Source organism: Camelus ferus, chromosome 7 (assembly GCF_009834535.1).
Source record: "Camelus ferus isolate YT-003-E chromosome 7, BCGSAC_Cfer_1.0, whole genome shotgun sequence".
NCBI lineage: Eukaryota > Metazoa > Chordata > Mammalia > Artiodactyla > Camelidae > Camelus > Camelus ferus.
In genome coordinates this window covers 20,418,190-20,706,547 of record NC_045702.1, presented here as the reverse complement: position 1 = coordinate 20,706,547, position 288,358 = coordinate 20,418,190, and the positions used below count along the sequence as shown (strand labels likewise).

Below are 288,358 nucleotides of genomic sequence, written 5' to 3'. Positions count from 1 at the left end.
TCTAAGTGTCTTATGTGTTGAGTTGACTGGGCTACAGTACCCAGCTGATTTATAAAACACTCATGTAGGAGTCGCTGTGAAGGCATTTTGTACTTGTGATTAATATCTATCATTAACTGACTTTAAATATAATAGATTGTCCTCAGTCGTGTAGGTGTGCCTCATACAGTTCCTTGAAGGCCCGAATAGCTGAAACTGAGGTTTTCCCAGAGAAGAAGAAATTCTGCCCCAACATGGCGTCATCAACTCAACACAAATTTCCAGTTGGCCAGCCTGCCTTCCATATTTCAAACTTGTCAGCCCTCGTAATTTCTTGAGCCAATTCCTCAAAGTAAAATAAAATGATATATATATAAAATAAAATATATATATATAAATGTGATTTAGATGTTTGTTCCCCTGAGAAGCCTGAGGCCCTGCCCTGTCTTAGCGCTGATGAAATTGCCCTCCTACCCCCGTTCTTTCTGAGTCTGACTCTCTTCTTGGTGTAAGTTTCTCTTTCTTTCTACCTAACACCCTAATTCTGTTTCATAAAACTGACATCCCTTCAACGGCATCTCAGGAAACGTTAAAGGGCTTTGCTTTCCCTGATTCAGCTCTTCTCTTTCTAAGAAGTATTTCTGTTTAACCTTAGTCTTGCTTTTCATGTTTCAGGCCTTTCTCACATGCTCGGTGACCCTCGTGCGGCTGACGGAACATTCTGGGTGTGGGGAGTCCTGTGACCTGAGAAGATTTAGCTTAGATGCATGTCTGGGAATTGAGGGGGACCCTCAAAACTTGAGTAAACAGGACATTACCCTTGGGTTCTACTATTCTTCTTCTCTGTATCTCATTATTTATGAACTTTTTCTTGAAGGAAAACTACTGATTCCTTCCCTGATGGGGCCATTCCCCACTGTACTCTGAATCCTGTCTTTCTTTCACCTTCTGTCTTTGTCTTCAGAGCCTCTCCGGGTTTATGCAAAATAGGTTGGATCCATCTTCTACTTTCCTTTTAAGCAGCAACTTCTGCTTTTTTTGACTTACTTTGTAGCCCATAAATTCGTTGAAGTTTATTTTTTATTCCCTTTCTGATACTATATATACCTCAATTTTTTTTTCTTACATTGAAATGAGGTCTCAAGAGAGGGGAGAGTTATATGTTTTTGCACAATCCAATATCTTAATCTGAAAACTAATTTTATGTATTTAAAATGGTGGTAAACAAAAGCAGTTGGTTATATTTTTAAATTCTCCTATATTAATGAATACTTCTTTGGAAAATTGCCTTTTGCCCATGCTTCCAGTTTCTCTGTATTTCCCATTGCTCACCCATTGTTAAAAGTCACGAGCTGCTAAAACAGACTGCATAAATTGCTATTTTCCTGTCTGTCTAGCTTCTGCCTCTTCAGCTGCATGATGAAACTTAATTATCTCTGATGAAGCTAATGTAGGCAGAGAAGAGGAAGAGACTTGGTAAAGTTCCTACTATACACTTGATTAAACATAAACCCAAAGCTGATTATTAATAATAATTAGATGGCTGAAATAAGATATGTCGGAAAGCACAGATTCAGTTGCAATGTGTATTCATAAGGGAAAGACAAGCCGAAACTATTCTGCAAGGAATAACAGCTTCCATAAATGCAGTAAGTGGTTTTATAAACAATTTTAAGTCACATATAGACTTCCGAGCTGATTTATAAAATCAGAATCTTTTAATTCAGCACTCCATAATTTCAGAGTCTGTGCCATTAAATTCCAAGTTATGTAAACATCCAGACTCAATCATCCATCTCTTAAATTATTCCTTATGTTACTATGTGTTGCTCAGAAGACATAGAAAAATTCTTTTTAAAAGTAAGTGATCAATGAATGTAGAATGGCTCTCATTTTATCTCTAGCAACATTAATATCAAGTAATTAAAAACCAATAGGTGGAAAATTCTGGAAAGATGGCAGCAATGGTATTGTTTTGAATCTCCCAGAGTCCTCTTACTAAAGCAGACATAGAAACCAATTGGCAAACGCAGTAACTCAAAGACATGACAGACATTTACAACAAAACTAATCGACACGGTATCCCTACGAGCCCTGAAATACAGACACGTAGTGAAGAGCCTTCAACAGTTGCAAGACCTGCATGGAATCAATTTTGTGCAGAAGAGAGCAGGGGAAAGAAACAAGGAGTATGAAAGAGCCAGAAACAGGAAACATTCAAAACATTCAATAGTTATTTATTGAAAAGCAGTCACAACTGGAAGGGGTCTTGTGTGGCCCGAAAGTTGGTGAGTGTGCAGGATTTGAGGTCGTGTCTGAGTAGCCTGGGGCAGGGTAGCCCCTGTGATCTGGAAAGCTAATCAGCCGCAGCTAACTTCTAGGACAAAACTGCGTATTGGGCATGGCCAACAATTAAAAAGCAAAAGGATACTAGAGACAAAGGAAGGGAATAGTGTGATAACAGCAAGGGAGTGAAACAGACTCTATAAACCTCAGAAAACAAGCCGTGTGAAGGCAGAGGGTAGAGCTCAAGAGGTAAAGTGCATGCTTAGCACTTAGCATGCGTGAAGTCCTGGGTTCAATCCCCAGTACCTCCCCTAGAAGTAAATACACAAATAAACCTAATTACTGCCCCCCCCAAAAGAAAATAAGCTGTGATATATATAATATATATATATCCTCCTGTTAAAGTGATTTTGAGCTAAGTGAGAATAAACAACAGTGTAGTATCTTTAGAACAGATACTGAAAGCAGAAGACATCCGTACAAAACAGAACCAAACCAAATAATAACCTCTTATTTCAGAATGACTTACACGACTCAAAGATTCTCTAAGGGCTTTTACAGACTTAGGCTAACTTACGTTATCCTCAAGTTACAGGTTCCTCTGCTTTTGTTCCTAGCAGAGGTGAGGACTGGTGGCATCAATTAGCCTGAGCTCCATACAAGAAAGCATCGTTTCCTCCTCATTCTTCAACAGCCTCATGTTTCTAGTCAGAAAGTTCTGGAAATGCTCCCCCCCAAAGATCTATTCAGTGTGTCTCTTCCTCTCGCCCACCCTGCCACTGACATAGTTGGAGAATTTATGTTCTCTCGTGTGTTATTGAGTTACTCTCCTCATTTGTGTTCTTATTTCATGTCCTAGTCCATGTTGCACATTGATTCCACGGAGAAATGATGTAAAATACAACATAAGAGCTAATATTTAACAAATCATGGCATCAGTGCCTTTCGTTTTCTTACTGAGTCTGCCTCCCCATCTCACCTTCTACTGTCCCTCTGTGTATTTTGTAGAATACTTATATTTATTTGCATAAGTCATTATCTTCAATATTGCCATGTCCTTTGTTCTCACTTTGGTAGAATTCTTTTTTCCCTGGTTTCATTGAGCTATAATTAACATACAGCACTTTTTAAGGTGTACAGCATAATGATTTGACTTACACAGATTTTGATATGATTACCACAGGTAAGTTTAGTTAACATCTATCATCTCATGCTGATTAAAAAAAAAAAAAGGAAACTTTTTTTTTCCGTGTGATGAGGACTCTTAGCATCTACTCTCGACTACTTTCAGACATCCCACGTAGCAGTGTTGACTGCAGTCATCATGTTAGTACGCGACATCCTCAGTACTTACTTGCCTTATAACTGGAAACTTGTAACTTTTGACCACTTTCATCCACATGTAAGTGAAATCATACAGCGCTTGTCTTCCTCCATTTGATTTATTTCACTCAGCACAATGTCCTCAAGATCCATCCATGTTGTTGCAAATGGAAGGCTCTCTAACATTTTTTAAGGCCGAATAATACCCGTCTTTTCACGTGTGGCGCCCTCCGCCTGGACTGCTGTCTCCCCCCTTGTCCGGCTGCTAGACTTCAGTTCATACTTCAACACTCAGCTGAAGTATTATCTTCCCCAGGAAGACTCCCCGGCCTCAAGGGTGAAGCTTGACGCCTCTTTTCTATGGTATTTAATATGATAGAAATATGATTGTATGATATTAAACCTTTACTGATATTATTTGTTGACGTGCAAAAGGTATATTCAGTTAGATCAGTGGTCAGCAAATCAGCAAATTTTTTTTTTCTGTAAAGGGCCAAATAGTAAATAGTTTAGATTTTGCAGGCCAGTCTCTGTTACAACTACTCAACTCCGTCACCGTGGTGTGAAACAATACGCCAGAAGCAATAAATCAGTCATAAACAATATGTAAATGAACTCGCATGACTATTTATAAACCCTTATTTATAAAAGAGGCAGCCAGTTGGATTTGGCCTCTGGTCCCATAGTTTGCCAGCTTTTCAGTTAGCTGAGTAGGATTTACCTTTGATGCTAGCTGTAAAATGTATATGATGACATATTAGTATTTATTGTATCTTGATAAATGTAGAAGCCCTGGACTGTTAAATAGACCTTGAATTCTCAGTGGAAACAGCTTATTTTAATTGGCTTTCTCATCACCAATAACAGGTTCTTGTACATAATAACACTAAAGCATAATGAATGCTATGAATCATTATGTAGACTGTCACAAAAATTAGACACAGCACATTTTGCTATAGCGTTGTTCAGAAAATGGCCATGAGAGGAACCCAGGAGTCGGTCGAGAAACGTACATCTCCGTCACGTATGGGCCTTCTGGTGTGAACATCGTAAGGTACCAGGCTGGCGCTACACGGCGCTCTCCTCAGGCTGTGCCTTTATCTAATCTACCTCCTAGTCCCTTTCCGATGTTCTTCACTCCTAAGAGTGTTGTATAATTTGTTAAAGACCAGTATGTGGACCAAAATTCACACCCAAATAATGTGATCATTTTATTTTATAAGATCATCCTTCTACCATAGACATAGTTTCTTTTTGCCTAATGATAGCTGAAGGGTAATTTTATGATCATGCTGAAGTTACTCTTGGGTCTTGTGTCAACAATCATCTTTCTAGCCCTCAGGTAGTTGTAATTCTCTGCTTTTGTTCTGAAAACTAGGACAGGAAAGATACCGAAAACGTTAAGCATGCCACATAAAACCTACCGTCACAGATTGCTTTATTTTAAATGTTAAAAACTTTACTATCTAATGTTGGTTTTATTTAGGTACGATAGAGCAGCAGATACCTAGAGTTTGAATTCCATGTCCACGTACATTTCCCAAGCTCTTTGAAAAGGACCTAATAAAGGTTAAACTCATAAAGCATACACTTGAAAATTGCTGTTAAACTGAAATGAGGGAATAGTAGTGGCTTTCTATATTTCAGTAAATACAAAGCCCCAGTGGTATTTTCTATTCTAAATTTAAATTACTTCTACTCCCAAGGTTTTCAGAGGGACATTAAAACTAAGATGCAGTGGACCTAGTTATCATGAGTATTTCAAGTGTGCTTGTGTGTGAGCACATGTGTGTTTTTAGCACATTTGTAACAACTTACTTGAAATAGGTATGTTTTACCCTTTCCTGAGACGAGGTCCGTAAGTTTTGGTGTGGGTTCTCAATGCTAGGCTAACAAATTAAAACAGATTGAGCAGTTTAAACAACACAAAGTTTCTGTCTTCACTTCTGCTGGTCAGAAAGTTGGTGTGGGACCCACAGGGCCAAAATGAAGTGTCAGCAGGATTCCTTTCTGGAGGCTCTAAGGATGAGTTAGTTTCTTGGCTCATTGGCGTTGTTAAAATTTAGATCCTTGTGGCTATAGGACAGAGCTCCCCGTTCTCTTGCTGGCTGTCAGCTGAGGACAGTTCTCAGCTTCTAGGAGCTACCACGTTGCTTCGCTCAAGACCCGCTTGCTCCATCTTCCAAGCCAGAGAAGGTGGTAGGAGTCTACTCAAGGTGCATCTCTGTGCCCTCCTCGGCCACCCTAATCTTAAAAGCTCATGCGATTACATCGGGTCACCTGGATAATTCAGGACACTCCCCCTATTTAAGGTCAGTGGATTACAAAATATGTTCCACCTGGAGCCTTAATTCCCTTTCGCTGTATAACATAGTATATTCACAGTTCCCAGGATTAGGATGGGGGCATCTTTGGAGCATTATTATTCAACACAGCAAATTTCATAATTCCCAATATCAGTAGGAGTCATAGTCAATCCAATTAAAGACCACAAAACTTTGAGAAAAGAATTAATAATGGTCACATTTTTTTATCATTGGTCTGTAATTCTCATAATAAACTGATAAGGAAGCCAAAATGTAACAGACGCCTCAAGACGCCATTTGATGTGGATACTGGCTATCTGAGCTGTAGTCAAACATGTTTTATTGTAATTTTATCAATTGAGTGAAATTCAGTTCTTTTAATTTTTACACTTTAAAAGAAATAATACTTAGAGTTGCAATTTCTGGAACTGTGCCAGTTGCTGTAGGTCAAAAAGGCTAATGTGTTTTATGAGCTTTAGAGTAAAAGTTCTAATTATGGTTACACGTGGATCTTGGAAATCATTTCTTAGTTAAAAATGAAAAGCTCTGGTGTACCTACCCAGGAGCGTCCGCCTGAAAACCTGTGATCCTGTGAGATAGATTCCCAAGGAGGCTTGTCTGCTGTACTTCTTACTGAACGTTCGAAGATACAGATTTGGTTTCAATTTTACCTTTGGACAGCTTAGTTTTTCATCCCTATAAATTTAATTAATAAACTATTTATTGGTCATTTCCCACTACCGTCAGTCTTTGGGATAGTTAATTATTCAGGGTTTTGTTCACTTTGTTTCATCTTCTCAGAAAAAAAAAATTCTGCTACCTCTGTGATTCAAGTTTTCTACAGCGACATGGATCAAAAATGCAGTGAATAAATGAGCCAATGGGACTTTTTTCCTTCATTAAATCTAAACAATGATCAGATCATTTTTTTGTATAAAATTTATTTTAGAGTATTATATTTAAGACTGACACACTTGAGTATATCCAAAGGGGAATGAAAAATGTAATTAGCATGTCTGATAACTGTATTTTTAAAAATGTGTGATGAAATTAGAGTTGTTTTGTCTAAAAAAGTAAGTGACATGACATTTTCCTATCTTCCACTTACTTTGTTAGAGAATGTTGATGCTTCTCGTATTAAGGTATTTTATTATTTCTTAATGATATTTTGATATTGTAACATTGTTACAATTATGGAAGTTCATTCTCCAAAAAACAGAAGAGGCTTGGTTTGGGCATTTTGTAACATGCTTGGAAAGTCCTCTGTACAACACAAATATTTATTATCTACTGTGTACAAGGATATTCTGGGAACATAGGATGCAATGTTGTACCAAAACCACAACACAAATGAAAACAAAATAAATAAAAGAAAAAACACTTTCTCCCAAAGATTACATTCTAACAGGGGAAAGAAAAGGAAGGAAATGAATAAGAAAATGATACAATATGTGTATCAGAGGCTACTAATTGTCCCTCAATAGTTACTCAATCCTCCTTTCACATTATAATAGACTCCTCCCTTCAGGTTTTGGCTGGGAGCATATGCCTGTTGATTATAGTCTTTATTTGTCAGCATTAATGGCAGCAATATGGGGCCATGTGCCTCAGTTCTTGTCCATGAGTTATAGGTAAAATGTTTGTATAAAACTCCTGCGTCCAGCGCCTAAAGGAAATCTCTAGAAGGGTTTTCCTTGTAGCAATGTTAGACTATCCAGTTTAGGATAAATCTGCTCATGGTGAGTAATTAGAATAGTTGGATAAAATATGAAATAAGAGTATCTATTTGGAGGCATTGGAGGAGTATAAAGCACAAGAATACAAAGGAGAATTCCAGATAAGTGGAACTTACATCTGATGCCAATTTCCACCTTTAGGTATTTTGCCATTTTAAAATAGCAGCTAAATGGCTGGATGGCTAGCTGAGAGCAGTGGGGAGGGTATGAGGTGTCATGCAGAGCTCTTGGCAGTTTTACCAGGAAAGGGTCACCACAACAGGAGTTTGTGGCCTGATAAGAAATATGATAAGAAAAAACTTACAGTCTGATAAGAAGGAAAATCCACACTTCCAGCTGGGAGCCCAAATAGCTCCCTCATAGGGAGTACTTGAAACAAACCCATACCCTAAAAATTCAAGCCCTGTTTCTTGTCAGCTTTTTTTTCTTTTTACTTTTTTTTTAATTGAGTTATAGTCATTTTACAATGTTGTGCCAAATTCCAGTGTAGAACACAGTTTTTCAGTTATACATGAACATATATATATATTCATTGTCGCATACTTTTTCACCGTGAGCTACCACGAGATCTTGTATATGTTTCCCTGTGCTGTATAGTATAATCTTGTTTATCTATTCTGTATATGCCTATCAGTATCTACAAATTTTGAACTCCCAGTCTGTCCTTTCCCACCTCCCACCCCCTTGGCAACCACAAGTTTGTATTCTATGTCTATGAGTCTGTTTCTGTTTTGTATTTATTTTCATTTTTTTTTTATATTCCACATATGCAATCTCATTGGTATTTTTCTTTCTCTTTCTGGCTTATTTCACTTGGAATGACCTTCTCCAGGGACATCCATGTTGCTGCAAATGGTGTTATGTTGTCATTTTTATGGCTGAATAGTATTCCATTGTATATATATATACCACCAAGGAAGAAATACAAATGATCAATAGGCACATGAAATATTGTTCAATATCACTAATTATCAGAGAAATGCAAATCAAAACTACAATGAGGTATCACCTCGCACCAGTCAGAATAGCCATCATTCAAAAGTCCACAAATGACAAATGCTGGAGAGGCTGTGGAGAAAAGGGAACACTCCTACACTGCTGGTGGGAATGCAGTTTGGTGCAGCCACTGTGGAAAACAGTATGGAGATTCCTCAAAAGACTAGGAATAGACTTACCGTATGACCCAGGAATCCCACTTCTGGGCATGTATCCAGAAGGAACCCTACTTCAAAAAGACACCTGCAACTCAGTGTTCATAGCAGCACTATTTACAATAGTCAAGACATGGAGACAGCCTAAATGTCCATCGACAGATGACTGGATAAAGAAGATGTCAGCTTATTTTCTGAATTAAGTTTATCTGTTCCTAGCAAGGTCCTCTGCAAGAACTAAATTACATCCCCTCTGGAAAACAATGACATCATCTGTAGCCTCAAAAGAGCTCTTTTTTTTTTTCTACACACAAGAAAGATATTCCCTCAATTAAACATAATCAGGCATTAAAATGTGTTGGAAATCCAGAAGAAAAAATAGGTAGTGAAAAATAGAAATTCAGGGGACCCATATATTCGAGTTATCTGTAATAGTTTAAAGTCACTGTATTGAACAGATCCAAGGACTAAATAACATAATGGAGTCATTCACCAAAGAAATGAAAAATTCAAAATATCAAATATTATGTCTACAAAGAAAATAAAAGTAATAGGTCAGTGATGGTTTTAATAGTACATTAGGCATAGCTGAAGAAAGAATGAGTTAACTAGAAAAATGATTAGAAGGAAATACCCAGATGAAAGCATAGAAAGACAAATAGAAAGCTTTACAAGTACAAGATGTATGCAGGACATGGTCTAAAGTCTAAACTGCGTGGTGCTAAAATCCTGAAAGGAGCAGAAAGAGACTGAAAGGTACAATATTTAAAGACATAAACACCAGCAATTTTGAAAATTGATGAAAAGCAGTTTGCTGGTTCAGGGAACTTTAAAAATCTTGGGTCAGAATGACTACAAGGGAATCTATCCCTAACAGACATATCATAGTAAAACTACTAAAGCCTTTTTAAAAGAGGAAAAAGTGTATTTCAAATGTGGAGAATGACTTCCTAGGCATTCTATTTGTTGCTTTTTTTTCAACCCTTCAGCCACTTTTTCCACTTCTTTGTTCCCTGAAGACATTTTCAAACTTGACTTTGATTTTTTTTTTAATAGTAAGCGTTGTTGATGTACAGTCTTGACCCGAAGTCTTGGTGGACTCTTTCTGTGGTGTGTTGTTTCAGCTGTTCCCTATCCAGTGCCTTCTGTGCTTGTGACCAGGTTGCTTTGGGCTGCCTGTTGTCTGGTTCTTATCCAGTAGGCCTCTTTGAGACATAGATGGAGAGGCCGGCCTCCTGAGAAGGAATTTAATTAATTAAGATGGTTTTCCAAACCATCTACATCTCTTTTCTAACTTTCATCTGTTTTTTCTAATTTGTGTCTGTTTATCTCAGAGAGATATATTAACCTATCTACCCATGATTGTGGCTGTTTCAGCATTTTGGTATATTTGGTGAGGTTGTTTAGAATATCCATGTGTTGGAGATTTAGATTTCAAATCAAGAAGCCAATTTGCAAAAGCTGACAGAATTACAAGTCTCGGGGAAACTGGTTTTCTGGCTCAGCTTTCTTTGTAATTGCCTGAGGAATGGTTACTTCTGATGCAGCCAAACAAGGAACGACTCCTCTTAGAAACCTCCATCTTTAAGAAAAATTCCTTTGTTTTTATTTTCATCCTGCTTGCCTCACAAATCCATTAAAACTAAAGTTCCCCTGTGCCTGGTTCAAGGTCAAGGTGACTTCAGTGTGCCCCTTACTTCTCCGGGTTTTGGCTTTCTCATCGATTTGACCAGGTAATTCCTTTTTATCCTTTTAGAATTTTGATGCATTAACATTAATTTTAAATATTTTATCCAGGTTTAAAATTTTGGGTTTTTCTCCTAATAAAATGTCAAATTTACCTCCCAAAACGTGAACTTTGTCCACAGCTTTATTACTTTTTTCTTTTAAGTGTTCTTAGTTTCATGCTTAAATTTTTTTTTTTAAGAAGACTTTTTAAAGCAGTTTTGGTTTATAACAAAATTAAAAGGAAGGTACAGAGACTTCCTACGTGCTTTGTCACTGCACACTCTTCCCCCACTAGCAACCAGAATGATACCTGTTTTTTTTTTAATCAAGATTGAACCTACATTGACGCATCATAATCACCCCGAGCCCAGAGTTTACCTTACAGTTCACCCTTGGTGGTGTACGTTCTGTGGGTTCGGACGAATGTCTAATGACATGTATCACTCCTAATGGTACACAGGATATTTTCACTGCCCTAGAAATCCTCTGCACTCTGCCTGTTAATCCCTCCCCTGATCGAACCTTGGCAACTACTGATCCTTTTCCTGTTTCCATAGTTTTGCCTTTTCCAGAATGTCTTGTATTTGGAATCATACACTATGTAGGCTTCTCAGACTGGTTTCTTTCATGTAGTAATGTGCATTTACTCTGTACCTTCTGATGGCTTGCTATCTCTTTTCAGTGCTGAATAATATTTCATTGCCTGGATGTATGGTAGTTTATCTGTTCATATACCAGAGGGCATCTTGGTCACTTCCAAGGTTTGGAAATTATGAGTAAAGTGGCCATAATCTTCTGTGTGCACATATGTGTAGACGTAAGTTTTTCAACCTGGGTAAATACCAAAAAGCTGGATTGGATGGTAAGGGTGTGTTTAGTTTGCTAACAAATCCCCACGCTGTCCTCCAAAATGGCTGTACTGTTTGACGTTCCAAACAGCAAAGTATGAGACCTCCTGTTGGTCCACGTGTTCACCAGCATTTGGTGGTGTCAGTGTCCTGGATTTTGACCTTTCAAATAGGTGTGAGGTGGTATCTCATTTTAATTTGCTACTTCCCTCATGATATGATTTGGAGCGTATTTTCATGTGCTTATTTGTCATGTGTATGTAAGGTGTCTGTTAACTGTTTTGGCCCATTTTTAAATTGGGTTGTTAATTTTCATATTGTTGAATTTTAAGAGCTTTTGGATAACAATCCTTTGTCATATGTGTCTTTTGCAAATATTTTATCCCAGCCTGTGTCCTGTCTTCTAATTCTGTTGATACTGCATTTCACAGAGTAGCACTTTTCCATTTTGATGAAGCCCCACTTAGCAATTATTTATTTCATGTACTGTACCTTTGCTGTTGTGTCTAAATAGGTATTGCTATATCCAGTGCCTGTGTTATCTTCTAAGAATTTTGTAGTTTTGCATTTTCCATTTAGGTCTGTGACCTGTTTTGAATTAGTTTTTGTGTAAAAATCTGTGTCCAGATTTCTCTTTTTTCACGTGCATGTCCAGTTGTTCCAGTCATTTTGTTGAAAAGATGATCTCTGCCCTGTTTTATTGCCTTTGCTTCTTTGTCGAAGATCAGTTGACAATATTCATGTGGGTCCACTGTGATTCTTGAGTGCGTTTTTCCTCCTGTTATGTCAATTTTTCCTTTAATGTTAGGAGACTGTATTGTGGGGCACGTGTGCATTCACGACTGTGGTATCTTCTAGTGGATTATTTCTTTTATCCTCATGTATGTACTGACACTCTTAATACTTATTTATGCTTTACAGCTGTTAATGTGTTTGTTCCTTATTCATATTGCTACATCAGCTTTCAGCCTCTGAGATGCCTATCATTTCTTAATCTCTCCAGAGATACATTTTTTTGTCATTTTGTTTTAAATAGCTGTATTACTATTAAATAGCATGTAGCTAAATTTTGAAAGAAAATTAAACCTTAGTGTTATAAATGTATTATTAGCAAGTATTACTGTTGTTTTATTTTACGTTTTAATTAGCTGTTTTTCTTTCTTGGCTTTTTTCCTCTTTCCATCCCTTTTATTTAATGGCTTTTTTTTTTTTTTCTGTGTGTGTGTATTGTTGTTTCTCAACCCTTTTTTCTGACCTTGGATGTATAATTTGAATTTTCAGTTCCTATCAAATTAATCTATGAATATATATATTTTTAAATTCTAACAAAATTTTAATTTTAATTTTTTTTTTACTCTTGAAACAATAAGAACTTGCCATTAAGGTGTTTATTATTCCCTAAGCTCCCTCACATTACCTGGATTATTCATGTTGAAGTTTAGTTCCTCATTTTCATCATGAAAATATAATTATTTTTAACCATCTGTAGTTGATTGGATCCAATAATATATTTTGCCAATTCCTCTGGGTTTAATTTTCTTCTTGCTCAGATATATCCATTACTAATTATTCTTTCACAGAAGGTCTTTGAGTGGTAAACATTTTGAGCAATTTATTATAAAGGTGTTATTTCATTCTCACAGTTGAAAAATACTATATTTGACTCTATTCAGTTTGACAGCTGTTTCCTTGTAACACTTTAAAGCTAGCAGTTGGTCAGTTCTATTATTGCTGCTGAGAAGCGGGCTTTCAGCCCCATTATTCCTTTGTAAGATATCTGTCCTTTCCTTGCATCTGTGAAGATTTTGACTTCATCCTTGCTGTTTCAACATTTCATTAAGGTCTGTCTTGTGTGGCACTGTCATGTTTCACTTATCTTTTCCAGCAGTTTTTGTGCAGATATTCTGAGACCTTATCGCTTTCCTCAATTAGGGAAATTTTAGTGTTTTAAAAAAAATTATTAAGCTATTTTCTATTGCCTTTCTGCAGAATACTCTATTATCTACACTGAGAACTCATGTGTTGCAACTTTTCAATCTTCTTCCATGTCTCTTCAATTGTTATGTAAATTTCTGAGTGGCTCCTTTCTAGGTTCTGAGTTTGCTTCCCTGATTTCTCCATTAGTCCTTTCTACTGTCCCATTTTTGTCACTGGATACTTTGTTAAGCAAACTTTTAATTGTAGGACAGTTTTAAATGTATGGAAAAATGATGAAGATAGTACTGAGAATTTCCCCTATTAACATCTTACATTAGTGTTGTACCTTTGTTACAATTAACAATAATAATATTGAAACATTAGTCACTGACATCCACACTTGACTCAGATTGTTTTGGTTTTTACCTAATGTCCTTTTTCTTCTCAGGATCCCATCCAATACTGCATTACATTTAGTTTTGTCACATCACCTTATGCTCCTCTTGGCTGTGGTCGTTTCTCAGACTTCCCTTGTTTTTGATAATCTTGACAGGTTTAAGGAGTATTCGTCAGGCATTTTGTAGAAGGTCCCTCAGCTGGGATGTCTGGTGTTTTTCCCATGATTATAGTGGGGTTACTGAGAGAGGGAGATGACGAAGCTAAAGTGTCATTTTCATCACACTGTATTAAAGGTACAAACCATCAACATGATTTGTGACTGTGGGCGTTGACTTTGATCACCTGGCTCAGGAAGTAACTGTCAGGTTGCTCCACTGTACAGTTGTTCTTTCTACCCCTTTGCACACTATATCCTTGAGAAGGATATCATTGAACAAGCCCGCATTTTAGAAGTGGGCGGTTGCGCTCGCTGATAGTCTCCTTGGCCATGTCCAGTCTACTGTGGAGCCCGTCGAGCCATTCTTTGCTTCTCTCACACTGGTTTTTGCTTTCTAACATTTCCCTTTGATTCTGTATTAGTTTCCACATCTGTCCTTGATTACCCCTGTATTCTTGCATCATGTCTGTTTTTGAGCCCATAACATATTGATCAGAGTCATTTTACATGCTGTCTGATAATTGCAACACCTGCGTCGTGTCTGAGTCTGGTTCTGATGTCTTGGTCTCTTCACAGTGTGTTTTCTCTTGCCTTTTAGCCTGGCTGGCAGTTAGTGTCAAAAGCTGGGCATGATGTATCAGGTAGTGGAAACCGAGGTAAACTGGCCTCTGGGGTGAAATTGTATGTTAATCCACTAGGAGCTGGGTTGTGTTTAAAGTCTGCTGCAGCTATAGGTGTCTCGAGAGCCTTTGAATTCTGGCGTCCTTTCTTCTCTGTCATTGCCTTTGGGCCTTCCTAAGTAGGCCTCAGAGAGTCTTCGACTAGCACCTCTCAGCTGTAATCCATCATTGCTGTGTTGGTGTGGTAGGGAAGTTCTGGGAGAGCAGGTGCGTTGTTGTATAATTTGATTTTCCGGTGACGTCTTAGTCTCTTATTGGGCCTGTATTTCTGGCATGTACTCTTCAGTCAATATTTTATTTCCTTTTTGTCCTTCCATCCCCTGGGGTGAGACAAGGAGGCTAGAGAAGGATGGAGTGGGGGGAAATGTTCTTCCTTCAGGTGGGACAGGGTTCTGGTAAATTATTTTCTCCTGAATGTAAACTTTTGTCATAGAGAATTTTCTGAGGATATTTCAAAATGATGACTTTTTTTCTGCCTCTTCCCAAGCCACAAGGAGACTTTCTTGGTTTTTCACCATGAGAATCTGCAGGGGGTTCTGTAGGTAAAACCCAGGAAGGTGTGGGGGCTGAGAAGACTGCAGTCAGCTAGGAGTTTCTCACCTGCATGGTTCACACTCAGACTCCAGCAATTCCTCACGATTACCGTGTAAGTCTCCCCACCCCTGTGTGGCTCCAGCAGCTTCTGCTTCAGGAGGTCAGATTTCGGTTGTCTGTGTAAATTTCAGTGCCAGCTTGCCTGTGCCCTCAGTTCTCTGATGTGTCCGAGGAGAGTCATTGGTTGTCCACAGGTTCATCTCTTTCTCGTTGTAAGAATAGGAGTGATGGTTTCTAGCCGTTTTGCACATTAGAGTTGTTTTGATGAAATGATGCATTTACTTGGCTCAAACATTAAACCAAGTATAAAGAGATCCAATGTAAGAGAGCCTTCATTTCTTTATTGCTCATCTCTTAAGTTTGTGTGATTCCTAGTAGGTAACTATTGTTTATCCTTCCATATATTTTATGCCAGTACTGATTCATATTACTTTCCATTTCTTAGGACAGAAATACTTGTAAACTATAGATACTTTCTCTTTGTTGTGATACTTAACCTGTTACTAATTTTGAACCACTTCACTGAGAGTTGTCTTCATTTTTATCAAAGCTACATTCTATTCTATGGATATGCCTTACTTTTATAAGCAATTCTTGATTGGTATACATTTAAGTTGCTTTTAGACTTTTGCTGTTACAAAAGTTCTTACTTAATTGTGTAAGTAGATCATTTTTCATATGTATAGTGATATCTGTGAGATAAGTTCCTAGAAGTAAAATACCTGGAACAAAATGTACATTCATTTGCAATTTGAGGAGTATTGAACATTTAACACCATCTCTAACAATGGATGCGTTCCTTTTTGAACTATCTCATTAATGGAATGTGTGATAAAATTGCACATATTTGCTACTGTGGTAGGTGAAAATTATGTGTCAGTGCAGCTTGAATTTGTATTTATCTTATTTTAAAATAATTTAATATAGTTAAGCGTTATTTTTATACCACTTGTACAGTTTTTAATTAGGCTGTTTCTCTTTCTCACTAATATTCATGAAAATTGGCCTTCTCACTATGCGATATGAATTGCAAATAGTATTACCCACTTTACCATCTCTCTTCCGTCCTTTGAGTCTGTATGTGTGTTGTATGCAGAAATATTTTAAGATATATTTAATTTTTTAAAAAAGTTCAGAACGTCTGGACTTTTTGGCATGGCGAGATACTTCTTGATAACTGTGGAGTAATATCTCATCTTTCATTATTTACACTAAAATCACTGATCTATGTGGAATTTATCCTCGTGTTAAGTGTGTGGATACTGTGATGAAGATTAATTTTTTCTAGTTTTGCTTTTCTCTTCCAAATTTTTAGAACTTTATTTTTATTAATATCATTGTATTTTTCCTTATTAATAATGCTGCCTTGTACTTATGCTAAAATTCTAATTAGGTGGTGGGAGTATACTTTTTGTTTTTATGTTTTTGTCTTTTCAGTAAAAATTACTATTTCTCTATTAAGTATAATGATGGCTTTTGGAACTTACCATGTCAAGAAACTTTTTATTCATTCTGAGTTTCAGTAGTACTGGTTTATCATGAGCTGTTGAATTTTGCTAACTGCCTTTTCAGCACACATGTATATAGTAATATGAATTTTCCTTTAATTTCAATAATTTCCTCAACAGTTCCCCAAAATTAAACTATCTTCTCATTACTGGAATAAGCTCTGTTTGGTAATGAACTTAAAATGAATTTTAAAAATTTCCTGGATTGTAATTGCTAATCATTTATTTAGTTATGTTACTTTCATGTTCATATGAGAGACTTGTTTGATTTTATTTGTGAGCAGTATTTTCATATTTTGGTATCATTGTTATGCTCACTGAAGAGTTTCAGAAAATAACTTTTCCTTTTATGTTAATGGTTATGGTAAGTGGTTAAATATTTCTCAACATATTATGAAAAATGTTAAATTTGTGGAAAATTTTAAAAATGCTAAGTGATTCAAGTAAATATCCATAGTGCTACCACCTAAATTCTGTAATTAATATTGTGCTGTATTTTCTTTAACACACACACATATAGACACACACATCTGTTCCTATATCTCATATTCCTTGAATGCCTTTCAGAGTCTCAGATTTTATTCAATTAAGCGTTGCTATTCATCATTGTTAACAGTATCATCCATGTATAACTGACATGTAATACATGGCAGGTATTTAAAATGTGGGCTTTAATAAGTTTTGGATAAAGTCAGCACCATAGTCAAGATAATGAACATAACCATCAAAAAAAGGAATCCTCCCTCTCTCTGCCCCCCTACCCCTGACCTCCTTAACCCAGGCAACTCACCGATCTCTTTTTTTCTCACTGTACAATAATTTAATTTCCTAATATTTTATATTCTGATTCTGTCTTGCTGTTTTCCTTCAGCATGATTTTTGAGATTAATTTATTGTAGCGCATATCAATAGTCCATTTCTTTTTTATTGCTGGGTGTTATTCCATTATGTGGATATGTTACAGTTTATTTATCCATTCATGATGGATGAATGGAGATTTGGCTTGTTTCCAGTTGTTGGCTACTGCAAGTAAAGATGCTGTGAGTGATTTTGTAGAGATCTTTGTACGGCATGTGCTTTCTTTCTCTCAGGTAATTACTGAGCAATTCAGTGAGTGGATCCTATGGTGGTGTAGATTTAAATTTTCAAGAAACTGTCCAACTGTTTCCAAAGTATCTGTACTATTACAATATGAGAGTTTCCACTGATACACATTTATACACATTCTTTTACTTTAGTCATTCTGATTAGGTTTCTAGTGGCATTTTCCTTGATTTTAATTTGTGTTACACTGATGATTAATGATGTTGAGCATCTTCTTTATATACTTTTTTTCCATTTTGCATCTTATGTGGTGAAATATCTGTTAAAATTTTTGCCCACTTTTAAATTAAATTGTTTTCTTTTGTGCTTTGAGAGTTTTAAAAATACCTATCATAGGTTCAAATTCTTTATCAGATAATATGATTTGCAAATGTTTTATCCCAGTCTGTGACTAAGAGGCATAGTCTGTCTGTACTTAACACCCTAGCGAGGTGTTGAAATGATGTTTTTTCCACTGCTAAGAGCAGAGCAGCGACCTAAGATTGTTGAGTTTTTCTCTGGGGAGCCAGAGAACTGGGTGAACAAATAATTTATTAATCATCAATTTTAAAATTTTATAATTCTATGGAATTCAATATTAATAACGTAAGAATCAGTATGTCATATTTTTAAAAAGGTGGTGTTCTTTTTACAAGTGAAATAAGAAGTGTAAAACAGGTTCTGATCTTTCCAGTGTCATACAAAGATAAGGCAGAAAATTCTTCCAGTATCTGCAGTTAACCAAAGCAATATATGTGATAGGATCTAGCAGAGGCCCTCTTTTAAATACTTAACATTTGATGGAGACCATTTAGATAGTTATTAAAATCAGTTTCACTTATTCATAATAGTATAAAAGGACATTATGGCTATATTAATGTTGCAGTAGTAGGCACATAAGTATAAAGGAATTGAAAATTCATGATTTCTCCAGCAATGTTATCTTGGCCATCTACATTTATTATGTTTAAATAATTTATATTTTACATCAAAGGATCAATCTCATTGAAAGTAAATTAGTCATTAATTAAAATAAGGAACATGGTTCCCATACAGAACTTGATCAGGTTGTTTTAGGAACTCCCTCTGCTTAATTGAAATACTCTATCCTAATATTTAATTGAGGGAAAAAAAACCCTTTATTATTTTTGCTTCTGCATCATATAAAGTATGCAAAAGGATTAAAGAGAAGTTGCATTAATGGCTAGAAACATTGTCTCTGACCTTGGGTTATTACTCAATTCTAAATGATGGGCTTCATTTTATTTTTTAGCTGTGGCTCATCATAGACTCTCTGTCTTACTCTTTCTTTACACTCTGTCAATTTTAGCTTTTGAGTCAGCAACACTTTTAAGTCCTTCACTTATGCACTGACTTTCCAAATTCTCTACTCTATCTAGCAATAAAGAAACTCTCTATTCTCCTGTCTTGACTAATGTCTTTTCATTCAACTGGCTTGAATTTTTTATTACGAGTAAATTCATTTTCTGCATAAAAATATTTTTTAATGATGGGTTAATATGAGTAATTTCAATTTATGTTCTTGGATAGGAAGCATGCTATTAAGAAAATCAAAGATTTTTCACTTCTCATACAATAATATTTTAGTCTAAAGGAAGAAAGCATTTCATTCCTATAAGGTCTCATGTTAATTCTCAAGCTGCATTTCCAACTATTATTTTCATAATGATATTCATACTGATTTTTTCAATATTCCTTAAAATATTGTGCTTTCATATTTTTCTACATCATCCCTTTTACCTAGCATTATTCACTAGTTAAATCCAGTCCCACTAATCTTTCATCTCCATTCTCCCTCCTCTTAAATTTGATGTTTACGCTTATCTATACATTTAAAGTATGGACTTAAAACTTTCAATAATAAAATAAAACTTATTTCTTATTCTCTTCTCAATATGTTGAGTTCCTATTATCTAAGTAAATAAAAACCCATACCCTCCTCTTGACTCATCCTTTTTGACTTTCCATATTTTAACATCTGCTAATTGTATTTAAAATAATATTTCAAAATTAAATACACTTACTTTAATTTGTATCTTAACCACAGTCTGTTGTCTTTGTCTACAGTTTGAGCCCACTGTTTGCATTATTATAATCATGTAGCTATTCTTCACTGAAAAACCACACATACACGTACACACACACATACACCTGTATATAGTGTGTGTGTGTGCGTATGTGTATAGATGTGTGTCTACACACACACACACACACACTCCGTGTGTGTATAGGATGAACTTAAAAGGCTTTACCTTGTGCTTCACCACTTTTTTCAGTCTTGCTATTAGACCTGCTAAGTCCAAGCAGAAAGACCTGTGTTTCATCTGTGTAATTCAGACTCTTATTTTTGCATTTCTCATCTACCATGATCTAGAATTTGGGAGTTATATGCTCCTTCAAATTGACCAGTTTGATTCCATCTGCTTTTACTTTAATAAAAAATAGAGAACTCCCCCAGTATGATAACCCTCCACCGTCTTGTTCTTTTTACATTTATGGGTTTACCTTCAACTGAATCATCTGCAGATCCTGTAGTGTCTTTGGAGGATGCAGGATAGATTAGTACTTTTGCTTCGTCTGCCATGTTTATCTGAAACTATAAGGTATAGGTTATTCCCAGTCATAAACTGGTACAAAAGGGGAGCTTGAAAGTTAGTTATCAAGATAATTAAAACTTTAGATGTCTCTCGAATTTGCCATTTTATTTTAGCAATTTATACTAGAGATTAACTTTTTGTTCGATATATAGTTACGAAGATGATCAATGGAGGATTATTATAAAAGTTGAAAGAAAAAAACTAAATGTTTAACGAAGGGAGATTATCAAAATATGGCACATATAATTTTACGCTGACTTTTATAGGCATACTCAATGAACTCAATGTTCATTTTCAGTTGTTTTTACTTCATCACAAATTTTTTTACAACTTTATTTGATTACATTTACACTTATTCATTTAGTTTAGATTTCAATTTTATTTACTAACATGCAAATTTGAGGGATTATAATGGAAGAACTAAAGTGAAAATATGGCTGGCTATAATAGATTGAAAAACACAAAACTCATCTTACAGAAGAGAGGATACATATTAACGATAATGTGAAATGCACTGATTCATAAAATTTATGGTCAGAGTTTGGCTCAAAAATAAATAGATATAAGAGAAAACAAAAATGGATAACCTTTGCTTGGAACTAAACTCAAGCAAGAGTTTATCGTATGATTGGTATTAAAAAATGTATTATTGTATATATGACCTAACCTGACATGATGGTAGCAGTCTTAGAACAATGATCTTGAAAGAAGTACACTTAAAAAACTGCTATTTCCTAAACACCGTGTGTACTGACCCTGTTTAAGGACAAAGATAATTCCAAGAGGTGGTAGCTTTGAAGGAATGTCTTCAACACTCCAACAGTGCCCTCTACAGACTTTGTTCTTTTGAGAATATTAGTCCCACATGTTCTGCTGTTTTTAAAGTAGAACACGTTAGGTTTGCCATTTCTGGAAGGGCTTTCAAAGTGGGAACAATGCTCTCTCAGATCCTTTTCTTTCCCATGGATTTGTAAACCCAATTGCCGGTCTCAAGCCCAGATTTCTCCATTCTCTGTCAACTGAATTTCTATTATGTTCACTTATATGTTTCTTTTTAATTTGCCTTATGAGGCTTAACTAAAAGCACCCTGGTCTTCCCTAACAGATTTCTTTAATTTACTATCTAAGGGGAAATAAGTTGAAGTCCAAGTCCCTTGAATTCCTTAAGGGCCCAGGTTTCTTGTAAAAGTTGATTCATTACTGATCTAGATTTCTTTTATAAAAGTTTCTTTTTTTATTGAATTATTTTTTATTGAAAAACACCTTCAATAAGTTGTAATTTTAGAGTTTTGAGAATCCTATATATACTTACATTCAGCCAAAATATGGAAAAGATAATAGAAGAAAAATTATGTTTTCAGGTATTTAATAATTGTGGAATGTTAATTATTGTATGATATGTGATTTATTATATGACACATATCTTATATAATGTGATATATTATTTTCCATGTGCTTTTTCTTTATTGTAATGATTATATCTACAAGCAAAATGGAAATGTTAAGAAAGAGGTGTAATTCAGGTAAAGTAAATGCAACATGAATCCATTTATAAAGCAAGTTATATGGCTATATTTGAAAAAAATCTAAAAGGATGTCTAATTAAATATAGTTATTAATGATTTTTTCATAAAGTTGCTGAGTAAAAGAACAATTTAAAAACAATCAGCTGAATTTCTATATGATACCTTCAAGTTAAGAAATTAAAGTTGTGAAAGTTTATAACTACAGATTTGTTGAAAATATTGACATAGTATTTGCAGGAACCATAGTATATACTGAATATGTAGAAATGATCCTAAAATTATTCAATATCTTTTCACAGAAAATTATAAAAAGGATTTAAAGAAGAATTAAATAAATGGAAATATTATGTTTCAATTAGAGATTAGAAGACAATATTTTAAAGACGGCAATTTTCTCTAAATATGATTGGTAAACTCAATTCAAAGCCAAAAACTCCCCCAACAATGTAAGCCTATGTATTAAGCATTTGTGCAACTTGTTAAGCCTACTCTAAATTTTAGTGGAAATGTAAATGGCCAACAACAGCCAAGCATCTTTAAGGTGCTAAGCCTTGCTCTAATTATAATGAAGTTACAGTAATCGAGACAATGTGACAATAAACAAGAAAAACCAAAAAGAGCGTAGAGGGTCTACAAACAGAACCTAATATATAAGGATACTTGACTTACAATAAACGTAGCACTGTATAGCCATGGGCAAAGTTTTGGGGAAAAAAATGGAACTTGAATGATACATCAAACTACATAATTTCAGGTCGATTGCACATTTAAACATGAGAGGCAAAAAAAATAAATGATCTAGAATATATCGTGGGAGCTTCTTTTCATTATCTTGGAGTAGGCCAACTATCTTGAACTTCTTTTACCCTAATGTTTTCCAAACTGATTTAACCACAAACTCTGTGTGTGTGTGTGTGTGTGTGTGTTTGACACATTGGGGAAATAATTCTTCCTGAAACCCTCTGGGAAAGGCTACTTTGGGTTCTTCCCTTTCTCATCAAATTAGCCAAGTTCGGTCACCATAAAGGACAATAATCATGAACTGAAATAAACTTATGGAACAATTCAAGAGAGAGAGCTGGACCCTGGTGAAAATCAAGGCAGGTATCTGCCACTTTTTTCACAAGTTCATGTTGTAGAATTTATTTTTGACTGTATGTCTAGACCCATTTCTAGTGTAACAGTAAGAGGACAAGTAGTGCCAAGTGTCTGTGCAGCAATTTGTCACTAAGAAGTATTAAGCAGAGAAGTAAATAAACTTTTGTTAAACTTGTCTTTAAATTTGTATTTAAAAAGTGATTAAAATATATTTGCATCATTTATTCATAAATTACTAAATGTTTTCTACAATTATAGTACCCAAATGTCACCCTCCTTAAAGCAGATCACGTGACAGGCATTTTTGTGCCAGCCTCTGTTTAAATCCATTACGTGCATTTTCTAAAAGGGACTCAATGGTTCTCAGACTCATGTACCTACTCTCTAAACTGCGGATCATGTTACTTGTCCTTAGTTAAAGGATAGAGACATGTATTTCCTTATAGAAGCTGTATCTTTTAAATAAACATAGTGTAGTAACAAGTGTCCACAGCAGGAGGAATAATTTCCCAAATCTGCATGCACATTGGGACTTTCCTTTAAAGAGAGGTTTGCAGCAGGAAACCGTGTATCATGGATTCCAATCAAGGGGAAGTAACCACCCTTGCACGGCACAAGTTGGGTATTTAGTGCAGGTTCTGAATCTTTCAGCTGACTGGAGAATTCTGAGAGTCTGACCATTGGTCTGTAATACAGAGACTTCTTGTGGGGAGGGAGGGGTGCACCTGTCTCGGTGCTAATAAAAGGACTGATGTGTGTGCCTCTCAGTCATCACCAAGCCATGGGTTTGAGAGGATACCAGTTTCCCTTCCATTAATACTCAGTTCCCTGCAATGGGCTACTCTCTCCTCTAGATGAAATTTAACTCATTTGTTTTTCTCTTCCACTTCTCCTGACGTTCATTTGACCCCATTCAGTGTAATATGCATGGAAGATGGACGATGTGGTGTCACACATTTTTATTTCTCATCTTGATACTAATAATTGTGAGAGGTTTTGTTAAGTGTGTGAATGTGCCTGAAATAGTGCCTAGTAAAGAATATAATAAAAGCTAAATGTATTTAGCATTTATCACATGCCAAATATTGCGCTAAGTGTTTTACATCTGTATCTCCGCTTGATCTAGTTTTGGCCAGCATGAGATTTATCTTCATTTTAACAATTAAATTATGAGGGCCATAGAAACTGAATATGCTGCCCAGAATCAGAAAGCTTTTAAATAAAGCCAGACTTTATACCCAGATTTGTCTTAACCTGAATTCCACGCTTATTGTTCTCAGTCATTAGATCCTGCAGTAACCTTTAGCCCATGCAGTGAATACAGGCCTTACAAGACTGTATGCAAGAAAATTACAAAACCAATTGGGATAATTCCACTGTTATTCATATGATGCTAACATTTCACTATGTTTTTGGGAAGCACATTTTTAAATTTCAAATCTGAATTCAACTTTGACTTCAAAATAATTCTAGATTCCATCAATAAAACAACACAGCTGATAAATAAGGAGTGAAAAGATTTAGGTCACCATCTCAGACCACATAATCTGTTTGAACATGGACAGCTTGATAAATTAGTGTATTATTTAAAAAATGATACAGATTTTTAAAATGCTGTATATAGAATTTGAAGTGTGTATATTCGACTATTATTGGCTGTAATATCAAAGATACATTTATTAATAATGACAGAGTCCAATATTACAAATGTTGCTTTAGATGCAATGGTATGAAAGTTGTTAAAATACTTAATGAATGATTAAATGTGAGCACTATACTCTAAAAAGCTGTCATCCTAGCACTTGGGAGGGAAAAATCTGCCTTGGCTCACTGAGAAATGCCTACTACTGTTTTCACTTTAACAAAACCTCACCTATTATGCTTCCAAAAAGGCTGTCTTTTGTGTAGTAATTAAAAGATGACAGGTAGATAAATAGATATAGGTAGAATCTATTTTAAAACATGGTATAATAATATATTTTAGAACCTGATGTATTATATATAATTAAAATAAATTAATACAAACATACATTTATGTCAATATTCTTACTATGTTTCCATCTTCTTGCTGTTAAAAATAGATTTTATATTAATGTTTGTGAGTTAGATTTCTATGAATCATGGCTATATCCATCATTTTGTAAGTAAGAATTTTTTAGGAGAATAAGCATAATCACTATCATATGTACGTGTGTGTGTGTGTGTGTGTGTGTGTGTGTGTACACGTCATAAAAACTATGGGTATTTTTGTTGACTACCATAGTTTGACTATTTTGAGATACAGTTCCTTTTCCTATGCTGATATTTTAAGGACTTATATACATGGTTGAAGTCATAAAAATCAGTGGGCCTGAAGCTACGAATTCAAAAATACTACCTAGATATAATTTAGGTGTTTTGAAAAGGGCGTTACTACCTGCATATATCTAAAATAGAATTAAAATTACAGGAACAGTAACGCATCCCTTGACGCTCAGATGCTTAGGGGTTTCTAAAGGCTTCTAAACATTCTTTCCTCAGTTTTCAAACTTGTTAAAAATGCATTATGGTAGTTCATGCAATCTGTCAAATAGAACTGTGTCTTAACATATCATGACTTACTATGTTTGACCAATTATTTGGAAAAACCAAAAGCAAGCATAATTCAGACAGCATTTTGTTTCAGTCTTATATATACACATACTAAAAGCATAGACTTTTTAAAGGTCTTAATATATTTTAAAATTCTGACATATTTTGGAGATATTTTATAAAACATTTTATTTACTTAAATATTGTATATAAAAAATCTTTCCTCTATTGCTTTTTACTTTTGCATTGAGGTATAGTTGATTTGTAAAATTATATTAGTTACAGGTGTACAACATAGTGATTTAAAATTTTTAGAGATTATACTTCATTTATAGCTATTGTATAAAATATTGGCTATATTTCCTGAGAAATTTTAAAACATTTCCACTAGTAAAACACCTTTGACCAAATTTTGGTCAAATTAGTGATTTTACCATTGATTTTAAGTGCTTACTCTGTTTCGGGAACATGGAGAATACAGGTGAGGCGTATTCTTCTGTCAGGGAGTTCATAGTCTGGGGAGATAAAGTATAAAATAATTACATGACATGAAATCAAAGCATGATGATATCACAGATTGAAGGTAGCAACTAATGAGGTATCTAGAATGTGTTTTGAAATAGTAGTGTGTTACCATAGACTCACCCAGCTGAAGACTTGAATCAGCTGCTGCCTTGGATATGGTGACTTTTCTAGGGGTACAAAGACAGCCCCTGGTACCCGGCAGTCAGCTAATAATCTAGTGAATGCTTTTAACTCCTTATCTGTAAATATACGCACGCAGACCCATTTGACTTCACTTAGAAAGGGAAAATAAAAGTTGTATTCACTTGCCTTAGGGATATATCAACTCTCCAACTCTCTCTCTCAAAATGTAGTAAGTAGACATCTGTCTAATTTATCATTTCACAAGGCCTCCTACTGGTCCACTCTATTAATGATACCATTCTGATGTACTTATTGCCACAGAAGTCTCAGTGAGATACATACTTACTTAAGGATGGAAACTGAAGCCCCATGAAAATGCAGGCTGTGACCTTTTAAGTTTTAAGGTCCTCTTTGGTCCAGGCCATGAAAGGATAACGACAACAAGGCCAGTGGCAAAGGGCTGTATTTGGAATCTTGTACCACCAAGAAAATAGCACGATGCTTTTTGGATTTTAGCACTAACACGTAACAAATATACAACAGCATGTTGCTGCCAATACTCACTAAGGAACCCAAAGCTTATTTTTTTGACTGGGATCAGAGCAATGGAAGGCTCTAGAATTCTGAAGCAAGTTGTTCCACCCATGAGCCTTATGAGCCATGAAATTTATTGGCACTTGAAGTGTTGGTGGAAGTCAGTTTCAGTAGCATTCCGTCATAAGTGGAGGAAGTATATATGACATTGAGCTTGGACAGATTCTGAAGGCACAATTATTTACATGAACAAGAGGCTTAGACTCATAAGCATCTGCCCTGAAAGCACTGCCTCCTCTCTGTGAATGTGCACTTGTGTATTTATAAAGAGTTTTCCAATGGCAAGTTGTCTGAAAAAGAAGAAACCTACATTTGGTTTGTGGACGGTTCCACACGGTTTACTAGAAACACCTAAAATGCGTAGCTATAGCATTATCCCCACTCAGACATGGTACAGAAGGACACAGGTGAAGGGAAATCTTCCAGGGGGTAGAAGATTGGAGAAAATGCACTGGCTTATTTACTTTTCCTGCTGAAGTTGCAGGCTCACTCTGAGTTTTGAGCAGTGGCTAATGATTTGGCTGGGTGGCCATAGATTCAGGAAGAAAAATATTGGAAAATTGGTGACAAAGAGGCTTGGGGCAGACCTCCTGGAATGGGCACAAAGTGTGCGGATATTTTTGTCTTGGATAAATGTTCGCCGGACAGCAACAACAGTAGACAAGGCTCTCAATAATCATGTGGACAAGATGGCGCATTATGCTGATATCAGTGAGTCTCTTTGCCCAGCCATTGCAGTTGTTGCTAAAGATGGTGGGTGGACCAGGTAGCCGTGCAAGCAGGCATGGTGGTGATGTGTGGACTCACCAACACGGACTTCTACAGACTATGGGTGATGTGGCTATAATTATTGGTGAGTACCCAATATGTCAACAACAGAAAATGGCATTGTGCCACCGATATGGGAATGCTTCCCAAATGAACAAACCAGCCACCTGGTGACAATTTGATTGCATTCAGTCACTTCCATCATCAAAGGGAAAGCAATTTGTTCTTTTTGGACTGGACACTTCATCTGAAGATAAATTTGCCTTCACTGCCAAGTGATGATCCTGCCAAAACCACCCTTCGTGATTTTGGGGATTGCTTTATTTAGTGTCAAGAAATTCTACGCAGTATTTTTTTTTTTTTTCTGAACAAGGAAATAACTGTAGAACAAATGAAGGATAACAATTGGCCCATGCCCATGGAATTGATGGTTCCCACCATATACCCACCCCGTCCCCTGCCTGATGGAATGAATGGTGGAATGGGCTTCTGACGCCTCAGTCCTTGCAAGTATATCTCAGGTTATATCCTCTAGGCAGAAGTTTATTTCTGAATCTCATATACCAATATGTGCTTCTGTTTCTCCCATAACTAGAATTTATGAGTCCAGGACCTAAGGACTGGAAATGAGTCATTCCTCTTCGTGTTTGGAGAATGTTCTCTTGTAACAAATGATAGAAGTGATTCCTGACACTAAAGGCTTCAAGAGTTATTCCTCTTATTTTTAAACCTAATGAAATACAACTTTGGTCTCTGATGGTTTAGACGTCTTAGTTTCGTAAGAAACATTCTCACTAAGGACACAGGGAGAATGCTGAGGGGAAGTTGAGAACTGTTTTTTTTCTCAGAATCCCATTTCTTTAATGTTAAGTTTGCCCATGAGAGGAAATTGCATGAGATTCTGAAGGCAGGAAAGGAACAGAATCTATAATTCTGCAGAGCTGTTTTTACCCAGATAAGAGTATTTATTTATCATGAGTTCTTAAATTCCTCAGTTTACTATTTTTCTGTTTAAATCCAGTATCCAGTATACTGTGACATTTTATTTGACCTCATTCAGATATTTCACCTTTTTATGGTGTGTTGATTTGTTTCACTGATTATAATTCAAAATTGTGAGATCAATGTCTGAGCATTCTAGTTCCTTATTTCCAATTACTTTACTGGCTAGTTTCTACAAAGAGAAGTATTACCTATACCTAAAATAATATGTCAAAATCTAAAATTATCGTCTGTCATTGAAAACCACCCATTTTCTCTGTCTTCGGCAGCACCTATAATCTATTGAAATTTAAAATAGAAGATGCTGTGTTCAAATCCCACCTCCTTTGTGAAAACTTTGCCTACCGTGAATTTTCTCAGCACACATCCTATACTATACAATATACAGTGGCTACATTTTTCCTGAAACACCTGGAGCATAGACAGCACTTTTGGAAGGCAAGCTACATCAAACACTGTGAGACAGAGACACTGGGAAGAAAGTTTGAGAACATCTTAAAATCCATTGTATTTTCCATATTGATAAATGTGTGGGGAAAAAAGCAACAAAGATTGACTCGCAGAAAACCATTTCTAGCTGGACCCTCTGTTTGTTTCTCTTCTTTGGAGAGATTGAGCAAGAACTGAGTGACTCAGTATCAGGAAGGTCCAGGGAGAGCACACAAAGCGAGCTCACTAAACTTGGGATGCTGAGAGATGTGGAGTCGCGGCATGACTCTGTCCATTTTCCACCCTACTCGACTCTGAGGCATCCGAGTGAATCAAGGAGAGTCAGTCTCTAAATCAGAAGGCGTACGCAGCGTCTTCACCGGAGTCCAGAGGGCTCTTCCCCTGTGGTGGGGCTGGACCCCCCACCTCGGAGACAGGCAGCACCCACAGAGACGGGGCATCAGCCTGCTAGAGTGAAGTGCAAACTCTCTGACGTCACCTGTTTCTTGAGTTTTGCCTCAGGCTGATCATCAACATGTATCATCAACAGTTGAGCTTGAACAACACGGGGGTTAAGGGCACCGACCCTCCTTGGAGTCTAAAATCCGAGTAGAACTTAAGAACCACCCTTTGTGTGGCGCCTCTGCATCCGTGGATTCAACCATCAGTGGGTTCTGTAGTGTGTATTTAGTGAGAAAACGTGGGTACCAGTGGACCAGTGCAGTTCGAATCTGTGTTGCTCAGGGATCAACTGTATTTTGTAAGTAGTAACGAGGGAAAGGTTTATCTTAAGAATTTCAACATTGCTTCATGGTTCTTCGTGGAGGTATGAACATCAGAGGAGAATTTTAGGTAACCCAGTTCATGCTTGAGGAGAGAGAGTTCATCTCTGTGAATTCCTAATATATAGTTTCAAAATGAAATGGAGTTCAGCCCAGAAGCAACCAGAGAGCAGTGAAAGGCAGCAGCAGGCCCTGGTTAGAAAAGAACAGTGGGATAGAGTTCAGCCAATTGTTTATTTTTTTCCCTGGTTTTAGCAATACCTCTTTGCTCATTTCTTCAGACACCTTTCAGGCTTTGCAGTATTGATCTATAGATAGGACATCAACAAAAATTACTGTCAGGATTACCAAATAGCACTGAAAATAAGGTTTGTTTTGATTGTTAATAGAACACAAAGTAGCCCGAAAGACAGGTTTGTGAGGAGGGTTGATCAGAAAGGAAGGGGGTGTCCAGCCCCCATCCCAGTTTGTCTCTTCCACACGTTTTCCATTTCCTGGGGAAATAACCTTCTTTCTTTGTGAAATGACAAATGAATGGAATCCTGTGACAAAAGGCCAAGAACAAAGAGAATCCCTCTGGAAACAAGCTTTGGGGCAAGAAATTGAAAAGGAAAAATAAATGACATCGACCAACAGCTGGTTGTAAAATGTAAACTGGATTTTCTTGCAAGTTTCAGCCCCTCTACCATGGAGAAGACTACACTGAGAGTCAGTTTCAAAAACATTCACTTCTTAAAATGTGCCCAACTCAGACGTAAATGGAAACCAGCATCACTGGACTGGTGCCACCATTAATTCCAAGCAGGATGTGTGTAATTCATCAGCCAACAAACATTTACATTTTAGTGGTTGCAAACACCATAAAGGTGAAAAGATAAAAACCTTGAGTTGTAGAGTATGATTAGGGCCTACAACTTTGAGTTTTAAACTAAAGTCTTACAAATGGCTATAATAAAATTTGACTTTTTTTAAAAAACTACATGTTACTTTTTACTTGCTCTTGGTTTTCTCCCTGGGTTTCCTCCTTTCTTCCTTCTCTCCTTCCTCCTCTGTGTCTCTCATTCCTTGTTTCCTCCCTTTTCCCTCTCTTATCACCTCTTATAGCAAATACGGTGCCTCCCTCTCCCTCTTCTTGGCATTGTATTGGTGTAAACGTGCACGAATCAATTAACTTTCCAGGCTCAAAATAATTCATTGAATTGAAACAAGACCACGCGATAGATACAGAGATCGTTAGATTGATAAAAAAAAACAGAGAAGTGAAAAATCACAGATGTGAGAGGCTGGGAGGCACTTTAAAATGTACCCATATGGTTCCTTTACACAGGTGTGCAGTGACCCTCTGGTGTCCCTCATGTTTAAATCAAGTACATTGAAAATAGCTGCCTTAATGTCAGCTCCTGTGTGATTAACGGGGCCAACAGCAAAAGTGACTTTAAAGATCGCTCAAGTCAAAGATTACAAAATTAGAAGCCAGGTTAGATGGCTCACAGGGTTTCTTCCTCATATCTAGCATCCCTCTGTCACTTCTTACCTGAAATTACAGGCATTCATTAAGTCCTTAAATCCATTCAGTTGTCCTCTTGCTTTAAATTTGCTCTTACTAGTTTTCTGCAGATTTTCACATTCTATTGTTAATTTATCTTAGATACATTTTTAGGTAGCTCCTTACTGTCCCTTCTCTTGCCTGTCATCCTCTCTGTAAATTAGTAAATGCATTTACTGTCCAAGGTGGAAATTCATCTTTAACCCTTGGGAGGCATTTCTTAACCATGGCTGTGTTTAAAACCACAGTTTTATAGGCCTCTAACAATGTTGCAACATCAAGTTAATAATCATATGTAACAAATGAACCTCTTGGGGTTGGAGGAAGATAGAGGACTCATTTAATACAATGGATCTAGAATCCAAGGCAGGAAGGAAGATCAAGGTATATTAAATGAAAGCATTGCCACTTCACTTTTAAGGAGAAATAATTTCCTATGTAAGCATGTATTTATTGTGTTGCTTGGAATTTATAAAATGAGAAAAAACATTGAGGTTCTTCTCTTCCTAATACCCCATCCTGAGACATTTCCTGCTTATCTACTGAAAGGATCTTAGAACATTGCTTCATCTACCGTTGCATAATAATAGTCAACTTACCAGATATTGGGCAATCAGTGTGATGTTGTGTGTATGTGTGTTTATAATTGCATTATCTTGCTGGTGAATTGATCCTTTTATAATCTACAATAGCACTAAAAATAATAGCATACTTAGGAATAAACTTTACTAAGCAGGAAAAGACTTCTACACTCAAAAGTACAAAACATTGATGGAAGAAAGAAGATACATACAAATGGAAAGACATCCTGTGTTCGTTGATTGGAAGACTTAATGTTAAAATGTCCATATTACCAAAATTAATCTGCAAATTCAGTGTTATTCTCTCAAAATTCTAGTGGTATTTTTATAGAAATACAAAAAATAATTATCAACTTTATATGAGACCACAAAACACCACAAATAGCCAAATCAGTCTTGAGAAAGAACAAAGCTAGAGGCATCACACATTCTGATTTAAAAATCTATCTAAAAACTACAGTAATTAAAAAGAGTATGATACTGGCATAATGCCAGACATTTAGACTAATGGAACAGAATGGAGACCCTAGAAATAAATCCCCACATACATGGCCAGCAATGCTCTGACAAGGATTCCAAGGATCCACAATACAAAAAGGAAAGCCTCTTAAAGAAATGGTGTTGGGAAAACTGGAAGATGAATTAGTTCTAGAGATCAGTTGTGCAACATTGTGTCTCTGGTTAGTGCTGGATTGTACACTTAAGAAATTAAGAGGCTAGATCACACATTAAGTGTTCTTACTACATTAAAATAAAGTTAAAAAACAACCCCCACAAATAGAAAATGTCCCGCTAAGAAGTATATTCCCAAGTCCTGGGCTCACCCGACTGAGTCATTTTCCTTTCCTAACGGGAAGCTGTTAAGCCCTCACCATCGGTTTACCTCTTTAAGGATCTTAAAATGAACCCATTTCACATTTTGTTCAGCCCTCAAAGGAGGGAGGGCTGGTTGGTCGGCCTTATGGGTAATCTTCCACCATCAAAATGGTTCATTTACTTTTAGTTTTTGCAAATTCTGGGGTGTTGTGGTTGTCAGTATAACACTGTTCTCTATCAGTTTGCTTTTAGAATCACCCTTTCTCCTTAATGCCATGTTAATTCCACCATAAAAATGAAATAAGATCTACAGTAAACTCACAGTATAAACACCCCTTTTTGTATAAGATTTTTTTCCAAGTGGAAATAGTGACTTACTGTCACAGGAGACAGCCACCAGCTTTTTCATTGTGATCAATTATTTCCCACCTTCCCCTCTCTGTGAGCTAGCCTTTCAAGAACTTTCTATTCAGAGAAATATGGAGTCAAGTATGAAAGGTCCGTAAGTTAACTGATATATTTCTTCATGCATAATGACTGACGTTTTAAAGTTCTATTTACCAATCACGGCACACTTCATAATTAAATTCCAAGGGCAGCTCCAGCCTCTGAAATCACCAGGCTTCAAAAGAAGGTCAGACTACGATGACAACTAAGCAGTCTCAGATGTGAGGCGTTTCTTCTGTTCCACCTGAACAGTCCTCCGTTCTTCATTCTCCTGAGAGAACATAGCCATGAAAGTTGGAAAAATAAAGTTCAATTTCTTTTAAAAACCCTTACCATTTTCTCTGATTATTTAGCAATTTTGTGATGCCTCTGGAAAATAGGCCAAAGTGAACGAACCAATCAGCTAAGCCAAGATTTTAATTTCCTTTAATTTTCAGCCTCCATCAGAAGTTTAATTGCCACCTTCCTAGAAGCTGATTCCTTGGACCCAAAGCCAATGCCACGTTTTTGGTTTTTCTTTGTCACTCTACTTTTGGGGATACTTAACCAAAATTTAGTGCCTTATTATGAAACGATTTTACTTTTTGTTTGTGATGGTCTGTCCTTCTGCTGGTCTTACCTTGTTTCACTCATGGCATTGCAGGCATCATGCTTATCCACCAGGGCTGGGTAGTCTGTGATGGCCCCATCACACGTGTATAGCTTCTGGGTGGTGGCTGTTGGCTGAGCTACATTGTGGCAATATTCAGCCGTGGTAATGGTCCAAGTCACAGACCTCTTAAGGCCCAGACTTGGAAGTTGCACAATTTTATCACATTCAGTTAGTCAAAACTACTCACGAAGCCAGCTGAGATTCAAGTTATGGGGACCAACCAGCTGTAAATAATTTGTGGTCATTTTTAATCTGCCTCTGTTCAGTGTACATTAGGTGATTTTATTCTCAGACCTCAGTTTCTCAGTATTCACAGGAATATGAGTTCATAAGGAATTTCCAGATTCTGGATGTAGTTGATATTAATTTCTCTCAGGTGCTCTCAAACTTTTATAACAATTTTTTTCCCCTTTTCTTTCTCACTGCTTTTCTCTGCAAAATTTCCTTTCATTTTAATGATTCCTAAAATTAAAAATTTTAGTTTGTTTCTCAGAGTAAATGTTCTTGAAATTGTATTTAACTTATTTTGTATTTTCTTTATTCTTCATTTTCTTATCTAATGTGGCAAATCCTATTTGAAATAACTCTTGATTCCCTCTGCTATTCTAATCCTGTTGCCTGACCACCAGTTACGACCATAGGTACATAACACCAGACCCTTTTACTAGTTTCTCTCCATTTTACTGTTTTATTGGGTTATACATTCTAATCCACTTTTACTTTAATTATCCCCCTCTCTTGATCAGAATCCTTGAGCAGTTCTCGTCCATACAGCTAGACAGTCTAAGAATTTCCAAACTTTTGAGGGTTTTAAAAAAATTATATGGCTCTACTTTATTCAATTTTATAATTAATCACTATACATTCCTTATTTCCAGGTTTTATTTCCCCATATGTTTTATATGCATCATATTCATTTCTGAACCTTTATATTTGCTACTCTGTTCTAACAAACATGAAATGATTTTTCTTTCATTTTTTGCATATGTAAATATAGTATCAATGCCCAGTTTAATTAGGGTTTGTTCCTTGAAGCTTTCCCTGGATATTTACAAGACAGAAACAGACTCAAAGACATAGAAGACAAACTCATGTTTACCAAAGCGGAAAAGGCAGAGGAGGGATAAATTGGAAGTTCGGGATTAGCAGATACTAACTACTATATATAAAATAGATAAACAACAAGGTCCTACTGTATAGCACAGGGAGCTACTGTATTCAGTAGCTTATAATAACCAATAATGAAAAAGAACATGAAAAAGATATATATATGTATATATATATACACACATAAAAAAAACTGAATTACTATACTGTGCACCAGAAACTAACACAACATTGTAAATCAACTATACTTCAATTAAAAAAGAAAAATATCTCTGTGTGACAGTGACATCTAACCTTAAATTGATAGCATTTCTAGATGACTTCAAATATCCAGAAGAAAATTAAGTTCAATTTTCTTTGGCTTTAAAAAATAATTTCACATCAGTGGTCAGCACAATTGAGTGGCATGCAATAGGCAATCATTCAATATTTGTTGTTAATGAAAGAAAAAGAAAGAAATGGCAAGATTTTTTCCCTGAAATACACGTTTGTATTTTCTCCTCAGTTAGGTTGTCTCCCTAAAGATAGACTTGTACTTGATAGTTCTGGCGTTTTCCTATAGCATGTTGCTGAGTACATGACAGATACTAATAGATACTTGATGATTTTCTAACAAAGCTGATTCATTAGGAATTGCTGCTTTTTGGTTTTGCCAGTAAAATTACATATATATGTTTATATTAAAATATATAATTTTTATATATAATATATATATAATTTTATATAAATATATATATTTATATTGTCTCTTGCTAAACAACATTCACATGTTACCTGGAATTCTTCCATTTCTCTATTGAAAGTACATCTTCTGTGACCCCAAATTCCATCATCTTAGGTTGCCATGGTGTTCGGAACAGATACAGCCAAGACTTTGAGACAAGATCCTGAGATAGAACCAAAGGGGAAAAATGTTCTGTTGCCATTTATTACCTCCTCCAGTCAAATATCAATTGCCAATCATTATTTTCTTAACATTATTTGAGGCTGACTCATTGATGACAACTGATTATAAATGTCTTATTTCAGTTAAAGAAATAAGAATGAGATTCTTCCGTTTTCGCTAATAGAAAACTATTTTTTGATAAAGAGAATTCTCAAAAGAAATTTCGTACACCTCATCTTTTCTCTTCCCTCCATGCCATGTGTACGTTTTATGTTCTGCTCGTTATATGTGGTTCAGTAGCCCTGATGTGTTATTGTATCGAAAATCCAAGAGAAACAAAAGAACAAAAATTGCATAGTAATGTCACAGTATGGAAGATTATGACTCTCTTAAAGCCTGTGCATGGATAGAGTTCACTGAATCAAGGTCAGAATTCTTGCTCTAAATTTTTCAGTTTAGGTTTTCCGAAGTATATATTTTTTGAACATTAGTCCCTTAAAAATATATGTGTGTGTGGATGTGTGTGTGTGTGTGTGTGTGTGTATCTATGTATCCATATATATATATATATATATATATATATGTAAATATAAATAGCAACAGAGGAAGCTCTGTGTTTGAAAAATGTCATCATAGCTCCATACTGGAGATTCATAACATATACACTAAAGGCTCTTGAATTGTTTGTTTATTAATGCTGAATACTCAATTCAGTATTTAAGACACACAATCCCTTTATTCCAAAAGGGATTTTTATTTTTTACTGGTTCCTTTTCCCATACCAGATACTAACAATCAGATTTTGGGAAGAACTGTTCAGAAGTTTGTTTTTTTTCCAATGCTATCTATTAATAGTGAATTACAATGTAATGGAGACACTTTGAGAACAATCTCAGGTGAGCACTATTTAATAATAAGGACTTTGTCCTACGTTTCAATTAAGCATGATTAATTTTTTTTGGTGGGGGTGGGGGTACAGCACATAGGAGTCAGAGAATAACAATCCCTCTCTGATTTTTAAAAAAATTCTTAGATGCCAGTATGCATGAAGATACGACTTTTCTGTTTTATGGAACTAGCCCGAGCCTAATGGTTGAGAAGAAATTGAAACTGGATATTGTTGATCATGCCGTGTTAAAACATTTAAAAAACATACGATGGTTGGGGGTAGAGCTCAGTGGGAGAGTTCGTGTTCAGCATGCATGAGGTCCTGGGTTCAGTCCCCAGTACCGCCTTCAAAAATGAATGAGTGAACAAATAAGCCTAATTACCTTTCTCCCTCGCCAAAAAATAAAAGAAAAAGAACACCTAAAAATATATGATACTGGCTAGAGAAGGAAAGTAAAGAAAAGATAATGGCTCTGATAATGTTTCCAAATCATAACATTACATAGTTTCATTAAATGACAAAGTGAACTATTACTGGTGTATAGTTTTTTTGAAATAATAAATATGAAATATGGATAGAATAGTTTAAATGCTGCAAAGAGCTAATAGAGTAACAGTCGTACCCTAAACGATCGGGGTTGACTCTAGCAGTATAGTCTTTATTTTGTTCAGTGACGTTTTGTGCTGATCAAAGTACTAAAATGAAGTAGCAGTGAAAGTAAAAACTTTGTTGTATACTTTAAAAAGGTACATTGAATTTGATTACATTATTATTTCATTGTGTATTTTAGATAAAAAAATAAATATGATACATAAAGATACTCATAGTTGCAGTTGTAAGCTTAAGGAAGTTGCTTAAAAATAAAATGAAAATCAAATTAGCTACAAATTAGAAGTCTTGGTTTGGATTACTCTATCACCAAGATAAAAAGCCCACTGAAATGTCTGACGGGGAAGAATCAGTTCACTTTCAATGAAGTATTTTGCAATATTCAGTCTTTTTCATGATAGTTAATTTCTTTCCAGTGCTGTTTTTTATTTTGCCTTTGTAATCTAGAGCTAAGAAAATAAGGATCTTCCGTTTTTATTTAAAAAAAAAAAGAGATTAAAATGCTTTGAGAAATTTCTGGGCTATTTTCAGGATTCTCATGAAACTAGGAAGCATCCACTAAACCAGAGAAACGATATTCTTATTTCCCCTTGTCCTCAGTATATTTTCCACTACTCTGATTTATACTTTTTAGACTCCTCAGTGTCTCTTGTTATGTTTTCTGCCTATTGAATATCTCTAATGTTGGCTTTATTTCTTTATTGATAATTACTTACTCATATTAAAACTGACAGTGTCCAGTTAGGGAATTGTAGAAATACGGTATTTAATCAACAGAGTAGAAACAGAATTCTAGCCGTAGGACTGTTACTGTCTTCCCCTGTGATTTATGGGAGACTCCCTATATCTCAAATTGACTATAAAATAGTGGAAATGGAATTCATACTTGTTGAAATATTGATGCCTATATTGAAGGGTATGTAATGAGAAAAGAGTTTTATTTCTTTCATTTTTAGTGAAACACCATATGAGTACTCTTGTACTCCCATATTATTATCAAAATGCTTTTCGTAAGTTTCAAATTGTGTCAATTGCATGCCCCAGTGGATTTTATTCACTAGATTTGGGGTATAAATTCACCATACAGGGATATAAATATGTTAAAGTAATTTACTTTAAAATTCTATCAGTTCAATTTGAGAGGATTCAGTATTTGAAATTTAGAAAGAAATATCGTTTTTTGATAGTTTGCAGTTAAACTTCTTTCAACTGTAATATCTTTAATAGTGGTGTAAGAATGCCGCATGAGAAATTATGTACTGAATATATTTCTTATTAAATTATATACAAAGTTCTTAGAAATGACATCCTATACTTCAAATATTTAAACAGTTAAAGAACATTCAATAGGATATGTATTTACTTACTTGTTATTTATAAAACTATTATCAATATAAAATCCTAGTTACATCTCATCTATGAGATATTGCCTCATAGATTGATATGTAAACCTTCTTAAAACCTTAAAAAAAATGATGTACTGTGTACCACAAAATATCAGGTGTTTGAATAGAACATACTTTTTTATTGTTTATAATTTGGATAAATACAAATATTGGCATATTATCTACCTCCTAGAGATAAGACAATAATTCTACCTTTTAATAGAGACAAATTTGATAATGACATCGTCCTTTAAAGAAGTTACACTTTAATAATTTACTTGTCCTATAAATTGTAATTTCAAGGAAAATTTCAAGTTCAATGCAGGAAAATTTATTTGGCTTTCTTTAAATATTTTGCAACTGTCAAGGGAAAACAAACAAACAAACAAAAATAGAATGGTAAATTGAGTGATTTTAATGTCACTGAATTTAAAAGGATGACAGAGAATATTTTAACAACTGATGCTCAGATTAGAGATTTTTTATACTAACCAGTGTATAACTCGGTGAACATTAGCCAGTCATAAGTTACCATGTGATTCGGCTTTAATGATTTTATCTTTCTGATCTTTGAGTGAATTTCTTCAACCCATTCCTCCAGACTGTTAAATTCTTTCTTGGGATCTACCCTGTGGTTTTTGAGATGGATCTCTTCCAAGTAGGGAGTATTTTCATGCTCAAAGTATTCTTTTTTTACCTAACACCTGCTTCTCTGCCATCAAATTTCTGATATTTCCTGAATTTCCTTTCTGTCTACATCTCCTATAGTGAGTCCCTGGATTAGAAAAGATCAAACAATAAATGAAAATGAACTCAGACTTAAAAACTTAAAACAAGTATTAGAATATAAGGAATAAAGACATGCCTATTAAAATTTTGCAGAAAAGTAAAGCAAGTTGCAAATTAATAAATAGTCATCAAAATATTTTGAATTGCTGGAGAGTGATGAAAAAAAGTCTTTGATATATTTACTGAAAATAATTTAAACTTAGATTTCTAGATAGTCAAATTCTAATAAGATGTGATAACCAAATAAAAAGATATTTTTGACATACAAAAACTCAGAAAATTTATCTCCTATGTATCTTGGTTTGGGATATGAATGGAGGTTATCCAACACCAAAATAAGGTAGAAAAAGAGGAAAAGGAAGGTACAGGCTCTGAGAAAACGAAATTGGACTCAGCATTATCAAGTCAGCCCTATCATAGTAAGACAAAACACTCTGCTAGAAAGGGCTCTGAGAAGTAAAGCAATTAATAATATCAAGCCTTTGAACATATTGAAAAAAATTAAAGAATACTAAAAACACTGGTGATTGGTGTAGGCTAGTTTGAACAAATTTGTATGTGGAAATACGATTAAATTATCGACTTCTGGGGGAAATTATAAAAGAATATAATTATAAACAATATACTACTTGGTATCACAAGAAATCTTATTTAGACGGTCAAAATTATGTAAATATTGATCAGTGATTTATCTATAAATTAGAATATACCTATATTAGGAGGATGTGGGGAAGGGATTTTGGCTTTAAACTATTTGGCAATATTTAATTTTTTAAACAGATACACATTTAAAAACAAAAGAGCCAAAAAGACCTTATTCTTCAATAACTCACAAAATTATATTACCCAAACCCTTCTATCATTGTCGCAGTGGAGTTTTCTGACATTTTTAAAGTTATCAGCTCTCTTCCCAGAAAAATCCACTTTACTTTCTGATCTTATTTTAATCTCAGCAAAAATTCAACATAAGCCTTAAAATATTTGAAACCCATTTCCCATTAATCTTTCATCAAGTGGAAGACTATACACCATTCACTTAGAATTTTTTCTTAGAAGGTGTTTTACTCTACAGTTCATGCTGTGACAAACTATTTGAAAGACTGCATTGACATATAAAAAGCATTTTAGATATTTTACACTTTTAAGTTTTTTCCAAGTAGAATTTCTTTTCTGAAATTAATTTAAACTGAAAGTATTTTTATATCTGTAAAAGCAAACCAATAATGAATTAACAAATTAAAAGTAATTTTTATATATTTACCAAAGAATAACAGAAGCTCAAGTTATTTTCTGTGCTTTATGATATTTATTGCATAAACATATGAGTTTTGGTAGAATTTTATTAAAACAATAAACATTTATGCAATGTGTTTCAAAAATCATATAGAAAATTGAAATGATCCACTATTTATCAGAAAATCTCTGTTAAAATGTTGTATTTAAGTTTACAATTATCAGTGGTGTTTCTAGAAAAGACAATGAGGCTTTACCTATTTAGCAGTAATAGGTACCAGAAGGGTTACAAAGTGAATTTTGCAGAACATTTGAGACTTTTTTGAAAAGATGTGAAAATTTAACCATGTTGGGTTTTTTTCCTCATGCAAGCTGCATATTCTCTTTTCTCAGTAAAGATGCTAAACATAATATATACATTTTGATGATTAAAACTATTTTATTATGTCATACAATCTTCCATCTAGAATATTGAGACATATAGAACACCACAATTAAATAAGTTCAGGCTATGTTCTTAATTATTTGATCAGACTGAATGGTTTTTCTGTCTTTTCTTCTCTTCATCACTATGTCAGCCATAACTTCTGAGTGTTGTCAGTGTGCCTGATTCTACTAGAATCCTTGTCTGTCTTCTAAATCATTGGTTCATTTCTGACGTGGTTAAAAAACAAACAAACACAAAGCAAGTGAGCTGACCAAATTTCCCTTTTAAAAATTAAATGCAAAGTAAGTATAAAAAGTCTCTTACTGATGGATGGCTTAAACCTTCCCTGTATAATTGGCATGAGCTGTAATTAATACCCAGAGCCTGAAAATAAGGGCAATGATATATGTATTTTATTTTAATATTTAGGGAAAGCTCTATTATGAACAAAGGACTGTCCCCTTACTGATTTCCCAGGCAGGGTGTAATTGCGTTTTTTTGTAGACTGCCTACTTGGCACTCATCCTGCTTTCTTTTTTTGACAACAGAACTCTGAGGTTCGTTATGCATATGGCTGGAACAGTCTTTCCCAGCTCTGAGTATATCTTGGATTTACCTGGGAAGCTTTCACACCATAGGAACAGAAATTGTGATTTCATTAATGCTGAGAAATCCCAGGCACTGATATTTGTAAAAAGCACCTATACTCCCCCAAATGCTGATACTCCAGGTGGTACCATATGGAGCCATGGCTGAGACACAATACTAGAATTCGTTATGAGTTGAGATTTGAATAGGAACCCGTTCTACCTGATTTAAGCAGGTAAAGAGACCGCTAAATGGTATTCGCTCATAGAGCATCCAGAAGAGGCAAAGAATCAGGTTTGGGAGCAGAATAGGCAACAGCATTGACCATGTGTCACCACCTGAGCACTCCAGGGCTGAGGCACTCTGGTTATAACCAGAGATTCCTGCATTTCTGCCCCTAGTGTTATATTTTGTGTTTCCACCTTCTTAAGAATTCATTTCACAAATGTCCACCGTTTTGAATAGCTACATTTAAGCAATTCTCATTCTGTGTTTTGTTGGCAGATCTAGATTGCATGCTTGTGGCCTAGGTGCATAGGATTCGGGGAGAATTTAGTCTCAGGTAGTGTTAAGGGAACACTAAGGACATTTAGAAAGGTCACAGTGGTCTACTTGTATTAAGAGAGAGAGGAATAAAAGTAATAAGAGAAAAATTGGGTCCCCCCTAAACTTACTTGATTCAAGTTTTGAAGTTTTGTGAGAGTTACAGGAAATTGGAGGTGGGGGGAAATGGGTGAACATTCTTAGAAGGCTTGCTGTGTTATGCACTGGATTTATTTTATTATTTTTAGCAAGCAAAAGGTGGAAAATGATACATGTATATCATTTGAGGCAAATATATTAATAATCTGAAAATTATTCTGTGACACTCAACAATCCTCATTCTATTACAACTAAGTCTGTAAAAAGGTAGATGAAATTATACTTTCAGAAAGAAAACTGGGTAGAACAGTTCTCATAAAATCAACTAAAATTTTGAACTAATTTTTTTTCCCTTGAAAACAATGGTGAGCAGGTATAAGTGGAAGGAAACAACATTGAAAATGGAATTAAATCAGGAACTTGAAATTAAGAGCATGCAGAGACCTTCTCTCAATGGGCAGTTCTGTCAAAACTTGAAGCAATTCAGTGACTACTTTGAAGACTTCATGGAATAAAAGGGCACAAAAAGTAAACCCCAGAATTCACAGAAAATAGGGAATCTGACAGAAGTTCCCTGTACAAAGCTGCTACCCCAAGGGCTACACCTGCAGTATTAACAGTGAAAAAGAACTAATACTTTCACACAAAAAGTTAAAAGCAAGAAAACTTGTTTTCTCAATGCTTGAACCAGATGGAGAGAAGAAAACCTTTCCATTTGAGAATTTATAAACACCAGTGATCCCTTGCATGGTTTTGTAGTGCATATTCGTGCGACCTCTGTGGCCCAAGAAGACCTCAAAGAGAAAAATTAATACAAAGAGCTCCTGAATTGCAAGCACTCACAGAGATGGGCAAACAGAAAAATCTTTCGATAGGAGCTCAAAGTCGATCAGAGCCTTGGGAAAGCTCCCACTGAAAGAAGGCATAAAATTCAGAAAGTAATAGAAAAGATACTGGTAAACGTCTAGACCAATGTAAGCAAGGCTTGGCTGTACATTTTATCCTACAAAGAGCCTTTTAGAGGGTACAATAAAAGAAAGCTAAAATAGGGGCAAATATGATGTACAATAGAAGGGAATTAGTGGAGCTAAGCCTTATACTCTGTGGAGTGTGTATGGGAGGGGCGTTACTGAAGCTGATTAACTTCAGATATGTTTAAGCCTAGTAACCATGATTTTAGGCGTTGTTAAATATGATTACCAATAACCATCTGCAAGAATAGATTGAGGATAGCATTTACGATAGTAAAAAAGAAAGATAGATTAAAGAAAACCTTGTCAATCAAATGAAGGCACTAAAGGAGAAAAATGTTTTAAAAGTATAAGTAGGCAAAGCCAACCCTGACTGTGATAATAGCCCCCAAATCTCTTGGCACCATTAAGTTTTGTTTTTCTCTCTCAAGTCAGTCTACTTTGTTGGCAGGATGGAGCTGGGAGGAGTGGGTGGGGTGATCTTCCGCAGACTCTTCCCCCAGCAGATGGTTCTGCCACTTTTAGGACCTCAGCATCCTCCCCCTGATCCTTTCCGGAACCACTTTCCAAGGAATTGTTCACAGGAAAATGTCTAAAGAGCAGAGTTCAGATATCACTTCTCCTCTGAAATCACTAACAACATCCCTAGATCCTGATGGTGCCCTCATTTGAGACCCATTTCACATTGTGCACATGTCTTTAAGGGCTCTGCAGCCCACAGTTTTACCAAAACATAACCACTTTTTCTAGCAAGTATTTATATTAGGGTATTCCTGGAGCTGAAGGATTTTGTAAAAGGCTTCTGGGGAGCAAATGTTTAGTAAGACAAGTGATGTAAACTTGGGATCAGGGTACCACAAATCATTGTTACCTGTTCACATCAGACGAGACAGGTGCACGCATCACAGTCTTGTTCTTCTGTTAGTGGTGAATGGAGGGTGGACTGATGTTCATGGCATAAGGCCGATGGTAGAACCAGAGGAGTTCTTCCATTTTCTTGATCTACCCTGGGCATTGGGCAGTCCAGGAGTCTGGGCCTTGGAGGTGGATATTCCTCAGCAGTCAAAGAACTCTACCCCTGTCATAGCCAAATTGCTGTCTTCTGTTTCTTCAAAAATTAACTGATTTCTTTATGACTTTTAATTTTTTATGTTGGTTCTCAAAATGACTCATTTTGCTTAGGTCTGGTAATCTCTTATTGTAAAGTCATATGTATTGAATTTTTCTAAGTTTTTTTTCCTTTATAAAGTTTTAACATGTTTATGTTTTGACTTTTGCAGTGTTTTGTCTGTTTTTTTTGTGTATTTCCATGTCTCATGCATTTCCATCCAAAGACTGTGGTCTGAATAATTTAAACATTTTCCAGTGAAATTTTTTTCCTGGGCTAGTATCTGATTAAATTTTACAAGTTCTCCATGAATAATTAAAAGTAATATTAGCCTATAGCTCTTAAAGCGTCCTGGAGAGTATGAACTGGCTAGGAAATATTGCAAATTAGTCTCTGGTTCTTGGCTAAATCTATCAATCAATCAGTGTCAGTGAGGTGTTGATTGCCCAAGCTGAAGTTGTTCATTTGAGCTCAACTCCTGAACAGGACCATTGGCAAGTTTCCAAATTCTGTAATGCTGAATGTTTAACCACACCTAGTAAGTGAATGTATCAGAGTTCCACCACGTGCAAGGGCACTGCTGGAACAAGGCTTCCATGACTCCTGAGGGAGAGCAGCTGCATTTGGTTCAATACAGTAATGAGACAGGAAGAGGGCAGCGCACAGCCATTCAAGGAATGCTACAGCGTTAACGTCAAAATGGTGAAAGATTCAACCCCCAATCGGCCTTGAGGCTCAAGATGGTGGGAGATTTAACTTCTAGTAGACCTTGAGCTTCATTATATGCCCATTGTAACAGTGTGATGAATGACATGCCTGCAGGTGCCATGACAGTCCCAAGGCTAACCGCAAAAGGCCAAAGAATGGGCAGTGGCCCAATTCCTGGTAATCTCAGCCCCTTCCCCAGGGTAGTTGGAATGGTCCCACCTGTAGGCATATGAAGCTACTGAGCCCATAAAAACTGACACCACCACGCCTAGCAGCCTTTTCACTCCCTCCTCTTTGGAGACAGCCTGCACTCTCTATGGAGTGTGTACCTACTTTTACTTCAACCTGAGCACCCAATTCCCACACCTCTTTCCTTGCCTTACATTCTATGTGGTATGTATCTCTCTATCTACCTTTACTCAACTGTGGCTCGCACTTGAATTCTTTCCTGCGCAAAGCCAAGGGCCTACACTTGGCGGGGCACGTCCCAGGGGCTCAACTGAGACCTGGGACATGGCCCTCCTCACGCCCCACATCCGTTTTCCTGCATCGGTAACACGTGGATTCCATTCTGACGGTGTGAGCTGATTGTCAGTCCATAATCATCACCCTTTCCTAATTTTCGAGGCTCTGCAATTTGGGTCAGAGATGTCCCTGCTCATCTCTGTTGGTTTCCTCTTGTAAGACGGGGTCAGATGGAATCTGCTCAGCAGCCAGGTGGCACAGCTGGGTGCCATGAGGATGGGCAGCCTCTGCTTTTCCAGTTGCTCGTTATTGGGTCATCTTCCTGACTTCATTCTCTTAAGCCTCCAAGCTCCAGTTCAGTGTATCCCCAAAAACGGTTTTCAAGTTCCTCCAACACTTCGTTTCTTATGGAAACAGGGTAGCCTCCATCCCTTTCTATTTTATCGAGGGCCTCCAATACAGCCCTTCCTTTTTCCTGACTCGTAGTGGGTTCTCTTTGCGGGTCTTGCCATAAAATATATGCCTTTCTCAGAAGAAAAGAGGAAACAGAAGAGAGGTTACTCCCTCAACTGAGTGAGATTATTTCTGAAATGTTTACACTCAGTAATTTGATAAGGGTATTCCAAATGTTGGTACAGATTCATGTCAGTTTCTCCGCTTGTGCCCGAGGCCATCACATCATCAGCAGATTTGGAAGCTTGCCCGTGTGGCCCACGTTTGAACCTGCTTCGTAGGGTTGTGGCATGGATTAAATGAGGTGACTTACGTAAAAGTGACAGTTTAAGCTCCATATAGGCATTATTGGTATTAAGAGAATCCACTCACCACATGCCCTGAGGGCGGATGCCTATGCTAATCCTTTTGAAACCCGACAAAATTGAAATCAGAGTCTGGTCTACTGGATGAAGTCCCAGTTTGTTTCAGCTCCTGGGCTGGGCCCATTCTTGCTGTGGCTCCTTTGACTCATGGACTCCTTGTCATGTGTTCTTCCTCCTTTGCCTTCACCATCTTCAGCAGCTGGAAAAAGTAGAAACAAAGTCAAGTGTGGTTAGAAGGAGCTTGAAATGGGGTATCATTCAGTGTTTATTCTCTACATACTTGCCGTGCTTGTTCAAATCTTGGATTCAGAGATCCCCTGTTTTCCAGAATGGGTATAAATTCAACCACGTGGAAGAAATTCACAAGGCTGATCTATAAACCTTTCTTTTAGATTTTCTTTTTTATTCTTCCCAAAGTCATTTCTTTGAGACATAATTCAGGGGGATGAATGCAAGAACTCAAGGAGGACAATCAGCTGTTTCTTCAAGTTTTCATCTTCTCAACATGTAAGCAATACTATTACTCAGACATCTTGGTATTGTGTCTTAGCTGGCACTCAAATGCCTACAACTTGGGTGTCTAATTTCTTGAAAGCGTCTTCTGAATCTGACAGTGAACTGTTTCACTTTCTGGAAGGCAAACAACCTTCCCCACAGCCTGACTCAACATTATAGGTCATGTCTTACAACACGTAATCAGACTGAGTCAAATTGGATTATAGTAGCCTCACTGTGCTCTTTTCTCTACAAGGAGACATTTAGTTTATTTTAGAAAATCAGAGACTGAGGTAAGGATTTTACTGTTGATTCCCATTGTTTCTTGGAGTTCTATGAGTCCCCGAGAGGTTAATTTTGTAAATCTCACTATGACTGCATTGGCCCTGGCATATTTTCGTAATTTTCTACCTATTATCCTGAATTTTCTCAAAATTTTTGAAGCATCCTTTAGTTTACTTTCAAACCCAGTTTCATTTGGATCCAGCATTTCTCCAAATCATCAGATTTGAAGAATATTTATATTATTCTTACAATCCAATTTTCCATGCATCTTAAATCTACTATCTCAAAAAGTCATTTGGATTAAGCCCTGGGAGTTAGCCAGTGCCTGTTATTTCTTCTTCAAGGAATGTCTCCTGTAGGGCAAGAACTCCCTCCCTTCCCTGAAGGTAAACAGTACAGATCTCCTGTTCAACACTTACGTATAAGAAATATCTCCTTATCTATTTCCTAAAACATACAATTTGACTCAGTACCCATCTCCCACCCTGGGAAGTTCTCCCTCAGCAGGAGGGAGTTTAAGCTCAGTCACGGAAGTAGGGGCCTCTACTTTCCTACTGTTCCTACAAAATTAAACAATCCCCCAATTTTGAGAGTGGCCCTTTGGTTTTCGGCCAACTCTGATTGCCATTGAACTATTTAGGATCTCAATCCTCACAGTCCATTTAAAGCTGAACCATGCTGGTCAGAGGACACATGACATCTTTACTCAACTCAACCACTGGATATTTGCTGCTTTCTCAAGACCAGCAACGCTATCAGAAACACTGCCACTTCAAATGTGCAAATATCCACCCCTCTTAAAATTCAATAATTTCTAGATGTGAGAGATCCTTAGCTCAGTGGGTATTAGCTGTAGGGCTGCCATAATAAACTTCCATGAAATATATGTGGCTTAAAACAACAGAAATTTGTCCTCTCATAGTTCTGGAGGCCAGAAACATGAAATCAAGATGTTGGCAGGGCCATGCTCCCTCTGGGGAAGAACCGCTCCCTGTATCTTCTAGCTTTGGGTGGTTCTGTCTCCACGTGGCCATCTTCCCTCTGTGTGTCTGTACCTCTGTGCCTGATGTTCCCTCTTCTTAGAAAGAAAACAGTCGAATCAGATTTAGAGCCTACCCTAATGCAGTATATAACCTCATCTTAACTTGATATCATCTGGAAAGACCCTATTTCCAAATCAGGTTATGGCCACAGGTTCTGGGTGGACATGAATTTTGGAAGGACATTATTCAAACCAGGACACAGGGGATCCAAATACTTTACAGGTCTAGGCCGTCCAGCCTCTATCTGCTCAAGACAGGACATTTCTGCCTTCTGAGGTAATCTGGTTTGTCGGAAAAGGTTATATTTTTTTAAAAGTTCTGTTAAGTTTCCCTTAGGAAAAGGAAATACTGCCTTTTGAGGTAATAGACTTGCAACTGTGCAGGCAATATTTTTGCAGTATACAAAACCATTCCAAGGGCGCACACTTGACCCTTGAACAGCCTGGGGGTTAGAGCCACTGACCCTCCACATAGTCGAAAATCTGTCTATAGTTTTACAGTTGGCCCTCGTAGCCCTGGTTTCTCCACATTCAGGGTTCCACATTTGAGGGTTCAACAGCCATGGATCACATAGCAAGCACTGTGGCACATATTTAGTGAAACAAGTCCACGTGTAAGTGGACCCGGGCAGTTCAAAACCATATGGTTCAAAGGTCAGTTGTATAGACGAGACTATTTTAAGTAAATCATATTCCAGAAATTCAAATTCCATACCTGCTCTTTCCAAAAATATATCAGCCTCAGTTTGTGCCACCCACAGGGGGTTTGCTAGGGTGTAAAACAAAGTGACAGTTTGAAATAAGAATTATTTTCCAGAAAGACTCCTTTAATTAAGGCAGCTTACTCGTCCCTGTCTTACACACATTTCTGTTTCTAGAGTGGCCTTAGAAACAGTGTATTTCGTTGGGATTTATATATATTTCAGAGCAGGGGACAGCAGAGAAACAATGACAATTTTCATCTGGAGACCTTGCCTCTTTCCTTCATCAAGTATTGCAAAAAAATTAATTACTCCTGAGAGAATCCTGTGAAAGGAAAACAAGGGAGCTTCCATAAGAAATATTGAAGATGGCAGCACACTATTTCTTCTATCCAAGATATTCACGGGAAGACTCTGTCTTATCTGTCTTAGAACTAGAATTCAGAAATGAGCTGGTTGTCACAGGAATGCATATTAATATGTTTATTTGAATTGAAAAATGAAGTCAGACTTTCTCTGACAGCAAGAATTCTGATCCGGCTGATTAATTTGAAAATATTGACTGGGTTTTGCCAATTGGGTTATAAGGCTGACATTTTCCAAATTGAATAAGGTAAATCTGTACGTCCAGGTTTTGACAAGCATATATAATAAAGAGTGTGATGAGATGAAAACATTTTATCCAAAACATTCATTGACAAAGACATACTGAAATGAACAATATTTCAATCTCCCCAGACCTTCCTGAATATATTGAGTTAACCGAAGTGTGTCAAAGTTAAAGATTAACAGTATAATTAGGAGGCATTTGATAAGTCTCAGCAAAATTTTTTGTTTGTGGTTTTATTTTCCTGCTTATTTTTTGCGTATTCTCAAGCAATTGAGAACTGAATGACTCTGTAGAGTAATAAATTCATTTGCAGGTAAGGTCCACAAATGATCATCAGCGTAATTTAAACTTGTCCATCCAAGTGTCCATAAAAGGTTATTTAAATGATTTATTTTTTATTAAAAGCTAAAAGTATATCGCCACTGTTTAAAGTGATGGTGAATAATTTCAGATTCCAACCTAAAAATGTGTGAGAGGGCACACAGGGCAGTTTTTTAAAGTGCAAACTACCGAAGTATTTGGGAAAAAAATCACTCTTTTAGAAAATAGAGATTGGGTTATTGTCTATGGGTGTGAGTGTAGAACAGGAAAGAGATACAGAGAAATTGTCGAATGCATTTCTCATTCTTTTTTGATGAACCTTTAGCAAAAAAGTAAGGTACACATACTTTATTAATCGGTTATTCTGCTACACTGTGTTACTTGGAGCATTTTTTGTGATTTTTAACTATTTTTATTCTTATTCATCCATGTAAAATGACTCCTATTCCATTTAATTCTTTTTAGAATTGGCGGGACCATGTTTTCTTAGCAATTCAATTCACCAAAAAAATGTGTATGTTTAACCTAGCTTTGGCTTTCCTAAGATAAAGAATGTTGATTGTGGCAGTAAAGTAGGACTTATCAAACCCACATTGTGAAATATATATGTAACTCTTATATTAAAGGGCTGAACTTTGTAGAATACACTCAGCAAACAGCCCTGTCAAAGATAGTCTACCACAGTTGCTGCTTCTACCACTTGGTGACATTTTGGAGAGATCCTACCGATTTCTGCTCCATTTGCACCATAAGAAGGTAAGACAGATTTAGGTATTTAAATTAATACAGAAATACTTGAATTTAATGTAAAAATCTATAAGCTAAGTCAAATGACAAGGGACAAATACAGAACATATTTGCCAATCATAACGCAAAGGACTAACCTACTGCACATACAGCATCGAGAAATTGAGAAGAGGAGGGAGGGTATAGCTGAAGTGGTTGAGCACTTAACATATGCAAGATCCTGGGTTCAATCCCCAGTACCTCCTCTAAAAATAACGTAAATAAGTAAACCTAATTACCTACCCCCCCAAAAATTTTTTTAAAAAAGTGAAAAGAAAAAAAAATAATAAAGAAATTCAGAAGAAACTACTACCAAACCGACATAAAAAATGGGCAAAGAGAGAGGTCTCTGAAATACAGGGACCTTAAACTATGAAGAGGAATAATCTGAGTCTTAACTGGAGAAATGCAAATACAAAGGACCCTAAGATATAATTACTTACTTATCAGATTGGGAAAAATCCAAAATTTTAACATGATCAGTTGCACAGGCTGTTGAGAAACAGACACACTGATAAGTTGTTGGAGTGCAAAATGGTACTATTGCTATGGAGTAAAATTTGGCCATATCTATCTAAATAAAGATTACATTTACCGTTTAACCCAGAAATCGGGGAATTTTGCCTCACTTTGCTGGTCAGTTTTTGTGGCAGCAATAAGCAACTCTGAAATCTCAGTGGCTTGCCACAAAAGCATTTAATTATTGCCTGGATCACATGAGGGCAGCAGGTCGGCTTCCGGTCTGTCTGGGACCTTCTCATTCCTGGACCAGGGCTGAAGTAGCTCCTGCTGTCTGGGACATGTTGTTCTTAATGCCGGAGCAAAAGCTAAAGGGGCTTAGTGAAAACAGAGGACTTCTCAAGTCTCTGCTTGAAATCAGCGCACTCTCACTTCTGCCCACATTCTATTGGACAAAGAAGTCACGTGGCTAAGACCAAAGTCATCAGGGCTGTGAAGTGCCTTCCCCCTATGGGGAAATATTGCGGAGTTTCACGGGGCTGAGTCTGAGTGCCTAACCCCATCCCAGAGAGCGAGCAAGGATTGGTAACTATGCCTGACTGTCCGTGGATGATAAGAAATATATACAGGGTTATTCATTGCACATTGTTAGTAATAATAAGAGCACTGATTTGTAAACATTTATGGAGAGGTATCAGACAGTCTGCCTCTCTCTCTCTCTCTGTTCTTTCTCCCAGAAGAATGTATGGTTGACAGTAATGCTCTCTGTGCTAAAAATTCCTATTGCCAGAGGCCATTGTGCTTGAGTTATTCCAAGGTGCAAAGTGATCTTTCCCAGACTACGGACCTTACATCATTTAAAACGTGAAATTGTGCTTCCAGTTCAATCAGTCAATAAATATTTATGGAGGGCCTGGTATGGCTCAGGCTGATTTATGTTGAGGAAGTCTGACGGATTAGGTATGTATGATAGACCTAATTAACCTGCAGAGAACAAAAATTCAATGTCTCTCAGTCCCCGTTTTCCTACTTGTCTGCCTCTGCCAGTCTGTCCTGGCCCAGGTTATAGGTTCTGGGGTTTGAGACGGATGAAGGAAGTTTAGACTTTTGACACTAGGAGCTAGGAGTCTGTGATAAGAAATTCTTTAGAAGAAAATTAAGTCAACTTTAAAAATGTTCTTGAGGGTGTTTGGGCTTAATATTACTGCCAAAGGACCTGTGGAAATTCCTGTCACCAGGGCATAATCAGCATAAGCTTTTTAAAGTTTCTTTTTTTTTATTTTTGAGGATTCCAGGCATGAGGAATCTCTGAAAGAGTATTCTAACTGGAGAAGGCAGACAAAGTATTTTCTAGGGCTTTAAAAATAGGAGAGCAGGCAATATTTAGCTTGTTTTGGATACAGTTGGGTAAGGATGTTTCTCAAAAAAGAGAAAAATTGTACTTACGGATTCAAAGTTCCCTTGGTAGTTTTAAGAATTGGGGATTTCAGGTGCCTGCCAGAAGCAAATTCTTGGGATTTTTTGATTCACGGAGTTGTTACCAAGGGAAGCTTTCTGAGCAGGAGGTGGCAAACTACAGCTTCCGCCTACTGCTTGTTTTTTTCTAAATAAAATTTTATTGAAACACAGCAGTACCTGTTTGTTTACATGTGACCCGTGGCTGCCTTCACAATGTAACAGCAGAGCTGAACAGTTGACACATTTTCTTGTGACCCACAAAGCTGAGAATGTGTAGTATTTATCTCTTAGTAGAAAAAAAAATGGCAGATCTCCTTTGTAGTGGTAGGCTGGTGGTTATATTTGTTGACTAGGGCTGCCACAGGCTGGGTAGCTTAAACGAGAGAGTTATTCTCAGTTTTGGAGGTTGGAAATCTAAGATCTAAATGCCATCAGGATGGGTTCATTCAAATTTTGAGGGAACAAAATTCAGTCCATGCAGTACCTCTAAGCTTGATTCAGGGAGTAAATGGGAGGGTGATCTCTATGAGTCTGTAGCAAACTGGGACTGGGCTAAATGTTTCCCAACTATGCAAAGAACTAAAACTAGTAATTATTATAGACTTAAGCAGAACCAAAAAAGGCAGGTCAACAGCATCTGTCAAACTTTCTTTTCAGGCTAAAATTGTGTTATGTTATGTTTATCCGGCATGTCCCTTTTCTGAGGGATCCGGGTTTTAAGGGATTATATAATTCCTGCTTTTCCTAATTTCCTTCTTCCTCAGTAAATATAGTATTTGGTCTTCTAGGGCCTCATAAGAGCAAGTGTTGAAATGTCTTATGGAATTGGGTATATACTGAGCAGCTAAATATTAGCTTTTGTAACATTTAGAACATTTTTTTCTTTTCTTTTCTTTTTAAAACTTTTTAAAAATCGAAGTATAGTTGATTTACACTGTTGTGTTAGTTTCGGCCGTACAGCAAAGTGATTCCGTTATATATATATACATACATACGTTCTCTTTCAGACTCTTTTCCATTGTAGGTTATTGCAAGATACTGAATATAGTTCCCTGTGCTGTACAGTAGGTCCTTATTGTTTATCTATTTTATATATAGTAGTGTGTTTATATGTTAATCTCAAACTTGTAATTTATACCTTCCCCCACTGCTTTCCCCTTTGATAACCGTAGTTTGTTTTCTATGTGTCTGAGTCTATTTCTGGTGTGTAAATAAGTTCATTTGTATCATTTTTAAAAGATTCCACATATAGGTGATATCATATAATATTTGTTTCTCCACCTAACGTACTTCACTTAATATTGATAATCCCTAGATCCACTCATGTTGCTGCAAATGGCATCATTTCATTCATTTTTATGACTGAGTAGTATTTTATTATTACATATACACCACATCTTCTTTATCTAGTCCTCTGTTGATGGACATTTAGGTTTCTTTCATGTCTTGGCTATTGTATGAAAATTATTTTACTTATGGCATTTATAGTATTCTCTTACGCAAAACAAAAACACAACAAAAATGATAATCATATTTCACAGATTTGTGTGGTATTGAAAAAATAGAAAATACTTGAAAATTGTGTTGTTCATAGAACACTTTTCTTTTTTTTCCCAGAAAAGTCACCATCATATTTCTGTTTTTTAAAAAAATCAATCAATATACTTTAAAAGTCCTCCTTGAAGCTGCATTACACTTTTTTGATGTTTGAAGTGATTAGAAATATTGTTTCAATAAAAATGGTTGTGGTCCCCAACTTACTGTAACCACCAAATTCTTTCCACTCTCTGCCAACCACTTGAGAACTTAGAAATGCTTTTTATCTCTTCAGATGCTTGTTTCCAACTCCTGGGATTTGATGAGATTATTTAATTATTTTTCAAAATAGGTTATCATTATGTTTTCCCTTAACTTCACTTAAATTAATACATCTTCCTGATTATATTTATCCCTCACGCTTTTCACTTTCAATCTGCCTTTCTTTGTCTTCAGGTGTCTTTTTGCCGTTTATTGTTCTGCTCAGTTCTCTTTAAATATCTTTCCGAGATAGAACATGGGTACACACATTTTCTAAATCCTTGTATAGACAAAAGAGTCTTACTGATCACCAGGGAGATGAATTAGTTCTTGGAATTCTTGAGTTTTGAACTGTTCTCTCATGAGCCTTCTATGAACTGTGCTGTCTCAAACTTCCCCATTGCTTCCTAGTACCCTAGGTTGCACGTAAAGAATCTCAAGTTTGAGTCTGTTTCCACTCTGTAAGTAGAAAGGTATTTCCACATTGCGTCTGGAAACCCTTAAGAATTTTTTCTGTATCCTTCCATGTCTGGAATTTAACTGGAGTATGTTGATGTGTGTAAGTTTTTTCATTAATTATCTTTATTACTCAGGGATCTTTTTCAATCTGATAATGCAAACCATTCCACAGTTTGGGGAAGTGTTCAGCTATTATGTTAATCATTCTCTCTCTCTCTCTCTTTGTTCCCTTTTGCAGAACTCTTTAAGAAAGCCCCACTGGAAAATTTTTTATATCCATCTTGGTCTGTTTTATATTTTTATCAGGTTTTGTAATTTTTTCCTTTTTATGCTTGTCTGTGCCTGTCTGTCTGTCTGTCTGTCTTCCCAATACACCACTAATTATATTTTCAGTGATGACAACTCTCCTTATAGTTCATCAATGGCAACTTTATTTTAAACATTAAAAAATTTATATCAAATCTTTCTTTTAAGCTCTAATCACAGAACCTGGAGAGTTATTATATTTTAAGTTTTATTCTGACTCTTCCTTTGGTTCTAATGAAAAGGCAACCCCTTCTTTCAGATGTCCAGCTTGATTTTTATCCTTCAGGCCTTTGATTCCCTTAGATGTGAGGCTTAGTTTCCTTTAGTTTGGTTTGGTGTGTTTGTTTCTTTTGCCGTCCTGTGTCATTTTGCTAGAGCCTCTTGAACTGACTCTGACCAGTGGGAAACGAAGGCACAATACTTTCTCCTCTTGAGGGTTATCAGTAAGAGACAGGCTTGGCTGGGCTGAGTTTTCCTGCCATGGTCAGAAACTGAAAGAAACCTGGTCTTCCAGGGTAGTTCCCCATCCCGTGTTTGGTAGAACTGGCAGTTGATTCAGAAGCACCAGCACCGAAGGGACCTTGGGCTCTTCCCCAAGAGCATTTACAAGATTCCGACACCAGGAAACCATAAACGCTGCTGGAAGCAGTGGTCCTCTAACTTGGATGCAAATTAAAACAACCCAAGGAGTCTTCAAAATCCTCAGTGCTCAGGCCGCACTCAACACCCATTCAGTTAGATTTTCCAGGATGGAAACCTCATCATCAGGACTTTTTGTAGCTTCCCACTTGATTCAGATGTGCAGCCACGAAATTAAAAAGCATTGACCTAAGGGCTCTGGGAGAAGCAGACCGTTTTTTAAAAATAACTTGTTTGGGGAGAAGTAATTCAGTTTAAAAATAAAAAACTGCCATTGTTATTCTTCTCAGTGGAGGTACTGGGGGTTGAACCCTGGACCTTGTGCATGCTAAGCGTGCACTCTACCGCTGAGCTATGCCCACCCCCGAAGTAGACTGTCTTTTGTACCACTGATGACCTTGGTTCCACCTGCACTGACACTCCTTCCACTAGTCAACTTCACCTGCTTTGGTTCTTGTGCTATTCCAGATAGACCGGAAAAAGGGACGGAAACTGTGCTTGAATTCCCAGAATACAACGTGTGGCAGATGTTCTCTTTTTTAATTTTATAAAATTTATTACCTGTAAATGGTCACACACACAATCACTGTACTAAAACTTTTTTCAGTATACATCATCTTCTCTCTTAAGAAAAGAATTCACCTTTTCTCTTTAACAATACACGTGCCTTCACTCCCAATGGTCAGATTCTTTGATTCAGTGTTTTCATGCCCTCAGTCAGGACCTGTACAGTTCTTTGCTCCTGTGAGAAGATTTTTCAACCTCCACAAAAGTTGAGAAGAGAGCCTTATAATTTATATTCTCCATGCCTAGCATTAGAATTATTTTTCAAGTTCTGGTTTAGTAGTCTCTTTAACTTAGTATGTTTGATTTGTCTAAGCAAATAAAAGGAAATAACTTCTCAAAATGACAATGTGATGTATTCCCACCAATTTTTAATTCTCAAGATATATTTATATCACTCAGCTTGTCATGGAATCACATCGAATGGTTTTTCTCCATCCTCACAGTTTCTAACACTGTTCCTTTCTGAATATTATCTAATGTTGAAGAACCATATGCTATATATATAATTTAAGAATCTGAGAATCTCATTGCTTGTTTTTTAATTAAATTTACTGCTAGATATTTGCAGCCTTCATACCATTAATTGACCTAAAATATTTCATCTTAAAGGCTAGATCAAATGAGGTTTAATGAGCTTCATGAGAAGTCATTCTCCTTTTGAAATAATTGTATTGCTTTAAAACTAAGGAAAAAATCATCAGGACATATTTTCCATTGAATATATGAAAAAAAAGTCACAACAGACATTTTCTTGTTTTATTTGCAACCTCCTGCAGCAAAGAAATAGACAAGTCTTAATTTGGAGGGAATTTACAAGGTAAAACCTTAGAAAATATAACAAGGTGAATTCATCAGTTTCTCAAGAATTGTCCCTTTTATGAACACGTATAGCATTTTAGAAGCCCAGCAGGGCATATTCAACCCGAATTCTTGAAATTCATATTGAAGAAGACAATTATCCGTAGGCAGCATAAGGGCTAACAGCAGGGGCCCAGCAAACTTAATGCTCCTATACATACGTATTATTACCCAAACCACTTTCTCTGACACTTGTATTGCTGGTTTGTCAGTTGATTTGTTAAGCCAGCGAATAATTCAATACACAAATAGCTAAATAATAGTAACTATATTTCTCCACTTATTTTCCCTTGATTTTAAGTTGCCTTATTTTCAACATTTCTTGAAAGATTAAAATTCTAGTTCCATGACTTCATATAAGAAGCTGGAATTTGTAATACAGACATAATACAATCATTTCTCGTGGGATTTTTGAAGTGCCTAGAAGCATGAAGTTTTTATTTTGAGAACTCCTTAGTCAATGAGAAATTATCCTGAAAACGAAAATGCACATTTTTATTATCAGATTTGTGAAATGCAAAGTTTGTGTTAATTTGAAAAGAAGTTCTCTATCATTGATAAATACAGATTTTTTTCTCCTATGTAATTGTGAAATAAAATTCATATTTTATGGCAAGACAGGAAAAAATTTAAACATAAAAAATTCTCCTCTGCCCTTTGACCTCCTCTCCCCAGACTGTGCACTGTGTATCTGTATTATGCATTGACCAAACCTCTCCCATCGGCAGGAACACCTGCTCAGCCATAAAGAGCAACATTCTCCAAGCATCAACAAGACAGCTCCTTAAAAGAGAGCATTCCTTCTTGACCTTGTAAAGGGTCACATGATCCACCAGGATGACGCTTAGATCTGGATTACATAAATAGTCAATAATACGTCATCTGATGTACAGCCCTCTGTCTTAAAAAACTCAGAAAACTGTGCCTTGATTTCTAACCAGCAGACCAGTTCTCAGAGCTTTCTGAGATGTTCTTCCCAGGGTATAATCCTCAAATTTGGGTCAAATAAAATTTTCCATTTCTTTCTTAGATGGACTGATTAACCTCTAATTGGCATATATAAAATAAACTTTGAGCAGTGTTAAATAAATCCACTATAATGACAATGGACTCCTATTTACGTGTTCCCACATTAGGTAATGCTAAAGTCAGGGAGCTGCTGACATCTCCCAAGGCTGCTTTTTCTGTATTCTCTCCCGGTGCTGATTGTGACGGGCAGTCCTGGGCATGGCTGGGAGGAGCCTATGGATGCGTCCAGTGTCCACCTGGCTCAGGAAATACAGGGCGATACTGCATCTGACCTTAACTTTCTCTCTAAATGTGGTCACACAGATAATGAGTTCTCACTTGAGCTAGCACGATTGGCAGAATAATACACACAAAAATACAGGTCAGAAAGATCAAGGTTCCCTGTCTCCTCCATTCCCCCTTTGAACGATCATGGAGGTGAAATATGGAAGCATTACCGTGAAGAGAAAAGTAAAACCACTTTCCTTTTCTATGACTTCTATTGGGATTAAAAACTATTTAAAAAAAAAAGAGCACAGTTAACATTTACATCTCATCCAAATCATTTTTCCAGCTTATCTTTTTCTCTAGATGACCCCTAAAGAAAGTTATCTTGGTTACATAGAGAGAAATTTTCACTGGAGCAGTCAATTTTCTGAAGGATATTTCATACTGAAAAGTCTTTGAAATGCCATTTTTCATCTACCTGCTAAACCTATTGAAAATGTCTCCCCAGTACCTGAAACATTTTCTCTGTTGAAATATATCATTTTACATTACTCAGATGTTCTGAAAATTCATAAAGTGGCAATCATAATTTATTGAAATTTCTTTCTGCCAGTCAGAAATGAATAAAACGGTACAATGCGTTCAAAAGGAAAAGGAAAAGGAAAAAGAAAAATGAAGAGAGGCACATTCGTACTTTTGGCTTAGAAGTAACACAAGATTGTTCTGGGTAAATAACCTTAATTTCAGCAGTTCTCTCTGATTCATTTATTTATTTCAAGCTCATGTAGGACCGAGCCTAAAATAGTGTGGCAAATTTTACACTATAGATCTCCAATAAGCTCATTCTCTTACTGACGTCAGTAATTATTCAGTATTTATCCATGGGATTCCAAAAATTTAGCCGTGTTTCCTTTTCACCTCAGCTGCATCTTCCTTATTTTATTTACTTTCTGGAAGAGGTCTCCTGCTGCTCTTTGTATTTGTAGACTCTGAGCCTGAGGAGTGTCTGGGATTGTTTTTATCTATGCTGATTTTGAACTTTTTTCCTGCACTTCCATCTGCTTTTGGTTCTATCTAGACAAGTCCATCTGCTTAATGCAAAAGTGATGTTACATTGAATGGCTCCTTTTCTTATTTTATAGGAGGGTTAAGGATACAGGTATCAACAGCAGAGGATTGGTGGAAGGATTATATGAATTAATAATGGCAATAGTAAAATGAACCTGGCATAGCTCAACATATGTTCTTAGTACTTTTATTGTTACTGTTCTGTCATTTCAGAGAAAAGGAGAGGAAATAGAATTGCTCCAATTTTCTTGCCTTACTTTTTCATTGCCCAGTATCTGTGTATGTTAGAAATTACATAAATATTAGTAGGTAAATTTATCAAAAATGCAATTAGATGGATTTGAAATGACACCATCACAGTTAAACTTGAGCTATCTACAAGAAAACATATCTTTTGAATGGATTCATTGTGATTTGTTTATTCCTCTGTGATAGACATTATGGTTTTTAAATATGTTTTTGCAGATCTATACAATTTGCAGTAATGAACTTTTGTCTATTTCTTTGCAGACTTCTTTAAGTATATCTGTAAGGTTAAATCCAAGAAGTGGACTTGCTAAGCTAAAGGACATGACAGACTAATTTATTTGTGGTTTTTTTTTTTTTTTTTTAGATTTCACTTATGAATGATATCATATGGTATTTCTATTTCTCTTTCTAGCTTACTTCAGTTAGAATGACCGTCTCCAGGTCCATCCATGTTGCTGCAGATGGCATTACTTCATTCTTTTTTATGGCTGAGTAGTATTCCATTGTATAAATATACCACAACTTCTTTATCCAGTCATCTGTTGATAGGCATTTAGGTTGCTTCCATGTCTTGGCATTTAGGTTGCTTCCATGTCTTGGCATTTAGGTTGCTTCCATGCCTTGGCAAGTGCTGCTGTGAACATTGGGGTTCATGTATCTTTTTGAATTAGAGTTTCCCCTGGATATATACCCAGGAGTGGTATTGCTAGATGATATGGTAAGTCTATTTTTAGGTTTTTGAGGAATCTCCGTACTATTTTCCATAATGGCTGCACTAAACTGCATTCCCACCAACAGTGTCGGAGGGTTCCCTTTTCTTCAAGCCTCTCCAGCAATTGTGGACTTTGGAATGATGGTCATTCTGACTGGTATGAGGTGATACCTCATTGTAGTTTTGATTTGCATTTCTCTGATAATTAGTGATATTGAGCATTTTTTTCATGTTCCTATTGACTATTTGTATGTCTTCATTGGAGAATTGCTTGTTTAGGTCTTCTGCCCATTTTTGGATTGGGTTAGTTTGGTTTTAATTTAGATCCATATTACCATACAACTGTCTGAAGTTTGTGCCCATCTACATTACTCCTAAGAATGGCTGTGTTTCCGGTGCCCATGTTTTCCCTAACACTCTTAAGTATATATTTTCAGTTTCAACAATCTAAGAGGTGAGAAGTGACATCTAGATTGACTTTCAGTTTCTCCCATTACAATTAAAATCTGACATAGTTTCATATGTTTACTGGTTATTTTTAGAGGGGAGAAGCATCTCTTTCACCTGCTCTTCATTTTTATCCTCCCGATCCCAGGTATCCTCCTGCTCTGGAATTGCTTTGGAGTCTTTTTTTATAGTCTGCCTCTTTATTTCTTTCATTCCATGTGCTTTGGGTTCTCATTTAATATAATTTCATCTGTTTTCCTCACAATTTCAAGTGTAGTAACTGTGACCATTCTTGTTTGACAGTACATTTAAGAACACATATCTCTATTACATGGAATTGCTATGAGGTCTAGGTGACCTAACACAAACAAAGATTTGAAACAGTGCCTGGCACACAGACCCAGGTCAAAGCTTGCATGAAATTTCTTTTCTTTTTTTCATGCTTTTTAAAGTAAACATCTTATAATATGCTGATCATTATATTATATATAATGAAGGTTACTTTTTATTTATAAGAGTTTTTTTTATTGAGACAGTTATTATCCTATGTGTTGCCTTTTAGTTTTTTGTTTTCTTCCCCCCAAATATAAGTGTTTATGTTTTCAAATTTATTACTTATTTATTTTCTGTATGGTTTTCACTATGGGTTTTTCCCTCAGAATTAATATTTTTATTTAAAAATTTTTTCTTTACTCTTTTAACTTTTTTCTTAACTTTTAAAATTTTTATATTATTTGTAATGGTTACGTCTAACTTAAAGTTATTACAAAATATTGGCGATATTCCCCATGTTGTATAGTACAATCTTGAACTTATCTTACACCCAATAGTTTGTACCTCCCACTCTCCCACTCCTATATTGCCCCTCACCCCATCACTGGTAACCACCTGTTTGTTCTCTACATCTGTGAGTCTGCGTCTTTCTTGTTATACTCACTAGTTTGTTGTATTTTTTAGATTCCCCATTAAAGTAATATTATATGGTATTTGTCTTTCTCTGTCTTACCTATTTCACTTAGCATAACTTCCTTCAGACCATCCATGTTGCTACAAATGGCAAAATTTCATTCTTTTTTATGGCTGAGTAATAGTCCATTGTACTGATGTACCATATCTTCTTTATCTATTCATCTGCCGATGGATCTTGGTAGTTGTAAATAATACTGCTGTGAACATTGGCGATCATGTATCTTTTCAAATTAGTGTTTTTGTTTTCTTCAGATGTATACCTAGAAGTGGAATTTTTGGGTCATATGGTAGTTCTATTTTTAATTTTTTTGAGAAAAATCCTTCCATACTGTTTTCCACAGTGGCTACACCGACGGTGTATGAGGACTCTCTTTCCACCACATCCTTCCCAACATTGGTTATTTGTGTTCTTTTTGATGATAGCCATCCTGACAGGTGGCATCATCCTGAGACAGTATCTCATTGTGGTCTTGACAGGATGTTAAGCATCTTTACATGTGCTCATTGGCCATCTCACCATAAGATTTTTAGGGTGAATATTTGCTTATAAATAAATGAAATAAAATAATAAGAAGAAACATTAAAAATTATTTGGGGGTAAATTAATAAAATAATACAGGTAAGAATAAAAATATAGCTCAAATATTAGAATAGGTACAAAAATTAAGAAAGTAGACAACAAAAAGGAAGAAATAAGTTAATTTAAAAATTAGGCAAGCTGAAGAAATTTAAAAAAATGAAAAAATATTATCATAAAATTAAATGTGATTCAAGAAGAGGAATTAATCAAAGAAAAAGTATGCTGTGCCTCCCTGCCCATTAGAACCAATTACTTTTTTCCAAATAAGTAGAATTACTGTTATCAACACACCATGTGGATATTCTGCTTTCACTCTCATGCAGTGTAAACAGATCTTTATTGCTCCTTAGCAACACCAGGAACACAAACACATTTACGATCTAAAAGCAGAAAGTCTAAATTCAGGTGCTGGCAATTGAGAAAATGAAACCTTGGTCTAATTCTTTGAAGTTGCTAAAACCGTAGTAGTGGAGACATTTATTTCAGAGTTTCTCCAACTATGAGAGTGTTAATACTCAAATTTATATATTCAGTTAGACTTGGAAGTCCAGGTCCCTCAGTCCCCTCTAACCAATCATACAAATATATGGTAAAGAATAATTTATTTTTTTCTCTAGGATTTATTGTAGTTTTTTTGGAATGAAGAAAATGACTGGAACACCATTATTTTTTTAACATATAAATGTTACCAGTTGTATAACCTTAGTCAAAGTGCCTTACGTTTCTAATCTAAAAGTACCTCTTAGGGGGACAAGGATAAAAATAAAAAATAGATATTAAATAAGTCTTTACACTGATTACTATGATATAAGCTAACACTGGCTATTATTTTAAAACAATGCAAGTTACAGAGTCAATGTAATTCCAGTCATAATGCCAGCAGGTTCTTTTTGTTTCGGTGGCTGGCCAGTTTTAAAATTAATTTGGAAATGCAAAGGACCTAATAAAATCAAAGCAATCTTGAAAAAAGAAGATTAAAGACAGGCAAACTTACATTATCAGACTTCAGGTGAAAGCAATCAAGACATGATGCTACTGAGACAAAGCCAGTCATGGAACAATGGAACACAGTGAAATAGAATGAGGAGTCCAGAAATAGACCTGCTCATACATGGAGACCTGATTCAGCACAAAGACACCATGGCAATTTGGTGAGAATGAATGGAAATTTCAATAAATAGTGCCCGGTTAACTGGATTTCTGTATGCTAAAAAACAAAAACAAACTGAAACTTGGACATTCATACCTTACACAGAAATTAATTCAAAATGCATTATGGACCTAGAGGTTAAAAAAAAAGAAAACGAAAAAGCCTCCAAATGGAAATAGGGCAATATTTTCATGACCTTCGATAGGAAAAATGTCTTTTCCCCCAACTTTATTACGAAAAACTTGAAAGATGTTTATTGTAAATACCTATATACACATACCCTAATTTGTACTATTAACAATTTACCCTACTTGTTTATTCACATTAAATTATAACAAATTTTCTATCTCTAAGGAAGAAATCCTAGGTTCACCTAGGAAGAAATTTCATAATTATGTATTTTTTTCATTCCATCATATACATACAGCAGTCATAGACTAATAATACCAATATTATCACAAATTAGATTATTAACCAAAGGATTTTAATATGATTTGGGGTTCTTATTCTTTTTAGCTTGTATCCTATTAGAAATGTAAAAATAATTATGTTTTAAATTCATTTGAAGTATTTTCTAACTTGATTATACTATCAGTTCATAGTTCTTTTGCTTCATTTTACTCTGATTTTTTAAAGGATGGCTTACTTAATTTTCTTTTATATTTACCTAAAATGTACATGGTTTTAAACTCAGATTGATGGAACTAATATATTAAAAACATGTGTATTTTTCTATTCCTGCACATGCCACCTTGTTTCCTCCCACCTCTCCATAAACAATCATTATTTAAAATTAGTTAATTTTGTTTTAGCCTACCATTGTCTTATTTTAACATGATAAAAAATGTCACCTTTTTCTTTGTTTTCATTTTGAATAGCCTTTATTTTTTAGGGCATTTTTTATCTTCAAACAAGGTTGAGCAGAAGGCACAGAGATTTCCCTTACACTCCTCGCCCTAACACGTGCATAACCTCCTCGTTACCGACATGCTCCACCTGACTGGTAAAGGTGCTACAATTGATGAACCTACATTAGAATTCACTCCACTCATCACTCCTTTCCCCCTAACCCCTGGCAGCCACGGATCGGTTTACTGTCTCCTTAGTTTATTCTTGAATATCGTATAGTTGAATGTCATACAGTATGTAGTGTTTTCACTGACCTCTTTTCACTTAGTAATAGGCATATAACTTTCCTCCATGTCTTTTTGTGGTTTTATAGCTCATTTCTTTTTAGTGCTAAGTAATACCCCATTGTCTGGTTGTACCTGTTTGTTTATCCATGTAACTACTGAAGGACATCTTGGTTACTTCCAGGTTTTGACAGTTATGAATAAAGCCGCTGTAAACATCCTTGTGCAGGCTTTTATGTGGACATAAGTTTTCAACACCTTAGGGTAAATACTAAGAAATGCAATTGCTGGATCATATGATAAGAATATGTTTAGTTAGGCAAGAAACTGCCAAACTGTTTTTCAAAGTGACTGTACCATTTGGCATTTCTATTACAATGAATGAGAGTTCATGTTGCTCCACACCCTCGCCAGGATTTTCTGTTGTCACTGTTGTGGATTTTAGCCATTGTGAAAGGTGTGTGGTGTAGTGGTGTATCATGTTATAGTTCACATTCCCCTATGTGACATGGAGCAACTTTTTATCTGTTTACTTGCTGTATCTCTGGTGAGGTGTCTCAAAATCTTTGGCCCACTTTTAATTGTGTTTTTTTTTGCTTAGTGTTATGTTTTAAGAATTCTTTGGATTACAGTCATTCATCAGATGGGTCTTTTGCCAATATGTTCTCCCAGTCTTTAGCTTGTCTTTTCATTTCCTTGACGTTGCTTTGAAATTAATCTGCAATTGATTTTAATGAAGCCCAGCCAATCAATTCCTTCTTTCATGAATTGTGCTTTTCATATCGTATCTGAACAGTCATTGCTATGCTCAAGGTCTTCTAGATTTTCTCTTGTATTATCTTCTAGAAATTTTATAATTTTGCATTTTCCATTTAGGTCTGTGCTCAAATTTGAGTTATTTTGTGTAGGGTATAAATTCTGTGTCTAGATTCATTTTTTTGCATGTGGATGTCCAGTTGTCTTGGAGCAACATGTTGAAGAAACTACCTTTGGTCTATTGCCTTTGCTCCCTTCTCAAAGATCAGTTGATTACATTTACAAGGGTTTATCTCAGGGCTCTTTGTCCCATTCCATTTACCTATTGGTCTATTTTTTTGCCTTCCTCCTGTCCCTTCCTGGATCTTTTGTTTGATGTCTGACATTAATTTGGGGAAATTCTTAGTCACTGTGATTTCAGATATTTCTTCTGTCCCTTTTCCTCTTTTTCCTCCTGGCATTCCCAGTATACATGTGTTTGTACCTTTTGTATTTGTCCCACAGTTTTCGGGTATTCTGGGAATTTTTTTTTCCAGTCTTTTTTCTGTATATATATATATATTTTTCAGCTTTGGAGGTTTCTATTGAGATATCCTCAAGTTCAGAGATTCTTTCGTTAGTTGTGTGCCATCTACTAATAAGCCCCAAAAAGGCATTCTTGTTTACTGTTAATAGTATTTTTGATCTGTAGCATTTCTTTGTTTTTTTTTCTTCTTTAGATTTTCATCTGTCTGCTTACACCGCCCATCTCTTCTTTCATGCTGTCTACTTTTTCCATTAGAGCTCTTAGCATCTTAGTCATAGTTGTTTCAAATTCCTGGTGTGATCATTCCAACTTCCTGCTGTATCTGTGTCTGATTCGGATGCTTATTCTGTCAATCTAAGCTCTGTATTTTGCATTTCAGTGTGTTATATCTGTGTTTGATAGCCAGGCCTGAAGTGCCGTGTATAGACCCAGCTGCTGCAAACAGGCTTTTAGTGACGTGAGGAAGCTGGGGAGTGGGGGAGGGAAGCGTCCTGTTCTCCTGTGATTGGGTCTCAGGCTTTCAGTAGCCTCTGCCCCGGCCTGTGAACTTCACAGGTGTGTCTATCTTGTCCCCCAACTCAGGTGAGACAGGTTGGCAAGCACGGGCTGCAGTTTGGCATTCCCCGCCCCCACCCCGCCCCAGTGGGCGTCTAGAGGCAGCTGGGTTGCATACTTCCCGTGCTGCCTGCCTTGCAGGCGCTGATCAAACCCCAGCGGGCTGGGCTCTGGTGAAGTAGTCTCTCCAGAGGGCAGGCTTTGTTAGGAGGAACAGAATGCTCTGGCATGTTTCAAAATAGTTCTTTCTCCCCTCCTCCTGCCAGAAGCACAAGGAGGTTTTTCTCCCTCACTGTGAGAACCTGGTAGAACCCCAGGAGACTGGAAAAAAAAAAAAGTCCAGAGGCCCCTCCTCCCCCATCTCAGATGACTGGACTCCCCTGGAGTTTTTACCACTCAGACTTGTCTATCCTGAGCCTCCAGCATTTAGCCATTTCAGATGCCTCGTCACTGGTTCCTGAAGGTGTTTCAGCTCGTTGGGCTTCTGCTCTGGTAAGTTAGCGTGCTCGGTGTTTGCCTGTCTCTCCATGTTGCGGGGGGGGGGGGGCATGAGGGGGACAGTGTACCCAGGGACCTCACTTCTCTTTCAGTTCTAAGAAGAGATGATGCTTTTTCAGTTTGTTCAGCATTTTACTTGTTGGTGTTGATGCGGGAAAACAGGTGTGGGGCGTGAGGAGGGCTGCGTCCCAGGCTTCGGTTGAGCCCCTGGGTCATGTCCTGCCAAGTGTGCGTCCTTGGCTTCGCACAGGAAAGAATTCAAGAGCGAGCCACGGTTGAGTAAAGGTAGATTTATTTAGAGAGATACATTGAAAAGCAATAGAAAGGCCACGAGGTGTGGGGGTTGGGTGCGGATTAAAAGTAGGTACACATTCCGTAGACAGAACGCGGGCTGTCTCGGAAGAGGGAGAGGGGTGCAAGGCGCTGTGTTGCCAGTTTTTATGGGCTTGGCGTCTTCATATGCTAGTAAGTGGAAGGACCAGTCTAAGTAGCCTGGGGAAGGGGCTGGGATTCCCAGGAAGTTGGCCATTTCCCACCCTTTGACCTTTTGTGGCCAGCCTTGGGACTGCCATGGTGCCTGTGGGCATGTTATTCACCATGCTAACATATTACAATGAGCGCATAATGAAGGTCAAGATCTGCTAGAAGTCAAATCTCCCACCATCTTGAGCCTCAAGGCCTCCTGGGGGTTGAATCCCTCATCGTTTTGATGTTAATTGCCGTAGCATTCCTTGAATGGCTGTGCCCTGCCCCCATCCTGTCTCAGTATGAAGTGGTGGTTCCAAGCTTCTTTCCTGTGGGACCAGAGTTGCAAGTCTCTCCCACTGTGCTTTTTCAATAAGCAATGCAACGTAGAGTGATCTCCGTCACTGTGTGTAGAGATACGTTTTATTCATTTTGAAACCTGCATGGGAATGATTGTTCTACTTTTTATTAATTATCTAATTTATAAATATATTCAAGTAAATTCCCTATTGATAGCCTTTGGGTTGCTAGTGCAAACAGTGCCACAAGAAATAGTCAGTGTGTGTGACATTTTATGGTTTTACCAGTGAATCTTTAGGGTAGCTTTCTTGAAGCAGGATTTCTGGGTCCAAGGGTCAATATATAGTTAATTTTGCTGGAGATTTCCAAACTCCTCCGCTAAGAGATTGCATTACTTTGTAATCCCACCAGTCTGAGAATGCTGCTTACTCGCAGCTTTAAGCAATTTTCAGTTTTGTCAAGTATATGGATTTGTGCTAATCTGATAGGTGATAATGGCCTCAGGTGTTTTAATTTACATTTCTCTTATTATAGCAAGGTTAATCATTGTATCATAAATGTCATGGGCATTTGAACTTATTTGGAATGTGTGTGCGTACTGGATTTCTCTGCTGCCCTTTGAGTTAGGGCATTGATTTTTTTTTTCTTTTCTATTTACTGGGACTCTTTCTGTATTAGGAATGTTAACTGTTTCAGTGATACAAGTCGTGGATAGACAAAACTTTTAAACACTGATTTTATTTAAGTAGTAGCATGAAATGCGAGATTTACAGTCTACATTATACATACCTATTCTTTCCAAGTTTTGAAAATAAGGCAAAGATAAGAATGATGGAATACATGATACGCTTCTTTTCCTTTATTAATTTTTCTCCTAACTCTAATTCTTCCCTTCACAGATTTTGCTTCCTACAGAGAAAGAAATGAGTCTAATTGTCTTTAAATTTGTTTATCAAAAGTTTCACCAACCAAGAATTCATAGCTAGCGTCATAATTAAATCTCTGTGTGTAGTGAGGGTTCCCACTTTTAGAAACCCAGCCTCCTTGTTTGACACATTAGTAATTGTGACCCAGAGAAGTGACTTTGATTCCCTAGGGCCCCAAACTGAGTAGCGGCTTCATTGATCCCCGCATGACTCCTGTGGGGGGGGGTGCGGTCTTAGTACTGTGGGTACTAGTTGTGACGCACTAGGTGCTGGGAAGGCTGCGGTGCATTAAAAAACAAACAAACTTTACATTTTCTTCTCTCATTTTGCTTAAAATCTACTGGAAAAGTAGGGCATTCAGGTGTATAAAATCACATCCCCGGGCTCCCATCATTAACTCTGCTTGAGTTGATCTTAAAAGCGAGAGTAACGTGGTGATAGATCCTGTAAGATGTGGACGCAGTTAAGTTCAGAACCGAGTCCTGTCCCCGTCTCCCCACAACATACATGTAAGTGGTTTCCGAAGAAGTCAGTGTTGGTGTTAGCATCATTTAATTTTAACCACCACTAAGAATACCAAGCATCAGGCAATCACTTTAATTTCATTAGTGTTCTTGTCTGTAATTTTCAGATTAATTTTGTAAGAATTACAAAATTAGGAGGAGAAGATGAGTGTGGGGAGTGTGATTATTTGTACCCCTTATAAGAGAGAGAAATTTAAGGAGAGAAGTTAACCAACTGTTTCCATTAGAAACAGATAACACACTGAATTTAATTTGTGATTTCAATTATAATATGTTCGAGGAATAGAAAAGGTTTTTCGTAACCTGAGCATATTTATGGGTATATAATACAAACTATGACACAAACTTATTTCTCCTTGAAGTTATTCATTTAGGGTACTCACAGAGGAGAGAAAAACTGATGTGACAAGCTTGTTATATTTGTTCATGCATTTTAATGAGTTTTTGACATGAGCCCTACCAAAAAAGATACACTGTAGTAAATGACAAGTAATAAGAGACTGTGCTTTAATGAAAATAAATTTGTTATTTTTGTTAGGTGGTGAATCAGACTGCTTAAGGCATTCCAGTACTGTTTTCTTTTCCAAACAAGTCTTCTTTCGTTTTGACAGAAAGTATTTCCTGACATCCTGGGAGGGTATTTCTTGAAAGAAATATGAAATGAGCATTGTTCTTAATAAGCTTAATTAAAAAATAGAATATGTAATCCAACATTTTGAAATAGGGTACTCATTTAATTTCTGTGTTTTCCAGATACTTAACATGATACCATAATTTTCCCCTTTGTTAGCTCTAGAATTTAGTGAAAAGGCAGGATGACAGATTTAACCATACGTTTTAACTTGGAAAACATGTTGCGGATTTTAATACAATTGAATTTCAATTAAATTAAAGTTTTCCATGTTCTCTACTAGAAAAAAAATTTCAAAATCCTTGCAGTCAAGCTCTAGCTTCTCTCCTGTCTCATTTTGTCTTTCCTCTCTCTTTCCCATTTTCTTTTCTTCAGAGGATTTTCATTTTTATTTATAGTCAAAATTTTTCCAAACAGATGCCTGGAGTGCAGACCTCTCCCCTGTGTTCTAAATGTCTACACCTAGCTTCTCAGCAGGTGTTCCCAAATGAATGGGACCAAGAAATTTCAAACACAACATACACAATACTAAATGTTTACACTTTCTGTCCAAACATCCCCGCCTACTGTATTTCTATCTGTTGTTCACCTGGTCAATCAGTATAAATCTGTGACTGTCCTCTTTCATTTATATTAATAATTAGGTAGTTTTCTTCCTCCAACTTGTTTCTTAAATAGCGTGATTATCCCTTTGATAAAGGACTCCATTCAGGTATTTATTCATGACTCGGTGATGTGTTTTAATAGGTCTATAAACCAATCCCACTTGCTGTTATGAAAATTTTTTCCCCCTTAATAGAAGCCATATTACCTTATTCTCCTGTGCATAAATCTTGTAGCTTTCCAATGTGTACAAGATGAAGGACAAACTCTGCTTTATAACACTCAAAACCCTTCATATTTTGGCCCCTGTTCAATCTCGGTCGTAGCCTCCCTCATAGGTACCTTATAAACAAGCATTTCCTGAGTCTGCCTGGTGCTGGCACGAGCGACCAGGGCCGTTCACGTGCTGCTGCTTCTCGCCCTCAGCAAGTGACTCTCCTCCTTTTAGGCGCAGTTGTATAGATAACGCCTCTGAGAGGGTATCTAAGGTACCATTTCCATTCTCCAGAAGAAACTAATACTTGTTTAAAGTGGTGCTTCAAACATAAAACAGTTTACATACGTAAAAATAATTCTTATCACACGTTACCCTACTTATTTATAAATAAGCTCACCCTCTCTCAGTGCAGGACCTGATCTGGTATCCCTAGCATGGGGCTCACCTTCCTGATTGTCACGTGATGAAGGGAGCCTGGTGGAAAGCCAAGATGCTCTTTCCTTTCCTGTCTCATCACCTGGTCCCGTGCAAGCCCCAGTTTCTGTGAGCTTCAGTGTTTGCAGCTGTCATATAGGAGGTTTGATTTGACTTGAATGCTCCTTCAACAATAAAAGCTGTTGTTTTTTTTCTCAGTTGTTTCTTTGATCTTTGGTAATCTTGGTTGTTTATTCTATGCAGACAGATTTTTTTTAAAGTTATTACTGAAGAGTAGAGGCATCAGCCTTGGTGAATGTTAACACATCTGATTCATTTGGGATTGCTTTTGTTTGTTAATAAGACAGTTTAAAGAATCGTACATGATTTTAGCATTGGAAGTGAGAAGTTAGAGAAAATTTTAAAACTACTTGTTACTGAAATCTGGGACAGACCACTTGGCAATATTTAATATGTTCTGGTGTGTGAAATATAATATAGTCTTTCAAGGAGCTCATTTTCCCAGTGTGGCTTTGTTCATCTTCCAGTCTTGCTATAGAATACCAACAGATGGGTCAGATCTTTTACAGTATGTATGCTCTGGGAATGGTCAAGAAATTGAGGTGAAGCAATATCATATGTTTTATAAGGTGAAGATCTTTCAGGATAGAGTTACCCAGCCTCAGGCAGCACCCAGGATGATTCTGTCCTTAATAACATCATCTGTGATCACACAATGAGCTGTGTGCATGTATTTTCTTCCTTCCCTTCTTCCTCCTTTTTCCTCCTCCTCTTTTCACAAATAGGTTTTCAAGTGATGAGTAAAATAATTTTCAAGTACTAATTTGAAGTAACTATTTCTTTATATTGGTATTATATAGTACCAATGTACTGCTCATCCTTAAACTTTTATTTCTTTTAATTTTAGTTTAATTAGGCTACAGAGAGTTCCTAGAATTTTACTAGGTAAATTATGCCCATAAATTACACTATATTGAAGTTGTTAAATAATTTATATATTCTGCCATTTACTTATGCGTGTTACTCATTCCCACGTTTAAAAAAGGGTTTGTTTTACTTTTGAGGATAGTATTCTTTTTTAACTTTGTCAGTGTAACTGTGTTCCGAACTTTAATCCAAGTGCTGTTGAAATAAATGACATGTGCTTTTAATGACTAAAGATGACTTATAGAAAATTTTGGGGTAGAACTGTGCCAGTTACTTTCAGTGAATGTTTTTATAGTGAGTAAAATAGTTTTAATAAGAAGTATTTAGGATTTGTGTTTGTGCACACTTTTCCTTTTTTGATATTTGTATATTTAGCAATGATGATAAATGAATCATTCTATATTTTGAAGTAAACATTTTTACATAATCTATTAATCTATGTGGCAGGGACTCAGGTCATGTTCAGTCTTTGACTTTCTTTTGAAAAGAAAGGAAATGCTAAGAAAAAAGAACTTGAAGGATAAAAAGCTATTTTCTCTGCTCATTCCTATAATTTTTTTGAGATGAAAAAATTACTGAGGAATCAACACATAGACAAAGAAAACTATGAAAAAGTACCAGGAAAGATTGGGGAAAAAAAAGAGAGAGAGATTGCTATCTTCTCAGAGAATTAAGAGAAATGTTCACTTTCTTCATGATGAAGAATTTCCAAAAGTAAATAAATATATAAATAAAAATGAGAAGTTTAATTTAAAAATTGAATAAACTAAATAAATTAGTATTTATAGGGATAATCATGATGTTAGAGGCATAAAATATGGAAGGAAAAGAAATAGACAATTTATTGAGGTTCCTTTCTAAGCCTGAAACAAGATACAACAGGTATACCCTAAGGAACAATACTAAGATTGTCATGATGCAAATAATCCATACGTTTACATACATATTTTAAGTAGGAGGGAACATCTTGAGAGCAATGCAGTCTAAACAAGGGCAAGTGTTTCTTCTGTTTTTTTTTTTTTTGGGGGGGTGGGGGAGGTGACTCATTCATTTAAAAATAATTTGCAGACATTATAAAACTTCTGCTCTAGGTATTTTGGCATGCATTTACTTAGAATATAATACTCTCTTACACAATCAGGATACTATTTCTCTTTCTCACAATGTATTATCTATACCTATATAAATAAAAATATTAAAGTGACAGTAATTTTAATAATAATCATGTAATAATACTCAATGAACTTTCAAATTTCTCACATTACCCCAAGTGACTTTCATTTTCATCCCCCCGTAACAGAGACCCACATTACATTTGATTGCTACAGATTTCAAATTTAGGACCATGCTTGTGCTTTAAAAGTTTTTTAAATAACATTGATTTTTTTTTTTTTTTCCCAAGGGTCTGGTTCAGTTTTCTTCTAACTTCAGACAAATACTGAATATGTCTACTTGTTTATTTTTTCTCATTGAACTTGTTCCTTTATCCTCTATTTCCTGCAAACTGGAAGTTGAGTCTACAGGCTTAATTAGATTCAGATTGTACCTTGGGCAAGAAAAATTTACAAATCATGTTGTGTCACATCTGGAGCCCCAGGAAGGACTCCTTCATGCCGGCCTCTGTTTCCTTATAACATAACCCAGTGAGTCTTTGAGCAGTTCCTAGCTTCTTGCCACTACCAGATGGCCCTTATTGACCTGCCCCAGATCTAAAACTTTTCAAGTAGGGTGAATGTGAATATTTGTGGACAAGAAGGCATATTTTGATCAACTGAAGTATGACTCTGCAAATGTCCATCCATTTCTCTCTCCCTTTGCCCGTGGGGTGGAGTATGCTTGCCTCCCCTGTTACTTTGGGGTCAGCCGCAAGATTCACTATGGCGAGTGGAAAGTGAGCAGACATGTAAGCAGAAGTTTAAATGTACTTAGTTTGGCTTGTCAGTTGTGATCTGTGGATTCACCATGAGAATATGCCTTGGATAGGTTTTAAGTGAAGGAAGATGAGGAGAGCTTAACTAAACTCATAGAGCAGAACTAAACTCAATCCACAGCCGGGAGCTAATCTGAGATAATCAACAATTTAAAAAAGAACAGCCACAGCCAATGCTGTAGGAAATAAAAACAAAACAAAAAGCCAAAAAACAAACAAACAAACTCCAAAACCTCGTAATATTCTAATTCCAGCTGCTAAATTTTTCGTTCTTAAGCACTATTGTGATAATAGCAGACTGATGCATAGGTCAGAGCATATGCACAAATAATCCTGTTCCGGATTGCTGAATTTCCATTCCTGTAAGAAAATACCATTTTCACTACCACAAGTAATGTTTCCATCCAGCCTTGTCAACATAATGTGTCATCAAACTTTTGTATTTCACTCAAGCTGATGCCAAATGCTAAGTAGTTAAGTGCATTTTTAGTATAATAACAGTGGGCATGTTTTATGTGTTTAAGGGCATTTCATATACACCTTTCTTCTGAGACTGTTCATATCTTTATTTTTAACAAGTGTCTGGTTTTACTTCTTGATTTTTAATATTTCTTTACATTTATGAATGTTAATTTTTCAATTTACATAATAGACAAAATATTTTTAAGTTTGATTTCCTATAATGGGATATTTTATCAAGCAATTTTATATGTGGTTTGATAAATTATACTTCTAAATTAGCAAGACAGACCTCTTAGTCCCATGTTTTAAAGACATTTAGTCATATACACTTCTGGTTCTTGTATGGTTGACTTGTAGCACAACACACACACACACACACACACACACACACACACTGTACACACACAAACACAATCACAGTGAATGAGAAAATAAGGCTCTGTGAACAAGAGTAAGCAGACCTGACAAAGAACTGAATTATTTCTCAAAGGTTTCAGATCCAGCATATTCAGATAAGAAATACAAAACTAGCATTTTAATTATGTCTAAATAAATAAGAGACATATTAAATGAACAGGGCATGGCAGGCAAGTATATTTGAAAAGATTCAAACATTGCTTAAAGAAAGAACAAATGTTTGACATTAAAATTTTAGTGGGTGGATAAAATACCAGTATAGACCCAGCAGGAAAAGAATGATTGGTGTGGCAAATATACCTCAAGAAATCACTCAAAGTGGATTACAGAGGAACTTTAGATTGAAAATGTGGCAGAATGTCTAAGATTGTAAAGAGCATGAAATACAGCATCTAATAATTGAGCAAATGAAAGCAGAAACAAGAAAAATTAGAATGGGAAAGAAGCAAGCTCAAGAACAGTATGGCTGAGAATATTCTAGAATTTATGAAAAGATGAATTTTCAGGTTTAGAAAAGAAGGAAATCTGAAGAGCAATCACATGAGGTAACACATTCCTAGATACTTTGTAGTGAAACTTAGGTCACAAAACCGAAAAAAGATCAAAGTGGTTAGGGAGAAAAGCTACATTAACTACATAGAACTGACAGTTATGGACAGCAGATTTTTTTAATGGAAACCAGTGAAGTCAGGAAGAAATGGAATGATATCTACACAGTATACTGACAGAATATAGCTTTGGAGCCAGCAAGATTAATGTTAAGGATAAGTATGAATAATATTCTCAAATAATGTGTACAACCAGACCTAGAGTTTTACACTTAGAGCCTTACTAATTAAAATTAAAAAAAATACTTCAAGAAGAAGTAAAAAAGTTTTAAAAAGAAATATGAAGTAAAATATAAGACAAAATGAGGAGAAGGAAGGTGGTGGATAAACCTAAAAAATGACTGTATAAAATAACAATGATAATATCTAACTGAAATAAAGGGCTTTAGGTGAACAAATTTCAAAACTGGGTATCATTCAAAACAGTATTTCTGAAAAAAAGAAGTAAATAGATTAGAAACGTAATTGTAGAGATAATAATCTCAACAACAGGACAGAAATTCAGGGTAAACCTTTTTTACAGTGTCACTAAAATATATGTTTCCAGCATTAAAATGGCCTTAGAGAATTACTAAACTGAAGATATATAATAGGAAAATATGCACATTCATTTAATCATCATTTCTTAACTAATAATTATGTTATATATGTTCCTTAGTTTATGACGCATTTAAAAATTTTTAAGTACAATTCAGGTGTTGTATAAAAGATATGTGAGAAAATAAATGTGTGTGTCTACATATACCTGCACATATGTATATGTTTTGGAACTTTTACTTTACATATTATGAAAAACATTTTACTTTATTTTATGAAATTTAAATTCTTTACTTAGATAACGTACCTTCTGCTTTCTATGCATTTACCCAGGCATAGCTTAAATTATTTAAGGGGACATAGAAAAACATTAAAAATATGAGGAGATGGATGCCTAGAAAGTGAACAGCTCTGATATTTTGCTGTTCATATTTGGAAATTCTTCAGCAATGTTCAAATAATATTCATTCCTGTAGACACTCAGAATTTTCCTAAGTAATATATTTCTTTTATATATCCAGATATTATATTTTTAAGAACAAAATAACTGGGATAAAAGAGCCAACCCTTTAAAGGATATTTATAATTACACATATCAACTTCTTTTAGAAGATTTAATGAAAACCCATTTTTAGGGGAGAAAAAAGTACCAGTAAAGTTGGCAATGGCTAACACACCCTTAGCCCTAATACATTCCAAGTGTTTTTAAGATTTCTACCTCTGTTGATTGAATTAATTCTCAAAATACTATTATTTCTGTTTGCACTACTTAAAGGGCATCTTAGTGAATTAAAATAATGAAGAACACATGGAATATAGTAGAGTAAGATGTGAAGCAGGCAATCACAACATAGCCTGTGCTCCTAAAACTATTACGCAAAGAAAAGTCAAAATACACATTTCCCTGCCCTGAAGCTGGGCAGGGGAGAAGAGTGATGGAGAAAATGAGTGGGACCAAGAGAAGGTGTATTTGAATATAGGCACTTGACCTGTTTTAAAAACTCAGGGGCAGAATTCAGGCACTTAAAACAGAAGAGAAGAATCGGAACAGTGCACTGAAGAAATCCTTGAATTCTAACATCCAAAAATAAAAGTATTTTTCTTAGAAGGAGGGCTTCGGAGAAAAGGAGGAGAAAGATGAGAGAGGCATGTTACTGAGGAAGGGAGAGCCGCTGAAGGACATCTTATTTGAATACAACGTTCTTTTTTTTTGTTTGTTTTCTTTTTTTTAGTAAAGATATTCTTTATCATTTTTAAATTGAAATACAGTTGACTTACAATATTATATTAGTTTCAGGTATACGGCATAGTGATTCAGTATTTTTACAGAATATACTCCATTAAAAGTTATTAAAAGATGATGGCTACAGTTCTCTGTGCTATATAATATATCCTTGTTGCTTACTTGAATACAACGTTCTTAAAGTGAGCTTGAATGGTTGGGACTGATAGGAAGAAAGGAAACAGCTCCCGTGAGTGACAGCAATGCACAATTAACAAAAAAATCAAGAACACTGTGACATGCAAACTAATACAGTTATTGAGAGGAGAGAGGAAATTGGAGATGAGTTGGTGTAAAAATATGTTGGAGTGGTGGGAGCCACTGGGTATCATGATAATGGCACATTTTTCAGAGGAGCAAATAGATTTCCCAGGGTCAAAGGACTGGAAAGACTGATGCAGGAAAGATAAGATACAAGGCTTTAATCATTTGAAAGCCCACGGTCAAAGAATCTAAGTAATAATAATCATAAACAGTAAGGCCAGAAGTTGTAAGACCATCTTCCTCTCATTTACTGCCAGAGGGTATTTAATGATAGAACAGCTTCAAATTATCACACATCTGCAAATGACATTATTCTATGTGAATGATAGAAAACGTCTGGTGACCGAAAACCAAACCAAAGCAGTGAATCTAAAGAATAAATACACGATGGACCACTTTCAGGCTTTTGTAAAATGCAGATTGTCTGTTGATTGTTTTCACCCTGTCCAGTAAGTATAGGTAGGAGTTTTAGGGTTGGATGTGTTTCAAGAAAAAATGTAGTTGTGGCCTCAGTGGAAGGTAGACCAGAGTGGACCAGACACTTTGGAGCAGAGAGGCAGCTGCCTTATCTATTCAAGGTCTTTCTACTTAAACACCACCACTGACCATACAGGCTCACGTGTTGTGTTGGAAGTGATTGGCCTTTTCATAAGGCAACTTTAGTTTCACAAGTTATCTTGGAGTGAAAAACATCTTTATTTTTGCTGACTCAGCTTTTTCTAAGATGCGATTTGCATTCCATAGCGTGGAGGGAAATCATGGAGATCTTTAAAATCTCCCACTATTCTTTTCACAAATTCTGTCTTAATTATTCTTACTCCCATTTTTATCAGCTTTGTTGGGGTCAGAATACAGGTAAATGGTATCGGAAAGCATAAAACACAGTAAAATTAAAAGAGGAAAATAGTCTGGCATGGTTAGAATAGAGGTGATGTCTCTGATCATCTAGACCAGGCTGGGGAGAGAAGCGTGTGAATATTGGAAAAAACTAATGGTGGGAGAAAATGGTGGTGATGCCAGGAAAAGTGAAGCCCCAATGAAGGGAAAAGAATCATTTTACAGTCTCAGAGGAGTAGAAAACTTAGAATATAGGGGGTCTGGACGGAAGTTAAGTTTTCAGTATGTGATCCTGGCATCAGAATACATTCCAGTAGAAATGCTCTCAATGTCTAGTCACTTACCAATGTTTTGGAAAATTGCCTCTAAACAAATGACCATCTAAACGTTTATTAACACATCAATGGATGGGAACAACTTAAAGCTTATCTCCCAGGTTTCTAATCCTAATTTTAAGGACTGACTTCATTCTGACATTAAGCTATGTTTGTTTTCCTATAACTTGGATTCATTGAATCCAATTGTATCTTCTGGGGCAACCTAGAATACATTACTCTTTTTTCCATGTTAAAAAGATACCAGTATTTTTAGAGCTCTTTTGTTTCCTTCTAGTCTTCTGTTTTCAAGATAAATATTTCCCATTTCTTCAGCTATTTAATTATGTCATCTCAAGCAGTCTTGCTTAACTCATCCTCTTCTTTGAGATCTTCTGTGTTTGCCAAGAGCTCCAAACAGGTATAGCCTCTAAGCCCCAATGAACTGTCTAAAATACAATTCTAAGTCCAAAGAAGAGTGACTACTATTTCTCTCCTTATATACATTATAATCTTTCAAGTGGGCTAAGCTCTATGTTTATCATTTCCACAGTATTTTGATTTGCATTTAATATGCAGAGAACTGAAGTCACCACCTTTTGTTGCCCACACGTCATTCTGTTAGTCAGGCTTTACCATCTTGCACGTGACTTTTACATTCAAGTCCCCATTGAATGTCATCTTATTTCCATCCATATTGGATTTTTATTTTTTTGCTCTCCTTCCCACATTCATGCTATGTAAAAATTAGTTAAGTGCACAATCTGTGTTAGCCTTGAAGAACTTAGATAAAATTATTGAAATTACATGACTGCAGGATATGATAAAGATAAATTCACTAGATTGTATAAACTGACATGAGGAAGAAGATGAATAGGGGGGAAAAGGAGAAGAAAGAAAAATCTCACGGAACCACAATCCTGCTAGCAAACAGGGTGTTCTTCAAGATACAGTTCACTTTGCGGGTAGGGTACTAAAATGACAGCATGTTGGCACTTTAACATAGACAGATTTGCAGGAGGGATGGAGAGAGGGGAGGAAGTGGGGGAACCCATATACAACACGCTCAATTCATTTCGGTTTACTTCTGGCTGGTGATTGGTCTTTTCCAAGCTAAAGCTTATTCTTATGGAGAAATGTTATATATTTGAATCAAGGTAGTTCCTGAACTAAGTGATGTGATAAAAATCAAAACTTGACAGATAACACACCAGAAATATGAAACAAAGGAGTTCCTTTCCTAAATAATTGGATTCATAACCCATGCCTTTGAATTTCAAATTTTATTCATTCATTTCCTAATGGCTTTCTAAATTGGCTTTTTCCAGCTGATAGGACAAAAACACTTGCTAGCCCCAAATTTCCCTTTATAGAACTGCTTTGATAAGCTACCTTTGAAGTCAGTAGACTCATTACAGGCAAAAAGAAATGACACTGCAATGCTTGCAGATTTAGGTCAATATAAGAGATCTTAAAGAAGATTTTGTAGTTGGATGGAGACATGTTCATGACAAGGTGCTAAGTCTTACGAAGGATTCAGATAATTAAATTCCAGAGCTTACCGTTAGTGTGTTTGAAATCTCATACAGTAGGAAAGAAATGCAATATTTGTTTATGTATTCATTCATCATTTATTCAGCAGATATTGACATTCCACGTGCCTGATAATTCTAGGCATTTGGAGTACATTAGTTAAAACAAGCATTCTTGCCTTTATAAAGCTTGTATTGGAGCAGTCGGAGACAGACCACCAACAGTACCAGCATTAAATAAGTAAATGAAATGATATGTGATATTGCTGTGAATAACATAAGAACAGGAAAATGAGTCATTAGGTTTCAGAGGTGAGAGCAGGATGCTGTTTTATATTGAGTAGTTAGCTCGGCCCGCACTGAGAAGGAAATACTTAAGAAAATATTTGAATAAAGTAATTGAGGATATCAGATAGAAAAGCTGGAAGAAAAGGACAGGCTTGGTGTGATTAAGGACCTAGTGAGGGACCACTGTAACTGGGGCAGTGTAACAGTGGGGACAGAATAGGAGATGAGGAAATAAAGGGCTGGATTGAGAGAGAGATTATAAATGATGTGGTAGGCAGCTTCTCACATGGCCCCAGTGATTCCCCAACTCCTCGTGGTCATGGCCTCTGTAACCCCCTACCTTGTAGTGTGGGAACCTAGTTAATTGCTTCTAGTCAGTAGAATGTGGCAAAAGTGATGGAGTGTCACTCCTGTGATCAGGTTTCAAAAGACTGACTTTCATCTGGCTGGTATTCTGTCTCTTCTTGGGTCTCTTTCTTGCTGTCTTGCTTACTTGCTCTGATAAAAAGCCAGCTGCTGTGTTGTGAGACGTCTTACGGAGAGGTCTACATGGCAAGGAACTGAAAGAGACCGCTGGCCAACATCTCACAAGGACCGAGGTCCTCCATCCATCACTCCACTAGGAACTGAATTCTACTAACAGTCTTGTGAGTCATCGAAAAAAGCAGCACATTCCCTGTTGAAGCTAGAGATGGTTGAAGTATTGTAGAGTGGCCACATAAAAAGATGTTCAGTTATATCTGAAGTTCAGAGAAACAGTGAAATTTGTTTTGTGTGTAAGTATACACTATTTTGGATATAAACTAAAAGTTATTTGTTGTTTAACTGAAATAAAAATTTATTGGGCATCCTGTGCATTATCTAGTAAAAATAACAATTCTACTTGTAAATGACCCAGAGTCAGAGGAATCATCTAAGCTTCTCCGTGATTCTTGACCCACAGAATAATGAGTGTTCATTGCTGATAGCTTTGGGGGGCCATTTGTTATGCAGCAATAGCTAGGTAAAATAAGGCAGTTTTGATAAAAGTCAAAGGAGAAGAGTGCTAACCCAGGTTTGAAAGAAAACCGGAGAAGTATTGGGGAAAAAAAATAGGGATTGTACTGTTTTAATTTATTGGTAAAAATGCTAAGGTGGTCTAGAATATACTTAGAGTTTAAGCTTCTTGGTTCTTCTTTTAATTTGCCCTAGAGGATATCATGAGTTGTCTCTTCACTAATTTACTCATCAGTAATACTTACAAGTTGTCTCTGAACGTATTCTTAAAGTAGCTCCACTGTGTTAACTGCAGAAAATGAAAGTAATATTTTATGATATATTCTTGCTATATCTCCATGTTATAACAATAGCTACTATATACAGCACCACCTGTGTGCCAGTCACTGTTCTAAATGCTTTCTGTGTATTAATTTATTTAATTGCCCTAATAACTAAAATACCTAATGTTATTATTTATATAGATGGAGGAACTGAGACACAGATGGTAAGATAATTTGCCTGAGATTATAGAGATAGTAAGAGACAGACCAATGCACACTCAGCAGACACCGAAATTTTCGATTTTAACAACCATAAATCAGTTTTTCTTTCTTGTGTGTCATCTGCCACAAACTCTAGATCCATCTTGAAGTATTTAGATGACTAATATTTCTGTCACAAGAATATACACTTCATCTCCTAGAAGCTTCATGATTATCTCTTCCATGAAATCTATCCCTTGTAAATCCAAATCGTCACAGTCGGCTGTGTGTTAAATGGATCCCTTGGAGGGAGGCTCCTGGTCATCCCCTCAGGCAGGTATTCAGTCAATCTGGGTATAAATCCTGGTTCTGTTCCAGGTGAATTTCAAAACTTTTAGCAATTTTAAAAATTTCTCTTAGCCTCAGTTTTTCTCAACTGTGAAATGGGAATAATAACAACTATCATTATAAGATAGGGAGAAGGGTTAAAAATATTGTACATAAAGTGACCAGAGGGAACCTGATGTAAGAGGCATATGCCAAATGCTAATTCCATGTCACCTTCTATTTTCATTTTGCCTAACCTCCCATCATTTCCTTCTTAATCACCTGAAATCTGGCCAGAATTCACAGCTAAGACTGACACATTCTCTTAGCGCACAACAGATAGTGATTTCTGTCCAAAAGCAGAAGAATCTCCTCAATCCTAATTCTCCTTGTTGTCTTTAGAGTTTTTGACACTTTTACCGCCCTTTTTATTTAAAACTTTGTTGCTCCCTGACTTCTGTTGCATCGTCTTACTGGAATCTCACCATTCCCTTTGACCCTTTCTGTGCCATTTTAGTAGTAAGATTAAGATTTAGATGAATCTGTCAACCACCAAGTATTACAAAGCGTGTCTGATGTGATCTTTGGACTGAGCCTCTCAAAATCTACATCCATACATGTTTACTCAATATCTCCTAATTATATTAGTTTATTTCTGAAGTTCATATGGTGAGTCACCTAATTCTTCTTGTGCTAGGTCTTCACTTGTTGCGTCTCGGCGCCCCATCCACCCATATTTGCCCTGCTTTGCGTTACCGGAGCTAGACTCCGTGAAGCTTTCTTTGTGGCAAGCTGATGTTAAGCCTTGTTGGTAAAGGATGCGGGAGGGATGCTGTGGGAGGAAAGGGAGGCTCCTCCGGGTTCTGGTGTGCTGTTCTCTTTCTGGCTCTGGTGGTGAGGCTGCTGGCAGTGCACGCCAAGGCCGTACTGGCCCTTCAGTAAGTTTGCTCATCATTCCTGTCCCATGGTGTCCTGCCCACCAGCCCCAGCCTTCCAGCAGTCTGGCAGGAAACCTCCTGCTCATCAGGCTTTCTCTGCTAGCTGTGGACCAGCTCTACCAAGGGACAACCTAGGCACCATCTTCACCATCTAGTTGGTTTCTTACTTGTCCCCACAGTGGGGCCTAATTGCCCTGGTGACTCAGTAACTTTCTCAAGCATCAGTGGGTTATAACCACACTCTTTCCAAGAAGGCTTGCATCTCAGATTCGGGGAGGAAGCCCCTCCCCTAGTTGGTTTCTTCCTTGTCTAGTTCTCTCAGTTCTAGTCTATTCTGTAAAAGTCAGTTTTATTCTCCCTTAGTAGGTATTGCCCTGTTGGTAATTATTATGTTTTTATATAGTTAAAAAAATTCAAATACTGGTGTGTAGTCAGAATGGCCATCATTAAAAAGTCCACAAACAATAAATGCTGGGGAGGGTGTGGAGGAAAGGGAACCCTCCTGCACTGTTGGTGGGAGTGTAGTTTGGTGCAGCCATTATGGAAAACAGTAGGGAGATGCCTCAAAAAACTAAAAATAGACTTACCCTATGATCCAGCAATCCACTCCTGGGTGTGTATATTCCAGAGGGAACTCTAATTTGAAAAGATACACACACCTCAGTGTTCATAGCAGCACTATTTACAATAGCCAAGACATGGAAGCAACCTAAATGTCCATTGACAGATGGGTGGATAAAGAAATAGTGGGATACACACACACACACACACACACACAAACACACACACAAAATGGGATATTAATCAGCTGTAAAGAAGAATGAAATAAGGCCATTTGCAGCAACATGGCTAAGCCTGGAGATTGTCATACTAACTGAAGTAAGACAGAAAGAAAAATACCATATAATATTATTTGTATGTGGAATTTAAAAAAATGGGACAAATGAACTTATTTACAAAACAGAAACAGACTCATAGACCTAGAAAACAAAATTGTGGTTACCGAGCGGAAAGAGGGTGGTGAGGGATAAATGAGGAGTTCAGGATTTGCAGGTACTAACTACGATACATAAAATACATAATCAGCAAGGGTCTGCTGTACAGCACAGGGAACTATTTCAATACCTTATGATAGCCTATGATGAAAAAGAATATGAGAAGGAATATATATGTAAGTATATATGTAACTGGATCACTATGCTGTACACCAGAAATTAACGCAACACTGTAAACAGACTATACTTCAATTAAAAAAAGAGTAAGAACAAAAAATTAGTATCACGCTCCAGTATACCTTGTTATGCTAATCTGTACACTTCCTACATAATAAAACATCTTTTTTAATATTCTCAAATTACTAGGATGGTTTGTATGTCCAAATTGGATTCTAACTGATACAGGATGGATATATTGAAAGGTCCCAAGAGCTAAATCCTAAAAGATGGTATCAGGGAATTACTTTAGTCATGTTTGTGTTCTTTTTTTTTTTTTTTTAACATTTTTTATTGATTTATAATCATTTTACAATGTTGTGTCAAATTCCAGTGTTCAGCACAATTTTTCAGTTATTCATGGACATATACACACTCATTGTCACATTTTTTTCTCTGTGAGTTATCATAACATTTTATGTATATTTCCCTGTGCTATACAGTGTAGTCTATTCTACAATTTTGAATGTTTGTGTTCTTAACATAGTGCCGGGCTCCGCGCCGTTAGGAAGTGGGATGCTAGTAAACCATATGTGTGCGTGTGTGACTGAGGACGTCATGCTAAGTGATTCTCTGAGGTGGCTGGACACATTTCCACTTTGACCAGCGGTGTGTTTGAGTTCCCGTTACTCTGTATCCCTGCAAATACTTGCTGTGTGTATCTTCTTGTCTTTGGCCATCTTGGTAAATGTGTAGTGCTATCCATTTGTGGTTTTAATTTTAATCTTTATTTATATTAAGACTAATGAGGTAGAGTACCTTTTCATATGCTTATTGTCCGTGTGAATATTCTTTTAAGCACTTCCTGTTTGAATATCTTGTCCATTTTTCCCCCATTGACTCAGTTACTTTTTACTTATTGATTTATAGGCGTTCTTTACATATTCTACAAAACATAACTTTTTATTATATGTGTTGCAAAAACTTTTTTTTCCCGTCCTTGGAGACACCATTTAGAATAATAGGAAAATTCAAATGCTAAGGAATAACTCAGGATGAATTTACAACACACCACTGTAAAACTGTAAACTGAGGAAAATAATATGATCTCTAGGAGATGTGCTGTTTATGGATTTTAAACCTACAAAATGTGAAGATCTTGATTCTCCCTAATCCTATCTATAAAATAAAAAAAATCTTCATGAAAATTTAAGCTACTCTGGAAACTGAAAAACTAATTGCAAAATTCATGGGAAAACATGACAATCTTGAAGAAGATTTACGCTATCAGATAGTAAGACATACTCTAAAGCATCACTAAATGATACAATGTGAATTTGGCATGAATATGTACAGATAGAGCAATGAAAAAACAAACAAACAGCAGTTTAGTAACACAACCAGCTCTCTTTTCCTCAGATTAGTGTGCATGTTTCCTAGAGGTAATTGATTTGCAACTCTTTGACCTCTATTTATATAAAAATATTTGCTCTCCAGGCTTCTTCCGCATCCTATCCTGTTTTGGCATCTTATATTATTGCCTCTTCCATTCTGTAATTTTCCCTAAATAGGATTCATGAGAGATGTTTTGAATAGTTCTTTATATTGACTCACAGCAAGGAATTTCCTTTTGAAGTCTACTATATAATGTGTATTCTCACAGTAATTTTCATATATTTTATTTGTTAAATTATTTCAAGATAGGATTTAACAAGTCAGTGTCCAAATCACACCCTATCCCCACGACTCTTGTGAGCAAATTAATTCCTCTTTTTTAGTAGTTACTGGGATGCTTTAGCAGAGATTGCATTAACGTGTCTCTGTTAACTGAACGACATAATTGTGGTGGGTGGGAGGCTGAGGCCACCTCATCTGAGGAGCTGTGTTCCCAATAAAAAGCATAGTTTGTAACAGACTTGTGTGTTTTCAGTAAAGGACATTTAATTTCCAAGAGCTAGTTTTATACAGAATGTTATTGACCATTCATAGAAAACAGGAAGAGTTGGTGTTAACAATATGCTTGCCTTTGAAGATACTGTTCTGTTTTTGTGCTTCCTTAAAAAGATCATGCCAGTTTGGGATGGTATTCCCAATAGGAAAAACAGAAAATTCTGTTAGAGCCATACTAACATACATGTCAATTTTCAGCTCATTTTCTTCCCTGCTGATTAAAGCAATTACTCTTAAAAATAGTTTCACATTTTTCCCTACAATTAAAGGCAATATACTGCTTAAATGATCTTAAGTGCATGAATTTGCTTTTGACTATGCCAGGTAGTTTTTTTTTTTTCTCTCTGTCTGTTACCTGTTCCTTGTACATAATAATCTAAAATAGTTGCATTTGTAAAGAAATAATAGGAAAGTTATTTTTCAAAGAATGGGTATAGGAGAGTGTAGAAACCAAAATGAAGGCTGAGCTATTCTGAATTATTTACTAAAAATGAAAAAAATTTGTTAGTGTTATTGAAATATGTATTGAATGGATTTTTATTTACAAATAAGAATATTAAAATTTATGGAAGTGTTCTCTACTTATATTAAGACAGCTGCGAGGAGGGAAGGGGTGCTGTTCACTACTTCAGGTTTTGTCTCAGTGGTACAGGTGGAGATCTCACTTTGCCTCGGGCACTGCCGGGGCTCCAGCAAGGCAGGGGTAGTGGAGGGTTTGCTTTTTCAGAGTGGATGGCCACCAGTGACTAACCAAGGCCATTATAAGAGTTCCTAGCCATTTGCACCCAATATGGGTCTCCCTTACTGGGCAGGACTTATTCTGGGCCTGCCCTTTGGGTTGAGAGAGACTTGGATGGGTCTCCATCACGGTCTGATGGTTCCCTTGCCCAATTCTGCTTCTTCCCCTGCTGGTTCATGAGTATTAGTCCCTTATAAATATTTGGCACTCCTGTCTGCATTTCAGCATCCACTTCCCAGAGAAAGGGACTTAGGCCAAGGGACGTCTTTGAATGTAATACAGAGTCATATTATAAATCAGAGACAAAAGGAGACAGAGACAAAGCAGAGACATAAAGTTAAGACCAAATAGTGCTATACTTTTTATATATAAAATAAATTGGCCTAAAACTTCATAGTTAAAGTGATTTACTATGGATTCAGTTAAGCATCTCTGAAATGCTTTCTGTAAGGACAGTAGAAAAGAGAAGAACATTTTTCAAAGCAAAAATATGTACGTGCTGACTGCACAATTTGATATCAAACAATGACTGCTGTGTTGGGGAGACCATTGTTAAAAATTACTTTAATGTCATTTATTGCTCTTTTTTTTTTGAGCAAATGACTTTTTGGAGAAAAATAAGTTTATAACTTATCCATGGAAAAGTGGTATCAGTGGAAAAGTAGACAATTTCATTAATATGCTTCAGAAATGATGAATACTAGCAGGACGAATGCTTGTCAAAAACTCTGATTAGAAAAAAAAACTTAAATTTTTTTTACCTATAAGTTTGCCATACTTTTGCTCGGTAGCAACTATTTGGAACTACATTTTAACTATACAGGCATATTTGAATTAAATGATCCTTGTTTTAATGAAAAGAAACCAAACTCAGAAATTAAATCAATATCCATCTCTACAGTATTATAATTGAACTATATACAAGATGTTAATTAATGCAATTCCTGATTGCCCTGTTTAATATGGATGTTATCTATAATTTGGCCTTTAGAGATAGCATTTTCAGAGATCTTTAAATACATGTAATAACATTTGAGATGCACATACATCTTTATGAAAACATTGCGAACATAAAGCTCTCCATTTCTTTTGTTTTGAGGGAGTTGAAGAAAGTCCCTGCTCATATGCTGGGGTTATGTCCTACAGAAATGACCACTGCTCTCCTACTTGGCTATATTCGAAATCTACAATATAGTATGGAGGAGTCCTACCGGAAGTGCTGGAATCGTGATGTTTTGATAGGGTTTCAAGAAGTTTGAGCTCTTGGGGAGGTTATTTCTCACAGCTAGTAATTTTTATTTTTCTTTTGTTGGCATGCAGGATTTGCAACTCTGTTTCACTTTTTCAAGTTCTTTAGATCATTATAGTTTTCCAACTCCTTCAAGAGGCTTCCTCCTGCAACATCAGGGAGCATTTAGTTAACCTTTCTCCTAGCTATTCTTAGGAGTTATTATTTATTTTAACATTTGATTATATTCAATTTAGCAATTTCTTGCTCTATTTTGGATTATCCCCTACTTTGAGAAGTACCTAACATGTCACTTTTCCCCCCAAATATTGTCACTTTCAGGGATGAACTATGTCAAGTATTTGTTTGGTATCCATTTTTTCCCCCACAGTATTCTAACTTCTGGCAGGGACGAACCATGTCATTTATTTAAACATCCTTGAGAATGCTTAAAGTTTAGTAAACCTTTTATTAAACTGAACTGACAGTAAATCTACTGTGGGTAATTTTGTTCTCAGTGTTATCTTCAGTTAACATGCCTGAATAAATGGAATGAGTGATTCTTGGATACTGAATTTCATATATATATATGTTTTCCATGAATAAAATTCATTATCTGTGAGAATCACTGAAGAATCTGAAGATTAAATAAAAGAATCAAGTAAAATATTTATTTTCCCTTAGAGTTTTGGAATTTAGTTGTAGCCACACATAAAAAAAATTACAATGTAGTTTTCTTTAACTCAGGTATAATTTGGTTCTTTGCCCTTGGTCCCTGTTATTTACCCCTCTAAATTCCTTTAGTAATGTAAAGAAAATGTCCTGCATTGCCACCTCATTTTTTTTTCTCTCAGACTGGAAAAGCAAGGCTTATGTTTGTGGCCTTAAGTGAAATAAAGACGGGGCTAGTTAGCATCATTGCATCCTGCCTTTTCAGAATCTACTTAATGAGTGTTAAAGACTTTTGGGATTGTTTCAAGAGTTAATAAAGAGATACATGGGCATTTAAAACTAGTGTGTTTTTACAAAGTCAGTCAATTATATATTTATAATATAAGATTCCAATTAAAAATATGGAATTATATATATTTATGTATAATTGAGTCAGCATTGTTTAGAATTGTCTTCAATATTATGTTTTGTGTGTTTACTTGTACTTGTGTATAGGAGCGGTATACTATAGTTGTATCTGAACAATGAAAACAGTTTTCACTCCATGCTTGCATTAACTCTGTGTGTACGCATCTATTCGTTAAACAAATGCCATTAAGTTCTTACTGTATTTCAGGCATTGCTCCAAACTCTTGGAAAAGAAAAGAAAAAAAATCTGTTTTCAGGAACTTCGATTGTTGAGTTCTTGAGAATCCAAATTGCTGTAGACTCTCGAATATAGGATGAACAGTTTTTATGTTAAAATTCCAGGTGAAATTGACCACTTTTGCTGCTAGACCACTAAAACATTTTGTTAGTCTTACATGTGAATTTTTTATCATCATGTAGACATATTTAATAGCTTAAAATCCACCTGCTAATAATTTCTCTTTACCGGATGCCTAGTATTTGTGGGTATCACAGGTAAGAAAATTTGTACGTAGTCAAGAATACCATAGTGTTCCACAAGGGCACCTACGCCACATAAAAAGTATAAAGTCTTCAAAGAGACAGATGACAGATTCCATAGTCACACAGACAGTGCGCATATGTGCACCTGTGTGTGTATGCGCTTGTGTGTCCTTTCTTTTGTTGACGTGGTGTATCACTTTGATTGATATGCGTATGTTGAACCATCCTTGTGACCCTGGGATGAATCCAGGTTGATTGTGGTGTATGATCTTTGTTATGTGTTGTTGGATTCTATTTGCTAATATCTTGTTGAGAATTTTTGCACCTATATTCATCAAAGATATTGGCCTGTAATTTTCTTTTTTGATAGTATCTTTGGTTTTGGTATCAGGGTGATGGCTTTATAGAGTGACTTTGAGAGTTCCTTCCTGTTCAGTCTTTTGGAAGAATTTGAGAAGGGTCAGAATAAGTTCTTCTTTGTATGTTTGGTAGAATTCCCCAGTGAAGCCATCTAGTTCCAGACTTTTGTTTGCAGGGAGGTTTTTGTTTGTTTGTTTGTTTGTTTTTAACAGATTCTACTTCACTCCTAGTGATCAATCTGTTCAAATTATCTGTTCATTCTTGATTCAGTTTTGGTAAGCTGTATGTTTACAGAAACTTATTCATTTCTTCTAGGTTGTCCAGTTTGCTGGATATAATTGTTCATGGTATTCTTATTTTTTTGTATTTCTGTGGTATCAGTTGTTACTTCTTTTCTTTCATTTTTTAATTTTGTTTACTGATCTTTCTTTTTAACAACCATAACATTTGGTGTCCACCTCCACTTTGATGTGTCTTTATTAATGCAGTGTTTCTGCATAAGCAAAGCTTATTAGTTATTTGAAATCTGCAAAAACAAAAACTAGTTTAGATTCAAGTATTGGCTTGAGAAGAATGCTCAGTGTGAAATTTCTAGATGATAACATAACTACAGGAATCTGTTTTGAGCTCTAGAGCATGATGCAATGGAAAGAATTTAAGGATTTTATCTGAATTTTAGAGCTGAAGGATACCTGTGCTACATTTGCTGGTGCTTCTACCCTGTACAATGCTATTTCAATATTTAAAAAAATGAAAATAGTCATACCTACTTTGGAATATTTTCTTTTTAAAGGCTTTTCATTTAAGTGTACCTATCATTAATATACAGCTGGAAGCATTTCACAAGTCAACTCTTCTTAAAACCAGTTCCCAATTCAAGAAACAAAGGGCTCACTCACACCCCAGGAGCCCTTCTTGTGTTCCCTTCCAGTCTCTACCTCCTCCCAAGACTATTAATTTTTTTCCACTTTAAAAATTGAGGTAAAATTTGCATTACATAAACTTAACCATTGCAAAATGTACAATTAGTGGCAATTAGTATATTCATAATATCGTGTAACCGTCACCTTTATCAAATGCCAAAATATTTTCATCTCTCTACAGAAAACCCCATGCCCATTCACGTCCCATTCTCCTCTCCCTTCAGCTCCTGGTAACCACCAAACCGCTGTCTTCTGAATATTTCATATAAATTTGGTTATATACTATATGGCCTTTTGGAACTATCTACTTGCACTTAGCATAAAGTTTTTGAGGTCCATCCCTGTTGTAGCTTGTATTAGTACTTCATTCTTTTTTATAACTAAATAATATGCCATGGCATGTATGTGTGTGTATCTTACAACTCAACAAAAAGACAAACAGCACAGGTAAAAATGGACAAAGACCTTGAATAGAAGACACACAAAAGACAAACAAGCATATTTGGATATATCAGTCTTTAGGGAAATGGAAATCAAAAACACAGGCAGCACTTTATTTCCCCTAGAATGGCTACAGGAAAATTAGGGGAAATTCCTACTTTTATCGGAAGTTGGTGAGGATGTGGGAAAATTCAAACCCTCATTATTTGTGGGAACCACTGTGGAAAACAATTTGGTGGTTCTTCAGAAAAGTAAACATAGAATTACCTTCTGACCCAGCATATCCACTTGGGGGTATATGCACCAAAGAACTGATAACATGCCTTTAAACGAATACTTGTACAGTAGTATTCGTTGATGGTATGAATAAGTTAACTATCTTGAGATGGGGAGATTAGACTCAGCCCTGAAGGAAATCACAAGTGACCTGGTAAGAGTTAGTCTCAGAGGGAGGTTTGATCGAACTAGGAGATGTGATCACAGAAGCAGGCAGCTGGAGTGCTGAGAGGAAAGGGTCATGAACCAAGGAATGCAGGTGGCCTCCAGAAGTTAAAAAAGGCGAGTAAGCAGAGTGTCTCCTGGAACCTCCAGAAGAAACCAGCTCTGTCAACACTTTGACCTCAACTCAGTGAAACTAACTTTAGACTTCTGGCCTCCAGAATTATCAGAGAATAAATTTGCATTGTTTGAAGCCACCAAGTACGTAGTAATGCACTACAGCAGTCATAGGAAACTAAAACAGGGTCAATTCTTTTCTTATTCCACATGGGTAGCCAAATGATCCGGATTGTTTACTAATAAAATATATTTATCCCCTGTACTTCAGTGTCATCTTGTCATAAATCATGTGGCCATATATTTATAGATTTATTTCTAGGCTCTATTCAATTGCCTGGTAGATTTCTTTATCCCTGCATCAAGACCACACCATTTGAATTTCTATAGGTAAATAATAAATCATGATATATGGTACAGTAAATTCACCAGCTTTATTTTTCTATTTCAAATTGTCTTGGTTGTTTTTCATCTTTTGCCTTTCTATAAACTTTGAAATTAGGTTTTCATTTTACATAAAATATATACTAGAGTTTCATTGGGATTGTTTTAAATTTACAGATCAGTTTGGGAAGAACTAACACAACATTGAGCCTTTCAATCCATGAAAATTAAACTTCTCAATTTATTTAGGGATTACTTAATTTTTCTTACTAATCTTTTTTTTCTGTATTGAGGTTGGGCACATCTTGCTTTTTTTAAAAAATCCTATATGTCTGATGGTTTTAAAGCTACTCGGAATGTGTTTTTTAAATTTTAATGTACTATTTGTTTCTGGTATAGAAATTAATTTGGTGTGTGTTGTATGTATGATGATTTGTATCCAGTGGCCTTTATAAATTGTCTTATTAACTACAGTGGTTTGTAGAGTCTTTTGTTTTGTTTATGCACATTATATTTTTATTTGGAAATAAGAATGCTTTTGTTTCTTCCTTTCTAGTGTTTTTGGTTTTTCTTAACTTACTGTACTTTCTAAGGTGTCTGGTTCAATGTTGAATAGAAATGGTGCTGGGAACCCTTGTATCATTTTTAGTTACCAGAGACAAAGATTTTAATATTCCATCATTAAGTAGTGTTTTGTATATTCAGTTTGGTTATTCTATGAATAGTGTATTTAAGATGAAAGAAATTTCATTCTATTTTTAATTGGCTGAGAGCTGTTTATCAGGAATAATATTGAATAGTTTCCATATTTTCTGCGTAATTTATTTCTGAAGAATTTTTTTTAAACCTCATGTAAGAATAAGGAATTTCCCTTCAATTTTAGTTTTTTAGTAACTATTTAATAGGAAAGGATGAAATATTTTCAAATCTTATTTTTTAATCTATTATTGGAAGTTTAATTATGATTTGTCTTGCTATGGTTTATCCTTTTTGAAGTTTGCTCCATGTCTTAAATATGTAGGTTATGTCCATTGCCAAATTTAAGATGTTTTCAGCAGTTATTTATTGGACTGCTTTTTGAGCTCATTTTATTTCTTCTCTCCTTCTAGGATTTTAAATCTTTTGCTATCATTCCACATGTCCCTCAGAGTCTGTTCCTTTTTTTCTTTCTCAGTGCATTTTCTCTCTGTCATTCAGACTGGGTCATTTCTGTTTTTCTATTGGATTGACTTTTTCTTAATGATTTGTAGTTATTTATATTTGTTGTTTAGTAATTATTGAATAACACTCTTAATGTATATTAAACTTATTCTCATGAGTACACAATTTGTTTTTCCACATTGATTATTAAAGTTAGTTTTTGTGAGATTTTTAATGTGGCCAAACACACCTCCTGCATTTCTCTACATGAGCATATGTGAAAGTTTCTCCTGGGAGCAACCTAGAAATAAGATTGTTGACTAACAGGAAACCTCTTCAACATTGTTATATATTCTCCAGTTAGATTCCAAAATGATTATAGCAATTTATTTTCCAAAATATTGTATAAAGTTTTCCTTTTTTTTTAATATCCAGGCTGTTTTACATCAATAGCCCTCAATTTCTGTCAATATGAGAGGTATGACAATATTATATGACTTTAAAAAAAATTGAATTTTCTACATATTCTTGAGATTGAGCATTTTTTCATGTATGTATGAACCATTACAGCTTCTTACATAATTCCCCTTTTTACTTGCTTTTCTTATTTTTCTGTTGGATTGAGTTTTTATTAATAATTTGTAGTTCTTTATTTTTGTTGTATAGTAATTATTGAATAATGCTTTTAATTAATGTATATTAAAATTATTTTCATGAGTATGCATTTTGTCTTTCCATATTGCATATGAAAGTTATTTTGTGGGATTTTTTTATGTAGCCAGATTTATTAGTATTTTTTCTTATTTTTGTGTTTTCTCCTCTTTCTCTTTAAAATATCCTTTTAAAAAATCTGAGATAATAAGACGTTTTCCTGTACTGATTTCTGAGAATTCTGTAGGTTTGTGTTTCACCTTAGGTTTGTAACCCATTTACAATTTATTTTCATATGTGATATGACCTTGAGGCCTTAGAAGTGGTATTAATTTTCAGATTTTGCATGATAAGTTACCACAGATTTAGCAGCTTAAAAAAAATCACCACTTACTATCTCTCAGTTGTGTAGGTGAGAAGTCTGAGTGGGCATTCCTGGGCTCTCTCATGTCTCAAAAGGTTGAGAACATGTGTCGCTGGACTAGGCTTTTACCTGGAGGCTCTGGAGCAGAATCTACTTTAAGCTCCTTCAGGTTATTGGCAGAATTCAATGTACTCTGTTGTAGGGCTAGGTCCTGATTTTCTTGTTGGATGTCAACTGGGATTATTCTTAGTTTTTAGAAGCCACCCAGGTCCTTTCCATATGACCTACTCCATCTTCTAACCAGCAGTGGAATCTCTTTCTTTCTTAAAATAAATCCTTCTTGCGCTTGGGTCTCTCTGGTTTCCTCTTTGACTGTCACCCTGAGAACTGCTTTTAAAAAGCTCATTTGATTTTGCTTTGGTCTACCTGAATAATCTCCTGATTGTACAATCAATTGATTAGTGACTTTAATTACATCTCCAAAATACCTTCGATCATATAATGTAACCTAATCATTGATGTAATATCAGGTGGTAGAGGTCATGGGACCATCTTGGCATCCTGCTTGCCACAGAACTGTTTGGGATGGGTTTGCTGTTCAGTTATTTTAGATTTCTTTCCTGCTGTTTGTTTGAATCTTCCTCTTAGACAGTTGAGAGTGACTGAGGCCACATACCCCCTAAAATCATTTTAAAATATTAAAATTATAAACTTATATTCATTTTTAATATAGGAATACCATGCAGTATTTCTGCATGTCTTTTTTACACTAATTAAATTAAAAACTCCATATGTACAAGTCTATTTATAATGTTTAAGTTAATAATTAACAAAGAAGTTAAAGATATATGCAATATCCTTAACTTCCATTGAAGAGACTTTAGATCCTTTATAATGAATATACGTGCCATACTGAACTTAAGGTAGTAACTCAATTATGACCGTATTGATAGGACAAGAAAAATACAAGAGATATTTGTTTGTTAATGGCATGCTCAGAAATTAAGCTTCTGCAAAAAGCTTTAGCCTTTTCTCATTTTTAATTGTAATAAATGTAGTCAAGTGGATTTTTGTAATAGACTTGCATATCTTCTGTCATTCTTAAATAATTGTTTTGATTTTATGTAAAGTGAATATTGCATGTAAGAGTGACCTTTGGACAACTGCCCTGACCAGGCATCCACAAATCCTTGACTTAATAGAAATAATTGAAGTAAGTGAGCCGTGTTTTACTTTCCAGTTGAATTATGTGACTTTTCAATTGAATTATATATGTATATATTATATTCATTTTATTCTACTTTTTTGTTTTGTTTTGTTTTGTTTTGTTCTCAAGACCTCTCTTTCTACAGCCCTATGCCGCAGTGGTCAACACGCTAACATAATCATTTCAAATCGCAATCAGTGAAACCTATCACTTACTTGCCAAAAATTGCATTGAGCTGAGTCCCAGCTCAATTGAGGCCATGTGGCTCAGCTGTATCTTCCATGACATTATGCTAGCTCACCAAGTCTCTCAGTTATATAGCACAAATTAGAGAGTTATATATCATGTATTAATTCCTAGGAGACTAAGTAGGTTAATATTTGGGGCAAAAAATGTCATGTTAAGAAAAGCCATCCACTTGTTTGAACCTTATTCCTCTTTTATACGAATGGGATATAAATCTGTTTATGTCTAAGTTATATTCCTTAGTTCATTTCTACTTTGTCTTAAGACACTTCATCCAAGACCAGTTAAGTTTAAATGGAATATGACGATGACACAACTACCTTTTCCATCCTTGACTTTCCTTTTCACAGAATTCATATTTTTATCGCTCTGACATTTCAAGCAATGGGATGTTTTACATATTTTATTTATAAATTCATAGCAAACAAATGTAATCCAACCTTTGTTGGAAGAAGATAATTGTCTATTGCTCTGAAGCACCTGGGCACCTTCCTTTTCTTTGGTTTCCCTGGAAGATGATCGTATCACCTTTGGGGTATCTCATCAACCTTCACTCCCTGACTCCATTCATCCTGTAAACTTCTCACCCTGAGAGCATCGTCATCCTTACAATATTGTCTCACAAATAAGGTCATAAATCAGGTTTCTTAGTACTTTTGCTGCTGCTTCAGTCAGAACCAAAAGTGAGCACTTTGGCTTAGTAATATTGAAATAAAATACTATACTGGTGCATATGAACGTACAATTAGCCCCACATGGAGCAGGGCTAAATTACTACGTATTTAATGTAGCACGGGCAAAGAGGGTGTGATAGATGATGAGATTCAAGAGCAGCTCTAACCCATCCTCCAGTTATTGATTTATCCTGCTGGACCAGTTTAATGGAGGAACTTACTGCTCACCGCCATTAATGTGGAAGTGGTATAAAAAATAGCTTAGGGACCAGAGGCTGGAAGGCCATATGAAGGCTTTAACAGTAAAGTTATATGGGATGAGAACTTGAGTCAAAGAATTAGAAATGGGAATAGAAACCCTGTTTTTAGAGAATAAATGAGACTTGATGGTTTAATTAGTAAGTGGAACCAGTGAGACAGAGGAGCAAAAAAAAACCAAAAAAAAAAAAAAGCAGTTCTTCTCTTATGTGACCAGGGGGGACTAGAAACCCATTACCAAATAGCAAACTCCAAATCAAACATGGTTTGGGAGAGAAAAACTTAAGTTCTTTTTTAAGATATATTAATTAAAAGACATGGGGGTATGAAGGAATATTATAATAAACCTTAATTGCTTGGGGAAAAATCAGAAATATGTTTTTTGAAAAGAATGGTAGGTGTTTTAAGCTATATGGGGACACAAACAAAATTGAATATCAAATAATCTTAAAGAAAAATACAGCTTTGATTTATTTATATACTAAAATACATTTTCTGCAATATCCTGACAACTAAAAAAAATATATATAACAGGAGATTAAAAAAAAAAATCAGAGAAAGTCTTACGTGATCCTTCCTCACACAGCTCCAGCCACGTGGGCTCCTTGGTATTCTCTGATTATACCATGCACGCTCTTAGCACAGAGCCTTTGCCCTGGCTTTCCCAGGTGCTTGATGTGTTGTCCTAGTACCCGCATGGCTAACCCCTACCCACCTACAAGTCTTTGCTCAAATGAACCTCCTTGGAGATGTCTACATTGACTGTCTTTTTAAAAATTGCAACAAAGCATCTGCCCAGTACTGAAATCTCATACCCTACTCTTTTTTTTTTTTCCCATAGAACTTGACAACTTTGACTTTTGACATACAACTTGACTATCTTATTGTGCTTACTGGCCATTGTCTACCTCATCTGTTAGAATTCAGACTTCATTCTGTGAAGATCTTTGGGTTTTGCATACTGAGTGTTAAACTGCTCTAAGCACGTGGTAGGCACAATATATATGTTGAATAGTAACTGAATGAATTATTCAGCTCTTGATTAATTTGAACTTCTCTTACCTTCTTTTTACTTATTAAAACAAATTTTGCTTTTCGAAATACTGTTCATGTCTATAACATAAGGCATATAACTTTCATTTGTCATTAAGATTGTAAGTTAACGTAAATATTGAATACTTTGATAAGTGCCAGATATTCATTTAAGAGGTTAACAAGTAATAGTTACTCCTCAAAACAAATAGATGTTAGGTATATCACATATTATTTTGCCTTTGAAAGGAGGGCTTCAGCAACATCTCTAGAGAACAACATCCTAGTGACGTTTGGCAGAACAAGACTTCAAACCCTGCTCATAACTCGTATGCAATATTCTGAGGCTGCCTAGAGGGTCAGTGGTCAGTGTACTAAGATGTCCTTAAAGGGTAATGCTACCCAATCCTTAGAAAAACTCATGGTTGTTTGGTAGCAATATTTGGTTTTATATTGATAAGCAGAAAAGTAATTTCTTATTTTCTTAAGTCATAATAAATATAATCCAAAGGCTTTATTTGCTTTATTGTTTTGAGTCATGAGATATTCCAATAGAAACATCTATTGAACATCTGGAATTTTAACCCAAAGCTCAGTACTCATCTCACACCAAGTAAAATTACTTATATTTATGTCACTATTTGGAAAACCATGGCACATTCAAGAATACATCCTTTTATTTCTTTAAACATTCACATTTATTTAGGAGATAACGTACTAAGTGTCTGTCATCTAGGCAGTGGGCCACACAATGAACTTATAATGATCAACAAAAATGAATATGATCTCTATCATCAACCATTTTATGGGTAAAGAGATATTAGGCAAGTAGTTAGAACAAACTAATCTGAAATTATAGATGTGAAAAGTGCTAAGGAGAGGCACATGAGAAAAACCATTAAATTACTATGAGAAAAAATATTAAATTAGTTAATTTTTATGCATAACTTTAAAAAATATTTTAGACAGTATGTTAAGATGATTTTAACAGTGCAGTGGATTAGTTTAATACCTCGGTTCCAAGGTCATATTTTGTGTGTGTGTCTCAGTGTGTGTGGCTGTGTTGATGTATAAAATCTTTCAGTGCTCAGTCCTTGGGCTCTGCAGGTTCTCTCTCTCCTGTGAAACCACCCCCGTGCTGTGACACATAGTAGTGGTACAAAAACATCTCTTTACTTATTGACGGAAGAGTAACATAATTGGATTTATCATTTGGCTTTATTTTATTTAATTCTATACCAAACCCTCTTTACGTAATACCCAAGGTTATTATTTTTTTCATGTCGATTGTCTTGCTTCATAAGCATGTTTATAGAAGCATGAACTCACTCAATTGTAGAAGATGAGTTTTAGAATCTTATACAGGGGTAAGTTAAGTATTTCCTAAGGTTAAGATAAATTCTCTTTGACTCATTCAGTTTTTGGGTGCATATAGGTAAGCAACATAATTTTTAAGTAGCCATTTAAATTTGTTTCTATATATATTTCCCTCTATTTCTTTAAATAATATCATCACCAGTATTCATTAATGCTATCTTTTTTTGTTTTCTATGCAAAATAAAATATGCATTATTAAAATAGTTAAAATTAGAATAATTTTGCATAGATGATGGAAAATTAAATCTCCATTATTTTAAGATTACAAATTTATATTCATAATATTACATTTATTTATATTCCACTTTTATGAGACAATAAATCACATTCTAAAGTCTGTTTTCAGTTGAGGAATAACTCTACATAGAAAGTGATAAACATCCAAAACTGTTTTTGCATTTATTTTTGTCTTTCTCTTGTAATATTAACAACTTCTTATTAGTAGCAGAATGCTTGGTGTCAATTTAAATTTCATCATTAGCTTCATGGAAAAGATTAACATATGGTTGGATCACACATTTAAATGAGCTGAAACAGAATGAAAACTGGGAGGAAAAATAATAATAAAGCCATCTTTTTAAAAAAATATAAAATAGAATCAAAAATTACCTTTTCCTAGCTCCTTGAAAAAAGATGTTTAAAATTTTCTAGCTTAAGCCTTCCTTTTGTGACTTTATTTTTAAAGCTCTAGCATATAGCTTATTCACATTACAGAGAAATATTTATTTGTCCTAAAAAGTTGGTGCATATAGTGTTTGTGGTACCAAAAAAAGTTATTTTTTCTGAATATCAAGAAATTTTTAAGCATTTTAAATCACTTTAAAACACATAGAATTAAATGACAAATTGAGACTCCCCTCCACCCCAATAGAACTATTAACTGTCAGTTCCCCCATGACATTATATATTTATTTGGTTATTATCATGGAAATAGTTGATTATATGAGCAACAAAATATTCTCCTGCTTAAGGGTAATTTGATTTTCTCTAAAACTAAACCAAACCAAAAAATACCAAACACTGTTCTTAATCTTCTAATACATAAATAGATTAAAATCATATAATAATTTGGGGCAGAATCCAAATGAAATATACAGCTATAATTTGGTCAGCTTTTTAGCGAATTATTACAATCATACACTATTTTAAATGAAAAATCAGTAGGTTATTTTCTGAATCTCAAAACACTTATTTCAAATAAATCTTAGGTGGAAATAAAAGTGGTAAATTAAGATAAAGGAGATGATTTACCTGAATATCTTTTTGAAATTTGAAAAGTTATTTTTGTTGGTTTTCCATTCTTTACTTTTATCTAACTCTAAGAGTACCAAAGCTCAAACAGAATCTATTCCTGAACTTTCAGATCTTCTTCAAGCCAAAATGCATTTACAACATTTTGAATGATTCTTTTCTCACAAAATATTACTGTATTTTCAAGACCAGAGAACTTCAGTTAGAGTTTTAAGCTCTGGGCCCCTTGTCTAAAAAGATAAGGCCAAAACTCAAATGTGCTCTCTCCCTCCCCAAATCCAAAGAATTTATAGAAAACATGGTATATATATATATTTTCCTAGTTGCATGGCCTTTTTCTGATCTAGCTATTTATATGTGAACTTGGTGGAATGAGATGTGTTTAAAGTATGTGCATTATAGTTTAATTAAATCCCTTTTTCCCCACCTCCAAAAAAAATGTGTTCTAAAAGGTCTTTATATTTGTGTGATTTTAAACTAAGGAAAACGCAATTGGTGACAGAATTTATATGAATGAGTAGACAGGTTCAGAAATACAGAGCACTGGGCAGTGTATACAACAAATAATTTTAGAACAGTGTTAGAAAGATAGCTTATTAATTTATTGCTGATAGCAAACCAGGTCCTTTTCACTGACGTTATTTTAGCAAACGTATTGAATTTTTCAGAATATGTAGTGTTTTTACAGGGAGGAAAGGATAGCTTCCTTAAAAGTAGAAATTAGATTTAGAGATTATATATTATGCCCTAGAAAATATCTTTTATTTATATTTCCTTTCTTCCTTTTCAAAGAGAGAGGGAGAGAGAGAATTAAATGAAACAAAAATGTTAGATTTTCAAATAAGTACATTTATTTTCCAGTGCTGTGAATGGCTTTACCTCTGTGAAGACAATTACTTTTTCTTTTTTTTTTTTACCAGAGAACATGTTTTATTTCTTTATTTTTTATTTTATTTTTTTTAATTGTAGTATAGTCAGTTCAGTTACTTTTAAAATGTGGTGAAAAGATATGTCTTGAGTTCTCTCAGATTAAAGTATTAAAGAAAGACTTTAGTGATGGTAGTTTTATTTATGGGGTAGTCCTGGGAAGATGTGAGATATAGAGGAAGTAAGAGAAAATAAAACAAGACAGAAAGAAAAGCCAGTTAAGGGGGCCACTGAGGAACAGGAGTAATGCTGTAGACAACAGGGAATCAAGCCTACGGGGTCCTCTACGAAACTATGTGAAATTAGTCTCAAAATTGTCTTTCTGGATCTGCTTCCATTAAAGATGTGGAAAGGTGGTGAGACCAGTCACTCCTTTCTTAATAACAAAAAAAATTTGGATAAACCACAGAATCATATAATTTCTTTAAACCATCAGAGAGCTGAGGTTACAGGGCAAGTCAGTAGCCTGAGATCCTTGGAAAGACGAGCTCCTCCGAAAGGAAATGGAACACAGACACCGAAGCACCTTGGCAGAGCGTGAGCCAAAAGGACACCAAGCATTATAAGAGTGGATGAAAATAATTCAGCTGCAATACTTCAAAATGTGCTGAAAGCTGAGTGTGAGCTGGGGGAGCATGTGAAACCCCCGTTAGCATCAGACACCAAGGAAGTTAGGACCCATTTGCAGGCTTTTCTCCACAGACCTCTGCTGGGTCCTTAGAAGCGTGAGAGGTAAGAAGGCCTCTCTTAAAGGTACAGACCTGAAGGACAGACGTCACAATCACTGAAGGAAAAGGCAGAATGATCCAGAAAGACAGTTACTCTCTACAGAACAAAACCTTACATCACTGGAGAAGGGCAGGATTCTCTGTGAGCACAAACAAGTCTCGTGTGGCTGGGGGATGGGAACTAAAGACAAAAACACAAGACTAAAAATCTTTGCCACAGTTAGAGGGGCAGAAAGGGATCCTGAAATGAAGACCCTATACAAGTAAACTTTCCTACTTTAGAAGGAAAGGCAAGAAACCTCTCCCACACAAGAACTGCCCCAAAGACAGAGTTTGGCTTCAATGAGGAAGAAGATTATCACCAAGAAAGACATACCCCTGAGACCTAGGCATATGTGGCATGCCAAAGACCCAAACTAGACTGGGAATACAGAAAGCCCATCTGATTCCACTGGCATGGTAACAAAAACTGAATTATAAGCAACAGTAACCTGCCATTGAGGGAGATGTATGTACATGGAGGCAACCAATCCTCCTCCATCCTAACCACAGGTAATGCTGGAAAAATTTGAAGTGGATGCATAGAAGTTAACATAACAACAGCAAATATCTAAACCAGCACAACTTTGGAAGAGACTGATTCAAGAACACACAGTAAAAATTTAGTGTGGAAGAGGTATACCCAGTTAAATCCATTTTCCGACACACATGCTTATAATCCAGTGTCTGCTGGTTTTTACATGATGATCAGAATTTAATTTAAAAAATTATGAGGCAAACACAAAAAGCAAGAAAATAAACAACCTACTGTCAAGAGGCAGATAATGAACATCTACTCAAAGAAAGAACCAGATGTTGAATCCATCAGATAAGGATGTTCAGATAACCATGCTGAATGTGTAACAGAGTCTAGAGCAGTCATGGAAAGACAAAGACCACATGATCTCACCTATATGTGGAATGTAAAATAGTTGAACTCATAGAAGCACCACAGAATAGTGGTTGCCAGGGGCTTAGGGATGAGGGAAGTGGGGAGATGCTGATTTAATAGTACAAAGTTTCAGTTCTGCAAGATGAGTAGGTTCTGGAGATCTAATGTACAATATGGTGACTGTAGTTAATATATTGTACACTTGAACTCTGCTAGAAAGGTAGATCTCAAGTGTTCTCAGCATAAAACAGTGTTAGCTATTGGGGGTGATGATAATATTAGCTAGCTTAATTGTGAGGATTATATCACGATGCATACATGTATCAAAACATCAGGTTGTACACCTTAAATGCATAAAATTTCTTTTTGTCAGTTCTACCCCCAAATAAGCTGGAAAAGAAAGAGAAAATTCTGAAGTCAGACAGAAAAAATCCCCAATTATATAGATAGGAACAGGGATTAGAATTACAGTAGCCTTTTTTTTTTTTTAATCAGAAGCCATTGATGTCAAAAGACAATGGAATTACATCTTAAAATTCCTGAGGGGAAAAAAGTTCAACCCAAAATTCTACACCCAGATAAAGCACCTTTCAGGAATGAGGGAAAAAATGAAGTCCTTGTTGGGCAACTCTTTTAGAGGGGAATTTGGCAATATCTAAGAAAGCTACATAAGCATTTCTTCCTCAATAGTCTAGGACTGAGCAAATAAATACACTTATTTATTTTAAATACTGAGAGCCACTGTCAGAGAAGTGTTACAGATAAGGAAAGGGGGAAAACCAAAATGAAGCTTGCAGTGTTTAAATGGAATTTGAATTATCACTGTGAACTCATGGTGTTTGTGTGAGTGTGTGTGTATAGATGGAGGTCAGCTAGTTTCCAGATACTTATTTCTAAGGACTATTTCTTGATAAAATTAATCAGAGCTCTTTAGTGAAATAACTTTCACTGGAAATTCCATTAGCTTTTAAAAGTCCATTGTTTTTTGCCCACAGTTGCTAGAAGAATATACGTTTTGTGTATAATTCAATGTTTTTTAATAGGTAATTATATATAGAACATGTTCACAAAGAAGAAAAATCAAGTAGCATTATACCCGTTTGTTTTCTTTTAAAATGTATATACTCAAGCTAGATGTAGCATTTTACAGTTCATGTAATGCATTGAATTTCTGTCACAAACCTCAGAATATACTCTTCAAGCAATTTGAAATTAATTGTGGAATCCATCTTGTGAAAAAAAAAATGAGGACAATGGATGAAACTGATCACTTGAAAATAATATGAAATAAACCCTCCAGAATAGAAATATGTATATATACTTGGTCACATTATTTATACTAAGTAATCAATCAAGTCCAGAATAAAACCCAAAACACACAAAATGTTTCTTTTCATAACCAGCAAATCTAATAAAACTTAGCTTTTTGAGAATTGATTTCTATCCTCTGTTTGCACAAGATTATGTTGGCATCAGCAACTGTCATCCATTATCACTGATGTAGCCACCAAAGTGCTAACCTTTATTCAGACCCTTTCAAAAATACTGGATTCAGAGATTTGATTTTTTTGTGTATAAGTTTAGACATACATTAAACTGTAATACTTTAAAGCCATTCTTTCAACTCTAAAATTCATGAATGATACTTAGTGGAAATGAAAAATAATATTTCTAATTATTGCTTGGTTTTTCATAGAAAAAGTATTAAAAAAACATATCTTAATAATACTTTTTATGTCATGTCCCTGCAAGCTAGATCACATATTCATTTCCAACAAAAATGGAGTCAGTTATCTAGTCTTAGACTTAAGACAAATGTCTTTATTTTTTCCTGGATCTACATGAACTTTACAAACACATGCTTGATGAGAATTGAATCATATGGTGACTGAGCCAGGGCGTAACTTGATATGGCATCAAGGCATGTTTATGCTCATTTGGTCTGGCTGCCTTGCTCACAGTTGATAATTCTATTTCCTTAAGTCCCAGGGATTCTAGACTTAAATGTTAGAAAGGGCTCCTCCTTCTTTCTAGATATTGCTGCCATATAAGAATACCATGTGTTGTATGGAAAACTTTATTCTGCGAAAGTCAGCTGGGAGTTATAAGGGTATTAAGGTACAAAACTAGATGAAAAGGGAAATTTGGATACACAGGAAAGTTCGCATCAGAGGAAGGTGTATCAGAATATATCAGGGACTGCAGACAAGGACCATATAGTAGGAGGGATGCATACTCATGGATAATATACTGTCTGTGACAGAAACTGCAGGTCCTCTCAACCTGAACAAGATTTTACTATCCCCAGTTGTGATAACGACTGTCCTTCCTAAACCCTATTTTCTAGCGGTTGCCTCTTAGTAATGTTCCCAAAGAGCATGCCTTCTGTAGAGGGCAGTCCTACCCTTGGTTGACAAGTATGCAGATACACAAATACTAACGTTGTCGCTCTTGGGTACAGTCTTTGCACCAGGTACAGGGAGAGAGAATGGTGAAGCCAAATACAGGAAAGGTATCCTAACAGCATCCGATCCCTGGTTCTGGTAGTTCCTAAGGGGCATGCATCACCGACATTCCTGTAGCTTTCCTCATATATCTCAATAAGAATCCAATAATTTCTCCTTTTTTCTTGGATTTCTACTTGAATCAGTTAGTTAACAAGCACCACAAAACTTTTTGGCTTAAAACAAGTTTGTTAATGCTTAGGATCTCATGAGTCAACTGGGTGAGCCTGCCGATCTGGAGGTAGGCAGGCAGGCACAGCTGACGCTGGCTGCACTCCCACAGACGGTGGGTGGCTCTTCTCTGCTCCACGTGGTATCTTACCCTCCAGAAAGCTAGTCCAGCTTTGTTCAAATGGCAGCTGAGCAGATTCCAAGAGAAGGAAAAGAAGCAAGCAAGGCCTTCTGAGGTCTAGGATTGGAACTGATCTCCTGCTACGTCTGCCACCATTCTCTTGGCGAAGGAAGCCACAAGGCCAACCAGATTCAAAGGGTGGAGAAAGAAATTCCATTTCTTGATGGAAAGAACTGCAACATCACAATGTAAAGGAGCATAATCTGGGGAGTGGTGGACAATTATTATTTTTGCAACGTGCCACACTATCAATCGCAATCTAACTTATCCTAACACAGAGTCCTCATTGCAAAGAGAATACTGTTCCTAAAAAGGACTCTTGCAGTATGACTCAGGCTTGCTTCAGAATGCCTTTCAAACAACAGCAGGAATTTACTTAACCTTTGTTTAACTGAATTATTGAATGACAGTACAAACCTTCTTGGAAGCACTATTCTCTCCAATAATAACTTCAGAAATTTTGTTGCTAAAGTAAATTATTAAAAATGACTAATATAAATGATAAATGAAGACTAATGATATTACTGGCTAACTGAGCTTTACCAAATTGTTTTGGACTGGGAGAAAGGTAACTTTTGTCCCTCCTGTAGATGTGAGGGATAAAATTATTATCAGTATTGAGAGAGCAATGTGAAACTTTTAACAGGTTGCTTAAACTGAAATACACCAGGAACGCAAGAACTGTTCAACGTTAGGGTTTTAAATGCACGAGGCACAGATGGACCGAGTAGATGAGGGAATTACAGAATTACTACGTGATTAGTCAACTGGGGGAAATAACAATGAAGATATCCTCCACTTTATAATGTCCTATTATCATAAAGAGAAGATAAAACACCTAATGTAGTAGATTTGAATCCTATCTGGATCCACTGCAGCACCGATTCTCATTTTGGTGATAGTGATGGAAAGAGAGTTGATTTTTTTGAAAAAAAAAAAATCTAAAATGATCTTACATATCATCTTTATTCTGTTTGGAACAATGAGAAATGTAATTTTTTGATGTAAAAGTTGACTGAAAAATCATAACAATCATCAACAAAAAACATTATAAGTTCTTAGAGAGGATGGGTGTGGTGTGTCCGTCAAGAGGCCTTCAGAAAAGAATTCTAACCAAGACTTAAGTATTTCTGGGGATTATACCCTTACCTTCCTCACTGTGCCCACATTTCTGAAAGTCTAACTTTTTTGCATCTTTCTGTTCTCCTGAGACTTGACATACGTTTTAATTGATTGGTTGATGGAAACTAATTGTTTCTTCTCAGTTTCTGGCTGTTGATTTTCAAAATAAGTAGGGAATATGAGCAGTGAATCTATGTGTCACCATCTGTTTTTAAACCTCTTTTCCTATTGGCATAAAATACAATTTTAAGTAGGTTTTCATGAAAAATGTTACAGATCATAAAGAAAATAGTATGAACACATGGCTGTGACAATATTAAAGAAAAAACTTACAAGAAACCAGGTCTAATCCAGCTCAAGAGGAGGGGAAAGAAGGTCTAGCCCACTAGGAAAAACAATTAAGTGAATTGATGCTTATTTTAAAAAATAATAAGATAGAAAATTTCTCTAAATTACTCCGTTTTAACTCTATTTAGAATCATGAAAATGATTATTACCCTGATTTAGCAGTTTCCAGTTCTAGAATAGGATAGATATCATTTAGTTTGAGCCAAGTCTTCACACGTTCACAATAATGTTAATGTCTTACACATTACAGTTAGCAAAAACATGATTATATTATGATTACCCTTGAGTTTACAGTTATTTGCATAGTCAGCACCTGGTACTGTACCTTACTTTTAGTAGGTGCGCACTTAAAAATTCAGTGCCCTTAATGGAATATTGATAACAAGATTAAGGTCATCAAGAAAAAATAGTTCTGACGCATAACTGTAATTATGTTTAGAAAAGCTTTATAAGACAGCAGATCTAATCCAGCTCATCCTCCCATTTAAAGGAGGAAGAAAAAAATATATGGACAAATACTGATTGTAAGTTTTTGAAATCAAAATTGTGAAGAGACAGAATGGTGGTTGCTAGGGGCTGTGAGAAGTGGAAAATGGGGACTTGCTCTCCAGTTGGTGTACAGTTTCAGTTACGCAAGGTGAATAAGCTCTAATGTTCTCTTGAATTCACTCTCCTGTTTGATCTTGATTCCTGGATGGAAATTATTTGTGTCTAAGTTGCTAAATCCCGTGTTCAGTTCTCAGCTTTCGTCTTAGTGGGTCTGTCAGTGCCATGTAACATCGTTGATTAGTTCCTCCTGGAAACCCTCGCTAATCTTGGTTCTAGGTGAATATGTTTTGTAGGTGTTCCACTGACTCTGACTTCTCCATCTGTTTTTCTTGGACCTCCTTTTCTTTTCAAATTTTGTGTGGTAGTGTTTCATTCAATCTAAAACAACTCTCTAAGTGATTACATCAGGACTCATGGCTTAAATACCACGTGTTTGTCTCATGTCTTCCAAGCTGGTACAAGCAGGTCACTGGATAAATTCCATCCCCATTGATACGGCTTTTAAGATCATCTTCAATCAGGCCTCTAAGTCTCCAGTTGCACTTGGTACATCTTTCCCTGGTCTCATTTGTGTTCTTTGCGAACACTGGCCTTTTCGCTGGGATACTTCTCTTGTATCTGTTTATTGGAATTTCACTAATTATTTACAAATCAGCAAAGGCAATGCCTCCTTTGTGAAGCCTTCCCTGCCCGTTTTACTTCCCACCCCCATTACATTTCCATGCAACAGAGAGACCACGGCTGCCTTTTTTCTGATGCCAAAAGTACCTTGTAGCTTCTTTTATTGCAAAATGAATCCCAAATTGTTGACATTTATTTAGTCTTTTTTTCTTCCCTTAATCTGAGACTGTAGGAAAGGCAGACATTTCTGTTTTTAAATCCAATAGGCACAACACCTAGCATAGACATAGGCCCATAATAAATCCATGAAAACGTTTGTTGGATAAAAAAGAAATTAATGTGTGTTAAGCTCATATTCTTAATAAACACAAGAGAGACACCAAAGATTATTAGTTCCATTTGAGAGAGGACCACTCACCACACAGAAACGATATTTCAGTTTTGTAAAGAAGATGAGAGGATTAAGACAGATTGGGTATGAATGGAGCAATGGTAGTAAATGAGCAAAGGTTAAACTCATAGTTGTGCGACACTGTCCTTGGCCCCCCACACTGTGCTGGCCGTGCAGAGGTGGTGGTGTCTGCTGCACGCAGCCTGGGTTATTCCATATAAGTCAGCTCAGTGAAAATGACAAATCCTCAGATTAGATTTCTAAAAAAGAAATAGTTTTATGGTGTCTGCAAAGGCTAAATTTAAAAAAATAGATTAAAAGAATGAGCAAAAGTTTGACATTTTCATAATTAGCAAATTAAACAGCCAGTACAGTGATATTGACATCATAATATGAAATCTTAGGTGAAGAATTGTAATGAAGTAAAAGGATCACAATAGAAAATGTGCAGACAATCCACAAAAAATGATTAATCAGTCATGAACTTGTCAGCAATTCAACGATTAAAGTAGAATCAACCTATACAAAGCAAAAAGTGCTGATTTTATTAGAATACATTAGTAGGGTCACAACTAATATGGAAAAGTTTAGTGCATCTATTTGGTAAACTTATGAATCAAGGAAAAAAATGAAGGAAGGCAGAAAAAGAAAATTATTCCAGTTCCAATTAATATTTGAGAGAGGTACATGGATGAATCTTCCACTGAAAACAACCAAAAATTGTAAATAAAACAGTTAAAATTATAATTAAAAACTTTGATAACTAGTAAAAATGTAAGGTCTTATTCTTAATTGCATCATTTATTGAACATGCACATAGATATTATATCAAACGTAATACATTGATTGATTGTTCATAATTTCATCATACCTTGTACACTATTCTTTTATTATTAATTAGCACATGCTTAAGGGTCCAAAGATATCACTATTACCCACTTAGAAGCTAGAGCTTCAAGAAAATTAACACTAGAAAATAATTATCTATTCATTTTGGTATTCATCCATCCACAAAATCTGTTTTGCTATCTCTAATAGCTTTCCTCTTAAGTACTCAGATTTCCAGTGTTGGGATCAATTTTGTTGTTTGATAACATGTATAACTGATAATCCATGTAGATTAACGGAAGGAAAAAAAACTTACTAAGATATCTTTCAGTGGCCTGTTTCTAAATGATGCATGTGTCAGATTTGACAAAAGCATCGATGTGGCGATGGAAACTTACGAGATAGTGGCTGTGAGGTCTCCCACTATTTATCGTATTTTTGATTGACTTTTCTGGAATACTTGTAATAAGGATCCTGGTCTCTGGTATGTTCAGAGAGAGAATTTTTAAAAAGTGAGTTTATGGCTCATCTCTGAGACTACTGTTATTAGCTCAAAAAACATTCATACATATTTTCAACTTACCAGGAACTCTTCTAAGAACCGTACAAATGGGAAAACATTTGATCCTCTTAATATTTTCCAATAATAGTATCCTCAGTTGACAAATGAGAAACTGAGGTACAGAGAGTTCAGGCAGCTCTCCCTGGGTCACACCGATAATAAATGGCAGAGCTGGAATGTAAATCCATACATTCTGTCCCTACAGAATCTGCATTTACATTCTGTGCTGATTTATCAGTTCATTTTGCAAGAACAGTGATGTTCATTGCATGATAGAAAAGTTATATATTTTAGCTGAGAGAGTTCCTTGGCCAATGTACTTTTTGTTGCATGTACCAGAAATCTATACTTACCACCTAAAACAAGGAGAAGAATGTGCCACCAGGATCTAATAAAGTCCATCAAATCCTGAAGCACAATTTCCAGTCAAGTCCCGTGAGATACTGGTCCCCACCCTTTCCCTTTCTCTCTAGGATAACCTGGTTTCTCGTATCTGCTTCTCTTGGTTTCTGCTCTAATTCTTTCTGTAAAAAACTCCCCCACAGCAAATTTAATTGTGATTTCCCAGTTAGTTTTACTTCCAAGTCCTTTTGGTGTAATTATCCAATTTCATATTAGCTTTAGACACTTCCCAACTCTGATGCTCCTAGAGTTACTGCAACATACAAAAAGAGAGCTAGACTCCTCCTAGCGGGCTGTGGTCCCGCTGGCACCAGGACCAACACTTCCGTCTATGCCTGGGCACGCTTCTTTGTGTTGCTCTTGGTCAGAGGTTTCTAAGGATGGGGATTTGTTCAAGATTCAGAAGGCAGAAGTGAAACCACATAATGGTTGGGGGGGGTCATGAGTGTTAAACCTGGAGACTTCATCAGTTTGCAGATGTTGATGTTTACAGCCCAGACTCCCAGGTGGCAAAAGCAGCAGCTTCTGGGACCCATCCCCTAGCTCCCAGTCTGCTTTTGTGGAGAGCTTTGCACATCTCCCTGCAAACTCTCCTTTTCCAAATTGCACTCCTGTCCTTCACACCAAGGTCTACACGTGTGTACGCGTCTGACCATGGATAGCAACTACCCAGATCTTCAGAGGCATCTTTCTTGACCTTTCTTCAGCTCTTCTAAGAGACATGTAAGATCATAATTTCTTTTAAACTCTGTTTAATAAGAATGCATAGATGAAATTGTTTTCCTGAATAATCCTTTACTGGTATACCCTTGTTCTATTTCAACGCATTTTTGTTTTTAATATGCAATATTTATTTAAAATCATGGGGCAATAATTTAATTTAAAAGAATATTTAATTTAGATAATTTAGGTAATTTGGAAGATGATAATTTAATTTAGTAGATCCTGGCTATTCTTAGGAGAGTGGCAACATGTCTAAGCTGTGTGTTGTTTTTTTTTTTTTTTCCCTACTTTATCTTCAACATAAATTTAATGGCTTAAAATACCTACATTACCATCTATGGTTAAAACAGCACCTCAGCTTGAATGAGTTTTTGGATAGCTCAGTTATGGAATATAGAGAATACCAATCTTAGAGTGCTAATGCCAGGGTCCCCTGAAATTCATGCACACTGAGTAGACTTAAATTATTAAGAAATAATTTAAATTTTTTCTTACTCAATTTGAAATTTTCATAGTCAGAAACAGAAAAATGAGGGCATGAAAATTTGGAACACTACCTGCTATGGGAAACTTTATTCATTTAAACAGTCAGAGCCTGCAGAACGAGTAAGACTATATTAAAGGACCAATATAGTCAGCTAAGCTCATTTTTTCCATCCTAGGTATTTTTTCTGTAATAAAACTTTCAACCCTTATGAAAATGTTCTCTGTATAAAATAAAAAAGATAATCAGGCCAGAAAGCAAAGATAAGTCAAGCTTACCTTATAGAGATGATAATGATGAAACCGAAACCAAAGAAGGATGAGACAGGCAAGAGTCTGGAGCCCAGAACGTTAGCTGCCAATAATCGCTTCCTTTTCTCATCACTTTTCTAAAAAAAAAAAAAAAAAAAAAAAACCACATGCAGAGGAAGTAAATATGAGGAGAAGCTTAAGTCACTCAAATGAACCTGTATGAAAGAAAACAGATTTCATAATTAAAGTAATTTTTTTAGAGTAATCACTATTTCCAGTATTTAATGAGACAATTTTTCTAGTCTTGTAAACTAATTATAATGGAAAAATTCATTTCAACATACTAAAAATGAGGAATGTTTCATTTTGATACTTTATTTATAGGATTTCTCAGTAAATATTTGATAATATTGTCAGAACAGATGTCCTCTTCAACTCTAGAAGTGGTGGAAAAGTTAAAATTTACTGAGTGATAGTTACAGTTAAAGATTGATCGTACACGTGTGAAAGAAATGTTTCCAGGCTATATTAATTAGGGTTTTCCAGAGAGAGACTGACAGTCAACAAATATCTTACACAACTGTGGGAACTGCAAGGCCATAATTTGTAGGGTGGACCAGAAGGTAGGAAACTCTAAGTATTGCTATGTTACAATTCCTTTTTCGCCAGGAAACCTCAACTTTTGCTTGCAAGGGCCTTTCACTGACTGGGTGAGGCCCACTCACATTATGAAATGTAATCCTCTTAAAGTCAACTGGATTATAAATGTTAATCGTATCTACAAAATACCTTCACAGCAACATCTAAACTAATGACCAAACAACTGGGCACTGCAGCCTAGTCAAGTTGACACATAAAGTCAACCATCACCTAAATCTAACACAAAACATGTCATGGAGAGACAAACGTAGTTCCAGAGGAGAAAAAAAAAAAAGGTGATTGTAAAATTAAGGTGATCCATAAAATACCACTTGGGGAAATTTTTAAATATTAGAAGAAAACTCTCCATGTGCTTTTCAACCTTTCAAATCTTAGTTTCAATAAGAGGGTAGATTGTGGGGCCACAGTGAGGTGATCTAACACAAGAAATTTGGCTTCTCTGTGCCTTAGTTTCCCCATAGGTAAAATGGGGCTGATAATAAAATTCATAGGGTTTTTACTAAGATTAAATTATGAAAAATGCATAATACATAGAAGAGTGCTGACTCATAGTTTGTGTTGTTGTCATAGTATTAGAGATAAAAACTTTATAAGAAATTTATTTCTTTAATGAGAGGCATTCTATTATTAATCATTTTAAATATTTTAAATGAAACAAGTTGCTATTATATTTTTGAAACTACCACTACCAGTGGAAATGAGTTTTAAAATAATGAAAGATAAGCACTTAACCTAACAGGACAAAAGAGTTGTATTTAGTACGATTTAAGTCAAAATTTTCAAAATTTAAAATAGGCATTGGGCAATTTAAATTGAGGAAGGGCTAGAAATACAAGGCAAAAGCCTGGTTTATTACAATTCTGGACCCATTGTCAGATTTTCCAAAGGGTCACAGTGTCTCTGAAATTGCTCCTAAAACAATTGTGTTAATCTTGAGTTGTGAAAACCCTGTCCCCTCCAAAAATAAGAACCCAAAAACACCACATTTGTTAATCCAAGGAAAGCTTTCTGTTGAATTAAATCACTGGATATCCATGATTTACCTGATTAGCACATGGTAACAATGATAGGTTCTACCTTAGCCTTGAACACCGGTCTTTTTAACCTACAGTGCTCCATGAAACACACTTAAGTGTTAAACATTGTCTCTGAACATTTTCTGTTTCTTTTATGAAGATAAATGTGCTAATACATACCTAGTATCTTTTGATGCTCATAGAAGATATATGACATTTGTAGTTAAAATTATGTTAGCTAACCTTTATAATGGAAAACTTGAGGCAAAGGATTCTTTTAAGTAAACTCATGGATTTTAAACATTATATAATAGTGGTTGAGAGTCATATCTTGGTAATTCCCATAATGCGAAATGTAAAACTTTTCTAATATGATATAAAATGATACCATTAAGTTTAAATATTAGTTTTACTTTACCTGTGGAAAAACATTATTTAAAATAGCACTATGATTATTTTACTCATAAAACTAGACGTCTTCACAGATATAGGTAAAGGTTACAAGTTACTTTATAGCTAGCACAATCTTCTGGGTAAAACAGAAGAGTTTATTGAATGGAATAAAATTCAATTTAATTTTAACGTAAAGCAGAATTTGCTATAAAAATGCCAAGTATTTTTATGATGTATATATTGATTTTATACATTTATATTGTAATTTTAAAAAATTAATTCAGTTTTTTCAACTTGTGAGTCGAACTTACCAGGGACATATCTTAACATGTGTATAGAGGAAAAACATATACATATTAAACGTTAGAGCTTTAAAGATCATAAATGCCAACTCTTTCATTTTGCAATGAAATTGAGGCTTTTGGTACTTGCCTCCTACTCCAAGATCCTGTATTTTCTGTCTCATGATGCCTCTGTTTCCAAGCAATAGTCTACCTTATTCATTTGGCTATCTGTACATGCATTCAGTAGATACTAGTTAAGTATCTTAAGTATAAGATACTTATAATACTAATACTTATAATAAGTACTTATATATGCCAGATGTTGTTCTAGAACCAGGGAATACCAAAAAAAAAAAATGCTAGACTTTACAGAGCTTAAATTTGAAAAGGGACAGATTTTGACACATATGTTAAACAAGTGTGACAAATTGTCTTAAGTGTTTATGTAGAAGCATGCAGACACTGAGCCTGGAGTTTTTAATTATCTGAATGAGGGTGGGGGGCAGGTAGGGTGTGTGAAACTGAAGCTGGGCGTTGAAAAATGAATAGATATTTGCTAAGGAATGTATAGTGAAGGTATTGTGAAGAATCCGAATGGTTGGAACACAGCGTTTGAGTAGACCAGGAGTGGAGGAATGGAGAATGAAGTAAAGTATATGAAGAGAGAGGCGATGGCTTTTTGTTACAGTAATGATGATTAAGCATTGATTTAACTTTCTTATCTTACAAACCCTCTTCCCTCACTTCTGGTTGCAGCCAGCTCAGAAGGGTATGTGACAAGGAAGAACATTCTGCATTATTCCCCTGAAAAGCTCAGTCTTTGTGCCATTATTTCCATCCCAAGTGGGGCCAGGCCAGTGCAGGCATGTTCACCTCTCATTCACATTATTAGAAACTTTCATAGTAGATTTGGACAATCACAATTGTCAGTAATCTGCCTAATTTTTATTACCTTAATTGACTGCCCTGTACTCTTTCTTGACACACAGAACTTGCATGCACCTCGAGACTCAGTCAGACCATAACACACTCTATCCCCTTGACAGCCTACTGTCCAGGTTTGCAGTAGGTTTGGGTTTTTAGGAACTCTCCTCTTTGACCACTCTGTACTTCTGCTTTCACAAGTAATCTAATCTACTTATATGAAAGAGATCTCAAAATATCCTTATGTCTCTTTTCTTTAAGCTTGATTTGACAAGATTTTCTTTAAACATTTTCGGTCACAAATAAGTTCAGAGATACCTGTTACCTTTATTCATCACTTTGTTTCAAATCAGAAACATCCTTTTGTCATCATAAAAGTGCTGTCTTGGTAGTTGGTTTCCAAAAGGCAAAAACAAACAAACAAAAAACAAAGAAAATCCTTAAAATGACGATCCATCAGTGAAGAGTTTAAATAAAAGCAGCCTAGTCAGATACTTTGCTTCTTTGCTTTATGGGGTGTACAGTTAAGAAAAATGAAGTGACTGCTTTTTTCTTGCAGAACTTGCTACTACAGAAAGCAGAGGAAGCTTTAAGTATCTTATGTGAACACATTGTTAATGTCAACAGAGCAGTCTGAAGTGACCTGGAATATAAGTAACTTCTTCAGTTTTAGTCTTAATGTTGTTTCTCTGAAGTTTTCTTCAGATACGAACAATTGTTCCATGAGAAAGAGCTAGGAAGATTTTCCCAGGTGTTACCCTCGCCATGATTATTTTGATGACATAGATTGAAAGAAACATGGGCTTTTTCTTTTCAACTGAAAGCATTGTTTGCTAATAATTGCCTGTTAATGTATCTGTCAGTTGTTGCCCATAACAGGTTTGAATAGTCTTATCACCCGCGGGTACACAGGTGTGACTTTTCAACCTTATATGATCCTTAAAGATCACACTTACTCCTCCAATAAGAACAGGCTCATGTCATATGTGAGTGTTGCACAGAGAAGAGATACTGGGAAGGTAGAAATGAAAGATGAGGTGAGACTTTCCGTCTGGGTAAAGGAGAGTAGGACATCTTCACTGGCAGGGAGATTTCTGCATACATATTCCACCAAGTACTGAGAGAGAGGTGTGGATGTCTCTTACTGTAATTGTACACAGGTGGTCTGTTTCTCCTTTCTCTTCTATTGGATTTCGCCACACTACATTGAAACTCTGTGGCTAGTCCATACCCATTTAGAGTTTTTGTTTGTTGAGATCTGGCTCCTTTAGCATTGTGTAATATCCCTTTGTAGTCCTGATAAATTGTTTGTTCTGAAATCTACTTTATCTGAAATTAACATAACAATTTTAGTTCTTTTATTAAAAAAATTAGTGTTTGTATGTTACATCTGTTCTGTCGATATTCTTTGGACCAGTTTATGCTTTTATTTTTAACATGAGTTTCTTGTAGACAGCCTGAAGTTGTCTTGCTTTTTTATCCCATTTGACAACCTCTGCATTTTAATTGGTAATAATGAATATCTTATATTTCATATTATTATTAAGATTGGATTAAAATATCATTTTGATAGTTGTTTCCTATTTTTTTTCTATCCATTGTTTCTTTTTCCTCTTTTTCTATCACTTTTGGTTAATAAGATTTTAAAATCAATTTAATCTGTACTGTTGGCTAATTTATAGCTTGTAAATATTTTAAACATTGTTCTGGTGCTTATAATGGACATCTTGAAATAATAATCCATCTTCAAGTAATGTTGGCCTCTTCATATGCAGAGTTAAGGACCTTAAGTATGTTCCCAATGCGTCTTCCTTTTCCTATACATCTTTTTGTTACATATTTAATTTTTACTTGTGCTATGAACACACAGTACATTGCATCTCTTTTGCTTTATACAGTTTCTTTTTAGAACAATGAATGTCAATGGCATGTATTTTACTTTTATTTATTCCAGTTCCATGTTTTTGGGTAGATCCTTGTTTTCATTAAGTATTATGATACCTCGATTTTAAGGTCTTCCTGAACATTTCTTTCAGTGCAAAACTCCTGGTAGTTAATTCTCTCATTTGTTTGTCTATCTGAAAGAGCCTTTATTTCTTCAGGAAGGATATTTCACTGAGTTGCCAGTTAGCAGTCTGGTATAGGAATGAGAAAATGTACAAGAGCAAATAGTCTTCTGCTGTGTCACAAAAATTCTGTTCAACAGACAATAATCATGTTGTACTGAACATCACTAATCCGAGGACTAGTAAATATTGTCTCAGGAAATTAAAGTAGTTGAGTTAATGAGAATTAGGAGGCTACTTGTAATGACTTGAGCGTAGGTATAAGTAAGCTCTTAAAAACTTAAAAGCCCATCCCTTACATTAACAATCTTGGAGCAAAGGGAGCAGTGAAAGGTAGGAGAAATGTTGAAGGAAAATTGATTCCTGGTCTTGGGACGCTGCTATGGGATTGTAGCCTGCTTGGTTTTATAATGTATTTATTGAGCTACAAGTAAATTCCTTGGCTTCTGCCTCTGCTCAAACAACCAAAAATGGGAACCCAGTAGTGATTATGCCATGATCCCAAAGGTGCCAATATCCACTGCCAGACACCATCACTGGAGAATTAAATGCTTGCCCTGGTTTTACAAGTAGGAACTAGAAGGGGCAGAGAGTTGGTGTCACTATTATTATCCTACAAACTCATCTAAAAATAAGTGTTTTTTTCCCCTTGTGATAGACAAGTGTTGATTTATCATTTTCCATGTGTGAAGTTTAAGAAGCACTGGAGTAAGGTCCATGACCCTGTCTTAAATGAATCTAGCTAATTCAGGGGACAAATGGGGAAAAAATTTAAAGACTTCTAAAATGCATGTTTTTCTGCTTATCAGGTTCAAGTGCAAAAAGAATGACTTTCTTTTCCTCCACGAGCAATGCAAATTAGATCATGTATTTTGCTCTTCCATGTTTTTAACAGATTTTCTGTATCTGTGATTGTTTACTCATGAGTGATGTACTCCAAGATTTTAAGAAGTTAGATCATTGCTATTTGGCGGTGGAAAGGACAGCCACTTAAAACGATACGTAAAATGCAACTAAACAGATGAGTTTTTAAAAAAAGAGAAAAGAAAAACAACGGCAGGGCAGCATGGGTGTGTGTGTGTGTGTGTGTCTGTGTGTGTGTGTCTGTGTGTGTGTGTCTGTGTGTGTGAGGGGAGGTGATTTTGGAAGATTTTAAAATTAAAAAGATATAATTCAACTGATCTCTCAATAGTCCTAAAGTCTCTCAGAGTAATACTCATTGTGCTGTAGATCCTGCCTGAGTCACATTTCTTCGTGTTATCACCTGGCTGCAGTCATCTCTTCTCCCTCGATTCTTAGTCTCTGGCTTTGCTTTCCTGGTGATGGACAGTCTTTGGGGAAAGTCTCCTCACTCCCCTCACACCTTGTGTTCCTCTCCTTCCTTGCCTTTGGCTCCTACAGACTTGCTGACTACGCAGACACCCCTCTGGGTGCTTGAATCCTCGTGCTTAGCTCAAACAAAAACAAAGCCAGATGTTGTTACTGGGAACTTTCCGTTGAGACAGTTTGTCAGTTTTTGTGAAAATGTTTTCTGTCAAAAGTCTGTCCTGTGATTTTATAAGGAAAAAACAAAATAAAACAAAATACTAAAAAAATGCAAAGCCTGCACCTGAATAATGGAAACCAGGATCAAAGAGATGAAATGAAATGACAGTTCTAATGAGACAACTACAATAATAATGTAATGGATTTGCTTCTCCAGTTAATACCTTAGGAAACTGCAGCTTAGAACAGTTCACAGTTAACGGCCCTGTTTATGCTTTTATAAAAAAGCAGAGGCCAAATTTGATTCCATCGATAACATCAGTCTTATGTCCCTTCATCTACAAAACATTATTTGTCAGTGCTAAGGCATGGTGACAGATTTTCCAGATTGTGAAATGTCTGGCATTTTGTGGGCATCCAGGGAACAGATATTTGGGGAAAGAACTTTATGTGAAAAACCATAAACATACCTTACTGTATGGAATACGTAGCACCAATTTAAGTATTATGGAAAATACTTCCAAAAAATATTTTCAAAAAAGAAAAATAAACGATTACATTTTAATGTATTCATATTTTATTATGGAAATATGTTACAGTTGATTTTGTCCATACTTAGGGTCTCCCATAAAATGCACCAATGACTTCTGAGGAAAAAAAATCACATAATTATATCCATAGATGCAAAAAAAGTTTTGAAAAGTTTCAGTATCTCTTCTTGAGTTTTTAAAGGAGTCAAATAGACATAGATATTTACTTAAAACCTAATCTATCTCAGACATGATTCTTAATGGGGAAGGATCCACTTTAACGTTAAGAGGTAAGAAAAATACCCTCAGTCTCTCTGCCCAAACTACTAAGCATTGAACTGGAGATACTAGTCATTTAGTTAAATGTACATAAAATGAAATTAAAATGTAAAGAAAAAAATAACATTTGCCAGTGATTTGATTATTTATATAGAAAACACTAGAGAGTGAGCGATTTATCTTAAAATTACTACAAAGAATAATTCAGTGGCAAACCAATAATGGCATTAAATTTATATACAGATAGCAGCTGATTTCATGGTTACAGCTAACCTGATAGAAAACATCATGGATGAAAGAAGAAAATTTAAAAATAGAAAACATAGTCACATTAAATTGGAATAAACTAACAAATAATGTGCATGCCCTACGTAAGAAAAGTTAAAACATAAAATTGGACTTAAACAAAGAGAAAGACATACCAAGATTATGTGTAAGAATACTCAACATCATTAAGACATCAGCTCTTCCTTATTTAACTTAGAAATTTATATGATATCTGTAAAATTTTCAAGTGTCTTATTTTGCATACTGTATCTCAAAAAATGGATACTAACATGCATTTGAAAAAGCAAATAGAAAAGTAAACCCTAGGGGGAAAAATGATCAAGAATGGTGAAACTGTTCAAACAGATATAAAAATATGTTATTAAGCTTCAAGAGTTAGAGCATTGTGAGATTGGAGTGTGAATGGGCAAGAGAGAAGAATCAGGGGGGAAAAAATTCAGTCATTAACATGTATACAACTGTATAGTATATGATAATGGCAAGTCTCTAATCAGTGGAGAAAAGGTCCATTCACTAAAAGTTTTTGAGACTCCAGGGTAATATGTCTATTCCTCTCTCTCTCTCTCTCTCTCCCTCCCTCCCTCCCTCTCTCCCCATCTTACACCATGCAACATGTTTTTCTTCTACTTATTTTTGGTAGAAATATATTTGATATATAGCATTGTGCAAATTTAAGATGTACATGTTAATTTGATACATTTATATATTGTAATATGATTGGCATTATAGCAATAATTAACACTTATATACTATTACATGATTTCCTTTCTTTTTAGTGTTTGGAATCATGAAACTCTATAGTCTTTTACTAAGTTCGATTATAATACAATATTGTTGTCTATATTCACTGTACTGTGCATTGGATCTCTGGGGCTCACTTACTACTTGTTGGAAGTTTGTACCCTAAACAACATCTATGCTATCCCCCCCACCAACCTGATTCCCTGGAAACTACCATTTTACTTTCTGCTTTCACAAGTTTGCTTCTTTTTATTTTAAAGATTTTTCCTATAAAGAATATAAAGGGATGTCTTATAGTATTTGTCTTTCTCTGTATGACTTATCTTATATAATATACTAAAGATTATCCATGTTTTTGCAAATGGCAGAATGCCCTTCTTTCTCATGGGTGAATAATATTCCAGTGTCTTTGTGAGTTCACAGATGTGTATATGTTACATTTTCTTTATCTTTTTATCAAGGGACACTTAAGTCTCTTCAGGTGTTGCCTATTGAAATTAATACTGGAATAAACATGGGAGTGCACGCATCTCTTCAGTATTCTGTTTTCATTTCCTCTGGATATGTATGAAGTGAAATTGCTGGTGGATCATATAGTAGATTTATTTTCAATTTTTTGAGGAGCCTTCATATTTTTTTCCATAGTGAATGAACAAATTTACATTCTGACTGTCAGTGTCCAAGGGTTCCCATTTCTCCATGCCCTCACCAACACTTACCTTGTCTTTTTGATAATAGCCATGACAGGTGGGAGATGATATCTCATCGTGGTTTTGATTTGCATATCCCTGGTAATTAGTGATGTTGAGCATCTTTTGGTGTACCTGTTGGCCATTTGTATGTCTTCTTTTGAAAAATGTATATTCAGTTTTTCTGCCCATTTTAAAATCAGATTGTTTTTTGCTATTGAGTTGTATGAGTTATTTATATATTTTGGATGTTAACCTTTTATCCAATATGTGGTTTGTAAATATTTCCACTTGTTCTGTAGATTGTCTTTTCACTTGTTTCTTTCGCTCTGCAGAAGCCTTTAAGTTTGATGTAATCTTATTTGTTGATTTTTGCTCTTGTTTGTGCTTTTGGTTGTGTTTGTTAAGCTGGAAAATCATTGCCAAGATCGATGTTGAGGTTTTTTTCTACGTTTTCTTGTAGGAATTTTATGGTACTGGGTCTTATATTTAAGTTTTTGATCCATTTTGAGTTAATTTTTGTAAGTAGTGTTAAAAAAAAAAGGGTCCAATTTCATTGTTCTGCATGAGTTTATCCAATGTTCCCAGCACCGTTGTCAAAGGGACTATCTTTCCCCAGTGGGTGTTCTTGGCTTCCTTGTAGAATATTAATTGACTGTAAATGTGAAAGTTTAATTCTAGACTCTCTATTCTATTCCCTTGGTCTATATGTGTATTTTTATACTAGTAGCATACTGTTTTTATTACTTTAACTGTATAGTGTAGTTTGAAGTCAGGAAATGTGATACCTCAGGCTTTGTTCTTTTTACAATTGCTTTGGCTGTTCCTCATCTTTTGTGGATCTGCGCACATTGTAGTGTTATTTTTCCTGTTTGTGTGAAGTTTGGTATCTTGTTGAGGATTGCATTGAGTCTATAGATGACTTTGGGTGGTATGGACATTTTAACAAATCATTTCTTCCCATTCATGAACACATATGTCTTTCTACTTATTTGTGTCTTTGATTTCATTCAGCAGTCTTACAGTTTTTGTTGTGCAGATCTTTCACTTCCTTGGTTAAATTTGTTCCTGAGTATTTTATTGTTTTGATGCTATTGTGAATGAAAAAGTTTTCTTTGTTCTTTTTTCAGATGCTTTATTATTAGAGTACAGAAATACACTGATTTCTGTATGTTAATATTATATGTTTCAACTTTACTGAGATCTTTGAGTAATTCCAAGTTTTTTGATTGAGCTTTTGGCATTTTCTATAAACAAAATCATGTCATCTGCATGTTTTGACAATTTAATAATTGGATTAAATATTTAAATGCAGAAATGAAATCACAAAATTAAAATGTGTGAACATTTAAATCTTGGATTGAAGACTTTCCAACTGAATGAAGATTCAGAAACCATACATAAAAAAAATCACCTAAATACTTTTGGATGGTTAATTTAAGACACGCCTACAAAACTCAAATATAAATAACACACAAGGAAACAACTATGTACAGCTCACGACTATAATTTCCATATAAAGAGAAAAAGATCCAAAACCCAATCAAATATGAACAAAGAATATGAACAAGATGGATACAAAATGGAAATTGCAAGTGGCTCTTCAACGTGTACAAATGGTACACATGTCTAAATGTCCAATTTCTCTCATAATGAGAGAAATGTAAATTAAAACTCTGCAGAGGTATAGAGATATATTTTTGCCCTATCATATCGACAATAATGTAAAAAGTTTGATCACCTTGAGGTGTTGATCCAAAACTAATTATGTACTCTGATAAATTGTGATGTAAATTGTGTGCAAATTGGTCCTAAATCATTTTGGATGAAAACTTGGTAATCTGGCAAAATTATGAATGCATAGATTCTATGGATTTAGCCTATGGATATACCTATGTGTGTACAAAACAGTATGAGCTATGTTATTCATTGTAGCATTGCTTATAAAAACATAAGACTGAAAACTAAATGCCGTCCAGAAGTGTGGTTAAATTAATTTTGGTACATTCATGCAATGGAATACTATATTGGCAAAAAAAAGAATGAAGAAACTCTGCCCATAATATAGGAAAATCTCTCAATATAAATTTCTATAAGTAAGAAATAATAGACAGGGGAGTATCTATACTATAATGACATTTGTGTATAAAGAGGAAAATAAAAATTACATATCTATATGTATTTGGATTTTCATAAAGAAAATTTGGAATGGTTCATGAAAAATAATAAAACAAAAGTCCTTGGTTTTGAAATGGGTAAAGAAATCTTTTACTTTTTGAAATATGAATGCTGCAATTTATTATGTATCCAGAAAGTTAAATCAATTAAATTAATTAAGGTATTTTATCATCCAAAAGAATATTTGAATACTAATGAAGACTTCTGAGGTTATTCTTCAATACAAGGATAAATATTTTTCTCCCCCTAGAATGTCATTCCATTAGGTAAGGGATTCTGTGTTGTCACTAATATTTTCTGAGTGCCTAGAACACTTCTTGACACATTGAATGAATGAATGAAGTGTATGTTAGGAACCCACAGGGCCTATATCTCTGAGTACTCATTGAGTGAAAAGAAGGGATTCAATGAGTGTATGTTCTGACATGAACACACTTTTATTTTTCCCCATGCCCTAAAAGGTTGATAATAAAAATACAGTATTTTTTTCCAGGCCCATAGATTTTAGAAAAACACTATGTCAGACCAAAAATGAAGTACTGTGTAAGAAAAATGAAATACTCACAGTATTAATTTCAGTTATCAATCATAACAATCATAAATTTATCTGGAGGAAAGAGAATAACAGAAACTAAGGGAAAGGAAGTTACAATCTGCTTAGTTCAACCCTACTTGGCTGGCAGTGGGTCACTGTAGTTATACAGAACCTATTTTACCTGAGTTTAAACTCAGCCAGGAGAACTCAGACACCAGTGGTTATTCTACTCCATCAGAATTTTCCAAACCTTAAAAATATTAACGATTTAAAAAAATCTCTACTCTTGAGATGCCTAGGGTCTTCAGACCAGACAGCCCAATTTTCCAGGACAGTCTGGTTTATACATGTTGTTCCAAATGATTACTAAGAGCTCCTCCATTTTGCTCTCAGGAATGCTCCAATTTGAACGATACTACATTTGGTAACCCATTCTAAGTCTATGTCTTCAAAAGCCATGACTGATCAAAAGCAATGAATTCTGCCAGAATGCTGCTCCATGCAACTTTCAGTTCCCACGTTTACATTTCTCTGAGCCTTGGTAAAATTTCAGTGTTCAAATAAGTATATTAGAAGAAAAATGGAATACTATTGAGCCATAAAAAGAATAAAACAATACCATTTGCTGAAACATGGATGAACTTGGAGATCGTCATTCTAAGTGAAGTAAGCCAGAAAGAGGAAGAAAAATACCATACAATATCACTCATATGGGGAATCTAGAAAAATGACAAGGTGGGAGGGAGTAGGAGGGTTTGGCTCAAGGGTAGAGTGCATGCCTAGCATGCACAAAGTCCTGGGTTCAATCCCCAGTACCTCGATTAAAATAAATAAATATCTAATTACCTACCCCCAAAATAAAAAAAATTAATTAATTAAAAAAAATAATTAAAAATGACACAAATGAACTCATTTACAAAACAGAAACAGACTCACAGACATAGAAAACAAACTTAGGTTTACTGGGTGTCAGGGGAAGTGGGTGGAAAGGGATAAACTGGAAGTTCGGGATTTGCAGATACTAGCTGCTATATGTAAAATTGGTAAACAAGTTGCTTCTGCATAGCACAGAGAACTACATTCAATATATTGTAGTAACTGATAATGAAAAATAATATAAAAATGAATAGATGTATATATATGTATGACTGAAACATTATGTTGTACACCAGAAATTGATACAACATTGTAAACTGACTATACTTCATTAAAAAAAATTAGTATATTGAAAAATATTTTTTTCAACTCTCTGTTTCCTATAGACCAAACTTTTAGTAACCCAGGATTAATATGCTAACCTTGCCTCCATCACTAAGGGCAAGAACCACTTTAGAGCCACTTGGTAGCAGAAACTCTCTGTTTTTGAGACTCCCTCCCTCCCTCCCTCCCTCCCTTCCTTCCTTCCTTCCTTATATTACCCTCTGCATCAGGGAGAATGCTTCTGATAAGTAATAGTCTCTTGGCCTCAGGGTACTAACACCCTAATCCCAGGATTAACAATCTCAGCCCAGGGCAAAGGAAAGACCTCTACTAATGCAGGTGGTGATCCCAAACAAGCCTGTCCACACCCAGAGAGAATCTCTTTACTTGGTGCAGGGCTTGACGAGGATCAGAATCCCCATGTGGTTGTGAGTCTAAATGTTAGTCCCTGTTCATAGGCCCTTCTGAACTGCATGGGGTTTCGATATGTCAGCAGGGAGTTGAAAAAGTTTTGATGCTGGTAAGGTGGGCTTGCTTCCATTAACTAGAAAAAGACAGAAAATGCCCAAAGCCCAGAGACACACAAAAGAAAGAAAAGCAGATTGGAAAACAAAGTCGAATTTTGCTAATAGCTACACAAATTTCCTAGAGGTTTGCTCTCCCAGGAGAGGCTGAGTTGGAGCACACTGCTTAGGTTTCAGACTTAAATGATTGCTCTCCCATCCCATACATTTTCATATTCCTGCAGAAATATTTATGTAAAGTAGTAAATGCCTGCATCTGTAGGGCCGTGTATTTTCACTGGTGAATTGTGTCAAACATTCAATAAAAAATCAATACCAATCCTATCAAAACTCTTCAAGAAAGTAGAAGAGGAGGGGAAAGTTGCCAAACCATTTTCAGAAGCCAGAATAACACTGATGCCAAACTCTGACATGTTAGATATGATACATAACTTTCTACATCATCTTACCAATGCCTCGACTCCAAGGCAGTTTCTTACTACTCCCATCTCTAATCTTCCTGGCAATATTGCGTACTATCGAATCTTCGAAACTTAACAGTACTACACTGTGTTTTCACCTTTCTATAAATCTTTTCAGTTTTACTAAGGCCCAACCTTCTCTATGGAGTCCACCCTCTTACACTTCTCCTCCCAAATAAGGTGACCAGCAAAACTAATTCCTATAAAGTAAGCAATTGATACAAATTTTTAAAAATTTTATTGAAGTATAGTTGGTTTACAGTGTGCTAATTTCTGGTGTACAGCATAGGGATTCAGTATATATATATATATATATATATATATAAAACTATTCCTTTTCATAGTCCCCTTCAATATAGGCCATTACAAGTTACTGAATATAGCTCCCTGTGCTTTACAGTAGGATCTTGCTGTTTATGTTCTATATATAGTAGTTTGTATCTGCAAGTCCCAAACTCCTACTTTATCCCTTCATATCTCCTTTCCCCCTAGTAACCACAAGTTTGTTTTCTTTATCTGTGAACCCACCTCTGTTCTGTAAATAAATTCAGTTGTCTCGTTTAGAGTCCACATTAAGTGATATCACTTAATGTGCTCTTTCTGGCTTACTTCACTTAGTATGACGATCTCCAGATCTACCCATGTTGCTGCTGGTGTGTGTATATATATACATATAATATATACACACACATATATACACATACACACACCATAACTTCTTTTTTTCATTACCTTTTTTTTTAATATATTTTATTGAAGTATAGTCGGTTTACAATGTGTCAGTTTCTGGTGTACGGCACAATTCTTCAGTCATATAGGAACCATATATATATTTGTTTTCATATTCTTCTTAACCATAAGTTACTACAAGATATTGAATATAGTTCCCTGTGCTATATTACCATAACTTCTTTATCAAGTCATCTGTTGATGGACATTTAGGTTGCTTTCATGTCTTAGCTACTGTACATAGTGCTGCTATGAACATTAGGGTTCGTGTATCTTTTCGAATTAGAGTTCCCTCTGGGTATATGCCCAGGAGTGGGCTTGCTGGGTCATAGGGTAAGTCTATTTTTAGTTTTTTAAGGAGTCTCCATACTGTTTTCCATAATGGCTGCACCAAACTACATTCCCACCAGCAGAGTAGGAGGGTTCCCCTTTCTCCACACCCTCTCCAGCATTTATCATTTGTGGACTTTTGAATGATGGCCATTTTAACTGGTGGGAGGTGATACCTCATTGTAGTTTTGATTTGCATTTCTCTAATAGTTAGAGATACTGAGCATTTTTTCATGTGCCTATTGGCCATTTGTATGTCTTCACTGGAGAAATGTTTGTTTAGGTCTGTCCATTTTTTACTGTGTTGTTTGCATTTTTTGGTATTGTATGAGCAATTGGTACAAATTAATCTGCACACATTATGAATTTTGGTTGTTTGTCCATTCTTGCCCATGAGATGCTATTTTCTAGTTATCTGTCCAAGTAGCTATTGCTTGTATGATTATTCATGAAGTGTCATTTTTTGGCAATCTATACTAGACTTTTTAGTTGAATGCATTTAGCTTAATATTCACCTTCAATTCATCTTTATTTTTACTTATTAAGTTTATCAGAGACAATCATAATCCTTTGAAGCTTGGGAGGAGTTTTATTTTTTAAAAAAGTTTGTGCTTCGGTAGCTACGTGTGTGGTGGGTATGGGCGCGGATACAGATACAGACGTGAACCGCTCCGTAAGTGGATGCACCTTGGGATGTGTTTTCTTGCTGTGCTGGGCGGCTATGAGTATTTCATTGTGTGATAACTCGGTTTTGTCTCTTTTGATACAAAAGTAACAAAATGCTAGAAAACTTACCCTAACATACTAAATTAGACATGATATTCCTATGATGTATAACAATTAGGAAATTCATCATTAAGCTTCCTCAACCAAAGATAAAATACACTCATTCACTTATCACATGATTATTTAGCATCTTCTATGCCCAGACGCAGTTCCAGAGTCTGGTAATATATCAGGAAATGAAACCAGGAAGCCTGGCATTCATGTTACTTACAGTGTATTCCAGAATATTGAGGATAAAACACATTATAACTTTAAGAACTAAAAAACTTACCAGTGTAATGCAGAGGCACCTCAAAAGTATCAGGACCCTTTTCTTTGAAAGGGGCTTGTACAAATGATTAAAGATAGTTCCACCTATGACTTTGACACTCTGTCAGTACAAGTCAGTTTTAGTTTTCCTCTTATAAAATGATGCATGTAATTGGGCATAAAGATAAACGTACCATTATACTCTTGTATTCATCCTTACAATTTCCTTGCCATGCTTAGTTTGGCTAGAAGAAATGGGGAGTAATTTTTCATTTATTTTCTGTTATCCTCACCCCAAGAGGGCCCACCTAGTTTACAAAAATGAAACTGCTCTTTCTTACATCAGTTTGCATGAACATTACACATGGCCACCTCGAATCATTCCAGAATCAGATACAGTTTCCATTACTTCACAGCTTTTGCTTATAATTTATGAAGGAGACAGGATTTTTGTATGATTTCCCTAAGCTTCACTGAATCTGTAGGTTTGAGAACAACATTTATTTTGACTGGAAAGCTGAATAAACACAATTTTACACTTTTAACGGGAAACATTTATCAAATTCATTGAGTTAAAATAGTGGCATAATTCAACGGAATATTTATGTGTTTTCTTCTTTCTTTTAATATTAAATGTGTCAGTAACATTTCACAGTATGGATTAAACTACAGACAGTAGACTACACAGAACAAAATGTGATTATCCATTGATTCTAAGATGTTCACGTTAGTTTTTAATATGTGCTATTTGTAAAGTATATTCATGTTCCTAAACATCTATTCAATTTATTTGGCTAATCTGATTTTGGTGTGTCTTCTTGACTATTGTAGTCTATATTTTGACCAAATAGATCAAAAAAGTAACTTGGGAGATTAGAATTTAGAAAGAGATTTGTAAGCACTTTATTCTTGGGTTAAAGTAAAATTTTAGTGTGTTTTCAGGGAATATTTTTGTGACGTCAAGACTGGTTTTAAAACTTCTTAACTTATTAACAGCTCTCGAAACTTGTGCCACTCAAATAAAAAGTATACCCTGTCTGGTAATATGATGTAAAAAGATTGCAAATAGATTTCAGCCAACTTTAAAATATGGATAGTCCATGAAAGGTGGATCATATTTCTTATTCTTGTTTCCCTAGGACATTAGCTCCTTTGAGTAAATGAAATGTAATGACTGATCTTTCAGATAAGACAGAAACACGTGATTAAACATGAACAATTTTAGAGTATTTTTTAAAATTTTTCTTTTTAATCTTTGTATCCTATTCAAAATGAATTAACTTGGACATGGAATTAAGTGAGTTCATTTGGGTAGATGGTAAAGTTTGTTTTGGATGAAATGGTTAACATAGTCAGAAGCTCCTAAAGGTTTATCTTAGATAGGTTGTGCTTATATCTAATATCAGTAAAAGCAAATTTTATGAGCTACAGTGTGATATTACTTTGGGATACTGGGTGGATCCAGTAGCATTGGACAAAAGGGAAAACAAATACTATTTATGTTTAGGCCAAGTTGAAGAAACAGGATAGGAGATTGACCTGAAATTAGCTGGGTCTAAGGAAGATGGCAAAATATCGGTGAAACACGGTCAAGAATTTGAAACATAACAATACTTGACATTAATCATAGATATGTACTTTAATCAAAAGTACCTCCTGTGTGCTAAGTTCTCTTCCAGGAACTGGCACACTGAGGTGAGGTAGACAAGTAAGACTGGCTATCAAGAACTGGTATTTTATCAGCTAGAGGGAGCTCCACCAGAAAAGGAAGGTAGCCATGAGACATGTCAAAATCTGACCATGTCAAATATCAGAGTAAATACAAAATTAGACACTAGCAACCAAATGCTCATATTAGCTCACATTTTAAAAGTAAAAATAAAATGGAATAACAGGTGAAAAAGTTTCCTTTTTTTCAGAATGTAAGTGTATTGCTAATAAATTTTCTTTCCATTTGCTTTAAGTGAATCCTAGTTCATATTTGTGTTCCTTCCTCTCCATCTCCCCCAAAGTCCAAATTAACAACTTCTATTGATTCTCTCTCTTAATATCATTATATTCTGTTCAGTTTCTCAAATTAAATGCAACTACATTCTCTTCCTGCCTCTAGTCCTGTCCATTCTCATTGATCCTAAAAACTGAAGGCAAGCACATCTTTCAAATGCACATATCTGATCTAAAAAGGCTGGAAGAAAATTTTGGCTAAAGACACATATGAAAAAAGATTTGCATCCAGATTATATAAGTTTCTCTAAAAACCCAATAACAAGAAAAGCACACACCCCAGTAAATTATGAAGAAGATGTGGAGAAACTGCACCAAAAACATACATGGATAGCATATAATAGCACCCATATTAATCATGTTAATAATATCCAAACTGTATATGGAAGGATAATAATAATAAAAATATGGATGCTCATTATCATTAATTGTTAGGAAAATGCAAATTAAAACCAAAACGAAATACATCTGTCTATGTATTAGAATATCTAAAATCAAAAATAGATCCAGATAGCTTGGACGCAGAGTATCTAGAGCTCCCACATATACTGCTGGTGTGAATGCAAAATTGCACAGCCCCTTCGGAAAATATTTTGGCCGTTGTTAGCAAAAGTAAACATATATGTGACATATGGCACAGCAATCCCAATCTTAGATATCCTATCAAGAGATATGAAAATGTTTGTTCATACATATATTTATGTATCCATTATATCACAAAAACTGAAAATAAGCCAGTGCTTTTCAGATGGTGAATGGTAAACAATCTCTGGTATATCACTACAAGTAAGTCTTAGTCAGCAAGAAAAGGACTAGACTAACGACAGACACAAAAACAGGGATAAACCTCAAACGTGTCAGGCTGAGTAAAGCAACCAATTAAAAAAGCTACTGAGTAGATGAGTCCATTAATAGGATATTTTGGAAAAGGCAAAACTATAGTTATAGAAAATGAATCAATGAGAATTAAAACCCTGGGGATGGAGAAAAGTCCAGGGAAATTCTTGGGAGGTGGAATTCTTCCATAATTTGTGGTGGTGTTTCCGACTCTAACCATTTGTCAAAACTCACAAAATTGTACACTGAAAAGGGTGAATTTTGCTATATGAATTTTGCTAAACTTGACTTAAATAATGTAGTCAATCCACTGTTTGAAACCTTCAGTGATTCTCCATTATCCAAAGAATGAAGTCCACACTGTACCACATAAAATCTCTCTTTTATGTCATAATTTGCTCTGGTTAGCCTATTCAAGTTCCTTTCCCCCCATTTATTAACCAAATCCTGTATTCATTTAAACTTAAATAGCCAATTTCCACAACAAGCATTCTCGTTCTTTTAGCATTCAAAGCTAAAATAGAAAGACTCTTTTCATCCCAACCCTTTGAAAAAGACACAAACCAAAAAACCCCCTAATCTTCTCTAATAAAAAAAAAAATTCTCTGCATAAATAAAAAGCAGGAAACACAAAGAAATAAGAAAAAAGGAAACAATTATCTCTCCATATATTCTGCACCATTTATCTTATCTATGCTCTTTCCTGAACAATTTCCAATCATATTTGGGAGTTTCTTGAAGTAATATTTAAAAGAAAATTCTGATCTCCAAAGTGTTGGTTATTCCTCCTGTGTTTTCCCTTTGCAAATGTTTCCTCATTGTCAGTGATTATCACATTTATTGAAAACTCTCTAGCTAAAGTATCAATTATGTATGTATAAGATATTTAGAAGTGTACTTTTATTTTAGAATTATCATTCAGTGGTATGGTATTCATTTTTTTTTCAACTTCATCTCTAATTTTTTCATTTAAAATAATTTTTTTTCAACTTCATTTCTAATTTGATTGTATTTGATTGAGATGATCTGGCAATCCTGATGAGTTCATGTTGTGAAATGTGTTGAGATTTGCTTGATAGGCTAATATATATGATAATTTTTAGATATTCCATATGTTCATTACATTAATATATGATCTTTGTATATTGGGTACTGGGTTTTATATATTGCTCAGAAAAAATATGCAAAATATTTGAACGCCAAGGCTGTATTGGTCAAACCAATAGGAATGTATGTTCAATCAAGAACAGCTGAGGACACATACATCTTACCCAAAGATGGCAGCTGAAATTAGTTCTGTATATACATAGCGAACAGATAAAGCTTGTTAATTATGTTGTTCATGTCTTATATCTCTGCAATAGCTTTTTGTATTTTTAGTATATAATTATAATGAAAGGAATTGGTGTTGAAATCTCTCAATGTAATGGTGAATTTGATGATTTCTCTAAGTATTTGCATCCATTTATGTTTTATATGTGAAGTGTTTTAAAAATTTTTGTGTAAATTTTAAATAATTATATTGTTCTAATAAATGAGGTCTTTTATCATCATTTGGCAATCTTCTTTATCCCAAATAATTTTGTGTCTTTGAGTGTCCTTTTTCTAAAATTTATTGCCTGTATACATTTTAAATATCTTTGCAGAATTAAAAGAAAAAACTTTTGGCATTACATATTTGTTATTTTTATAGATCAGAATTTTGTCATAGTTGTACTTAAATTATAGACAATTAACATTTTACCATTATATCTGTCTAATTTTTTCCAATCTTTAAAAAAATTAATTGATTAATTTTTATTGAAGCATAGTTTATGTATAATACTATATAAATTATAGGTATACAATATAGTAATTCACAATTTTTAAATATTTTACTCCATTTATACTTATTATAAAATATTTTCTATGTTACCCATGTTGTAAAATATATCCTTTTATGCTTAATTGTTTGTATCTTTTAATCCTCTACCCCTATATTGCCCTCCCCTTTCCTCTCCCTACTGGTAACCATTAGTTTGTTCTCTTTATCTGTGAATCTGCTTCTTTTTTGTTGTATTCACTAGTTTGTTGTATTTTTTTAGATTCCACATGTAAGTAATACTATACAGTATTTATAATTCTTGAGACTATACAGTATTTGTAATTCTTTGTCTGACTTATTTCTTTTAGCATAATGCCCTTTAAGTCTATCTACATTGCTGCAAATGGCTAAAGTTTGTTCTTTTATTTATATGTTTAAATACATATAAGCTTGGATCAAAAGTGCCAGATATATGGTGTTTTGGGGTGTCTGCTTGAGAAAGCATATATTTCAGTCTCTATTTTGAAAGCATATACTTCAGTCTCTCTCTATATATTTATATATATATGTACACACACACAAACATATATATATACACACATACTCACACAAACACAGTGGAATATGTATATCACATCTTCTTTATCTGTTCATCTGTTGATGGATGCTGAGGCTGCTTCCATAAGTTGGCAATTATAAATAAGGCTGCTATGAACATCAAGAATGTATGTATCTTCTCAGATTACTGTTTTCATGTTTTTAGGGGGGAGGAATATATACCCAGGAGTGGAATTTCTAGGTCATATTATAGTTCTATTTTTAGTTTTTGCAGAGAGCGCCATACTGTTTTCCCCAGTGGCTGCACCAGTTTACATTGCCACCCACAGTGTATGAGGGTTCCCTTTTCTCCACGTCCTCACCAACGTTTCTTGTTTGTGTTCTTTTTGATGATAGCCAATCTCACAGTTCTAAGCTGATATCTTATTGTGGTTTTGATTTGCATTTCTTTGATGATTAGTGATGTTGAACATCTTTTCACATGCCTGTTGTCCATCTGTATTTCCTCTTTGGAAAAATGTATCCAGATCTTCGGCCCATTTTTTAATCAGGTTGTTTGAGTTGTTTGCTGTTGAGTTGTATAAGCTGTTTTTATAATTTGGATATTAACCCCTTATGTTTATGAGTTTGTATGAGCTTTTGTTAATTCAGATCAGTATTGTGCATTGCTTCTTAAATTTTCTTAGTTATTATTTTTTATAATATTATGATACAAATCTTAAAATATGTTATATTTTCTAACTGATATTGGTTGGTGTAGAGAAAATATATGGATTTTTGTATGCCTATTTTATCAGTTTTACTATACAAACATGAGGTATAAAAATAGATAATATTTTTATAAATGATTACTTTTTTCTTTCATAAAGTTTTCCCTTAAGTGAATACCATGATAGAGGGATATCTTACTTCTTTCTTTTTACTGTATCTTTTTAAAAAAATCTTCAACACTAAAAATTTTATCTTTATCATCGAAACAGATAATAAACAAATAATTTAAATATAAAATATATCATTTTAAGCAAATGTTTAAAAACATTTTATAGTTGCACAATCATCAAATGAATTAGGGCTAATAATATCCTGGAAATTGTTTACTTAGTTATTTTCTTCTGTGCTTAAATTGATAAAGCTTTTGAGGCCAAGAGGAACTGTCTGGAAGTCAGAGCACAATTATTTAAAAGGCATTTGTTTGTGTGGCTTGACCTAGAAACATAGGCACAATAGGATCCAACTAAATCAAATAAACTTGTTTCTCAGGGCGAGTTAGCTTGGTCCCCCTAAAGAAAAAGATAAAACAAATTGAGTGCTTCAGTGTCAACAAGGTCTATCAACCAGGGTTACAAGCATGTATGTCTAAGACACCTCAAGGTTATAAAACAAATTCCTAAAAGTTCAGGTTCATGGCTTGACGCTGAGTCACTGTAAAACCTTCTGAATCCCAAAGGGAACCTTTTATTTCAAAATCGATGTTGGAGTTGTTTGAAGAAAAGCGAACTATCTCTGAACCAATGCTCAAGCAGTTAGAAAGAGTAACAGGTACTTGAAATAAACTTCTAAGGAGCTTTTCAAACTTGAAGGATGGCATCATAGCTACCTTTTACCTAACAGCTACAAGAAACACTTACCCAGTTTACCTGTACATAACTAGTACATATTGTCATTAAGGATTTTGTGGGAAACCATTGGTGTTTGTTCAAAATAGAGATTGAAATATATGCTTTCTCCAGTAAACACCCCAAAACACCATTTATCGGCAGTTTTGATCCAAGCTTCCAAAAAAGGAGGAGCAAATTTGCATTTAGAATTTATAAACTCTTTACAGATATTTAGAGTGGGTGGTTACACCTAATTTGAAAAACAGTCATACAAAGAGTCAAAATATTTAACTCCATTTATATGCATAAGTTTGTGATTTAATGTGAGCACATAAGAGAGAATATGATATGTTTGTTCTCCAGAGACCATCCTCCAGTAAAGATGTTTAAGTGATTTATTGTTTTAGGTAACTTCTTAAATGCTCAGTAAGGAGGTTATCCACTTACAGATACTATACAAAAATGATGGAGTGATGAGCTAAAAATTTCACCTCAGCCTTTAAAGGCCAGTTTATTCACTCATGTGTCTCCTTTTGCCTAATGGTGACATCATTGCTGCCTGTCCTGCTGTAGCATTGCAGGTTGAGATCCACTCTGCTTTATTGGGTTCACACTGAATGCTGACATGGGGAGTCCTTGAACCCATGCTAGAAAAATATTTTATCTTAATTTTATTTTCTCCTCTTTTAATACAACTGATTTAAAATATTCAGTGAAATGTTAAATATTTGAAAACAGCATGTCTAACATATATAGATGTGAGGAAGATTAACAATGATATAAACACTCAGGTATAGGTATATGGTTACCAGGGGAAAGGGGGTGGGAATTTGATGAGATTGGCAAAGATTAACCACTATATATAAAAATAGATACAAAACAATTTCTTCTGTATAGCACAGGAAACTATACTCAATATCTTGTAATAATCTTTAATGAAAAAGAATATGAAAATGAATATATATATATATATATGCGCATGACTGGGACATTGTGCTGTACACCAGAAATTGACACACTGTAACTGACTACTTCAATTTATAAGTAAGTAAATAAACAAATAAATAAAATGGCATGTATAACATATATAGATGTTAGAAAGATTAACAGTAATCTAAGTACTCAAGGATAGGACACACAGGGCTTTTTGTTATTTTTGTTTGTTTCATTGGTTGGTATTTTGGCTGACATGACAGAAATTTATCATCTCACATTTCTGGAAAGCAGAAGTCCTAGATCAAGGCATTGGCAGGGTTGGTTTTTTCCTAAGTGCTGTGAGGGAAGGATCTGCTCCAGGCCTCTCTCATTGGCTTCCAGAAGGGCATTTCTCCATTGGTCTCTTCACAGAGTCTTCCATCTGTGGAAATTCAAATTTCCGCCTTCTCGTGGGGCCCTTCTCAGTCTCTGTGGTGCAGGGTGGGTGCTCGGTCGCACCCCCGTGTTCTAGGATTTTCACTCTGGTGTCTTGTCTATGGAGAGCTGCTAGTCAGTCTACTTGTGAGGGAGGCTGGGGTCAGGAACCGACTATGTTGCCACCTTGATGTTACCCAACACAAAATTTTAAAAATAGAACATAGCCCATGCTTTCCTCCTGGACAAGTCTTGCTTTTCGGTATAACATAAACACATACAAATGTAAGACTAAAGAATTCAAAGTTCAGATTTTCCTGATCTTGAACTTTATGTTAATGGAGTATTTGTAAATAGCTATGTCTGCTTTTTTCCCTTCAAAATTAAGAATCATGAGATGTTATATTCACATGTTATTATGTAGTTTATTCATTTATCAACACCGGGTTTTTTAAGCTTTATTGAGGTATAATTCATAAAGAGGAACAGTGTATATTTAAGGTGTACAACTTCATGTTTTGATACACGTTTATATTGTGAAACGTTTGCCATAATCACACTCATTAACATATCCGTCACCTCTTACAGTTTTTCCTCCCTCCCACCTTCTTTCTTTCCTTCTTTCTTTTTCTCTCTCCCTCCTTTCCTCCCTTCCTTTCTTTCATAGTGCAAACACTTAAGATTTACCTTCATAGAAGATTAATGCTTTTAATTCCATTACTTGAATACTTGAAAATACAGTTGACCTTTGGACAATGAGGGTTTTAGGGGCGCCAACCCCCTCTCTTCCTCCATGCAAAATGGAAAATCCCTGAATTAACTTTCCAGACAGCCCTCCACATCCCCAGTTTCACATCTGCAGATTCAACCAGCCGCAAATCGCGTGGCACTATGGATTTGTTTACTGAAGAGGTCAGCCTATAAGAGAAGCCACACAGTTCACACCCATGTTGTACAAGGATAAATACATTGTACTACATGCTTCTTGCTCCCTTGCTGCCTACATGGCCGTGTATCTTTAGAGTAGATTGTTAGGTTATAAGACGTAAGAAGAGCTGAGTTATTTTCCACAGTAATTGAAAAATTACAAAGTATACATGTGAGTTCCCGTTGTTTCTAATCTTCGTTACCACTTTGTTTTCTCGATTTTTGAATTTTGCCAATAGATGATTGTGAAATAGTTTTTAGTGTGCTTTTACTTTTCATTTTCTAACTAAAGTAAGGTTAAGCAAATTGTCAAGTTATTTATTGGCAACTTGTATGTCCTCAACACGTGACTACCAATTTGTTGAAATTTTATAACTGATTTATAGAAGTTTGTGATACATCCTAAGAACGTTTTCCTTTGTTGGTTACATGTATTGCATTTATTTTTCCTTAATTTGTGGTTTCTCATTTTCATTTGATTAAAAATTCATACATTTTTGTTTTCAAATGGCCAGTCTTCCCTAATGGCTCTTTTTGTGCTTATATAGAACATTTTTTCATTTCCTTAAGTTATAAAGATATTCTCCTGCTTTTATTGCTCAAATACTTTACATTGCTTTTTATATTTAGTTCCCTGATTTATATGAATTGCCTTTTATAAAGGTTCATGCTCTTAAATTTTAAGACCTTAAAGGTTTCCTAAAACATTTGAAAAGTTATATACTACTTTGGAAGTCTTAATTTGATATCTGTGATATTTCAGCAACTGTAAATCATTTCAAAAATAAATTTTTTGGTAATTTGTACATTTTGGGTTTTCAGTAGAGAACTTATGTTACTTTTTAAAAAGTAGCTGATGAATCAAAATACTATGGCCATTTGAAATCCATAATCCTCCAATTTAAAAATTCAGCAGTAAGAGCTTAGTTAACATTCAGAGTTGTTGCCATGTTTTAAGTACTGATATGCCTTATGATTCAATTTTAATCACCTATATATAACTGCAATAAAAATTATAAATATGATTTTGAAATACTATTTTGAGAATTTTTGAGCTCTCAAAGCTATCCACAAGTTAAAATTTTGTCAAGAATTTTTCATTGCATTTGAGTTAGTGTGAGGTGAGTACCAAAATGAGCAAAATGATAGATTGATATTTATCTAAGTAATTATTAAAGATAAGAAGTAAAAATAAATTGATACTACCTTTCGTGAGACAGAAGAGGCTTTTTTCCCCCAATTAGTTCATGAATGCCTGGATGATTATCACTTATTGCTAGAATGAGACTTTTTCCCAGTTTTCTTCATTACAGATGTAAATGATGAGAAAAATGTGTGTATTTAATGGAGAGATACAAATGAAAGAAGCTCTGTAATAGTATCATTACTCAGTTTTTTAAACTCTTTTCAAATTATACTCCAAATAACATAGTGGTTTCTCATAAAACCTATTTTTAATGTTATCTCAGCTGACAGTGTGATTACTTCCTCCTTCAGTTTTATTGATAGCAAGGAATTGGAAATGACCTAACTTTCAAAAAGATTTGTTACCTCGTCATGAAGATCAATCACAAACTCAGTTTCTGGAAATTACACCTAAAAGGCTTGACATAGACTTTTCAAAAGACTATTAATTATTCCTTTTAATTCTTTCTCAACCTAGAGGTAACCTGTTTAACCTGATACACTAAAAATTTCTTAGAAGAAAATAAAAATAGAATTGATTTCAATATACCCTCAGCAGTGCAATATATATTTTAGTGAATAGTTTCATCTTATCAAACGTTTACAATATATTTGAATGAAAATTGTGAAGCCATAGTTTAACTCACTTAGTTCATGGGAAATGATGATCATAGAACCTAATTGGCAAAGTCAATCCTTGTCAAGAAAATCAGCCAAATGGGATTTACTTTCTGTGAGAAGGTAAAATAAATGTGTTCATAAGCTCTCCCTTGGCAATCATTGAACTTCTAAATTTCAACTCTGGAATAGATAGATTCCTAGTGTGATTTGGGGGTCTGGTTAAAATAAAGAGCTACACCATCAGCCGTTCTTAAATTCTCATTTAATCTCATTCATCTCTCACTCTCTCTTCCTCTCGCACCCTCTCTCTCTCCCTGCTCCCCCCCCAACTCCTTCTTATTTGTGCTACAGGATTTACCCCCAGGAGCGATGCACTGAGTATTTGACAATTCATTTTTTAACAGGGCTCAGAGATAATAGGTGCAAATAGAAATATTACTGGGTATGAATGAGAGTTAATACTATGATTATTTTTATTATTTTATTATAGAAAATTATTAGTTTCTTAGAATTATTTTTTCTTAAATATTGTATATTCTCATATAATTAGTTTTGCACTGAATACACTTAATAGTGCAAAAATTCTTTGCTCACTTTAAAATATTTTCTCAAAATACTGAGTTAGTTATACTTCTAAGGCTGAATGATAATTCACTTAGAATGTTTGATGAGTAACTTTTTGTAAAAATCTAAAATGAAGGAAGATAAAAATGAAAATAAATATGGTCATTTCAAGTAATTTCCATATATTTTTATAGTCTTTTTGAACATAAATTTTTTCATCTAGTTGAGTTCATGCCTCAAATTTTATTCTTAAAAATGTATTTAATGCCACACCTTGTTTTAGAAAACATACGAGTTTAATAAGAACTCTGTCAGTTTTATTTTATGCTTTTCCACTTAACTACCATAAACATTTTAGTGTGCAGTTTAAATGGTTATTAAAAGTTATTTAACTGGTGCACATTATTCTATCAATTGGATACACAATAATTTATTTAGCATTTCCTCCTTAATGGAAATTTTATATTTTCCATCCACTACATAATGTTGTGATGATCATTTTTGTGCCTAAATCTTTATTCACCAATACAGAAAAATGTTAGAATAGGTTGCCAGAGGTAAAAGTGCTTCCTCAAACTTTGAATACAGTTAAGAACTTTGGTTTCTAGTTTAGTATTTATTCAGAAGCATTGTGCCACTTGATTTTTAGTGTGAGAAGAAATCTCAGTAATGTGGCGGGTGAAAAGGTAAAGCTTCCACTTGGCTTTGCGTTTTCAGTCTGTGAGGTTAAACAGGAAAAGTGTACCAGTCATTTATTACGTGTCCACCTTTTCACGTTGTTGGCCCAGCTTTTTCCAGCTGTCATGCCATTTCTCTCCTCCATGGTCAATTTCTCTCTCATCCGACTCCATAAATTATTGAAGAGGTAAAAGAATTGCATATGGACATAAATCCCATTTATTCATCCCTGTGACCACATGTCTCTGAACAGTGTGTACATTTCGTGTTCAGATGCTTTACCCAGCACAGTACCACGAGAATCATTCGTATTATGGCTTATTGCTGTCAGTATTTCGTTACTTTTTATAGTTAATTAGTCCATTGTATGTATATACATTTTTTTCAGTACTGATGAACATAACATAAACATGATAATAATAACTAGCAATAGTAATATTTTGAAGTTCATTGTCACAATTGCACTGTCCCCAAAAAGGTAATGATTTTTATTCTATAATTGTTTAATTCTAGACCTTGGTTTTAATCTTGAGTATTCATTTGTCAGCAGAAATTCTTCTAACTCAAGGTATACAAACACTTCTACTTTTAAATTTACTTCTGAGCACATTGTCAATTGAAAATTTTTGACAGATAAGGTCTCCTTTCAAGGCAAAGGTCGAACAGGTTTTCTTAAAGCCCATGGTAAAAAATGAGAGTTTCCTAAGCACAGGATTCCTCCATTATGATGAAAACCCACTGCTGTGCAGTGTCCTCCTGGGCTGCTCTGCATCTCAAGGGGAGAAAATGTAAATGTGAGAAATAAAGTTCTTTGTCAATGACCCATGAGTGTCACGTTGTTTGCCAGCGTCTATGAAACTGTCAAAGGCTTACGTGGAATTCTGTACTGTTTGCTACAGGTGGAATGTTTGTGGCCCCCTCCCCAAATTCATAGGTTGAAACCCAATCCCCAGTGTGAGGGTATTTGGAAGTGGGATTTACCAGCCAGAAGGGCTAATGCAGTTCTTAGTGCTTGCAGTCAGCATGCCCAGTTTAACCTGGGTGAAGGGCAGGCTTAGCAGATAACCCCTGTACAGGACGGATGCATTGTAATCCTTCCACAGGCAGTAGCCCTTCCAAGTATGCATTCAGGCACCGGTTACTTGATACCTGAGAAATCTCTCCGGTCACACTTTGCAGTGTGTAACTTTGCATTTGTTCCTTTCATATGGCATCTCTAAACCCATACAGTTTCCAGGTACAGTCTTTAAGCACTCTTCCTGTCTCTCGTAATATTTACTGTCCACCGAACATCACCATCTTAAAATGCTAGTAAGTTAGGCATATCACCTGTAGGGCCCCTTACTTGCATGTTTCCTAAGGTCCCCTGATCCTGAGGTCCCCTGACAGTAGCACTAATTTCTGCCATTCAGCAGGAATGGGATGTGATCCTGGTTTACTGTCTTGCTGAGGTGGGGAAATTCCAGGGTCTTCCATCAGGCATTCCTACTGCACTGGCCATTTTTCCATGGGTCAGAGAGCTAATATGGAGATTTTTGAAATTGTGAAATTCGTCTATCTCAACTATACATTCGGGAAGTGACCACAGGATGGCTCACCAGCTGGCCCTGCTGCAGCTTCAGTTTGGACCAAGACGCCATTTATCACCTGACTCCAGAAGTATGTACTTTGCCTAATGAGCTGCAGTGGCATTTTTAGTGTTTGGGAATGAGCGTCAGTTCTCAGCCAGTGTCTGTTGATCTTGGAAAAGTCTCAGTATCTCTTTCTCCCCAGCGCACAGTCATTCCCGTACATTGTCGTGAGTCCCTTCAGGGGAAGGCTTAGAGGAGGATTTTTGTTCTACGCTGTGATTATGCTTCAGGGTCTTTCCTTAAATGGACCTCAGTTCTCTTTTTTATTTTGAATAGACTATTTTTGAATAGTTTTGTGTTTACAGAAGAAAATACACAGATAATACAGATAATTCCCACATACCAGCCTCCCCCCACCGCCTGGTCTCCCTGTTATGAACATATTAATTAGTGTAGTTCATCTGTTACAGTTAATGAAAGAGTGTTGATACATATTTTTATTAACTAATGTTCATATTCTGTTCATATTCCCCTTATTTTACCTTTCTGTCCCATGATTCCATCCAGGGAAGCACATTACATTCAGCTGTGTGGGTTTCTAAGTTCCTCTCGTCTGTGACAGATTGCCAGAAATTTCCTTGTATTTGATGACCTTGACAGTTTCCGGGACTCCTGGTTGGGCCTATTTAGGATATTCTATTGGAATTTGTCTGATGGTTTCCTCATGGTTAGAATGAAGGTACGGATTTGGGACAAAGATCATGAAAGAAAAGGACCCTTTTGGCACTCTTGTAAAGGGTACATACATCAACATGATTTATCTAGAGATAATTTTTTTTGGCCATATCCAGTCTATCAGTGAGCCCCAAAGAAATGCATTCTTCATTTGTGTTCAAATGTGCTTGATTTCCAGCATCGCTGTTGATTCTTTCTTGGCGTTTCTGTTACATCCTTCATCCATTCTTGTGTGCCATCCACTTGCAAATCCACATGAGAGTCCTTAATGTCCTGATCAGTTATTTTAATTACGTTCCTTGTCTGATAGTTCCAGTTGGTGTCATATTGGAGTCTGGTTCACATGACTGGTTTTTCTCTTCAGACTGAGTGATTTTTTTTTTTTTAACTTTAGCATTCCTTGTGATTTTTTTAATGAAAACCTCACATGGTGTACCAGGTAGTTGCAAATGAGGTAAATAAGCCGTTAGTGAGAGAGACTTTTTGTTAATCTGGCTAGAAGCCAGGCTCTGTTGAATGTCTTCTGTGGTTTTTCATGCCAGGTACTACACTTTCCTTTATAGTTCTTGTTTATTTCTCCTTGTTTCTGAAGGTTTCCCAAGGAGCTACTTTTTTCGGGCTTTATTTAGATATAATTAACATACAACATGGTGTAAGTTTAAAGTGTATAACACGACAATTTGATGTAATTATCTATTGCAAAATGACCACTGTAATAGGGTTAGTTAACACTTCCAAAGCCTTACATAACTGTTCTTGGTAGTGAATACATTTAAGATGCACTCTCTTAGCAATTTTCAAGTATATAATAACTATAACATTATTAACCATAATCACTATGATGTACATTGGATCTCCTGAGGTTATTCAACTTATGATGGGAAGTTTTTACCCTTTGACCAACGTTTTCCTGTTTCCCTCACCCCCTCATCCCCTGGCAACCGCCATTCTACTCTGTTTCTGTGACTTTGGCTTTTCTAGCTTTCATGTATAAGTAAAATCTTACGGTATACGTCTTTATCTTTCTAAGTGGTTTCGTTTAGCATAGTGCCCTCAAGTTCTGGCTATGTTGTCATGAATATATATATATGTAATTTATTTAGTCACACACTATCCACTGACAAACACTTAGTTGATTCCATTATTGCTATTGTAATATTATTGCAATAACCAAGGGAATGCAGGTATCTGAGATCATGACTTGCCAATACTAGTTACTTCTGTTTTTATGAAAACAGCGATGCTAACAGGTGAGAAGGGCTATCTCATCATGGTTTGCTTTGCATTTCCTTGATGATGAAGGATTTTAATGTAACTATTGGCCATTTGTATTTCTTTTTTGGACAAAATGTCTACTCAGGTCCTCTGCCCATTTTTTAAATGGATTATTTGGGTTTTGTTTTGTTTTGTTTGCTATTGAGTTGTATGAGTACCTTATATATTGAGAATATTAACCCTATATTAGGTAGTTTTCAAATATCCTTTTCCTATTTAATAGGTTGCCTTTTTATTATATAAATTGTTTCACTTGCTGTGCAGAAGCTTTTTAGTTTGATATAGTCCTAATTATTTATTTTTGCTTTTGTTGCTTTTATTTTTAGTTTTGTATTAAAAAAATCATTGCCAGGATCCATGTCCAGGCACTTTTTACCTATGCTTTTCTTCCAGGCATTTTATGGTTTCTGGCAATATGTTTATCTTTATCATTTAATCATCAAAATTGATTAATGTTTATGAGTGGTATAAGACAGGGCTGAATTTCATTCTTCTGCCTGTGATTATACAGTCTTCCCAACATCATTTATTGAAGGGATTATCCTTTCCCAATGGAATATTGTGGACTATCCTGCCAAATCTGTTTGGCTATATATTTAATGGTTTATTTCTGGGCTCTCAATTCTATTCCATCTGGTCATTGTGTTTATTTTTATGCCAGCACCATACTGTTTGGATTACTACAGCTCTGTAATATAGTTTGAAATGAAATGTGATGACTCCAGCTTTTTTTGTTTCCTTTCTCGGGAATGCTCTGGCTATTGAGGTTTTTTTGAGGTTCCACATGAATTTAGAATTTTTTTTCCTATTTTTGTGAACTACATCATATAAAGTTTTGATAGAAATTGCACTGAATCTACTGATGGCTTTGAGTAGTATGGTCATTTAAAAAATATTCTCATCTATGAAAATGGGATAAATTTGCATTTATTTGTGTTTTCAATTTCTTTCATCAAAGTATCATAGTTTTCAGTGTATAAATCTTCCATCTCCTTGGCTAAATTTATTCCTAAGTATTTTATTCTTTTTGATACTGTTGTTAATAGGACTGTTTTCTTTATTTATTTTTCAAGTATTTTGTTGTTACTGTATTGACTCCTTTATCATTAAATAAGACTTTATCTCTTGTTACAGCTTTTGATTTAAAGTCAGTTTTTCTGATATAAGTATAACTAGCACTGCTCTCTTTGGATTTCTGCTGGCATAAAATAATCTTTTTCCATCTTTCATTTTTAGCATATGTGTGTCCTTGAAGCTGTTGTCAGTCTCTTGTAGGCAGCGTAGAGTGTTTCTTTTTTTTAATACATTCAATAACTCTATGCATTTTGATCGGAGAATTTAATTCATTTAGACTGCATAAATATTGATAGTTAAGGTCTTCTTAACCCCCTCTTATTAAATGTTTTCTGGCTATTTTGTAATCTCATGTTTCTCTTTTCCTCTCTTCGTGTCTTCCTTTATGAGTCAATAATTATCCATTATGATATACTTTGATTCCTCTCTCTTTATCCTTTGCCTATTCTATAGACTTTTGCTTTGTGGTCCCTATGATGCTTACATAAAATATTTTATAGGTGTAATTATCTATGCTTTGCTGATAATTTAACTTCAGTTGCATTAAAAAAAAACCTCTACCTTTTTACTCCCCTCTTTTGTTTTTGATGTATAAATAACTTCTTTTTATCCTGTGTATTCATTAATAGACTGTGTGTCTGTAGGTTTTTTTTTTAAATATACTTCTACCAGTGTGTTGTATTTTTATATGTTTTCATGTTACTAATTCTGATCTTTCACTTCAGTTTGAGAAACTGCTTTCGGCGTTTTTATAAGGCAGGTCTAATACTCATGAATTCCCTCATCACCTTTTGTTTATCTGTGAAAGACTTTACTTCTTAATTTCTGAAGGATAGCTTTGCTGGATAGTGCTCTCAGTTTCAGTGGGGCCCCACCAGATGCCTTCATTCTAAGTGTCATGGCCCTTCTACTTCCCAGTCAAAGTTCCAACTTTCATATGAGAAACTGAGCAAGGTTGTAAACTAAATCTGCATTCTAATTCTGGAAACAGCATGATTAAATTTTATGTTTGATAGTCAGATTTCTTGGCTCTGAAGTTGTAAGTATTAAAAGATTATTCTAGTTTTCCCATGGAAGCTATCTGATTCTGAGACCATGAGATCATGACTTGAGCTGATAATTCAATAATCTGAACTCCCTAAGAACTTGATTCCATTGTCATATATCAGAATCAACCTCAGGGAACAATGTAATTCATTCTGATGCCAGTGTACACCATAGATTATTATCCCATTTTCCACAAACAAGATGTTCAGCAACATTGTAGTTAAAGCAATCCCAAAATTCTGTAATTGAAGGACAATCTTCTAGGACCATTGCTGCTACCAATTTTTATCAGTCAATATCCTGTCACAAGGCAGAAACCATACCAATAATTTTAAAAGGCAGAGATTTACTAAAAATACAACTTCCTTAGTGAAGTATTCTCTTAACATCTTATTTAATATTGCAACCTCATGTATTCCTCCAGAATTCTTACCACCAGTTTTTAAAAAATATATTTTCTTATTAAGTGTTATGTGTGCTTTATTACACTAAAATGTAAGCTCCAAAATGTCAGTGATGTTTGCCTGCTTTGTTCATTGCATTATTCCTACCACCTAGAGCTGTGCATGTGAAATGACAATTCTCAGTACACGTTTGTCAAAGAAATTGAACAAATTCCATCCCAAATGAAGAAAGAATGCCTCCTATAGAAGGAAAAGCTTGACTTTTCTTCTCATAATTAGAACAAATTACAATCCCAATATTTTCAAGAGACAAACCTGTATTTTTAAAAGTCTGATGATGTTTTCATGAGAGGTTATTTGAAGAAAAATTATGTTGCCTTTGTAATGGTTTTTGGCTTTAAACATTAAAAGCATTTTTGTGGGGAAATTTTGTGCACAAAATTCTTCTACATTTTGAGAAAAAGTAAAGAGTCTTTAAAAAATAATTTTAGAATTATATTAATAACACTGAAAGTGATGGTAAAGAGCAGAAGACACTGCAATGAAGTTATACATTCAGTGAATGTTTATATGCTTTTAGCTTCACTAAACAAACTAAGATTTCTGACACTGAAAATTAATATGTTCTTACATCTACTCTAGAAAAAGGATTCCATCTGCACGTTGGTGATATTTGTCTTTTCCGTTTATGTCCTGGCCTTCTTGCCCAGGGCAAAAGGAGAAAAAAGAGCTAGAAATGGTATTTATTACAAAGAGTAATCAACCATAAAGACCATAATTGAACACACAAGGGTAGTCATTACATGATTAATTACTTTGGCGAATCAGCCTCCTACATATATCATAAAAATAATGGAACGAGCTAGAACAGAATGTACAAAAACCAGGCTTGTCATCAGCAAAATCACTGCCATGTGTGGCTTCTTTATTTTCAGTATTTCTTAGTTTTCACCATTTTTTTCCTCTCTCTAATCCTCTATATTAGTGACATTTTAAGATAAATGCTTTGATGATTAAGTTGTAGCAATGCAGGCATTGGCTAAGGCAAACCTTTTTCGAGTTTTTGTCACACACACAAAAGATTAAACTCAACAGTTTATTTGGCAATGTATGCGTCTATTGCTGATTGATAGATTACTGCACTCATTTCTAACATTACTGTAATGCTTCAGCTTAGTAGGCAATATATCAAAATAGTTTTTTTTCCCTCTCAAGTTAAAAACCTATTCGTTGCCATATATAAGGCTCTGGAAAAACAGTGTAGAGAATAAAGTCAGCTGTGATGAAAACTGAGCTGGTTCCTTTTGCTCCGGCCGTTCTCATGGCTGGATATAAAGCCAAGAATGTCTGAAGCCTTTGAGAAGAATCTGCCCGAGGAAAGAAACTCTCCTACTTCAGATGATGAACCAAAGAAGTGAGAAGAACTTAGATCATGGATGACATCCTTAAACTATTGAGACAAGTAAAGGTAGAATGTTTCCTGAATTTGAACATGGAGTCTCCTCCAGCTGATTCTCTTGCTTAACCATGTATAATGTCCCCCATTACACCTATGCTGTTATTAAAATCATTTAACTTTACAATGATGAAAAACAAGAAGCTACCTTGGACTTCCTTTTCGCAGCACAACTCAGCATGGATTTTATATGGTCTCACCCCTCCAATCAAACTACTTATTTTCATCTAAAATTACACTGAACTTTATAATATTTGTGTTTGATTGAAACACCCATTCAGTTATACCATTTCACTTATCTGTTTAGGAAGATTGTGAGTGTCTACTTTTAAAACCCTTAGACCGCTTGGCAGTGATGCTTGCCTCAGACTGGGCGGCTCCTTCAAGCTGGGTCTTACAGATTAACCCGTGGATACTAGAAATGACTCTAAAAACGTCCACTCAATCTTATTATTCTAATAAATCACAAAGATGTATCTCTGGAGTGTTGCTGTTCATGGCCTCTATCAGAAAGACTGAAGAAACCATGGGCATTCATGTTAATTGAAAGAAAGATAAAAGCAGCAGAATTAGCTCTGCAATTGGAAAATAATACAGCAATTTGAAAGAGTGTCACATGTTACATATTGTCACATATTGAAATCATGTTATATATTGAAAAAGAATGCAGAGAAAACATAAAGGCAATATGGTACAATTTTTGAGTTTTTTTTTTTAACTTTGTTGAGGAATAATTGACAATATAAAATTGTACATATTTTAAGTGATTTGATATACATATACACTGTAGGATGATTACCAAGATTAAGATAATTAGCACATCTGTCACCTTACATAGTTAACATAGGTCAATCTTTTTTTGTGGTGAGAATGTTTAAAATCTCCTCTCAACAACTTTAAGTATACAATACCCTATTATTAAATATAGTCACTATGCTATATACTTTAGATCCTCTTCTTATAACTGAAAATGTGTGCCATTTGACCTCCAACACCTTACTTCCCCCACCCCCTAGCCAACGAAAACAACTATTCTTTGCTCTGTTTCTATGAAATCAGCTTTTATTTATTTTCTGTGATATCACATATAAGTAATATCATACAATATTTGCCATCTTCTTTCTAGACTATTTCAATTTACATATCCTCTAGATTCATCTATATTGTTGCAAATGGCAGAATTTCCTTATTTGATTGAATAATAGTCCACTGATATATATTTATATATACATACATGTTTGTGTATGCGTGCACACACACACACACCATCAGAGGACATTATTTAGTTTGTCTCTGTATCCTGGCTATTGTGAATAATGCTACAGTAAACATCAGTGTACAGATATCTCTGAGATGCTGATTTCCCCAAAGTGGTATATCTACCCTAAAGTAGAATTACTGGATCATATTGCAATTCAGTTTTAAATTTTTTATTAAAAAATCCCATTTTTCATAATGGTTGTACCATTTTACATTCCCATCAACAGTATATAAGGGTTCCTTTACATCCTTGCCAGTGTTTGTTATCGCTTGTCGTTTTGATGATAGCCATCCTAGCAGGTGTGATGTGACATTTCGTTGTGGTTTTGATTTGCATTTCACTGATGATTAGTGATGTTGAGCACCTTTTCATACACATATTGGCCTTAGTATATCTTCTTTGGAAAAATGTTTATTCAGGCTCTTTACCCATTTTTAATTGGATTATTTGCCTTATACACTACTGAGTTGTATTAGTTCTATGTATTTTAGATATTAACCCCTTATCAGATATAAATAGGCACATACATGTGTTTAGAGAGAGCCCTGACATAAGCCCACGTGCTGATGGTCAACTGCATTTTGACTGAGGTGCCAGGAACACACAATGAGCAAAGGATAAGCTCTTCAATAAATAGTGCTGGGAAAACTGGAAATCCACATGCAAAAGAATAAAACTGGGCTTCTGTTTTACATACTCACAAAAATTAACTTGAAATAGATCAAGGACATAAATATGAAACCTGAAATCATAAAACCCCTAGTAGAAAACTTAGGAAAAAAGATTCTTGACATTAGTGTTGGCATAATTTTTTTTGGCTAAGATGTGAAAAGAATAGGCCAAAAAATAAAAGTAAAAAAACCTAAATAAACAAGGGAGACTACATTAAGCTAAAGAACTTCTGCTCAGTAAAGGAAAAGATAAATAAATTGAATAGACAACCTGTAGAATGAAAATGATTTTAAAATAAAGTCAAAACAGGCCTTCTAAAATAAAGAATATATTCCTTATGAAAAAAGAGAAAAAAAAAAACCTCTATGGGTTTGACCAAGAACAATTGGGAACAACTATGAACAGAGATGATAAATTTCAGAGGAAATTACCAAATTTGGTACAGAAATAAAAAGTATATGAAAATATCAGTGTCTTAAGAGAAATAGACCAGAGAGAATAAAACAACAGAAATAGAAGAGGAAGTAAATAGAGTGGGAAAAAATTCAGTATTTAAAGAGAAATTGGTATATGTATTATAAAATGGTGAAAAAAAAAGTTTTCAGATTGAATAAACATATTAAGTCCTGTGCAGGACTAATAAGGTATTTACGACTGGAAAAGAATCATTGTAAAACAGAAAATCAATGAAAAATTTGAACAGCTACGACACATAAAAGACATTGCATTGAAGAAAGTAAAGCTGAACTAAATATAGACTTCTAATTCTTAATGAAAGATGCCAAAAGGCCATGAAACATGTTGTAAAAAATGATTTCCTACCTAGAATTTTACACCTGAGGAAAAGAAATAAAACATTCAGATGAACAAATATAGAGAGAGTGTATTTCCCTAAGCATAATTTGAAAAGTACTAAAAATATACTCCAGCTGAAGTTAGACCCAGGAAGGTCTGGAAAACAATGTATTAATGAACAAAAATGTTGTCAAACATATTGGTATGTGTAAACTATAACTGACTGTAAAAACAAATAACATGGGATGTTCAGGGTTGGAAAAATGTCAAAGATTTAAGCTTTTGTAGTATTGTGTTGTAGATATTGTGATTATTTCTCCTATTAAAAAGTTCATAAAATACCAGATAAATTACTTTAAAATATCTGAAATTCATAGATGAAACTGTAACACAGAAAAGGAAATCTAAAGTGCCTAAACTAAGAAACATCTGAAATCTAGAAACTGTTACATTTCTTAAAAATTTGGAACATATTTAAAATAAAAAAAAGAGCAAGAACAAGATATAAAAAGGAGACATTTCTTTCTTACTCTATGATGATGCAGACTTCTGCCTGCTCTATCAGAGCAGTGAATACATCTCTAATCTTGTTAGGATTGTGGTAGTTTCTAGTTTATATTTTATCACATTTTTCTATGTTAATGAATTTATTTTTAAAACTTTACTACCTTTAAAATTTTTTGCTATGCTAGTCATTATCTTGAATAGTTTACACATTCTTTCCGGACTTTTTTCAAGCTCATGTTCTTTTATTAATAGTTTTTTAGTAAGGGTTTACACATAGAATATTTTCTCAGTATTTGTTTTGAAAATGTATTTTGCTCAAAGTCTTGTTTGATAGATTTGCTAGATATAAAATTTCTAGTATTTTCCTTTGAAAATACTTTGAAGATATTCTGTCTTCTGGTATCTTTATTCACTAGAAATGTCTAAGGTTAATCTTCGATAAATTTTTAGTTATTTGGTAGCTTTTAAGATTGTATCTATTTTTTGCTGAAGTTTGTCAGTTTATAATGTTGTGTCAGTTTCTGGTGTACAGCATGTTTCAGTCATCCATATACTTACATATACTCCTTTTCATATTCTTTTTCATTATAGGTTACCATAAGGTATTGAATATAGTTCCCTGTGCTATAACAGTAGAAACTTGGTTATCTATATTATATGTAGTCGTTAGTATCTGCAAATCTCAAACTTCCAATTTATCCCTTCCCACCGTCTTCCCCCCTGGTAACCGTAAGTTTGTTTTCTATGTCTGTGAGTCTGTTTGTTTTGTAAATAAGTTCACTTGTCTTTTTCTTCAGAATTCACACATGAGTGATATGTTATTTTTCTTTCTCTTTCTGGCTTACTTCACTTAGTATGACAATCTCCAGGTCCATCTATCCTGCTGCAAATGGCATCATTTTATTCTTTTTCATGGCTGAGTAGTAGTCTGTTGTTTAGATACCACAACTTCTTTATCCAGTCATCTGTCAATGGACATTTAGGTTGCTTGCATGTCTTGGTTATTGTAAATAGTGCTGCTATGAATACTGGGGTGCATGCATGTATCTTTTCAAGTTAGAGTTCCCCTCAAATGCCCAGGAGTGGGATTGCTGGATCATAGGGTGAGTCTATTTTCAGTTTTTTAAGGAATCTCCATACTGTTTTCCATAATGGCTGCACCAAACTACATTCCCACCAACAGTGTAGGAAGGTTCGCTTTTCTGAATGTGTAGATGTGGATTTACTTTTTTAAAAACTGCTGTTTAGCAGTCAAAGTACAATTTAGATTTGCCACCAACAGGGTAATTCTGAGCCAAGTATTTTACAATGATTTCAAGATTTACCTGTTAAATTAAGTTCCTGTCATCTACTAGGTACAGTAACTTAATACCATGTAATTATCAGTTATTCTATCTTCCTTCCCTGTATTTCCTGTATTATTATTCTGTGCCACCACCAGTATTTTCTTTATCTTACAAGAAAGCTACTTAGACCTGAATTCTCTTTTTGGTGAAAATCAATCTATTAGGAACAGTAATAAGTGACATTTTTGTTTGCTTACTCATCTTCTCCATAGCCAATTAATGTGGAAGGATCTCAGTTCTTTCTACCTGGCCTTCCCCTCTCCTCTGTCTACACGCATGTTCTGGTTATCTTGTCCAGTCCTTGGCTTCAATACCATTTAGGTTATCTCCAAAATCCGGACTCTTTTCCTGAACCCTAGGCTTATATACCCAACTGCCTGTGTGATACCTCCACTTGAAAGTAAACACTTTAAATTTAGCATGTGTACAACTGAACTCCTGAATTCCTCCAACCAACAGAATCACTTCACCGCTCCCCTCTGTCCAGTTTCTGGATACTCGCTCCTTCCAACTGCTCACATGCCAAAATTTGGAGACATTTTTAATACTTGTTCTTTTATCTGCCACATCCAATGCTGTCTTCTCTACATTAAAAAATACACCTAGAGTCTGACCACTTATCTCCAACTCCAATTACCACTCTGGTCTGAGCCACCATTTCTCCTGCCTGCATTCACCCAAGAGTCCCCAAATTACTCTCCAAGAAACCACACTTGCTCTGTATTCCATTTCTATAGCATCTACAGAAATCTTTGAAGACATGAGTATGATCATGTTACTGCTCTGCCCAGAATTCTGCACTGGATTGTCCTCTCACTCAAAAAAAATCCAAAAACTGCAATGATCTGCAAATCCCCACAAAATTAGGGCCTCTGTCATCTCCATCCTCCCCTCCTGTGCTCTTCTCGCATATTCACCCTGCACTTACAGTGCCCTGGCCACTCCTCCCTTCCGGAAAGTTCTGTTCCCAAATATCCTAATGGCTACCTCTCACATCCTTGGTGTGCTTCTACAAATGTCACTTTCTTTATGGAGCCTGAACTGATGACCGTAGTTAAAACTGTAAACCGCTTCCACTCCGTTCACATATATTTCATATCCCTCACCCTGTTTTTTAAAGGACTTATTACCTATTAATATTATTTAATATTTTTAATATTTTTCCTCTTTCCACCAAATAGAATGTCACCTACCTTAGGCAGAGATTTTTGTGTTTTGTTTCTAATGTAACTCAAGCACCTGGGCCAGTTCATGATACACAATGGTTGATCAGTAAGTATTTGAATGTATGTGTGTGTGTGTGTGTATTTCCATGACAATTTCTGATAGTAGCTATTGATGGGGCAACTTAAGTACATTTTATAGCAGGAGAACGAAGCCATAGAAAGAAGGATAAGAAAATCTAGGATGGAATAATAGGTTATATAATGTACTAGCAGAAGTGGGAGGGGATGAGATGAAGTTCATTGATCCAAAATGATGAATTTTCAAGCAGGGACTACCCGAGTTGAGTTGAAAGTGTATATAAACATAATCATTTCAATGCACACAGTGTCTGATACACATGGGCCAGTCAATAAGTGTAAGTTAAAATGAATAAAATATCCTAATATCTCCTCAGTTGAGGTACTGGGCTACATGTTAAACCAAAAATATAATAAAAGCAAGGAGGCTGTCTGTTTCCTGACCTCTTAGGACTTCATGCCTGAAAGTGTTATGCACCAGGAAGTAAAGATACCTGACTAAATTGTGTAGCATTTCATGTCTTCAGTAAGGTTAGTTAAATCATAGCAAGACATTTAAATATATGTCTGCTTTTCCATGGAGTTTATCACTGTAGAATCAGTTTATACTTGAGTCTTGTGTTCAGCAAGTGATCCGTAAGAACCATGTGGAAATATATCTAGTCCTAATCTGTTGTAATTGTTGTTATATCCAGTGAATTCTTTCTAAGGCACTGCTGAAGTTTCCTTGTATTCATTTCTCATCCTGAGGTTTTCCCTGAGATTGCACTTGGCAGGAATTTCACATTGAGAAATGATCAGTATTAAAGTGCTCATTTTGAATGGAAACAATAGTGTGCATGTTACAGTTTATTAATTAAATATACAAATGGTCCCCTTCCAAGTTGTTATGATGGTCTGGAATTTACCCCAGAAATTAATTAAATCTCTTATTATCGTAACTAACTACATGATTCATGAAAGCTTGTGGAGATTAATTCTAAATTATTACATTGTCAATGAGAAGACTATTGGACGAAGTTAAAATATAAATGACAAAAGAAGATATATTGCTAATTATTCTGAAGTAATTTTTTGATTATCACCATATTTGATTTGTTTCTATGAAGTTATTTCCTCCAGAAATCAGACAAAGATGTTTTCAGCAAAAACTGCTAACTATAATCTGTTCAAAGATGAGAATGTCTCATTTATCCAGAAGTCATTCATGCAACACACTAACCCTCCTAAAAAGAAAGTCAATAACGTGAAATAAGGGAAGGCAAAATGTTTCAGATCAGCTGCAGTAGGTATAAACTATGATATAAAGATTATATGCCCTTGTGGAAAAGTGTGAACACATTTAGGACACCATAATAATATATAAGTGAATTATTATAGTTTAAAAGGATGTATAATTAAAACCATACTTAATTGTTTTTTCATGGATATTTTCTTCAGCAATATGTATCAGTTGTTTAGAATTAATTCAAAAAAAATTCAGATAAAATTGGCCTTGTGGGTAACACTCAGCAAAATGTGCTGGAATGGCGTCCTTTGACATGTAAGCCTTTGGCAACAGAAGAATTAGGTGCACATACATGTGTTCATATACATGTTTTCCTATAAATACATACTTTCTAAGAATGCAAGCTGGGATGGTACTTGGAGCAAAAATAAAGTCACAATGATTTAATAGTACATATTTGTTTTTATCAGTCTGTAATTTGTTGTTTTTTATTTACTTAAATGTGTTTACATTTTTAGAAGGCAGAAATTTAAAAATTTTGATGTCTAACTTGACTAATGTTTTTCTAAGATCATGTTTTTGTCATATCTAAACATCTCTGCCAAAACGAAATACTTTTTCCCTCTATTTTTCTTCTAGAAATTGAAAGATTCTATTTTGACTGTTTTATAAGGGTAATTATTTTGCATATTCACATTTAATTGCTCCACCATCATATTTGATGACTCTTCTTTCTCCATTAAATTATTTTTGAAGTTTGTAGAAAATCAGTTGACCACTTTATATATATATAGTTTATATATATAAAGTTTATTTCTAGACTTTCTATTCTATTTCATGAACCTATGTACTACATTTTTATAAATAGCACATAGCACAGGTTACTGTAATTTATAGTAAATCAGGAAGTCATGAACTGAGCATTCTCTCACTTTGTGCTGCTTGTAAAAAATTGTTTTTCCTACCCTAGTTCCATTGCTTTCCATAGAAATTTTAGAATCTATGTGTTGGTTTCTACAAAAACAAAAACCCTGAAACACAGAAATTTAAAACAATGCTTGTTGGAACTCTGAGTTTATGTTGAACCTACGGATTAGTTTGAGGAAAACTGACATCATATAAACATTGATTCTTCAAATTCATGAAACTAGGATATATTCCCAGTTTTTTAGGTTTACCTTGATTTCTACCATCAGCATTCTGTTTTTAACAAATAGATGTTGATATCAGCAAATGTATTTTGTTAAATTTATATGAAAGTTTTTGTGTGCGTTTTGTGTTTTTCTGACATTTTAGATATAATTAACAATTATTAACAAAATTAACGATAGTTACCATGCTGTACATTACATCCCCAGGACTTATTTTATAATTGGAAGTTTACATCTTTTAACCACCTTCACAGTTTGCCCCGCCACGACCCTATGCCTCTGGCAAACCAGCAATCTAGTTTCCTGATGATTAATAATGTTGAGCACCTTTTCCTGTTGGCCATTTGTGTATCTTTGAAAAATTGTTTATCCAGGTCCTTTGCCCATTTTGTAGTCAGATTTTTTGTCTCCTATTCAGCTTGGTGAGTTCTTTATATGTTTTGGATATTAACCCCTTATCAGACTTATGAATTGCAAATATTTTGTCTTATTTCGTAGAATGCCCTCCATCTTGCTGTTTCCCTTTGCTGTGCAGAAGCTTTTCAGTTTGATGTAGTGCCATTTGTTTATTTTTGTTTTTGTTATCTTTGACTTGGGTGTCATATTCAAAATACCATCTCCAGGACTGATACCACGAAGCTCACTAACTTTCTTCTAGGAGCTTTATGGTGTCAGGTCTTAAGTTTAATCTATTTTGAGTTAAATTTTGCGCTTGGTGTAAGATAGTGGCCCCGTTTTATTCTTTTGCTTGTGGCTGCCTAGCTTTCCCAGCACCATTTATTGAAGAGACGGCATTTTCCACGTTGTATATTCTTGGCTCCTTTGTCACAAATTGATTGATTGTATATGCATTTTGTTTATCTTGTTGCTGTTACACATGGACATTTGAAAATTTTAATTCCCAAATGTTTATTGCTAGTACATAAAAATAGTAAGATTTTTAAGATATATTTACTTTGTACCCAGTTATCTTGCTTAATATAAATATTAGTTCCATCTGGGAACTATATATGACAAAAACAATAGAGGGACAGAGTGACATCAAAAACTGAGAGGGGGAAAAAACCCTATAAACTAAGACTTACATAACCAGCTGGGAAGTAGTAGGTTTTTACTTTAAGGTAGACGGAATAATCAAAAATTAAAATAACTTCTAAATAATTTTAAAAAACCCTAGGGAACAATTAGTTTTTAAAGAGATAAAAATGAGTCAACATCAGAGATAAAATAAAATCATAAAAAATGTTCAGTTATTCAAAAGCAGGCAAGCAAAAATAAATAGAAACTGATGGAACAAATAGAAAATGAAGATTATGTTAGATATTAATTCAGTCACATCATTAATATACCATTAACGTTGAAAGACACTTGAGTGTGCAATTCAAAGAAGATACTTAAATGACCAAAAATATGAATAAGTGCTCAACCATGTTATTATGAAAATGTGGAACAGTGGGATTCTCACATGCTCTTTGTAGAAATAAAAATTGGTAACTCACTTCGGAAAATTATGGAAAATTTTCTAAACTTGAATATAAATATACCTTTCAATTCAGCCATCTTATTTTAAGTTATAAACCCAAAGGAAACATGCTTTTGCTTATCGAGGATATAAACAAAAATGTTCATAGCACCATTATATATAATAGGCAAAATCTAGAAATTATCTAAAGGTTCATCAGTATAAGAATAGACAAATAAATAGCATAATAATCACAAAATGGAATACTATACAAAAATGAGTGTAAATTAAACCATACACAACATGGACACATTTTCAAGAATGTAATTTTAAATAAAATGAATTCAGAATAAAACAATATATAATGTATACTTCTATTTATATAGATTTCTAAATATAGCAAAAGTAAATTTTAACATTTAAAAATGCACAATGAAGTACAACTCTGCAAAATCAAGTCTAAAAGAATTCAAATTTTAAAAAGTACTGAATTATTAGAATATAGAATATTGTTTATGCTTAAGAGTAAAGTTAAAATAATACTAAATATAAAATATCATTAAATATTTCAAAAACAACAATAAAATGTAGGTGAATTAAGAGTGCAGGAAATAATAACCAACATTGTTTTCATCTAATATCAGACAGTGATTACGTCACATTGATATATCAGTAAATACACATATATATATATAGATATAGATATATACATACATACATACATACAATTCTGGGAATAGTTAATAAAAGAATATGGATATAAGGATTCAAATACAATTTAAAATATGTATAAAAATTAATGAAATTATAACAGTGGTTTTTCCAAACCACTAGCGAAAACAAAAAAAACTTACTTCCATATTACTAAAAATATGAAGTAATTAGGAAGCATGAAAATTGAAAGGATACAAAATATAACTGAGTTAAAACCAATAAATTTGTTATACATTTAGATGTAAATAGGCTGAACTTTTCTATCAAATGACTGAAATGGATAACTCATATTACAGAAGAAAACCTATTTTGCTGTTTATAAGAGACCATCTTAAACAAAATGTCACAGAAAGTGAATATTGGACAGACACAAAAATAGAGAAGGGCATATTATCAAAGAAAAATATTTAATATACAAGTTTATATTAAAGTTGAATTCATAAAGAAGGTAACATTGTCAATGAAAAAGTATATAAGATTACATAATACAAAAATAAACAAAATAAGAGAAAAAACACGTTTAGAAATGTTCACACACAACCTTCAGAAGTTAAGGACTTTACCTGAGGACTACATTAGTGCAGCTTCTTACATTTAATCATTTTATTAATGCTTCACTGCAGGAAATAAATCTTGTGCTCAACTATTTTTAAAATTTTAGAAATATATGATAAAACTTAACTGCAAAAAGCAGAAATACAATTACCAAAATATAATGGAATCAGAAATTAATAAAATGATCATGGAAATATTACCTGACATCTTAGAAACCCCAGATTTTATCCTAATAATTACTCGGTAAAAAATCTGTAATACTGTAATAACCAACTGCAGGGAAAAACAATGGAAGCATTTCATGTCTTTAGCAAACACTGTAGAAACACACACACAGATATTCATAGTGTTAAATGTTCTTACTGTTTAAGACGTTAAACCAACTGAGAAATAATGAAATACATTAGGGAAATCAGCAAAATTAATTCTTGGAACATGAGAGATACTGTAACAACAAAACAAATTATCTGTATATAAAAATGTACTGGAAGAACAGTACTGGTTATTTAATTGGTCTTCTCATAGCTGTGATAACTTCTCATTTTATCCATGGAGGAAGAAATTTTCTGTCTGTTTTTATCTCTGCGTCTCTCTCTCTCCTTCTTCCTCCCTCTGTCCCTCCAAAATCAAACCTTGTATTTGTATACAACACTCTATTGCATTGAAGGTTAATAAATATTTTGTATCTCTTCACATCTGAACACTTGTCATTCAGCTTGGTACAGGTGATGTATTTTATTTTTAAATTTTTTAAAATAAACTTTTTACAGATGTCAGTTTTCCTTTATTCAAGTTTTGAGATCTCATTGGACATTCAGAGCAAGGAAGGGGGAAACAGTTATAAGCCTGAGAAGATACTGGGAGAAAATGGGGACCTTTTGTCTGTCTTCATACCAAACGGTCTGGAAAGAGAGGATGGAGAAGAGGGGCCATAGGAGTGACAGGCAGCTTGCGAATTTATCAGATGAAATTCTTAAATCTTCTATTAAAGCTAAAATTACTGATGGATGTATTTTTACTATGACATTGTGTGAACTAAATGGCTCTACTTTCCTAAAGAAAAGAATCTTCTTCCTTCCATAAATACATATTCAGATTAGAAATAGGAATTGCTTTTTATAGCATCTGAAAGTCAGTCTTTTTAAGTTTTGTAAGCATAAAGTCATTCTCTATTTGTTGTGTGTTTTCCTCTTCAAGCCTTCAGTTAAATTATGTTGTGGAGCATACTATTTTATTTTTTTTCTTCATTAAATCATTGTCAAGTTACTGACGCCTATACAGGAATTTTTTCCTTATTTTGTAATTCGATGAAAGTTGTAAGCTCTTTAATGAATCAATTTTCTAGCCTCATTGTGATTTTCAATTTTAATGTTTCATTAGCTATGGTTTGGCACTCCAGATAGCCCATTTTTAGGTTTATTCCTCTGAAAAAATTAATTTTCAGATTATGAAAATTAAAAAATCGATGCGGACTTACTCATGTATGGCAAACCTATCTTAATTATGTAGCTTCTGCAAGTGAGGAAACTGAATTAACTCTTGACCGTCTTAACTTTCTACATAAATAACAGATAGATCACCTGTGTATACAGACACAGAGAAAGCCCTTCACCTTGCTTAAGGACCGCTCGGATGTGATCTTCCTTAATGATAGGGTACGAAGTCACTTCTGCACTGTTCTCTGTGATAGCATACGGACGAATTGTTTTCATGTTATAAAGAATGTAGATACTTTGCCCTGGGACTTTTGTCTAATTTTAAATGGTTAGATGATTTTGTTCATACTTTCTCATCTGTTAGGCCCCATAATTCCTCTTTATGATGCGCGTCACGCCCATCAGTCTCTGAAGGCAATGAACAGTAGTTTTCTTGCGTTGCCACCTTTTCACTAAATCTTTCGATGTTGTTATACCATTTCTTTCAAGTAAAGGGAATCTCCTATTTTTAGTGTATTTCTTGCTAGATACGTGACCTAATAAGATCATTTTTTTTGGTTACCTTCTATTTGTCTAGAATTCAGTTGCACTTCAGGACAGTCTTTTTACAATGAATATGTCATAGTTCCTTTTCTTACAGAATAGTTTACAATCATGTGGTCAGAAATAGAATCTTTAGAATCCCTCAGCCTTTCTGAATTGTATTAAACTATAAAGATTGTAGGCATGAAATACTTTTTTGGAAATACTCAAATTCTTTTCAGAAACCTAGGGTAAGTGTCCACCTATGAAAGATACGATCTCATTCTGAGGTTTGTAAATATATGACTTCTTTAATAAGACATCAGTTTATTAAATAGCCAAAATGAGACTGACATTTTAATAGTGTTGATAGATGGACAGCTATTTGCAAAAAGATACAACTGAATTCATACCTTACACCACAAACCAAGATAAGTTCCAAAATATACCTAAAATCCACTAGTAGAAAAGAGGTACATTCTTTTATAACTTTAATGTAGGAATGTCTTTTTAGCTACAACTAAAGATCCAGAAGCCATTTAAAAAATTCAGTAAATTCAACTACAAAGATCATAAACATAGTAAAAAATCAAATGACAAAAGTGAGAGAATATTTGTATACAGTCAAAAGCAAGTTCATATATCAACAAAATATAGAATATATTATAAAGTGTGGGAAATACATATTTATGTTCATATTTGTCTTCAAATTCATAGTCACATTTAGAAATCCAGACACTGAAAGGCTAAGCTAGTAACTAATGTAACTGTAAACTACTGAATGTGGGGGAGAGAGGGAAAGGAGTAGAGATAACATGAATTGGACTCATTACATCTTAATATATTGTTTATCATTTTAATTTTGAACTCTGTAAATGCCTTACAATTTCAGTAAAGCAAAATTAAAGCAAAAACAACAAAGTAAAACTGAAAGTAGTAAAATCAAATAGAGAAACTAAGTATTTCAGATGTTTTATAACAGGGTACTTTGTAGACCCGTCATGGGAAGTATATTCCTGTGACCAAAAGTACTGCAAAGACACCTTAAATTTCAGTGTTATTGCTAGTTGTATCATTTATAGTTACATACCTAAATTATATAATAATGAATAACTGTGCTAATGCTGACAGAAACATTTCCTTCAGTCCACTGAAAAGTCGTGAAATAACAGAAGAGCAGAAACAAGAGAAAGGGAGCACGACTAACACTCTAGAAAGTGGAATGTGTGTGTATATATATTACATAAATAGAATGGATCGCATCAAAGCAACTCAAGGGTCGTCACGAAAGGCCTCTCCTGCTCAGTCAGGACGCTTTCAGCCTTAATATATACAAATCCGGAATTATACAAAGAGTGCCAACAACACGCCTCAGATGTTGCCAGGGGACGTGGTTATCCCATCAATTTCTTATCTAAAAATGTTTAAGTTTAGAGAGTCAAACTTTAACCCTGCATTTCCCATAGGACTCTATGTTTAGTTTACCCATATATTCCCTTCGCTGCAGGAATGCTCTTCTTTACTGAAAAACACCAGTTTATGATTATAGAAGAGCCTGTAAGATGAGAAAGTCAGTACTGAATCAGGCACTAATGATCAATGGGTGCTCAAGTTATTAGGTGAAAGCTGATGTGGAACCAGATCTTCGCAGAGCATCATAGTATTAATATATAGAATAAATAAGGTCTGAAAGGAGGAAATGTAACTTTGTGGGGGAAAAAAATCAATCTGTCATCTTAAACAAGTGGCCAGTCACATAGCATCATGAATAGAGGGTTATCCAGGCACTGAATGCCTCGTGCTGCCCTGTCGTGTTGTATTTGATAAGAAATGCAGAAGCATCACCTGTAACATAATCCTGCTAAAATGCTTCGTCTTAACACAGCTGGCCAGTGTGTATAGACATTACAGAGACTCATTAAGTGAGTTATACTCTACCACAAGGAAACAGTGAGGTATGTACAGAAAGCTCAAAATTTTTATAGGAAGATTGGCCTGACCTCTTTGAAATGTCAATACGTTTTTTAAAAAGGTTGAGAGGGACTGCTGTAGATTAGAAGAGACATACAAATTATAAAAACCAATGTGTGGAGTTTATGTCGACACTAATATGGTTTGATCAAATCAAAGCATCCCTAAAAGATACCTTTGGGACAACGCTGAACATGGGCCTATTATTAGATGAATTTGAGACGTTATGGTTAATTTTTCATTGTTCGAATGACACATTGGCCCAGGAGATAAGGAAGTTTATCTGAAAATGAAACTGGTATCTTTCTATAGTTGCCTGGGTCAAGAATAACCTAGGATCACGGCCTCCCCACTTCTTTCAGGATGTGTAAATTGACAAGTCAACCATTACAATGGAATATTGTACAAATTTACGGTTGAGTCTCATTGTTTATGTTTCGGTCTGTAAAATTGCAGTGAAGATCAGTGTTCAGTCGGTTCAGACTGGTCCACACTGAAACTCCGCTCCTAAAGGAAGCACGAGGTTAGGTTCCTGTGAGCACCGTGTTTGCATCAACCAGTTGGCCTCTAACCTTGTCTTGTGTGTATTTCTGTTTCATAACAACTTACTTACTTTATACTGTTGTTGGATTAACATTGAACTCACAGCCAACAGCACTGTGACCCACGCCTGAATGAAGCTTACGTGTCACGTGCGTATGTTCTCTACAACGTACACCATAGGCTTCTGACACCTAGAGATCAGAGCACATTAGCATTATGCTTACGGGCTATCTTAAGGAGCAAAAGCAACCAAAACCACAAAAATGGGAAAAGCATGGCAATCAACTGACAGAAAAGGATTCTTATTGACAACACGAGAGCTAAAACAAGAAGACGGAGAATTGCCTTGTATGATCTCAGCTAGGAACACACGTATCTACTAGATGACTAAAATTTGCTCCAGTTCTCTGAATGTGCACGTCCACGAATGAGAAAGTGGGAAAGCGGCACGAGTATGGATTTGGGGGCAAAAGTACTGCAAATTGCAAATGTGAAATCCACAAATAAGACGGATTAACTGTATGTTACTCTTCAATAATTTTACTGCAGTATTATTGTGAACGTTATTATGAACTATAGTAGTAGTTTGAACATCAGCATTGTATATTCAACATTAATAACAAATTTAGTAATGTTAGTAACTAGTTCTTCGATTAACATTATGTTAGTATCATTTTTCTATAAATGCAAATGATAGAAATATTGTGAACAAAACAACTACTGGATGTGATAATAGAACATTTCATATCCTGCACCAAGTAATTAAAAAATATATGTAATCATTTCAAAACCTGTCTACCTGTTGAACCATAAGAAAGTTAAACAAATTTCCATGAATTAGTACTATACTGGCCCTACTCTGAATATAGGGCAAAAAAGTTAAAAAATCAGTATTTGACAGATAACTTAAAAAATCTAAATATAATAGAAATTTAAAAATCCATCATGGCTCTTGGTTTCAACTTAGGGTATAGAAAGCTCGGAACAGCATCACTCCCACTGTAACTACAAGTTCCATTACCTAGTCTGTAAAAAGAAAAAATACAATATTGTTAATTATTTCATAGATTTTTTTTTGTGATAGTTAATGAGATAAATTAGGTAACACATCTCATCCTCTACATTCTGTCTCTGTCTCTCCCTCCAGCTCTCCCTCTCTCTTTCTCTACATATTTATCATGTATATCTGTTCACACACACATGAACACACACATGTGGCTCGCTTTCCGGGAAGCTCTGCTTTGCTGTCATGTACAACCATGTGTGACATGGTCATTAGGGAAGGTACTCCTTCTGGGAGATGTATACCTCTTCTGGGAAAAGTTCAGGGGAGACTGCATTCTAAGGAAATTAAGGTGGTTTCACTGGCTATGAAAAAACTTACAAATACTAACAATTGTGTAACATGTTTCCTCCAATTAGTTTTAGGTATAGGTAATCATAGCTAAACTTCTCATCCAGACAGACTTGTTAAGCTTGAAGAGTCTCACTTTTTACATGTTGAGTTTTATGTTTTTCCCATCTCCTGCTCATTAAAATAACTCCGACTATTTTGAATTGACTTGAAATAATAGGCTTGTGGAGGAACGTCATGCTTTATTCTGATTCTTGCCAGCATGCTTGCTCCTGTCGTATGGCAAGAGACCCCTCAGGAAAATTGTTAGAAAGGGTTTGGCCACCATGGTATCTCCTACTGATTCTGCCCTTTAACAGCCAGGGTTGGTAAGTGTAGCAAGTCAGAACACAGCAGAATTCATCCCAGCTAGATTCCAAGTTAATGAACTGTCAGTGAAATTAGGCTGCAAGCTATCGGCAGTTAGATTCCTCAAGACTTACTTCTCTGATCTTTGCTCATTGCCCTTCCGGCTCTAACTCCATTTTATCAACTGACAGTGACCAAGAAGACTGAGCTTGTGTGATTGATTGATTGATTGATGGATGGATAATAGAAGAGGTTGTAACATTACAACCTTGGTTGGCATGTTATCTGCCTTCTAATATAGGGCAGGTAACAATTTGACAAATATTTTATCACATAACAAGAAACATCAGCTCTCCGGTTTGTCCATTCAGTCAACTCCATGCTTGACAATCTGTTCATTGCAATAGAGACTTCCAGGTACCAAACTATATATTGGTAATGATTAAGTGTATCTCTATAAAACAGTAACAACATAAAAAATAATAATTACTTAAAGAAAGTAGTTGTTTTATGTTTCTTGTATGTGAAAGGATTCCAGACATAGGCAACCAGGGTTAATGTCGTTTTTGTGAAGTCTTTAATTAGGAATCCATTTTCTTTTTATCTGTTTTCTGATCTTTGTGACAAATTTCCAAACTCAAGGACTGACTCATTTTCATAAGACAACCATTGTAACTCTAGTCATCAAATTCACATTCTATGAAGCAAGAAGGAGGGAGAGGTAATCATGAAACAAGTACCCAGCAGAGTCTGCCCTCCTTTAGGAAATTTCTGGGAAGCAGAATCCAAAAGTCTCTGCTTGGAAATGTAACTATCACCTAGGACGTGTCCACATCTTTAGCTAGTGTTCTTTAAAAAATAATGGAGAATATATGGTAGACAGATAACTAGGATTCTGTAATCTAATCATTGTTTTTGCTCTGTATGTGACTGATATGTTACACTTTATGGGTGCCCAGACTGCAGTCGTTATGAATAAGGATGGGGTGGAGCTGACACTCATAAAACTTTTTGGGAGTTCTATTTAAATATATATTTGCAAATGCTGTGACACAGTTTATGTTGTAACATATTCATTCCTGATAAGCATATTTTAGTATTCTACTACATGGAGACCAGTTTCCATTTTTTATTTTATGACAACTAACAAACACAGATATGGCCTGAAAGAAAAATGCCCTGCAGTAAATTTCAGATTAGATTTTGCTTTTTATATTGGCACCATTGTTATTTTTAATGGAATTTTCTAAGACAATAAAACAACTCACAAGATTACGCTTTTATAATGAAACCAACTTTATACATTAAAAGTTAACATATTTTAAAAGATAACACTGCCTGTCGCTGCCACAAGTGTTTATTTTTTGCACTAAGTCATTTTATCTTGCAGTACAACTGGAGAAGTATCATAGGGACCATACATATAAATCAGTCAAATAGAAAGCAATATTTATTTTTACTTTTTCTCTCTGTTTCCTTTTTTCTTTTTTAGGGGGGCAGGGGGAGGAGTTTATTTATTTATTTATTTTTAGAGGTACTGGGGATTGAACCTAGGACCCTGTGTATGCTAGACATGCACTCTACCACTTGAGCTATATCCTCCCTCCTCTACAAAGCACTATTTTAAAATGGAAAAAGTGGTAGATCTATATGTTGAATTGTATTAACTGTGGCCAGTTGTATGTGCATTATTTTTTTCTCTTTTGTGTTTCTGCTTTACCCTAACACTAGGAATCAATATAATGTTAGACACTGTCCAACTCTCCAAATTTCAAACAAAGAAAAAAATTCCATAAATAATTTATAGTAATAAAGCTCACAGTTGATCAGTTCTTTCATAAGATTGACTGGGGTTCAGGCAGATTTGGATACTGATTGTCACTTACACACCTATCACCACAGCTCATTGCTCTATGTGGCAAGGGTGTGTACACGCATGGAGTTTACAAAAGAGATACTTACCTAAGGAGAGTACACCAACGATCATAGCAGCAGCATTCAGAACAGCCAAAAGGGGAAGCGACCCAAGGGCCCATCGACGATGAATGGATAAGTAAAACGTGGTAGATACATGCAATGGAACATCATTCAGCTTTAAAGAGAAAGGAAATTCGAACATAAGCTACCATATGAATCAACGTTAAGGACATTATGTTGAGTGAAATAAGACAGTCACAAAAAGACAAAAACTATATGATTCCACTCATATAAGGTACTTAGAGTAATCAAATTCATCAAGTAGCTGCAACTGAGCAGAGAATATGGGGCCAAGTTTTCATCCCAGATGTAATAGAGGGTTTCTACTACCCATCAATTTCATTAAGAAACCCAATTTCACGTTGCAGACAAAACGTTAACACACGTCTAAGACCATATACCTGGCCCTGTATCTGATTTAATATGGTGTATAACTGTGTGTTCGTGTGTGTGTGTGTGTGTGTGACATACTGTTTTACTACTTGTATTTAACATAGAATATGCGTTTATGCTTTCAAACATGGCTATATGGTAGACTTTTCATTTTCTTTTCTTTCTTTATTGTTGCTTCTTCCTTTTGTCGTCTTTTAGCAATATTAAAAAAAAAGGTATGATCTACTCATCTCATGGAATGTTATTTATACATTGTTCAAATATTACAGTTAACAAATGCATTAAAGGACATAGGGAGATAATAAAATGTTAATTTAAGGAGATGTGTTTCATGTTTTAATACCTTAATTTAAGGGAGTGGCGCACTTTCCTGCAATGTATTTAAATGCCAGCATTTTATATTATTTTATTAAATTACCACAAATAAAATAGAAAATGAAAGGTCAAATATAAGAAAGAACATGTAATACATTTCTTAATATAAAAGTAGTTTATCCTGTTTTAAATATAAAGACTTGTTTATAACAATTTTTCTTTACCTGAAGTAAAATTTATAGAAATCAGGTGAGTGAAATATCTCTTAAATTAAAATATTTACTAATGTAATTTATATTTAAAACATCAAAAATGGGTTCTAAAGGATATTTTCATTGGCACAGATAATATGTGTAATTTAAACTGAATAATATTTCACTAGTAAAATTATTATGGAATTTGTGAATATATACTTAACATTTATATTCAACAACAGCATTAATATGAAAATATATTCAGAAATTGAGATTCTGAAATTTATTGCAAAATACAACTTCCACTTAAGACTTCACTTGTCTATTTTTATCTTAAAAGAATCTTTTAGCATGAAAATCTTTTAGCAAGTAGAATTACAGAATTTAAGAAATACAAATTGCCTAGTATATGTGCATTTCAGAGATGTTCAAAGGAACATGATTATCCTATTTTCAATTCAACACACACAGTATTTGTCATAATTTCCCCCTTAGAATTCTGTAAGCTGACAGCCCACACATTAAGTTCAGAGTCTTCAAAAAATACACTAATGGCACAAAATGAGCTAGAATAATAGAAGATAATACACACTGCATTTAACTCTTTGAACTTTTGTTTCCATGATAATGTGACATTGTTGCACCTATAAACATTGTATATTTACATTGTGTCTGGTATTGGGCAGAAGACAGATTAAGTACAAGATGTGGTCAATTAATCGTGAAGGATTTGGTTTGATTCGGCTTTGGTGGCTCATATCACAAAGCTCATATTACAAATTGGCAGACAAAATGGAGTTTAAGTGCAGATTATTGCATACCATATCATTAATGCAATGCATAATCTTATGGCCTTTATCCTGCAACGTGTTGGATGCTATGTCAATTTTTTGATTTTTTAATCAGAGGATGAATGCTATTAGCATTTCAGAAGTCTAATCTTGAAAAAGGAAGAGACCCAAGGAGTTGGGGATTAGCGGTGGGGGTGGACCAGTGTAAAGACATTGCAGTGTGCTGGGTATGAAGTACTAAGATTCTAGACTCTGCCAGTGACAGCTTGATACAAAGGGAGGGTAGATACAAGAAATTCTGAGGAAAAAATGATGCTTTTAATTTCTTTTTCTTTTCTAATAGCTCTGGCTAGGACTTCCAGTGTATGTTGAATGGAAGTGGCAAGAGTGAGCATGCTTGCCTTATTCCAGATCTTATAGGAAATGATTTCAGTTTTTCACCATTAAGTATAATATTAGTTGAGAGATTTTTCACATATGGCCTTCACTGTTTTGAGGCAAATTCTTTCTATACCTAATTTGTTGAGAGTTTTTGTCATGAAAGGACTTTGAATTTATCAGAGGATTTTTCTGCATCTTTTAGGATGATCATGTGATATTCCTTTTATTCTGTTATGAGGTGTATTGCATTTGTTGATTTGCATATGTTGACCCATTCTTACATCCCAGGGATAGATCGCATTTGGGCAGGGTGCATGACCTTACAAATGTGCTTTTGAATTTGGTTTGCTGATATTTAGATACACCCATTTCACTAGGATATTGGCCTATAGTTTTCTTTCCATGTGGTGTCTTTGATAGAGTGATGCCACCTTTAAAAATGAGTTTGGAACTGTTTCTTTCTCTTCTATTTTTGAAGAATTTAAAGAGGATTGGTGTTAATTCTTTAAAGCTTTGGTAAAATTCACCCCTGAAGCCACCCGGTCCTGGGCGTTCACTTCTTTAAGGCTTTGGATTACTAATTCAGTCCTCTTACTTGTTACTGGTCTGTTCAAGTTTTCTACTACTTCTTGATTCAGTCTTGGCGGGCTGTACGTTTTAAAACTGTATCCATTTATTTATCCTAGGTTGTCCAGTTAGTTGGTGTATAGTTGTGCATAACAGTCCCTTATTGTCTTAACTTTTAAATGTCTGTGGCATCAGTTGTAGTGTCTCCTTTTTCATTTTAAAATTATTTTTACATTCACTATTTCATTTCCTTCTGTCCTAATTTTCATTATTTTCTTCCTTTTGTTAACTTTGGGCTAATTTGTTTATTGTTTTCCAATTCCTTGAGGTATCAAGTTGCTTGAGTTATTTCTTTTTTTAAAATGCAGATGTTTGTCACCATGAACTTCCCTCTTAGTACTGCTTTTACTGTATCCTGTAAGTTTCAGTATGTTGTATCTTTGTTTCATTTGTCTTGAGATATTGTCTGTTTTTTCTTTTGATTTTCTCTTTGACTCGATGGCTGTTCAAGTGTGTGCGTTGTTTAATTTACATGTACTTGTGAGTTTTCCCATTGTTCTTCAGTTTCTGATTTCTAGAGAATTTTACAACACATTGGTCATTTTATTACAGGGGTAAGGGGGTGGAAGAGGTATAAATTTATTTGTGATCTTTGCTTTAACCACTAGGAGAATGGTGCTGCTAAGAAAAACACAGAGGTCAGTTTGGTTGCCAGGGTCTGGGGAGCAAGAGGTGATGGGGTTGAACGGTGATAGGCTGAATGGAAGATATAAAATCAACTTAATTTTAAGATTAATACAGTTTGCAGGATGAATATACTGTTCAAATGGAAATGACCATAGAGATGGAAATAAATGTGTAGTTGCTTCTGGAGAAAGAAATGCTTATGGAAATTATATTCTGGTATAAGATAATGCCTCTCTCTTAATGTGAAGGAAGTCTATAAATTTGGGTTGATTGTAGAGAGGACCATACAGATTTTTTTTGTCTTCACTGTTGGCATCATTGAAATTCAAGAATGGCTGAGTCTAGGTTGTAAGTGGTTAAAATATTGTCTTATCACTGAGCCTTGCTCTTACTTTCCATGTTACTATTCCTCAACTCAAGAACCCCTACAAAATGATCTGGTCATCAGTTATTCATAAACATTACATCAACTGTACTCTCAGCTCTGAGGGTACTAGCACAGAATGAGAAGCTTATGTTAGGGATATACCTTCTAATATGAGCTGATTGTGGATTTCTACCTTAACTTGGGGCGAGTAGGTAAAATATAATGAAATGTTATTCTAGAAATCTACACAAAACCCAGATTTTATTCAATCAGGCCATCTGGCTGATGTTTACTACTTTGATTTGGAAGGTAGAGGAAATGCTAGTTATCTGTAGCTTAGGGAAAAATAGACCCATGTGTATGTATGCATCCTGAAACTTCACTGGTAACATGAATTTAGTTTGTACTATTTCAGAAGTTTTTAGAGTTAGCAAATGAAAATGTATTAGGTAGTATCTCTTTATAGCCTGGGGACTAAGGCTTCAAAGCACAAGGAGGAGAACATTATCCAGGAAGACAAATGGAACTGTATTATAGCTCCTTAATTCCAAAGAAAATGAATCATTATTCATAATAAATTTTATGTGGAAAATATTAACATAACTGTGTTTCAAATGCCTGGCCTATCTCAGACTGAAAAACTTCATTTTTCCTCCAGGGCATATTTTATCATTTAAATTCTAGAAAAATGTGATGAATATAATATTTGAAATAATAGAACCTGAAATTTATCTTAAATGAGATTAGACTATGCCATTGCTCCTAAAGGTATATGTCTTTTTTAAACAGCTGTTAGGAAATGAATTTATCATTCATTATCAATTCTAAAACAACCTCTATATATCTTTTGAGATTAACTGGCTACTCAAAATTTCTCACCTATCTATTAAAAAAGAAAAAAAAGCAAAGAGATACTCTTCATTATAGCTGGAGATCTGTGTCTGAGACAGTTAATGCAACTATGAAAACACATGTTCATAGATGCCTAAAGGATATTTAATAATCTCTGTATTCTTTTGCATAAAATTTTAGTTAGGTTTTCATGAGAAATGGTGGGGAAGCCTTGACTAAACATGGGCGGAACCACATTTATTTTATCTATATCTTATCAATATGAATTTTTAAAATTAACCATCCATAAGGAGCATTCTGAGTGAAACAGCCTGAATTACACTTTTAGTATGTTAATATTCACAGAGGGGCCCTACCTTAGGATAACTTCATATTTCTTATTTAGCTTTTGATTTGCTAACAGAAAATTTTACAAGAAGCAGATAGAAATTAGTAATTCCAAGACAGAAAAGTATACACAGGGTGAGCTCCTGAAAAGGAACTGCTGTCCCCCATGTAATCCCGAAGAATGCAGGGACTTATAGTCTTAGGGTACAAATGTGATTCAACCTTTTCTTCTGTGGTTTTTTCCTATATAAAGTGATTCATTGAAAATTATTTTATAGGCTTGTATTTATAATGAATATGAATATATAATACTCTCTCACAATTGTTGTAAATAATTGGACAAAACCTTAAGATGTAATCAGAGGTCATCGTAAGACTCATATTTGTATACCATTTCACATGATGTAATATTGGACCTTTATAATAATTCACTTGAATATAAACAAGAAAATAAGCAACTAAAAATAATCTCTTCCATCTTTGGTCAATTCTGTTTAATTTTACTGTTTCAATATTACTACTTTGGCCTATAAGTTTCCTTTCTGCAAAACATAATTGTCTCTGAAATTGTAAGTGATTATTTGGTGACCACACTTAGGCTCTGCAGTGTCAGTAAAGGAAGATCTGATTATGGTTACAGCACATGATACCTAAAGAGGAAACAGCAAAACAAAACAAAAACACAGGTGCTGAGAAGTGCTGGTGACAAGAGGTGATGACAGGGGATCAGAGTTATCTGCTTCACAAGCTTTCTTCATGCTGTCACTACTCAAAAGATAGTAGAGTTTGCCTGTTCCTACACTGTAAGTGGGGATAACTTCTTCCTATCTGCAGGTTACAAGGACTTTCCAATTATTACTTTATTCTCGTCCTGAAAAGCGAAATAAATGTCAAACTAAAAAGAATGGATGTTACAAAAATGCTATGTCTTTAAAATTTCTGGGATAGAGTAACTGTTTCAGGTTTAAAAATACTTTAGCTTCATGTCAGTTGTATATAATCTGTTTACTTTGAAACAACATCAAGAAGAAGCAAGTTAAATATTTATATAAAGTTTATACATAAATATTTATATATAAATATTTATATATATTTATAAAGGTTTTTCATAAAGTAAGGTAACAAAAATAGATAAACATAGTCATGTATTAGTAATGACACTTCATTTTTGTTATGACTTGATTTTCACCAAGGGACAATATTCCCTTGTCTATTTTTAACCTAGTCAATAAAATAAAATGAAATCCATGTATAACCGTAAGATATTTTTTCAAGTATAAGTTGAATTCATCAGCTGTTTTTTTTTTTATATTTTGTCATGGATGACAATATTTAAAATATATTAAAAAATAAATTCAAACAATTCAAAGTGAGAAATACTTTCTTTCCTCAAAGTCATTATTTTGAAGTGTCATATTCTGTTTGTTAAAGTATATTTTGAGACAGAGCATGCTCTGATTAATTGTATTTAAATATTCTGAGTCTTTGTAAAAAATCAATATATTTTAAAGCAAAATAGTTTTTAAAAATAAATTAGTAAGAATATTTCCAGTAAGGATAAAATAATAGGGACTAGATTTAACCTACTGCCTGAAACAACCAAAAGAGGAACCAAATTAATAGAATAAGGGTTCTAAAAGCGCCTGATGTCAGGCAATAAAGCACAGCAATCCAGGAGATTAAGTCGACGAGGTGCATCCTATGCTTGCCCAAATGTACTACTGGAATGAATTTTCTGGCTCTGACAGAGAATCAACCCAGGCAATTCTGAAAAACTCTTAGCTACCCTGAATTAGGAAAAAAGCTAGAAGACACAAAATGATCAGTGTCAGGGAGTGGAGCTGACACACTAGAATATGTACAGATATTAAAAGAAAAGTGAGAACCTTGTAAACAATTTTGTGGCAATAAATTGAACAGAGATAAAATGGAGGAATTCCCCCAAAGACACTGTTACTAGTGAAATTTTGCCCCCTGCCAAAAAAAGGTATGCTGAAGCTCTAACCCAGTGCCTCATAATACGGCCTATTTACAAGATTTAGTCGAGTTGAAATGAAGTCACTAGGGTAGGCCCCAGTCCAGTATGACTGGTGTCCTTATAAAAAAGGAGAAATTTGGACATACAGAGATGATATGAAGACATAAAAGGAAAATACCATGTAAATGTAGAGGATTTGAGTGGTGCACCTCCAAGTCCAAGAATGACAGTGAATCACACTGCCAACCAATCACCAGAAGAAAGGAAGAGGCAAGGAAGGATTCTGCATGAATAAGAGCAAGCCTGTGAAATGTTGATTTTGGATTTCTAAGCTTCAGAACTGTGAGACAATAATTTCTGGTGTTTAAGTCACCCAATTTGTGGTGCTCTATTATGGCAGCCCTAGCAAACCAATACAGACGCAAACTACCGAACTTCCTTCAGGAATACACTGACGACCCGAATAACTCTGTCTGTTAAGAAAATTAAATTTCTATTTAAAAATTTCTCACAAAGAAACTCCAGATACAGATAGAATCTCTAGTAAATTTTACCAAATATTTAAGGAAGAAATATGCTGTTTCTACAAAAGAGAAAATTAAAGAGGAGAGCATAATTTCTAATTTATTCTATATATCCAATATTATTTGATATCACAACCAAGTAAAGATATTACAAGATTAGGAAACTAATCAGACCAGCATCATGCCATGAAAGCAGATGAAAATATTCTAAACAAAATTTTCTGGAATGGAATTCCACAATATATGCGAAGGATGACACATTGTAACTAAATATGGGTTTTCACAGATATGCAGGGTTTGTCTAACATTAAAAAAAAAATCAACGAATGTAATTCACCACATCGACAAACTGAAAAAGACATAACATGATCATCTGACAAAATCCAACATCCATTCATGATTACAGACTCTTAAAAGTGTGAATAAAAGGGACCTTGCTCTTCCTAATTCAGGGAATCTGTGGTAATTATACATCACAATAAATGGGAATGGTTGAATGCCTTCCCTCTAAGGATGGCTAAAATATCTGTTCTCCACCACATCATCTGACATTGTACTGGTGCAGTAAGGTAAGAACAACTAATAAAAATTATCTAGAATGGAAAGAAAGAAAATATTTATTTGTAGGCAACATTCCATGTATAAGATCCAACTGAATACACAAAAAAACTAGTGAGAATTGTAAGGTTGCAGAATACATGACCAAAATGCAAACATCAATACTATTTCTAGGTATGGATAACAAATAATCAGAAACTGAAATCAAAAGAATTATGCAACTGGCAATAGTATCAGAAGTATGAGATCCATAGAGAGAAATCTGACAAAGAATTTTAAAACCAGCAAACAAACCATGAAAACAAAAAAGAGCTAAATTATGTAGCATTTGTGATATGTCTGGCTTATTTCATTTAGCATAGTGTCCTCCAGATTCATTAATGTTTGTTGCAAATGGCAGGATTTCCTTTCTTTTTAAGGCTGAATATTGCATGAATATTCTCCATTTTCTTTTTGCATTCGTCTACTGATGGACATTTAGATTGTTTCCATTTATTGGCTACTGTGAGTAATGCTGCTGTGAACGTGAGAGTGTAGATATTCCTGTGAGAATCTGAATTCAATTCTTTTGGACATATATCAGAAAGTGGGCTTCCTGGATCATATGATAATTCTATTTTTAATTTTTTGAGGAACTTCCATAATGTTTTTCATAGTGGCTACAAGAAGAGATCTAGTGCACAGCATAGAGCTTATGGTTAACAGTACTATTTGAATACTTAATATCTGTAAAGAGGGTAGATCTTATGCTAATTGTTTTTATAATAATAATGATAATGACAATGATAATAATGAAATAATAATAATAATAATAATAATAATAATATAATAATATAATAATAATAATAATAATAATAAGGGTTGGAGGAAGCTTTGGGAGGTGATGAGCATTTTATGGCGTAGATTGTGGAGATGGCTTCACGGGTGTATACTTAACCCCCCCCACCAAAGAAAGGAAGAGTTGATATCACCCCCCCCACCCTTTCCTTTTTCTGCTCTCTGCTCTGTCCAGATGATGGCACCACAAACACTACATGAATCACGTTTAACCAAGGAAAGGTGGACAGGATATGCATCAAGAAGCCATTTTCCCCCAAGGTTCAGTTGAATACAGAAGTTTCACTTTCTTGGAGGTTGCTTTAATTACTGAATAGACGACAAGAAACAAGATGGGTTCTGGCAAGAAGGGCTGAACTCATTTTCCCCTTTCTTTTCCTGATTGGCTGTATCCTTCAGGGAAGGAAATACAACATGACCAACTTGCCATCATATGAAGAGCCACATAAATGTGGTCCATGTAGGAAGTTTGTGTATTTGACAGGAAGGTTGATCATGCTTTTTTTTTTTTTTTTTTTTTTTTTAAGAAAACTGAGCATATCAGCTTGGTCAAGGATAAACAAGGACTGTTTCCCTTCCTTGATCTCCCAAGTGTTCTGTACTCTAGGGCTGTTTTTATAGGAGCTCACTTATTTCTATTCAGGGAACACTTCTTTATATAAAATCCTCATTCTGGACCAAAAGAATCAGATTTTACTACTAACTGCCAAGAAAAGAAAGATTGACTAATATTATCATCTAAGCTTTAATAAAGGATTCATTAATGATTTACTCTTTCTTTAAACATAACTGCTAAAAATTTTATTTTTAAAAATAGTTTAACATATCATTTGGATTACACATGTAATTTTAAAATACATAAATAAACCAAAATAGTCAACCACTTTTCGTACTATGTGAGTGTAATTTCTTGTCAATTGCAGATGTTAAAATCCAATTTAGAAATTTTACATAAAATACTACTAAACAGAAATAACCTTTACAAATTTAAAATCAATTCAAGAATTACCTAATGGGATATTAAAGCAGAATAAAAGATAAAAGTTTTAGCAGAATGTAAGTCTATGATACCTCCAGATTACCCAGAAAAAATTGTAATAATTTGTGTCAAGATGATTTTGCTTTCAATGCAGTTAGTCTTTACAATTACATAATAGCCTTTGGTATCTTTTTATTTCAGTGCCACAATGGGACCTGATTTTCTTCCAGTGATATTCATAACCATGGATGAGGAAACTAATACCACTTCATTAAGTCTAAAGGTAAGAAAGGTATTATTAATACACATAATGTGCTTAGGAGACAGAAACTGAAAATCTTCTTGGTTGTGCAAATACCAAACTGGTTTATTACTGAGTTTGAGGCTTAGAAAATAAAATATATGATGTATGTGATATGTTATGTGTCATTAGGTAAATTACTTAACTCTATATGCAACATATAGCGTAATATTTAATTAATATACAGGCTGCTATACAAAATATTTTCATGAACTTTTATACACCTCCAGGATACTGCTTTTGAGTAGGACACTATGTTCACTTCTTCATAAGTAGGCAGAGTGTCGCCTCTCCAGGGCTGGGTACTCGTGTTTGTTGTTAATGGTTTTATTACTTCTCCACCTGTTTGATTTACACTGCAGTGTCCTGATAGGAAAAAATATATATAATTTTGATTTGATTTCTATAATTTTTAAGAACGTGCTTTATAAAATTAGACATACTAGCAATGAAGTTCTTTCCTTGGAATATCTAAAATATATACAAATCTATATTCAAAATATACTTCATAGTACTAGTAAATTAGAAAGATAATTTGTTACTTGCTGACATGGTTTTTTCTGACATTCAAGCATTTCATAAATCAATTTGATGTATGCAAATCAAAACTATTGAATTAACATAAACTGTTAGATGTCACATAAAATATAACGTAATGCTAGAGTTGGAACAGGGAAATAATTTTCTTCATCACTTAAATTCAGAAAACATTTAACTTAGAATAAATTACATTAAAGTTTCTTGTACTATTTTTAGTGATAATATAATCGTAAGTTGAAGTCCTTTCTGAAGGACTGTAGGGTGTCTCAGAACAAATCAACTTGTAGTAACTGGGAAAAATGAGGAAACTGGTTTTGTAAATACTTAATACTCTAAAACTTAAAGCCAAACCATAATAAATGCTAATCAAATTATTATTTATATAAGTCACAAAATAAATACTTATTAATTATTATATCTAAATGGTAAAGTATTGTGAATTTACTTGGGATTTTCTGTTTTTCTTGTTTCAAAGATCTGTACATACAAACACACACACACACACACACACAAGCAGAAGACCTACACATATTGTAGCAGAAACAGCCCATATGCTTTCTTTATGAGGAGTTGCTTAATTCAATGTATATTTCCTGACTATTCTATTTGCAAAATTTTCTAGACTCTTTTAAAACTATAAAGATGAACACAGTGTATTTTTTTGCCCTCAATGAGCTAATATATCATGAAGGAAATAAGACAGATGAGTAAATAAACATAAAACAAATTAGCAGTACCTAAATAGTAATAAATAAAAACAGATAAACAACGTGGTAATTCCTAGGTGGATGAACGATATTAGACTGACATTTTATGCTACCATGTCATCTGCTACCTAAATAACAAATATGGAAAAGTCGATTAAATCTTAAAGAATAAGAAAGACAGATCTCCAATATCTTCAGGCATCTGTGTTAATTGATGCCTGCGCAGTATTTTTCAGTACGTGCCAGTGGTTTGATTTCATTCACCATGACTCAGTGGAGGACACTTTGCTTGTTTCTCAGCCTCAGCTCTGGGGGCAGCAGATCACAACATCAGCCTAAACAGATTCTTCCTATTTTTTGACTATTCAGATTTCTTTTCTAGTGTTCTTAAAAGCATCTTGAAGAATCCATTTATTCCCAATTGAAAGTTTCCTGATATTAATATTTTGTATATTTCTTTTCAGTAAAGGTGTATTGAAGGTGTCCACAATGATTTCATACACCTGTACATGATTAAATGATTATTAAAGTCAAGCTAGTTAACATCTCTCCTCACATAGTTACCATTTTTTGTGTGTGATGAGAGCATCTGAAATCTATTCTTTTAGCACATTTCCAGGATTCAGTACAGTGTTACTATTATCATCAAGATGTCCATTAGCTCTCGAGATTTGTTTATGCTGCATGAATAACACTGTACTGTTTAACCAATATCCTCCCATTTTTGCTACCTCTTCTCCCCTAGTAACCGCTCTTATCCTCTCTGCTTGTATTATTTGCCTTGTTTTAGATTCCAGTTGTGATTCTGCAGTTTTGTTGTGTGTGTGTGTACCTGGCTTATTTCACTTAGTATGATGTCCTCCAGGTTCACCCATGTGGCTGCAAAGGGCCAATCTCTTTTTTTTTCTTTTTTTAAGGCTGAATGATATTCCATTGTATATAATGCCACATTTCCTTTATCTGGTCATCTACTGACAGAAACTTAGGTTGTTTTCATATTTTGGCTACTGTGACTAATACTGCAGTGAACATGGATATCTCTTCAAGGTTCTGACTGCGTTTTCTTTGGGTATATACCCAGAGTGGGACTGCTGCATTATATGATGTTCTGTTTTTAGTTTTTTGAGAAACTGCCATACTGTTTTCCATAATGGCTGTAAAATTTATATTTCTATGAACAGTGTACAATGTTTTAATTTCTTCACATCTTCAACAATGCTTGTTGTCTTTTATTTTATTGATAACAGCCACCATAATAGGTGTGAGATGATACTTCATTCTGGTTTTGATTTGCATTTCCCTGATGATTACTGAAGTTGATCACTTTTTCGTATACCTCTGGCTGTTCTCGTCTTTTTTTTTTTTTTTAATGTGTATCTTTGCCCTTCGCCCGTTTTTAAAATCAAGTTGTTTGATTATTGGTATTAAATTGTATAGGCTCCTTAGATATTTTGGATAACCTCTTACCAGATATATGGCTTGAAAGTATTTCCTCCCAGTCCTTAACTTGCCTTTTCATTTTGTTGATGCTTGCTTTTACTGTGCAGAAATTTGTTAGTTTGATTTAGTCCCATTTACTTATTTTGGCTTTTGTTGCCTAAACTTTTGGTGTCATATCCAAACACTTGTTGCCAAGGCCAATGTCAAGGATCTTTTCTTTACGCTGCCTTTTAGGAGTTTGACAGTTTTAGGTCTTACATTTAAATCTTTAATACATTTTTCGTTAATTTTTGTATATGGTGTAAGATAAGAGTCTAATTTCATTTTGTGTGTGTGTGAATATCCAGTTTTTCCTACACTATTTATTGAGGAGATGGTTCTTTCCCCATCTATGTATACTTAACACCTCTAATCCCTTGTTCATCAAAGTATTTTCCTTGAAATGCCCTCCCATAGAATATATGGACAGAAGCCATTTCCAAAGCCAAATAAATTTGGGAAACTCTGCACATTCTTCAGAGATTTTAATTGCATATTTACATATTAAACCCTTCTGAACCCCTGCAGTAAGAACACCTACGTTGTTAGTTTTCATTTGATCCCAATCTCCCAAAGCAATTTGCTCATAGATTTAAAAAATCTTGTTAGAATATATTTGCATCCTACAGAGTAATGTTCTATGGAACATGTTTTTGGAGAATCACTGATTTAAACCAAGAATATAGCAGTGGAGTAGGGTTGTTTTGGTTTTTTTTGGTTTGTTTGAGTTGTAATGGTTCTATTTTTAGAATCTCTTTTCTGGATATTTTTCTCTCTTATTCATTGTACATTGTCTCAATTACTGTAACTTTATAGAAAATCTTGGTACAAAATAGTGTTGGTATTATACCTTTGTTGCTCTCTTAAAATATTGTTTTATGTATTTGAGATCCTTTGCATTTTTATGTAAATTTTAGAAGCAGGCTGACAATTTCTTCAAAAAGCTGCTGAAGTTTTGATTGGGATGACATTGAATTTATATGTCTATTTAGGGAAAATAAACATCTTAACAATATTGTGTCTATTCTAAGCAAAGTCTGTACAAGGTATATGACCCCAGTTATGTCAGTCTCTTTAATTTATCTTACCAGTGTTTTTTCAGTTTCAGGCATAGTTCTACATCTTTTGTTGAATTTATTTACAGGTAGTTGTTCAGATGTTATTGTAAATGGTATTTTAAATTTTATTTTCCAGTTATTTGTTGTTAGCATATAGAAATACATTATAAATTGTTTTTGTTGACTTTGTTTCCCATAACCTACATTTACTTACTAGTCCAGGAGCTGTGTTTGTATTAATTCACTGGGACTGCCATAACAAAGCATCACAACTGAGTGGCCTCAACAACAAAAATGTATTGTCTCCCGTTCTGGAGGCTACATGTCCAAGATCAAGGTGTTGGCAAGGCCAGGCTCCCTCTGAAAGCATTAGGGAAAAATCTGGCCTTTCCCCTTGGCTTGTTGGCAGTATAACTCTGTTTTCACATGATGTTCTTTCTGAATGCGTGTGTGTGTCCAAATTTCCTTTCTTACAAGAACAGTGGTCATCCAGGATTAGGGACCTACCTTACTCCAGTACGAGCTCATATTAACTAGGTATGTCTGCTTATGACCCGATTTCCAAATCAGTTCACATTCTGAGGTACTTGCAGTTAAGACTTCAACGTATGAATTTTAAGGGACGTAATTCACCTCATAACACTGTTTATATGTAGATTTCACAGGCTTGTCTATGTACACAATCGTCATCCTCCAACGAGAGTTTGACTTCTTCCTGTACAATTAAGCCTTTTATGTCTTTTTCTTACATTTCTGTCTCTAAGATTTCCAGTACAATCTGGAATGGAAGTGGTGCAGGTGCATGTATCTGTCTCTGTCCTGTCTTAGGGAAAAACATTCAACATTTAACAGTAAGTTTGATGTTAGACATGGGTTTCTCATAGATACCTTGTAACAGATGATGGAAATACCATTCTGTTCCTAATTTGATAAGATTTTTAAATTATTGTAAGTATTAAATTATTATTTTAATTAAAAAAATGTTTATTCTTCATGTATTGCAACGATCATGTATTATTTCTATATTATCTTGTTTACTGTATCCTTTGCTACTGTTCATCTGCTGAATCACTTTGGGATCCAGGGATAAATACACTGGGTTTTATAAATGGCATTTATAAGAAGTTCAATTTGATTTGCTAATTTGTAAAGGATTTTTGTGGGTATGGTCACAATCCATTTCTGATTTACTTTTCTTATAATGTCTTTCTCAGGAATTAGTATAGGGTAATAATGGGACAAGCAAAAATGATTTCAAAAGAGTTCTGACTTCTTCTGTTTTATTAAAGGATTTGTGTGAAATTGGTGTAACTTTTTCCATTTTCATTGATAAAAATCACCATTGAAGCCCTCTGAGTCTGGAACTTTGTTGGTAGGAAGACTTTTTAAAAAATCAAGTCTTTAAGAGACAAAAGATAATCATTTTCTATGCAGTTTTCTATTTCAATTATGCTTTCTTTTACTTTTTTGGTAAACAGTCTTTAATTCAAGTGGGTGTACTTATTGTTGGAAAGCTCTTCAAAATACTTCTTTACATTTCTTTTAATAACTGTTGGATTTATAACAATGTTTTATATTTTATTCAATACACCCATAAATTCTGTATCTCTCTTGAGTTTTTATTCCCAACCAGTCTTACTAAGGGTTTATAAATTTTAGTAAAATTTCAGGGGCCAACTTTTGATGTTACTGTTTTTCTTGATTATCTGTTCTCTATTTCGTTACTTTACTCCCTTATTTATTGTGATGATTTATGTGTAATTTGTGCTTCTGCTTCTGGCTTCTGAAGTGAAAGCATAGATCACTGATTTTAACCTTTCTTTCCCAAGCAGACTCAGTGCAATGCATCTCCTTCTAATCGTTGCTTTAGCTGCAGTCTACAAGTTTTAATATATGTGTTTTCATTCTCAGCAGGCTCAAAATATTTCTATTTTTCTTTATGATTCCTTCTTTGATCCTTGTGTTGTTTAGAAGTATGCTGTTTAAATTCTAAACATTTTAGGATTTTAGACATTGTATTCTTAGTGATTTATAATTTAATACTATTATTGTTAGACAACTTACTCTGTATGATTTTAACACTTAGTAAAGCATTGAGATTTGTCCTTGGCCCAGCCAATGGACAATACTGGTTTACATTCCATGTGCACTTGAAAAGCATGTGCATTCTGCAGTTGTTGGGTATAATGTTCTGTAAATAGCAATTTTGTGAAAACAACCTAAGTGTTCATCAGTGGGTGAGTGGATAAAGATGTGTATACACACACACACACAATATAATATTATTCAACCATGAGAAAGAAGGAAATCCTACCATTTGTGAAAGTATGGATAGACTTTGAGGACATTATACTAAGTGAGATAGACAGAAAGACAAATACTTTATAATAACCATTCATATGTAGAATCTAAAAAAGCCAAACTCATAAAAAGAGTAAAATGTGGTTACTAGGAGCTGGAGGATGAGGGAACAGGAGAAATGTTGCAGGGTACAGACTTGCAACTAATAGATGAATATGTCCTGGAGATCTAATATACAATATAGTGAATATAGACAACAATATTGCATTATAATCATCAAATTTGCTAAGAGACTCGATATTAATTCCCACCGCACAAAAAATAATTTGATAATCTGGTGAAATGAGAGAGATGTGGCAATCATATTACAGTATATAAATGTATCAAATCAGCATGTTGTACATCTTAAATTTACATAATGTTATATGTCAAATAGATTTCAATGAGTCCTAACAAATACACACATATGAAATATCAACTTTGTCAAATTTATTGATAGTATAGTTCAAATCATGAATCCTTACTAACTTGTTTCTCCAATCCATTACTCAAGAAGGGGCGTTAAAATACTCAATTATGATCATAGGTATATATACATTTTTCTTTGATTCTCTTTGTATTTTCTAGATATATTTTGAAGTTCTTGTTTTAGGTACATATTCATTTAGGATTGTTAAATTTTCTTGATAAAGTGATCATTTTATCATCATGAAATACCCCTTTTTATTACAGGCGTATCTCACTGTATTGCATTTTGCAGATACTGTATTTTTCACAAGTTTGTGGCACCCGTGTCAAGCACGTGTATCTGTGCCATTTTCCCAACAACACTTGCTCACTTTGTGTCTCGTGTCACATTTTGGTAATTCTCAAAATATTTCAGACTTTTTCATTATTATCATATTTGTTATAGTAACCTGAGCTCAGTGGTCTTTGATGTTACTATTGTAAAAAGATGACACCTCTGAAGGCTCAGATGATGGTTAGCATTTTTGGCAATAGTTTGTAATTAAGGTACATACGCTGTTTTGTTTTTAGACATAATGGTATTGTACACTTAGACTACAGTATGGTATAATCGTAATTTTGTTTGCACTCGGAACCCAAAAAATTTGTGTGACTTGCTTTATTGCAATATTTTCTTTATTTTAGTGGTCTGGAGCCAAACCCACAGTATCTCCAAGGTATCTGTACCAATAATACTGTCTTGAAACCTGCATTACCAGATGCTAATTTAGCTACACTAGTTTGTTTTATGCTTTGTGTGATGGTTATATTATTTTGTCAACTCGACTGCCATGAGGTGCCCGGACATTTTGTTAAACATTATTCTTGGTGTGTGTGTGAGGATGTTTCTCGATGAGATTAACATTCCAATCAACAGAATGAGTAGTGAATTGCCCTCCCTAATGTGGGTGGGAGTCATCCAATAACTTGAAGGACTGAGTAGAACAAAAACGCTGATGCGTCTCCTGCCTAACATCCTTTCAGGGACGTTGTTTCTTCCTGCCTTCAGAACTGAACTGAAATATTAACTCTTTCTTTGTAGGTTTTGAGCCTGCCTTCTTTCACCTGAAACTACGTCATTGGCTCGTCCAGGCTCCCAGCTTGCCAACTGCAAATCTTAGAACCTGTCAACTTCCTTCATCATGTAAGTCAATCCCTATAATATATATGTCAAAATATGCCAAAAGGATGCGTGTTTGTCCTTTTGGTTCTATTCTTGTGGAGAACCTTGCTTTCTTAGTCCATGCAGGCTGCCATGACAATAAGATAAACTGCGTGTCTTAAACAACAGTCACTTACTCTCACAGTTCTGGGAGCTGGGACGTCCAAACCAAAGTGCTGGGAGGCTCAGCGATGGGGGAGAGCGCACTTCCTGTTTCATAGGTGGGCATTTTCCTCACCTGGCAGAGGGGGCAAGGGACCCCTCCAGGGTCTCTTTCATCTGGTGCTGATTCCATTGTGAGGTCTCTTCTGTCACTGCCTGCTTTCATCCCGAATGCCCACCTTCTAATACCATTATACTGGGGGTTAGGATTTCAAAATATAAACTTTGCTGGGACACATTCAGTTTATGGCACCTGAATATGCACTTAGACCATTATAGTACACAAAACACTATGTTTTTTACACTGAAATATGTAAATTTGCAATGTAGATAGTCCTGGTAAAGTTCTTCCCATTGTGATACTATTTAATGTAAAGGAAGAGATTAAGTAATTAAATAAGGACTGATATAGTTTGGTTTAAGTCAATCATCTTGATATTATTTTTTCTATTTGTATTTTTGTTTTTTTATTCCTATGTTTCTGCCTCCTTTTAGATGCACTGAATACATTTTCAGTGTTCTATTTTATATAATGTCTTTTAAGCTATAGTTCTTTGTTTTATTTTAATAATGATTGATCTAAAGATTTAACTATTCATCTTGTGCTTATACTTTAATTTCAAATAATATTATAGTCTAGTTTCACACTTCATCTGTTCTATGCTGCTTCTGTCATTTGGTTTACTCATAAAATGATAGTATTTTCCCTAATGTAAGTTGCATGTGAAAAAAATAAGAAAATATGAAAAATAATTTTATGTAAGTATAATCCCTCTTTATTCCAATCTATAGCTTAAGGTTTCAGTGTGATATTATCACCCTTTTCTGTGAGGAACTTTTTATAATATACCTGGACATTCATGTCTACTGGAGATAGTATCTCTCTTTGTGTTTCTAAAAATGTCTTATTTTTCTTCCATTTTGAAGAGAATTTCTGCTATAAGTAGACTTCTGGGTTAGCAGATTTATTCTTGCACAAATTTAAAATATTTCAATCCCTTTTAGCCTTTCTTAACACCCTTGTTGTGGTATGGTTCCTGTACAGGAAACTACACATATTTCAAATGTACAGTTTGATGAATTTTGATAGATGTATACACCCATGAAACCACTACCACAATCAAGATAGCTAACATTTCCATCACTCCCCAAGAGGTGCAAATTTCAAATTCCCAATTTATCCCTTCCCAACTGCTGGTAACAATTAGTTTGTTCTCTATGTCTGTGAGTCTGTTTCTGTTTTGTAGATAAGTTCATTTGTGTCTTTTTTTTTAGATTGAAATATAAGCAATAGCATATGGCATTTTTCTTTCTCTTCTGGCTTACTTCACTTAGAGTGACAGTCTCCAGGCCCATCCATGTTGCTGCAAGTGGCATTGTTATTCTCCTTTATGGCTGAGTAGTATTCCATTGTATGTATACCAAAACTTCTTTATCCAGTCATCTGTTGATGAACATTTGGGTTGCTTCCATGTCTTGGCTATTGTAACTAGTGCTCCTATGAACATTGGGGTGCATGTATCTTTTCGAATTAGAGTTTTATCTGGATATATGCCCAGGAGTGGGATTGTCTATTTAGTTTTTTAAGGTACCACCATACTGTTCTCCATAATGGCTGCACCAATTCACATTTCCACCAAGAGTGTAAGAGTATTCTTTGTTCTCCACGCCCTCTCCAGCATTTGTAGACTTTTTAATGATGGCCATTCTGACTAAATAGATCTCTCTATTTACAACATGGGGAATATAGAAAATATCAAATAATAACTATAAATGGAGTATAACCTTTAAAATTTGTGAATCACTATATTGTACACCTGTAATTTATATAATAATATACATCAACTACACTTCAATAAAAAAATCAATTTTTTAAAAGACTAGAAAAAATTGGACAGATATAATGGTAAGATATTAGTTGTCTATAATTTAAGTACAACTCTAAATTTTGATCTATAAAAATAACAAATATGTAACACCAAAAGTTTTTTTAAAAATTCTACAAAGAGATTTAAAATGTATATAGGCAATACATTTTAGAAAAAATACACTCAAAGGCACATTATTCAGAATAAAGAAGATTGCCAAATGATGATAAAAGATCTCATTTACAAGAACAATATAATTATTTAAAATTTACACAAAAATATTTTAAAATGCTTCACCATATATAAAACATAAATGGATACAAATACTTAGAGAAATCATCAAATTCACCATTAAACTTCCTGGACTTTGGTGCCTGTTTCCCAAGTTAGGGATGTTTTCAGTTATTACAGACTCTTCAAAAATTTTCTCAGGTCCTTTCTCCCTCTCTTCTCTTTCTGGGACCCCTGTAATGCACTTGAATTCATGTTGTCTCAGAGTTCTCTTAAACTATCCTCATTTCTTTTCATTCTTTTTTTCTGTTCTGCAGTAGTGATTACACTGATCTGTCTTCCAACTCATTGATCCGTTCTTCTGCCTCATTTAGTCTATGCTTGGTTCCTTCTAGTGTGTTAATTCATTTCAGTAATTTTATTCAACTCTGTTTGGGTATTCTTAATATTTTTCAGCTTTTTGCTAAAAACTTCGCTCTGTGAATCTGTATTCCCCTTGAGTTCTTCGCCATCATTATTCTAAACTCTTTCTTGACTAGGTTGCCTATCTCCTCATCACTTATTTCTTCTTCTGGGGTTTTATCTTGTGCCTCTTGGCCTGGAAGATACTCCTCATATTGTCTATCTTTCTATTTGTATTTTTAGGAAGATTAGTTATGTTTCTCAGCCTTGGAGAAGTGGCCCTCTGTGGGAGATGTCCTGGCAGTACACTCCCCTCTTGTCACCCAGGGACCAGGGGCCAGCCAGTCCCATTGTGGAGTCTGGCCTGTGTTTGTGGATTCCTTCCACAGGCTTTGGGATTGTTTTCTCCTTTCTGCCCCTTGGTAAATGAGGCTGGACTAGAGGCTTATGCAGGTTTCCTGGCAGGGGGAGCCGGTGCCTGCCCACTGCCGGGTGGAGCTTGGTTCTGGACCTCCAGTGTCTAGAGACCTCTGTGGCTCTGCTGATGGGTGGGGCTGTGTTCCCACCCAGTATGATGTTTGGTCTGAGGCTTCCCAGCCCTTAAGCCTACAGGCTGTTGGGTGGGGCTGGGTCTTGGTACTAATGATCCAGTCAAGATGTCAGCCTCCAGGAAAGCTCGTGTAGATGAACACTCCCAGAATGTCGGCCACCAGCTCCTATGTCCCCTGGGTGAGCCGTAGCCATCCCTTACCTATGAAATCACTGCTTCTGCCCTTGGACCTGCTGCACACAAGATTCTGTGTATGTTTCCCAAGAGAATGAAGTCTCTGTATCCCCCAGTCCCGTGGGGCTCCTGGAGCTAAGCCCCGCTGGCCTTCAAAGCGAGATGTCCTGGGGTCTCCTTCTCCCAGTGCCAGACCCCGGGCTGGGGAGCCTGACGTGGGGCTTAGAACTCTCACTGAGAGCCTATGCAACTTAATTAGTCTTCAGCTTGTGGGTCGCCTGCCTGGGGGTTATGGGGCCCGATTATATCACGAGCGCACCCCTCCTACTGTCCTGCTGTGGTTCCCTCTTTATGTTTCCAGTCGAAGAAGATCTGTTTTGCTAGGTTCCAATCCTCCTACAATGATTGTTAAGCAGTCAGCTGTGGTTTTGTCGTCGCAAGGAGAGGTGAGATATCATGGTGGGTATTTTTCATTTCACCTGTGATGATCTGCAACTTCACGGCATGTATCCAGGTGTAGAAAGTTTACAGACCACAGAACGACTGAACAGATTTCTGTCTAGCCCAGACGGTGTCAGAGGTGAGTTCTACCAAATCTCTATAATTTAAACACTTAAGAGAATCAAAGACAAAGGAAAGTTATCCAGTGCATTTGGATAGCTCATGGTCCTGTTTCTGCACCATCTTGACTGGAAATCCTATTCTTTATTATTTTGAATGAGAAGTCATTCATCTGTCCTATAGTTGTATCCCTGATGTAATATGTTCCTCTTCAGTGTAGCTGTTTCTTAAAATTTCTATTTATTGTTTGTATTTACCTGTGTAACTACAATTTACCTAAATGTGGTTTTCTTTGCATTTTCCTGCCTGAGAGCCTCTGAGTTCTAGGATTTGCAGACTGATTAGTTTGTCTGAGCTTTCATAATCTCAATCATCTTTTCTCTTTTTCTGGCATTTAAATTACATTTTATATCTCAATATATTCTGAAAGTCTTAGATGCTTTGTTAACATTTTCTTAATTTACTTCTCTCAGTTTTAGTTTTGATAATTTTTACTGATCTTCCTAACAGATCCATGGCTCCTTTCTTCTATTGTGTTCAATCTACTGTTAATACCATCAAATATTCAGAATCACCTGTGACTAGTTCTTTCTGATAATTCTGTATGTGAACATTTAGCATAAAATGCTACTGCAAATTTAAGGACTTTTTCCATTAAATATATATCCTGGAAGTGTGTATTTTATAAAAGTGGATCACTCTCCAGAATATATCACCTGTTAGGCCACAAAACAAGTCCTAATAAATGTAAGAAGACTAAACTCATATCAAGCATCTTTCCTAACCACAATGGCAAGAAACTAGAAATCAACTATAGAAGAAAAATATAAAATTCATATTATGGAATGCAGCAAAAGCAGTTCTAAGAGATGAATTCACAGTGATATATGCGTACCTCAAAAAACAAAACAAAATCTCAAACAACCTAAATTCACACCCTAAGGAACTAGAAAAATAACACATCTTACAGTTAGTAAAAGTAAGATAACAAATCTCAAAGCAGAAATATAGACTAAAAAGACAACAGGAAAGATCAATAAAAACTATGAGCTGGGTCTCTAAAAAAGCTAAACAAAATTGATAAATTTTCAGCTAGACAAAGAAAAATGAGAAAGTAGTTACATAAATAAAATTACAAATGAAAGAAGATACATTAAAGCTGATATACAAATACAAAGGCTTATATGAGAAACTTTTATGAGCAACTATACACCAAATTGGACAACCTAGAAGAAAAGTATATATTCCTAGAAACATACAACCTATGAAGACTGAATCATAAAGAAATGGTGTCTGAACAGACTGATCACCAATAAGAAGATACAATCAGTAATCAAAAATCTCCCAACAAACAAAAGCCTGGGACCAGATGACTTCACTGCTGAATTCTACCACAAGGAGAATTAATACGAATTCTTCTCAAACTCTTCCAAAAAACTGAACATGAGGAAATACTTTCAAACTCATTTTATAAGACCAGCATTACCCGGATACCAAACCAGAAAAGGATGCCATAAAAAAAGAATATTACAAGTTCCTGATCAACATAAGTCAAAAATCATGAACAAAATATTAACAAATCAATTAAATAATGCATTAAAAATACACCATAATCAAGTGAGATTTATTCCAACAATGTAAAGAAGGTTCAACATCCGTAAATTAATCAGTGTGATACATAACATTAACAAAAAGATGGATTAAAAATTACATGATCATCTCAAAAGATGTAGAAAAAGTATTTGACAAAAACACCCATTTATGATTTAAAAAAACCTCTCAACAAAGTGAGTGTAGTGGCAACGTACCTCAACATAATGAAGTCCATATTTGGCAGAGCCACAGATAACACCATGCTCAATGGTGAAGAACTGAAAGCTGTATCCCTTTAAGGTCAGTAGCAGGACAAGGATGCCCACTCTTGACACTCACACACAGCACAGTATTGGGAGCCCCAGCCTGAGCAAATAAGCAAGAATAATGAAAAGCTGTCCAAAGTGGAATGGAGTAAGTTAAATGGTCACTATTTGCAGGTGACATGGCTTTATACATAGAAAACCCTAAAGACTCCATCAAAAAACTATTCAAAATAATACAGTGACACTGAGGGATACAAAATCAATATACAAAAATCTAAGAGATATTAAGAAAACAGTCCCCTTTGAAACTGCATCAGAAAGAATAAAATAGCTAGGAATAAACTTAACCAAGTAGGCGAAAGACCTGTACACTGAAAACTGTAAGACACGGATACAATAACTTGAAGACAACACAAGTAAATGGAAAGATATTAGAGGCTCATGGATTGGAATAGTTAATGTTGTTAAACTGTCCACACTAGCCAAAGCAATCTACAGATTCAATGCAATCTCTGTCAAAATTCCAATAGCATTATTCACATAAATCAAACAATCCTAAAATTTGACTGGGCCACAAAGACCACAAATAGCCAAAGCAGTCTTGAGAAAGAAGAACAAAGCTGGAGGCATCATGCTCCCTGATTGCAAACTGTATTACAAAGTGATAGTTATCAAAACAGTATGACATTGGAATAAATATAGACACATTAGAGAGAACAGAATAGACAGCCCAGAAATTTACCCATGCCTAAACGGTATGGTCAATAAAGTAGTGACTACAATAAAGTAGTCAAGAATATACAATGGGAAAAGGACAGTCTCTTAAAGAAATGGTGCTAGTAAAACTGGACAGATGTTTAAAATAATAAAACTGTCTTTTATCATACCAAAAAACTACTATATGCAAAAATTAACATGGATTAAAAATATAAAAGTAAGACCTGGTAATTTTTTGCAGGTGACACCAAAAGCAAAGGCAAAAAAAGCAAGAATAGACATGTGGGACCACATCAAACTAATAACCTTCTGCACAGCAAAGGGAACGTCAACACAATGAAAAGGAAACCTACTGAATGGGAGAAGACACTTGCAAATCGTGTATCTGATCGGGGTTAACATCCAAAATAGATGAACAACTCATACAACTCCAAGGCACTTCACCAGAGACTCAATTCTCTTTTGTCATTTCATGTTGAATTTTTTTGTCTTTATATTTACCATAATTAAATGAGTTTCCTTAAAACACTATATCCACAACACTATTAAAGAAAACACAGTCTACAAGTAATACATTTAAAATATAAGGACTCACATTAAGTTGAAAGTAAAGAGGTGGAAAAAATTATACCATGATAACACTTATAAACTTAAGGCTGGAGAAGTATTTTATTTCCCAACAAAAAATCAGAAGTATAAGAGAGAAGAGGGGCATAAAATAACAATAAAAGTGTCAATTCTCCAAAAAATTTGTAAACCTTTATGCACCTAATAGAAAACCAGAATATAAAAAAAACAGAACTGAAAAGAGACACAGACAGACCACTATTAAAATTGCATATTTTAGTGTCTGGTTCTTTTTTTCAGCAACCGATAGACCAAGCAGGTAAAATACTAGTAAGGATAAAGTTGACCTGAAAAGCAGCTATTAATCAACTGGTGTAATTGACATTTAAAGAATTTTCTATCCTACAATAGCAGAATACACATTTTTTTCCCTAAGGCTCATGTGGACTATTGAATAGGACAGATCACATTCTGGCCATAAAACACTAACTAATTTAAGAGAACATAAATCATCCAAAGTATGTTCACAGGATGCAATGGAATCATTAATTAATAACCTTCCAAGACAGAAGCAATAAACCAGGTGATTTCATTTGTGATTCTGTCACACATTTAATGAAGAAATTTTAGCAGCATTCTGCAGGCTCATCCAGAAGACTTCAGAATCACGGGGAACACTTTTGGGGAATGCTCATTAAGATAAGCATTATCTTAATAACAAAACAGGTAAAGATCTTACAAGAAAGGAAAACTAGAGACCAGTATCTTTCATCAGAAAGCATGCAAAATTCCTCAGCAAAGCATCAGCAAATGAGATCTAACAGTACATAAAAATAATTGTACAACCAAGTGAGATTTGCCTCAGGTAGGCAGGACTATTTTAACATTCAAAAATCAATTCAAGTTAATCCATCACAGCAAGAGACTAATAAGAAAATTCATGTGATGAGGCCAATTTATGCTGAAGAAGCATTTCACAAAATCTGGCACCTATTTATTATAAAACTTTCAACAAAGTAGATGTACAAGAGAGCTTCCTTAACCTGATAAAGATGATCACTTCATAAAGGTACAAAACTGGGGTGCTGTCGGGCAAGTGTAAGAGTGAGCATATTTCCTTACTTATCTCTGGTGGGTTCTGGAGGGTGGACGCCAAATTGTCTTACTGACAAGTGGAAAGTCTCACCTTGTTTTCTATGCTACCACTTCTAAGTGCTATGAAACACTTCGATTCTTAAGGATAGCTCCGCATTGCTCATAATAACAATAGTAATAATAATTACTAGTAATACCTAATATTTATTTAACATTTATTGAGAAACACTGTGATAAGCAGTTTGTGGATTATCTTATTTCAATAAAAATAATTCTGTGATTTACTTTTGATTCCCAATTGTAGCTGAAGATGCAAAATACAGAAAGCAACCTGACTAGAGCTATAAACTGAGTGGAAGAGTCAGGATTTGAGCCTACATAATCCGGCTCCAAAAGCAACCCTCCTCTCCAGTGCTGAACTGCCTCAGGCAGGTGGGAGGTGAGTAGAGCTAGAAAAGTAAAACCTCTCAATTAATTCTGCTGAAATCCAAGGCTTTCTCCCCTTAATGAGAATTCCTGGTATAGACCTTGGATCTCTGCATCAGAGCATCAAAAGACCAATTACAGAATTTTAGAAATTTCTGCCTTTTCAGATAGTCTATTTTCAGAACATGAAGGCAGGATTTACCATACATTAAAACCATTGCTTTTTTTTCTCTATCCAATTCTATCACACTTTTGATAATTGTTACCTTTTCCCACATCCTGGCATTAGATTATCTGTGACTCTCAATGTTTGGGATTTTAAGTTTTCGTTTCTTTTGTTTGTTTTATCACAATGGGAAAACTAACAGTTCTCTAGAGGAAGTTAGAAATGTGCCCCTCTCTCCAGATCCATAAAACTAGTTTTTAATTAGTTAAGATAATAAATTTATCCCAAAGCAAGAAGTAGGTCTTTCTGGAGTTTTAATTTCCTGATGTATTTCCAGTACCTCTAAAACAAAAATGGGACATTAAGTATTTTGATTTCATAAAATATAAACGCTTAATAACTAAACTTATGAAACTGAATGCTCTTATTTTCTTGGTCTTCTCCATGAAAATGTATTCCACATAGAGAAGTTAATAAAGATAAATAGATTGTTTGCTGAAGGAAAACAAAGAACATTAACCACAGAATTACTATAATTACATTACCAAGTGGATAAAAATATTGAAATGCCAAATAGAATTCTAAATTATTTGTGCTTTATATAAATATATGACTTGCTAAAGAACAATATAGTTCCATGTTTAAAAGCAATTGCATACTTTTCTGCAAATTTTATGAAATAGAAGTCTAGACTATAAAAAGAAAAATAAAACACTAATAATAAATAAAAATACACACCTGTAGGTGAATTTGAAGTTTTCCTTTGTTAATTTCATTATTAAATAAATCCTTAAGTAGAAGACACATTAAAATTAAACAAACAATTCCAAGAGTGGGAAAAGATAATTTGGAAGCTTTTTCTAAATATGTGTTTTTCCTTTAATGGCTTACCTTAATGAAAAAACATGGCTTTTTTTTTTTTTTAATCTCTGTTAATTAGTCTCCTTCTCCATAAAATAATTGGGGAAAATATTCTTTAGCCTTTACATTTATATAATTCTAAAATGCCTAATCAAACCTATTCCATTAATGAAAATATATACTTACATTTTTATTTCACTAAAACACTGATTGTTTCTTGCTAATTTTGAATAACTGGCCTCTAAGAAAACTGTACATAAACTATAGAGGAATTGTATTAAGTTAAACATGCTTTTTAGAGTTACCATAACCTAAATACCTGTTTAACAGTGAAAGTACAATCTATGTCAACAGTGATTCTTGGGATTTACTACCTTTCAACTGGAAAAATCCCTATTAAAAACTTCTGCTTATAACCAAGATAAAGTAAGAGCACCCAAATTTACATTCCTAGTTCAAACAACTAAAAATCTGGACACAGTATGTAAGAGAACACTTTTAACGGTATTGGAGATTATGCAATTAAAGACGGTATTCCCCAAAAGATAATAAACAAAGTGAGCTCTATAACTACAGGAGTATACTCTCTGGAGAGAATTCCCAGACTGTATCACAGTGGGGTGGAACCCAGGCAAAGGACGGTGCCTGTACTGAGTTGAGGAATGAGAGTTGAGGGGTCTGGATAGGACGAGAGAGTAAAATAAAAAAGGGCAGAATCCTGAGAAGAGGAAACTGCAGAGAAAGCAATCTAGAGATGTGTGGATGGCCCTCCTTCAGCTGAGTATTGATCAGTGTTTATGGAAACTACCTGAGACCGAGAGAACAGCCATCTAAAACAAACAGTGGAAAACAACCCCAAAGATCACACGAAGCCACGTGCAGTTCCCACTCCCACAGACAGAGGGGAAACCTCATAGTTCACAGGTCACTGAGCAGACCGCTCAGGAGGGATTTGCCCCAGTAGGAGGGAAGAATTAGACCTGGACTAAAACTGTCTGGTCCTGCCTTAAAACTTGAAACTTCAAAGCAAGACAGGAAAATATTATTTTCAGGTAACTTAACTGTGTCTGATAACAAAGTTGAACACTATTTGTAGGAATACAAAGGTATATAGATATAAGAAGGCGTCCATTCAGCAATTAACAGGTATGAGAAGAAGCGAGATACTATGACCCAAAATGATAAAAATCAATAAAAATTAATCCCCAAAACATAGATTGTAGAATTAGTAACAATAACACTAAAACACTTATAACTTATTCTATATGTGTAAGAAGCCTGAGGAAAGGAGAGAACATTTTAGTAAAACACAGATCTATCAAAGATACAAATTTAATTCTAGAGAGGAAAACTACAATGTCTTATGTACAACACACTGGATAGGACTAATGGCAGAAGAGACACTGCAGAAAAAAAGATCAGTGAACTTGAAGATACAGTCATGGAAACTATCCCAAATAAAACAGAGAAAAGGGAGTGAAAAAAATAAATTGTTCATCACTGAGTTGCGAGACAAACTCAAACAGCTTATTACAAGTGTAATCAGAGTTCCAGAAAGAGGGAGTGGAATGGGGGAAGAAAGTCAAAAATAACATTAGAAAAATAAAGGTTGAAATGGTCCAAATTTGATGAAAACTAAACCCACAGATCTAAGAAGCTAAAACAAACCCCAAACACAGTGACATGACAGAAATTATATGAAGGCACATCATAGTTAATTTTCTTAAAACCAGTGATAAAGAAACTCATCAAAAAGTAGTTAGAGGAATAACAAACAGTTCATACATAGGAACAGAAATAAAAGTAACAGTAGGCTTATCAAAGGATTATAAGATAAGCCCAAATTTAGTGGAACAGTATCTTTAACATACTGCAAGGAATATAAAAACCCAGACAAGTAATGTAGGGTTATGTGTCTACAAAATAAAGGTGAAATAACATTTTCATATATTCAATGGCTAAAAGAATTATTTACCTATAAACCATAAATATAAGAAACGCTACAGCAGATTTTTCAAGGAGAAATAAAATGACACAAAGTTTAAATCTAGATAATACACAATGGTTTAAAGAGTACCAAAATGGTAATTATGTACGTAACTATAAAATACATTTTTATTATGTAAAAATCTCCAAATAATTAACTGTTTAAAAAAAATACTGTATTTTGGACTTTGTATAACGTATATATGACCATAAGACATTGGTTGGTAAAGGGAAAATGAAAGGATGCTTTTGTCAGTTTTGTATACTATGCATGAAAAGGTAAGGTAGCATTTGAATTAGATTATGGTACGTTAAAATACATAAGATAAACACAAGCAAAGACTAAAACAAACAAAAAAAGTTACAGGCACTAATTCAACAAAAGAGAAAAAAATCATAAAATACACTAAATTAATCTAAAAGACTGCACGACAGTGGAAATAAGTGGAGCAGAAACAAACAGGATAAATGAAGAACTGTAGCAACTGGTAGATTTAGAACCAGCCATAATAATGATCATATTAAATAATATAAACTACTCAGTTAATAGCTACTGATTGTCAAAATGGATACAAAGCAAGGCCCAACTATATTCTGCTTACAAAAATGGCCACGTTAAATATTAGATACAATGAACAAATTAAAAGACAAAAACTACCAAAGCTCATTCAAGAAGAAATATATTACCCGAATAGCCTTGTGTCAACAATTTGTAGGAAAAATCCTTCTCACCAAGAAAAGTACGTGCCAACATGCCTTCACTTTAGTAAATTAAATGCGATAATATGTAAGAGGAATAATAATCCATGGTTTGAATCACTTACAAATTTAACATAATATGGATCATGGACGTGAATTTAAAGACCTCACTTCTAGAAGAAAATTGAGGAGAAAATATTTGTGATTGAGCATTAGGCCAAGATTTTTTAGAAACATAATAAATAAAACAATTGATAAATTGTGTTTTATAAAAAGTAAGAACTGCTGGTCTTTGAAAGTCCTTGTTAACAGAAAGCAAAGGTAAGTCATAACTGGAAGAAATTACCACATATCTCATAAAGAACTCATATTCTGAATATGTAAAGACATCTTAAAACTTAAAAATAGGAAAACCAGCAACTGTATTAGAAGATGAGCAAAATATTTGAATAGAAATATTTTTGTTCACTAAGGAAAAAATATACAGATAGATATTGCAATAAAAGATAAAATTACAGCATATCTTTTACAGGCAAAATATTTAGAAATAAATTATGATATTGATTCCTAAAGTAAAATATATGAAAATTAAAGAATGATTTATATGACTAGTTGGAGGGATTTCTTGGATCCTAGTTTGTGAAAAGAGCAAGATGAAGAAAAGTGCATAAATTATCCCATATGTTAGGCAAAAATGGAAAAATGCATTTTATGTGTGCATATGTTTAGCAATAATGCTATTAGGAACATGGAGAAAAGTACACACCAGGTTGTTAACATTAGCTACATGGTGTGGTAGGTAGAAGGGAAAAACACAGTGAGAGGGATGTAAGTAAAAACAACACCAAAATGCTATAAAATTAAGAATGTATTAGAAAATAACTAATACAGTGTAAGATATATGTACAAGTATGTGGGGGGTGGCAAGGTCTGTGTAGAAGGACATATCACAGAACATTATGAAACTGGTGCTTTTTCACACAATTGAGGATGGTTTTACTTCCTCACTTGAGTTTCTGTGTATTGCTTAATATTTTTATAATGACTCTATTGTAAATATAGTGAGGAAACTTAAATATATGAAACCATACAGAGGAAAGCATAAGAGATTTTAAAAAAATTATATCTGGGTGGAAAATGTTAGAGAGTTCTTTTTTTTTAAATCCAAGGCAGAATTGGAATTCTGTTTAAACCACCATTTCAATAATGTAACCACTTAAGAATTTACTCATGTTACTCAAGAGCCCAAGTTATGTTGGCTTTTGGCACTGTCGATACCAGTCCCCAAGTAGTATCATCAGAAATGTGTTTCTCTACATCTTTCTTCATTGCTTTCCTTTGCACTGGATTTATTTTCAGGCAAAGTCTACTGAAGTTTGACAAAACAGACACAAGAAGTTCTAGGTTCATGTCTAACTAGTCGAGGGCCCCAGTGAATGAATAACAGCTTCTCTTTATCCAATTTAACAGCAGAAGTTTCAGGGTTGACCTTTCCTCACTCTGACACGGCCTTGGGCACGTGCCTCCACTCTGTGAAGCTTGGACCAAGTTCACTCATTGGCCAAGTCCATTGCTTGTAAGAGTCCTCAGAGTCCAAGTGGCCTTTTCTCACCTGATCCCTTTGGGGTTGGGGGGACTTCCTGCAGGAAAACAGGGCTGCCAGGATCATATGCCCAGGAGCTGGGTAATAGTCAGACGAGAGAAAGTCTGCTACATTAATATTCTTCCTACATGAGACAGAACATTTTAAAGGTATAAAGAAAAAGACAGATATGACCACTTAAGTTTATAGACTCTGTGTATATGAAATTCATTATAAGCATAGTTAAAAAGATGAGGAACAGTTGAAAAGTATGCATATTGCAATAAAATGTTTCATATTTACGTATGAAAAGGGGTTACAGGGATGTAACTCATAAAAGAAAAGAAAGTAGCAAAATAAAAAATGATTTAGGACAAAAGCTGAAATGCTCAGTTAAAAAAACCCTAATGGCCAACAAGCTTATAAAATATTGTCCTGAGTAATCAGTAACGCAAATAAATGTGATCATAAGATTTCAGTGTTCATTAATTAGATTATGGAACTGCCAATGAGAATATGGTAAGTTACAATGGTAAAACAGAGTACTAAAATTGGTATCCTCATACACAGCTGATGGAGGTATAAATCGGTAGAGCTTTTTTGCCTGGTACTGCTTTTAAGGTTGACAAGTTGACAGTGACCTGTCAAAATTGAAAATGTGCATACTTATTGTCTACCCCACAGAAATCATCACAAATACATTCAAATGCATATTTATAAGAATGCTACTGCACCATTGTTGGCAATAGGGAAAAAAATAGGAAACTAAGTATCTTATCAGTAGGATGATGACTAATGAATTATAGGGTATGCACATTTTGAAATACAGTGAAAGTTCATGAAAGTGTGAAATAGCTCTAGATTTACAGAAATGTGCAGCTCACTAGACGGTGTATATGTGATTTCACTGAAAGTAATTCTAGATTCATGTGCAAAGATGCATTATCCGCAGCTACCCCTTCTGTATTTATTTGTGTGTGTGCGAATATGTAGAGAAACAGGACAGGCATAAACCGTTCATTGAGGCTACTTTTGTGGAAGAGCAGGAATGTGGAGAGGGAAGAGATGTATTTCTGTGTTGCCAGAGGTTTTGTGACTTTTTAAAAATAATTTTAAAAATATTTTAAAATAAATTTTTAAATAGGTTTTGATCACTTTGGGGGAAAATGCTGCAAATGCTGGAATAAATTAAGATACAATGTCATATTTTGCAGAAATTACAAAAATAATCTTTCTGAAGCCTATTTTCCAAAGAAACTGCACCTGTTGCTTTTGTTCTTGCCTTCATTTCCTAGGCAAGCGTTACAATTTTTCTACTCTTGCATCCTGCACCCTTCTCCCCTTCTCCACCCCTAAGCCTCCTGATGCAGAGAGTTCCCACGGAGACGGAAATGCTACCAGAAGCAGAGCCGTCCCAGGCCATTCCAGCATGTCTGTGGAGATGTAACTCACATTTGGTAATTGATCGCTTACGATCAACGCACCATGAGGAATTTATTGGCCATATTTCCTATGTCTTCTGAAGTATTTAGATTTGCCTAATGCTTGAAAGAGCTATGCCTAGATCACAGCACATTTTCTCTTGATGCTAATTTTCCTAGAGTTTTGTTTGTTTTCCATTTTAAGGTCATTTAACTATTTTAATGTTTTCTTTTCTTTTTATTGTCTAAATAGCCAAACAAGTTACCATTAATCAATAGATAACCACCAGAAACTGGCTACTTCTGCTTGTCAGGATTTCTCTTTGGGTTTGTCTGGCACACCGGGAGCTCAGCCCAGGGGGGCTGGTGTTCTGGGGTTCCAAAGGGGCAGACCTGGGGCTGCCCATTGGCCATGTGAGGGCGGGGCAGCACTGCCTCCGTTAGCACAGAACAGTGATGTTCTGCACGGCCCTGCCAGAGAACTATTAACTTAAACATGCCTATTAGTGCCGTATAGAACAGTTATTCTTATTTTAAACATCTACTTTTGCTAAAACTCCCTTTTCCCAATCATTTTTATTTTATTCTGAAGCCAGAATATTTTTGTGAGACTGTATCGACCAAGGCAATGTGAGGATTAGATTTCTGAAAGAGGGTTTTAGCATAAACTTTTAAGGAAATAACTCAGCATAAAAAGTACTTTGCGTCTGTAATTCTAAGATACTTGGCTTGCTATTGGAATCCTTTCTTAATAGTCTGGCACACATGTTCAGAATTATTGAATTAGATAATTTTAAAAATACTATCAGCTCGATGACTATTTTTGTTTCTGTTGCCTTCAGCTCACTCTTGTTTTCCTGTTTTTAATTTTCCTGCTATTCTGCTTGCCCTTTTTTGAATAATTTTTAAAAATCATACTGCTGATTCTGTGATGATATGAATGTTTAGTTTAAACATGTCTTGAGGGAGGTTTCTGCTGTCTAAAATCTGAAGTGTTTCAGACTTTGGATGAAGTAAAACTAAGTTCCCTAATGTAATTTTAATGCATTATTTAATGACTGCAATAAATCCTATGCATTTTTTCTCTCTACAAAAGAAGAAAAATTACCACTTAATATTTAACTTCTCAATTTATAGATGAGGTTAAAAGTATTCATTTTCCTTTTCTTGATACAGAAACCTATTATTTATGCTAAATAACTGTTAAAGAAGTTTCTTCACTAATAAACAAGAAATATCAGAAGTTTTAATTTAGCAATTTTTAAATCAAAATTTAAATCTTTTTTTACATTGCTTCACACAAAAGCAAATGCATCTACCTGCTAGCTTTTTTCCCTCGCATATTTTAAGCTCATTTCTATGTTGGAAAACAATGCTTTCTAAGCTCTTGAAATTATATAAGGGAATATGTAATTGTATGAGAAAAGAATATACAAAATATACTTGACTTTTAGAAAATCTTGATAGATTTCCATAAAGAAGAGTGCATTGCATGATAAATTATTACATGATAGAGAAAAAAGGAGAACTTTATCTTATTTTTATAATGAACACATAGATTAATCAGATCAGAATAAATAAGCACTATTTGGAAAGAACAAGAGACAAACCAGTAGACATTAATTGTAGTGTTTCATCTTTCCAAAATGTCTAGGAAGAGGGAGTAGGGGAAAATGTTTTAGCTGACATAAAATATAGCATGTAAGTCCACAAAGTAACTTTTCAAGTATTCAGTATTGAATTCTTATTAATTTGGAGTGATATATTTTAGACTCTAAATCATATTCGTCATATATCAGCACCTGGACTGTGAGATAGGGCAGGTACTAATATTTCCATACATAAAAAGAAACACAATTCAAAAATTCCCAAAGACCCTGAAATAATTAGAGAGATGAGGCTCTGATAATTCCCCTAAAACATAATGAGGGGACTGTAATTTATTTCTATGTTTCATTTTCTTGTTATAAATCTTATAATTGGACAAGGAAAACTTTATCCTATTTTTGTAACTAACATAAATTAATCAGATCAGAATAAGTAAGCACTATTTGGAAAGAGTGAAGGACAGACAGACATAAATAGTGGTGTTTCATCGTTTCCAAAATGTCTAGAAAGAGGGAGTAGGGAAATGTTTTAGTTCACCCATGATCCTCTAAGTACTGAAGTTCAGGGCTAGAGCTGGTGGTTTCTCTCCTGTAGGGAAAAAGGGAGGGTTTGTGAACACAGGTAAAGAGGCTTGGATGGGATTCTAAACAATCATTACAGGATAATGCACTCCAAGGTATAAGACCTTAAGACCTTAGAGTACATTATCCTGTAATCATGCTTTTTATTGATACAAATATACTAACACAAAATGCTTAAAATCATCAAAATAATGTTATAGTATATTTCACAGGTTGGAAGAAAACTGCTGAAGTTCAAATCTCAGTTCTTCCACTATGCATCTGGGTGGTCTCAGATAGGTAACTTAATTTCTTTCTCCCTCAGTGGCCTTAACTTTAGAAGAAATGGATAGTAATGGGATTATTGAGAGGATCAAATGAATTAATTCATGTTAAATGCCTAGAAGAGTGCCTCGTACATAGTAAAAATTTGATATCACCTCATTTTATTACCTACACGTCAATCGCTTGTTCATATGGTACACTACCAGTGTCTAATAGTGATTTTATCCCTTATTAGTCTGTTATTATATATGTAAATACATATGCACATATTATTAATGTATATTGATAAACATCCTAGTGTTTAAATAGTTCAGATATAATCTGATGAAAAAGAACTATTCACACCTATGTGCTGTCTCCTTAGACTAGTAGATGCCTGCATGACCCCAGCTATCTGGGGTCTCCAAAGGCAGCTTTGGAGGTGGGATATGAGTTGGGGTTACAATAGCATCTACCTGCTAGCTCAGTCTGGTTTGTTTCAGTAACTACGTTAACTCACTACGGTGACAGCTCATCTCATCTCAGTCAGCGTCCCCGGCTCCCTGCGGTAGGTGCTGTCTGAAAGCGCCCTGACCTCTCCTCTCGTCCTGACCATCTTCCCCCCAGAGACTTTCTCTAAGGCGTATGCGCAGAGGTAGTTACACCATGAAACTACAAGAGCTTAAGCTTCAGGATCCTCACTTGCACAGACCCCTTCCAAGTTCCCAGGAGGGACCTTGGCTACACAATCATACAAACACATCGCTCGCTCAGCTGTATCCCCCTAGATTTAGGTTGAAGCTCTAACCCCCGTTATGACTGACTTTGGGGATAAGGCTCTGATTCTGAGGGGAGCAGTGTCTTTATAACAAGGGGTACCAGAGAGCTCTTCCTCTGCCACTTACTGTGAAGACACAAGGTGATGGTGGCCAACTGCAAGTCAGAAAGAGAGCTCTCAACAAAAACTCACGATGCTGGCGCCCAGATCTGACTCCCGGCCTCCGGAACTGTTAGAAAATGACTTTAATGACTTTCTGTTGTTGAAACAACTCCGTCTGTGGTATTTTGATAGCTTAGGCTAACTTAGACACTCGTGTTTGCGCGGACTTAGCAAAAATCATGCATTTCAACTACTTTTGCTGAAGACTACTAACTTTTTTTTTTCCTGGCTTCCCCTCCATCATATTTCATGTTGTGTCAGATGATGCTGAAGTGACTGTGGCCATTTTGGGGATATAACTGATGGTCAGTTGAGCTGGGGATGGATTTAGTTTGGTTTCAGTGATAAATAAATACATTGGTTTGTTATGACTTGGTTAATTAATGTTATATTCTCTCTATAGACAGTAATAATATAAAAATCATTGTCATAAGGAGAGGCAGTCAAAGACTAGAGAGCTAGATTTTTGGAGAAAGTTTTATAAAAGCATGTCAAACTCTAATTTAATATAAATGTATTCTCTAGATGTCTTGGCACTGTGTAACCTAATATTTATAAATTGTAATTCATCAATATTTCCTAATTTAAATCAGTATTCATTTTCACAGCTGATTTTGTATCTATAATTTTATATTACTTTCCTTAAAGAGTTCCCAATACTGTATAAGCATCGGGCTTACAAAATACACAGCAATCTCTAAGTATAGGTCCTTTTCAATTGTCTATGTGCACAGTTAAGGAAATACGAAATCATGGACCAGCACATCAAGGTCCTAAACTCACATGGCCTGTTCTGGTAGGAACAATGAAAAACTGCAATAAACAGGAATACAATTCAATCTGAAAGGGGCAGTAGCTACTGAACACCAAATGAGTGCCATCAATCAAATGACGACACAGGTCCACAGCAACTGGATCAGTGAAAATTTATGCAAGAGTTCTTAAATTTTAAAGAAGGCGTTTTAATTCAATTTTAAAAATAAAACTTGGGATTTGACTGTTGGTCATTTTGTGATTTCTCTAGGTCAGTTACCCTCTGGATAATTTATACACCAGAAGATCTTCCTCAGAAATTGCCTCCAAATGGTCGGGTGAGTCTTCTAAGAAAGGACACACCAAAGCATATTTCTTCACTGGGACTCCAGAGATCCTATCTGTAAGTAAGTGTATTTAAGAAGTAATAGAACATTGTGGTAAAAGCACAGACTGAGATGCTAGACTGCATGAGTTTCAATCCCACCCAATCCCATTACTTATTTGTTGTGTTTTCTTGGGCACATGTTTTAATCTCTTTGTGTCTTTGTGTTCAGCTTCCTCATTTGTTAAGAGAAGAAACTGGTAATACCCAGCTTCATGCTTTGAAAATGAAGTAAATTAACAAACTCTTCAGTGCTTAGACAAAGTGTCGCCCAACAGAAATACTAGAAAAGTGTTAGCTTTTTTTCCCCCTTCACTTTTGGCCACTTGGAGTTTAGCAATTTTGGAACAAGGGTTGAATTAATTCCACGCTGACTGTATCCTGGCCCACCTGTTTAATTCAGTGTGTATGAAACCTGTGACTAAGCAGTGACCTTCATCTTAAACGACAGTGCTTGTTCCAGTGATGTTCTTTCCACATGTTAACTTCTTGAAAGTCTGTCAGGGAACTGGGGCCAGCTCCCCTTCCTGGAGGTTCTTACCATTACCTAGGGTGCTGATTAGGAGCACATGAAAGGAAGGGGTTCTCTGATAGTCTGTCCTGTTTTCTAAAATGGTAGCTATTCTATGACTGAATGTCCTGTTGAAGGAACTCACCGCAGAAACAAGCTCACACACTCAGGGATGGACTGAAGGACTCTTTCAATCTGTCCCTGCAACAGGGTCTGTGGGGTTTGGTCCCATTTCATTTCCCCTAAAGCAAGTTAACTAGAGGCCTGTGATCAAATAAAATTGATGCCAGAAAAGAAACATTGCCTCCTGAGACCTTAGACCTGTTCGCTTGGAGAAGAACTCCCATCAGGAGACTTCAGACAAGTCTCAAAATTAAATCTTGGGAAAATTTTACCTCAGATCTTTCAGTGAATGTCCAGCAGGTGACAAATGCTGAGCTACTCCAGAAACCACAAGAAATCTCTCAATTAAGTGTGCCAGGCTTTCCCAGATGCTGAAAAGATCCTGCACTTTTGGATATAATCCAATTCTTTGCCCCTGAAAAGCATGGGTCATACCTTGATGGAAAATGACATTCATTCCAAGATACTCAGCACTGCAGATTGAAGGGAGTGAAGAGATGGAAGATACGGTCCTTGCCTTCAGGTTGCCTATACTTAATATTACAGTAGATATATTTTGAATAATGAAGATATGAATGAATGAAAAAATGTTATATGTGATCAAATTACTAAGTCTCTTTAATTCTCTATTTCCTTATTTTAAAATAAGGCTAATAGCACAATGCATTTCATAGGACTTCAGGTGGAAGCATTGAGATGATGAAGGGAAAAGGCTTTAGCAGAGCATCCTGTATACAGTAATCACTAAGTAAATTTTTCATGTTTTTTGTTATTGGCATGATATAACATTAATATTGTATATATACCTCTTTTAGCCATTAGTGTTGACCTCTATGCTAAAGCACTTAAAATGTGAATAATTAAAATATGTTTTGTTAACTCTTTTTTTATAGCACAAACATTGCTAGCACAGTTAAAAGCTTTTTGCTAAACATTTCATTGCCATTTGGCTTATGACTAAGTAAATTAGATGAATTTTGCTTGATTAAATGTTAAGTAAGTTGTTTTCTCAATAATGATTTCTATAATAAAGGCAGCTCTATTTATACATACAATTTTTCTTGGAATAAAATAAACAAAACTAAGAAATACTGAAACTTTAAAGTGCTACTTGAGAAAAGTAGAGTTTAAAATTTATTTTGATGTACTTAAAAATTGTAATATTACATAGCCAAAATTAGAAGGGACTATGTAAGAATTATTTTTATTTGTGTTGCATGAGTATGTAGACAGTACCTCTGTCTGTCCCTGCAGAACTTTTCTCCTCCCCTCTGTATTGGGCTCCGTCTTTGGACTATTTTGTCTGCTGGCTTCAGTTTGTATTCAGCCCCGAGGAAGCCTGAACATGAAGTCAGGATGGTTAATCAGCTCCTGGCTCCCTCTTGCTTCAAGATGGTTGTGTTTCTGGATTGAAAGTCACAGATGCTCTCATGCTGACCCAGTTTCTATCAGTATCTCCTGCTGGGTTTAGGTAACCAAGAACTACATCTTTCAGGCCTCAGAGTGGCAACCACAGCTGCTGTGGTTAGCTCTGTGATCTTGTGCTATCTCTAAAGTTTCCCCACGATCTGCTCACATGTTAGAAATAGACCCCTTTTTAAGCTCTCTCTGAATTATCCTAATTTAAGTGTACAGTCGGTTTCATGCTAAAATCCCAATAAAAACATGCAGTACAAAAATAAGGAAAATGACTGATTTCTTTACATTAAAAAATGTTGTCTCTGAAAAAAAGAGAAAAGCTGTACTTTTAAATTTTATGGGGAGATAGAAGCATAGGGTTAAGAGTGCCAGCTCTTACATTTACAGCCACATTCTGGTTTGGCCATATATTACTTGTTTTTTATTTTATTTTTCTAAACTTAATGTTCGTATTTATAAAATGGGAATGGTCAATGGTGAATGGTCATTTATATCTATCTCATATTATTGAGGTTAAAATTGTATTAAAAAACATATGTAAGTGTTTAGCACAGAACTTTGTACTGGGTAATCTTTAAAAAGGGTAACTCCTAGTTTTACTATCTGCATCTAATAATATTGCAAACAAGCTAATATTTTAGGGCTTAAATTACTTTTTTTTTATTACCATCACAAATTTAAACACTATGAAAAAAATCTGTGTGCAGATTTAGAAATATTTTTACATTATAACTCTACTATAAAATAGAACATACTCTGAGTCTTTATGTTAGAAATATTTGGTTTTTTAACTGTCTAAATGCAACCCATATTTTTTTAGCTTTCTACTACCTTCATACAATGTTATCTGGCAGAGTCAGAATAGTTCAAACTAGTAGAGCTAGATCATAAATAAATGAAATACTTACCAAACTTCTCTCTATAAAAATGCTACTCTAAACTAATATCATTTATTCTGTCTTCTCAGATAGTAGCTTTGCCTGGGAGGTTCCTCAGGAATTGCCTGAAGCAGGTAATAGGGAACTCAGGGTGTAGGATTCATGGTTCATAACCAGAATGGCATCAATTTTTAAATCATTAAAAAAAAAATACTAGAGTAGGTGGCTTCATTTGAAAGAAAGTTTTCAAAATTAAGTTTAACCAAAAGCCAAGGTAACAGCTATTACAGAAATAAAAAATTATATCTAATATGAAAAATATATCTCATTTCTCTGCCTATCAGGTGCATATATTTTTTTTCAGCCCTAAAGTGCCTACAAAAGATGTTAGACCAAAAGCAGTATCAGTATGATGGTGTCACTAAACCCTCCTTTTGTCTCTCCCCTTCAGTCTACAACCAGTAAAATAGCCACAACTCAATGAAAGTTCCTCTGCCCAACATACCAGGAAGGCAGAGAGTTCCACACATCTGTGTATCTAAAGGTAGGTGGACTGGGACACGCAGAGGAGGTAAAGCCTGGAGAAGAGCTGAGGCAATGCCTGCAGTCCTGCCCCCAAGCCAAAGCAGCTGAGCTCACAGCCCCAGAGAGCCTAATAGTAGCAGCAGAGGCAGGGCATGCGACTCCAGCCCCACTACCTACAAGAGTGGTGCCTGTGAACCCAACCCCAGATGTGGCAGGGGCGCCCACCCATCCTGGAGCCCCAGGCAGTGATGCCAACAACAGCAGTGACACTAGCAGCAGCAAGGCACAGGTGACCCCAGAGGCACAAATAGTGACCAGAACAGCACTGGGCAGCACCTCTGGCAGTGGCAGTGAAGGGTGGAAAGTATTAATTCTCAAAATACAGCCAGAGGCAGCTCAGGTAAGAGAAACCAAAAACAAATGCTATACCATCACTTACTGAAAAATGAAAGAAAGTCCTCTAATTACTAACCTGTTGAATTGTTGGAATAAAGTAAAAAACAAACAAGCAAACAAACAAAAACCTTTTCCTAAAGAAGAAAGGTGCTCTCTACTTCAAATGCCCTGGCAGAGGAACAAATTATCAGTCACTATGAAAAATCATGGTAATCTGGCATCACAAAAATAAAATGACAAGCCTCTAGAAACCAAAATTAAAGTCATGGACTATTTCAATCTAACTCATAGGAAATTCAAAATAGCTATCATGAGGAAACTCAATGAGCTCCAAGAAAACTCAGCAATAATTAATGAGTTTAGCAGTAAAATTAACAAATAGAAGGAATACTTTACCAAAGAGACTGGAACTTAAAAAAGAACAAAACAGAAAGTCTGGAGCTGAAGAACTCAGTAAGTGAGATAAAGAAGGCAATAGAGAGTATTAGAAATAGAGTAGATGATATGGAAGAGAGAATTAGTGAGAACAAAGATATAAATCTAGAAATAAAAATGAAGGAATTCTGTAAGAGCTAGCTGACTTCATTAGGAAGGGCAACATAAAGATAATTGGTATCTCAGAAGGAGAAGAGAGGGAGAAGGGAGTAGAAAGTTTATTTAAAGAAATAATAACTGAGAACATCCTAAACCTGGGGAAGGAACTGGATATATACGTCCATGAAGCTAAAAGAACACCTAATAACTCAACATAAAAAGACCTTCTCCAAGACACATTATATTAAAACTGTCAAAAGTCAATGACAAAGAATTTTTAAAGGCAGTCAGGGAAAATAGGATGGTAACATAAAGGAACCCCCATTAAGCTATCAGCAGATATTATCAGCAGCAATTCTATGGGCCAAGAGACAACAGAATGGCATACTCAAAATATTAAAAATTAAAAGCTGCCAGCCAAGAACACTCTATCCAGAAAAGTTATCTTTAAGATATGAAGAAGAAATAGTCTTTCCCAAACAAAAGCTGAAGGAGTTCATCACCCCTAGACCTGCCTTACAAGAAACATTGAAGAGTTCTTCTACATGAAATGAAAAAGCAGAATTATAAACTTTGAGTAAGGTGATAAATAGACAGAAAATTGCAACTCTATATTAGAATAGTTTAAACACTAAATTATAGCATAAAAGGGAAAAGCAGTAAAGATAACTATAGTGTCATTTTGGTGGCAAACTCACAACATAAAATGGAATAATTTGAAACAACAAAAAATATAAAAGGGGAAGAGGAAAAGGATGAAACACATATATGTAAATGAAGATATGATGCTATCAGCAGAAAAAGGACTGTGTTATCTATGAGACATTTTATACAAAGATCATGATCACAAAATATAAATCTAGAGCAGAGACGTGAAACAAAAAAAGAGGAAACTAAGAATAACATCATAGAAAATCACCAAACTAAAATGGCAGATAGAAATACAAGAAATAAGAAATAGAAATATAGGGAAACCAGAAAACAAGGTAAAATGGCAATACTAAGTCCTTATCAATAATCACCCTAACTGTAAATCAGTTAAATTCACCAATCAAAAGATGCAGAGTGGCTGGATGGATTAAAAAATAAGACCTAACTATATGCCACCTGCAAAAGACTCATCTCACCCTGAAGACAAACATGGGCTGAAAATGATGGGATGGATGATGATACTCCAAGTAAATGGCAGCCAATAGAAAATAGGTGTAGTTGTACTCATATCAGACAAAATATACTTCAAGCCAAAAATGGTAACAAGAGACAAAGACGGACATTTTATAAAGTTAAAGGGGACAATTCATCAAGAAGATAAGGAGATGTGTGTGTGTGTATATATATATACATACACATCAACACCATATACATATACACATCAACACCAAAATATATAAAGCAAGTATTAACAGACTTACAGGGAGAAATTGACAGCACACAAATAATAAAAGGGGACTTTAACATCCCCACTAAATTACTGGATACTTTATCCAGACAGAAAGTCAACAAAGCAGCAGCAGCCTTAGATAAAATATCAGACCAGATAAACTTAATAGATTGATACAGAACATTTAATCCCAAAGCAGCAAAATACACGTTCTTCTCAAGTGCACATGGAACATTTTCAAGGGTAGACCATGTTTTAGGACACAAAATGAGTCTCAATAAATTTTAAAAGACTGAAATCATATCAAGCAACTTTTCTGACCACAAAGGTCAGAAACCAGAAATCAAATGTAAGAAGAAAGCTGGAAAAATCATAAATATGTAGAGACTAAACAACATGCTACTGAGCAACTATTAGGTCAATGATGAAATCAAAAGAAATTTTAAAAATACTTGTGGAGGAATGAAAATGAAATATGACATAAAATCAATGGGATGCAGCAAAAGCAGTACTAAGAGGGAGCTAATACAAGACTATCTCAAGAAAGAAGAAAAATATTAAATAATCTAAACTTCCACCTAAAGGAACTAGGAAAAAAAAAAAAACCCACCTTAGAAGGAAGGACATGATAAAGATGAGAATGGAAAGAAAATGGAGACTAAAAAGACAATAGAAAGGATCAATAAAACTACGAGCTGGTTGTTTGAAAAGATAAACACAATGGACAAACCTTTAGCAAGACTTACTAAGAAAAAAAATGGGAGAAGCTCAGATAAATAAAATCAGAAATAAAAAAGCAGAAATTACAAATAGTTGCAACAGAAATACAAAGAATTATAAGAGAATACTATTGACAGCTATATGCAACAAATTGGATATATATTTAGATATATTTTTAGAATTATACAAATTTCCAAGACTGAATGATAAAGAAATAGAAAATCTAAACAGAATAGCAACTGATAAGGAGATTAAAAAACAGTGATCTAAAATCTCCTGAAAAGCGAAAGTCAGGAATGAACAGCTTCACAGTTGAATTCTACCAAACATTCTAAGAGCATTTAATACCTCTCCTTCTTAAACTCTTCCAAAAAACTGAAGAGGAGAGAATGCTTCCTAACTCATTTTATGAGGGCAAAATTTCAGTGATACCCAAACCAGACAAGTACAGTTTAAAAATTACAGGCTCATATCTCTGATGAACATAGATGCAAATATCCTCAACAAAATATTAGCAAACCAAATACAACCATACATTGAAATAATCATACATCATAAACAAGTGGCATTTATTCCAGGGATGCAAGGATAGTTCAACGTCCACAAATTAATCAGCATGATACACCACATTAACAAAATGAAGGAAAAAAACCATATGATCATCTCAACAGATGCAGAAAAAGCATTTGACAAGATTCAAAACCCATTTATGATAAAAATAACTCTCAGTAGAATGGGTATAGAAGGAATGTACCTAAACATAATAAAGGCCACATATTACAAACCCACAGCTAACATCGTAATCAAGGGTGAACAAATTGAAAGCTATTCCTCTAAGATAGGAACAAGGATGCCCACTCTTGCCGCTCTTATTCAGCATAGTATTGGAAGTCCCAGCCAGAGCAATTATGCAAGAAAAAGAAAGAAGAGACATTTAATCAGAAAGGGAGAAGTAAAATCTGGACTATTTGCAGGTGACATAATTTTATACATAGAAAATCTAAAGAATCCACCAGAAGACTATTATAAATAATAAACAAATAAAGTTGCATACAAAATCAATATACAATATAGTGTTTCTATATACTAATAATGAACTATCAGAAAGAGATATTAAGAAAAAAATTCCATTTACAGCTGCACCAAAACAATAAAATACCTCTAAATTAAATTAGCCAAGGAGGTGAAAGAACTGCACATTGAACATCATAAGACACTATTCAAAGAAATTGAAGAAACAAAGAAATGCAAAGATATTCCATGTTCATGGATTTGATGATTAACATTGTTAAAATGTCTGTATTACCTGAAGCAACCTACAGATTCAATGCAATCCCTATCAAAATCCCAGTGACGTTTTTCACAGAAATACAACAAAAAAAATCTTAAAATTTATATGGAACCAGAAAAAAAACCCAGAATGGTGAAAGCAATCCTGAGAAAAAAAGAACACAGCTGTATGTATCATACTTTGTGATTTCAAAATACACTACAAAGCTATAGTAATCAAAATAACATAGTTTTTTTTTAAAGATCAATGAAACAGAATTGAGGGCCCAGAAATAAACCCACAACAAACTCACATATATATGGACAATTAATTTAAAACATAGAAGAGCATACAATGGAGAAATAGCCTCCTCAATAAATGGTGCTAGAAAACTGAACAGACGTGTGCAAAAGAATGAAACTAGACCATTATTTTAAACCATACACAAAAAATCAACTCAAAATGGATTAAAGGTTTGAATATAAGACCTGAATCCATACAATTCCTAGAAGAAAACATAGGTCATATGTTGTTTGACTTAATCTTAACAGTATCTTTCTGGATAGATCTTCTCAGGCTAGGGAAATCAAAGAAAATAAAACAAATGGGACTACATCAATTAAAAAGCTTCTGCACAGCAAAGTAGACTATCAATAAAGAAAAGATAACCTCCTGAATGGAAGACGATATTGCACATCATATATCTGATAAGGGGTCAATACCCAAAATATATAAAAAGCCTCTTACAACTCAACAACAACAACAAAATTGAAAAATCGGCAGAGAAACTGAATAGATGTTTTTCCAAAGAAGACATACAGATGGTCAACAGGCACAAGAAAAGATGTTCAACATCACTAATTATTAAGGAAATCAAAATCAAAGCCACAATGAGATACCTCCTCATGCCCATTAGAATGGCTGTTATTAAATACGCAAGAAATTACAAGTGTTGGAGAGGATGTGGAGAAAAGAGAACCCTCATACAGTGTTGCTGGGAATGTAAATTGGTGCAGCCTTTATGGAAAATAGGAGAGTCCTTTAAACATTAAAAACAGAACTACCATATGATCCAGATATTCTATTTCTGGGTATTTATTTGAAAAATAAAAAAGCACAAATTCAAAAAGATACATGCACCCCTACATTCACTGCAGCATTATTTACGATAGCCAAGATATGGAAACAACCTGAGTACCCATCAATAGATGAATGGACAAATAAGATGTCATATATACAATGGAATACAGATGTTTCATAAAAGAGATGAAATCTTGCCACTTGCTATAACAGCGATGGACATGGAGGGTATTATGCTAAGTGAAAAAAATCAGACAGAGAAAGACAAATACTGTATGATTTCACTTCTATGTGGAATATAAACGCAAACAAAATAAACAAACAAAACAAGAACAAACACATAGGTACAGAGAAGAGAATACTGATTACCAGAAGGGAAGGGATGTGGAAGGAGGATGAAATGGGTAAAGGGGGTCAACTGCATGGTGACAGATGGAAACTAAACTGTTGGTGATGAGCACGCTATCACGTATACAAAAGTCAAAATATAATGCGTATGTGAAACTTATATAATGTATTAAACCAATGTCATCTCAATTAAGAAAAAGGTATTAGACCTAAATGTATGTATTTGGCCTTTTATACACACCCTAAACATGATGATTTATATCAAAATCTTCCATATCATTTTAATGTAATTCCTTTGTTTTTTCAGATTTCAAAAGTCACATATACATATTATAGAAACCTTGAAAACTAGGGAAAAAGTATAAAGACTAATCCGTAATCTCATGGTAAAGAAGCAAACACTGTTAATCTAATCTGTTAGCTTACTAACAGCTCATTGTTTTCTATAGACAGGTAGATTTTAGATTTACAAAGCTATTGCATTTTTCTACGGAAATTATAGGAATAATTAGGCAACCTGTTTTAGAATAAACATTATGTAGCAAGTATTTTTCCATGACATTACAAATTTCTTGAAAATATCATTTTAGTAGTATGATAATCATTTATAAATATGCATAATTTATTTAAACACTCTGCTAGTTTCTACATTGAAGTTTTTGTCAATTTTTCTCTATTTCAATTAACTGTATGATAATCCTTGTAAAATTTTTTAGTTATCAAATTAGTTCCCACATATTTTAGAGAGATAAAAACTGACAGAGTATGAACCCATTTAGCTTCTTAAAATATACTACTTTATTATTTTTAAATGTTTACAGCTTTTAACATGTAACAACAGGAAATATTCTTTCCTTTTATTTGCTAGTTTAATACGTGAAGGATGATGCCTTTTTGACTTATTTGCATTTCCTCTTTTATACTGAGACTTATTTTCTCACTTGAATATGACATTTACATTTCTTCTGTGGTTGGACTGTTTTTTTCTTTAGAAGCTTTCTGTTTTTATTTTTAATACTGGTAACAACAAAAACAGACAGATAAATTAAAAATTATATTTTAAAGACATCAGAGATCTGTGAAAGCTAAGTAGACTTGAGGAAATAAAATTCCATAGAGGGGAAGAACCATTTAAAAGTGAGCTGACAGACAAGCAACTGCTTTTTAGAATGAATGCATTTGCCAGTGGGGGCATAAGCTGAGGATCAGACAGTGAACTGTTGTTTTGAGGACTGACATATAATCTTCACTTCCTCCGCACATCCCCCTTCCGTGGCTGAATTGTCAAAATGAGTGCCAGTAAGGAGTTAGGAGGAAAGCCCGGAAAAGGAAGGTGAAGTCTCCCTTAGACTTTCACTGCTTAGGAGTTCAGGGCCCTGTCAAAAGTAAATTGGATCCAAGCAGAAATAAAATAGGCCAGAGATTAAGGTACTGAAATTAGTGGTGAATTCACCCTAGAATCTACAGCCAATACTATGTAGGAGCCTCTGACTCAGGGCTTAGATAGAGGTTGCAAGTCCAGTGTCGGGAGGTAGCTGCTGTAGGACAGAAAAGCCAACAGAGATTTTGACTTTGGTGTGTGCGAAGGTCAGAGGATGAAGGAACCCTCAAAACCAAAGAGGAAATTTCCCTCAAGACATTTGCCAAATTTTGAAGCATTATTGAGCAGAAGCTAAAAAGGACACCTTTCAAAAGCTATCTCCATAAGAACCACATCCTCATAGTCTTTTAGTATAGACAAAGACCAGTGAGATAATCAGTTAACAGTCTTGAATGACTACAGAGTCATGGTGTAATGATGGTTAACCAAAAGTAGCTTAATTTTCTGAAACTTTTACCCTACTCTGAATGAGCTTAATCCTATATTGGATGGAGGTGACCATCCCTAAACCTAACTGAGAAAAAAGGGAATCCTCTCTGGTAATGAATAAATCACCATTTGCAACCTCTATACTTATTTTATACACAATGTCTGCCAAACTATTAAAAACTAAGAGAAGGGTGAACTTTATGCTCTGCAAATACTGTATCAATAAAGGTTAAAAAAACACATATGAAGAGTTATGGCTATCTTATCAATAACCTAGAGAACAAATTAGACAATAGAAAAAGACAAGGAGCTTACAATAATTATGATTAATATATTAAATAACTGAAATTAGCAACTCAGTGGATGATTTAATAGCAGGCTGTTTATAGCAGAACCAATGAAATAGAAGACACACCAATAAAAGATGGCCAAACTGAGGCACAGAAGGCAAAAAGAAGGACAATACAGAAGAGTATGGATGACTTGGGCCACTGGCCAAATGGTCTAACACGTAGGTAATTACAGCTCCTCAGACTGCATTCCCAGATAACTGTTACTAATCGACCTGAATTCCCTGGCTGCTCCCTGGAAAACCTTCTTCTCAGAGTCTGACTTTATATAACCTGACTCAGCTCACTAAGAGCAAACAGCACTGTCCCTAGGGTATTTGCCAAAACCATCAGCAGCAATTGTTCAACAGTGCAGGTGCCTAACGTATCATCAGCACCATTTAGGGCAAACTGGAGGCTGACCAGAAAACTTAAAATGAAAATCTGGGGAACAAGATGTCTGTAGAGGCTCTGAATATTTATGGTTATCTAAAAGGACGTGTGCATATGCAGGGCTGTGAACATGTCCAGGAAATAACTTAAAAGATCCTAATTGCTCATCTCTGGTTAATCCTGAGGTTCTGTGGAAGCAGGAAGTGAAGGCCAAAGCAGAGCTGTGAACTGCTAGAGCAGTGATGGCACGTCCTAACGCATGTACACACAGCCCAGCAGCAGAGGCTGAGAGACCTACTGGCTTACTAAATTCAGCACTGTATAAAAAGGAGTATGTAGCATGATCAATTGGGTTTATTTCAGGAGTACAAGGTTAGTTTAACATCTGAAAATTAATTATCATATTAATAAAATTAAGACAGAAACAACAAAATCATCTCAATTAGATCCTTATCTGTTTGAAGCAAATCTAGTATGTTTTCATGAAAAAGATACACAAACTAGAAGTAGAAGAGAACTCCTTTAACCCAACAAAGTCTACATGTGCAAAACCCCAGCTGCCATCATATTTAATGGTATAAGGCTAAATGTTTTCCTCCCCGGATCAGAACCAAGGGAAGAGTGCTCATTCTCATCACTCGCGTTCATCATAGTGACAGGAATTCTAGCTAAAATAGGTAAGAAAAAGAAAAGGCACTCAGAAAGTAAGAAGTAAAACTATATGTATTCAGAGATAATATAATTATGAAAATTTATTGAAATTAACATGTTGGGCTATAAAGAAAGTTGTAATAAATTTCAAGTAATTGGAATCAAGAGTAAATATGTCCCTAGTCACAAGGGGATTTAATAACTAACATTTAATAACTTTAAGATAACCAGAAAAACCTCCAAAGTCTGGAATTTGAGTAAGAGGGGTCTACATAACAAGTCAATGAAAAAAGAAATCAAAATAAAAATTGGGAAGTTATCTGAAGTAAATTATAATTAAGATATGACGTATCAAAACCTGTACGAAAGAGAGAATGCAGTGCTTAGAGAGAAATGTGTAGCCTTAAGTGTGTATATTAAAGAAAGGACCAACATATCAGTGATTAAACTTTCATCAAAAGAAGCTAGAATAAAAAGAGACAACATTTAAAGAAAGTAAAAGGATGAATGCAATAAATATAAAATAAAAATAAATGAAATTGTAAATAAAGACACAAAAACTAAAAACTATTACTTTGAAAAGATTTTAAAAAGTTAATTAATTCCTAGCAAGACTGATAGAAAAAAGAGAAAACAAAAATATCAATCAATATCAATATTGGTATTGATACCAATCAACAAAAGTACAAAGGGGGATATCACTACAAGTTTCACAACATTAAAGCAAAAATAACAAAGTATTATAAATAATTTTATTAAAAAATGACAAATTGATTTTGATAGGAAAAAGAAAAACCTTAAATAAAATGTAAATTCCTGATGTTAATAGAAGCTGAAATAGAAAATATGAATATTCTGGTGTCTACCAAGGGATCTGAAAATGTGGGTTATTACTTCCCACCAAGAAAACTTAAGACCTGTGAGTTTCATCAGTAATTTCTTCCAAACACTTAAGGAAGAAATAATAGAAGTTTTTAACAAGATTGCTTAAGAGAGAGAAAAAACAATTCACACTTCCCAACTCTTTCTATTAGGAGGAATAATCTCCATACTAATATGTAAAAGAGAATTAGAAGAGTAGAAAATGACAGATCAATTTCTATCAGATACAGATGTAAAACTCATAAAATAAATGTTAACAAATGGAATCCAGTGAGTAAACAGTTACCAGTGGAGTATTTTACGGAAACGGAGGGTAGATAGAATCAGTGTGTTTCACCTGATTAACAGATTAATAATGGAGAAAATCTAATTATGTTCCCTGAGCAAGGCAGAAAAACATACCTGATCAAATGCCCCATTTATTTATTTTTTAGTGTAGCAAACTAAATGCAGGGGTGTAATTTTCAGTTCTCCTAGGCATGTTTTTCTCTGGGTAAAATGCAGCACAAAATAACAAACACAGACGTGCAAGAAAATTTCAAGCCTCTTAACTTGCACTGTGGTTGTTAGTAATGTATTGACCCAAACTTTCTGAAGTTTCTTGTGCAGAAAATATTATACTGTGCTTTTTTTTTTTTTTTTTTTAATACCTAGGTAGTTTTCCAAATAGCTTCAGAACTGTCAGGGACAAAATTAAAAAAAAAAAGCCTTCCACTGCTACCTTTACATTTACATGTTAAACCTTGACCTAAGTAAGGTCTCTTTAAAGAACAGGCTCAGGAGTAAATGTAATCTGAAAACACGGTTATTCTATCCTAGCCTTACCCAGGGAATCGCTCTCTGTGTGCTGTGTAGACTCTGGATTATGCAGTTTCAGGGATGTTTTTAGGTATTCAGATACAATTAGGATACTATATATTTATAGCTTTGCAATTTTTTCAGTATGTGGTAGGTTAATTTCTCCCTTAAATTTTTTTATATGTTCTTGCCTGTTTTCACAAGAAACTTCAGAAATCTCTATTGTTTTTAATCATTTTAAGTGATTCAGAAATAATTAAAATCTTTGTAATCTTTAATGCCTCCTCTAAGAAGAAGAAATTGAATCTCCTCTTACTAAATATACATTCATTTTTCCTGGCTTTTGGTTTTATTCCTAAAGACACAATTAAGCTATTAGTAGATATTTATATTTTTTCACTAATTCTTGTTAACATAATATTTTCTAATATTTTCTAAACTGTTTTTGATGTATATTGCAAGTATATTTCTCTTCTTTTTTTTTTTTTTTAATACAGGCTAACTTATGGGGTTCTCTTATTGGCTCTATTTTTTTTAGTTAATTTAGACTTTTGATTCCTCTCATAAAATAGCCCAGAAATAATTATAACAAATATTATACTTGTGTTTTATATTTTAATGAATTTATTAAAACTCCAGAACAAGAAAAAATAAATATAATTTTTTGAAAATTTGAAGAAATTTTTGCCATCCATGTTTTATCCCTCAGGGATAATAGACATTTCAGGTGAAAATGCTTTAATATTCATTTTGTACTTGATCTGGGATTGTTTAGGGTCAGGAATAGCAATTTTTTAGATGCCTGATGGAAGACATCTTTCATTTACCTAAGATGCTTTAAAGTTGCATATTATCCTCAGGTATATTCTAAATTTATCTAAGTTAGAGAATTCCAAAATCTATAAATAAAATGACAAATTTGTATTCTCATCAATATGTCCCCACCATGAATAAATAGATAAGAAGGCATGGAAATTAACAGACTAAAAGAAATAGTCCAGAAATTTTTGAAAAGACTCCATTTTATAGTTACCCTGTGAGGTTTAAAAAAATCATTCGATTAGTTCAAATGATAAGTTTGATTAATTCAAACTCAGTATCTGATCCTCCCACTTACGCTCTAGTAGAGTGACATTTAAGGCTATTTATACACAGTTAATAATGTATACACTAAAATCCATTGTGACTGAGCTCATGTTCAAAAATGGTAAAGCACTTTTACATTATCAATAATTACACACTGCAGAGTGTTTTATTCTACTTCAATTATGTATCATTTTCTGTATAATAAAGTACTGGCTAACAAATATTTTTGATCTCACTCTCCTCTGCTTTATCTGTAACTTGGGTAATTATTCACTGAAAACATATCTTGATCTTGAATAACTACTATATATTAACCCGTATATATTTGCACTGTCCAATACAGTAGCCATTGGTCACAAACAACTGCTGAACACTTGGGATGTAGTCAGTCCAGATTGAGATGTGCTACAAGTGTAATATACAGAACTGATTATAAAAACTTGGCATATGTAAAATAAGAATGTAAAATATCTTACAAATAATTTTCATACTGATTGAATGTTGAAATTATCTTTAGGTATACTGGGTTACAAAAAGTGTCACTGTATTAATTTTGCTCTTAAATATATTTCAACGTGGCTAATAGAAAAATTTAAATTACACATGTGAGTTACATTATATTAGACAGTTTGGACACTCAGAATACCGATATCAAAATGCATATGCCTTGCTGTCAAAGAGTGGCATTTATTATTTCTGATGCTTTTCAGTGTATTGAAAACTCATAAAAGCCTTGTCAGGTAATACTTTGCATTTATTTTACATCTAGGAATGTAAGGCTTGAAGTGGTTAAGTAATTTTTTCAGTGTTCTACATTTGGTAAACCTAAACTTATCTAGCATTCAAAGGCATTTTTTCCCTCTTTGCATCTCTAGAAGGGGCTAAAGACTAATCAAAATATAAGATGATAGACTTCGGCACATAAACAGGTTTAAAGCTTCCTGGGGATTTATTTAGCTCTATGTCCACTTCATGCAGAGTTGAAAGGCTGACTATTTGGGAAATGATACAAATCTGTTAATTCATATTTTTTAACTCAAAATTAACTTTTCACTTCTATATCTAGTTTTTAAATAAAAGCCTCACGTCTTCTCCAGGAAAAGCTCACTATTGAGTCAACTCCTTTCCAGTGTTGCTGAGTTAACTGATATAAGAGTGAGATATGCTAAGCTTCCATCCTTTTAGAATCTGAAAGCAAAGCCTTTGCAGCAAATAAGAACATGGCAACGCTGTACATTTTCACAATGGTGTTCCTTCTTTCCCTTGGAAAAACTTTAAACACTGAGAAATATGCTCACAAGTTTTTATCAGAAATAAATATAATACATCCCCCCAAAGAGGAAAAAAGTGGAAAAGAAAGGGTTAATACAGCCACATTTCTGTTAGCACCATGATTTGAAAGTTGCTCAGATGTTTCTGATCATATTTCATTTCCCCGGACTTAGTCATGAGTATCTGATGTTGGAAGGGAGTCTGGGAAACACAGTCCTTGACTGTCAATGGACCGGGGCGGGGGTGGGAACGGGGGCAGGGTGTGTGTGGGGCGGGGCTGGGAGGGTAGATAACACTAAAAGGAAGGAGGTAATTGACAGAGATTCAAGATTAGCATCATCTGTGACAACATATTTGCCTAACGCCTTTCCAAAAATCTTCCAAGTTAGGTTGAAAAAGTACCACCTCTATTCTCAGATCCATCACTTACTCCTTTAAAACTGTAGTCAAATTGGTGAAGTCTCTAAACATCCAGTTCTTTTTTAATATGTGAAATAAAGATGATGTTAATATTCCAGAGTCATGGGGGCCATAAAGATTACAATGTGTAAAGATACACTGAATTGTAATGCTCTAAATTAAATCAAAGTAAGATATAATTTTAATTGTGAAGGAAGACTTGCTCTTTTAACTACCATCATTCAAAAGCTATCATAATTGCTTCTTAGGGCAACTAAAAATGAAGTAAATGTTATATTTATCAAATTACAAAAAATATAATTCAAAGTGAAAATAAAAGTGGGGAAATATTTTAAAGGAAGTATTTATAAGACATCATAATTGAGCAAACAATATGATCTGTGCATATAAACACGATCACACACACAGATAAACACAAGCTCCACGCATATAATTTTCACTTAACACTGACAAAATTCTTTAAGCCAAGGTTTCCATTTTCCAAATGAAAAAAACTGAGGTTCAGAGAGATTATGTCACTAAACTGGTGAGGAACAGAATAGGTGCTCTAATCCATGTCTGATTCTACTGCCAGAACTAAAGCTTAAACGTTTATTCAACTTTATATGATTGAGTTAAACATTATTTTATTAACGAATCTTAGATTTAAAAATACCAGTGACATTACCAAGTGTAATCTTACTACACTGACTTTAATTCTAAACATTACCTCTTTGCTTAGAGAAAAGATCCCAGTAGTGTCAATTACATTAGTCCAAATAGGAAAAATGCACATGTTTTTACATTGCCTGCTTAATTCTCGATAAGATTTTCTAAGTAAATATATATATCATAAAGTATTCATATCCTAGTAATGAGGATTATATAATTTTATTGATTTTGTGAATTTTGCTAAATATGAGATGCTGAAAAATGGAACCGTATCTTCCTATGTTATCACTGAGTGAATTGAAAATGTTTGATCCCTGTTGAAATATTCACGTTTTATTCAGTTCAGTGAAAATCAATAATGATTCATCATCCTTAGTCCACTGGAGACAACATCCAAGTGTCAAACTACAAGCTCATCAGCTTCATCGACATTTAAATTTCCTTTAAAACAGAGATGTGGGGAATTGAATTTGCTTATTGCAAATGGGAAAAAGATTGGATTGCAGCCTGGTGCCCAGGATGATTGAATCCTTTCTGGGCGAAGCAGTAGTAAATAAGATGATTAACAAGAGATTGTATTTTTTTCTTTCACAATGTGAATGAATCAGCTTCCAGCCAGAGTGCCAGAAGGTACGCATACAGCTGCTCAATCAGTTGGAAAAATGAGTAATGGAAACCTTATGGAAAACTAACATTTTTAAAAAGGCCCAGATTAGCACAGACAGTGCTCTCCAACTTTCGGTCACACAGCAGCAGAGAAACGGCAAAAGCAATGCTTCCGTCCTAAACCGCGGCGTTGGTGAGGGGAAAGGGAAAATGAGCCCTCAAGACTTGTGAAAGGTTCTTGCCCTTCCCTGCAAATCCATCAAGGTAATGAGCGACTCGGACTGTAACAGGGCACTGCTGCTCAGTGAGGCACTTGCTCTGAATACCGGGAAGTAAAAGCGTCAAGCTGATCTCATCAGGAACAACTGAATTCTTAAGTTTCTTTGACAAGTGTGTGCAGGAAATAGATGACTGAAATAGAAGAGATGATGACAAAAGGAACATATATATGTGTAACTGAATTACTATGCTTTACACCTGAAATTAACACAACACTGTAAACCAGCTATTCTTCAGTAAATATATATATGTATCTAATTTAAAAAAGAAAAGAGATGATGACAAAGGGAGGTTGAATATTTTTTATGAAAAGTCTTTGTTATATAATATAAGGAAACATGTTTGGATCACTTCTCTGGAGATCATCTCAGTGCTGCACAAAACCACTGCTTCTTAGTTCTCAACTACTTGGCTTTGACCTAAAACTATGAAATAAACTCTCTTCATCAGCCTTGATTATCTTTCACTATTTCATCTTAAGTCCAATAACTTAATACTCTTTCCCCTTATCTACCTTTAAAATATTATTCTCAGCTACCTTGCTCTCATTAGCATTTACAATTAACAGCTTACAATACATAGTAAGATGTATTTATACTATGACACTCTATGCCCCACAATTAATCCAATATTAGGACACCCACTCTTATCAATAATTCTCACTCTACTATATGAATCCCCAAATCTTCCCTGAAAGAAAAAGACTCAAATTCCGATATTCTTTATTATATAATGTTCAGATGTTTAGCAATTAAATTTTTGGCTAATATTTTATCAAAATTTTTCAGTATCAAGTCATAGACTTTTATACTTTGCAGTATAACCCAATAGTACATTGGCAATCCAGTTAATTATTTAATTTCAATTATTATAATTTTAAGATCAAGAATTTCCATTTGGTTCTCTTTATTTATAGTTTCCAGTTGTTCTTTTATTATTATCTTATTAAGACCATATTTTCTTTAAATATATTTTAAAATTAATGAATATTTTATAATAGACACAATTTGACAAAGCCAACATTTTCGCCATCACTGAGTTGGCTTCTATTGACTTTTTTTTTTTTTTTAATATGAAACACATTTCCATCTTTCTTTGAGTAACTGGTAATTTTTTAAAAATTTTATATTGAGAATTGTGGCTTTGTAAAGGTTCTAGGTTCTGTTACTATCCTGTAAGGCATTGATTTTTATCTTAGTTGTCAGTTCAATTACTGGCTGATTTCCTTGAACTTTGATAGGTTTGATTTTATGTCTTTTATGCCTGGGGAAAGACCAGTGTGTTTTCCAAACTCTGTAAATTAACAAGAATCAATCTCTGAACTCAAATCTCCTACATGGATATCATCAAGGATGGGTTTCAGACTGTTAGGGTCAGTCCACAGAAATCTTATTCTCGAATGAGGACATAAGTATCCCAAAGCATGGCCTCAGTGGAGTCTCTGTTCAATGCTCAGTGCCCTAGGGATGTGCTGGGACGTCAATGTCCCAGAACGTCTCAGCCTCTGGCATCCATGCTACACTTACAGTATCATAGCTGCCAACTCTTGGTAAGACTGTACGGTCTCATTCTGTGTACAGGCAGCCCAGTCTTAGCCCAGTACTTTGTGGGGAACTTCTGATTTCTTTGGTCTCCCTTCTTCTATATTGCTCTCATTTATAGAATTACGCTACTTCATCTGCCCCAAACTCTGATTTTGCCTTCACTCAGCAGGACCACATGATTTCTTTGGACTCCACTTCATTGCACATTGGCCAGAAATTTGTCTGTAGGGAGAGGACAGCACTCAAAGTGGGACTTCCTTTGTACACGCCCATTTTCTGGAGGATAATGTTCTTGCATTAGCTGCTGTCCAATGCTATAAACATTTGATATATTTATATGTATATATGTATGTATTCACACATACCCATGTTTGTTTAATTTTCTCATCATTACAGTGTGAGGGCAAGTCTGGTACCAGATGGGAAAAAATACCCTCCTAGAAAGTGAGTTGAATTTTTTTTTGTATTTCTAAAATGCTTATTATAAATAGTTTCAACCTTCACCACTGCACTTAGGAATTTTACTGTGAAGTAAATCTTAGTTTTCCATCGTTATTCCTTGTAAAATGAGAGTTTTGTTAGAAAGTGCTGGGAATTACTTATTGGCATATTTCCCCCCATTTCTGTAGATTTTTAAAGTATTTTTAGAGTACTTTCAATTTGAATTCCAGACAAATGTTCAGAAAAGAAACACAAAGTGGTTGTTCCCAGTGGTTTGTTCTTAATTATATAACATCATCTCTGAACCACAATCAGAACTGTTAAAGCGTAAGTCTCAACTAAAGGAAAATTAACTTGGGACAAACAAATGAAAAAAAATTCATTTCCTCATTTATAAAGAATTTTCACTGAAAGATTTCAGGATGAGTATGTCCAGAATCCAAACTGTACTGAATTCTTTCTATAGCTATCTTTATAACTTCATCTTTAAATGCTTTTTTCTGTCCACTATTGAATCCACATCTGCTAAGTTTATCCACCAAGTGTTTTTTAAAACCTAAGAATCACAATTTTAGGTCAGTATGAAAAGTAATTATCATTAACTTAATATTTTTAATGCAGTGTTTTTAAGCGATTGCAACCCACTGTCAGGACACAGCCTTTAATCCCTGGTCCTCCATAAGCACCTTCCATTCGAAAGCTTCTCTTACTTGTGAAGATCCTACTAGGATATACACATTGATTCTTATACAAAGTGTTAATCAAATAATTAATTAAACATCTAGGTACTGATTTTACTTCTCATTTGATCTTTTACAGATTACAACTAATAAAAAATATTCCTAGAGTTACTTCATTGCTGTCTCGTGGAACAGATTTCACTGCACACGGTTTAGAGCCTCCATTAGCAGATACAATCTGTCAGCGTTGGCTCTTAAAGCTAAATGCTAAGGAAATAATTGTTTGCTTCCTTTAACTCCACCTAATTCACGATCCATTCTATATCCTACGGAACATGAATTTTCTTCCAAGTGATCTTAGGTTTACGGAAAATTTGAGAAATGCCAAGACATGGCAGAAATGTACAATACATGTGAGAGAGTAGTGTGAAATAAAGATTAAAATGTAAATAGGTAGACCATAGAGGAAATCAGACAAAAGCATAAGAAAGAAACTGATATAAAGTGAACCTAGAAGGAAAATTTCACTAAAGAGTTGAATTTTATCTGTTACTCATTTGACATTATCTAAGAGCCTTTGAAGAGTTTTTAGCAAGCATGTAATGAGGTCAAATCTTCACTTTGGTATGCCAAAGACATATCAACCACCCAAATGCTAGGAGTGACTTTCCCAAGGTGAGATCAACTGTAGCTGGCTGTGGTGATGGTGTCCTTTATTCTCTCTTTTTCCTCTCCACTACTCTTTATGGCCAGGCACATTCATCCCCGGGGCCGTTCAGTCAGAGTTATCCTTCTCTCGCTGAAGGAAGAGAGTGTCTAGAGGATTGATCTTAGGTTCATATGAGGATAAGTGATTTGATTAACATAGTGCTCATGAGAAGATGGATTTTGAAACCTCTTTTGTGTTAACAATGACATGTCATTTATTACTTGAATCGTTTCAGATAAATGCCTTAATATCTGCTAGTGGGAACTTTTGGTAATTTCTAATGCTATGAAAAGTACAAAGAAAAACTCATTGGGAATATGAAAATCTCTTGACTTCTAGACAGATTCTAGACAAGCAGATCACAAATAATGAAAGTTCAGTTGCGCCATTCTTATTTAGAAGTATAATGATGAGAATTTAACAATGGAAAAAAATGTATATGCTTAAGCTATGCTTACCATTTATAGTTGCTTAAAAGTTTTGTTACACCTCCAGTTTTAATTTTAGCTGCTCACATATTTGGTGAGCACTATGAATTTTGATAATCTGCCACAAAAGTTTTGATTTGAAAGATTGTTTAGCCCAACATTTTTCTTTCATTCTCCTCATTGAAACATCTTCAATTCTCTACTCTTTCTTAAGTGTCGAGGTTTTTCTGAATTTTCCCAGTGTTTAACATTCTTCCTTAGATAAGCCACCTTTACTCTCTCATCCTTTTCAAAATGTTTCACTAGGAAATAAAATCACATTAAGAAAAGAGGGACTGAGACATGAAAGGTAAACAATAACTTAAGTAATTTTTATAAAATAAAGGAATTTATCCTCTTTAAATCCTCTGATCCAGTCACATCAGAGAGAAGGATTCTAGGACAAGAGAGGGTTATAAGTAGACCAACTGTAAGTTCTCATGTATCCTGGACAGGATTTAATCCTGTTTTCCTGACATCACTTATTGTTAAAGTCCTGTTACTCAAAATTGCCCAAATTGAGATGACAGATTTTTACAATCACCATAGTTATAAGAAGCAGGATAAATTTTAGGCAGAAATTTATTTATTAATTTATCTTCTTTTAGCCAGACTTTCTCTTTTATGACCCACCAATACCCTACTACATTTTATTACTTATTTTTGCTTAGCTTATCCTCCTAACATAGAAAATATTTGGGGGATAAAAGCTGGGAGGAAAGGAACACTATCTAATGCTACGCGGTTTTACCATCTTCAATCACTCCTAAAAAATATTTGTATGCCTTACTGTATGATCCAGCAATCCCACTCTTGGGCATATATCCAGAAGGAACCCTACTTCAAAAAGACACCTGCACCCCAGTGTTCACAGCAGCACTATTTACAATAACCAAGACAGGGAGCCAACCTAAAAGTCTATCAACAGATGAATGGATAAAGAAGTTGCGGTATGTTTATATAATAGAATACTACTCAGCCATAAAAAAGAATGAAATAATGCCATTTGCAGCAACATGGATGGACCTAGAGATTATCATATTAAGTGAAGTAAGTCAGACAGAGAAAGACAAATATCATATGATATCACTTATATGGAATCTAAAAAAAGATCCAAATTTTCTTTACAAACCAGAAATAGACTTATGGACATAAAAAACAAACTATGGTTACCAAAGGGGAAAGAGGGGTAGGGATAAATTAGGAGTTTGGGACTAACAGACACACACTACTGTATGTAAAATAGATAAACAACAAGGACCTACCATGTAACACAGGGAACTGTATTCAATTTCTTGTAATAAGCTATAATAGAAAAGAATCTGAAAATATATGTATATATATATGTATGTGTGTGTATGTATAACTGAATTGCTTTGCTGTACACTTGAAACTAACATTGTAAATCAACTACACTTCAATAAAAATAAAATTTAAAAATAAATAAATAAAATAAAGAACATAAAAAGTGTGTATTCCTCTCAGTTCTCTAGTGTAAACAGATTTTGGAACTTTAAAGTCCAGAAGAGTCTCCCTTATTTCTCTGCTGTCATGCAATCATATCTCCCCTCTGAGCCAATGAAAGCATAATGACTGGGTCACTTAGACAAAGGTGGGTCAAAGTGGAGAGGGATGGGAGCTTTGCAAAAAAAAAATTCCAAGTATATTGTCCTGTTACGTATATCTTTTCTTTTCTGGTAGAGCCTTTCATATAAAAGTTCTTGTTAAACATTTGGTGAGTGAATGCATGACCTGGGATGAACTATATCTGTGTATAAAATCTGGGGTGACCAGGACACCTTCCAATTTTGGCAGATAATATTAGGCAGCTGTGACCCTTGAGTGAATATTGCTTCAGCTGGAGCTCATATAAATTCAGCATGTTAAAGGATGTTAATCTTTTGTTGTTGAATATTCAAAAGTATAGCAACTGGTTAGAAATTGCTTGAAATTTATTTCTCTTTATAAAAGTGTTCCCAGCTTTAAAATGAGCTGCTCCCCAAATTAAACAGTTTCAGTGAAGTGAATTTCATGGATGCTTAGAGAGAGCTGGAATGTGTGTGAAAAAAGCTTAAAGGGACGTATGTACGGATGGGCAAACTGTAAGGGTGTCATGACATCTACCTAAGGGGACTGGCATCACAGCTCACGCCTGATGATTTTGGAGAGATGGTTGAGGACCTGTAGCAGAATGAAGCCTTCGTGAGTGGCTTTGTAAATCATGGGGCACAAACACGGCTGCTTTGATGGCCATATGACAATCTGTGAATCCAAATTGGAAGGAAAATTACCTCGTACATCTGCATTGTTTTGGTGTTTTGGTGCAATGGCATTTCTAAGGGACTCGGTATCACCCTGAGATCTCAAAAATTTTGTCTTCGATGTTGGCACACGAGCACCAGCAGCGATGGTGCGGATGAGGACCCTACAGGTGATGAATATGGGTGGCGAACATTAGTGATACTAAGAGCAGATAAGGAAGAGCATTAGGACGTCAGTTGAGAGAAAACTCGAAGTACCAGCCAACCAGAGTGTGTTGTGTGTGGGAAGGTGCTAATGAAGGAAAGTGGCTCTTCGTAAGCCTGGAAACTTGTCATAAGCATCTAAGGGCATACACCACAGAAGCAAGGGCGATTCTTCCTAACGCAGCCCCATTTGTACCCACTACTGTGACATGACTAAATGAAATAGATTTTGTTATGATTCACTTGTATATAGTTGTTCAAAAGATCCTACACTCACTATCTTGGAAGGGTCAGTTTAATAACCCATTCCCAATCAAGCTGGACTCTTGGCATGTTAGGGTTACTAGATTATACAATAAAATACAGTACACCTGCTTTAATTTTAACTTGATGTAAATAACAAATAGTACTTCAAGAATGTCCCAAATATTGCCTGGGTCATACTTAGACAAAATGACAAAAAAAGTTGCTTATCTAAAATTCATATTAAACAGGATGTTCTGTTTTTTTTTTTTTAATCTGGCAACTGTACACTAGACTTCTAGGCCTGTTGCATCACTGTCCTCCATCTGCCGGGAGAGGCTGTCTCATCCTCATCTTATTTCTTCCCCAAGGTGGAGGGGTGGGGGCTTGCATCACAGGAAGTTATACCTGCCTCTAGTTCTGTGGGGTCACTAGGCTCTCTTCCTCACTGGTATCTCCTGCCTCTAGGTGGCGCTCTGCAAAGCCCAGGCCATGAGGCTGCATGCGAGTGAGTGCTTCTCTAAGCTTCTGCAGTCAGTAGTTCATCATCAGTTTCCCTCTGGTCTTCTGTGCTCTTTTCTAATTCAAGAGAAATTCCTTTCCCCTGCACACCTCTTTTAGAGGCTGTATAACTTAGAATAAGGAGTTTTGCCTTTTTTAACCATACAGCTCTGACCTTTCCAGGAGTCTGTGTGTGGATGATGGTGGTGACAGGCGTGAGGTACATTTAGGGGCAGTCAGCGCAATACTCAGAAGCATTGCTCCCTCCGACGTTTACTCCCGGACTCTAAGGTTGCCCGCTATACAGAGCTCCCTCCTTCTTCTGGGAAATATTTGTCTTAAGGAAACAAATGCCCTTCCTTGAAACAGATTCACATGAGTTATTCCCTCTCTCAGGTCCTCAATTACTTGTGTATGTGTCTGAAACCCTACTGTGGATACAATCAAGTTCTCTTCTTTGGGACTTTTGAGCCCTAAATAAATAAGGAAGTAGGAAATATACTGAAACATAATTTTGCATGTTCCTATGTGACAAGGTGGCCTTTTGTTTGTTTTTATTTTTTGGTTTGATTATTTGTTTTTCATTTGTTTGAGCTGGTAAGAAATATACAGAGGAATTCAACCTTGTCTCACCTATCTCCTTTAATGGTATATTCTGAGTGTCAGCTCTAGCCCAGACAAAACATTTACCACACTTTCTAGTCAAATACTTTCCACCTAAAGTGGATTTTTATTTGCACGCACATTGTGTAGACTTTGCAGAATATAGATAGATAGATAGATAGATAGATAGATAGATAGATAGATAGATAGACAGACAGACAGACAGACAGGTATGCACATATATATATAATGAGTTAATCCATTTTTTTCAAGAAAGAGAGAAGGTTTTAAATGTAGCAATAAATAAAATATTAGAGATAGCAAGAAACGAAAGTAAATTGTACTCTTTGATCTACTGTTCACTAACTGCTTCCCCAGCCCTGAACTTGCATTTCCTTATGTGTGAAAATGACATACTACGGTGTTGAAGGAACACATTTTATGTTTTTGGTTATTTGTTTTGTTTTTAATGATAGCCTGCTATTACTTTCTGGAATTAATCAAGGAGTTACTTAAATATACATCTATGTATATTCCAGTTTATTATTAACACTTACAGCTTTAAAAATGAACTCTTTAGTTGGACTACAGGATTTTGATCCCATACTGTGACAAAAGATATTGCCCATTTCTTTCATATGAAATGTTTGAAAGAAGTTAATATTCATCTCATCTTTAAATGACTCTCTTTGATGCCCGATTTCCCCCAATTCTTTGACTTTTTCTGTTTTCAAAAATATTGCTTCCAGGGGACAGATTACATGGTTTCCTCATGGTCCACTTATGTAAAGGGGAACTCAGTTGTCAAATGGACAGGATTTATTCATTAGAGGAAATAACCACAGCAGAAGTGTAGACACACAATTCCCAGTACGCTGAAATGGTAGCTTGAGCTCTCACGCTCAGTTTCAACAATAAAAACCTTTGTCACACTCAGAAACTTCTTCAATCTTCTGAGGCCTCAATTTTGTTAAATATGAAATCATGGCAATAGAATAGATTTGTGATTTCCAAATACAGTTGATGAACAGAATCACTTTGAGATATTTTTCTTTCAGTGTTAGATTCTTGGATTCTACCTGAGTTAATAAATCTGGCAGCCATATTTGGGGAATCTTCCTATGCCAATGATTACATTACAAGATAAAGACAGTCCAGAACAATTGGTTTTGTGCTACAGAAAAATATAAGTTCCTAATATTTATCTAAATTCAGAAATATAGAGTTGCTTAAATGAAAAAATAATGTCTGTAAATAATACTGCACATTGAGACTAAACTGCGATTAGGGGAGTTGCAACGTTAATCTATGCAGGAATGATGAGATTTAAAAACACAGTGTGACTAGCAGATCTTGGAAATCTGTCATTTTTATCTGTTTCCAAATTATTCTGAGGATTAGTGATACGAAGGAATTACTGGGTTCTTCCAGGTAACACACTTTATTTCACGTAAAGTTCTGACTACTACAACTGTTCCATTGTTTCTTCTAAAAATGATGAATATTAAATAACTGACAGTAATCAAAATGAAAATGTCTTTCATTTTAAAGTCATATGGTGGATTTTTAATAACTGCCTTGATAGACAGACAAAAGGAATAATATCTCAAGCAGTCTATTTTCTATGGTTCTTCACGAGGTGGGACCCTTTTCTGTATGAACTCGGGGGGTTTTTTGAACTACAGAATGTCTGAGCAATATACTGCCAAATCAAGCCTCCACATTTCAAGCCAACAGACAAATGGCTTTGTAATTAGTCCTGCAATCAAAACTCGTTTCCTACTCAAGGTTTTATGATGGTTCCTTTCACATCTTTTTGTTGAATTTTGAGTGTTCGTTGAACACCCATTGTGTGTTTAGAACTACAAAGAATGAAATCATATCCTTGTGCTCATGAAGGTTTGAAAGAAGACATTTAACAAATGAAGCATATATAGCTATGTATCACTATTTAAAAAAATAATAGGTTACAAAGGTTTTTGAAGGAAGAAGAAATTAACGGTGGTGAGAGCAATCTAAGAAGCTTGCATGGTGAGAAGAGAGTGCTCTGAGAGAACAGAATTGGGTTATGCTGAAGGTCAGAAAAGAGATACAGAAATTGGTATTTCACAACTAAAACCCAATCTTTTTGACACTGACTTTCAAGCCTTGTAAGAAAACCTCACATGTCAAACACACATCCTACCTCCAGCCACCCTTTCCAGCCTGCATATTCCAGATAGATTTCATTGGTTTTCCTCTGTCCCTAAATATTCTATGTAAGTTATACAAAATTGAAGTAAGCTTTTCTATATATATTTCAGTCACTTTTCTTTCTACATTGTTCTTTGATCAAATGTTGTTAGATGCTTTTGTTTGTTTCTATGACCATTTTAACTTTTGACATGAATTCTTGAGCTTCTTAGATGCTTTAGTCTACTTTTAGTCTTTAAAGGAGTTTCAAGTACTTATTTCCCTACTACCTACATTTAATCATCATTCTCTTTCCAAAACATGGAAAAGTGAATGATGAATTATTTTTACTTTCTTTCTTGGCCAGCCCCGAAGTTTAGCCAAGCTGGCATCATGCTGCTATAACAATCCGTCCAAGTATGCTGTTCATTCTGGTTCTTATACTCTCTTCAAAACACCGAAATTGTTTTTATTACAATATTGAAACTACACGTTCTAGGTAATTACATATTGTCCTTTAAAACTGTACAGTTTTCACTTTTTTTCTTAAAACTGCTGGTGAAATGTGTGTTTTTATGAAAATCCCACCTAGATTAATGCTACAACTTCCCTCACCCACGCTTAGTCTCAATATGCAGTATTTATTATTTATATCCATTATTTTTCACTTAAATCTGTCCTCTACTCTGACATTAGATAAATATTATGAATTCATATTTTCCGTAGCACCAGAATGATTCTCTCTGAGTGTTTCTGTAACGTGAAGAAACACTGGCACAGGAAAACTCCCCAGATAGAGTTGCCCAGATAAAATGCTGGATACCTGGTTAAATTTGAATTTCAAATAAATAATGAATAACTTTTAGTGTAATTATGCATGTATTAAAACTGTATGAGTCATTTATTCTGAATTCAGATTTAGAAGTATTCGTATTTGCTGGATCTGGCAACCCTAGTAAGAAATTATTACCAAGATTCTGTCAGTCTTCCCCATAAAGCCTGCTCCATGTTCTTTTTCCCTTCCCTTTCTTTTCCTCACGTTTTTCCTCCTCCTATTTTTCTTGGTCCCTTCAATTGCTGAGGCCCTTCAATCATTGCTGCCACCCCTGCACCATCTTTGGTACATACACTCCCTGCCTCTGGTTTCTCAGAAGTCATTCTCATCAGACGTATTTCTGCTTGCTTTCTGAAAACCTTCTTCCAGGTCCTTACTATCTGCTCTAAAATCTTCCAGTGCTCTCTTGTCCACCTATGATGAAATCCACATTCTCAGTTTAATTTTCAGGCTCCTTCTTAATTAAGTGCATATTTCTATCCCGCTGCTGTCCCACTTATCTCCCAAACCAGTGCCTCGCGCCAAACGCCTGTAAATGGAATGTGTTTATGGTACAACCCCCATCACTCGGCCCATGGTACCTTCTTTCTTCTCATCACATTACTCTGTCAAGGTCTCATACCAGTTTCATCTCTGGGATGCTTTCCTACATTTTTAAAGCCTCTTCGTAATTACTCTCCTATTGAAGTGACCCATAACAGTTACTTTAACACATGATCACATACTGCATTTCATTTTTTAAGGAATGTTATTTTTTTCTCCCTCAATAAAATACAAGTATTTTTTTAGGATAGTGAGTGGGTCCTTTTTTTTGAATGCTAATCAAGTAGCAGGCATTCAATAAAGATGTTCTGAATTGAGTGGAAGATGGTAATGACCTCCTAACATAAAGCGTCCCAATTTCCACTGAGAAGGAAACGACTGAAGCAGAGTGGGAGGATACAGGTGCCACCGTCTCTTCTGCTCTGGGCACCTGCTGTGTTGGATGAAAGCGGCATCTAGTAACAATCGAAGGGGAGTTTAAAGGTGAAAACACATCATCAGGCTTTAGTTACACAGCTCGGAGTGAACAGGACAGGGTCCCCTGATGCTCTAAAATAGAGTATTTTTCCATAGTTCATTTTGGGACTTGGAAGTCTAGAAGTTCTTCCTCCTTGTTCTGCTTGCTCATTGTGACAGTTCCACCCTGACCCTTCACTCCAAGTTCCGGTTCCTACTACTGGTTGTTTCCTGACCACTGCATGACGGTACTGCATTATACTTGAGACCAGATCACTGGAGGTCCAGGTGCGGGTACTCAATGGACGGTATGATATTAGGAAAGTGGGCATCTCCGTAATCATTCTGCGCTTGACATGGAAGCACATAATCAGACACAGACACCTTTGATCTACCCACTGAGGCCTAGACGCAGCCTGGTATTTTTTGCTAGTACTATATCTCTAGAGTTCATATAAATCAATTTACTGGAACATTATTTATTCCTCTCTCTCTAAGACGATTTGCCAGAATGAGGTCAGAAAGATTAATATGACACCTAATACTGCGGCAAGAAGAAAACTGTTTTACAATTAGGGTCAAATCTCAAAGAGGCAGGTGTTTTTGCTTTGCCAGAAAATATTAAATTCAGTCTCCCATTAAGGAGTCTGGTAGATCCTATTTTAGTGTGTCCAGTGGCAGTACCACAGTGATTTAGCACAGGCCTTGGGTGTTTGAAATCCTAGCTTGACAATCCCCTTAACTTCTCTGAGCCTCATTTTCATCCCTTGAAAATGAGATGTCATAGGGTTTTTGTAAGAACTAACACTGAAAACAGGTGGGTGGTGGAGCCCCTGTGCTCATAATAGCCCCTTGATAAATGAGTATACGTGACTCCGCCCCCTTCTGGTCCATCTTTCCTTGCCTAAGGAACCCAGGCTTGGGTCTAGGTAGGGTTTTGTAAAGCACTTTTATTTTGTGAAGCTCTTTCAAGTGTGTTGTTTCATGTAAAAAAGAAAGTCGACTTCTATTACTATCCTTGTATTTTTCAGAGAAAGAAGTGGAATCACAGAAAAACTATGTGCTATAATGAGAAGATTCCTAAACAAGGGTTAGCAAAGTTGGGGATGGGGATGGAGGGATAAATAAGGAGTACGGGCTTAACAGATAATAGGTAAACAACAAGGATTTACTGTACAGCACAGGGAACTATGCTCAGTATCTTGTAACAACCTATAATGGGAAACGATCTAAGAAATATATATATATGTCATATATGACACATCATATATGACTGAATCACTTTTCTGTGCACCTGAAACTAACACAATATTGTAAATCAACTATACTTTTAAAAAAAGATTTAAAAAAAAAGAATCAGGAAAGCTGGTTAAATTTCCAACTTAATCACTAAGTACTTGATGGCCCTGAGCACTTTAACCCTTTTGTGTGTTAAGTAAAGAATGCAGACCTCGATGTCCGCCGAGGTCTGGCGTGGTTCTGAAAGATGGTAATGCAGCCCAGACAGGGGCAAAATGATAAAGAGAATTTGGACTCTCCTAGTTGTTAAGTGGTGCGGCTTTCCCCACTTGATCCCACTGCTTCTTTGGCAGTTATCTGCAGCGTTGATTCCCCACATTTACATGAAGAAATACACATTTCTTTGCCCTTTAAAATTCCACTGCTAAATGTGCATGTCTTACCCTAAATGTTGCTCAACCACCAGTGATTTGTTGTAACTGCGAGGGGGATACACATAAATCAAAAACGCATTTAGAGCTCTGTCCAAATTATAAATTCAATAACTTGGTCTGAATTATAAATCAAATAGCTGACTACTGTGCAACTGTCAATCAACTGAAATAGATTAATAACCTTCAACTGAAGTGACTTGATGAACTTAGAAGTTATGGGAACAATAAGATTTCAGCTTGAATTTGAAGAGCCCTTCACAGTGTTGGCAGAATCCTTCTGCCCACAGGATAACAGGAATAGGGAAATTTGTAAGGATACATATATAGGCTTCACTCAGATTGCCTTTTTTTAAAATTTAAGTATAGCCAGTTACAATGTGTCAATTTCTGGTGTACAGCATAATGTTTCTGTCATACATATACATATATATATATATATATATTCCTTTTCATATTCTTTTTCACTATAGGTTACTACAAGATATTGAACATAGTTCCCTGTGCCATACAGTATAAACCTGTTGTTTATCTGTTTTTTATATAGTAGTTAGTATTTGCAAATCTCAAACTCCTAATTCACCCCTATCCACTGCCTTTCCCCTCTGGTAACCATACGTTTGTTTTCTATGTCTGTGAGTAGGTTTCTGTTTTGTAAATATGTTCATTTGTGTCTTTTTTGTGTGTGTGTGTGGATGCCACATGGTATTTTTCTTTTCTCTTTCTGACTTACTACACTTAGAACAACAATCTCTTGGTCCATCCATGTTGCTGCAAATGGTGTTATTTTATTATTTTTTATGGCTGAGTAGTATTGCACTGTATATGTATATACTACAACTTCTTTATCCAGTCATCTGTCGATGGACATTTAGATTGTTTCCATGTCTTGGCTGTTGTATATAGGGCTGCTATGAAATTTACAGAATACACACCATGGGCTTTACTCAGACTGTCTTTTTGTTCTCATGCCTGAAGAAGGTAATCATCATCATTATTATTTCATAGATGAGTGAATAAAGATCTGAGCAGTGACGAGGTTGTCCCATGTCACATGCTACTAGAATGCAGAGCAGGACTCAAACTGCCAGGACAGTCTTTATATTCTTAACAGTTACATTGTACTGTTTCTCATACAATTATAAGTAGAAGGCAACTGGTGGGTGGAATTTCACAGCCAAATTATCTTCATTTGAAAAACACCTCTATGGGCTAAGAGAATATGAAGGTTCCAAGAAACCTAAAGGATGTTGGTATCATCTCCTTTAATGATGAAAAGGTTTCTTTAATTTTCCTTGCTCAAATGCATTATTTCAGCTTATCAGGATGTGCATGGCAACTGTGTGGTGTTTTACCACTTAAAGAACTACAAGAGCACTAAAGCTTGCATAATTGGATGCTTTGATTATTCTTATTTTTTATAATGACTTTCCTGTGCCATTTAGCTGCTACCTGTAGCTTCCTCCCTCTCCAGACCCAAGGACCGTCTGGCCATGTCATGGGGTTTGTGAGGATTAAAAAAGGAAGAAAAATATTTTATGCCAATAGCTTAGTATTGTTTCCCATAGATCATACATTAGGTTGAGATAATTGGGTTTCATTTATAATTTAATGTGAAATGAATTCCTACTGCAAGATAGCTCTGTATTAGCTGTCTTCACATGCGTTATCTTATCTATTTCTCAAAACAATGAGAGGCAGTTATTATCATCAAGACGTCTTTAGTAGTCATGAGCCCTGCGGAATTGCTTGGGAAATTTAATGAACACGTATGACCTATCTTGCAGAAACTCAGTAGTAGGAGTAGGAGGACGAGGAGGAGGAGGAGGAGGATCAACTCCAGCCAATAAATCTTAAACACGTCAGTCTGGATCAAGGTAGCCTGTAAGCCTTGAGCTCAGAATGACAGGAAGCCATCTCCAGCCACAGGCACAAAGATCACTTAACTACTGCTTAACAAGTAGACGGATATGTCCCAGTTAGAGCAGAAGAACATAAAACACGTTGAAGGAAAAAAGAGGATGCTGGATATTACAAGAATATCAAAGACTAGCAAGCATAATATTCCAAGGGAACAGAGGAAAGGAATGCAAGCGATACAGATACTTGAGATACTCACTGTACTTCCTTATCCCTCGAGGAGGTATAAACCTTGTCCATCCTCTTATGTGGCTGTTATGAAATCAACCCAGGGTGGGCATCCCTTTTCATATTTCACATTTGACAAATGGAAGCATGGAGAAGTTAAGTAAGTTTCCTTGACCGCACGGCTAGACAGTGAGGTAAACTGATCCATGTCTACCCAACTTCAAAGCCCCTTCCGTTATGGTATAGCTCTGTTATACAAACAATGTAAAGATTTTAAAAGAGCAGTCAAAGGTAATGAAAAGGAATATGAAAAGGAATATATGAATGTATACGTACGACTGAAACATTTTGCTGTAAACCAGAAATTGATACAACATTGTAAACTGACTATACTCAATTAAAAAAAGTTCTTAGAAAAAGGTAATCTGGATCAAATTAAGAAGCAGGCATTAACAATTTCTATCTCCAACCATTTTTTAAAATTGTATTATTACACACGATATATTTGTACAGTTTAAGTAATAATAATGGTCAGATAATTAAGATACAGAAAATTATCTTTACTTCTCGAACACCTTCCTTCCCAAGGTAACTACTATTCTGAATTTTAGATTAATAATTAATAATTTCATTGACTTTTATGTTTAATTGTAATAAACTACTCATAACATTTACCTGCTTAATGAACGTAAGTGCACCGTGGAGCAGTGTGAGGTTCCTTTCGTTGTGCAATCAGCCTCCAGGACTCTTCTCATCTCATAAGCCTGAAACTCTGTGCCCATTCAGCAGTAGTCCCCCATGTCTCCTCTCTCCAGCCGTTGGTAACCAGTGTTCTACTGACCATCTCTATTAATTTGCTTACTCTAGGAATTTCATCTAAGTGGGACCACACATTATTTGTCCTTTTGTGATCAGATTATTTCACTTAGCATAACGTCCTCAAGGTTCATCCATGTTGTAGCACATGTCAGTTCCTTCCTTATTTATGTTTGAATGACATTCAATTGTATACATATGCCACATTTTGTTTACCCATTCATCTGTCAGTGGATATTCGGACTGCTTCTACTTTTCTGGCTATTATGAGTAGTATGAGTTGCTATGAATGTAGGCACACAGATATAATAATTTCCTTGGTTTAAGTTTTAATTTTATTGTGAATGAAAGTATCTCTGAACAGTAAGTTAATCACTTTTACATGTTCTACCTATGCTTGCAACTAAAGTTTAATGTCCCTATTAAATTGAAGTCCTCTGTGTATTCTTAACAGTCTCTCTTCTGTTGATGGACATTTGAGTCATCTCCATTTTACTCTTGCTAATATGAGTGTGCTAACTTGCATTCTTGTACATGTGTCTTGGTGTGTCCTCTACAAACTTTCTAGTCAACTGTAACTAAAACATGAAAAACATAAGCATCACCTGGAGTTTATTAGAAATACAGAGTACCAGGCCTCATCCAGAGCCCTAGATCAGAATCTGCCATTTATCAACATCTCCATGAAACCTGCACATACACTAAAATTTGAGGCACTTATCTAGAGCTGTGCTATACAACGTAGTAGCCACTAACCACATGTGGCTCTTGCACACTTGAAATGTGGCTAGTCTGGACTGAGATGTGCTCTAAGTGTAAACTGTACACTGATTTTCAAAGACAGTTCAAAAATCTAAAATACTGTGTTAATAATTTTATATTGATTGCATACTGAAATGATAATATTTTGTAAATACTGAGTCAAATAAATTATTTGTTACAATTATGTTCATATTTTTACTTGCAGAATTTTATTACTAGGAAACTTGAAATGACGTTCTGATTCTATTGGACAGAGTTTCTTATACTGAGGATTGGTACTTTGGACCCATAACCTGTGCATACGTTAAGCTCCTCTAGGTAATGCCAAAATGGTGGCCAAGACGGTTAAGCTAATTTAGCCTCTATCATCTAGGGAATGGGAGATCTTGTTCCATGCTATTACAATTTTTGGTAGTGTTGGAATTTTATAATTTTTGTAAGCTGATAGTAAAATGGTATTTCATAGTGATTTAATTTTGAAATTCTCATCTGTTTTTTCTTCTATAAAATGGCCATTCTGACCATGTGCCGATTTTTCTATTGGAGTGTTTGTCTTTTCTTTTTAATGGACTCAGAGAGTCTTTAATTTCTCTGATAAGAATGTCACAAAATTATTGCAAATAAGTTCTCCTTGGTTATAGACCTTTTAATTGAAGCTACATTCTTATTATCTTTTAAATTTCAATGCTCTTAAATTTACCAAATTTTTTCTATTTGAAACTGGTTAGGAAATCCATAATGACCCAGATATCAAAACGATGTGTTTTAGCAAAAGTAGTCAACAAATAGAATACCACTCATATTTTGCATATGTTCAAATTCTGGTTCTAGGACTTAATTTTTGCGTGACTTGGAGCTAGATAGTCCACTTCAAGTTGCTCTTCTATAAATTATGAATAACCAAACGTATAAGCAATACTGGTTTTTGTTATAAACAAAAATGGTTATTGAGGATGAGTTAATAGACCTACTTTTATAGCAATAATTTAGGGTTGTCTTTCATATTTTAGTATCTAATCCACCTGAAGTTGGATTTTTGTGAATGGTGCAAGGTACTATTATACATATATATGTGTGTGTATGTATGTACACACACACAGAGATTATATTTATTGAAACTTATGTGTGTGTATGTATGTACATATAACTATCTTCTGACCCAGAACCATCTACTGAAATGCCCACTACCTCCTCATTGATTGGCCCTGCCATTTAGCTCTGTAATAAATCATTTCTGGACTCTCACTGTGTAATCTATTTCACTGTTCTCAAATCGGTTTCAATGGTCTATTTATCAATTTCCCCAACATTATCTCATTGTCTTATTTACTAATGCCTCTTAAAAGTTTTGAAGTTCTTAAGAGAAATTCCCCAAATTGTGTTTTTATTCTACAAGAGTTCCTTGGATACTTGACTGTTGAATTTTCTACATCTGGGAATCAACATGTCGATTTCCAGCCTGTGTCAATTTCCAGCCTTCCTTGTCTCTCAAATACACAAATAAAACTGTTGGGAAGTTAAATAAAATGTACTAAGTCTGTAAATGAGTTTGGGGGTAATTAATATCCTTATGATATTAAATATTCCGATCCATGACATTCTATGTTTATTAATTTATTAAACTTTTTAGTGTCATAAAGTAGAATTTTATACTATCCATAAAGGTATCAACATTTTTGTTAGATTTTTTTCAGATACTTTAAATAATATATTGTTATTTAAACAGTATCTTTTTAATTACAATTTCAAGCTGAATTTAATTTTTCCTTTTACATACAAGTATAACTTTTGGCATACTGATTTGGTATTCAGCAACCTTGATAAAGTTTTATTAATTCTAAAAAAAATTTAATATCCTTTTACATTTCTCAATAAAAATTATAGCATCTGTGTATAATTAGTTTGATTCTTGCCTCAAACCATATTTTATTATATTGCATTGTATTTATTTCATTACTGTAGTCTTCCTTTATAAACCAGTACAATGTTAAACAGAATTTAGATTAATGTGCATATTTGTCTTATTCCTGATCCAAAGGAAATTGTCATCAGTATTTTCCCATTAGATACCATATTTGATGTAACTTTTTTTAGATTCCCTTTATCAAGAAAATTCCTTTTACTTTGTAAATTGCTAACTTCTTAACTTTTAAATTCATTTTGAATTTATTGGTTTTTATAACCTTACCCTGAGTTATATTTATCTCTCTTGTTCCTTTATTGTACTGTCCCTATTTAGATTTTGCATCAAGGTTATCTTAGCTTTTTAAAATGAAGTAAATAATATTTCCCCTTTCTCTACCATCTGGAAGAATTTATTTAGGATCTGAATTCTACCTATTAAGATTGACTGATAGAAATATTTCTTAGCTTTATGATTTCCTGGAGATAATACTACTAAATAATGAACTAATTTCATTCATGGCTGTAGATTCCATGTGTTCTATTTCATCTAGGGTCAGTTTTGGTAAGTTTTATTTTATCAGAATTAAAAAATTTTTTGTTCACAGAGTTCATATACTTATTGGCATACATTATAATTTTTGTTGCCTTTCCCATCTCTTCAACACCAGTAGATATATGTCTTTTTATAGAATAAAATGTCATTATATTTGTTCTTTTTATTTATTAATATTTTCATCTTTTTAATTAATCTTCTCAAAGCACCAGCATAATACCTGGTTAGTCTTTTCTATGTTATGTGTTTCCTCTTGTATTCCTTTCTGCTATTATTCTTCTTTCTTTCTTCCATGTTATTCAGGTTTCTCCTGTTTCCTTAATATATCCTAATATAAAAATTCAGTAATCATGAGCTATTTTAAGGGAGGTATTTAATGCTAAATATTCCCTGTATAAATGTTTTGGCTTCATCCTCAGTATTTAATAAATAATAGTTTATGGACATTTATTTCTAAATATTTTTATTGACAATTTTGTTTCATCTTTGACTCGAGTTGTTCCAAAGACTATGTATATGTTTTATTAAACTAACCCAAATAGATTTGCCTTTTAATGGAAGACTTTTATCTATTTACATTTATTGCAATTGGTAATATATTTAGAGATATTTCTCCTATGCTATATGTTTCTATTTGTCCTATTTTTTTCTGTTTCTCATTTCACTTCAATTTCACCTTTTTATAGGATAAATTATTTTTTATTATTGTATTCCCACACCACTATTGGAATTCAACCTGTTATTAAGTAATTATTTCAGTTAAGTTTAATATGAACATTACATATAATGAAATGCAAAGTTAGACAATAGTTTACCCTCCTGAAGAATACAAGAAATTTAGAGTGCTTAACTGTTATCACAGCTCTCCCTATTTTCAAACTATTTTTAATGTCTCCTATTATTTTGACATAATTTATCAATACTGTAATTTTGACATAATTCATTATTTTATGCAGTCAAAATTCATCAATGTTTGTTTAAATTTTACAATCATTTATCAACTTCTTTGCTCACCACTTGTTCCTGTATGTATCTCCAACTTTCCATTCTGGATCACATCTTTTACACAGTGTATTCTTTGTAATTTTCATTAATTAACATTTAATGGTAAATTCCATGGCTGGTTTTCTGAAAATGTTTTTTTCCCCCTAATTCTTGGTAATTTTATTCTATCTAAAATTCTAGGTTGACTTTCACTATTTTTCGAATTACTGAGATATTAATCTTTTACCTATTGGATTCCATTGTTGGTAATGAGATCTCAGGTTTTAGTCTAAACTCAGGTATTGGCTTGAGAACTCAGTTTTTGTTAAATTTTTTTTTTCAGCATGCACATCTATTTTCCTGGACTGCATACAAATAAATTCTAGTTCTATTTTCCTTATATCTTTCCTCATACTTAGACCTTCAGATCTAGTCTGCTCTTCCTTGAATTGCTCTCTGCCTTCAACAATGTAAATCATAACCCTCTCCAGTGCTTTCCCATTCTGTACCTCACCGCTTACCTTGGCCACCATGCCACAAGTACAATCTCTGTCCTTAGAATTTTCCAGTCCTTAGGTCCTAGACCAAAAACACAGTTTCATTTCCTTCTCCTTCTTCTCCAAAAATTTAAGGAGTAATTTACATATGAAAAACTATTTAAATCTTAACTGTAAAGTTGATGAATTTGTGTGAATGTATATGTGCAAGGATTATAAACTTACAGTATACATACACTATATATGTGTACACATACACACACACATATAACTGCTACACATAAATCAAAATACAGAAAACCTGTAGCATGCCAGCAGGAACCATTTCTCCCCAACATAGTAAATTTTTCATAAAGGTAAATGCTATTCTTTTTTTTCTTTTTTTTAACTTTTTTTTTTACTGATTTATATATGCTATTCTTTCTTCTATCACCACAAATGTACTTTGCTTGATTTTGAACTTCTCATAATGGAATGAATCTATAAGCACTTTTTGTGTCTGACTTCTCCACTCAACATTTTGTGTTAAAAGATCCATCCATGTTGTTATATGCAACAGAGGTACATCTATTTTAATTTCCATGTAATATTCCATTATATGAATGTCTCAATTTATCAATCATTCTGTTGATGTACATTTGAATCATTCCCATTACTTTATTATTATGAATAAACTTATTATACACATTCCTGTTCACAATTTTTGATGGTGTATCCATTTATTCTGGGGGGATATATATCTGCTGAGTTGCAGAATATTTGTGTAGTTAGCCTTAGTAGATACTGTGAAGCAGTGTTGTTAAGTGACTGCATCAGTTTGGGCTCCCTAAAGCAATACATGAGCTCCAACTGTTCAACGTCCCTGACGATACTTGGTATTTTTGGCTACTTTAGTTTTAGCCATTTTGTTCCTGAGCTCAAAATCCAACATGCTGTTGTTGTTGCTGAGGCAACATGCCTGTTTTTCCAACTGTAACCAATCAACAGGCTAAAGGTAGAGCCTTGTCTCTGAATTACTGAATTCCATCTCTGCAGGCACAATAATGTAGGCCTAGAAAGAGGGAATAAAGCACATACAGGAGAGAGAGAGAGAGAAGAAAGAAAGAAAGAGAGAGAGAGAAAGAAAGAGAAAGAAAGATGATAGATCCGTCATGTGTATGGCATACATGTGGTGATACATCTCCATCTTTCTATCTATGCCTTTTGTGCTTTATGTGGCTATGTATATGTATGTATATGTTTTTCTCCTATGGAAGTAAAAGTGCATTGAAAAAAATCTGAAATGATGTAACTCCTTGTTAATCACTGTAATTCTGCCAACTAAATAAAAGCCCAGCTGCAACACAGACCAAAATCTAAAGATATCAGTTTTAATATGTGGTTTCTAACTACGAGCAAGAGACTACAGAGCACTACAGGGTATTTTAAAAAAATATGAGGACTGAGCAAGCTCTCTTCCCAGGGAACTTACACTCCAAGATAGGGAATTAGAACTAACCATTAATGACTCTGACAAATGCTGAAGAAAGCAAGAATTCAGAAAGTGTCGTAAGGATGGAAGCTGCATTGTTACATGAACTCAACAAAAACAGATGTTCAGTCCGAATCACAGGAATCAGATAAAAAGTGAATAATGAGTATGTTTTTCAGTTCTTGAGGAAAGCAGAGGATTTCATCAGTAGAAATACGTGTTAGCAGATTTTCTAAATTGAAGGAATAACATCAGAAAAAGACAACGTCATTGTGATGGAAATTGGGTTGACTGACTGATTTAGAATAGAAAGACCTATTCCATTTGGTTGGAATACAGTGGACAAATAGGCCAGTCTCTGGCAAAGAGATGGAATGCTCATTGAATAAACTGTGAGAAGAATGAATGAAGAAATTAATGATTATATTGGTATAAGTGGAAAAAAACAGAAGGTGCTTGGGTCACAGTTCCCGTGTCTGTTGCATTGTTGCATGTCTTGTGACTGAAGCACCGACCATCCTTTCTCCCCAGACTATCTTCTCAAGGATGTTTGTAGAGTGAACAGCCTTGGAAAATTGTCTGGCACCCTTACATCAGATCTGTGGGACATGAGGGACAAGGCTGATGCAAACGTGATTCTCACCCTGCTTATTGTGCCAGGAGTAAGCAGTTCCTTTGTCTCTAACCCAGGGTTCTAGCATCTTCTACAAGCATCCCTATAAGTTTTACAAACTACCTTATTAGATTCCAAACAGCATAAGATCTCAGCCTCTTCATGACAAACGTAAAAGAATAGTCTCTCTTCAACAAATTGTGTTGGGAAAACTGGATATCCATATGCAGAAGAACGAAATTTGACTCATCTCACGTCATATGCAAAACTCGACATAAAATGGATTAAAAATTTAAACGTAAAACCAGAAACCTTAAAATTACTAGAAAACAAGATAGAGAAAAGGCTTCTTGACAAAGTCTGGGCAATGATTTTTTTAATATGACACCAAAGGCACAGGAGAAAAAAAATTGGCAAGTGCTTTCATCAAACTAAAACTCTGCGGACAGGCCAAAGGAAACAATCAACAGAGTGAAAAGGCCATATATGAAATGGGAGAAAACATGTGTGAGCCAGCTATCTGATAAGGAGTTAACATACAAAATATAGAAGGAATGCATACAACTCAACAACAAAAACAAATCAACCAACCAAATAACTCAACTGATAAATTGGCAAATAACCTGGATAAATATCTCTCCAGAGAAGATGCACAGATGGTGAACAGGTATGTGAAAAGGCACACAACATCACCAATCATCCAGGAAATGCAAATCAAAACACATGTCAGACTGGCTGCCGTCAAAAAGAACACGAATAACAAATGCTGGGGAGGATGTGGAGAAAAGGGAACCCATGACACTGCCAGTAGGAATGCAACTTGCTAGAGCCATTATAGCAGAGAATGGAAGCTCCTCAAAAAATGAAAAATGGAACTTTCATATGATCCAGCAATCCCACTTCTGGGTAAACAGCCAAAGGAAATCAAATCAGGATCTCAAAGAAATATCTGCACATCTGTATTCACTGAAGCATTATTCTCAATAGCCAAGTTATAGAAACAACCTAAAAGTCTATCAGTGGAAAAATGAATAAAGCAAATGTGAGTATAAGATTATATATATTATATACAACATTATATATATATATAAAATTATATATTATTGTATTACATATATGTAATAAATACATTACATGTATTCTCAGATTTTCTTCATTTTTCAGCTTCATTCAAAGCTGATATATACTCTTTTTAAAAACTGAATTATATACATATAATTTTGTATATGCGTGTATACGTATATGTGTGTGTGTGTGTGTGTATTAAATTCATGGAAACAGAGAGTAAAATAGTGGTTTCCAGGGAGCTGGGTGGAGGAAGAATTGAGGAAATTTTGTCAAGGGGTACATGGTTTCAATTATGCAAGATCGGTAAGTTCTAGAGATCAGGAATAGCAATCTGAAATCAAAAATGGTAACTATGCAAGACGATTGATGTTAATTACCTTGACTGTGGTGATTATTTCATAATGTACACATATAAAAACATCAAGTTGCATGCCTTAAATATATAGTTTTTGTTTGTCAGTTATACCTCAGGAGAGATGGGGGAAAAAAAGAAAACAGAAATGTTATAAAAAAACAAATATGGATAACAACATAGATGAATTCTGAGGACATTATGCTAAGTGAAATAAGCCAGTCACAAAAGGACAAACAGTGTATGAGTCCACTTACATGAAGCACCTAGCGTAGCCAACTTCATAGAGACAGGAAGAACTGTGGTTGGCAAGGGGTGGGAGGAGACAGAAATGGGGGGTTGGTGGTATACATACAAGGATGAGAAGTTGAAAAGGATGAGAAGGATGAAAAAGTTCTAGAGAATGTGGTGATGGTTGCACAACAATGTGAATGCACTTAATACTCAGAAGCATACACCTAAAAATGGCTAAAATGGGAAATTTTTGATTATGTATGTTTTATTGCAACAACACCAACAAAAAACAAAACAAAACAAAACAAAACCTGTATCAGGAGCTGATTTCTGGTGAACTTTGAAAAGGTGCCCTAAATTTAGCATTTAATTTACTTTTCAATTGTTTTAGAAAAAGAGAACTTTATAATAATACAACTACAAAAAAGTAAAATAATTATACCTTCAAAATACCTATAATACTTCAACTTATTAGTTTAACTATATTAAGAAAAGGACACTGTATTCCTCAGAATTAGGAAATCTGGATTCTGGATTTCCAGGTCCTAGTGTAAGGCTGGCTTGTCACTGTACCTCCCTGGGCTTCAGAATCATCACCTATAAAATGAGTCACAAGATGACTTCTCAGCCTCTATTTAGCAGTGAACATGCATCTTTTCTCAGGCTTCAACCTCATTATTGAGAAATCTCCTGTGTTATGCTAAAAGGAAATCATCACTGTTTTTAGTTTTGGCATAGGTCTAAATGTTTAACAAATGCCATACAGCAGGCCTCTAAATGCATCAGTCACTTTCTCCTACCAGAGAGAGTCCCCATTTTCATTCATGCTTCTCTGGAATGTTGCTCATTTTGTCACAATATGGAGAGAACCCAAATACAGTGAGATCGTCTTGAATTCTCTTTCTAGTAAGAATAACAGAGAAATGGAGTCTGGCCTTATCCTTTATATAATTCTGTATTTGTCATTCTCTTAATTAGGAATTATTTATATAATGTTCTTTTTACCAAAGGTTTATTGGATCAATTGGGCTTTGGCCACAAGAAATATACAAAATAGGGGATTACTGATGCATCACTGTAAAATTATTTTTCTTTTTGGATTTTCCCATACACAGTATTCATCAAGAAGGAGTGGGCGTAAGATCAACTATCAGAAATCACTCTCTCTCCCTCTTTCTCTCTCTCTCATCTCTCTGAATTTTTTGAGCAAATAAGGACAACGTACAATCAGAAAAACTATTAATAATATTTTCTCAGAAAGGAATCATAAATTATTCACCCAAATGTATTCCCTGGCAGTATTGCCTGCTGCTGCCCTTCTGGGACAACATCTATTTTATTAGCAGTTATTAGCATTCTTCAACATTTCCCCATTGGGCATTTTATCCTAAAAGATATGAATGCTAACTATACAAATCAAAACCTGTACAGAGAACACTTCGTGCTCTGTCTAAATATATTTGTCACTTGTATAGAGGCTGTAATCTCAAAAAAGGACACAGCAAGGTTCCTTAAATATTAGTCCTTCATAGATGATTGCTCATAAATGAAGGCTATTTTAAAACACTTTGTGCACCAGCATAACTTTAGACTACCTGCCTTTTCTCACAGCCAAAAGAGAAATGGTGGCAAAGAAAAGGAAGGAAAGCGCCTTTCCACATCATGGGCAAAACCAAGGAATGGGATGACATGCTTATACTTTAGGTAATTACGAATTGGCCATTCTTCCCATAAGTTAGATAAAAATTCAGTAGCCGTATCCTGGAGTATATATCACTTCCTCCTCGTTTCTGTTTCATTTTCTACCAGAAAAAACATCAAGGATACTAGAGTGCCATTCAGGATTGTACGTGCTTGCTCATGTGTTATGGGGAAAAGGGAGAAAGGAGACGGGGAGAGAAAAAGAGGATGTCTGAATTACAGCTCAGATTCTATGTCTAGATGGTCTTATGCGCCATGGATAAACTTTAGAAAAAGTGTTATAATACCCCTACCTTTGAAAAATCCACAGACTCTCTGAGAAAATCAGAACTGTTAAAGGACAGTGTATTAATAAGTAGCATACAGAGCATAGCATTAATAAGTAGAATATAAATAAATGTCTAAAGATTATATTCTTAAGTCCATTATAACAACTACTGTATGTAGTAGGAGTTCAGATAAGATAGAAATTGGTTATAGCTGGAATGTCAGCAGAGTTTAATAGAAATGCTGAAGTTCAGTTGACTTTGAAGATGGATAGGATTTAAAGAATCAAAAAGAAGCAAGTGGTGAGGTGATCAATAGGTATTTGCTAACTAAATTGATACATGATGAATTAACGAGCAGATCAATGAATGAATGAAAATACAGCATAAAAGAATAAATGAATAATGAAGCATGAATCACTTTACATAATAAATACTTATTTTGAGGCATTGTGGAGATTTATCAATAAACAAAATTTTTATCTTCTCTATTCTCATGGAGCCTATATTATAGTGGGGAATAAACAGAACTGTGCAAGGAGTAGTTGTCAAAGTACATTAACTACATTCGAGGATGCACTGGGCAGTAAAAACAAACACAAAAGGCATCATGTTAAAGTTAGAAGGAACCTCAGAGGCCATTCAGATCATTTACCTGACTTTATATACAAGACATTTAAGATGGAGAAATGCCAAGGACTTGACCAAAGTTACAAAAGTTTTACTATTAGAGCAAGGAAAAGAAACAGAATGATGTCACCAAGATGGTGGCATAGATTGTTCCTGACTTTGCTGCCCTTCAAAATAACAATAATTAACAACTATTAATGGACAAGACACCACTGAGAAAACCATAGAACATAGGGGCAAGGCAAAAGCACACCCCTGTACCTCAGAGACCAAGACCTGACATTAAAAGGGTAAGATGAGCAGCTATAGGGCCCTGATCACATTGCCCCTACCCCAGTTCTAGTGTAGCACCGTGCCGAATGGTCTCCCCTGAGCCTACAGGTCCTCCAGTGGGAAAAGAGAGCCCAGGATGGACATCCAGCTCACCCTGTGTTGTGGGTCACTTCTTGGGAGTCCCCACCGTGGTCTTGCCCCACATGGATTGTGTGGGGGATCGGCAGTGGGAATCTGCAGGGCTTGAGCACAAGGAATCTGATGGACAAGGGGGGAATTTGGGATGTGAATCTCTGATGGACAAGGGGGAAAGGGTTTGCAACACAAGCACTTGGATTTTGGTAGAACAACTTCCTATCTGCAGTCCCAAGTAATAATCCCAACCAGTGGTTTTGCTCATCTGCAGAGCCAAGATGATGCACAGTCTGACCAGGGAAGTTGGTGGGTGCAGATCTGCCTGATTTGGGTCCCCAAATGAAAAGACTTCCCAGCACTGGAGCCTGGTTTACCCTACCCAAGTGGGAAAGCTAAATCATAGCCCAGCCCATGGCTGAGTATAGCTCCCAGCCCTGCCTGAACAGAAAGGCTGGCCAGAATTCCTGGAAGTTATATAATGCAGAAATACTCTAGCAGAGAGTACAGCAGGCAGAGCTGATCATCCACAGAGTAAACTTAGTGGCACTGTTTGTCCGGGGAACTTGTGATATGAGTCAGAGCCAGTCAAGGCAACAAACAGTTTTTTCTGAACTTGGGGCCAATTCTCTTGCTCCACTGAGGCAGGAACTAATTTGTAGCCCCACCCATTGCTCAATACAGCCTTCATCCCTCCCAACTAGGGAATGTAACAGCACACAGGAAGCTTCATAAGCCATCAAACAGCCCTACTTACTGTGGCCCTTGAACAGAGCACAGTCTATGGATTTCCCCATCTGCAGAGCAAACCCAGTGGCCCTGTCTGGCCAGGGAATTCAGTGAACAGTCTTGACTGATTCAAGACTACAGAAAATGAACTTTCTGGACTGTGGAGCCTGTTCTGTTGCCCTACCAGGGCAGGGTAATTTCAAAGCCTCATCTATTAGAGTATAGTGCCCAGTCCCACCCTTCTAGTAAGCCTGACAAGAGAACCCAGGAAACCATGAAGCCCTTCTTACAGCCTCACTTTCTCACAGGGAACCAAGTCAGCAGTCCTATCCAACTGTTCTCAGCCAGAGACACCCTCCCCTGAGACATCAGAACTCAAGCAGTGACATCAGCAAAAACAGACTCTGAAAGCAAGCCCCATCTACCCAAGGACATTACCAATGAACATGTCCAGAAACCCAACTGAACTAACTAATGGGAACTGTCTCTGCCAAAGTGAACCTGTGAATTATGGAAGAGCAGACTGCTTAATAAAACATGCAGATACAAAGGTAAGGAATCAAAGATCATAAAAAAAAAATTAGGTAAACATGACACCACCAAAGGAAACTAATAAAACTCCAGTAATAACTGATCTAAAAAATGGAGATCTATGAACTGTCAGACAAAGAATTCAGAACAATTCTCTTAAAAAAAGTTTAGTGAAACACAAGAACGTACAAACAACTAAACAAAATTAGGAGGACAATGCATAAACAAGAAGTTCAACAAAGAAAAAGAAACCATCCAAAACAAAAACCAAAACCAACCAACCAATCAAATATCCAGAAATACTATAGCTGACAAATACTATGAGTGAATTGAAGAACACAATAGAGAGCTTCAAATCAAACTTGACCAAGCAGAATAAAGAATCAGTGACCAAGAAGATAGGACCCAAATAAACAAAAGTATAGTTGAAAAAAGAAATACTACATTAGTACCACAGAAATTCAAAGAATTGTAAGAGGCTACTATGAACAACTACATGCCAATGAACTGGAAAACCTAGAAGAAATTGAAAAAATTCTATGGAAAATACAACCTATCAAGACTGAATCGGGAACAAACAAAATTTGAACAGACCAATTACTAGTAAGGAGATTGAATCAGTAATCAAAACTCTTGCAACAAAGAAAAGCCCAAGACCAGATGGTCTCACTTGTGAATTTTACCAAACATTTAAAGATTTAACAATATTTCTCAAACTCTTCTAAAGAACAAAAGAGGAGGAAACACTCCCAAGCTCATTTTGCAAGGCCACAATTACTGTGATATCAAAGCCAGAAAAGGGTACTACAAGAAAAGATACTACTATAGCCAATACCTCTGATGAGAATATAGATGCAAAAATTCCCAATAAAATACTAACAAACTGAATTCAGCAGCACATTAGAAGGATCATTCACCATTATCAAGTGGGATTTATCCTTGGGAAGCAAGGATGGTCCAATACACACAAATCAAAAAACGTGACATCACATTAATAGAGTAAAATAAAAGATAAAAATCATCTCAATAGACACAGAAAAAGCATTTGACAAAATTCAATGTCCATTCATGATAAATACTATTAAATATTTAAGAAATAAACCTCAACATAATAAAGGTCATATATGATAAACCAACGGCTAACACCATACTCAATGGTGAAAGATTCCAAGCTTTTCCTCAGATTAGGAACAAGACAAGGGTGCCTACTTCACCACTCCTATTCAACACAGTACTGGAAGTCCTAGACAAAGCAATTAGATAAGAAAGAAATAAAAGACAACAGAATTGGAAAGGAATAAGTAAAATTGTCTCTATTTACAGATAACACATACACACATATATAATGAAGTCCTAAAGATTTCACCAAAAACTCTCCTAGATGTAATAAATAAATTCAGTAAAACTGCAGGATGCAAAATAAACCAAAATCTATAGTGTTTCTATATAATGACAATGAATTATCTGAACAAGAAATAAAGAAAATGATCCAATTTACAATAACATCAAAAAGAATAAAATACTTAGGAATAAATTTTACCATGGAGGTGAAAATTGTCTACACTGAAAATAAAAGACCTTCATAAAAGAAATCAAAGAAAACACAAATAAATGGAAAGCTATCCCATGTTTCCAGGATGAAAAAATTAATATTATTAAAATATCTATACTACTGAAAAATCATCTGTAGATTCAACGCAATCTCTTACAGGATGCCAATGGCATTTTCTTACAGAAGTAGAAAAAAAATCTTAAATCTATCTGGAACCACAAAAGATCACAAGGAGCCAAAACAAGAGAGAAAACCTAAGTGGGAGGCATCACATTTCCTGATTTCAAAATGTATTATAAAGCTATAACCAAAAGAGTATAGAGCAGGCATAAAAACAGACATGGAAACTAACAGAACATAGTTGAGAGCCCAGAAATAAAACCATGCATATGCAATCAAATATTTGACTAGGGAGCCAAGAATACTCAATAAAAATAAAACAATTTCTTCAATAAATGGCGCTGGCAAAACTGGATATTCGTATGTGAAATAATGAAACTAGACTCCTATCTTATACCACTCATAGAAATTAACTCAAAATGGATCAGAGTTAAACGTGAGACTGGAAACTATAAAAGTCCTAGAAGAAAATATAGAAGAAACGCTCTTTGATATGAATCTTGACAATGGTTTTTATTTTGTTTTTTGTCTTTTTCAATATGACTCCAAAAGTGCAAGTCACAAAATAAAAAGCAAGTGGGAGTGCACTGAACTGAAGAGCTTCTGTACATCAAAAGAAACAATCGACAAAATGAAGAGATAATTTTTGGAACGGGAGAAAATATTTGCAAACCATATATCTAATGAGGTGATAACATCCAAAATATCTAAAGAATGCAAGCAACTAAACAGTAATAAAAGAGAGTAATCCAATTTAAAAATAGGCAACTTGAGTATACATTTTTCCAAAGAAGATAAACAAATGGCCAACAGGCACATGAAAAGGTGCACAATATCACTACTCATCCAGGGAAATGCAAATCAAAATCACACTGAGATATTACACCTGTTAGAATGACTCTTACCAAAAGACAGGAAATAACAAATGCTGGTGAGGCTGTAGAGAAAAGAGAATCTTTGTGTACTGTTGGGGGGGATTGAGATTCGTACAGCCACTTGCAGAGGTTCCTCAAAAATGTTTAAATAGACCTACCACGTGATCCAACAATCACACTTCTGGGAATATATCTGAAGGAATCAAAACATCAAAACACTATGTCAAAGAGATAATTTCACCCCTTGGTTAATTCAGCAACTTTATTTATAGTAGCCAAGACATGGAAGCAACTTAAGTATCCATCTTCAGATCATTGGATAAAGAAGTTGTGAGATAGATACTGATACGGATATAAATATAGATGATACAGATATGTATCACTCCATCAGAAAAAAAAAAAAGAAATCCTGTCATTTCCTACAATATGGATGGACCCTGAGGACATTATGCTAAGTGAAATGAGTCAGACAGGGAAAGACAAATACCATGTGACCTCACTTACATGTGGAATCTAAATAAATAAATAAATAAGCAAAAATGAACTTACAGAAACAGAGGAAAGATTGATGGTTGTGCCAGAGGCAGGCATTTGGGGATGAGCAAAGTGGGTTAAGTGTGTCAAAAAGTACACAAGTCTAGTCATAAAATAATTCCTAGGAATGTGATGTACAACACGGTGACTATGGTTAATACAGCCGTGTTACCTACTTGAAAGTTGCTAAGAGAGTAGAGCTTAAAAATTCTCAACAGAAGAAAAAAATTATAACTACATGTGGTGATGGATGTTGAATTATTGTAGCTATAATTTTGTGATATACACATATACCAGAGCATTATGTTATACACCTGAAACTAATATAATGTTGTATGTCTTTACATCTCAGTTTTCAAAAAGTTACTGAACAACAATCAAAACATAAAACCGAAAGGTATCCTCAGCTTTGTGTGGGTCTGAAAGGACATCATTTAGGTGTGATTTCACTCAATATGTCTTTGTTTCTCAGATGTGGTATATTACAAGGCTAATAAGCAGGAACCACAGTTGTTTCATGGAGTCAACAAACTTATTCTACATTTGCTCATAAAGTACATATTTAGGCAACTAGGATATCACTAATATTGGCTCCCTGGTCCATGGGTCATTTGGTAAAAAGATCCAAGTGGAAGACTCTGAAATTCTCTCTCTCTAGCAAAACAGTAAAGCAAAAACAATGCCACATTCCTTTGAGAATTAGAACCCAACATGCTACTATAAAATTTTTGACATTGGGACCAGTGTCTAGTCCATATAGCAAGGGTATGTGAGCAGCTCCTAGGTTACGGCTGTGACAGTAATTCCAGTGGCAGACTCCCACATCCATTTCTGCTAAAATTAAGAGGTTTTAATTTCCTGCCAGTGAACTTGTGGTTGATAAAATACTTAATCAAGACAACACTGACACAAGGCAAGTAGCCAAGGATGGGTTAGTCAAGGAGGTATCAGATGAGATGATCAGTGATGGAAATGTTGCAAATTTCAATTCCACATGGAGTTAGAACATGAAGATGTATTCCGTCAAGAAGCTCCGCTACGGCAGGATGTACTTATCAGCACAAGTAGGACTTCGTTGCTCAAGTGCAGAGAGTGGAACAAAGATGTTATTTTCAAGATGGAACAAGAGAAAGCAGAGGAGGCTATTTAGTGGTAGAAACTAAAGATTGTTCCTAAGAGAACTGGATATTTTCATGGAGACTTGCTGCAAAGTGGTATCTTTAAACAAGGTTTGTCTTAAAAGAGGCAGGTCTTTCTAGCTTCTTGGTGATAAAAGTCACATCGTTATATGTTGGCCTCCTCTAGTTCCACAAAGGAGGGCATGGGCAGAAGACACTGATGGAAGTTAGGCAGAATTTTAATGGCTTTTAAAAAATTTTTTAATTCGTGGGATTAGAATTCACAGAGGTATTTATTGAATCAGGGCCCTGATCACTGTTACCAGGCAAAAGAGGTAAGTCATTTAGAAACTCAGAGAAGCAAAATTGTATTTTGTAATAAGCAATCAGAAAATATTTCACAGAGAAAAAGTATTTGGTCTGAGATTTGAAATGCTGGGAGCAATCTGTGTGACGGTTATGGGAGAAAAGCAGACACAAAAATGGGAATTAGGAGCTTGAGATGAATCTTTTTTTTTTTTTAAATGAAAGAAAAGAAAATCAAAAAACCAAAGGGTTGTACACTACTATCTTCTTCCATTTTAGGAAAACAGAGTACGGAGATTTAATTTCAAACTCTGACGTTATCTCTTACTTCCTGAAGGATTTACTTGACTTACCTCTCAGTTTACTCATTTGTAACAAATATCCCTAATAATACTGTAGAAAGGTTTAAATAAAGTAGCAGAAGGTAAATGCTTAGCTTTTACTAAGATTTTTAAAAATGTTTTCTGCAACCCTTCAAACAAATAGTTTAAAAGAAAAATATTCTTTTATAAGACTTCTAGTTCTCCAAAAAAGACATTGTAAAAAATAAATGCACTTGAGGCAGACTAAGAAAGGCTTCTCAGCTAACATTTAGGTTGAGATTCACAATGATTTCCTACAAAATGCGGCAGAGGTGAGTTACCTGGGGAAATAAGTGTCAGCCTTAGGAAATTCACAAATTTTTCCTGCACTCCCTCCATCCCCACAGGATAGCTCTTCCTAGTAAATTCCCAAGCATCTTTTAAGTTGTTACCTATACATTATTAAGGCCAAAAATAATGTCCTGATATTTCCAGGCAGGTAAGGGCTTCATGCTAGTAATAATCATACAGCTTATTTGTGCCCCGACTGGGATACATCATATACTGACATATCTGTCCCAGCCCTGCCCTGAGAGGTCACTGAATAAAAGGACCATGTGTCAATATTGTTTGTATCCGCAACAACTATAAAGTATCTGGAACATAAAAAGAGCATAATAAATGCCTGCTAGAAAATAAACCAGAAGGAAAATAATAGCTCCTGATAGGGAAACCGAAAGCCAAGTACAAACAATGAATTTTGTTTAGAAATTTTGTCTACGGCTAAGTGCGATTTAATGGTGTTTGTTGCTTGATATAACACACGAAGCAAGAAAAAAGGAAGAAAGGGAAGGAAAGAAGGGACAAGGAAGAAGCTAAATAACTACCCCCAAACCAAGCAAACAAAAAAAAGAAAAGAAAAGAAATTCTATGTAACAACTACTGTAATGAGCAGGAACCCAAACCAAAATGATCATGATCAGTCGTCAAAAATTTTTGAAGCTTCTTGTAACTAGTTTCACAAATCTCTTACTACAAGCCATCTGCTAGGTTTCTGACATTATTTATTTTTCACAAGCATTCTTTGGAATTTTAATACGAAGGCCCTCATAGTAAGATATTATTTACTTAAAAATGTTTCATGAAATTTTGGTCCTCTTTGAACTTATACAGAATAGAGGATTGGGTAAAGTTCTGTGACTTTCAATTGTAAATATTTATAATTAAAGCCAACATATGGGAATGGCAGGTGGTCATCTCCCTCAATAATGGCTATGATATGAGTTAATTTACAAAGCTAAATTTTAGAGCAGTGAGTTCCAAAATGCAAAATCCATGCAAAGAAAATAGCACTTTTAGGGCTATGCCCATCAGTTATTAACTGATTCAAAACAATGAACCCTTTAACATCCAAAGCTTTGTTAAGCAAATTTCATGGTATATTCTAGTATCCAAAGCACAATGATCCTGTTCGCTAACAATTTCATAATAAGTGACTAGGGGGGAAGAAAGTAATTTATTTTTATGAAATGCTTGAAGAGATACTATGGGGTTCACTAGAACTATTTTTAAAAATCCTTTTAAGTAAGTAGTTTATCTCTGATGACAGGACATACCTGCCCCCAACCTATTAACTGTGGGTAATTTTAAAAATAGGATTGCATTCTTGGAAATAAAACTAGGAAATTGTACTGGCCATATTCCATTCACCATGCCAAGTGAATAAGGAAATGGCCCTGCCAAACCTGATTCAAGTAAGAAAGCATTCACAAAGCTGTAACAAGACCTTTAAGGTTTGCTTCTTCCAACTATTACAAACAAAGGATGATGAAGTCATGTACCTAACACTTCTCATGTCCAGAAGACTTAACTCAAGTTTTGGTTTTCCATGTTAACACAACCAAACAATCCATAATTAATCAACAAAGGAGCAAAAATAAACACATTTTGAAGACGTATGAACATCTACAGTGATTCCATCTTGAAGAGATAACACCCTTTGCTGAAGGAGAATGGTAGGAAGGAAGAAACAATAGTTCTCTTTTTTCTATCATTCTAATTCTATTTTAATATTAAAATTATGACTAGCATGAATTTCTCATTTATTAGTCCTTACTTAAATATAATACTGGTCGACATCCACTGATTCAGTATGAAATTATCACCTAAGCACCTCATTTTCTATTACAAGTCAAAGACAAGAAAAGAAAAATAATCTGCTTCCATGAAGATTTTTAACTACAAGATATTAGATATTTCCAGATGGGCTCTAGATGGAAGCCGGATGTACAAGACAAAGAGTTGACAGTCACCAAGTAGCAACAAGTGGATGAATATAACCAGTTTGTGTTTCTGTTGCCTGGAATGTCTGTGCCTGTACAATGATGCCATTAATCTATATATAGACTTGTAGAGTATATTTGCACTGCAAGTCAAAGACTAACAGCTCCTAATGAATCAGACTAAGGTTTTTGCTCCTGTTCTGTCAATAACAGATTCCATGCACTAGGCAACTCAAGTTATGTCTCTGAGCATTAGTATTTTTGTCTGAATTATATTTCGCCTTAAGTTCTAGGACTATAAACTTCTATGGTGATGAATCTACCCTAACAGGGTTCTTAACACCAACAAAATTGCACTAATTGCCATGTGTGTGAAGGGTATTATATTTATGTTTACACAGACACACATAAATGTAGTCTAGAATGTCATGTTAGGACCAAACTGCGAAGGGTATTAAATTCTGTAACATACCAGACTATGTTCTATAACTGATGAGGACGCTTAAAAGCTTTTTCAGCCCAAGGGTAATCATCTTATGATTATATTTTTGTTTTTAAAAGAGCGCTACACCATACATGACAGATGAAAAAGATAAATGACTACAGTCAAGGACATATGACAGGAAGCTATTTTACAGTGGAGAAAATGGGGCTATGATGTAGGAAAGGAGAGGAAAACCACAGGTAAAGTATTTGGGGAACAAAGTCAGTAAGACAGTGGTCAGTTATATGTGCAATGAAGACTAGGAAAGGCCAATGAGGTGAATACAAAGGGACAGGAGGCAAGAACAGCCTTTTAGATTTTTACAGTCAAATGCCATTGTATTGAATATGATCACTCAGTTTGAATATACATGGAGAACAAGGGAAAAAAAATAATGAAAAGAAGTTTTGAAGACCACAACTTCTAACAGTAGGCAGAAGGTGAATGATCTACAAAAATTCTGTAAAGAAAGCACTGGAAGAACAGAGAGGGAACCAGGTGTAATCAACCTATAAAAGCCAAAGGAATAAGTAGTATTTAAGAAATAAAACCTTGCCCAGTACTGTCAAACAGTGCAGATCTGAAAAGAAAATGATCCCTGGAAAGAATCCACTGGAGTTGGGAAGGTCATCGATGGCACTGTTCCACGTGGTCCCCTGGGAGGGGTAGTGACTTATGTCTGAACGCAGTTGATGAGGTGGTGACTGTTGACTCTTCCACATCTTCCTTGGTATGAAAATCAGGAAGGATTTAATGGAGTAGAAGAGATGAAGAAATTTCTTAAAGAAGTAGCTAATGGAATAAATAACCAAACTAGTTTTTGATATAAAAGGAAGATTTGGGGATCCTTAAATACTTTATTAAGAAGCCACCAGAGAGGGAAAAGTTGAATACACAGGAGAGAGTGCAAATATTGATAAATACCTCTGTGGGAGAGGAGGGGTATGAGCTTATGAGCACAGATGGAAGCATTTTTCAACAGAAGAGAAGACTGCTCCCTTCTGAGACCATGCGTTAGAAATATCAGATATCCCCTTAACCAGTATTCTCCATATATTCTTCTGAAATAACCAAATTCTCAGAGATTCCAGAATTCAGTTTTCAAAAGTCAATTGAAAAATTCAAATTAAAAAAGTTAGGTCAAATGCAAATGAGAAATTTTCTAAGATTCCATTTCAGACCATGCAGTGATTCGGTACCTGTCTTTATCAGAACATCTGTTCCAAATCAGAATACGCCTGAGTAACTAATCACTAATTTATCAGACAGTTCTGAACTTAAGCCAGGAACAGCAGGGAGGAGGTGAGGTGTTCCGGCCTTTCTCACGTTTCTGTGCAGCGTTCCCCTCTGCTGTGTATAGACCATCTCCTTATATTCTCCAAGTCAAAATCAATTCAAAACGAATGCGCCATCTTACCCACTCACTGAACTTCCCCAACCTAAATCATTCTCTCAGTTTCCATGCTCGACAGGATGAAGGAGGAGCTCTTAATTGTACAAGTAATTTCTATGTCCCCAGATATTTTAAATGAAACAAAACTCTTATTTTCTGCATACATTTCAATTGCTTGTGCTACATTCATATATCCAGGTTTTGTGGGGTCTGAAGGTGATATACTCTGTGGGGATCTTATATAAATAAAAAATATATATGAATCTCTAAATTCAAAATGAGATGCAGGGCTCATTAAAGGGGAGGTTAAGTGAGAGACATGGAGAATTAACCTTCATTAGCTCCACCTGAATCTGGACATTTGAAGTTATACTTCAGAAAATGAGCTATAATTGTTTTGGTTTTCCATGAAGCTGACAATCCAGGCAGCACAGAGATCCAAACAGACCCCACAACAAGGAAAAGTTACTATTTGCTATCTCGCATTCTCACGTATGCCTTCAATAAGCTTCCATTACCAGAGTGACTGCAAAATTTTTGAATTTCTTGTGGTCTCATTGGCATTTCAGCCCAGATCACAGTCTGAGATTCATCTCTGAGATGCTTCCAGATTCAAGCACACACTCAGTATTAAATCTGCTTTCATTTTGTCTTTTGGTTTCGTCCCTCCCTCTGAATGTTCATTACCGTTCATCGAGTGTTGACAATTTCCCCACCAGGCTTGCTGCCTAAAGCCCTTCACTTCTGTTACCCCACTGACATGATATACTTGCGCTAGATTAAACTTCCTAAAACTCTGCTTTATAAGCATTACATTCTTGATCCCAAAACCTTCAGTGGGTCCTCCCCACACACAAAATAAGATTCAAATAAACTGGCAGTCAAGGCCTATCCCAATCTAAGTCCTACATTTACCCTTATTTACTCTCATTTACTCCTACTACACTCCTATATGACACTATATTTCAGACAAATTAGTTTATTGCTTGCTCCACATTCAACTTAATGCATGGCCTTTCATGGATGCTTTTCCCCCATGTGGAATATTTTCAGTCCTTCTTACACCATCTATTAAGCCATTATCTGTTCTACATGAGCAATTTGAAATGTTACACAAATCTTTTTCAAATTTTAGCAACAACTTACTTTTTAATTGCCTAATCACTCTCATGGTACTCAATTATCTACTTACTGTGAGATTCATCTTTTATTATTTACTTCCTATTGGCTCATAAAGACCACAAACCCTTTGAGTTTAGGAGACATTTAGTCAACTTATTTATTTCTCTGAACACTTAGCATATGGCTCTGTGTTTAGAAGAACATAAATATTGCTTCATAAGGATTTGAATTTCGAAAAATAACAAATCTAGACACCAGTGGCAATAAAAAAAGCTGCGATTTTATCATGGATACGTGTGTTCTTTCTGCTTTAAAATAATCATAAAGAAATAGGTTATTTTCTTTTCCAAGTTCTGCAAACCCAATTAGTACCTGAAACCCCAGCTTTATTCTTTTCTAATGTTATCTACAGGAAAAAAAAAAATGGTTAGGCAGGAACAACAAGCAGCTTCTTGCTTGATGACAGAAAATGACAAGTGGGTTTTCACATACATCCTTGAAGATGTGCTCCATATAGTAGGAAACTAACTGAAGTTGTAACAACCCATTTTGTCAACTGTTTCAACAGTGATATGCAGAATCCCTTGGATTCTCAATCACCTAGGAGATGACGGATTACAGGGATCAGTCTGTTCCACTTTCTTCAGCTGTGCCCAGTGCCATGTTTGTTTGCAATTTCCTCATATTTTGCAGGTACCTATTATTGAATTCTTTATAAAAGCCCCCTGTGCATGAGATTACAAAATATGTTTTTTAAAAATGCTTGAACACTTTATCCAGCTAATTATCTTCTATTTCCAGTATTTTAAGTTGCTAGATAATCAATTTTTCTGCCTAGTGCCTAATGCTTCCAAATAAATGTTGCTAATTCAATTTAAATGAACACCATGATTAAGATGTTAAATTCAGTGAAAATAACATGATCTTCCTAAGTTTCTAAAATTTTGGATTGCTCTTGATCACAAGATCTTAATAATCAAAGCGTTCTAAAATCAACGTCACTTTTATATACAAGCAAATGGCTTTTCCGTGTTCTATGGAGAATTCTGCGCTAGTCCACCATTGTTAAAGCTGTAGCACAATTATCCACATACCCATACAGCACACCATTTCTTTCTTTTCAATTGTAGTAATAGCACAAGGAATCTGTTATGCCACCTACGAGCGAGCAAGTCTCATTTCTCATCGAATCTGACAGTTTCCCACTGCTTTGATAAGAAAGAGCATTTTGTTTTTAAAATGGAAGTTACTGAATACTGCATTTCACTAAATTATTACTTGATGGGAAGGGAAAATGTACCCACACAGCCAAGAAAGTATATTTATCCCGACTCTTCCCACATGAATATTTAACTTAGCAACATAAGAGTCTTCATTTATAGGTGTAAGCCTCCGGACATTTTAAAAGAATTTCCATCATTTGATATTTTTTGCTCATTATGCAAAGATATTTCTGTTTAAACTTTCAAGGTGCTACGTTTGGAAAATTAGAGAGCATTTTTTTATTCCAGAAATTCAAGTTTGTATCATATATGATTATCTTTAAATGTTATATGCGTGTATGCATATGTGCATGCATATGTATATATACATGAAATATATATATTTCTATGTGTATTTGTTAACTTCATTATTTTTTAAAGTTATTATATTTGCCTTTTAGGACCCAGAATTTATTGTCAGTCTACTGTAATCATTTTGCTTGCTCCTTCTCTGAACCTCTTTATGTATGTGGTGATTTTAAACTTTGTACTTCATGGGGCTCAGATCCAGCTTCTAATATATCTTAAAAAGCAGCAGCTCAGGAAACTGCAGAAAGTACAGCTCTTTATGTTTTACGAGACAAAGCTTTGGCAGAAGACAATTCATGCAATAAATGAGGGCATAGTAAGTGACATGTTAGAAAAAAAATTTGTGACAAAATTGACCGCAAAAAAGTTGAAATCTATAATATATGAAGAACTCTCATTAATTCATAAAAAGGACAAACAAAGCAAGAGAGTTGACAGAATATATGAATAAACAACTCACAGAAGAGTAAGTTTAAATAAATCATATAAAAAGGAAATGTATTTATAATACTGAAGGGAATGTAAATTAATATAACCAGTTATATTTCATATTTATCAGTCTGGAAAAAATTTAAAAGATGGACTTAATATTGAAGGGGAAACAGGAAAAATAATTCAATCATACATTTCACATCCATAATTTGAGATTAATAGTATGATCCATATCATAGGTCTTACATCTAACAGCCACAGATAAGTGAGCAAATCTCATTTCACCCTTGCCAGCACTGAATTTTACAATTTCGCCTTGCTTTGATAAGAAACAGCATTCATTTTGTAATTGGCATTTATTTGCTGAATCGTGAGTTTCACCAAATTACTAAACGACTGGTGAAAAGGAAAAACGTAGTGTTCAAAACAAACACAGACCGAAGCCAATTCTATTTCCTAGGAAGTAGAGTAATATATTTCTGAAGTGTGATCATCTTTCATTTAGCCAAACACCAAACTGGGCAAATTTTCTATGCAAAATAAATTCTCTTACCCGTAACTTTTACTCTTTCTCTCCATTTTACAGTATCATATAGAAAAAAAAGAAGGTATAACAAAGAAAGAGTAGAGTAGCTTTAACTTAAAAATAAAGGGAAAAAAACTCAAAATGACCAGGGTAACCAGAGAAAGAATAATGGGAAAGTGGAATAAAAAAGAAAAAAAGTGAAGAATGAAGACAGGTACCTGGGGCAAGTAAATGTTCCCACAGGACTTAGCAGTTCGCTACAGCATCTACGAGTGAGCAAAGTATGGAACAAAATTTCCTGTCTAAGGTGTGGCTGAGGTGAGTTTAGAATAATGATATTAATATCAAATTAATTTTTTGCCTCATTGTCTAGAAAGAGGGAGACTTCTATCATGAAGGGTCATCCTAAAGAATCTTCTGGAGATTTCTCCTGAATTCTCAGACAATATTATAAATGTGATTCATATACCAAGTAATAAGACCCATTTAAATAATCAGTTGTGACAAGACATGTTATTAAAACTGTACATGACTTATATTTAAATCACTGAAACAGGTACTACCAAGAAGAGAACAAATGATTGAGGACATAGCATTATGGTTTATTTTCATTTATAATCCCTTATCTCTTCATTCTGTCTTCCCTTCCCTCATGTACTTTATCACTATTATTCTGCCTTCATGCTGATAGTTTAGATTTAGCTACTCCCAGCCAAAGATACGTTCTTTCCACAGGACACCTTTAGGCACCTTATTCTAGAACTGGGGTTACAAATTCCTGGACAGAATAAGATCACAAACCTACCATCATACCCCAGAAGAAAGGAAAAGAAAGGAAAGGAAAGGAAAAAAATCTGCTTTATCAATGTCTAAAAATGATACTTCCATGGATAACAATGTTAAGTGAAATTTCTCTACAATTTTTGTGCCCTCTTTGGTGTCATGCAGTTTTATTTTTGTAAAACAAACCAACAAAAACTTGGAGTTTCATTACTCCATGCATTTGCAGGTACTCATCAATGCACTGGGTTTTAAAAAACTTCCAGTAGAATTTAAACTTTTTAGAATAATTATACTTGAAAGCTCATTTAAACAATCTTCATATTTAATTCATTAGTATGAAAATTCTTTGGATTGTATGGCTAAGTAACTTGATATGCAAAACAACTTACGGTTTTCTCCTCTGACTCAAGATGCCTTTATGCTACTGACAAAAATAAACACTCTCGTGTCCTCTGATGTAATAAACTATGTGACCTACACAGTTCCAGGCACTCTCTACACATCACACTCATCACCACGGCAACCATGCAAAGCAGGTATCACTCTATCCACCTCACACAGAAAAATCAGTAAAGTTGTATAATTTGCTTAAAGCCACAAAAGTAAAAATTGGCGAAGGTAAAATTAAAACCTAGTCCTCTCTCATACTTCTAAAATTGTATTCACCCATTTCAGTACCGTCTACAGTTTGGGGTATTTCAGTGGTTGTATACCTTTTCTTAACTCTCACCAGAAAGAAAAAGATACAGAATAGTTCCATTGTCCTAAACAGTTTTCTCATGGCCCTTTTAGTTTATTTCCTCTCCCAATATCCAGCCCAGGGAACCACCAGTCTCCTTTCTGTCTCTACTATACATTTTTCCTAAAGTTCACATGAATGGATCACACAGGACGTAGTCTTCTGTGTGATTATTTTTACTGATCATAATGTTTTAAGATTTAGTTGTATTCTTGTTAATATTTTCTTTTTTCCTACTGAATAATGTCGCTATTTGCTTATCTTTTCACTAATTAATGGGTATTTGGATTGTTTCTAGTTTTTTTATTATTATACATAATGCTGACATTTTCACATCTTTCTTGCGGAAAATATCAAAGAGTAGGGTTGCTGACTGTTACCATTAATGTATGTTCCACTTTATGAAGGTACTGCTATAACTGGTTTCCCACGTGGCTGTGACAGTTAGCATTCCCACGAGCACTGTATGAGTTCTGGTCACTCCATATTCTTGCCAAAAGTAGGCATTGTCAGCCTTTTCAATTTTGGCTAATCGAATGGGTATATAGTGATACCCCCCTGTAGTTTATTTTGTAATTCTCTGATGACAAGTGATATTAAACATCTTTTTATGTGTTTATTAGTCATGTATATGTTCTTTGTGAAGTGTCTCTCCAAACCTCTTGTCCAGTTTTAATTGAATTATCTGTTACTAATTTGTAAGATTTATTTATACAGTTGACCCTTGAACAATATGGGTTTGAACTACACAGGTCCACTTACACATGGATTTTTTTTCCAATAGTACATACTACAGTCCTACAGAATCAGCAGTTCCCTGAACCCTCAGATGTGGAACCACACATATTCAGGAACCACCAGTACCACAGAACCACAGATATACACAGGGCTGACTATATATATAAATCAAACTTGGGTTTTCAACTGTGCGGATAGTCAGCACCTCTAAACCTGCATTTACCAACTGAATGTACTTGCTAAAAGCCTTCCTTTTATTTAATATATTTTTTGGAAATGTTTTTGTGGCTTGTCTTTTCATTCCTTAAATATATCTTTTAAAGAATACACGTCATTAATTTTGATGAAATCTACTTAATAGTTGCTTTTCTGTTTATAGTTCATATCTAGTTTTTATTCTGGTATAAGAAATTTTTCTGTAATTCAGTGACACAAAGACCTCTCCAAAGTTTTCTTTTAGTAATGTGAAAATTTGATCTCTTACAAGTGGGTCTATAATTCACATTCAGTTAATACTTACGGATGATGTTAGGTAAAGGTCAAGTTTTGGTTTTTTGCCATATATGTATCCTGTTGTTCCAGCATCATTTGTTGAAAAAGCTGTATTTTCTTCATTGGGTTACACTGGCATCTGGATCATACATTAACTGAGCACACAAATGTGGGTCTGTTTCCAGAAAATCTATTTTCTCTCCCTGATCTATATCTCTAGCCTTATACCAACACCACGCTATCTTGATTATTGTATAACAGGTCTTGATATCGGCTAATGTAAGCTCTCCAATTTTATTCTTTAAAAGAAATTTTGGTGTGTATCTAAACCACCATGCTGTACACTAGAGACTAACACAACATTGAAGATTGACTAAACATCACTAAAAAGGTAAATAGATAGAAAAGTCTCTAACAAAGACCTGCCCAAAAAAGATAGAAAAAGAAAAGAAAAGAAAAGAAAAGAAAAGAAAGAAAAGGAAAGAAAGGAAGAGAAAGAAAGAAAAGAAAGAAAAGAGAAAGGGAAGGGAAGGGAAGGAATCTTGCCTTTTTTAGGAAATTTGCCTTTTCCTATCAATAACTAGTTTTTTAGATATTTACCAAAAACCGTGATATGTGTATGGCAGTGAATGTATCAAACCTCTAAATCGGTTTGGAGGTGTGATAAAGACTCCATTTTGGAGTTGGCTGTCAGCTCTTAGCCTCAGTCTTGCCTCTTCTCCCACCTGACACCCTGACAAGCTGTTCAGAAAGCCTGAGTGCTCCCTCCCATGGTGTCGGCAGGAGATTCCAAGGACACAAGCCCCTGCCTTTGCAAAGGGACCCTCTGGTCAAATCCAGCTTCTACCCACAGTAAAAACCCAAGTCAATCTCTGGTCTTTGCCTTCTCCACCCACTTTCAGAATGGCTTGGGGGACATACCGTGCTCTCTCCAGAAAGTCTCATTAGCAAAGGAGTAAACATCTTCATACCCTCTTAGTGTGTCTCATGAATCTTAACATCCAAACCAAATTTTGAGTAGGGGGGCCATCCTCATTCTCAGAGTGGTCACTACAGTTGGCGCTGTGAACAGGGTGGTCTACACAATGATCACTACCACCATGTGGACTTGTCGACTGGTTCCTCAGCCTCATGACAGGCATGTACTTTGAGCTACTGCCTGATCGCTGGCTTGAGCCTTGAGTTGTGATACTTTGTGATGCATTTCTTGTTTTTGTTTTTTTTTTTCCCACAAGGACTCTGTGATAAATTTACTTGGCCTAATCGGTCTAAGTCATGATTTTTGATACGTTATCATTCAGGGAGAGGCATATGGGATTGAGTCTCTTCCTAAAAGTGGCCGTGGGTCATGTCCCTTGGCCCAGGCCCACCTTCGTGTCTTAGGATGAATCACGTGTGTTAACTGCAGCATAAGCTGTAACTACTGCTAGACTCAGGGGGATGACTTTCACCCCGTGACTGACTGACTGTATGTCTCAGTCACACACTGGCCCCCATTTCAGGGGGTGCTCACGGCAGAGACCATACCCTGTGCAGTGTCAGGGCCCCTCGGGTGGTCATTCATGTGGAGGAAGAGCAGGAACAATCTGAAGAGCAACCACTTTGTGAAGATTTGAGTTACTGAGAGCCGCACTCCTAGAATCACATGACTCATCAAGACCCTACAAAATGCCCTAGTTGCTACTGCTGCTGCCTATGCCCTTGCTGAAAAGAGGATCCTCATCCTCTGGGTTATAGGGAAGAACCCCTATGGCACACCCACGGCATTAATTCCACCACTGACACGAGGCCTCGAATCCTGGTCATACTGATTGGAAGTTCACAGGTGGAGGAAACATATGAAATGCAAGCAGATGAGAGAGAAAATATCCCCCCACATGTGCGCACACACAGACACACAAAGTATGTCTGGTCACCAGTAAAAGAGAGACAGAAACAAGAAAGAAGACAAAAAAAAACCCAACCAACCAAACAAAAATCACACATTTGGATACAGTGGGAGGAAAAATAAAGTCTGAGAGTTCCACAATTCAGTTTCATCTAAATGGATATACAAAATGTACTAGAAATTACACAACGGAAGACAAAAAGTATGCTGTTTGTGTTTTTGCACATTTATAATGTAGCTTCTGAATCAACTTTAACATCTGCTGAAATGGACCACCTGGGCAATCTTCGTGACCTTCATCAATACTAAGACTCAAACTGCAGGCATACTTGGGAATCCCGCTAAATTTTAAAAGGGTACCACTTATAATCTTATCGAATAGAGAAAAAATAGGTGTGCTTCATCTTAACCATCAGACTAGTTGGTTACTGCCTTTCTTAGATTCCCCACGGTCATAGCACTCAGTGCTCTTGAGAATCCTACAGTGGACATGCTTGCGGAGACCCAATGAGTGATAAGTGGAAGGCGTCTTTGACACCTACAGTTTGGTTTGTCAGATGGAACCCTACGAAAGTTCCCCCCACTTTAAACAGTTAGTAGAGGTCAATCTTAGACAAAACAGCATCTTCAAGAATTGAAATTGATTATATGAGACTTATTTAGAAAAAGGGTGATTAGGCTTTGGAATGACTTGCTTAAGTATGATCTTCCATCCTCATGGAGGTTACCCAAACATCTTTCCAAAAGCACAGCTATGCCTGTTTCCTCCCATTTGGAAGACTTTTCCTGACTGCACACTTACACTCAAAGGATTTCCTGAGTCGCATTCAGAGCGTGTCTTTGTCCCCTGGGGAGCCATAATCCTTCTCTGCTTATGGGCATCGTACCTGGCAGGTGGTTAACTCCACCCTCCACTTGCCGGAATTCTCTTTCCCGTGTATAATGCCCATTTCAAATCTCAAACTGTTCTGTCCTTTCCCTGGCATTTCTAGAATATCAGAACAATCACCCTTTTCCCAGCACACTATGTGAAAGTCATCTGTAGCATTTAGTTCATGCTAAAGAGATCGACAGAAACTTTTAAGACTGCCTCCAATTAGAAGCAGCACGAAGTTCCTTCAGGAAAAGTGATGCCATCTTCCATGCATACAGCGTTTCATAGATTACAGAGTGTTTCCATACACATCATCTGTCTTTTTCTCCAAAGGGTACATAAAGCACTCCCCCATTTTACACACAGCAAGACCGAGGTTCAGTGAGACTAAGGTGTTTACCCAAAATAGTAGGTAACACTTGCAAAAAGCCACCAATCGTTTCCCCTGGTCCCCAGCTCACCCCTGCCCCCACCCAGGGCTCTTTCTACCATATTACACAGATTCATGGTTTTCTCCTTGTATCATCTTGCTCACGCTACCACCTTGATTTATTTTAACATTCATAAACCTACCTAAATATCTTGATTCGTACTGTGTTTGATGTAATAAAGACATTCTTAACACGGAAAAAACTTAAGATCGGTGGAAACCAACCTTGACCTGAACTATGCCAAATAAATGACTCATTTAAAAAATCTATGTAAATGCACACTAGGATTGAAGAATTTTAAAAATATTAATCCATTCTATATAAAAATATAATAATTGAATATATACTATGACTGAAACTTTTAAAACATATTAATCCAGTCTAGGTAAGAGAGATAAACAGTAACCCAAAATAAATAAATAAAAGCTTAAAAGTGACCCAAATATTTCCCTAATTCGACTTAATATGATTAAATGTCCTTGCAATATAGAGATAAATAAAATAAGTTTCCTTTCAAGAGATTATAGTTAATACAAGTGTTTCCTTTGCGCCACTTCGGTTTAGTATAATTGCAAACCTTACCGTTCGCAGTTCAGTTCTTTCAGAAAACTGGCTCCAGACTCTGGGACGTTCATGAATACTGCCAATTCCGTGTTCTGTTTTCCTCTTCTTCCATGGTCAATAATCTGCAGGGAAATAATTTTCTTTCTTTTATTTGCTCACATTTCTTCCCTCTCCTTTTTTCTTCCTTTCCTCCACCCTGACAGAATTTCCCCTCTCTCTCTAACCCGTTGAGGTTCATATTTTCTGCTGGTGGGTAACGGAGAACATCTTCGTCATTGCTCTGTAAGTTCTCCTTCCACTAAGGCTCCCAGTTCTCTCAGTAACTTCCACAGGCCCATCTGCTGGAACCACAGCTCTCCCTCCACAGCCACGGATGCTGTCACCATGTCTGTAGCCATGCCCTCATTCTAAGAGTCATCATTCACTCACAGGTTTTGAAAAAGTTCATTTGGTTCTCCTAAAAATACCATCGAAATGGAAACATTTTATTGAGACCATTTTTCAAATCAGGTAACAGGCAGAGAGACATTTAGTACTTTCCCCAAATGCTTGAAAAGTCAATCCAATTTTATCTTTTTCTAAAAGGGGACTATAGTCTAGGTCTCCCAATTCTTATCACAGGATTTTTTGATAGTGTTTATATTTATAACATCACTTACAATTTGATTAATACAAATTTTTTGTAAATCTATATAATGTCATAATCAAGTAACCCATTGGAGAACTAAACAATCCAATTTGAGAACTAAACATTCGTATGTTTCAGAAATTTTTCTTGAGTATGGATGTCATAAAACATTAGTAGTACCAAAGAAATAAAATTTGACCTGAACAAGTGACAGTTAGAGTTTGTATTTCAACAGTTTTTTTTTCTTTCTCAGATGTAAATCACCTAGGATTCCTTTTTAGCTTAATATTAATTAACATATATTCTCTTTTCCCTTCCTCAAATTTATCTAGTCATTTCCTTGAATCAAGAACAGTATTTAGAAACACTATCTTTCCTTCAGTTTGGTGGTATGCAGATAGATATATATATATATATATATATATATATATATATATATATATATATATATATTTCTCCTATGCATGGAGAGACACATTATTAGCTTTTTCACTAAATCAGGTCAGGTAAAATCAAAAACTCTTTAAAACTCAAAAAAAGTTCACATAAAATCCCATTGACCTCAGTCCATTTCTGATTTACTTAACTTTTCCTGATTTGTGCTGAGTATTTGGCTACAGGATTGTGGCTTTTTATGAATCCAAGAAGTCAATTGAAAGATAGAACATGAATTTTCCTCTCTTGCTAAATTTATAAAATAATGAAATAACAGAAATGATTATTAATCTAATATTACCATCTTAAGTTTATTTTTAAATCAATATTTTAAGATGGAGCTAAGATAACAAGAGTTAGAAAAATTACAAACAACATCAGAGTTCCATTTGCTTTTCCAAGAGTTTCCATGACATTAATTCTAGCAAACTATTCCAGGCTGCCCTCCTGCATAAACCGCTGGTTCCTCATAATGGTGTATGGCATTTCAACTTCAAACCTACCCTCAATAAACAGGATAAAGAATTACTGTGCTCATGTATAAACTGCTTTGTGACTTGATGTTTATCTACCATAATCAATAATACCCAAATGAAAAAAAAAATCAAAGCATATGAAAAGTAAAAAAAAATTTTATTTCATATGCTAAGCAAAATTTTTGTTCTTTCCTGAAGTAGAGAAAAATATTAAAACAGTAAGTGCCAGAAGGTTAACATCATAAAAAAAGCTGTTCATATAAATTAAGTGTAAAGTTTGATGAATCCACCTGGTATCTAAAGGCGATTTTGTTTATGCACTTAATGATTTCTTCAGATGTATAATCTGGTCTAGCTCCTCTAATTCATCAGCCTGAACCATCCTCGGTAAACCCTCAAATAATGTAATAAACATTATCTAGGAAAATACATTATACTCCAATGCAGTATCTTCCTATGTAAAGAGGTCTGAAAAAAAATGAGGCAGTCCAAACAGCCTTCAACAGCGCCACAAGTTAACCAAATTGAAAAATAAATTCATTGAGCCGAACACTTAGTTTTTAAATTAAATTCTAAAGTAAATGTTCTCCGTTCCCGTCGTATCAATTTAGGTCACAGCTTAGGTATTGAGAAGACTGGACTCTGCTCTTTCAGGGATTTTTTCTCTGCTCTCAAAGCTATTACTTTCTTTAGTAACTATTCATTGCCATTTTAAAGTTCATACTAAGCGAAACATTCTAAGGCTTTAGCTTTGATGGTGACCGTCACACACACACACAAAGTCGAGATGTCACGATGTGCCTTCTACTGCTCCCATGAGGAAAATGCACTCATGACTTTGCTGTCTACTTAAAACTTTAAGACCACATGATATGAGAATTCTTGCCTTCCCTTATTCGGCTGGAATAAAAAGAAAAACGAAATTTGGGATTAAGGTTCTTGTGAGTTGCTAGCTATGGCCCTTCTCTCATTTTATTTATTTATCCAATGAATATTTATTGAGCAGTGACCATGTGCCAGGGACCAACTGGAGTGAACAAACCCAACAACGTACTACCTTCCCTGTGGAGCGTACATTCTAGTGGATGTGACAGAACTGAAACAAATCCAATCCATCGGCAGCTAGACAGAGATATCAAAAGTGGACTATCTTGATAGAATATGATAGAAGTACCATTTTCAATAGAATGGGCAGAAAGAAGTTCTCTGAAGAAATAACATGATTGAAAGAATGAAATAAGAAATCTAACGGTCATTCCTGGTAGACGGAGTAGTGAGTGCTAAGCTCTGGAATGAGTGAGCTCCCGGAGCTGGTGGGGAGAAAGAAGGAACAAGGGCCGAGCAGGCTCAGCAGAGGGCACCATGGAAGAGGTGGCGGATGAGCTCAGACTCATTGTGGCCAGACTGTGCGGGCCTTGTTAGCCAGGGCACACTGGTTTTGATTCTGTGTAGGATGGGGGTACCGAGTACTGGACGTATTGAGTATAAAAATGGCCTGGATATTTCTTGCTGTAAAAAGTTCACACTAACCATTGATAGAGAATGGACAAGTTATTTAAACTCTCAGATCTCAACGTCTTGGTCTCGAAATAGGAACCCTCACTGTTGACCTAGTGTGCCCTGTGATCACTGAATAAATTAGCCTGCGTAATATCATAGCGAGAGCCCAGTAAAGTATTTCCTTTTCTGTGTTTCCTTATCTCGAGCTAAAGAAAATGATATCCCCGTTCCTTTCCAAGTGAATTTCCCTTATAACCCCTATTTCCCTCATCCCATCTTTTTTTCTGACTCTGCCAGGTTTTTCTGTCAAACATTTTCCTCTCTATCCTCTATCTTTCTTCCAAATGATTTATTCTCCCAGTCTAAAAGCATATTCATGTCCTGTTACCTCAAACAACAACAATTTTTCTGCAATCCTGCTACTTCAGATATTCAAAATGCACCACTCTCCTTCATTTTTGTAAAAAATTCATGGAAGCAATAGTCAATATATAATGCTTCCATTCCTTTCATGTTTCACCATTCCCTCATGTTTATGGCCTGACATTTGCCATTACAATTCTATTGAACCTAAATCCTGATTGTTCTCTCTAGTAGACGAGGCCATGGAAGACTTCAATCATGATGGCAATGGAATAATTCTGTTGCTGCAGGTTCAAGAGTCACATGCTTGCCAAGGCTTCTGAAAGGTGTAGATAAATTTTCAAAACAAGTCTATTCATCATTTTTCATCCTTGGAAAAGGCAACGGCATGAACAAAATCCTGGCTAATAAGGAAGTAAACATGGTTTCAGAGGAGAGGATGTGGAAAGTTCCAATTAAAAATGACCCTGCTGGGGGCCTTCCCTTCTGCCATGATGGGGGAATTACTACAGGATTTGCCTGCTCACTGTAAACCATTCAACAGGTGGAAAAACTTTATGACAATGGACAAGAGGCATTGCAGAATCTTGATCCATGATATAAAGGATATAAATGGGATGAGGTTTATTGAAATTTCTCCCTAGAGGCACTTATTGGACTGCAGCACAGGCAGAGGGAAAACAAGCAGGCATGATGTCCTGGCTGAGATGAGGAGCCAGGTTTTAGAATTAAAGGAGGCCGAAGTACAAGAATAGATGGAAATCATTATTGGGAAGAAAGAAGCTACGTAGAAAAACAGATGCAGAAATCTATGGAAGGCTCCCTTTGAATGTGCTGCTGAGTAATGAGCTATACATAGTTTAGGGTGAAAGATGCCAGACAACAAACTACCAGGGGGATATAAAAATAATTCCCAGAACTCACACTAGGAGACAGTTGACTTCTTACCAGCCAAATTGGAGAGAATTTACCAAACACCAAAAGCACTCGGGTAGCCCCCAGAAGTGTTCTGTTTTAGCAGTCATCAAGTGCTCACAGTTAGCCAAAACGTACACGTTGACTTGGCTTGACCTAAACTGAGTTAGACTTTTCTCCTTTCCACAAGTCCCCGAACTTCGGTTCATGCTCAAGTACTAACATAAAGAAGATTCCCCCTTATTGGCTCATTTTGGAAAATGACTCAACACAGAGAAGGACATTTCCTACAGATCCCCTCCAGCCATGCTTTCTGCTCACCTCTACTTGCTTGTCCCCCTCTCACAATATTTCTGCCAACCTTGCTGACCCCTTGTAGTGGGTTGAATGGTGGCCTCTCAAAAGATAAGTCCATGCCTTATTCCCCATAATCTGTAGATGTGACCTGTGAATAAAACAATATTGCCTGTCCTGTCAGTGCTAACAAAGGATGGTGCAGCCATCAAGGCATCACGTTGCAGCTGCTCCGATGGTGATCCCTGAGGGAACTCAGGATGGAAACAGGATGCCCACCATCAAGACATCAGCAATCCCTAATGAGGAGACCCAGGATGGGAAGCACAGGATACTGGCCCCAGACAGCGAAGGCGCAAACAAATGATTTAAATGAGCCCAAACTTTTGTATCTTCCCACATATAGAAAAGCACTCAAATCCTTAACTTGAGATATCTGGTTTTCTTTAATTAACAGTAATCTTTTGATGTTCCAACTACCTGATCTTTGTTGCAAAAACTCCCATATATCCTGACTCCACCCTTACCCTTAAGAGTCATCTGAGAGGTTGTCTCCTGAGCTTGAAATCCTCAGAAAGTCTACCAATTGAACATAATTCTCAACTTTTAGGTTGAACATTTTTTTTTTCAGTCCACATACCATATTTGGAAAAAGAGTCTTTGCAGGTGGAGTTAAGAAAAACAAGAGTTAAGATGGTCCAGCTGGGCCCTAAATCTGATGACAAGTGTCCTTATCAAAAACAGAAGAGGAGGGGACACAGAGAAGAGGATGAAGGCTGAGTGAAGATAGAGGCAGAGACCAGAGTGATGCAGGCACAAGTCAAGGAGTGTCTGCAGAAACTGGAAAAGAAGGACGGTTCTCTCCTAGAGTCTTCAGAGGGAGCACAGCCCTGCTGACACCTGGATTTCACACTTCTGGCCTCCAGACTGTAAAAATAAATTTCTGTTATTTTAAACAACCAATGTTGTGGTAATTATTTATGGCAGCCCTAAGAAATGAATGGTCATCTTTTAAAAAAATACTTTTTCTGTTGTATTTTGTGTTGCCTACAGAGTCTCTTCTTGTTGCATTAGTCTTCTGAACACAGTCTGTCCTTATTTTTGTTTTGCTTTGACAGTATTATGGTTAAATAAGCCCTAAAGAAAAGGCTACTTTAAAACCATTATAACTTACAAAACTAATAAAAAGCCTAGAAAATATAAAGCCAATCACTAGTAGCTTAACTGCCAGTCAACTTGAATTCCTTAAGAAATAATAGAAGGTCTATATGTATATTGGGTCTGCCCCCTGCTTGCTGGTACAGAGATCCTAAAACCCTCCCTTGTAATTTCCTAATTAGGAAAAGCATCTTTTGTTTTAATATTTGATCTTTGACACTGGTTCTGGGGGTTATAGGAGTGCCTTTTATTCTAATGATGCAAATTTCTATGGGCTTCTACAGAACATACGGATGAGGACTGGTCACCAGAAGGATCAAGCCATGAGTAGAAGTTTTGACCTTTCAGTTCTACTCCCCATCCTCTGGGAAAGAGAAAGGACCTGGAGATTGTGTTAATGATTGATCATGCTTAGATGATGAAGCCACCATAAAAATCTCCAAACATACAGGGTTTGGGGGGCTTCCAGGTTGGGGAACTCGTTGACATGCTGGGGGGGTGGCACCCCCACCTTTATGAGAACGGGAACTCCTGCACTTAGGAGATTCTAGACCTTGTGCTAAGTATCTCTTCATCTGGCTGTTCACCTGTGTTCTCTATAATAACTTTTATTAAATAAACCAGTAAGTGTAATTAAGTGCTTCTTTGAGTTCCGTGAGCCATTCTAGCAAATTATTAAATCCAAGGAGGAGGTCATGGGAACCCTGATTCATGGCAGGTCAGTCAGAAGTACAGGTGACAATCTGGGATTGCAATAAAAAAGGTATTGGAGAGAAACTTGGATCTACACAAAGGAATGAAGAGTGACAAACATGCTAAATATGTGAGTAAATATAAAAGACTTTTCCCATTAAAAGTTCTTCAAAAGATAATTGACTAAAGAAAACAATGTTGATACTATAACAATTAAGCATATGAAGAATATATACATGACAAAACCAACAAAAAAGAGGTCTACATAAAACTACCATCGTAAGTTGAACATTATATATAAAATGGTACAGTGTAATTTGAAGTTAGACCATGACAAATTATAAAAGATTTTTATTTTAACCCCTAGAGTAATATCAAAGAAAATAAGTAAAGTTAAAATTCCATTAGTGGACATAAAAAAGAACACTAAAATATACACAATCACCCCATAATAAAGGGGGAAATTAAACTTCTAAGTCTTAGTGTTATTGGAAAGTATCAAAAGTTGTGTCAAAAGTAGTAATTTATATTAGACTGTAACTCATCAAAGATTAATGTTCTAATCTCTAGGAAACCTCTAAAAGAATATATGACAGGTATAACATCAAGCTAATAGAGGAGAAAGATAGAAGAATAAAACATTGATTCATCCAGAAGAAAGCAAGGAATGAGAATAAAAGAAACATTAAAATGTTTGACAAGCAGAAACGTTAATCACAATTTAAAAACTAAGCAACTTGAACCTTATGGATGCTGCTAAAACTAGGGAAAGAAGAAAGTAAAACACTTCAAATACATGTGAGAAAAGAAATTTTAAAAGTGACAAATCATACATCTATTTTAAGATTACAGGAGGAAAAATAACAACAAATTAGCCCTACAATTAAGAAGGAAAAATGACACAGAGAAGCCAAGAATGAAATAGAAAACAAAGATATGAGAGAAAATGACAAAGCTAAGACTTCACTCTTTTAAAAAGGCCAATTAATATTGAAAGACTTCACTGTGAGAGAAACATAATTTTTCCTTATCCATTGGTATGGGGTATCCAGCTCCTATGTTAGGAAATTTGACCTGGCTCTCATCCTATCACATTTAAAGCAAATTCTAGGACAAAAGTGGGGGGTGGGCTGACATACTTGTTATGTATATTGAGGTAACAGGAAATCTCTTTCTGATGTAGAGCACCTACTGTGCACATTCAGAATTACATTAATAAAGATAAATATTAAAACCCCAACAGAGTTCATCAAGATCTTTGAATATAAGATCTTTACTCCACAATTATATTTCTGTATACTAGAGAGATTATACAGAAAATATGCTATCTATGTAAAAAACTGATAAACTGTGCTTCATTAAAATTACTATTTGTTGATGATCAAAAGACAGCATTAAAGAGTAAAAAGTCAAACTACAAACTGGAAGAAGATGTTTGCAGTGCTTAGATCTCATAAAGGCTTTGCATTTACAACACTTACACATCAGTGCAAGAAAAGATAGGCAACCTTATAAAGAAATGGGCAATAATAGATCTGAACAGCCCTTTTATAACAGAAGATTTCAAAAGGTCACTGAGCATATACGGGAAGGGTCTCAACTTTATTAGCCATCACAAAATATTAACTAGAACCACAGTGAAATATTGCTACTTACCCAAGAGAACAGTTAAATTAAGAAAGGAATAAAACACTATAGCAAGTGTTGGTGAGCAATTAGAATTCTCACATGAATGGTGGGAATTACATTTCTAAAGAGACTCAGGAACTTAGAAGAAAACCTTCAATCACCCAGAAAAAAAGAATTATTCAGTTACACAACAAATGCCACAGAGTACGATATGCTATTAGTTGTGTGTGTGTGTGTGTGTGTGTGTGTGTGTGTATTTGCATGCATGTGAATATATATACATATAGACACATATATATGAAAGGTCTTGTATTCAGAATACAAAAACTTCAATAAAAGAAAGATCACAGAAAGTAAAAAATGCATAGCTTTCTAGTATATGAAAGGATAGACAACTTCACTCAGAATAAGGAGAAATAAAAATTAAAACTAAACTGAGATACCACTTTTCACAAATCTGAGGAACATTGCAAAAGTTTGACAATATCAACGTATGATGTATCAGATGCTCTAACACGGTGGTAGAGGTAAACAGCTTCCTCATGAAGGCTCAGGGGAGAAATTGGAGGAACCGCTATCAAAATTACAAACCCAAATCTTTTGACTCCAGAGTCTTACTTCTGGGTCTTTATCTTTCAGATATACCAGTATGCGTAAAACAAAACAAAAATAAATTTAAAACTTTAAAAAATATATATATATAAAACTGTCATTGCAGCTTTGATTATGATAAAAGATTAGAAATAATTTATGTCCATTTCTTCTTTTTTTATTGAAGTATAGCTGATTTATCATGTGTTAGTTTCAGGTGTAGAGCAATGTGATTCAGTTATTTATATACATATATGTGTGTGTGTGTATACAAATAGATATTCTTTTTCAGAGTCTTTTCCATTATATAGTATTACAAGATACTGAATATAGTTCCCTGTGCTATACAGTAGGCCCTTGTCATTTGTCTATTTTATATACAGTAGTGTGTATCTGTTAATCCCAAACTCCTAATTTATTTCTAAGGTACATCCACACAGTAGAATACCATGTAGCTCTAGAAAGGACCTGAGAGAGTTATTTTTGTACTCATATAAATAACTAAATGACAACTGAAAAAGGCAAGGTATAGCATGTATACAGTGTTTTGCCTTTTGTGAAAGAAGGGAGAGGCACAGAGAAATGTACCACGTATTTCGACTTGCTGAGTCTGCATAAAAAAAACCAGTGATGAGGAAAGCGACAGTGGGGTATCTGGATTTAGAAGTGGAAGTCGTTTTTTCAATTGATACCTTTTTAGGTCATATTAATTTTTGATTACATGCTTAGATTACATAGTGCACAGAGAACACAGAATAAATATATACATTTAAATATTTTATGAAAGTTAAAGTACCAATCCTTATGCAAAGATGCACTCTGCATTTTGGTGTTACTTCTCCTTTGTTAATGGAAAAAAGATAGTCAATGTAAACTGTTTTTACCATCTTACTTCACTAAAAATGACAACACTGTGTCTGTTTCCCTATTTAATTATTATTGTTTTTATTATTTTAATTATTTATATTATTAAATTATGTCAGTTTATCTGGGATATTCCTGGTAAAAGCACTTAATATAAATTTCTCCATTTTTGGTTTATCTTTTTCTAGGTCTCCACAAACTATGTACTTACTGCACATTTGGTTTCAATCTCATGAAGAAATATCTTCTCTGAATTTTTGGTTATCATTCTTTAAATTTACCGAGAAACTCTGTAAGAAGTAGCCATTTCTTGAGTTACCTGAATATTCTGAACATTTAAACAGGGAAAGCCCATTATACTGCCCCTTGACAACTATATTAAAACAAGTTACTTAAATAATTAAAATTAATGAAAAATATCCTTTTAGAATTTCAAATTAGGAAGAAGTATATTTCTTATGGAAAACTGGTATGTTTCCAGTTACCTGGATTTATTGCTGAATCTACATTAAATAAATTAATCCTTAGTTTGTAGATGTTAAATATTTTATCAATTAATCTTAAATATTTGAAACATTTCATTATAACATGTTAGTGCTTCTGTTTATATTAAAATTCACCTCAAATCATTTTTGAAAGGAAGTAGGACATAAGTTAATGTTAGTTTTCTATGGCTGACATAACAGATTACCATTAGCTTAGCACCTTAAAACAACATAAACTTATTATCTCACAGTTCTACACACCAGAGGCCTAGGTTGGATGAGCTGGTTTCTCCACTAGAGGCTACACAGGTTACAGGAAATCAAGGTGTCCCCAACTGGTCTGTTATCAAGATGCTCTAGGAAAAATCTATTTCCAACCCCATGCATATTGTTAGTGGAATCTACTTTCTTTGCCAGCTCTCATCTGGGGGCCACACTTCATCCCTAGTGGCCACGCTGTGGACCTTGCACGTGGACCTCTACATCTCAAAGCCAGCAGTGGCGTTTCCACCCTCATCTCCCTCATCAGTCTTGAAGTCTCTCTGACTTCTTCTACCACATCACTCTTCTACCTCCAGCCAGAGAAAACTCTTTGCTTTAAAGGATTCATGTGATTAAACTATGGCCAAAGAATCCAGGATAATTGTCCATCTAAAGGTCTATAACCTTAATTACATCTGCAAAGCCCCTTTGGACATATAATGTAACATCTTCACAGGTTCCACTGATTAGTGTTTAGACATCTTTGTGAAGTGTAGGGGACACACCTAATAATAATACCACAATTAATATTATATAAACTAAAATACTTGGCCATTTTCCATATTTATTCCCATCCTGAACACCCAGAAGTTATAATTATAGCTGATTACTGCTTACTTACAAGCTCATATAGAATATAGCATTAATATATTTCCACAGATTAACAAATTAGAGGATAACTCTTTGAAAATAATTGACTTGTTTTGGAGAGAGAAAATAAAACCCTTTTTTTATGTTACTTGTTGTTGTTTTATATTCCAGAATCTAAAATGTTTTTAAAAGCTGTCTTAATTGTCAGTCTGTCATGAAATATACTTTAGCTTCAAGCCTCGTGCTCCTGGGGAAATCACAAAACATCTCATTCAGCTGAAGAGGCTAAAACTCTAAGCAGTGCAATTAATATCTTCCATTTTTGCCATCGGCATGGAAAGCAGCTCCTTGGAATGTGAATCACTAATTGTGTCTAACAGCTTACATCTGGCTGGTGCAAGGTCAGCACATTAGGACTTGGCTTTATGTGTCCTGATCACCGGGCACTGAGTTGGATGTGTTCTGACCTGAACTTCAGAGTTGCTTTCCACAGTCTAACCTTCTCAAGAAACAGAGTATTCATTAATGAATGAAATCTGGCTTTAGGAAACTAACTGTAGATATTCTTCCCACCAAATGCAGCTCCACTGTAACTGACAGTCTTGAATAATATAATGGAAAACACCATTAAAATCAAAAATCTTCCCTGCAATGTGTCAAATGAAGTTTTGCTTAAAAATATGATATAAACATGTTTGTTATACTTACTTAATTTTGTCTTCACACTATGAAAACTCAAGACTCTTGCATATATTAATTTTAACAGATTTTCCAGAAACCAGTTATTTAAGGGTACAGTCCAGAATATACAAAAAAAAAAATACAATTATCTGGCGTAACTGAAATTATATATCCACTGAACAACAACTTCACATTTCTCCCTCTCCCTAGGCCCTGGAAACCACCATTCTAATCTCTGAGTCTGTGAGACTGACTGTTTTTTATAAATTTCATAGAAGTGAAATAATACAGTATTTGTCCTTCTTTAACTGGCTTATTTCACTTAGCTTAATGTCCTCAAGGTTCATCCATATTGTCACAAATGGCAGAACTTCCTCCTTTTTTTTTAAGGCTAAATAACATTCCATGGTGTGTTTATATCACATTTTCTTTATTCATTCATCTTTTAGTGGACATTTGGGCTGTTTCTGTATCTTGGAAAATAGCGATAATGCTTTCATTAATATGGGAGTGCAGATAAGGTGCTTATAATCAACAATACTGTATTGCACATGCAAAAAATTTGTCAAGAGGGTAGAGCTCATATTGTGTCTTACCACAAAAAACAGAACAAAGCAAAAGAAACTTTTGGATGTGATGGATGTATCTATTACCTCGATTGTGGTGATGCCTTCACAGATCAATGCATTATGTCCAAACTCATCGAATTTTATAAATATTTGCAGTTTTTGTATCTCAATTACACCTCAAAAAAGTTGTTCAAAAAAAAAAAAAAAAGAGAGAAAAGAATTAGAGTTATCTGAGCCTCAGCCCTGTCAAATTCCTCCTTTCAACTCAGAAAAAAATTTCCTGATGTTCTTTGAAATGAGTGTCATGGGTTCAGTTCCTGGTCCCTGAAACAACCTTCCCCTAAGGGTCAGGAGTGCTGCCACCTAGTCAGCGCTCGTACTCGGGGCAACGCCATGCCACACACAAGCCTCCTCCACTCCGGGAAGGAGCTGGGGAAACGGTGACCTGGCACAACCTTTGGTAAACGTAAAGAAGATGAAATTTTTCTGGATTTTGCTCTTTTTGTATTGTATACCTTGTTCCAAACAAATCATGTAATTATCCAAAATTCTGAACGCATGAAATCTATGAAAGTAGAAAACGTTTGCTAACTTCAAAAAGTCAAGATAGTAATTCATGGCCTCAGTTGAATTAACAAATCTTGAGCTGTACCAATACTTCATTAAAAATATTTGCTAAAACTAAATTCTTATTTAATAAATTTCATGCTAGAGATGTGCTGTAAAAATTTCATGCTAGAGTTAACAATATTGTATTGTACATTTAAATTTTTAAGACTAGATGTCATGTTAAATGTTCTTACCAAAATTTGAAAAAATAAAAAGCTAAATTTCAACTGAATAAAACAAAATTATACTCAATGAGAAAAGAAAAAGTTTGACAGCAAGATTATAGAGAACATGATTCAGGTCATGAAATATTAAAAATATACATAAAATATTGACATTTGACAGATACCTAAAATACAGTAAGCAGCAGTTAATATTTCTTGTTTTTGTTTCACTGAGGTGTGTGAATTGACAAATTCACAGGTGGGTAATTGACAAACATCATACATACTTAAGGTATACAACTTGATGTTTTCATATACATGCTGTGAAATGATCACCAATCAAGCTAATTTACATACCCATTACCTCACTTAGTTACCATGTATTTGTTTGTGTAATGAGAACACTCAAGGTCTACTCATTTTTAAATTTGGAGTATACAATACAGTGGTGACACTATACTCACCACGCTGTACATAGATCCCCAGAATTTATTCATCCCAAGTAATTGAAATCTGTTCCCTTTAATCAACATTTCCCCATTTCACCCAACCCCAACCCCTGGTAACCACCACTATAGTCTGCGCTTCTATGAATTTGACTATTTTAGATTCTTCATGTAAGTTTAATCATGCATTAATTGCTTTTGTTCCTTTTAATTCACTTAGTATGATGTCTTCCAGGTTCATCCATGTTGTCACAAATGGCAGGATTTCCTTCTTCTTTAGGACTGAATAATAATAAACATTTCAGTATATGTGTGTGTGTGTGTGTGTATTTTTTTTTAAATTTATTTATCCATCAACAGACACTTAAGTTGTCTCAATATCTTGCTTATTGTGAATAATGCTGCAGTGAACATTAGACTGCAGATATTTCTTCAAGATACATACCCAGAAGTACTGGGATCATAAGCTAGTTCTGTTTTCAGTTGTTTAAGGAAACTCCATACTGTTTTCCAAAGTAACTTAATCAATTTACATTCCCACAGAGAGTGTACAAGGGTTCTGATTTCTCTATATCCTTGTCAAAGCTTATCTATTGTCTTCTTGATAAAAACCATTACAACAGGTGTGAGATGGTATCTCATTGTGGTTTTGATTTGCATTTTCCTGATCATTAGTGAGGCTGAGAACTTTTTCATATGTCTACTGGCCATTTGTATGCCTTTCTCTGAGAAATATCTAGTCAGGTCCTTTGCTCATTTTTTAATCAGGTTATTTGTATTTTTACTGTTGAGATGTATGAGTTCCTTACATATTTTGAAAGCTAACATCTTACCAGATATATCATTTTCTTCCATCACACAGGTTGCCTTTTGGCTTTGTTGTTTCCTTTCCTCTCTAGAAGCTTTTTAGTTTGATACAATCTCACTTGTCTATTTTTGGTTTTGTTGTCTGTGCTTTTGGTATCACATTCAAAAAATTATTGCCCAGAGCAAGTCAAGAAGATTTTTCCCTGTGTTTTGTTCTAATAGTTTTATGGTTTCAAAATTTATGTTAAAGTTTTCAATCCACTGTGAGTTGATCTTTGTATATGGTGAAGGTTAAGGTCCAATTTCATTTTTCTGCACTATTCTTTCATCACTATGTGTTCCTGGCACCTTGGTAAAGGTCAATTGACACTAAACGTGCATTTTTTTTCCTGGGTCTTCTATTCTGTTCCATAGAATATAGTATGCCAGGACCATACGATTTTGATTACTGTAACTTTGTAAATGTATTATTAAATCAGGAAATGTGGATGCCCCTAGTTTTATTTGCTCCAGATTGCTTTGCCTATACAGCTTTTTTTGGGGGGGGAGGGTCCATATGAATTTTAGAATTTTTTTCTATTCCTGTAAAGAATGTCACTGGAATTTTGATAAGGATTTTGGTAAGGATTGCATTGAATCTATAGATCACTATGGGTACTTTAGGTATCTAAATAGTATTAATTAAACACAGGACATCTTCCCATTTTTCTATGTCTTCTTCAATTTTTTTTCTAATATTGTACAGTTTTAAATATACAATGAGACTGACAAGGGCTTAATATGAGACTGACAAGAACTTAATCTCCAGAATATATAAACAGCTCATACAACTTAATAACAAAAAAACAAACAACCCAATCCAAAAATGGTCAGAAGACCTAAACAAGCACTTCTCCAACGAAGACATATGAATGGCCAAAAGGCACATGAAAGAAAAAAGCTCAATATTGCTAATTATCAGAGAAATGCAAATCAAAACTACAATAAGGTATCACCTTATACCAGTCAGAATGGCCATCATTCAAAACTCTGCAAACGATAAATGCTAGGGAGGGTGTGGAGAAAAGGGAACCCTCCTACACTGTTGGTGGGAATGTAGTTTGGTGCAGCCATTATGGGAAACAGTTTGGGGATTCCTTAAAAAACTGAAAATAGACTTACCGTATGATCCAGCAGCCCTACTTCTGGCCACATATCCAGAGGGAACCTTAATTCAAAAAGACACATGCACCCCAATGTTCATAGCAGCAATATTTACAATAGCCAAGACATGGAAACAACCTTAATGTCCATCGACAGATGACTGGATAAAGAAGTGTGGTATATTTATACAATGGAATACTACTCAGCCATGAAAAAATAATAAAATAATGTCATTTGCAGCAACTGGATGAACCTGCAGATTGTCATTCTAAGTGAAGTAAGCCCGAAAGAGAAAGAAAAATACCGTATGATATCACTTATATGTGGAATCTAAAAAAAAAAAAAGACAAACAAGCTTATTTACAAAACAGACTTATACACATAGAAAACAAACTTATGGTTAGCAGGAGGGAAAAGAGGGAAGGAATAAATTGGGAGTTCTAGATTTGCAGATACTAATATACATAAAATATATAAACAATAAGTTTATACTCTGTAGCACAGGGAACTATATTCAATATCTGTAGTAACCTATGGTGAAAAAGAATATGAAATGAATTTATGTATGTTCCTATATAACTGAAGTAGCATGCTGTACACCAGAAATTGACACAACATTGTAAAGTGACTATACTTCAATAAAATTTTTAAAAATATATATATACAGATGCTTCATAGCCATCATTAAATTTATTCCTGTTTATTCTTTTTGCTATCATTGTAAATATTTTTTCCTTAATTATCTTTTCAGAAACTTAATTGTGTACAGAAATACCACTGATTTCTGTATGTTAGTTTTGTGTCCTGCAACTTTACTAAATTCATTTATTAGTTCTAACAGTATTATGTTGAGTATTTAGAGTTTTCTACATATATAGTCATGTCATCCGCACATAATTTCACTTCTTCCTTTCCAATTTAGACGCTTTTTTTTCTTTTCATAGTCTAATTGCTTTGACTGTAACTTCCAGTTTGTTGAACAGAAGTGATGAGAGTTTGTTAAACAGAGTGCGAAGTATTAGAAGGCATCTCTGCCTTGTAATAAATTTTATAGGGAAAGTTTAATTTTTCACCCTATTAATCATGATGGTAGCTACAGGGTTTTCACAGACAGTCATTACTGTATTGAGGTAAGTTCCTTCTATAACTATTTTATTGAGTTTTTATCATGACTGGATGTTAAAATTTATCAAACGCTTTTTCTACATCTATTGAGATTATATATGATTTTACCTTTCATTCTGTTAACGTGTTATATAACATTGACTTGATTTGCATATATTCAATCATCCTCACATCCTAGGGATGAATCCCATGTGGTCATGGTGTTTCATCTTTTTAATATGCTGGTGAGTTCAGTTTGCTAGTAT

General features: G+C 35.0%; 1 long non-coding RNA gene across 9 annotated transcripts; it reads left to right on the top strand.

The window, feature by feature from the left end:
* Nucleotides 1-66,360: 66,360 nt before the first annotated feature.
* Nucleotides 66,361-228,333, top strand: LOC116664851. 9 transcript variants are annotated; one of them, XR_004321340.1, is made up of 8 exons: nucleotides 66,361-67,054; nucleotides 177,574-177,655; nucleotides 185,308-185,409; nucleotides 193,918-194,052; nucleotides 205,151-205,286; nucleotides 208,647-208,739; nucleotides 223,350-225,614; nucleotides 226,431-228,333. It is a non-coding gene; the product is annotated as an uncharacterized LOC116664851 (long non-coding RNA). The 9 variants fall into 9 exon arrangements; XR_004321344.1 differs by having other exon boundaries at nucleotides 66,362-67,054; nucleotides 225,567-225,614; XR_004321343.1 differs by having other exon boundaries at nucleotides 66,363-67,054; nucleotides 205,151-205,282; nucleotides 225,567-228,333.
* The last annotated feature ends 60,025 nt before the right edge of the window (nucleotides 228,334-288,358 follow it).